This window comes from Vanessa atalanta, chromosome 17 (genome assembly GCF_905147765.1).
Source record: "Vanessa atalanta chromosome 17, ilVanAtal1.2, whole genome shotgun sequence".
In the NCBI taxonomy this organism is placed as follows: domain Eukaryota; kingdom Metazoa; phylum Arthropoda; class Insecta; order Lepidoptera; family Nymphalidae; genus Vanessa; species Vanessa atalanta.
In genome coordinates, this window is record NC_061887.1 from 1128980 (window position 1) to 1417337 (window position 288358).

Below are 288358 nucleotides of genomic sequence, written 5' to 3' on the forward strand. Positions count from 1 at the left end.
CTCTCCCTTTGAGGTTAGTGGCAGAATTTCGTATAAATTAGACACATGCAGGTTTCTTCACGATGTTTCCCTCACCGCCGAGCACGAGATGAATAATAAGCACAAATTAAGCACATGAAAATCTAGTGGTACTTGCCTGTGTTTTAACTAGCAATCATCGGTTAAGATGTACGCGTTCTAACCACTCGGCCATCTCGGCTCAAATGATTCATCTTAATTTGAATTAGTTTTAGACGTAAACAATACCAAAACCATTTTAAAGGGTAAAAGTAAGTTCAGAAATTCATAAATGCATATTAAATAGTCTCTGATAGTATTTCTAGATGTCTCTATTCTGTTTTACTAGCAATTTTAAGACACAATAATAGCGTCAGGTAGTGGAATATACACTTAGAAGGCAGTTTAACCGACAATAATCGTCAAGTTAACATACTAGTTTGTTTCCCTTATACGAACTTTAATGAGTAAGAAACTGTTATGTAGAGCAACCAGGCTTAGCACCCAGTTCATTTTATTCATTACTCAACTACGGCGCAGAAAGTGAGGGTAATGGGTTTCCATTGTTATATTTGCTAACAATAATTCGAATATGTTGTTTTTGAACTTTAAAGGAAGAAAGAATATTCATTTTCTTTACCCTATCATCTATCTTAAATTCTCAGTAGTCTGCTGTGAAGATAGTAGCGTTACACTTTTGTTTCTCGGAAGGCTTTTGTTCCTGATCTGTCAAATTGCCTTACTAGGTACAATTTTAGAGTATCAGGATGAGTAAGTAAGCTCTTGTTTTAGAGCAATGTAGTAAATCTCTTTCGAATAGTGGACTAAAAATCCGGTCGAGAGGACCAATAAATATTATTGTTCGAGTATAGATAGTATAGATACAAGATGATAAAAAAACGTTGAGCTAATACTTGTTGACTTTCAGACAGGATATACTATGTAAGTTTTTAACGGACATAACTTTAAATCTCAAATGTTAGAAAAGAATAACTACATAGTTTCTTGTCGATTTTTCTCTGTAGAATCTACATTCCGAATCGGTGATAGCTGTGTTTAATGCCATTCTGTAAAATTTACGATTCAAAAGCGCTTATAATAAAGTTTATTTTGAATTTGATTTTCATTTTTGAGCACCAATGTGATATAATACAAATATGCGTCATTACTGAAAACTAGCATGAAAATGCCATAAAGAAAAAATGTGGTTAAAGAACTTTATTTCTCATAAGAATTTACAATTCACTTAAATGAGATTACAGAATATTATACACTAGATTACAAAAAAAAAAATTAGAGTTTTAAATATATAATAAATACTCAGAGTTAACCATTAACTACAAGAGTATACTATAATTAAGGTGGCACAATGTATATTGGTTTAGTATTTTATAATATATATATTAAAATAAAAAAATATATATATTAATACTTATTAAATTAAATTATTTTTAAAAGAAAATTTTATATAGGTAAATCGCTTTACGTCTTTTTTATAAGTATTTAATTCTGCGTCGTTAAGAGAACTAACTATAAGTAAACCGTGGTCAAAGTTTATGAAAACTTCAACGATTTCCGTGAGAAAACTCTATGCAAATCTTTGAAACTTTAAAACTAATTATAGCTAAATAAGTTTGATAATCTTCTAATCACATATTTTAATAAAAAAATAATCATATTAGTAAAATTGATTGATATTACGACCGTGGTCGAGTAGTGTGTACACCGGTTTTCATGGGTACGCCACTCCGAGGTCCCGGGTTCGATTCCCGGCCGAGTCTATGTTGAAAAAGTTAATTAGTTTTCTATGTTGTCTTGGGTCTGGGTGTCTGTGGTACCGTCGTTACTTCTGATTTTCCATAACACAAGTGCTTTAGCTACTTACATTGGGATCAGAGTAATGTATGTGATGTTGTCCAATATTTATTTATTTATTAAAATTAAAACAAATATTAACTTCCGTGGTTTTAATTAACAATGAAAAAGGAAAATTAAAAGGAAATTCCAATACACAACATTGTTGGGTAAGTACAACAATTTTGCATGTAAATAGGATTAAATCAAGTTGGTTACGGATTTAAAGGGTACTTTACTAACTGGCATAAATTAGCATCATATTTTAAACCACAGAAACTTAAATAATAGAATAGGTACTTGTCATGTTCAAGACTTAATATATATTATTGTATTGTATAAGATGAGTTCAAAGAAAACTCGATGCATATAAAATTAACAGCTCTTTATTGGACGTGCGTAGGTTGGGAATTTAAAAGCGTCTGTACAATAACATGGCAAAAACAATGACCTTTATGCAGCAGTTGTTTTTCTTACACAGAAATTGATAATCATACGGATGAGCTTGGGTTTTATTAGGAGATCGGTCATACTAGATACATAGACACGAGGCTTCGCCTACCATGCTACTGCCACTGATAAGGCCAATCAGGACGCTTGCAGCGCTGAATTATCGTATAGACCTATCCCTTCCCTGTTTCGATGAACAAAAAAAACTTGTCAGCTTGATCATATCAGAAACTGTTTCTTTTTTTTTAATTATGGTTTTTTAATTTTATATACATATATGTATATATCATATGGTAGTTTTATTGACCTAGATTCAGTGTCATGGGCTCTTAGACTAGAAGCGTAACACTTACTTATTGACTGTCAAAAAATCTAACACCGGTTTGTAAAGAAAACTACCCAGAAACTATCCAGATGATCTTGCTCAAAGCCCTACCACCATGACGATAAATGGAAGCGTTTGCCATAATTAAATTATAATATTTAATCTAATTTTGATACCACATCTAGAATAATTTAAATTCTGAACTTTACTCTATTTAAATCGTGACATTTTCCACATCACTTGGAATAATTGCAAAATTATACATGGCTTACAAAAATATAATACGTCGCAACTGTAATAAAGGTTAGTGACACACGTCATAGGGTTTCGATGAAACCACTGAATTTCAATGTGCTTAATTTGTGTTTGTAATTCATCTCGTGCTCGACGGTGGAGGAAAACATTGAGAAGAAACCTGCATGTTCTGCAAATTTAAAAAAAAAAACGTAATTCTGCCACATGTGTATCAACCGACCCGCATTGGAGCAGCGTGGTGGAATATACAAAATCTTCTCCTTAAAGGGAGAGGAGGTCTTAGCCCAGCAGTCGAAAATTTACAGGACGTTACTGTTTTAATGTTAAATAATAAATAACCTGATCGATTTTGACAACAACGGCCACAAATGAGGTAAAGTCAGGGGCAAGACTAACGGCTTTACATGTTTTTTGAGTGTTAAAGCAAACAACTTCAATACTCCAAGCTGCTTATGATTAAAAATACTCTCTTGAATGAAATCAAATACTGAATCACTATAAAAATTATATAAAAATTGCAGTCGTATAATATTATTAATAATTTCTACTTATATATTACATTAAATAAAATTTTCCCAAATCAAATCTAATTTTATTAACCTTTATTTAATATTACACATTGTTATTATAATCTGGGAATATTTTGATTGACTTCTACACCGAACATTAATCAGTTAACTTAATTTATATTTTTGGTAGCTTTATGTTGGTTTGTATATTTTGTGAAATAAGGGCTTTTATTGAAATTTCGAAAACGGTCACATAAATCGTTTAAGGCATTCCATTCAAAACAAGAACTTCCGCACAACCATTCTGTAGGATCAGCTTTCGCCGGCGGTTTATCCGAACCGATACGACTTGGGAACCTTCAAGAAAAGAGCGTACTCCTTCCTGAAAGGCCGGCAACGCACCTGCAGCAAGGTGTTGCAGATGTCCATGGGCGGTGGTAGTCACTTTCCATCAGGTGAGCCTTCTGTTCGTTTGCCACCTCTAACATAAAAAAAAACTTTATATTTTGTGAAGCCAAAGTTTGATCTATATTACTCGTACGGCTAGTGTTAATACCAAAATGTGTAGATTGACCATTGTTTAATAATCATATATCACTATTCTCGTTAAGTCATTCAGCAATCATTCTACCTCTAGTGTCACATTTATCAGACCCCAGTAAAAGTGATGGCTGTTGATTTCACCCAAAACTATAAACGGCGTTGGAAGTTTATCTATTAGTGAATTTAAATCGTTTATGTTAAGGGGATGACTATTAGGAAGATAAACATTGCAAATGGTTATAGTGTAAAGGAATCTAATTTTTATGGTTACTGATTCTAAGGGAGTAATAATTTGTATTTCATCTGGTAATGTATGTGTTTTTATAAATGTCACTACTCCACCACTAGCCCCATTACTTTCAGATCTATTCTTATAAAAATGTTCATATCCTTTTAAAGACGCACAATAAACAGAAGTAAGGTTATTTTCTAGTAAACAAATGCAACTTAGACATGTCTGGACATATGTCTGGAGGCATTACAAAATAAAAATAATAATAATCCACTTTTTACGGATATATAGCAAAAAATTATTGATCTTCTGAATGATAATTACATATTCGAAATTATATGGATTCAAGTCATCAAGGAATAATTGGTAATGAAAAAGCTTAAAAAATGAAAAATGAATAGGTACCTAAAACTTTGAAAGAATGTTTAAATTAAGTAGGATATTCTGAAACCTTAACATTTTTGAAAATAATTAATGTTTATAATTTAATATAAGAATTGTTTTATAACTGTGGTCCCAAATGACCTAAAATAAATAAATAAATAAAAAAAAGAATGGTTAATTACTACATACATTAAAGTATATAACGAGGAAAATACCAATGAAATAAAAAGAAGCATATTTTGTTTTTCACATTTGTTTATTAAATATATTTTTGCAACAAATTAAAAAAAAAAATTAAATCAAACAACAATTGTTATATACTTATGTATACTACTCGGTGGCAGGCCTTTGTGAGGGTGAGTGAGCCAGTGTAGCTACACTGGCTCACTGGTACACATAGCACAAGCGACATTATAGCGCCATGACTATTCGCGGTGGTGACCATTTACCACCATATAAAAAAAATCCCTAACTGCCAATTATATAAAAAAAAATTATGTAATTTTCCAAAATAGGACTTAATTGGTCACAAGCCAACGGCTTTAATATACCTTTGAGGCTGTAAGCCTTTTAAGCTATTTCATTCGTAACAAAACTTTAATCTAAGTCATAATAACTAAAATTTGACTGTTGTTTCATCATTAGGGTCAAGTGACATTTTGTCGCGTGCCGAAAAATGTCTGAACATTCTTATTACCTTTATTTGGCATATAAACTATTAACTAAACCTGTGGCTTTACCAGCACACAATCTATGAAACTTTATTTATAGCAGATAAACTATTACCCCCATCATAACCCGTCTAAGGGTAATTTATAAAAAGTAGCATTTATTTCCGGGACTTAAACTATCACCATACCAAATTTCATCTGAATCGGTTGAGCGGTTGAAGTGTGAAGAGGTAACAGAGTTATTTTCGCATTTGTAATATTAAATTACAAAAGTAAATACGTCCTGACAGATTTTGCTGCCGCCGTCATTTCCAATACAAATCAGTCCAGTCTAGTGCACAAGTGAGTTAGCAAAGACATGTGCTATACTTGGTGGACGTATTGGAAGCTGTCATATAGTCCAACGCCAAATAGCAATACTTGGTATTATTGTGTTACAGTTTGCAGGACGAGTGTGATGGTTGTAGGATGAGTCAGTTTATGGGCGGGGGTGACCTTTTACCATTTGGTGGCCCATTTGTCGAACCGCCTACCAATGTTAAAAAAGTCTTATTAAAAGTGAGTAAGCGATAAAAAAAAGAAATATTAACATGAAAAGTTAACATAGTGTAGCATATTTAGGTTTATGCATACATTGAAACGTCAATAATTTTATTAATGGTATGATTTTGACGTATGACGTACTTTGCTTCTCGTGTGGGCGCGGTAACGTGTGCATTGTGAGTGCGCCGCGCTTCAAAATTAGCTAATTTAACGGACTATTATCCTATCCTGTAATATCCTGTAACTTCACCCATCCCTTGGCTGTGTTCTTCGAGTGTGTAAAGACCATGGGAGCGCTCCCAAGAAGAACGTGTCGTCAAAAGTAAGAGCCCAGATTTTGAGGTAACAATTCCCCTTTTTTACTCAACTACAGTCCACTTATCTCTCGCGCGTACACATAGTCAAAATAGCATATATAAACTTAATATAGTCATAGATAACAAGTCATAGATAAAAGCGATTAAACAAAAGTTTGACGCCGTAAGAAGTTTTCACCATTCCTTAAATTAATGGAGAAATGCACTTATAGTTAACATGAGAACCAAAATGCTATATACCTTGTACCTATAGCGATACTAAGTATTGCTGCTTGGCGGTAGAATATATGATGCGTGGATGGTACCTAAAGTAAATAAATGTGCAGATATAATCTTGAATTTCATTCGCACATTTTGTATATATTTTCAATTTTATTTCATTTGAATGAAAGATAAATTAGAGTCTGTTTATAGTAGGTATTAATTTATGCAACGGATATATACTAATTATCCCAAGCTTGGAACAGATAACTGCGTATAAAATCCTTCATTTAAACGTGGTACCTCTTTCATATTATCTAAATTTTATTTAAATTTATTTTGAGTTTGTCTTATTTCAAGGAAAACCTCATTAAAACTTATACTAACATTTTCTTTAAAAGAAAACGTATTTCGTTTAGGATTTTCATTAATGTTTCATTCATGAATACTGTTGAACCAATGCGCCGTGTAGTTTGGAAGCCATTGCCAACAGTTTCTACAGTCCCGTGTCTTAGCACTTGCAGCCTTTGGTCTTGTAACCGAACGTTATCAGTTCGTGACTGACTCCTATTCAATCACCTTATGAGAGTAAAGGAGTAGTTAGAGCACCTTTGTTTGCAAGCCATTGAATTACACCGTCGTGAATGAAATCCGTCAGGGATCACTTCCACTTCATATATATAACACATAATACATATATATATATATATACAATACAATTGTATCAACTTTTGTTGATCACTTATGTAATAGAATCTTTTAATATTAAAATTCACTAAAAATATAAATTTACCCTGGAATCCGATTTCAAGTAACTTAAATTCGTATTCCATTTAATACAATTGACAGACTATAACTTTGGACTCCTGCCATACTATTGCATGGAAATAATTGAATAGGCTTCACCAATGCCAGAAGAATGTCACGCAAGGTCATTTGACTTGGGCTTATCATTATATCGACCCATTGATTATTGCGTTTTATTTATTAGCATTTCAATCATTTATTTTTGTTCAAAGAGCAATTGATATACAAATTAAATTAATCTATTAATGTATATATATTTTTTATTGATTACAAAACAAAATACAATTCCTTATCGCGAATATATAGACAACCAATCTTAGGAACTAAGATGCGATGTCCCTTGTGCCTATAACAGTTCTGGTTCAAATAACCTTTAAACCCGAACACATTGATACTAAGTATTGCTTTTTTACATTTGAATATATAACGAAAGCCCTGGCATTAATTAAATTATTGCAACTGGAATATTCATAATCATTTTTTTCATACGAATAATTCAATTTTTACTAAGATATAATTTTAGCTAAAAAGTCAAAGCACTTTATTGGAATAATCAACCAAAAGCTTTCCCCTTCAGTCGGTTTACTACGTATGTTAAAGGAAAAATCACATAGGACTATTACTTAAAAAATACGTAAAGTCGAGATGCTCATACATCATGTAACTCCTGTTACCTTAAAATCTCGTAGAACCGCTGCTTATGGAGCACGTAGAACCCGTTTGCGTCGTTGCTGCGTGAAAGATACCTTTATTACTATACTTTTCTTAGGTAGGCAGACTTGCAAATGGTACCTGATGGTAAGTAGACATTCATAAACATTGGCACTGTATGAAATATTAACCATTCCTTACATCGCCAATGCGTCAACCTTAAGAGCTATGATGTAATGTCCTTTATGCCTAAAGTCTGCCTGTTTGGGTGTAGAATATCTGCTAAGTGGGTGATACCTACCCGACATGTTTGCACAAAGCCCTACCGCCAAGTGTTTTTTGCTCACTTTGAGTGCATCAAGCAATTTATACCTAATTGGTTCATTCTATGCTAATGTTATTATTATTAACGAATAATTTCGAAACTAAATCACAACACCTAAGTTCAAAAAAGATCAGTGCGCTTTAATGTTAATATTTAAAATTATTCTTTTTAATATTCTTGCGAATTGAAGTAATTGAAATTTATTTAGAGGAGCAACGTGTTATTTATGTTTTTGAAAATAAGAGACAGAATTTATTAGTTGTGAACAAAGGAAAGTCCTTTGTCAACAACTAGAAGAATGTTTCTTTCACACTTTACGACGAAACATTTAATTTTTATGTCTATTTTTTATGATAATTTTCTGTTCATTCTAATTGAAATATTTGAAGGTTCTGTAAGCTTTTCAAATAATACTATTTTATGAAACCGTTTTGTTATTGGCGTCTTTCTTTGATATTTTATCAAATTATACAGTTGTTTTTTTTATTTGATATAAGATAAACTCACAAAGGGATTGTACGCGCGAGAGAAAAGTGGACTGTATTTTTGGTATAAAAGGGTGTTACCTCAAAACTCTGGGCTCGGTGAAGACACGTTCTTCTTGGGAGCGCTCCCTTGGTCTTCATACACTCGAAGAACACAGCCAAAGGGATGGGTGATATTATAGGAGAAGGATAAGTCCGTTACACAAGCCAATTTCAAAAGCGCGGCGCACTCACATAACACACGTTACCGCGGCTCACACCAGAAGGGAAGAGAGAAAGGAAGTACGTCATACGTCAAATCATTCCATAAACAAAACATAGACGTTTCAACGTACGCATACACCTAAATACGCTACATACCGCCCGCCTTAGAGTCACTCACTCTAATATAAACACTCGGACGGCTTCTACACTACACTATAACTAAACTATACTATTATTGATGAAATACAAAAATATATTATTCACTGTCCGGGAGCGGACACACTTTAACAACTGCACGCTTGCTAACACCTTGTGCAGTGCGCACAGAAACCACTCGAATCACACCATCCTTGCCGGGATGCGTATTCTCAATAACACCGAGACACCATTGCAAGGGTGGTAAATTGTCCTCTTTGAGGACCACTAATGAGCCTATCTTAACATTGTTCAGTGACTCTGTCCACTTGGACCTTTGTTGTAACGTATGGAGATACTCTTGACTCCATCGTTGCCAATAACGCTGCACGATATTACAAAAAATATGCAAGACACAAAATTCACATACCATTTTACTCGCTTTCACAAAGTTTTGACCACAATCACAATACACATCCGTACACACACCTCTACGGTTACAAAATCTTTTTAAAAACAGCAATAAAGGCTTCAGCTGTTAATTCTGACACTAACTCTAAGTGGATTGCACGAGTCACCATACACACAAACAAACACACATAGGCCTTATAAAGTTTGGCATTTCTATGAGTTCCTAGTTTTATCATAAACGGCCCACAATAATCAATACCAACACGTAAAAAAGCACGACACCTATCCACTCGAAAAGAAGGCAAATCGCCCATAAGCGGTTGCACAGCTTTCGGCTTATTCCTAAAACAAGTAATACACTGAAATACTCTTTGTCGAACAATACTACGAGCTGACAGTATCCAATACTTCTGTTGCAATAAATATTGTAATGTTTGTACACCAACATGTAAATAGATTTTATGGTAATAATCAATAATTAATTTTGTAAGATGATTTCTTTTAGGTAAGATAATTTGATTTTTTATATCATTATTCAACGAAGAATTAGACAACCGCCCGCCAACACGCAGTATGCCAGACCTATCTATAAAGGGTTTTAGCCTTTGTGTACCAGTTGCACACGGTCTATTTTTTGATAAACAATTAAACATGTCGCTAAACTCATTTCTTTGAACTAACTTAATCAAATTCAATAACGCTAAATTGTACTCCGACCCAGTAATATAATTACACTTAGTTTTTTCAACATTTAAACAATTAACTTTAAACCGATAACACCACGCCGTAACACACACTAGCTTAGAAAGATCTGAGTACTTATGTAGCAAATCAAAATCAATGTCATTCACACAAACAAAAGCTTTAATAACACGCCTTTCACTATTTATAATATTAACTTCACTATCCCCTATGTCATTAGTCATAGACACAGGCCACTGATCCCGTGACAAACGTAACCAAGGAGGCCCCTGCCACCAAAGGTTGTATGAAAGTAACTCTGAGGGTAACATTCCTCGCGAAGCACCGTCCGCGGGGTTATGAACCGAAGCAATATGAAACCAATTTTCAGGACTAACATTACACTGACACTCACTGGCTCGATTAGCCACAAAAGTTTTATAATGATGAGATGAACTCTTTATCCAGGACAAAGCGATAGTAGAATCAGTCCACGCAAAAACTCTATCGATCTTTATTCTATCTTCGAACACGTTCATAACATATTTAATCAAACGAGATAGAATTACTGCAGCACACAACTCCAACCGTGGTATACTAATCCTTTTAAGAGGTGCAACACGAGATTTCGACATAAGTAAATACGTCTCACTGCGCCCATTAGCAGCAGTAACCCGAAAGTAGACAACAGCAGCGTAACCACGCTCAGAACTATCTGAAAACCCATGAAGCTCAATCGAAGCTGCATTCGTCGATACAAATCGATTTATTCTCACACTCGAACAGACTGAAAACTTATTAGTATATTGTAACCACACTTTTTTAAGATCAACTGGTAAAGATTCATCCCACGATAAACCACGCACCCACAATTGTTGCATCACACAATTAGCAAACAATGTGACTGGGCTTAACCACCCTAAGGGATCGTAACACTTAGCAATTTGAGATAACACTGCTCGCTTGGTACACTCACACGAATCGAGTCTAACATTAAAGTGGAACACATCACTTTGTGGATTCCATTGCACACCCAACACCTTGATGACACTTTCATCTTCTGCTGCAATAAAATTCACACTAAGTTCCTTATCACATTCAGGAATATTAATCAACACAGAAGGAATGAATGAATGTGGAATGTAGTTAGGCCTAAAACGAACACTCAAATTAATTTTAACCAATTCCATGTGACCCGAATCCAAATAATCCTTCATAAAATCACTATATGCCTTTTTCAATAATTCATTTTTGTTTAACCTTCCTTCCAAAGCTAATAAACGCCGCAAAGCGATATCCCGCGAATTACCTAAGTCCGGTCGATCAGTTTTAAAAGGCAGTCTAATTCTATATCTCCCATTCTTTTCACGAGTATGAGTTGAAACAAAATGATCTTCACAGCGCCTCTCCTCCAGGCTTAAAAAAGAATCAACGACTGGTTCGGATTCAATCTCCCAGAACCTTTTCAAAATTGAATCGAGGTTTTCATCAGATATAAAATTAGACATAGATACCTTCTGCAGGTTGTTTAGATTTTTATTTCTCACCTCTCCCATAACCAACCAACCAAACACACTGTTGATAGCATAGGGACCTCCACACGCACCTACGACACGACCGTCTCTTATGATAGAGGGAAACACCTCAGCGCCCAACAAAATATCAACCTTAGATGGAATATTAAATTTTGAATCGGCAAGCTTTAATGGTTTTAAATGATCCCACTGTTCAATAGGAACATAAACATTAGGTATAAAGTTCGTAATTTTATTTAACACTAAACATGACACAATCTGAGAATTATCATCACTATTCTCAGGTAGTATCTCACACGACACGACACCATTCGCCTTACACACATTAGACATACTGAGACCACACACTGGCACACACACCTGCCGAATCGGTAAGCCTAATCGACGAATGAAACTAGAGGTTACAAACGACGACTGTGAACCGGGATCCAACAACACGCGAGCCATCTCGCAGGAGCCGTCACGTCGCCTCACTCGAACCACGGCAGTGGACAACAAAACTGTTCCCGAGCTCGCACACACAGAGCCTTTAAGGGACACCACAGCCTGTTCTCCGCTGGCATTCACACACTCGCCAGACACTCGCCGTACACCACTTTCGTTTTCACGAACACGAGAACACTCTTTCTCATTCACACTATCTTGCTTAAAGTGCAAGAGTTTATTATGTGACATTACACACTTGTCACATTTAAAGTTTGATTTACACTCAGAGGCAACATGATTACCTGATAAACACAAAAAACACAATTTATTTCGCTTTACCACTTTCGATCTATTATACGGAGACAGATGTAAAAACTTAGGACATTTATCCAACTCATGATTAGAATAACACATTACACACTCATTATTATTTTTAAATCCGGTTGTAAAAGAAGAAACATACTTATTCCCGCAGCACCTTAGCACTCTTAACACTCAACACCCTACGCATCGATCCTTGACTCGACGCTTCACAAGCACGTATTTGCTTATCTAAAAAATCTAGAAGTTGAACATATGTCGGATATTCGCGATCATTTTCTAAGGACAATTCAAAGCGACGTCTCGACTCACTATCTAATTTTTTTAACACTAAGTGAAGCAACAAAAAACTCCATTCACCGGTAGGAAAACCTAAAGCCTTCAATGCACTTAAATTTTCTACCAAATTATTTCTTAAACGTTTCATACCTTCGACGTCTATGTCACTACGCAACGAAGTTAAATTCAACAATTCATCCATATATTTATTTGCGATACGACGTTTATCGGAGTATCTTTCTACAAGGGAATTCCAGGCTACAGAAAAATTATCGGATGTTAATGATAAACATTTAATTAAATTATATGCTTCACCTTTTAAACTTCCACGTAAATATTGAAACTTTTGTATTTCCGATAAACTATTATTACCGATTATGGTTGAATTAAAGAAATCAAAATAACTACACCACTCTGAATACTCACCGGAAAACGTTAACAACGGCAGCTTAGGTAACCTAACACTTGTATTCGGAGCACTACACTTTCCACAATCAGATTTACGCTCAGAATTATTATCACTATCACTACGCTCAATAATTGACTTACGCTTTAAGAATTTATTATATTTCGCACGAATATCGATCACTTTGTCCATGAAATTATCACGGATTTCCTCCTGTTCGGATTCTACAAATAATTTTTGAGATATTAAAGTTGATTCGATTTTAGTCTGTGTTTCTTCAAACTGAGAACGAAGTAAGTCTAAATCACCATAACTCGCGTCGAACTCATCAACTAAATCCGAACTTTCGTAATGCAACATACGGTCTAATTGCTTAACGAGAAATTTTCTATGAAATAATAATTGATTTAAATCCATATTTAACACAATACAATTATTATTTTACAAAACACGAGACTAGCTAAGGAATAAGATTTATATTCAATTCAAACTAAAAAACAAGTTGTCCTAAGTAAAGAAACACAATTATTATGACACTAAATAATATAATACTAAACTTTTTAACTCGACTGCGTTATAACACGACGCGTCCGGTCTATATTGTGCGGTTGCGCATCGACCGACAATATCACAAAATATGAAGGTACTTCGAAAAATAATCGACTAAATTATTTTTATGTAAAATTACACTTTTCTACAATGCAAATAATACGCAATTAATATAAATTACGTAATGTTGTAAAGCGAAATAAAAATTAACACTATTTTAAATTACACATTAGCTCCTAACGAAAATATTATCCGTTTCTCCATGGAATGATTTTGAAGTATTAACACGCGATTTAAAACACACAAAATCGCCGATTTACACTAAATTTTAAATCTCAAATTTGGCTACGAAGGACCAAAATGTACGCGCGAGAGAAAAGTGGACTGTATTTTTGGTATAAAAGGGTGTTACCTCAAAACTCTGGGCTCGGTGAAGACACGTTCTTCTTGGGAGCGCTCCCTTGGTCTTCATACACTCGAAGAACACAGCCAAAGGGATGGGTGATATTATAGGAGAAGGATAAGTCCGTTACACAAGCTAATTTCAAAAGCGCGGCGCACTCACATAACACACGTTACCGCGGCTCACACCAGAAGGGAAGAGAGAAAGGAAGTACGTCATACGTCAAATCATTCCATAAACAAAACATAGACGTTTCAACGTACGCATACACCTAAATACGCTACAGGGATTAAATGATAAATATTATTTATCATGATCACGTGGGTTTTGGATACGTTAAAGGTTATTTTCTGTACGAAATTTTCATAATACATATATAACTATATAGTTATATGTAAATAAATACATATAACTTAAGAACTTTGACAATATTAAATACTTTTACTGGAAATGATTTTTTATGGTCTAGCTAGGAAAGAGCTCATGACCCATCTATTAGTAAGTGATCCCAATGATCATAAACATTGGCGCTGTTAGTAATAATACCTATCATTTCACAAATGATAATACCTATCACATTTTGGAACTAAGACGTTATATTGATAATTGTTGTAAAGTGGAAGGAAATGTCTCACTGCTAGGCTAAGACTCTTTGCTTTAGAAGAAGGTGTGGAGCTAATTTCAACGCAGCTCCAATGCGGGCTATACAGGTGTGGCGGAATTTCATTGAAATCAGACACACGCAAGTTTCCCTACGATGTTATCCTTCACCACCGAGCAAAAGAGTAATTATAAATACTTGAATATTGATGAGTGACTGGTAGCCCACCACCCAGAGGGGAATGCAAAAAGCACAGTTATCGAGACGTAGTCCTAATCTATTTTATCATTACAGAAATCCTCTCTATCGGCTGATTTAAAAATAGCAAACGTTAAGATAGTTCGGATCTCGTAAGGTAAATTATTCTTAAGTCTCGAAGAGTCTGTAGGAACTAAAAGATTAGAATAAAAAGGGAAGTAGCACGATAGAGTGGAGTTTTAACTTTGACTCAGTTGTTTATAATGGATATCACCTTAAAAGCAATAACGTTATTTGGAATAAGAATTTTATAAGAATAAAAATAATATAATAAAGAAGAAACTTTTGGAACGAAGTTCTTTTTGCGGCTTGCAGTATAGTGACCTGGCCGAAACCGTCACATAATAAGAAAGTGTTATGCCTCGAGGAAAGCGTGGACCTAATGCTTGTTAATGCTTGTTGATTTCCAGGCAGGAGACATAACATACATATATAATTGTATTTAACTAACATGACTGTATTCTTAGATGTTGAAAAAGAGTAACTACTGAGTTTCTTGCCAGTTCTTCTGGATAGAATCTACATTCCGAACCGGTGGTAGTTTACTTTAAATGGTTTGTCAAATGACCATTCAAAAGTGCTTGTAAAAGCCAACTTGAATAAAGTATATCTTGATTTGATTTGATTCCTTTCTCTTTCTATCTTGTATTTCGGTCTCTTTTTCTCTCTCTATTCCAATCGGTTTAAAACAAATTTTTTCAAATTTGTTTTATTTATATTTTTCTCGCTCGAAAAACGCTTTTTACCGCGTTTCCCCTACATGAAATGGGGCGTATGTGGGATTCGCTGGTATACCCGCTATAAAAATAGCAGTACTACCTCCTGCACATGCTACGGGATCGCGCACATGCTACCGTGTATAATAAGATAGATATATAGAAGATAGAGATAGAGTATGTTAACTTTAACTTTTTACAAAATTAAGAAGCTTACCTAACCCTAAATATACCTAACATATTTTAGCTCACTTTACTTAGCTTCCTACCTAACTTTTAATTAGTCTAAGAACATCTAAGTACTATGTATACAAATAAAACTTCTCTTCACACAGATCTTATTTGTGTATTTTTAGTCTTAACGTTAAATAATCCATTGCATTCACGGAATATTCCAGATTCTTCTTTGCAAAATTTCGATCTTGATGTTTTACCTTTAAAATGCAATCCCTTAAAGCAAAGCTGAGGATACTCAGCGTCGGTTCATTGCGGTTTAGTCTCTTTCAGAATAAGCTGATTACCTCGAGCTCTTGAGAGGATAAAAATAAGCTAACCCAAGAGTGACTCTAATCTTAATAACACTAAATAATACGAGACTTACATTCAAATGAACATTATAATATGTCTGGTTAATTATAAAGACTAATTTTAACATTAATGATATTAAGAAAATATTAGATAATGTACCCGAAGAAAATATTACATTAGCAGCCTGTAAATTTCCCACTGCTGGGCTAAAGGCCTCCACGCTGCTCCTATGCGGGTTGGGGAATACACATGTGGCAGAATTTCGTTGAAATTAGATACATGCAGGTTTCCTCACGATGTTTTCCTTCGCCGCTGAGCACGAGATGAATTATAAACACAAATCAAACACATGAAAATTCAGTGGTGCCTGCCTGAGTTTGAACCCGAAATCATCGGTTAAGATGCACGCGTTCTAACCACTAGGCCATCTCGGCTCATTCATGATTTAATTATCTCAAAAAATTATTGGAGATAATTAAATCACAATATAGGTACGTATATATGTCTTTCATAAGATAATTTAGATTAAGATTATTAAATAATATTGAGTGAATTGTGTGTATAACTACGAATCAATGATTGACGCTAAATACTTATAACCTATTGACAGATATTTCTGTCTTTTTTTTTTCGATAATTGTGTAGTTTGTATTTATTTTCTTAGTATAATAATTCAAATGGATGAATGTATTGTTACTAGTTTAATAGTTTAAATATTCAATGATATTAATTTATAATTATAATAATTTAAGTGATAATTGATAAAATTTAAGTATTAATATCACATGATTTCAATTTATATATTTACTGTAATTTATTAATTTTTTATTATTTTATAAAAAATCTCCTGAGTGTATTCAAATAATTGTTATGAGCAATACATTTACAAAAGTCCTTAATTTTAATGTATGTCCTGATTGTATTCTGTTTGTGTAACCATGAATAAATAAATAAATACGGTCCTTCTATTTGGTAAGACTATTGTTTAAATTGACTACCATGTTGATCTTTTAGCTAGTTGTAAGGACACAGATTCCGAGATTCGGAGCCCAAACCCCAAGTCGGGCCAAATGGGAGTTGTGGGGTTGTGCGGTTTTCCGCCGGATATTTCTCAGTAACAGTCCGGAGTGTGGAAGTTGGAAATGTGTACACTCTCGTCTCTCGGAAAGCATTTAAAGCCGTTGGTCCTGCAAGTGAACTGATCCAGTCGTGACGGGATTGCCGTCCCATTGGATGATGAAAGTTAGGGAAGAGAGTGTGCTACTGTATTTGCGTATACACTTGTACACTGCAATATGTCCTGCGTAGTTGAGTGGTCTCCCTTAGAATAGCTGACGTGACCAAAATCGGTTTAGACGACATCAATATTATCATCTTTATTTATATTTAGATTAAATTAGCAGCCTGTAAATTTCCCACAGCTGGGCTAAGGCCTTTGAGGAGAAGGATTGGAACATATTCCACCACGCTGCTCCTATGCGGGTTGGTTGATATATATCTGGCAGAATTTCGTTGAAATTAGGCACATGCAAGTTTCCTCACGATGTTTTTCTTCACCGCCGAGTCCGAGATGAATAATTAACACAAATTAAGCACATGAAAATTCAGTGGTGCCTGCTGTTGAACTCGAAATCATCGGTTAAGATGCACGCGTTCTAACCACTGGGCCATCTCGGCTCTCTCTATTTATATATTTAATTTGTAATTTTGTTTGTTATTTGAATAAATAACATTATGAATATTGTATAAAAACTTTAGTACTTATTAGTATTTCTTGTATGTAAAAACTATTCATATTCATAGTATTAAATACAACAGCGCTATGGATGCATTTACTTCCAATATCTGAACCCTGATCAAAGTTAAATGAACTAATTTAGCTCTAATTTGAATGACCATTGGTCGTGGCAGCCGATGACGCAATAGATAGCCAATGAACGCTTAGATTAAAGCCGAATTTGTTAATCTCATAATGTCTAACGTTGTTAGGTACGCAAGTGTTTATGATATTGTTTAAAAAGAGAAAATTCTGGTAGGTAATATTTTTGTAGATGTTGTTTAAATATCATTTTTTTATAAAATATATAAAGAACTATTTTTGCTCTGTTATAGAGTTTCACAGTTGTAGAGCCTCTATAACTGTGAAACAAATATAATTTATATTCTGAGAACCTTTTAAAATTGCCTTTTGCCCAACTCCTAACACAAACTAAGCTTAAATAGAGGGGTAAATAGGGCTATAAATAATTCTTTCTAAAGGGCTAATGCTAAAATTCTCCTTTTAAAAAAAAATAAAACCTTTCCCGTTCTCAATTACAATGTTAAAAATATATTGCATAATTATTTACACATAAAAAACAAAAGACCAAAATAGTTTTTTTTAAATAATTTTGAAACTAAACATTAGGATTAATCATACAACGTCATTACCCAAGACAATTTTTTTACCCCCAATTGCTTGAGACCAAGTTAGCCTTAAAATATTTAGCCGTTAGTTGGTGGTTGGTGGTGAGCTTCGTGCAAGCCCGTCCGGGTCGGTAACATTCACATTAGTTATTTTTGTGTTTGAAGGGTGAGTGACCCAGTGTAACTACAGGCACAAGGGACATAACACCTTAGTTTCCAAGGTTGGTGGCATATTGGCGATGCAAGGAATAGACAACATTTCTCGCAGCGCCAATGACTACAACCAACTTATCAAAACAATGACGTAGTTTTGAATATATCTGTCTTTTCCCTATGTTTGCTAATAATTATAGTACTATAATATTTAAGTATGTATATACATATAATAACTATACTATTGAGGTTTAAAAACCCAAGGTTGACATATATTTGTAAGAACTTTAACATTTGTTCGTTGAGTTCACCAGTAACTTAAGCATCTGTTTTAAAATACTATAAACCACGTGATAATGACAATTATATTTATGAATACGTAAAGACTATAGAAAATTGCGTAATAATACAAATAAATAGATACATGTATAAGCCTGGCCAATGCGAATGATTGGTATGGATTGTTATTGCAACGATTTATAAATGAAGGAAAACAAATGTAAAAACAAATCTGTTAATAAAACCGATACATTAATATTGTTGCAATAATAGCAACAACAATAATAATAATAAAACATAAGACGGTATAAAAGAGCGTCATTTTATTTACCGAAACAGCACATGAGTCGGTCTTAACTCCGCACCAATAGCCATTCCAAATCAAAACAAATGAATGAAGTATTCATTTGTTTTTAATGTATAACCACTATGTAATTATAGTTTTATTTATACATATATTTATTTTTGCTATAGGTGGCAAACGGGCAGAAGACTCGCCTGAAGGAAAGTGACTACCACCGCCTTTGCAACACCGGGGGCTAGCAGGCTACGCTCTTTTCTCAAAAGTTCCCAAGTCGTATCAGTTCGGAAAAACCGCCAGCGAAAGCTAGTTCCACAAAATGGTTGTGCGAGAGAGAAAATGCATTAGAAATCGCGCTGTTGTGGATTTATTATTAACATTAAGAACTTAACTGAATACAAATAAGAATTGCTATATAAATCATGACCGCCAGGAGTGGTGGCAAGAATTATAGCAGCATTTTCACTTTTGGCAAAAAATGAACCAAACTTGATACCAGTGAAGGCAGTAAGGCGAGGTGTTATACTTTTAATAAAGGTATTACTACTGCAAGGTTCAAGTTTATAAGCTGCAAATCGATGAAAAACATATTTTGGAATAAGAAGTGAATATTTTCATTGCTTATTCGCTTCAGCCATCACGATGCTAATACTACTAAATAGATTCGAATACGTAACTCTCCCGAAATATTCAAGGAATAAATATTATGCTATTAAACATATTTTCCATTCAGAACGCTAAAACCTCGAAGTTGATCTGACCTGATTTATGTTGGGAAAAATATAGGCCTATGTTGCATTAGGAGCGGTTACTAAAGAGATTTGAAACTCATAAAAGGTTTTGGTAGGGTGACCACGGTTGTGACATTCCATTAGCGTTTTATTTATAAATTTACAACGAAATAAACTTAAGCAAAATAAATATAATGTTTTATAAATTAATTAAACTAAATCTGTTGTTTTAGTTCTTTAAATGTAATCTAGTAACTCTTTTTCTCTCGACTGTTCCTAATACAGTTGTATAGAGGGCTAGAAGTTGTAAAGAAAGCGTATTATTCAATACAAGATTATATAGGTGATAATAAAGCTAAGACTTTTTAACTTGAAGGCAGGATGTATACATGGATAGTTGTATTTAACTAAGATAATTTTGTATTTTTAAATGTTGAAAAAGAGTAGCTACTGAGTTTCTTGCCGATTCTTCTAGGTAGAATCTGCATTCCGAATCGGTGGTTCACTTAATGTATTTTGTTAACTGACGATTTCAAAGTTCTTGTAAAAGCCTACTTCAATAAAGTATATTTTGATTTTGTTGAAGAATTATACGTTTGTAAACATCTTGGTTTACGGTTGGGGTTAACTAAGACTTTGAGCGTCAGACAATTAAGCTTAAAACTTCGTCAGAAGACAACATAAGACTCGTTTATACATCAATTCTCGTGAGTAACTTAACACTCAAGCCTTTTTTCATATAGTCTAAGTTAAAATTTCAATTAAGTAATCGTTGTTAGTTACATATATATATTTACAAGATAATATTACATTCCAATAAAAACACATCCAATTGAATAAAAAAAAAAATACTGTCTGTAAATGTTCCACTAAAGGCATTCTTATTATATAGAATGTATAGAATTATTCCGTATCGCTGTCCTAAGGCCGATGGTCAGCCTTCAGGCATAGTCTTTTAAATTTTAAGATATATTATAGTATTATTATACTTATACAGATCTTAAAATGTAATTTAAAAAAAATGTACACTCGATCGTACTGTTGAAGGTGAAAAATGCTTGAAAATTTTCAAAATTCAATAAAGAACCATTACAATTAATTATTGTTATAAAAACCCAATAGAGACGACCGACGATATATGGAAGGTGGCCGGTAGAACATGGATGAGAAAGGCCGAAGATCGGACTCAGTGGCGCGCCTTGGGGGAGGCCTACGTCCAGCAGTGGAATGACACAGGCTGATCATGTTTATTGGGACTTATCAGCAGACTTAGGAGGCCTGCTATTTTTTAATTGTTTTTTTTTTTCTGTTAAATTGTTGAGTTTTTTTTAATTCTTTCTTAAACGTTTTCATAAGCTTAAATACACACGTACTTTTGGAAGAACCTATAATAAATTTAACTAACACCAAAAATTTAAAGATCGTAGTGATTTGTCAAAATTCATTATTGTTATCTGTCAGATGGAAATATATAGTTATATATCTTATTATATATATGACGGTGTGGCTTGTTTTTAAAAAACATGACGTCAACGTTGCTGACGTCACGAATGTCAGGTTTTGGTTCCTAATTTCTATCCATCCTCGTAGGTTTGAAATTAAACTCAGGAAGTATTCTTCTCTGATTTATTCCAAACTGAGGAGGTCCGATCGCTCCGACGGCTCAAACAAGCCTGCCGATACCGTTTTTGTATCATGGTTGAGTATTGCTGTTGGCCCTACTGGACTTTACAGCGTCACCGAACGTTGGGGCGAGTGTTACGACTCTACCTTAGAGTGAACCCTTTTGGGCTCGAGAGTGACGTTCGTCCTGAGGGTGTCTCCTATGAGATCGCACCTCGGCTCAGAACGTAGCCGATACCGGCGGGCGTTCGGCCTTTTATAACAAAAATGGGTGGGGGCACTATTCACTCAAAAATAACAATTATTTATGGATGCTGAAATACTTCAAACTAATTTAACATCTCAAAAATCACTAAATATTATTAATTTAATAATCAAACAGTTTTCAATTATTAAAAATAAGTAAAACAATAAATTCCGGCCACGTGTTTTTCTTAAATACATGATTTTCTGCCGACATATATATATCTTAGTGTCTATAATTCTAAAAATTTCTAGAAATAGTCAACTTAAGATATGATTTTGGTTACCCTACTAACGGATGGAATCAATAGCCTACAAGGGTGAAGGGCTCAAATCAGAATGATACGCTTCAACATTCAGCCATTTAAGAGTTTCCTTTGGCTGAGTAAGGTTAAATAATGCTTTTTGATTTTCGACGTTTAACGTCAAAATGATTTTATTATTCACGTAAATCGCGTAATATTCTATGTATATAGTCTATACATATATACATTGAAAAATCGAAAGACGTAGATATCATTAACTGAATTTAGCCTTTCGTCTAATGTGCTAGATGCTAGTTGAGGGGATGAAATTTTATGTTTATTATATTATTATTAACTGAACTTAACTTAAATTTGCTTATTAGAGTAGTGGCGACCTTGAGCGATAGATTTTGATGTTTTGAATTCGAATATCAGGTTTGGGTTATTAAGTATCTATGATGATATATACGAGTACAAGCCTGAATAAAAATTCTTGTTCCACTCTCGTGCTTCGGAACCATATGAAGCTATTGGTCAAAACATACTCCAATGGGATGGTAAATCAACAGAAAGAAGAAGTTCAGGCGCAGAACCCAATAAAATACCATATAATACCAAGGATCTGCGAATCAGCGGATTTATATCTAGTTTTATATTCGACAAACGACGGATTCGAAAAAATATAATAAAAAAAAAAAAAACCAGAGAAAACTGTAAGAACAAGACTATCTAATTTAACCTTTTACCGCCTGGGTTGTTACCATCCATTCATAGTGTATTCTACCACCAGACAAGAAAGGTGATCCAGTGTATATGGCACGAAGGACATAACATCTTAGTTTTCAATGTAGGTTTGTAAGAAGGATTAAAAATTCTTACAACGCCCATGTTTAGAGGCTCAGCCAGGTGGTGCTCACGCAACATGAGGTTGCCAATTTGCCCGTCCGCTAAATCGTAATATAAATATTGTTCGATGATTACTTTGACTAGTACATAAAACAGATTAAAAGTTACAAATACATCATTTGATTGCTGACCAAATATCTGGAATCTAGGGAATATTGTACAAAGTCAGAATAGGTTAATAGGCTGTTAGACTACATTTTACATGAATTTGTAACCAAATTCGCCACCAGAGACATTTATTCCAGCCACGACGCCATTCCTAAAGGTATTAGCTCTTTAATGCGAACGATTAGTGGTTTTTGACCCTACCCTTGTCACCTTGGTTACGAAATCTTCTAAATTATAACAATATAATTGTTTTGTATTTTCTGGTAACCAAAAGCTCTTACGGTGCAATTTTATGTTAAATATAGCCATAAATTAATAAATTCGCTTATTCGTCAAGCATTAAAACATTATACCATGTACATATGACAAAAAAATAACAGAAAACCAGCGTAGTACACGAGAAAAAAAAGCCTCATAAATTCTGGTAAAAAGGTCGTGGACGCACGCCTGTAGCTGATTTCAGTCGCACCCACACATGCTGCCAACACTCCGTATAATTTGCATAATTAAAACTGAAAATAGGTATTGTAATTATTGCTTCAAATATTATATGCACCGATGATAGTTATTTTTTATATATATAAAATCATCAGGTGGCAAATGGGGCACCTATTGCGAAGTAGTCACCACTGCCCTAGAATTACACTGGCTCACTCACCCTTCGAACTGGAAGGCAGTAATAGTATTGCTTCTTGGCGGTAAAATATATGCTGAGTGGGTGGCACCTACTCAGACGGGCTGGCAAAAGAGTCCTACCACAAAGTAAAATTAGACTGTAATATTTTTACAGTTTTCATTAGAGCACACATGGTAGCTGCGTGGTGGAGTAAACTCCAAGTTTTCTTTTCAAGAAGATATAAAGCTTATATCTTATATTCATAGTAGAATTGATAATTAGTTAAATAAACAATAGTAATCATGAAAAAGGTATTTTTTAGATAAATTTGGTAAGGCGATAGTTTGGGTCCCATCTAAGGAAATAGACTACTATTTTTTTAATTCACCCTTTCAGGGGGTAAAATGGGGTGACGGTGTCTATGGTATAGGCAATGTTGTATTAATTTCACGTGGGTAAGGTTCAACTAGTAAATGATAATCGAAGTTGCAGTATCATCGTGCTGATAATAGCATATTTGGAAAGCTTTGTAATATCTGATGATTTGGACATGACTGTTTTATATAGCGATCGTGTATTAATATCAGTAATAGTATTCTGTTAAAGCAATCAGTATTTATCGCGTAAAGCCAAATTTCTGCAAATCATTCATCGCCTTAGGTGAGTGGCAAAGCGTGTACCTACAATATCATTACGTGACTTGAAAAAAATCTCGGAAACATGGATACGTTTTCACTAATACGATATCATGCAAAATATTTTTTTTTATGAAAATAATATTTCTTTCCATTATTAATAGTAACGATATTTTAATGAATACAGAAGCACCTGGAGCTGTATGATGACAACTACTTGCAAATTTGTCTATAGAAGGTCGAGAATTGATCGATTGTCAAGCAATTGACTATAGAATTTGCCACGTCTTACAGTGTTAAAGATATTGTAAATCCAGATTAAAGAAGAAAAAGCTACAAGAACGTTGGCAGATATAAGGAACTATTGTATTATCATTGGTCTATTAATTTAAAAAGATATGGCATAAATAATTTGCTAAATGTTATCTGACAATATTAGATGGTGAGCTGAGATGGTCCAGTGGTTAGAACGCATGCATCTTAACCCATGATTGTGGGATCAAACTCAGGCAAGCACCACTGAATTTTCATGTGCTTAATTTGTGTTTATAGCTCATCTCGTGCTCGACGGTGAAGGAAAACATCGTGAGGAAACCTGCATGTGTCTAATTTCAACGAAATTCTGCCACATGTGTATCCACCAATACGCATTGGAGCAACGTTGTGGAATATGCTCCAAACCTTCTCCTCAAAGGTAGAGGAGGCTTTAGCCCAGCAGTGGAAAATTTACAGTTAATGTTAATGTTATATTAATCTTAGATGGTATAAGTAGGTCTGCAAATTAAGTGAAATTTCACATGAATTTTGATAATCCATTTTTTTGTTAACTATTACATTTACTTGATTCAAAAACTGTTAATCAAATTTTGTTTTAATTATCGACTTACTCGTAAAATGATTCATTCCTGTGAAATGAATTTGTAGACTATAAAGATCATTGAATACAAATCAACAATATTGCGTCCATTTAATTTGACCAAGTAATAGAAAAATCTGCAAATTGTAAAATGGCCACAACTAACAGCATCATACTTTCAGTTGTATCCAAGCAACGATGCATACAACTATTTATGTAATATATACATTTATACAAGTCCACTGGAAATTACTGAATCCCAAAATTAAAATCAGCATTTTTCAAGGTATTATATTTAAATTTCATGAATTCCGAATTTAGAAGGAATATGCTATTTTTTAGACATATGCTATTTCATTAGCATATATATTTATAAAGTTTACATTACCCGTTGGATTTTCTTTTATATATGATTATAAGTTAAATCCAAGTTCGGACTCAGGGTTATGAATATTTGGAGCTGAAATATTAAAAAGAAGCGAGAGACGAAATTGAAGATAAACTCGTAATAGAATGGTCATAACCGACTTTCTTCCTTTAAGTTTAAAAGTGTTACTTAATAGGTTAAGGCTAAAATTTACAAGGTATAAAATGAAGTAAAAGGTAAAATTTTGAAAAGTAAGGCATTTGGTAGTCAGTTTTTTTACAAGGCCGTTTGGATTACTTATTTTACTGTATTCTTACCTTTGTTTAGTATTTTTTTATGTTGGGTTTGAAGGATAAGTGAGCCAGTGTCATTTAAAGCACGAGGAACGTAACATAATTGCCAATGGTTATGGGTGTTTGTAAACATTTATCATCAGATGGCACAAATTACCGTACTGCGTACCTATTACTGTAGTAATTAGGACCTGAAGTATAATTGAGGTATAAATTTAAAGAAATCATAATATTGACTGTTGCTTTGTTATGTATGATTTTATTAGAAAATGTGATACTCATAGCATTGGACAAGGAACAAACACAAACATGTTACTCCTTCTAGCCACGTGTTGGCCCAATAAAGTCATTGACGATCGTTAACTCTGTCTGGAATTTCTGTATTGTCCCATCGGATTTAATTTGGTGGTAGATGGTGGAAGTCCATCTGTTTAGGTTCCAACCACCCGTGACATATTTTAACGTCAAACAACAATACTTAGTATGTTTGACGAGCGAGTGTGCTAACCTTGTAAGCACAGATACAAGGTTTATAAGAAATCAGTTACCAAGGCTGATATCATATTGTAAGGAATGGTCAATATTTCTAACAGCACCAATATCTATCAGCTTTGATGACCAATTACCAGTAGGTAGCCAATTTCTCTACCTACCTATTGCATATATTATATTAAAAACTGATAATCACTTGTTACTGTAATACTCACTTCAAGCTTATTTAATATAAATAAATACCTTCATGATAGATAAGATAAGATAATAATAATAAAGATAAGATAAGATAAGAGTCGAGATGTTCCAGTAGTTAGAACGCGTGCATCTTAACCGATGATTTCGGGTTCAAACCCAGGCAGGCACCACTGAAATTTCATGTGCTTAATTTGTGTATATAATTCATCTCGTGCTCGGCGGTGAAGGAAAACATCGTGAGGAAACCTGCATGTGTCTAATTTCAACGAAATTCTACCACATGTGTATTCCGCCAACCCGCATTAGAGCAGCGTGGTGGAATATGCTCCAAACCTTCTCCTCAAAGGAGAAGAGGCCTTTATCTTAGCAGTGGGACATTTACGGGCTGCTAATTCTAAAACCTTCATGATGTAAAAATAAATAGTGAACTGTTACTTAAATTACACACATAATAATTTACTCTCATAATATGTTAAAACTTCTGCTATACGCTTACTGAATCACGTCATTAAAGCAAGCTAACTGGCCCCGAGAGCTGAACTAATACAGCTTAGTTTGAATAATAAAGTATGAGATTACACGAACTATGTAACTTTTCGTCCGCAAAACTTCATATTCGGGTTTAGTGATATCTTGACAATTTATAAGATTACATGCAGCATTTTATGTCACAAAAATAATGGCCATTGATTCATATATAATATTATTAGCAATCAATATCCAACCTGGACTCTTCGTCAATCGTACTTTGTTAAAATTTATCATGAAAATTGCTTGAGAGATTTGTTCCAATTTTATTAGATTTGGTGTCTTTGAAGATTTCCATTAAACGAGGTTCGAGTAGTTTTCCTCCTGACCGATTTCGGCCACGGTGGGAATTCTCCAAGGAGATTAGCCAATTGGCTAGGAGATATTATACTGCACAAGTGCGTCCGAGTCAATACATATACACTAGCTTTTCCTATATCCGTATAATCCGATGCGAGAACAATTTGACTGATCGAAGAGTACTTAGATGCAGGTCCACTAGTACAGGTACTTCCAAACTCAGAACTGCTAGCTGAGTAAACCTGAAGGCAAACCCAATAACTATTTATTATACGATTTCCAATATCAATGTGATAATAAAATATATTATGAATACATTTCAATAATTAAAGAATTATTGCAAATAATGCCAATCCCGAAACAAGATAAGTTCCATAAAACTACGCATTTAAAATAAAACAAGGAATAATCACGATCAATAAGTTTATTTTCTTAAATAACATCTTAAACATTAAATATTTACACAACCACGTCGTTTCATCGGAATTTAATTAAAAACAAATTGTCCACATAATTACAATCTTAGCATTATTAATTTAATTACAAATTACATCTATTGATTTATAGCATAGGAAATAATTATTACTTTTACGTATTCTAGACTCTAACGGTTACTTTTTTATAAATGCCTTTAATGATATTTTGAATCGACAAACTGATTTCAGATTAAATCTTATTTCATAAGACCATGTACATTAATAATCTCGAAGCAATCATGTTTTTTTTTTTACAAATGGCTTTGCTTGGCAAAGACCACAAAGTCAGAGAATAGATCAACACACAAGTATAGCTTTTAAGCTTATTTATTGATCTGATGATTGCTTCATTCAATAATTCCAAATTAAGTTAAAGACTTAGTCTCACTATAATATATTTCTGTTAAAGAAACATGGCCTTCTCTCAATTCGACTCAAGATCCACCAAAACATATCTTTACAAAGAACCTTTAAGGAAAATAGGTGGTGACTTAGCCCGAGTTCGCCATTTACTAAAACCCTTACAATTTGCCTAAAAGGACGTGTCAATTTTCGTGATTCCACCAAATATCTTAATCCCAAATGGACGCAGACCAAATAATCCGCAAAGCTTTACAAAAAAAGATATGAAAATGTATCTCGATAAATCGAATAATTTATTTCTCGTCAAATTTACTCTCAATCTTAAATTCGAATTTAGAACTCAATTTAACAATTCACATTAAAATAATAAATATTTTTTGTCGAGTTCTGAGGATTCAATCTGTCGATTCAATTTTTAAAGTAACAGTAATGTTCTATTACAAGATTAATATTTACAATATTATGTAGATTCTAATATTTCTCTAGTTATTAAAATTAAAACAGAAACTAGCGAATATGACTGTATCATTTAAGCCATTAATATTGAACGTAAATCTTGGAATAAGAAAGGCTTATATATCAGTTATCTTCGATTCGTTTAATGAAATGATGTCGAAGATTTCAAAATGCGTAACACTAAAGTTTCTAGCATTGCCATTAAACTTATCTTTACATAATATCATAATAAATTTGTAAGTTTTGTGTGTTTGTACTTTCACTATTTTAATACCATCTGTTTTAGTAACGTGTGACGTAACCGTTCGGTGATTTAAAAAAAAAAACCTCTAAATAAAATTAAAAACGATTAAGTTCGAAGAATTTGATTATTACTGAATTCAAAGATTTTAAGCAATTGCATTATAGAATAAAAAAGTTCTAGCCAAAACTCCGACCGCTGAAATTCTACACAAAAGGTTTGTATAAAGATGGACACTCTGTGTATGTAGTGGATAAAATAGGTATCTCATTGTCATTGCATATTGTTATAACAATTTTGTTTCGAAAGAAATTGAAAGTACATTATTAGAGTTATTTTTGAATGTCAAATATGGGAATTACCTGCTTCAATGCAGGCTTAATATGTCAACGAATAAGTCTTCAAGGCACAGTATCCAATAGCATTGCTTCGAGTTGCAGACATTTCCTGAAACATGTTTCTTACTGCACTGGTTTCAGAATTAATATTGAACTTTAATACCTTGATGTAACGTTCAATTTTCTATGTTCGAGGACGTTTCATATAATTTCAAATAGACTATGGCTATCCTATTATGTACTTTGAAGGATGAAGTTGCTAATACAGAAGCTTTGGGATCTTGTCACTGTACCTGATAAATTAGTACGCTTGTTATTTATTTCATGCAAGCTTTAACGACTGAGGAAATGGAAATTGGTATAACTGAAGTCTGCCTTTCTTCTAATAATGAAAAAGTATTAAGTCTCAACATTAACAATAACGTAATCAACTTTTCTCTGTTTGAAAAAAATATGCCAATACGATGAAATAATCTTCTGCAAACAACCATACGTATATCAGAAAATAAATTAAAAATTCCAAATTTGGATATTTATCTCTTAATATATTTTGTGTTTTTCAATAATAGTCGTTGCTACCAATTCTTTCTACCATTCTATTCCGTCCGTTATTTTTCCACGGTCTGGTCTATTGCTTTTATCAAGATTTGGCAGGTGTTCAATTTTTATTTTAAGATTGCCTTCCGACCCTTTATTGGATACCCAATACAAAATTACATTAGAATAAATTTAATCAGATATTTAAGACTGTCTTCATCACGGATCCGTTTTTATGGGACCCAGATCAACACCTATGAGTTTGTAACAAAATAACTAATTGAAGTATATTTTATTCTAGAACCGAACCGAAATCTTTATCGTGAAGAGTATTATTGATATTCAGATTGTTAATAATATAACTTAATCATGGCTCCATTAGATTAATATATAATTGTCATAATGAAATCTGTTAATCTAAGGATTTACTGATGTGCATACTAAAACTCCTCCATTAGTTTAATTACGCCGGGGTTTCGCCTGAGTCGTTACTTTTATTTTTAATTCTCGGTCTAACTTCACAACGTGGAAACGCGAACATCAAAACGAATAAATAACATCAATTCAAAACGAATAATTGCAAAAGAGAACAACGTAACAGAACTTACGTTGTTTAATGATATAATAATTACTACTCATGATAATAAATTTGAAATAAGCTATGTTCTCGAACAATCAAGTGGGGAGCTATGCGGAGCAGGATTGCAAATGACAATCGAGAAGCCCTCGTTAAAAAGACGGCCGAGATACCCTCTTTTTTTCATGTCAAGGCCCTGAGGCCAGATTTCCAAGTATTCAAGAGTCGATGTTTTATGTATTCCCATTTCTTGGAAAGGTCAAATGTTAGTCGCTGTCAGAGCGTTATCGACTTTAATGTCTTGAAATAACAAGACATTTCGTTTCGATTTTTATTACCGCTTGTGTTATTATTTATAGTTTGCGAATCGGTATTTGTTATTCAAAGTTTTTCGTTTGATGTATTTTGATAGTACATCAGTGATGATTTCGTCGAAAACAACAATTTAAGCTTATGGAGAGATTTGTTACATTTCAATCGATCAGTTCGAATTTTAAAATTGAATTCCGAACGTGTTTAATATATAAATAATGCAAACGTTGAAAAACAAATCATTCATACGTTATTTAAATTCTGTTGTTTTTGAATTTAAACATTTATTTTTTGTTGAATTTCAAAGTGTACTCTGAAAATTGAGGTCAATTCAACATTTCTTTGTGCAAATCACATTGAAACGTACTGTATCAAGAGATTTACATTTATTCTGTTTACAGATTTTATTCTCCATTCATTTTACATAAATATTCATGATTTTGTCTCGAATGAAATTCGAAAACCGATGGATCAATTTGCGTACCCTTACTTTGTAGCCATATTCGATTAATTATAAATTGTCAATTAAAAGATGAAAATGACTATACATTCTATAGTTTTATTTTAGTTTGGTTTTAACATGCTGAACGAAGAAAATTATCATTTTCTAATCTTTAAACCAAATCTTCGTTCATAAAAATCACACGGATCCGTTGCTTTTTTGCGTGAAACGAGTACAAATCAAGTAACAAGCCGAAGCGTTATTTCTATTAATAAATAACAAACATAAAATTAACATCTCGAGAGTCACATTACATCATCATTATCATTAATATTGCCTTACTTTCGTATTGGTTGAGTTTTTACCAGTAAGAGTTTAAAACTATACGGATACATCTTTGCTTTTGTAAGCAGAATATTATCATATATAATTTGTTTTTATTCAGTTAAATGTACCGTTAGGCTGTTTTACATAATATCTTTAATTGTATTTGGAAGTTGAACAATGCAAACAATGTTAATATACCCCATTAACATATTAAAAGAAAACTTTACAATAACTATGAAAAATATTGTAAGAGATGACTATTTAAATGCACGAGTGTAATAAAACTTATTATACAATCAGTTATAATTACAAATTTTTCCAATGAAATAATTATTAAAGAAAATACACTTATACTCCAAATTGGTTCACAAAGTATACTATCGTATATAAAAAACAAAGAGATTCGTGTTATGCAATAATGTGACAATAAATGCATTATTATATACATTTTTTATATAATTTTCAACTGTATACATTTGAACCATTTTATATATTTTATTTATTTATTTAACACTATAAAATAACACGTTCTATATGTTCAAATTTGTTTCTTGGCATATTATTGCATAAAACCATTTCTCAAATTATACTAGCAGCCCATAAGGGTGACGATGACGCTGAGCAGTGCGGCTGACAAGGGGTACTGAAGGCGCAGTTGACCTCCGTGCTGCATGGCTGCTGGATGCTCTCCTGTTTGGGTCGAGAGATCAGAATAATCTGGTTAAAATGATCACAGAAATAATATAAAGGATGTATTAGTTAGTTATCAAACGAATAGTTGTTAGACTAGTAATCATAATTTCTTTGAAATGGGACTCAAGATAATTTATTTTATTCAATATGTAATTTGTAGCCTTTTGATCTCTAAATACGTAAGCTTTTGTATATCGACTCGCGGACAAAATACTATCTATTAATAAATACTAAAATTATTAATACTAAGCAAAAATAATCATTTTTATAGTGTCATTCCGCCTGACACCAAAGTAATTAATTTTCTGCTAAAGCTACATATATTTTATCCGAGTGATTATTTTATTTCACATCGGTACTACGATAAAATATATATACACATATAATATATGATTCTTTTGTGTAATAATACAATCGTAAATGATCTTTATGAGTACGCTGTAATTCAAGAAAATTTGGCAACATTTTTGGATATCTCTCTGCAATTTTTGGACATGATCCAGTGATAAGAATTTTGCCCGCGAATCGTAAAAGAAGGTTATGGCAATCGTATGTTTTCAATTATATTCCTTTGTTATCTTGTCATTTATAACATGTTCTCTTTCAAAAGGAATTTGGCAATGTATTTATTTGGATAACGAGAATCTTGTCAAATTAAAATCAAGGATAATATTTGTTGGAAATTCTTTATACGAATTTTGTATTCTCACTGAATTATAATATCCTAGTAGTGGATGTACTTCAAAGCCCATTGTGATTGCCTTAAGCACTTATCATTCACTTTAAGTGCTACTAAGGTCAGATCAGATTTCTTAAATAATAGATCATTTTATTTTATTTTTATTTTTAATCGTATTTTACGCTTACCACTTAAAACATGAACGAGAACGGATCTCGGGTTAGCATTAGCCGGTGCGCAGGTATAACGACCGGAGTCAGGTGTCCGCGCCTTCTGCACGAGAAGATGGGATGTTGTCATTTCCCCCTTCTCGGTGATTACTGATACGCCACCGCGCGGAGAATCATAGTTGATTTCCTGTAAATATCTTAAAATTAAGTATCGTCATAGCCATTATAGTAGAAAAAAATTTATATAAACGAACCAAAAGAAATATCCATCGGGAAAATACTTTAAAACAGAATAAACATAATTATTTTCCGTCATTACGATCTGAAATGTTCTTATTTTTCTTCTAAATGTAAAAATAGAAACGCTTTCGTTGTTAACGCTTTTAACTCGACCTTGATATAAAAACACGTTCTATTAAAATATTTAAATACTCGTGCGAACAATACAATTAATTTGTAATTAATAAAATAATTATAATATTTTTTATTTATTTTATTTGAATGCATTTGGTAGACTTCTAAAATGGAATATTTAAACATTGAAGGTAGCTCAAATAACTTTTGCTGACATCAATTATTATTAGGTTATGAATTTATATTTTTCAACTACTAACATATAAACAGTGTAAGTAAAGGCATAAAGAACATCATCTTAGTTCCTCAGGTTAGTGGTGTATTGTTAACAACTATTAGGAACGATAAATATAAATAATCTAGATATTTTTATCGTAAAATAAAGAGTTGTAGCCTCTTCTTTTCTTGAGAAGACAGTTCAAAGCTTATTCTGACGAGCTTACTCCAATGCGGGTTGGTGGATACACATGTGGCAAATTTTTCAACACATGTGAATTTCCTCCCAATGTCTTTCACCACAGATAATAAAACTACAGAAAATAAATTATGCCACAAACTAACAATCTTGTAATAAGAGCCACATATATCGGCTTTATTAATTGAAGCTTGACCACTACTATTTGGTAGTCAGAATAGAACTGATACTGGTTAGGATGGAACGTGCAAATCTAGAATAGCCCATGCATTCTTGATATTCAAGATATCTAGATTGTAATGCTTAGGACACATACGTTATGAAAATAAATTGTGTGCTGTAAATGCGCGCATAAGACCTTTATTATGGAACAAAACGAGGCCGTTTTTGAAAAATTTTAACGTTGAAAATTCCAACGGCAGAAAGATTATTGACGAATTTAATAGCACGCGAGTATATTTACAGGAAGTATTTTGTTTTACAGAATATTGCAGAACACACACAAAGTCTGTTGAGTATTTTTTGATATCAGAATCTCGAGAAAAGATGCAAATGACGCTTTCATTTTCTCATCAATTTTCATTCAAAATGCGCTTTGCCGAGATGAATAATGTTTTTCATAATCTATTTACCTGCAAGGAAAACTTTAACGATGTCAAACGTAAAATAAAAACACTCAAAATAAAACATAAACAGCCCTTAAAAATATTTGCGCTAAATTGTTACCAATCTATATTAATATTACAAATGTGAAAGTAACTCTGTCTGTTATGCTTTACACAGTCAAACTGAACCGAATTTTATGAAATTTGGTATGATGCAAACTTGAACCCCAAGAACGAACCTAGAACCTCAAGATTTGAAAATTTCATATATTATCAGAACAACAATATGCTATTATAAAACATATGTTATATAGTCTAAAACAATTCAAATAATTTGGTAACTTTAATTGATATATCGTCAAGTTTGTATTATGGAACGTAATGTATAATGTGTGAAACATTACCATGCAGAAACTAATAAACGTAGCTCAAAAAAAAAAAAAAGGATATACCCTAAATTTACTCAAAATTTTATAATATCTTATCTAGAGGAACATATTTGATCCATGACAGTTTTACTATTTCTATAATTTGCTTTGGTGTATAAACTTTTTGAAAGAGTAATCTAATCTGCAAGTAATAAAAATAACCATGTTAATTTAAAATCTTATAATCCAGTCTGGATTTTCAAATAAAAGGAATTCACACAGTGAGCAAACTTTTCACATCTCAAAAGATAATATATTAAAAATAATAAAACTCTTCGTTTAATTTTACCGTAAAACTAAATATCATACATAAAATTTGTACCTGAATTTAACGCATAAATTGGTTTTTCACGATAAACTAAAGTGGAAATTGGTATTTAGCAGTGGTCTCATAAATCAATGACTTCTGAAATATTTGACAATCTACAAAGTCAATGTGCTGTAAACTAAATATTTTATGACTAAATATTGTAATTACCAAACCAAACCTTGCCCAATCAATTGACTCTTTAAATCTGTTACAAGTAATTTCTCGTCAACTTTGTAATTGGCTTAGAAATAGTTTCAATACTTCAAAGCAATATCGGCAGATGTCACAAACAGTTTCCTTGAATGAGATCTCTAGAAGAAAGGCATGCCCGAGAGACATGTCAATATACGTCAGAGCAAGCTTGAGCTGGATTCGATCTAACAATGGATTCGGGCTTTATTTTATTTTCTGGCAGCGCAATTGCGAGGTTGCTTGCAACTCATTTTGGCATGGATTCAAATAAGCCGTGAGTTTCTTGTGAATAAATCCAGAGGAACTTTCCTGGAGGGTGTTCGCCAAATGTTCTGCATCTCTGATTGCGTAATTCGATGCAAACAGATGTATGTGTGGTGGCTTATATGTGATGTAAGCGGATTTACGAGAACGCGAGCCATTTGATAAATCTCATACTGTTAAAGTTGCGAAGTTGGAAGATTTTTCGAGAATATTACAAATCAGTTGAGACGATATATGCGTATATTGTTTGACAACATTTTGTGTTATGCACTTAGTAGAACGAGTTTTGTTAAATGTCTTGAATTTAAAATTCAAGTACAACGATCTTCTAACATTAACATTTTGATATTATATTCTAGCGTGACTTGAAATGAACTTGTAGCTAATGTACTAGAGTATTATTATCTTAATAGACAGAAGAAAGTCAGGCATTTGGGTCATATTATTCTCAATATTCACAATTCTTTGAGTGTCAAGTGAGCCGAGATGGCCCAGTGGTTAGAACGCGTGCATCTTAACCGATGATTTTGGGTTCAAACCCTGCCTTAGTTGAATTCAGTACCACTGAATTTCATGTGCTTAATTTGTGTTTATAATTCATCTCGTGCTCGGCGGTGAAGGAAAACATCGTGAGTAAACCGGCATGTGTCTAATTTCAACAAAATTCTACCACATGTTTATTCCACCAACCCGCATTGGAGCATATTTCACCACAGCGTGGTCAATGCTCTTCCAAATGTAATTACATCGGCATATACCCGGAATACAAAAAAACAAAATGTTGCAACGCTTATTTGGGAATAAAATTACTGATGGACGGATAGTATTGACCCATACTTGCATTAAATCTTGCTATGAATCATAAAGGCGTATATCCAACACAAAGTGTTAAATACTTAATTTTGTTCGTGCTGTGTTGAAAGGCAGACCGCCTTTGTTAACGGACAGCGTCTTTTTATAATACATATTTTTTGCATATTACGTCGATACCTGAACGACGTGAATGTAGGATTAAACAGACCCTCTCCTTAGCAACAGCCTTTATTGTGGAACATTTAAACTATTAGTTATAATTCTATATAAAATAGTATATCTATATTAATTTGGGCTTTAAACATAAATTCCATGATTTCGAAGATAGTTCCGCAGGTTTTCCTTATTATGACCTCAATCGTATATTAATTGGGAAACACATCAGATAAGGAAAGGTCAAATAAATTTGTTATCATATAATATCCTCCTGACTGATTACGGTCACAGCTGCCATTATTAGGACTAACCATCCGCGGGGGACACATTATATACAAACATAGGCGCACTCCCTATTTAAATAATATCATTCTCCGGAATATATAAATATATGTTATTATCGACACAACCGAAAAGGCATCAGGCAAAGACTATGCAAGGCACATGCATATAACAAGTACTGCAATTGATCAGACTAAGCTATTCCTGATAATTTCTTAACAAGAAACTTAATAACTAACTAGCTTGTCTAATGAGGCTGAGGTATATGTTTTTTATGTAACAAGTGGGCCACTTTATGGTAACCACCGCCCACAGACATTGACGCTGTAAGAAATAATAACCATTCCTTACATCACACTAATGCGTGGGGCATTAGTGTGATGTAAGGAATGGTTACTATTTAATGGTTAAACTTTTGGAACTAAGATGTACCTTGTGCCTGTATTTACACTGGCTCACTCACCCTTCAAATCGGAACACAACAATATTAATTATTGCTGCTTGGCGATGGAATATATGATGAGGGAGTGGCACCTACTCAGACGGGCTTGCACAAAGCCCTACATCCAATTAAAGTAACGACAATTAACTGATAATGTATAATACTGTCCCATTATTGGAAATAATTATTGGAATCATATGAACTTAAACACGAAAATGAACATTGTATGAATTTGAATCCGCAATTTTTTCTAATCGATATTTTTCATAGAATATTACCAATTTCTGAAGAACTGCCAAACGAATACAATTTTTTTTTCCCCACGTATAATTTACTCGCGATGTTTATTATATAAAACTCATCAAGAGATTCATTTAAACACTGAAATATATGACAAAATGAGCATCGCATGAATTTGAATACGCAAATATATCTAATCAATATGTTCTATAGAACAACCCGACCAGCTTTTGTTCCATTTGGCAATCTCTTATATCATCCATCCTCGAATATAATCTGCTCCAATTTATGAACGAAGTTTGTCAGGATGTTGACTTTTCCGTTTATCTGTGTTATTAGAAGTGAAAGTTAGTCTGTTTTCGTAACTCTCAAAGGTTATTTCTGATGTGATTGTATATAATGTAGTCATGATAAATATTATTTAATGAAGTTGTTATTCTTAAGGTTTTGTGTTGTTAGCTATCAGGGATAGTGTTTATGTAAATATCACATTACGAAATAAGGTGAATATTAAGGTAAGACATAACCAACATCCTAATAAGACTAATGGTGCATTGGTCTTATTAGGATGTTGGTTATGTCTTACAGTATCAATGTCTATACGCAGTGGTGGCTTAACATCAGATAACTCATTTATCAGTCCGGCTATATATACGATATAAAACAAAACTTATTTACTTTGATAAATTACACTAATATTGCTATAATGATTTTTTTTTATATTACAAAAGCGATGACCGCTTTAAGTATTTTGCTACCGATTTAAATTAACAAGTAAAGCAAGACGTTATGATTTTAAGGTTTTTAATAACTGTTCATTACCTCATCATTGTGGGTCCAGCGTATCGCGGGTGGTGGTTCCGGCGAGTGTTGGACGACACACGTTAGGTTGATAGTGCTGCCCATGTTTATGAACAACTCTGGACCTCCCAAAATTGTTGTCAGCGGTTCTGTATATAAAAGCAAATTATTTAATTTTAGCGTTCTGCTTAAAGGCGTTAAGCAAAATTTATCAGACAGGTCACTGTTTAAAATATCTGGTTTAATATACATAACAGTTAAAGAATTATCATGAATTACAAATCAAGGAACAAAAGAAAAAGAAACTGCTATTGTAAGATATAAGGTTTAAAAGCAATTAAGTCGATTTGTTCCAAGGTTTTATGTAACGATTATCGCAAAACAAGTAATAAATAGTATTAACCAAGTTAAGCTCAGATTAGTAGTTACTGAGATTAAAATTATTATATGTATATTATGGAAAATAAATGTACCCATAACAGAATGTTAGATTGAAATCAAATAAAAAAAATGTATTAAGACTCATATTGAAATCTTAATTAATCATGAAAGACAACCATTTTTTTTATTCTTTTGATTCGTTGCAAATAGAAAAATATGTAATTATATTTCTCCCAAATATTTATCTGCAAACCTTATTTATTATCTGCATTAAAAAAAATCCCAAAAATAAGTTAATTAATATTCTAAAACGAAAACACGTCGATTTAATTTTAATTGAATACGCAAAGAAAATTTATGATAATACAAAATTACTAAAAGCGATAAATCTTAATCTAGTTTAAATAAAATTAATGGATTTACCGACAACAGAGAGGTACATTCTGTGACCGATTGGGGGAGTGGTGCCGACTTGGCACTCGTAGATACCGGAGTCACGCCGTTGTGGAAACCTTATCTGTAGATATTATCAAATTTACAATCTGTTCAAGTGAAACTTCAATATAAAACAAACAACAATATTCTTAAATACAAAAAATGATTAAAAAAAAGACAACTTTAAACAAACAAAAAGAAAAAAGTATTGGAACGAAAATTGTTGGAACATTTTACCAAGATTCGCTTGAAATGGTTTAAATTTGAGACGCATAACATGACCTATACACAATTTATCAGGTAAAGTTAATAAAAAAAGTTGCAAACTGTGTGTAATTATGTGTTCTATACTTGTCCAATACCAATAGCATCAAAGTTGCTCTGAATCAAATGGAGTATCGAGAGATTCGACCCAGCATTCACACACATATATTTCGCTTAATTAGTACATACCCTTGGGTGTTTTATTCGACGACTTTAAGTACCGCTGTGTCGCAACTTTGATAAGATTTTCAAATTAACATATTATCTTTAGATGTTCCGTTTATTAATGGTCAGCTAGAAATTGGCTTGGAATTTGGTTAGTGAATTATTTAGCTTGCATGCGATGTGTAAAATACTGAAGCTGGGTCAAAGCCAAAAGACTCCACCTGCTGGTGAAGCAATGAAATTTGTGACCAGCCATTAACATCTATGAGACAGGGGCTAGTATGATTTTATAGACACATAACAAAATAAAAGGAATCATAGCAGTAATTGACAAGAGTATAAAATTAGAAATGAAAACGAATTACATATCTAAACATATTCCAAAATTAAAATAGAAGATACTTTTATTAAATATTTTGTGAAAAATATACACCATTCAAATTATTCAGACTTAATTTAAATTTCAGAAATTGAAAATCGACAGGAGTAATAAATTCATCGTTTATTTTATAATTTTGCAAAAGCAAAGCGTCTAACGTTCTCATTACGAATTATTCGAATGGAAGCGTATCGTTCAGAAAAACCGAAGCGTAATAATTATTAGTAATAATTTTATTAAATTAATTTAATTCACTGATGAAATATATTTTAAGAAGATTATGACTCCTTCGAAACCCTTGGAACAAGAATGTGAACTTGTTTTTAATTAAATGGAACAAAACGCATACAAATTATTACATTTCTGTGGTTTTGGAATGGAAACATTAAATTAAACAGTCGTTTATCAAAATCTCCAAAAACCTATATAGTTATGTCATAATATATGTAGCGGAAAATTTATTACCTGGATGCAATTATCAAACAAAATGAAGGATGTCAAAGTTTCACCGAAGCATCAAACGAGTAATAATATTAGTCGTGAACAAACGGAAAATGAAATTCAACTGAGGAAGACGCCATTTTGAACGGTCCGTTGTAAAGTTGGAGATAGTTTGGCATACTTGTAAAGGTTCGTGGCGTTAGTTTCAAGTTCTATTATACAATCTTTAACCTAATGTTGGCAAACGACTGAACCACGATATTCGCCTAAGTTGGACACCACGTATTAGCTTATTTGAGGAGTTGGCGTGACTTTATACAATGTATCTGATGTTACCTCATAGCGCAGTGCAGTTCTTATATAACTTAGTATAGTAATTGGTTAAAGATCGTGAAAAAAAATAATATAGTATACTTTTATTTATTTGTTTAATACCTATTTCACTTTTTTTAAGCTGTAAGTAATACTAGGGACGATTTTTGAGCAACTTTTTTTATCTCACCTTTAGTATCCAGTCTTCAGTGTGAGGATTGTGGACGCTGATGAACCTCTGATCTGAAGTGTAGGTCATCCTTCCAGAAGTCAAGAGATGTATGTCTCTATGCCTGATCCATGACACCTTGAAAAAAATTGGAAATTAAAATGCATGTTTTTTTTTTTTTAATTTTATATAAAATATTTTAGATTTCATATTTGCGTATGATAAATAAAATAGTATTATACAAAATTATATTTAAAAAAAAGGCCTAGATCCAGTATTCATAAAATTTCATACATGCTATATAGATTTAATTGTACTACTATTGAGAAGTTCAGAAGTAACATCATGGCAAAGCTCTCATATTTACAATTAAATGATAATTCTAATGAGCTTTATAACAATTTTTTTAAATTAATTAAAACAGAATTTAATGCCATATTTACTTCCAAGACAGTCTATTCTAGGAATTTTCTTAAATTTAATGATTGGGCGACTGTCGGAATTCACAAGAGTAGGCAGAGGTTGTATGAACTTTATAGTGAAAGATCATACAGCCGGTCTTTTTCATTTATCAGTTATGTTAGTGCCTACTCTAAACTATTCAAACGTGTATGTCATACAGCTAAATCATTGCATATAAAAAAAAAAATTATTGAGGCACCTGATAAAATTAAAATGACATGGAAAATTATTAATTGTGAAACTGGAAGAGTCAAAAATAACATCTCCGACTTTAGCTTATCTATTGACAACAATTTATTTTCCTCAGATCGGGATGTTGCAACTGTTTTTGAAAATTTTTTTGCTGACATTCCATTTTCGACAACTAACTCATTAAATTCCTCTCCTACCGTTGCTGAATCATTATTAAAAAACCATGTGGAAGAATGTAATATTAGCTTTAAATTTAATACAGTAAGTGTAAGTGATGTAATAAGTTCCTTCAGATCACTAGATATTAAGAAAACGGCCGATCTGTGGGGGATCTCTGTCAAGGTAGTCAATTCAATAATTGATGTAATCGCACCCTACCTTGTCACTATATTTAATAAATGTGTCCTTAGTGGCGTGTTTCCTGACCTCATGAAACATAGTAGAGTATTACCAATATTTAAATCAGGTAGTACATCAGACCCCAACAACTATAGGCCCATCTCTGTACTACCAACTCTTAGCAAGATCTTTGAAAAGTTGTTACTAAATCAAATGCTAGTACATTTTAACAATAACAAGTTGCTACACAAGAAACAATTTGGATTTACAAGGGGTCGCTCGACAACTGACGCTGGTGTTGAGCTCGTTAAAAATATTTACAGGGCCTGGGAGGAGTCACAGGATGCCTTAGGGATATTTTGTGATTTATCTAAGGCCTTTGATTGTGTGCAACACGAAACTTTGGTCAGGAAGCTACGTCATTATGGAATTAGGGACACTGCACTCAGTCTTCTGATTTCGTATCTGAGCAATCGCATTCAGAGGGTTGATGTAAATGGAAAGAGATCTCCCGGGTCTCCAGTTACTGTGGGGGTCCCTCAAGGATCAATTCTTGGACCATTTCTCTTCCTTGTTTATATAAATGACCTGCCACATCTCCTAGGTGATAAACTCGAGATAGTATTGTTTGCTGATGATACTTCTTTAATTTTTAAAATAAAAAGACGTCTTTCAATATATGACGATGTGAACAATACTCTCTCTGAAATAGTAAATTGGTTTAGTGTTAATAATTTAATGTTAAATAGTAAAAAGACTAAATGTATTAAATTCACTACTCCCAATGTAAGATGTGTCAAAACGAGTGTACGTTTAAACGGGGAAGCATTAGATGTTTTAGAATCAACAGAGTTCCTTGGTATGACAATAGACTCTAAGCTCCAATGGGGCCCCCATATAAATAAATTGGCGAATAGACTTAGCTCTGCAGCCTATGCGGTAAAAAAAATTAGACTTTTGACTGATGTGGATACGGCACGCCTTGTGTACTTCAGTTATTTCCATAGTATAATGTCGTATGGCATCCTACTCTGGGGTAATGCAGCTGACATTAATACTATTTTTGTACTGCAGAAGAGGGCTATTCGTGCAATTTATAACCTGGTCCCAAAAGATTCGTTAAGAGGTAAATTTAAAGAAATTAAAATAATGACTGTCGCTTCTCAATTTGTTTTTGATAATGTTATGTATGTACGCAAAAACATAAATGATTTTCCCAGAAATTGTGACGTACATTCTATTAACACTAGGAACAAGAATAAACTTGTTACTCCAAGTACCCGATTACACAGGGTTAGTAACTCTTTTTTGGGGCAATGTATACGTTTTTACAACAGGATCCCAGAAAACGTTCAAAATTATTCAATTATAAAATTCAAAAGAGTCGTTAAAGAGCGTTTGTGTGCTAAAGGATATTACAACACTAATGACTTTTTAGTTGACTGCACACCTTGGGAATGAAATGATCGCCTCCAGGCTGTTTCAAACAACTAATATATACTTATCATTGTACCTACATGGAAAATGGTTAAAAAAAATGAAAAAAAATATATCCCGCTGAGTTTCTTTCGCCGGTTCTTCTCAGGTCCGAGGTGCTAAATTCCGAACCGGTGGTAGATTTTTGACAATCAATAAGCAAGTGCAAACACTTCTATAATGAATAAAGATTTTTGACTTTGACTTGACTTTGACTACTGATTTTCTTAATCAGTAATCATTATAGAATTATTATTCATTCATTCATTCATTATCGAATCGCATCGCATCTTTAAAGGAATGAAGAACGATTCGACGTGATAAAAATGTAAATAATTTTATAAAGAGGTAAAATTTATTTGTCTGTATATCGGAAATAATGATAAAATTTTAAATATTTTTTTACTTGTAGTAAGTTAAATTGTTCCCTGCTGCTATAGTTGCTTTCCCTAAATGCTATAGGGTAGGTAGGATCCGGGGTGGTTTGTTACAAAACTGCACATAATCTAGATGAATATTGTTTCCATATAAACTAGATGGATATTATTTGATTCTTAGAGTGTCAAATAATAAGATAACTAAAAGTACGATAAATAATAAGAATCATCTGAACAGAGATAATTGCATCTACCGCACTATTTACTGTTCTCGATTTAAAAAAATCTTCCAATTCTATCCCACATCAACGGCGAGCCAAGAAACTTATTCTATTTAAGTTTTCAATTTAAGATAAAAAAAATAAACAAATGTTGAGAACATTATCCTAAGTAACCGATAAAACAACATTGAATAATAAATTTTGCTAGGAAATTTGGGTCACGAATCCGGAATAAGGATTATTCTTTCAGCTTAAATTGTTTGATTGTATCCGTTTAGTGGACTCAAGAGTATATCTTACTAAATATTAGTTGTGAATATTTTATACAAAAATAAAAAATGTCTCATATTATTCGTTAAACGAAGCGCTCGTTATTTCATTTATCATTTTATTTTATTGTAATATTTCATCTTGTGTTTTGCGGTGAAAAACAGCACAAGGGAACCTACATTTGTTGGATTAAAATCTATCACGTATCTTCCAATTCGCATTGGAGAAACTAGGTGAAATAAGCCTATAGCTTAACATACTTAACATATAAACCAGACCGCCACTTTAATGAAGAGTATTCTTCAAAATGACTAGGAGTTATGAGTAATTGTGTAATGTTAAAAAATACTAATAAGGGCAACGAGAAACGCGCTTCATAATATCCCGATTTAATAGATATCATAAACTTAACGTCTTCTTAATGGACTGATGCCTCTCAGGAAATATGGACTATAAAATTGGAAAATGCTCCTTTAAAATGAATCTGTGCTAAAACTTTTTGCTCAGGCCCCATTTAAGAATATTTTCAATGAGATTGCGACAAAAATTGCCGACCCAAAATAATTTAGCACGTGTGATGACTCGTTAAGTTGTTATGTGTTCAATTCAACCGTGGAGAAAATCGCGAGGAAACCTGCCTCTGTCATGATATTCCGTCATATGCATGACAAGTTCGGGAGCGTAATTGATTCTGAAATAATCTTTCAGTAGCCTTTTCTTAAGATGAGATTATTTTGCCCAAAAACATTTTGGTATATTATGGACTGTTAATTAAAAAACTTAACTATATTGCTATTTTTTTTTCATTATCTAACTCATTGACACTCTTCGGTGTTGAAGAACGAAATATTGACATTAAAAAAAAATACAACTTCAATATAAAAGAAGATGCACTAAACAAAGAAAAATAACTCAAATGTAATTTATTGAAAGGTTTTATATGTACAACAAAACTGTCTAAAGACGGTGCCAAGATATTTTTCCATTTTGAGTTTAGGCATAGTATAGAAGCGAGGAGTGGTGAGGGCAACGGTAGCTGTTTATTTCGTAATATTTACATTACATTAACAGCCTGTAAATATCCCACTGCTGAGAGGAGGCCTTAGCCTCCTCTCCCTTTGAGGAGAAGGTTTGGAGCATATTCCACCACGCTGCATGGTGGGTGGGTGGATACACATGTGGCAGAATTTCGCTGAAATTAGACACATGCACGATGTTTTCGTTCACCGCCGAGCAAGAGATGAATTATAAACACAAATTAAGCACATGAAAATTCAGTGGTGCTTGCCTAGGTTGAACCCGAAATCATCGGTTAAGATGTACACGTTCTAACCACTGGGCCATTCACCTCTGTAATATAATCAAGTATAAAATTGTAACAGGAATTTCAGTTCGCTTAGTAAAGTTTCTTTTTTGAACTGTGTAATGCTCTTAGAATAAATAATGGCGTTGCAATTTGTAAATTATAATCAGGTAGTTTAATTATCAAACAAACATAGTTATCTATTAAGCCAGTATCTTCCTGTCTTTCTTATTATACACATATTACTCCTCTGTACTCGGCTGAACCAATTTTGACGTTTTTTTTGTGTATTTGAGTGGGTCTTTGGGCTTTGTTTTTTATAAATATAAATCTTATAACGTTTGTGCGAAGTGAGGACGGGTAGCTAGTTTAATAGATCTGTAAATATCAACATATACTTATAAAGGTAATTATTTTAAAACGATCAGCGTCACCAAGCAATTGACTCATTTTTAACGTCTTTTTTAATTATACTCGTATATTATAACCTAAACTTCAAAGTATCGGTTCACTTCAAGGTTTTAGTGGATACGTTTATCAAGAATCTTAATCAAAATCTTAATAAATGTTGTCTGAAAGAGATTAGCCAACGCAGGAAACATTAATTATAGTGCGCAAATTTGAGCGCAACCACAGGTGAATAATAATCTACTGGGAATCAGGCAGGTCAAAAACTTTTTATCGTCCCGACGTGGAGGTTGACCCTTAGATCTCAGCATCTGAGGCCTTATAATTATCCAGCCACTAGATCAATGAGGTACTCAAGTCAATTATTCAAATAAATAAAATAATAATACTTAATGTCTTGACTGGTTTGATTAAAATTTTAATCAAGGGGTATTCCAACCACTTACAATGATTTAAGTTATATGATGCGCGTGCACAGGGTAACTTCACAAACTACATACATTTTGCTCGCTAAATGGCTCGGCTGAACGGGGCGTTCGAAATAGATAATTTCACACGACTACAAATTTAAATTTACCAGTAAAGGTTATGCAAGGGCAAGGGTAAAAAATATAAATACATTTATCATTGCAATAATAATTATTCTATCATTAATAAATATATAATATTTATTTTATTGTAATAATTTTTAAATGATCTAATAATCTTTTTAAGTTATTTATTTCGAAATTAAAAAGGATGGGATTTCATAGACGATGAATGTAATATTATAAAAAACCAACAAAGACCATTGTAACATCAACGGAACGACAAAAGAACTGCTATATTTTGAAGGTTTTTGCTTGTTAAAACATTCTGAAAGGATATTTATTCGTAATTCAACTGTTTACAAAGACCATCTCCGGAATGTATAAGAGCTCTTTAATTGAAACAGAAATGTTTTATTCAAAGGTCGAAATGAATTCAATAGGTTTCTGAAGGATGTCAATTACTAAGTATTTGGGTGTGTAGCTATATATTTGTATTTTATATTCACGACGTCTTTGTAATTTGGTTATTTTACGGTGAGAATAGATTTAACAGAAAACAATTACTAGTCCTTATTTAATTTAACCTTAAAGCTTTTATCAATAATAGCGAGTTCGAACTTCTTAGAAATTATTATAAACGTAATAGTTATCATTTTGTAAATTCTCAATATAATGGTTTTTGGTATTTAATATACATAAATATAAAAAGTGAAGTGTCGGCGAACGTGTACACCCGGTTGAAACGAAATTGCTTTCTTTATATACTTATTGCGTATTAAATCAGCTTACTCAGATTACATCAGCAGCCTGTAAATTTCCCACTGCTGGGCTTAGGCCCTTTGTGGAGAAGGTATGGAGAATATCCCACCACACTGCTCCAATCGGTGGATACACATGTGGCAGAATTTCCTTGAAATTAAACAAATGCAGGTTTCCTCACGATGTTTCCCTTCACCGACGAGCACGAGAAACGTTATAAGCACAAACTAAGCAAATGAAAATTCAGTGGTGCTTGCCTGGGTTTGAATCCGCAATCGGCGCATCTCGGCTCAATAATTATAATAACAAAATAACATAAATTAACAACGTTTGAACCTAATTAAATGACAATAACATTATTAATAACGTTATTTGAAATCCCATGTGAATATATTGTTTATAGCAAAAAATAAGTTTAAGTAATATTGAATAATATAGAAAGAGAAGAAAAGGTCACCTGGAGGACATAGCGAGGATGAAGGGACATAGCGGTTTGTATTGTCTAATAAGCTGTGAACGTTGTATATTACATAACAGTACTCTGTATTAAGAGTGAGCCAGTGTAATCACCGGCACAAGGGACATAACATCTTAGTTCCCAAGGTTGGTGGCGCATAGGTGATGTAAGAAATGGTTAATACAGCGCCTTTGTCTATAGGCGGTGGTGACCATCAGGTGGCCTATATGCTCGTCCGCCAACCAATGCCATAAAAAATATAGTACATTCTGTAATATGTTTAGTATCAGCATTGTATAGTGCGAAGCTGGGGCGTGTCGCTAGTAATTCATAATTATAGTTATTACTAAAATTATGATATACTAGTCGCTATTGCGACTTTGACGCATTAATAAACAAAAACGTAGTTTTGCGCTACCGGGAAGTTTTATTAATTTTAAATTCATTTTCGTTGCTTTAATGTACCGCGAGCATTTGGTTTTATAACTAAACTAATTAAGCTTTATTGTAATGGTAATGAGCGGGATTTATCGTTTGGGAGAATGTCCGACATGAAAAAAATCTTCGAATTCAGATAATGAACTTGGAATAAAGCACGCACACAGACTTTAACATCGAGAAGCTTCTGGATTCAGAGACAATATTTCGTTCAGAGTTGTGACTAAATATTACAGTGGTACCTAATTTGATTTGTGTAGATAAATTATGAAAATAAATTACCGATTAAATAAACTGTTAAGTTGTTAATAATTCTGGCAGATATTAATATAATTATTATCAAACTAGCTGTGCCCGCGACTTCGTACGCGTTTAAATTTAACATAAAAGTTGTTGTTGGAGCCTATATTACTCCTTATTACATCAGCTATCTGCCAGTGAAAGTCCCAACAAAATCGGCCCAGCCTTTCCAGAGATTAGCAGGAACAAATAGCCAGGCAGACAAAAATGTAAAAATATGTTATTTTGGTATATGTACCATGTATGCATGAAGTAAAAAGTGATTATTTTAATATTACAAACAGACACTCAAATTTTATTTTATGTATGGATAAATTCAATGTCATTATAATCCATGACATCTCGTGAGTACTTGTGATTGAATTAAAACAAACTGTATTATAAGCTCTTTATAAAACTTTTGAATTGTCAAATAACACGATTAACGTACCGAACCATTCATTGAAAAATTAGATTTTATTTAAAAGAAACGGCAAGAAATTCGATCGTTACTATTTTTCTCAAATGAAATTTGAGCTGTGCTAATAAATGTCTATTTGTTGTATGGGAATCAAAGATATAGGGATTCCACGTATTTTATAATTTACATGATCTGTGTTGTGTAATTGTAAGCCTTATGTAATATATATGTATGTTTTAAAATGTAATTTAATTCATTCATAGCAATACCTTGCCCATTAATTGATTACCAGAGTCTGAAACTTGGTGTTATATCCTATTTACGCTTTCCTCAAATTCGCTTCCCACTATCTGTATACTCGGATCTTTGAAACTACGCAACGGATTTTAATACAGTTTTCATCCAAAATGATTCAAAAGAAAAGTTTACTTGCGTATTAGAGTAGAGAGAAGCAAATCAGAAAAGAAAAGATATTTCCTTTTATATTGTACCCAAGTGAAGCCGGGACAGGTAGTTTAAGTATAAAAATATTATGACAAAACTGTACACATTATTATTTCATAATATAACTTTTGTACCGTTAGATATAGCTGAATATCATCATTATATAGATATAGTAGAAAAGTTCGTATATGTTAGAAAAATGCTCTTACCGTTCTGTTACCAAGATCATGGACTCTGCAGTTCAACTGTGCTGTCTTTCCGACGAGAGCTGTGACATTCCTTGAATACGCTACATCGAAGTGTGGTCCTCTTTGCGTAAGTCCAAGGTCCACGTCCGTGTACTCCAACTCTTGGACACCATCTGAGTTAAGTCCATTTGTATTGTCTGTGCAACCTAGTAAAGAGAATAGAAGATTACTACCACGAATAAATTTAAATTAAATATCTTTTTTAGGATTTGAATTTATATACATATTTCCTAAAATATGACTCTGAAATTTCAAACTATATTCATATTAAAATGAGTGTCTAACTGGACAGTAATATTTCTTTCGCGGAAAAGATCGGACGCCTATTCCACCCTTCTCCTCCATTGCGAGTTCCTGGATGCACGTATGAAAGAATTTCATCTGATCACATGATTCCAGGATGATCACAAGATGATCACAGGTTTCCTATTGAAAATTTCCTTCAATGCCGAGAAGCAAGCAAAAACTCAGAAGCTTGTCCTGGAAACCCCTTTAAGTATCATTAAGATTCATTTGTTGTAGTCCCAAGTATGTTAAATTAAATTGAACCTTGCTTATAATGAATAGCAAATAATATGTTGACTATTAAGCTCTACACAGAGACATAAGCCCTGCCCACCTATGACCACGTATAGTGTAACGCTAAAAAACATTCAGGAGTTAAATAAGAATCTTGGTAGTTTTTGTTTGTGCGATAATAAAATTATTTTAATTTTTATTTACCATTCAACCAAATTTCCAATATGAAGCCTACAGATATAAAATTTTAAATTAGAGATGAACTACGTTAAGATAAAAAATGCCTTAGCAAGAAGAACTTCTGCGACACATCCAATCCGTTGTAGAAACTTCAATCTCCTTTTCACAGATAAAGTTTTTCCAGCTCGCGAGATTAATGGGCTATTACAATTTATATCAGATAGTGAACTTGTACAAAAATCTAATTCATTCGAGAGTTTCTTGAAGCTGTATAAAATCCTTACTTACATACTGAACTTAAATCTTGTGTTTCTTTCGCCATTTTTACGGGATAATACAGCAATCCTAATAACTACTAACCTAACCTAATCATGATAAATGATGACTTTACCACATTGGATTTTATGTTTTATGAACACATTATGAACACATTTACATTTACATTCATAATAGTTTGAATTACTTCCTAAGATTTTTAATATTTGTTTTCGATAAATTTACAGACATAAAAAACTTCGAAAAAAGTGCGTGGACCATTCTTCAAAACAACACACTTAATAAAATTGTTTGAATTAAGAACCTGGAGTATTTCATGAAACGTCAACGATTTTGTTTGTAGAATTTGCTAACGGGTCTTCAGTTTTTTGCCTTTTAGTTGTGCCAACAGGACATAGATTATTTCGCCAATGTCATTTGTGATAGAGCAGACACGCAGGAGATTGATCGGTACCGGGTCTTAAGTCGAGCAACGATCCTTTTTTTATAATCATTGATTCGACACTCGAAAGACGACACAACATTGTTTAACTAATAACAAGATATTTCGTTAAAAACATACGATTGTTTGTAATTAGATAATTCTCTCAGGAAGTTATAAATGTTGAACGTTTTCCGTAACTCTGAGAATTTTTTCCGTAATCACAATTTCTTTCGACTAAATGTAGTGAACCGCTTTAATATCAGCATTCCGTACATTGTTACTTAAACGACATCGTCTAATATAGAAGAAAGAATCTCACTTATTTGTGGTAAGTTTTATAAATGGTAAAACTCAGAATAAACAATTGTTAGAAGGATTTTAATAATATTATGTGCCCATTGTTCGAAATTTACCATATACATAACAAATTACTTTTACTCCTTATTACAGATTATTTTATAACGTAGCGAGGAGTACAGTACTACACCCAATTGATTTAAATAAGATTAATTTGTACAAACCAATTATAAAACTAAACTGCTCTGTTCAACCTTTTTTTTTAATGAATAATGATTTATTATTATTATAAATTAAGGGAAATATTTGTTTTTTTTTTTGTGATATTAGTAGGCCCATCTACCAGGGGCAAATGAGCCATGCGATCGTATGTGGTGACCAATACCTATAGACATTGCCGCTGTGAGAAATATTAATATACTGTTTGGCGGTAGAATTTGAATATTTTATAAAACATTAAAAAATATATTCTAGTATTATTTTCGTTTTTTTAATTTGATATTACCAAAGATTCAAATACCTAAAAGGTTTTGTTTTATATCGGTCTTATGATTGATGATTTATAAACACAATAATCATTATGTAATAGACGATGTTATAGTTTCTAAAACCAGGCTAAGGCTAGTAAGTACAATAATCCTTCTCTCTTCTGGTTCTCCGAAGAAACCCGTAGTGATGTTGGCTATTAGAATCCAGTGACTAAGAAAACATCTAATACCATTGATTGGTTTCTCCTCAGTCATTTCCAATTGCCTTCCAATTACTCAATGAAATCGTAGAAATAAACAGCGCTTATAAATAAATAAAATAAATATTGGACAACATCACTTACATTACTCTGATCTCGATGTAAGTAGCTAAAGCACTTATGTTATGGAAAATCAAAGTAACGACGGCACCACAAACACCCAGACCCAAGACAAGATAGAAAACTAATGAAATTTTCCTACATCGACTCGGCCGGGAATCGAACCCGGGACCTCGGAGTGGCGTACCCAGGAAAGCTCTTGTACACACTACTCGACCACGGAGGTCGTCATATGTATATAATATGGATCCATTCATGCACATTTTCTAGAAACTATTCGACAATTATACGATTTGTGGGTTTTCCAAGATTTCAAAGTGTTCTAAATGCCAACAGTATTTAACATTTATTACAGAAACAGTATGAGTTTCATATTCTATGCATAATTAACACTAGTTGCTCAGCGCGTTTTCATCCGCTTTAAACGGCACTGCTCCGACCCGTCGTTAGCGTGTTAAAAAGTCTATAACCTTCCTCAAAATGTAAAACGGATTTTTCAAATCCGATTAACAGTTTCCGAGATTAACGCGTATAGTCATAAAACAAAATACTCTGCTTCATTGTACGTACATACAATTTTTAGTTTTTTAACTTGGTGGTAGAGCTTATCAGAAATTCTACCACCAAAACAGCAATACTTAGTATTTTTGTGTGTTCGGTTTGAAGGATGAGTCAACTAGGATAACTACATAACTACAGGCACAAGAGACATAATATCGTAGTTCCGAAGGTTGGTGTCGTATTAGTGTTATGAGGAATGGTTAATGTTCCTTATTCTAATACCAATGGGCAGTCTATTTACCATTGGCTGGCATATTTGTCGCGTGCACTTGTCTACTTCATAAAAAAATTATGTTATCGCTGACGATATTTTCAATTTAAAATAATAATTATATTTAATTTCAAACGATTTCAAAGTAGAAAATAATTTATATTCTATTCCGTACATCTGGTTGTGACGTTGATTTCATCCTTTATAGCTTTAGAATTTAACCGCTTATAGGTTGATTGATTGATGAACATTGTTGATCGTCACTTACTGATACTTTGTGTTACTTTGTGGGATGTTCATTGACGTCTGTGTTAATGAGAGAAGCTGTACGCTTAACATGGATAAGCTCCAGCCCCAATAGGTTCTCAGATTCATTCGATGATAATCCAGTATAATCGATCATATGTCATCGAATATTTTCATTAATGAGAAATTATTTATCCAATACAACTTATAAATATATTTTAATATTATGATTAGGCTTTGTCATTTCAATATTTAATGATTCCGATTGTATCTGATTATTATTATTAATGACATTAATTTCATCTTATTACGAGTTAATCGAATGTTCTGTTTCAAGATTTTGTATTTATTTATAATCAACTTTTTGTAATCTCGACCGTACTGTTCAATCTCAATGTGTCATCTCCATCGCACGTGCCTTTTAATCTTTGCCCTCTTGGCACAAAAAAAAAACAAACCATACTTATTTGTTTTTTCTATACAAAATTGTTCTTCGCGATATATCGTTTCATATTGCCGGAATTGTAGCTACCTTTCTACGTAGTCATGATTAGTGTCTTAAAATCTTCATAAACTTAACAATGTAAACTATTTTCATGTATTTCTTAATACATTACCAACAACATAATAAGCTAAGTAATCATTGCTATAATATTGAACATGATGAAAACACTATTTTAGTAAGTGACTTTGGTCCAGGCACAACATTACGGGACCATTCAGTGCAAGGACAGCTATTGTGCCAGCTGATTCATGGGGCAATAGATCTTAAAATATAGCTACGAATGTAGATATTAAGGGCGTGAGTCCTTTGAATACTGCAGGAGATATCGCAAGATGAGATACTTAGACATCCTTTCTTTTGGTTTAAGTAAAGTATCAGTCTGTGAATGCCCTATTGCTGGGCTTCCTATTAAGGAGAATGTTTGGAGCGAATTCGGAGAAGATTCTCCAATTCGGGTTTGTTTACAAATTTGAGAATTTCATCGAAAAACGACACATGAAGGCTTCGTCAGGAGCGTCATGGTAGCATGCGGAAGCGATCCCATGACGCCCGCCGAAGAGGGGGAGGAGGGAATTGCTGACTTTTTGGTAGGTACATATACCGATGTACTGTGTCGTGCTAGGCGTTCTGGGCTTCGATAAGTCCCATATAAATGTTCATGTTGCGGAAATGCGCAACGTTTCCCATCGAGATAAAAAAAGGTTTACACAAGATGGTCTCCGTCACCGCCGAGCACGAAATGAAAAATAAACCTAATTTTGGTTTACTTCTATTGTAAAATATAGAAATAGTAATAATTGTAAATTATATTTCAATTATAACGAACAATGAAAAAATATTATCGTATATTTCTACTTCATTTCTATTTCAAAATTTATCTTCCGCTTCTTGGGTGTGGTAGACGCTGTTATCCATAACATCAATTTTTTTATGACATTCTTAAGTGGACGGGATTGTCTGAATGGAGCACCTGATGGTAAGTGGTCAGTAAAAGCTATAGACACTGGAACCGTAAGAAATTTTAATCATTTCTTAAACTGACGATTCGCCACCTGCCCTATTGCCTGTAGTTACACTGGCTAACTCAACCTTCAAACCAGAACACAACAACACTGAATACTGCTGTTTGGAATAGTAGTATAGTAGAATATCTGATGAGTGGATGATACCTACCCAGATAAGATTACGCAAAATTTTACCGCCATTGTAATGACAAAGAAAACATACACGCTTAGAATGTACATTTAAATTAGAATGAAACTCAATCGTTCTCATTTTCTCGGATGAAATTCAAAGTGCACAATTAAATTTATATTTTTCTATGTATTGAATAGTTAAGGCCGGCTCAAGTGCAATTGGTTCTCAAATTACTTTTGATAATAATTGATTGGGTATAACCGATCGTTTATTACCGAATATATTTATTATTAAAAAGATCCTTGTCCTAAACAACTTTACGCCATATTAAACAATTACCACGACGAGTCCAGTAGTGTGTACACCGGTTTTCATGGGTACGCCACTCCGAGGTGCCGGGTTCGATTTCCGATGTAATAAAGGATGTAGTTTTCTATATTGTCTTGGGTGTTTGTGGTGCCGTCTTTACTTCTGATTTTCCATTACACAAGTGCTTTAGCTACTTACAATGGGATCGGAGTAATGTATGTGATGTTGTCCAATATTTATTATATTTTTTTTATATTAATAAGGCTTAGCCATTTTAATATTTAATAGGTCTGAATTTATACAATTACAATTATTAATGAGGTTCATTTAATATTATTACGAGAAAATCAAATATTTGCTGTCTAATGTCATGCGTAATAGCGTTGTGGAATATGCTTCAACCTTTTCAAGTCAAACGCTGCAGTGGATATCTACAAGCTATTAATAAACGCCTGTACAGATTATATAGCTGCATATCGCGCGATGTACTACTATATCGCATGGAGGTTTACTTTAACAGTTGTAATAGATCCTAGCTTAGTCGGACTTAAGTTGTAATCGCGCCAGACTCGTAGTTGTATAATGGAGAATTTGTTTCGAAGTACATCTGGACCGGAATATTTGCTTGCGATACGCTTAAGAATATAAATAGAAACTGAACAAAGAAAACGTATTGTTATAATTTTGAAACGGTGCTTGGCCAGAATACTCACACCGAGCTTTTTATATGTAATCTTGTAAAGAATATAATTTTTACATTATATTACATTAGCAGCCTGTAAATTTTCCACTGCTCGCCTAAGGCTTCCTCTCCCTTTGAGGAAAAGGTTTGGAGCATATTCCACCACGCTGCTCCAATGCGGGTTGGTGGAATACACATATGGCAGAATTTCGTTGAAATTAGACACATGCAGGTTTCCTCACGATGTTTTCCTTCACAGCCGAGGACGAGATGAATTATAAACACAAATTAAGCACATGAAAATACAGTGGTGCCTGCCTGGCTTTGGACCTGAAATCATCGCTTAAGATGTACGCGTTCTAACCACTAGGTCATCTCGGCTCTCAAGAATATAATAATAATTACTAATTAACATACAAACTGTTCCTCAATTAACATAATATGTCATATCAATATATGTTTAAAAAAGGAATTCAAAGAGTCTTGTAAGAATTCCGAGTTAGTGTAATTAAATCCAACAACATTTTACCCATGTTACACAAACAGCACACTAAATTTCCGTACACTTTGATTATATTAAAATTCACGAGTGAACTGCGACAATATCAATTAGTACAACCTCGTATAAATACAACTCTAAAAATATTGTTTTAAATGATTTTTTTCGTTTCCAACATTTTTATTCGATAGAATATTTTCATTTATGTCGAATCTTAATTATATTGGATGAACTGATATTTGAATATCGAAGCATGAACTGGTATATATATATTTTTTTATAGCAAGAAGTCAAATGTGTTACCTATGGCATTGAATTTTTTATTTTTTATTTCGTAGATACTTTAAGAAATATTGTCCCACCGACCTTAATATTTTTTTACCGTCAACATGTCTAACACTACACGTATTTAATACGGGATATTTACCATGTTTTCTATTTTTATTTGGTTGAGCTCGATATTTCGACATTATCTACGAATGTCTTGTTCACGAGACTGACGTTTGCGGGTAGATGTTGACGGTATTAGAAATGTCCATATCGGACTACCTCATTTCTCGTACGTTTGCTGCGTAAACGCTGGTCACCACTACCATTGCTACTTTTACCTCTACTAATGTCACTTGTTTTATTTGTTTTACGTGCACTTGACACCAAATAAGAATAAAAAAACATAGTAAATATCCCGTATTAAATACTTGTAGTAATAAAATAACCATGTTAATTTAAAATCTAATATGTGAGGCAAGATCATTGGCCCATTTACCTAACCTACCAATATTATTAAAAAAAAAGTATGTCTATGTGTTTCCTCTCTATACATTCCTAAGCTATTAATAACATTGTAGCGATTGGTAGGCGGTTCTGCGAACACACGCGATCGTTCCTGACTTAAAAAAATACATTTTTTTTGTATGCTTGTCCCTTAATATAAACTTTTATGCAGTTACAATTGTTAGGGCGTGGTAATAAAATGCCATCTACCTTTACGTTTAACAAACTACAGTGATAGTAATGATTTGCAAACAACGCCATCTATTATTATGGCTACACAACTACATTAGTTAATATTTTAAGCATTATGAATCACGTTTACAGATATTGACATAATTATAATAAGATACAATATTTTATAATACATAATTGTAGACAATAACTAGTGCAATACGATAGGCGTAATATGAACAGTTAACACAATATATAAAGCGAGCCGAGATGATCCAGTGGTTAACCGATGATTGCGGGTTCTAACCCAGGCAAGTACCATTGAATTTTTACGTGCTTAATTTGTGTTTATAATTCATCTCGTTCTCGGCGTTGAAGGAAAACATCGCGAGGAAACCTGTGTCTAATTTCAACGAAATTCTGCCACATGTGAATTCACCAACCCGCCTTGGAGCAGCGTGGTGGAATATACTAATTTTCTAGTCAAATGTATATATTTTAACTTTACGCGATATATCTCATACTGTTTGATTAAATGTTTAATTGTCAGTGGTTTTAGTTCTACAAATATATGAGTTCATTAAGTTTTAAATAATAATTTTAATTGCTATGTTTTGGAAATATCAGGCACATGGGAGATACAATCTTTTTCCAAACTTGGTTATGGATAGCTTATGTAACAAGGGTCCTTAACACGCCTGAGTGTAATATAAAAAAAACTAACATTTCGGAAATATCACTGTAACCTTGTGAAAAATAATAATATTAAAGAACATATTATATTTGGCTATTAATTGTGATTTTGTTTTTTTTTTTTGAGTTACTTCGTGACAAGGACGTATACAACTCAGTCGTATTCAGCAAAATAAAAAGGTTATATATAAAATGTATTCAAAAATCTAAGCCACGTACCAAGTTATCCTAATCCTGAAATCCACAAAACCCCTACTATTCGAATATTCACTTCAGATGGAAAGACATTCTAATTTGTATTTTACAAAGGCCAGTAGTCCAATTTCGCTCTCAGCCTTCATTGTTATTTCTTTAAATTTTCAAAATCCTTATCCTGCCTCGTAATTTCCGCTTGAAATACAATTTCCTTTTAGTCTTGTATCTTAGTATATTTTTTTAATAAATACATATTACACTGATATTAGTTAATGGTATCTCGACTTGATTAAAGTGGTCGCATTTGTAATCCAGCAGCTTTAAAGCCGCTTTAGAGTTTTAAAGCTATCATTTTAGGCGAAGATTCGTTTCATTAAGTCGCTTTAAAACTCGGTTATATTTCGTCTCGTTTACTTAAATAAAATCCTTTGTAGATTCAGATTAGTTCATCAACATTTTCGCTGTTTTTATTCGCAGTACTTGTTTAATGTAATTGTCTTTATTTTTATTGTAAATCAATGATTTTCTAATGGAAACAAAGACTTAATTCAAACTTAAAAACTAATTATACATAAAACATAAACGATAAATAGTCCAATAGTTCGTTAATCAAATTTATTAAAATAATTTAAGCACCAAAAATTATTAAAGACTAAAATCACCCGAAATAAAAAGATATTTACTAAATATATTATCGAACTAAAAAATAAATTTAAAATGAAACACATTTGGCTGAAATCATTTATCTAAATTTGAATAGATTAAGGTTTAACAGATCTATGTCGATGAATTTACTATGTTATAAAAACGTTAACGAACATTTCTGTATAAGGTTATGGAATAAGGAGGGTCAAGGAGTGACATCTATACTAATATTATAAACGTGAAAGTAACTCTGACTGTCTGTCTTTATGGCCGAACTTAACAGAATTTAATAACATTTAGAGCTCTAAGGACCACCACCTGAGGACCAAACCTTAAATGCGAACGAAAGCGATGGCGACAAATAGTTTCAGATAAATTTTACTAAAAATCTATTTCATTATGCAAAATTTCGTAAAGGAAGATTTGATCTCCAGCGTTGCGACGATATTCTAACAACGGTGCCGTGTTTATGGCACTAAATGGATGTCGTACTTTAACATGTTTTATGAATTAATTCAGCTGTCTCTCAGTTACGTTCAACTTTGTATTGGGGATTTCCAACTGTTCAGGAGTATTCTAATAAAAGTCGATAATCGAGTTAAACTCTAAAAACGTGTGGACACTTTCGTAAAATTTTTATCGATACGCAATAGAAACTAAAATAGTTGCTAGTATTATTTTACCGTTTGTGAATTGTTTTATTCTCGTGCAAAAGCTTCACCATAAAGGCAAGGAGCATTTAAATTTGAAAAATTTACTTCTTAAATAACAGAAAATAATGAATGGTGTAGTTTATAAAACTATTTTGTTTTATATTTCATTTGATAATTTTAGACTGATTTCTATAATTAATAATTGAATGGACAATACTTTAATTTACTTAACGAATAAAGCAATTTCTACAGAGTTAAATGTAATTTCTAAAGTGTTAAAAATGAAGAACAGAGAAGGTTAGCCCGTATCTAATATATATGTATATACATTATCACTATTTTTTTTATCACAATGATTTACGGACAGAAATGAGAGATGTACAAGTGCTTCGAACGCGTACATCTTAACCGATGATATTTATGATATGATGAACTTTATAAAGTTTTTTTATATTAATATAGTGATAGATCACTTCGTTTTATTTCACGCTCTTATACAGGGGGCTCTATAAAAGGTAGAAAAATGTGGAAGCGTTAATACGTACTCTGTAAAGGGTTTGTTTACTCACCCGTACGGCTGACAAGGGCTAGCACACCCAGCGCGCCGAACAGAAAAACCATCGTCATAGCTAGATCACGTGTCCGTTCATAATCCCACTTTAACGCTTCGCTACACACTTATAAACCTCCGGCATATCTGTGGACAAAAATGAACTCTGTTATTAAGACGTTAAAGTTAAATTTTCAATGATAATATCTATGTTACGGTAATTCTAGCAGCTTTGTGTTATGTAGGCGGTTCCTGTTTTAGATTAGTTTAAAATGAGACTGAGCTTATGAAAGCCTCTTTTATTTTGTTCATAATATAAATTTATTACATTTGTATACATTTTTTATTTTAATTTGTGACTAACTTATAAACTCAATTATAATATAATCTAACTGGAAGTATATATTTTATGAAGGTAAAGTATACGATTAATTTAACACTCATTTTTTTTTTTTCAAACTCAAATTCTTTTATTCAATATAGAAGCATTACACTTTCTTATTGATGGTCAAATTAAACACTACCACCGGTTCGGAAAAAGAAAACACCCTGACCTGAGAAGAACCGGCGAAAGAAACTCAGCGGGACTTTTTTTTTACGTCAAATTAATTATATACATAATTGTATATGAGTAGAAACAGCCAGGAGGCGATCGTTTCATTCCCAAGGTGTGCTATCAAACATAAACTCACTAATTGTATAGTAACCTTTCGCACACAAGCGTTCCTTAACAATTTTTTTAAATTTCGCAACAGAAGCATTTTGAACGCTTTCTGGGATCCTGGTGTAGAAGCGTATACATTGCCCCACAAAAGAGTTACTGACTCTATGCAGTCGAGTAACAGGAGTAACAAGATTGTGTTTGTTCCTTGTACCAACGTTATGAGAAGCACATTTTCTCATTCAACATGGTAATCATCCTATCGCGATATATCTTTAGTTCATTATAATTATTTTATGATACAGGAAGTTGTACCGCCAAATCGGCCGTACATATTGGCGCCGTAAGAAAATTTAACCATTCCTTACATCGCCAATGTGTCTTAATTTCAATTTATAACACTTTGGAAATTTCATTTATTCCCGTTGGGTTAGATACACAACCACTCTACGGTTACTGGGAAAAATATCTTTTGTAAGGTTTTAATAGATATACTTGACCCGAGATGGCCCAGTGGTTAGAACGCGTGCATCTTAACTGATGTGTTTATAATTTATCTCGTGCTCGGCGGTGAAGGAAAACATCGTGAGGAAACCTGCATATGTCTAATTTCAGTAGCCCAGCAGTGGGAAAATTTACAGGCTGCTAATGCTAAATGCTAAGATATACCTGTTAAAATTGTTATATATTTTGTTAGTATAAACATTGTGTTTTATACGGTCAATTAATATTTCGATTATTGGATGTTAATTTGACTAAATTTGAGATAGCCAATCAGAAGCGTTCGCCAATCACAGCGAGAACTTGATCATAGTTGAGAACGGCTGGATAACGGGCGGCATTCTGGTCTGAGCGCTCAACGAGGACACAACCATAAATTGTTATAATATATAATTGTTAGAGAAAGTAATTACTTTGTTTAAATTGACCGACCTAAGAATACCGTTACTTATAAGAAAACTTGTTAAATAAATTTATTCTGTATACACCAAAATATAAAGCAAAAAGTATTAATTTCACCTACGCAACCTTTATTACAACGCAAAACATCAATTGATAAAAAGCGTGTTTGCTCACTAAAAATTTTAACCACAGAAAAAAAATACAAACAAAATAATAACCCTTTTGAATTTCTCTGCCGGTTTTTATCGGGTTTGAGGGAAACCCTCTTTTATGTCTTGGATTTGCGGACGAGCAAATGGGACGCCTGATTGTAATCATCACTGTCCATAGACATTGGCGCCGTAAGATATTTTAACCATTCCATCGCCAATATCAACCTTGGGAACTAAGATGTTATGTTTTATTATAAGTATCGTATACTAAGTATTGCTGCTTGGCGGTAGATTATATGACTAAGTAGGATCTATCATATATAATGGGCAATTTGGACAATGATAGATTTACTGACGGTCCATAATATTTTATTGATCTCTGTAAGTAAGTCCTAGCTCATTAGCAGCCCGAAAATATCCCACTGCTGGGATAAAGGCCTCCTCTACCTTTGAGGAGAAGGTTTGGAGCATATTCCACCACGCTGCTCCAATGCGGGTTGGCGGAATACGGATGTGGCAGAATTTCGTTGAAATTAGACACATGCAGGTTTCCTCACGATGTTTTCCTTCACCGCCGAGCACGAGATGAATTATAAACACAAATTAAGCACATGAAAATTCAGTGGTGCCTGCCTGGGCTTGAACCCGAAATCATCGGTTAAGATGCACGCGTTCTAACCACTGGGGCATCTCGGCTCTGTCCTAGCTCATCACTTCAAATGCTATAAACTACAAAACCAAAATCGAAATAAACATTCAAGTAAGTCATTAACAAGCATTTTGGAATCGTCATACAGAACTATATAGCATAGTTATCACCGGTTCGCAATGCAGATTCTACCGAGAAGAACTAGCAAGTAACTTAGTAGTTGTTCTTTTCCAAAATTTGAAATACAAATTTATGTTGACGACCTCCGTGGTCGAGTAGTGTGTACACCGGTTTTCATGGATACGCTACTCCGAGGTTCCGGGTTCGATTCCCGGCCGAGTCGACGTAGAAAAAGTTCATTAGTTTTCTATGTTGTCTTGGGTCTGGATGTTTGTGGTACCGTCGTTACTTCTGATTTTCCATAACACAAGTGCTTTAGCTACTTACATTGGGATCAGAGTAATGTATGTGATGTTGTCCAATATTTATAAAAAAAATAAAGGTTAGTTAAATACAATTTATCCTGCCTAAAAGTCAACATTACCTCCGTGATTTTTCATCCCTACACTCATATAATCTATTATTAAATAATAAACCATTTTAATTATGTTTGTTATCTATTCATAAATTATATTCGGGTCTTATTAATTCAACATCGTTTCAATATTATAATATTAAATATTGTAGTTTTTCAACAATAAATCCAAATAAAGGCTTACGCAATTTTGTTTGAGTTTAAAAATTTACAAAGAACAAGTATAACAAAAGATAATTAAATTGATATTGACAGCGTACATATGAGTGTGTGCTTGGAGAAATTCGTGAGCGTGTGTGCGTTTAATGTAGAGTATGTATGTGTCCACGAACGCCCGGAACCGCAATTATAAGCGTGAAATTTGGGAACAAACCACCGGATCGAGCTTCATGACCCAATCGTTTTCAAAACTACAACTGACAATTAGAAATTAAGAAACTTCAACTAACGAAAGCGATTATGGATTAATTTTGTTCACAATGTGGAACTCTGTACTGAATTAATTTCATAAATTTTAAATGCCTCGAAAAATGTTCGCGCGCTTCCTTTGTGTCGTACCGCAGCTTCATAATAGAAATAAAGACGGTAAAAGTGTAATTCAGGTAGACAAAAATAAATCGTACAGGCGAAAACGTCGGAAGGCGCCCCGATCTCCCGGACATCTCGTGAATATAACTATACTAGCCATTACAAAAATGTTACTATTATTATCTAACCGTCTAACTTGTTAAGCAGAGAAAAGGATAAAACTTAAACTTTTTAAAAGCTTTTATTTAACTTGCGATGTTTGTTTGTTTGTTTAGGTCAAATTTTGAGAAACGAATCAGAACCATTTTGTTTTTAAGGAGAAAAAATTTGTCATGCAATTTTTTTTTTAAAAAGTTTAAGCTTAACTTTTGCTATAATTTGGGAACGATAATAGCGCAAGGGGTCAATATCGAACCTAAGACTTTTTATATCGCTAGGCGACCCTTAAACCATTGCACTATTAACGCTTGTTTAGTTCCAATGAACGATTTTTACGATAAGCACGACCAGATACTACAGGATTGGTTTTTCATATGAAGGAAATCCTTCAGTATAAATACCTTAATTTTTTTGTATATAAACGGTTGTTTTTTAAATTTTATGCACTATTAAGCATGTTCACCTCAAAAGTATAAATAATATTAAAAATATTTAATTTATAAAAAAAAATTATATAAATTATACATTACATTAATAGCGAGTACCAAATCAAACGTCTAAACAATAAAAATTGTAATTCCGGTGTATAAAAGTGGTACAATAGATGATTTTTTTATAAACCAACAATGGCTTCGCTGTTTCATAAACAACAGAACTTCGAATCGTCTTTCTAGTGCAAAATCCCAGCTATAAAACGCGTGAACCTTTTTACGATGTGTTTCGTTTTTCGTTCAGAAATAATAGATATTGTTAACGCGTCATGTAATAAAACTTATAGATATAACTTTACACATAGACAGAATAGTCTCTTTAGTTTGGTCTGTTTGGTATTATATGAAGTCCTGAGTTTGAATCCCAGGTCGGGTCAATGCAGTTATGGAGGTTATAAGATTCTCCAAACATTCGCCCTTCAGCTTTTGCCCAACACTGGGACATTTATACCCTATAACATTACTTTAAATTCCATATTACATTAGTTACATACATAACAGCCTGTAAATTTCCCACTGCTGGGCTAAGGCCTCCTCTTCCTTTGAGGAGAAGGTTTGGAGCATATTCCACCACGCTGCTCCAATGCGAGTTGGTGGAATACACATTTGGCAGAATTCCGTTGAAATTAGCCACATGCAGGTTTCCTCACGATGTTTTCCTTCACCGCCGAGCACGAGATGAATTATAAACACAAATCAAGCACATGAAAATTCAGTGGTGCCTGCCTGCCATCTCGGCTCTTACATTAATTATACTTCTTTAAAATGTAGCCAGATTTACTATTATTTATTTGTAAGAAATTCAACCAAATCATTTAACATTACAGTTTGCAATATAAAATAAATTATGCACGTAATTTTTGAGCAAACGAATGCACGCAAACTTTTGAATTTCACTCTACACCTTAATTGCTGTAATTATTTAAATATAACAAAATATAATACGCGTGCTTCCCTTCTAAATTTGCAAACGCAAAGATCCTCCAAAGGTTTATATTATCCTAAATAAATATCATATTATATTCAGCGTTTAAACAACCTTTTGTACGATAAAGGAATTTATACACACAAAATACAATAGTAACAATGGTTGTTTGAAATATTTTCAGTAAAGATAAATCTCCGTTATAATAAACAATATTCGCTGTGAATGTTTGCTTGACGCGAGTAATAAATTTATTTATAAAACTGTGAACATTGTAAAATAAACTACTAGAATTAATGATACTTAAAGTGTTCGAACGAGATCTTTTCTTTGTTTGGTTTACATATTATTACCATTCTTGCTTCATTAATTATAATTGCAACCGCAAGTGTCGCAGTTTGTCGAATTGAATTCGTATTTCAAAGTACTCCAAGAAAAAGAAGTCGACTTTATACGGCCTAGCACTTGGCTCCAAATAATCTAGGGAACTCTATTAATTGTTGGGTGTTAAATCAATCAAAATCAAGTGATTTTTGGGGCAAGGATTTTGGCAGAACTTTTTTCAAATGTTTTTTTTTTATGTCATATATATATATTGTTTTTAGAGAGACTATATCGTCCATCTGAGTAAGCTATTATTGCCCATAGAAATTGATACTGAAACAAAAATCTTTTTAATAAATAAGCAGTATTTTTAGCATTAGCAGTCTGTAAATTTCCCACTGCTGGGCTAAAGGCCTCCTCTCACTTTGAGGAGAAGGTTTGGAGCATATTCCACCACGCTGCTCCAATGCGAGTTGGTGGAATACACATGTGGCAGAATTTCGTTGAAATTAGACACAGGCAGGTTTCCTCACGATGTTTTTATTCACCGCCGAACACGAGATGAATTATAAACACAAATTAAGCACATGAAAATTCAGTGGTGCCTGCCTGGGTTTGAACCCGAAATCATTGGTTAAGATGCACGCGTTCTAACCACTGGGCCATCTCGGCTACTCTAAGCAGTATTCAAATTGTTTCATTTGGATAAGCTAGCAGACAGTTATTCCAGAGGGTCTTAGTTTTCTGTTGAACATACGTAATGTTTTGATTTTAAACTAAATTGGCGAATTACGTCCGGCGTCGTGAATATAAATCTACGATCTGTGTGTTCCATTTAAAATCACAATAAAGCGAATCTATTTGCTGTTCGCATTCAAACCTACAATGGACCCGGGATTGCAGCGGAATTAAATTCTTAACGCAATAAACAGGATTTCCCTTTTATATATTTTTTTCCCTTTGCTCTTAGGATTGTATATCAGCTCAATCGAGGTCGAGTGCACTGGACAACTCAATTTCCTTTACCATAATGAGCTGAGATGGTCCCGTGGTTAGGACATGAGAATCTAACCGAATATTGCGAGTTCAAACCCTAACATATTAATTGCAAGCATGATCTTTCCGTCGAATTCATTAATTTTTCCGAAAAATTCTCCTCATGCTCGATGGTGAGGGCAAACATTATTAGCGTAAATAACCAACAAACCCATTTTTAGTTCTTTTTAGAACTTCGATCGTTCTCTATTTAATTATATTATATTAACTACTGGAAGAGCCGCTGAGCACTGGAACTAATCATTAAATTAACAAAGGAATTACAATATATTACATGTCACAATCCTTAATTGTAGTGATCTATGTTATGTGGACGTTGCAACGGTTGATCGGTTAGCGGTATATTCTCAAATGCAAAATTCAGAATATATCTGGAAATATTCAAATATTCTCACGAGGTTTAGCCTTTACTGCAAAACAGAATAGTTTTGAATTGCAAAACAAAAATTAAAAAGAAAAAATACATGTCGTCTGAATAAGCCTGCAACCTCTGCTTTTGTTGAAACAACAAGGTATATATAATGACGATACAAAAATATTTTGGAAGATAATTTTAAATAATGTATCACTAAAGTTAGAATTTACTAGAATTTCCATATCTATACTATATATGACGACACGTCTTTTTTGTGATACCTTAGAAATTAAAAGATGAAACGCGTAACGCCGAATGCTTTGAATTTCAAAATAAAATACTTGTTGACTTTCAGGCATCACATATCAAATTAAAACAAAATATACTTTATTCAAGTAGGCTTGTACAAGGACTTTTGAATCGTCAATTAACAAACTATTTAAAGCAAAGCTACCACCGGTTCGGAATGTAGATTCCACCGAGAAGAACCGGCCAGAAGCTCAGTAGTTACTCTTTATAAAATAATATGTAATATTATTGTATTTAACAAACTTAATGGATTTATGAATAGAAGGAAATAGTTTTTTTCCCGTAGAATCTTAATTCCAATCTGGTAATTGCTTTACTTTTAATATAGTTCTGTAAAATGATTCAAACCGGTTGTAAAAGCCTACTTGAATAAAGTATTTTCGATTTGATTGCAAGGTATTACTATTATTATACAAAACGCTGCGCTCTGCCGGTTCATCCGATATAAAATTAGATGTTTGACAAGAGTTCTTGCAAGTTCATATTAAAAGAAATGGTTCCAAACCAAGCTGACAATGGCACTGTAAGAAATATTAACTATTTCTTACATCAATAATGTGCCAATATGTTATGTCCCTTGTGCCTGTAGTTACATTGGCTCACTCACCCTTCAAACCGGAATACAACAATACTGAGTACTGCTATTTGGCGGTAGAATATCTGATGAGTGAGTGGTACCTACCCAGAAGGGCTTACACAAAGCTCTACCACCAAGTAATAGAACCATAACCAGAATACCACCAATAGATTTCATAATCACAAAAAAACTGAAACGTTTTCTAAATTTCAACACAAATAGTTATTTAGAACCACGATAAAATTTCGACCATTAAAGCTAACAATTCGAGTTACATAAAAAAAAAAAGATCATATCGAATAATTAGTTTTGGTTTTATTTTATTTTAAAATGAAATCGTAAAAGTTTCACTCAGACGAATTAAAATTTTTATCGCTTCGTATATCTTACCAAAAGCGTTCAGACATTAAGCAACGTTTTCGCTTACCTGCAGCGGTGAAATTCAAGATAAGATCATTCTAAACGGTCTACAAATACCGGCTCGATCGTTTAGGTTCTTCGTGTAAGAAACGTTTTATTTAAATGAAAAAAAAGTGGGCAAACATTCACAAGCAATTACGCGAGTATTTGTAACACGAGGAGTTCCTTTATAAAGTTTTACTTAGCTAGTAGTTTTTAAGCTTAAGTCTGATGGTGATGAATATTTGTTTTACACAATCAATTGCTATATTATAAATACTTGTGTTCCTTTATTATATTTGAGACGTGTATGTACTGTACAATAAAATGTATATAGCATTGAATCCATAGTTCGTTTATTAAAAAAAAAGGAGAAAGGTTAAATGGCTCCATTTCTTTTAAATATAAAAGGTAAGTGGATGGACAAATCGAAGTTGGCTCCTTGTGTAAAATGAATCGTACTTAACTAAATCGCATATGACATTCCTAGCAAATAGGTACCCCTTCTAATGTACATATTTTGCAAGATTTAAAATTCATTTCAGCGATTTTCGTAACATTGTAAGACGTTCTGCGTGATTTATTGAATTGGTTTTTCTCATAATTATTTAATTGGAATTTAATTTATAATTGTTCGAGATGGATTCCTCGAACATTTATTTTCCGAATCAACATCTACTTACTTAGATTTTTTACTGGTACGTACAGAACGCATGAAGTATGTATATTTGCATTAAATATTTGTGTTTATATCCTTTGTGATACGGTTCGAAGTAAAATCCTTCGACATATTTAATACAATAGTCACAACTAATACCATTGCGAACGAATTTCCTGAATTTGGAAATGTTACTCAAATAAACTGTAACTGTAAGAGCAATTTTATGGAGATATCCAAGATTTTTCTTTATTAAACTAAACTATTTAGTAGAACCAAATCGAAATAAGTCCAAAAGAAATTTATGTCTATATTGAAAGACTGTTTTAACATAATTTGTGTAGAAGCTGACTTATCATTTGATTTTCTTATGTTTTTTATGGTAATAATCATCGAACTACCATCATCGTGCCACAGGGCCTTCTACACTACCCTTGCCCATTTGCGTATGATTTTTAATTCGAGGTGATCTGAAATAGAACGACGGTGGTCGATATAGTTCAGAGGATAGGGCAGCTAAAGTGGCAATAGGCCGGTCGCGCCTGTCGAGGAACTGATAGCCGTTGAGGCAAGAAGGTTCTAGAGTGGAGATCGCGAATCGGCAAGCGTAGTGTATTTTTACGCTTACGTCATACTTTGAGAGATAAAGATTAATGTATCAGCCTATTAATGTCCCCTTTCTGCCTTCTACGCTTCTCGAATGCGGGTCGGTGGATACTCGTGGCAAATTCTTATCCGCAACGTGCAGGTCTCTTCACAATGTTTCCTTTACCGATGAGCATGAATTATAAGTACAAATTAAGCACATTAATTCACGGTTCCCAGCGCCAGCCTTAAGCTCAGAATCATTGATTAAGATTCAATATCAAATAAAATATAAAATTGTTGTTCCAAATCAACATTACTTACATTTTAAATGATGGAAATATTCATGTCTTATGGCAAATTACTTTTTATCACATTTCCTGCCGAAACACTTGGCCCTTAGAGTAGAAGTGCGAAAAGCTTCATTAATAGTATAACACCTCGCCTTACAGCCTCCACTGATGACAGGAGGGAAGGTTCGTTTTTTGCCCAGAGGATCGCAATTGCTATTCAACGGGGAAATGCTGCTAGAATTCTTGCCAACATTCCACGCGGTCAAGATTTATACAGTAACTATTTTTAATTCGTATTTGTATTTTAAATATGAATTTAAATTTGTATATTAAGGACTTAATGTTAATAATTCTTATGTAAATAAATAAATTGTAACTTAAAAAGACAATATGAACATTGCAATGAATATACTAACCCAATGCTGTGTTATCGTATTTCAATTGTCATTCAGAAAAAAGAGAAAAACAGTGTTTCATTACATATCCACTGACATATATATATATATATATATATATATATATATATATGTCAGTGGATATGTATATATATATTTAAATAAAATCGTAAGTAGTTACGTTTCTTGTGGATCTTTTTAATAACAAGCAGATACAATATAACAAATAAACTTTATTTAATTTAAATTTGGGTCGATGCCAACAACATTCGAACTAATCTCGGACCAGACCCAACTCAAATCAAACATTAAGTATAAAAATTCTTTATTCGGTATCCCCACTTAACTACTCTTACGATTCAAATTTATAATCAAATAAGAATAAAGTATATATTTTACAAATTTTGTGAGCAATACTAGGTGTAATGTTTATTTGAAAAACGAACAACAAACATGTTATTAGCAGCCTGTAAATTTCCCACTGCTGGGCTAAGGCCTCCTCTCCCTTTGAGGAGAAGGTTGGGAGCATATTCCAACACGCTCCTTCAATGCGGTTTGGTGGAATACACATGTAGCAGAATTTCGTTGAAATTAGACACATGCAGGTTTCCTCACGATGTTTTCCTTTAGTACGAGATGAATTATTATAAACACAAATTAAGCACATGAAAATTCAGTAGTGTCTGCTTGGGTTTCAACACGAACTCATTTTAAAATCTTAGGTTAAGATGCACGCGTTCTAACCACTGGGCCATCTCGGCTCACTCAAATTAAATAGTTTAATAAACGCAATAGCTTTCCTATTCCTTTAGTAACTACTTGATGATAGGCCTTTGTTCAAGCCCATCTAAGTAGATACCACCCACTCAACATATCTACTGACAACCACGAAACGATAGCATAAAAAAGAAAAGTATTTATTTTTATTTCTGTGTATTGCTGTTGGCCCTAATATCCTCATCAGGATCTCCGACGTAAATTACTGAAACTGGAATATGTTTGGAGCCCGATTAAGAACTCAGAATAACCGTATCTAAGGATGTCTTCTGTGATTTTGTGACTTTTTAAATTGATGTATATATGAGGTCCGGCCACCTCATGTATATGTCGGAGAAGCAGGATGCCGAATAGTTGGGTTCGGGGATTGATCCGACATTTGTAAGACTATATGGGCGTGCAATGGAGATATTCATAGAATAAAAGGTATTTAATATCGTCTAATCACTGTATTCATTGATTCAATAATCATACACCACAATAATATCAAAGGATTACAATAATTCATCTCGATTAAGAGCAAAATGGGTTTGCAAGCAACCATCGCATTCGAGAAGCTTGTCAAAACATAACGACTCGCGTTGCCATGACACTTACAACTCCATTCGGGGTGACCCGCTCTTATAAGTAAATCAGCCATCAAACATTATTGCCAACTATTCGATTCATTAATTATCCAAATCAACAACTAAAGTAACCACGCTCCGATACGGCCATCCTGCACTATCACACGTCCTCGTGTGTCTCGTTGCTGTAAACCTCCTCGTCTGTAAACAATGAAACAACAAATGTACACATCATAACCCGCTTGGCCATTCTGACCACCACACGATGAATATTATAACCGTCCATGCTATCTCAATAGCATAATATTCTCTAGCAGCATAACTTTACAAGGTAAGCGACCAGCAAGACCACCAAGGTCTATTTACGCCACTAAGTCAATCTCTTGCCACCAAGGCTGTCATTTGCCACCAAGGCTGTCATTTGCCACCAAGGCTGTCATTTGCCACCAAGGCCAATTTTGTCACCAAGTTAATCACTTGCCACCAAGGCCATCATTTGCCACCAAGGCCAACTTTGTCACCAAGTCAATCTCTAGTAGGGTCACTATGCTACGCTTTCTCTTACCAAGTAATTTGTTAACACCGAAATCAAAACAAAATGAAAACTGCCCACCGTTTTTAATAGAAAATAGACCTAGAGCTGGCTTCATGGTGCAGATATCCACTCGACATTTCATAACCGGCTCGCTTGTTTTGTTTTCCCTTCTTCGCACAACGCGTCGATATGTGGCTTCGCTCGCCGCAGGAAAAACACGTCAGCGGGGATGTTTTCTTCGAGACGTCCATTGTATTTCTTGCTTGCTTGAGCTTTGGCGTTGTTAACTTGCTGAGTGAGCCTGCGTGGTCTGATATGTGTTCTGATCCCACTTCTGATGTCGGAGAAGCAGGATGCCGAATAGTTGGGTTCGGGGATTGATCCGACATTTGTAAGACTATATGGGCGTGCAATGGAGATATTCATAGAATAAAAGGTATTTAATATCGTCTAATCACTGTATTCATTGATTCAATAATCATACACCACAATAATATCAAAGGATTACAATAATTCATCTCGATTAAGAGCAAAATGGGTTTGCAAGCAACCATCGCATTCGAGAAGCTTGTCAAAACATAACGACTCGCGTTGCCATGACACTTACAACTCCATTCGGGGTGACCCGCTCTTATAAGTAAATCAGCCATCAAACATTATTGCCAACTATTCGATTCATTAATTATCCAAATCAACAACTAAAGTAACCACGCTCCGATATATACATCAATTTAAAAAGTTAATCAAGTTAAGGAAACAGTTCATCCGCAAACTAGCCTTAATGAAAAATATTGCAAAACGATCATTATGAAGTGAATTCTTTCCTCGTAAAGTTTATTTCAACTACTTATTTAATTACGCTAATATTCAATATAAAAAAAAAAAAACAATGATGGAAATTAAATACCTGTAAAACTTCCTCCATTAAACTTTAACCTCAAGAATTTTTCCGATATCATAAAGCAGTTGATGAAAATTTCATAGCTTAAAACTTTGAAAAAATCTAATAAGAGCAATACGATACGAGGGGGGTGAGAGAATTCCGAACATATTTTTATTGAATTTACCGTCCGTATAAAGGTCAGTTCACACGATGTTCCGGCCATTATCAACTGTTAACGGTATAGAATGTCCTAGTAATACTGGGAAAGTTCTTAACAGCGTCTATTGAAAGACGCTGAAAGCTAAACTAGTTCAGAACTCCATCTGTGCTCGCTATTGGAGTGTGAATAATCCTTTGCAATGCAACGAAGTAGGTATTTGATCTAGAATGTGGTGCGGTCTTAGTTAGTATAACTGCGTTCACATTAAATATTAATTTTTAATTAGTAAAGATTTTATAAACGATATTAAAACATAAATCAACAGTCATAAAATTAGCTGTAAGTAAAAGATTGATTTAATAACTCTTTTTTTTTTGTGGAGGAGGAGTTTTTTCTGGAGATAATTTTATTGTACCTTAAACACAGAAATTAGTGATTTTAGCTAACCAAATAAAGGATTCGTAACTGCAAAGACCTTGTTAACTTAAATTTATATCTATTCAGAGTGAATATATAAGAAAGAGAGAGAGAGAGAGAGAAAGAATACAACAGACAGGGATGGCAGACAATTTAAAATCAGGTTAAGTACCACTGAGTGCTAATGTACTTGAAGGCGTGGGATGAAATTGTGTCATATAGTCTGGTTTATGACTCCGTATTGAAGCAGAGCATTTTTTTAATTTATATGAGTAGGTAGATCAGCAAATAGCCTGATGCTAAGTGGAAACCACCGCCTAGATATTGGTACCCTAAGATATATTAACCATCCCTTACATCGCCAATCCACCATCAAATCTCTGGAAACTAAGACGTTATATCCCTCGTGCCTGTAAAGCCTATTCCAATCGAATTAGGAATAAAGACAAACAATCCTTAGGTTTGCGTATTTTATGTGTTTTGCTAATAACGCCGCTATATGTATTGTGCACTTCTAAGAGTTTATGATTAAAATATAGATTATAAGAAAATCATATAATTTATTAATAAAAAAACAATATTACACTTAACTACTTATAACCATTTTAACTTAACTTCCAAAATTCCGATAATAGTATCGTTGACGTTCAAAACGCCATTTTTTCGCAAATCCATATTTAATATAATAGATTAATCAAGCTCTCGACCAATGATATTGTTGTCATATATTGTTTATTTGGCATTTCTTCTATATATATGACTGGAATAGGGTACATTGGCTCACCCTCCAAATCGGAACACAGGTACCAATTATTGATACTAAGATAATGGCACCCCCTGAGAATAAAACGATCGCCACATATTGAAAAAAAAATGTAATGAAATCCTTACTTGTTTTGAAATAAAGAAAACACTGAGTTTCTGAAACAGATTCTTCTCAGATACAAGATGCTTATTTCGGAACAGGTGGTAGATTATTGACACTCAATAAGTAAGTTTAACGCCATCTATCTATAACTGCGAAAGTTTGGATGGATAGATGTTTGTTACTCAATCAGTCCCGAACAGCTGAATGGACCAGAACGAAATTAGGTAAAGAGAGAGAGAGAGTCTGGAATTGCATACTTATTACTTTTACTACTTTTCATCTCGGAAATATATACCGAACTCATATAGATCAACTCCAAATCGCGGGCGAAAACTAATGTTCAATACAGAATTTCACTTTGACTATACATACATAAATAAAATCCGTCAACGTTGGTCGAACTATTTTCACTCTTCTTGGAATAGTCGTCTCTAAATACAACCAGTATCTTGAAATAGGTAGTTGTATCAACAAACAATACTGTTTTCCTTTGTCTGTCATATAGGTATGTTGTTGTATTGGACATAATGGAAAATGTTTGATTGGTGTATTGGTTTCCTTTGTGTACGATTTCGAGCAAACATTGGTTGACCGTGTTTATGTATTACTTAATATCAGATTACATTCGTTATAATTTGTTCTCTGTCTCTGTGATAGATAACCGAGAGTTATTGCTTTTTTATTTCAACGGATCCAAATTTTTCGTCAAAATAGTTTTATAATGAAAAGTCAAAAATGTCGTGATAAATTTTGTGTTTCAAAGTTTTTATGTTTCAAATATGGAAGAAAAATGACGTAAAATAAATGAATTAAAAAAATACAAGTTACTAGTCTATCGACAAATAATAATAATAGCTTCTGATAAATGTGATGTTCAGAATATAATTTATGAAAATAAAATTGGAGCAAAAATAGAATAGACTAGATTTGTCTAGAATCTATTAACACGGCAATCAATAAATACTGGTAAATTTGGCGTCTTAAAAAATAGAATGTTCGTATTCCTAATGGTGCATTACAGAGAAAGCTAACGATGAACATTTTGGTGCAACTAGTTACAATTTCAACATAAACTTGTTACTCCTATGACCCGACAAGTCAGGGTTAGTAATTATTTTGTTCAATGTATACGCTTTTACAATAGGATCCCAGAAAACGTTCAAAATTTTTCTATTGTAAGGTTAATAAAACCGTTAAAGAAGTTTCTGTGCTAAGGTTATTAACATAAAAATCTTTATAGATGATAGCATACATACAATTAAATGATCGCCTCCAGGCCGTTTCAAAATTAAATAATTTATCAATGTTAACACAAAGTAAACCCGATGAGTTTCTTTCGACAATTCTTCTCAGATCTGAGGTGTTTCTATCCAAAGTGGTATAATTTTGGCAATCAATAAGAAAGTGTAATACTTATATATTGACAAAAGATCAATGAACCCTAAAAATCCTTCAAATGTGTGCTCGTTAAATTCAACTTTGTGTAATTAACGCTGTGAAATTAGACACATAGAAGGAAATTCATTTAATCCAGCTATAAGCGATTCAATTGAACCCTGAAACAATTATCTTTTCAACATTCCAATTATCGAGCTAATCTAGTTGCTTACGAAACTATATAATCAATACGAACATTAATGTTTTCATCGATCTAGGTTATCCGATTCAATTATAAGAATGTAGTTATTCAGATACGAGAGACGTTAAGCTTTATTAAGATATAATGCTAGCAAAAAAGGAAAATTTCGATAGAATTTCTCCATTAATTTAACTTATATTTTAGTTTTTTTCTAATTAAATTTTTTAGGTAGGTATACTGGCAGATAAGCCGAGGTACTTAGTGTGAAGACATTAGCACAGTATGTAAGTGCGATGAGTAAGTATTCGTGGCTGTAGAATATGTAATGTTTAATGTCTTTGAATCTACCTAAACAAGCTCGCACACAGCCCTATTATCAACTAAAATTATTATCTACGCTAATGTTTTAAATGCAAGAGTCTGTCTTCCCATCTGTTACAGCTTGACGGCCAAACCACCGGATTGAATTTGATGAAATTTGTTATTAGGCGAGCTTGAACCGCAAAGAAGTACATAGACTTTTTTATAGCTGAGAACCAAGGTCATAAACGCGAGTTAAGCCGCGAGCAACCTAGTTGTTGCTGTTATTTAATGAATAAATCTTAACAATTATATCACATAAGCAGATACTCACCGCTTATATAACTCAGAATGCTAAATACGACATTAATCAAGCAAATATCCAGTGGAAGACAAAGCGATGCCGTCTATATATACATTATAAATCATTCAGAAATATGACATGTCGTTCGAGCAAAGCATTTATATGTATCTACAGTAAAGGCAGAATATATATAAAGCGGAGAATTCAGTTTTCAACTGATATATTTGTCTTCATAGACAAATAAACTAAGAAATGTTTATTCGAAACAGAAAACACTGCAAACAAAGATAAACTTTTAAAAAAATGTCACGCGAGACACCCGACCGAGGTGAAAAATCAAGATTGATGGTTATTGAAACAAGTAATAGACGAAGAAAAGCTATAAATAAATATGGAGTGAAATAGCAAAACGTTGGCGGAGGGGGTGCAAAAGTCAATTTTTTATTTAATATAGAAGCATGACACTTCCGTATTGATTGTCAAAAATCCACCATCGGTTGAGAAGCAAACATCTCAGACCTAAGAAGAACCGACCGACGAATATAATGACGGTGTAGGAGAATGCCTTGCCATCATGACATCCTTCAAGGCAATCCCATAGATATTTCAATTAAAATACAAAATTAAATATTTACTTACACTCGTCAAATATACCTTACCTTAACTCAACATTACACATACGACATAAATAGGCCATTACTCTTAACTTGAGACAAATGGATTCCCTTGCTTCGCTTCGAGAAACCTCCTACTTCAATTTTTTTATGTATCTTTTATAAATAAATGCAGTTAAAAACTTAATATTATCAGTGTAATATCGAGAGGGGTATAAACAAGACAATTGTGTACAACTGTATCTGATATAGCTCTACTGGTTAAAATTTTCACCCGTAACTTGTATCATCCGTGCCAAAACCCGCATGATGACGGACCTCATTTATGTCTGAATCTAACGAAGATTTATTTATACAAAGTAAATTGACCCTTATTTTTAATGTGTGTATAGTTCAAAATGTAACGGGAAAGCTAAAAATATTTCATTCATGGAAAAGAAACAATATAACAAAATGTGTACAATTTAGTTATAAATTTCTGTGTTGTCAGTGTTTGTATCTTTATTAGTGAAAGCGAATATTTGCAAGTTTCTTAATAATTTTTTTTATCAGATCTTCTTTGTATAATCTACATTCCGTTGGTAAATTTCCATTTAATTTATCTTTTTAAATGGATATTTAAAAGTCCTTGCAAGGGTGTATTTGTATAAAGTACTTGTAAGGGCTTTGTGCAGGTAGATACCATCCCATACTGAATATTGTGTGTGTGTGCCAGTATAACAAGCGTAAGAGACATAACAAATAGATCCCATGGTTAATAGTGGATAGGTAATTTGAGAAATGTCGTATATTACTGGTCTTTGCCGTGACCACTAGTTATCAGATGGCTCACTTGATATATGATATAATTTATTTTGTTTTATTAATATTTTAATAAATCAAACTCTACCTAGCTTATTTGCTCTCATTTTGTTCACCAAGAAAGTGAATAACGATTCTCCTGACTAACTAAATATTGCAGTTGAGATGCAAGGATGTCTATTCAGAATCTGTAGTTTCCCAGATCCAATTAGAGACGGATAGCTTTCGAACAAGTTGCTACAAGTTGTACCATACGGTGAAATAGGTATTAGATTTTGATAGTTAAAATGATTCCAATTAAAACGATATATATTCAAAGTTATTTCTATTATCTAATTTGAACAAAGCTGGCACAGGAAATCAAAAGTGCCTAAATTATATTTATATAAAACTTATCATCAGGCAACGCTTGGAGAGGCGGTCTTAGGTTTTAGGTATAAAAAGTAACTTATGTCTTTCCTTGGGGTTCAAGTTATTCTTTATATCAAGTTTCATAAAATTGGGTCCAGTTCTTGGATGCTCCAAATCTTCTCCTTCAAGGGAGAAGAAGGGGAGGCCTTAGCCCAGCAGTGGGAAAATTACAGACTGTTAATGTTAACAGACAGATTGACAGAGTTACTTTAGCATTAAGATTTTTGTCAAGACATTTAAGACACTCAACCGATGTTCCTTTAAGATAATAAAAAACTGTAGCTATTAAAGCTTAAGTAGCTTTAATAGCAGTTGGTTTTTATTTAACGTATCAGATTGGATATCCGACCAGAGCACGGTATGTTGATAAATAAATATACTAAAACTATACGCTCATAAGATTAATTCTATCATGAATATACTTTAAAGACATATATTAAAGCTATTATACTGATTTTAATCAAGAATTATTGGCCACATATTTCTGAATACTCCATAATTTGATTGAACATCAGAAATTATCAATAACATTCATTTCGGTTGGTAACGGCAATAAACTTTCATAACATCCCCAGTACATAATAAAATATGTAAGTATACATGCTAGTGTGCGTTAATATATTACACGTGTGTGATGATATTTGTTTTTATTCCTATATGTTATATCTTTACAAATAAAGGGTTAATCTGTGTGTGTGTGTTTTCGACGGAGTGTTTTTTGTTTGTGTGCTGTAATAGCGCATTATTGTTGTCAAGGAATTTATACAATTCTGTCGAACATTTCTCTTTTTAAACGATTATATTTAAGCTTCTGTTCGTAATATTTTATCATTCATTTACACTAGTGGTCGCCCGTGAACTTCACTGTGGATCGCAGAATGTTTTCCTTATCCACCGAGTACGAGATGAATTATTATTTGTATGAAGTTCAACGACGAATGCCCATATTTGAACCCGCAATCCACCACCCAACAACAAGTGGACCTTCTTAACTCTTTACAAGATTACATCAAATATAAAGCTACTGGTTCGGAATAAACGTTCTATTGAGAAGTTCCACCAAGAAATTAACCAAATACTTTGTTCCTGTATTTCTTGGACATGTTATATACAAGATTATATAACTTAATGCTACGAAACCTAGAACTAAATAATATGGTCAATTGTTTAAATCAGGTATGTAATTCATGTTTCATGTCCTTTCCAAAGGAGCCGTACAGATACCTCTACATCTTTTAAATTTCGTCCAAACACAATGACGACATCTCGACAAAAGTTGTTTCGGAAACTTCAGCAGGATGAGGATCAAACGAAATTTTCCCGAACATATGTAACTTTATATCTTGTTTCAAACGAAAACTCTGTTTTTAATGAGACTAATAAGATTGTTTGATAAGTTGTAAGGTTATTGAAATACTTTATTATTATTTGGCTTTGTATACTTATCTTAAGAGCCGAGATGGCCCATTGGTTAGAACGTCTGCATCTTAACCGATGGGTTCGTACCCAGGCAAGTGCCACTGAATTTTCATGTGCTTAATTAGTGTTTATAATTCACCTCGTGCCTAGCGGTGAAGGAAAACGTCGTGAGAAAATCTGCGTGTGTCTAATTTCAATGAAATTCAGCCAAACGTGTATCCACCAACCCGCATTGGAGCAGCGTGGTGGAATGCTCTAAAACCTTCTCCTCAAAGGGAGAGGAGGCCTTAGCCTAGAAGTGTGAAATTTACAGGCTGTTAATGTGTATATTTATCTTATTTTAATTTAATTTGTAACAGGAAATGTGTCGTGTATTGGCTTCGTGATAAGCATTATGCCTTATAATGTTTTTATTGCTGTAAATAAGTTTATCGTTATTGTGATGGTTTAGTGGTAGGAACACGTGAAACTTAATTGAAAGTAGGTTCAAAATCAGGCAATCTATTGAATTTTGATGTTCTTATTTTATTTTAAAATTTAATCTCGTGCTAGACACTGAAAGAAGACATCGTTAGAAATAACTGACAATCACATGTGAATCCGTCTACCTACTCAAAAAGCAGCAGCGTAATGGATTAAGAGCCAAGATGTGTCCTTTAAAAAGATAAGAGATTTTAGTACAGCAGTATACTGTTACTTTTATTGGCAGAAAATTCCATAATATTTTTATAAGGCCAAAGAACTAGTTTTAATTAGCTTCCGTTTTAATCTATAGTCAACCACAATTCCTAATTCCTCAAAAAAAAACTCCTATTTGTCAACACTCGTTCACCAAAAATAAGTAGCGTCACGATGGATTCGTTAATTTACCTGAACACGGCCATCACTTCAAACGTTGATATTATCTTAACCATTTACTTCGTGACGCGAGGACGCATCCTCGTAAAATGTGGAGGAATTATGACAATCTATACCGCCAGAGGTAAATCTTGGGAATATTACACAAGACATTCAACAATTTATTTATTTAAGCGATGTTTACTTTAACATTTTCATTCATTTATGTATAGTATATTTATCATGGTTGTAGGCGGACTTGCAAATGGGACGCCTAATGTTTAACGATAGAATATAAATGATGAGTGGGTGGTACCTAGAAAGACTTGCACAAGTCCTGCCACATCGCATTCGAACTATATTTAGGCTACCATACATTATTCGCAGCTTTCTGAAAGTAAGTATGCCAATGGTAACTTTTTAGCCTTGATTACGCCTAGTAGGCCTAGAGGTACCGAGTATAAGCAAAACGTAAATTTAACTGTTTATTTTAATTATTCTAACTCAAATTTTAGTCGGTCGGTCTTGAAGTCGGTTAAAAACTGTGAATCGATTATACGATTATTTTATACGACAAAACATTGGACCGTTTCCAGCACTCTTTCACCGGACGATGTCTGATAATATCTGGTAGCATAATCTTGAAGTAAATCCTTCTTTATAAACTCAATACATCCTTCCTCGCGATATTCGATATCATAATAAGATTTGACAGTAAACTTTGCCTGTTGATAAATTTAAATCTCATGTCAAAAAGTATTATTAGGGCATATTACTCAATACTAGATTATTTTAACGATAAGAAAGCGGTGACTTTTGTCGATTTCCAGGCAAGGTAATTGTACTTTTTTTTTACATTAACAGCCAGTAAATTTCCCGCTACTGGGCTAAGGCCTCATCTCCTTTTGAGGAGAAGGTTTGCATATTTCACCACGCTGCTCCAATGGTGGATATACATGTAGAAGAATTTCATTGAAATTAGACACATGCAAGTTTTCTCACGATGTTTTCTTTCACCGCCGAGCACGAGATGAATTATAAACAACAACAACAAATTAAGCAATTGAAAATTCAGTGGTGCCTGCCTGGGTTTGAACCCGCAATCGTCGGTTAAGATCCACGCGTTCTAACCACTTTCGTTGTACTTGATTGTACTTGATTGACGTAAACTCTGTAATGTAATTAAAATTGTGGAAAAGAGTATCTATCGAGTTTTTTTGCGAGTTACTCTCGGTTGAATCTCCTTTCCGAACCGTAGCTTAACATTTAATTCAATGCAGAACACGACGATTCAAAAGTACTTTCATTCTACAAAATTGAACTATTCTTAATTCAATTCGATCGAGTCTAATTATCTTGCACGAATATCTGGTTAGACTTTTTCAAAGCGCATCTTGCGTCGCGCTAATTTAGCAAAGGTACCATACGATGTTAGTTTGTTTTTTTACTTTTTATTTTCACTGTCATTACAAATATCTACTGTTACACTGCCGATGAAGAGAACCGATGGAGATTTAACGATAGATATCACATTAACAATAGTGATGTGAAATTTCTGAATAGCAAATGTCAAAGTGGCAGGTGTCAAACAATGAAATGTCGACTAAGAGTGTCACGTGGGTGAAAATGACGGTCAATGTCAATGACGCGGGTCATTTGGTAGTTCTGCTGATTTTTTGTACCCTTGGTACTGACTGTAATATCACGGGCAACATACGGAACGTTCCGAAATCGTATATATATATGAATAACGTGATACGTGGAATATGATTTAAATTTCGAATGCAATTTCTCTTCACACACCCCCTTAGTCCGTGTAAAAGTTATGTAGCTATAAAATATTATTAGCTACGCCTACAGTCATCAAAATCATGAAAACGGCTATTATTTATTTATTACAGTACATGAAATGTGGACGAAATTCCTCTGCAAATTGTTTCAACGCACGAACACAATTTGCTTCGGTAACAGTCCGTGCGTGTTGTATTTAAGGCCATATATACACAAAAGCTTATTTGCACTGATCATAAAATCAATTTTTTCTATATTTAGTAAGCCGTCACAATTAACTTTATCGTCTATTTGGATTGCAAATTATTTCGAGACGAATCAGAATTATTTACATACATTTTTATCTTTCAATTAAATTGTTATTACGTGCGAGATTTTCATATGAAATAAAACGGGAATCAAAGCAAACACGTGTGAGAAATACATTCGTCACGGCATCAGGGAAATCGGAATTATTAAAATAACAGACCGTGGCGTTGCAGCACGTTTGCGGCGACGTCGGTTACGTCAGTGTTTCATTTCACACACGTGATCGGCACATGAATTTGTCATCTTGTATATATCTATAAAGCCATTTTATTAACAGCTTTGTGATTTTACGAAACGTCGCCGTTCAACCAGCGAACTGTAGAGATGTTATGTATGAAGGTACTTACAACTCACCGCAGACCACGATGGTGAAATGTCATAATGTGATATTACATATTATAAACATTGACTAAAATAAATATAAAATTTCTAGGATAAACTCCACCTTCGGACAATATCCGGAAATCCACAAAAACCAGATAAGGCATTTTTTGTTTCTCACGACCAGTCTGTTTAAACAACTGTCGCCAGCGGTTTTTCCGAACCAATACGAATTAGGAACCTTCAAGAGAAGAGCCTACTTATTTTTAAAGGACGGCAACGCTCCTGCTAGCAAATATCCATGGGCGGTGGTACTCACTTTCCATTAAGTGAGGCTCCTGCTCGTTTACACCATATGCCATAAAAAGTAACGTAAGTCGTTTCAGATTTCACGAGTGAGATACGAAGTGAATTCAGAACCGCACCGCTGAATAATATCAGCTTACACAATTTCCGTTTATAGAATAGAATAATTTGCTTAAGATTTTTTTTTATTAGGGTTCCATAGTGAAATGTGAACCATTGTATTTTATTTTTATAAGACAATTAAAGTTCTTTAGGTTGATTAATTTAAATGGTCGTCATGTTCATATGGTCGTCACGGGATACTCGGCTTATGTGGAACATCGAGATATTTAAATAATTTATCATTAAAGAAAGCCAATAATTAAATATATTATAGTTAAATATATTTATTATTGTTATGATAATATATAGTAGCGATGTAAACATATAGTATATTACTATAGCGAGGGAGCGAGCTGGTTGAGAGAGTGGAGCGTGGTATGAGTGGATAAGATACAAAGTTATCTTTTTTTATTTAATTAAATTTATAAGTTATCATTAAAGTGCTTATATGATGTTTAAGAGTATATTCATTTTGTATTTATTCTTGTATCGAGATGGCCTTACAAATAAAAGATTATTCTATTCGCTTTGAGTGAATATTGCACATCGAATTATTAATCAAGATTTTTTTTTATTGTACTAACAATTTAATCATTGGAACGTCGATTACTTTATAGTATAATAAATAAAACTGATGTGTGTGTGTGTGTGTGTGTGTGTGTGTGTGTAATTTCAAACTAATACGGCTGGACAAACAGCCCATCTGATGGTAAATTGGTCACAGTCATCCATACACAGCAATGGGCCTCCTACCTTATGTAACATTCCTTGTCGCCTGTAGCTACACTGACTGAATCATCGGTGAGCCAGCATGCCTACAGGCACAAGGAACATAAAATCTTAGTTCCCAAGGTTGGTGGCGCATAGGTAATGTGAGGAACGGTTAATATTTCTTACAGCGCCTTTGTCTATGGGCGGTGGTGACCACTTACCATCAGATGGCCCATATGCTCGTCCACCAACCAAAGCCATAAAAAAGGGAGCATAACGTATGTTTCAAAATTCAAAATCAAAATATTCTTTAATCAAGTAGGCTCATAAAACACTTTCGAATCGTCATGATAAGCTGTTAAATTAAATTGAAAGCGACCACTGGTTCATAAGAAGAGAGAGCGAGAAGAACCGGCAAAAAACTCAGTAGCTACTATTTTCCACCATTTTAATTACAGAGTCCGTCAGTAAACAACTATTATTTTTTTATATATCCTACCTATAAGTCCACGCTATTTTATCTTTAGTATCATCTTGTATTGAGTAATATGCCTTATTTATTAATAGTTTTTTTTTAGTATGAGCTTTAAATTTTTAATAGTCCAAGTTAACAATAGCTGTGAAATCTACTGTAATAAACTTCGTTCCAAAAAAAAAACCAAATTAATTTGTATTTTTTGTTAATAAACGCCGATAGTTTAGCGTGGAGTTGCGCCTTTGTGATTGAATATACTCGTATACCCGTCGGTATATACGGTGGCAATTTTTAACGATACAGTCGCGACGTACGAACGAACTATACCGTGAATACCTATGCTATCGTCTCAATCATGTTGCCAGGTCGATTTAGAAGATTGTAGTGCAAAAGTAAATTGCATCGCGCTACCGACCATTCCACTATTGAATTGTGACTTTGTTGTTGCGATTTTCGTCTGTGTATAGAAATCTGGATTTATATAATCTTTTAAATGTGTACAATGAAAATATACAGAACATTACAAACAACGCTTGTGAGTTTGGTAACTTTTAAAAGATTAAACGGACAAAACATTGGACGAACATTGGTCGCGAAGATTTTCGAATTTGATAATGTACTAAATATTGTTAAAATCCAAACAGTTATAGTTGTATTGTTGTGTTTCTATTGATTGCGCATTGGTGTGATGTATGGAATGGTTTATTTCTTACAGCGACAGTGTCTATAAGCAGTGGTGACACTGTCTTACCATCATTTCCCAAGGCTCATTTCCTCATCTGCCCACTTGTATATCACATAAAAGCTTACTTACTTACTGATTGTCAAGAAAAAATAAGAAAAGAAACTCAGAAGGACTTTTTTTATTGGCAATCTTATAACACTACACTCAAATCTGATTTTGGTTTTCCGCACATTAAAGGTTATGTTATCGTAAGTTACAGTTTTTCTGACGAGGAATCCTCAGACTCGAAGTCATGAAGTTGGTAGTGTTTACACTTCCGTGCATAAAACGTTTAGTCCTAATTATACTGTTTCCGGTCTTGTTTAATGTGACATCCCATTGGATTATAAGAGTGTGTGCCCTTCATATCTCCCCAGGGGCTGAATTTGTAAGAATAACATCACACGTATTTTAACTATTCTAATTGTATAAATATCTAGTAAATATTTTACCGCTATTCAATGCTCTGGAATGGTAATATTTCTTAATAGATTTGAACCTTTCCTACAGCGGACTAGTGGAAGTTTTAAAATAATATTCGACGCAGGATTTCTCAAGATGATTTTCTTCACCGCTGAGCACGAAATTCGTCTGACATGAAAAGTCAGTTTGCCCGGATTTCAAGTGAAAATCACCTTCATGTATATCAAGATTATATTTCTTTCGATATTTTGTGAATGTATAGGTATGTGGACAGCGGATGTAATTGTTAAAACTAAGTGATCACCATCGTCCATCAACATTGGTGCTATAAGAAATGTATCACTCATGCACTACTAATCTCTATTTTTTTTCTTATTTAATTTTGGGACTTTTGTCCTACACAGGTACGTCAGTCCCATAAACACTACTAATCTTGAGGACTAAAATTTTACTTCTCCTGTGTGCCTATAGTTATACTGGCTCACTCATCCTTCATAGTTTCTATATAAATTACTTTTCTCGAATACTATTAATTTTGATTGTAAGTGAACCTGTATTTCGTCATGATATTTGGCATAAGTATACCACTGGAACATTTTGAAATGCCCTTTTAAGGATTATTGGCGACTCGCAATATTTTACGACAAATATAATTTTGAAAGTCATTTCCTTGCAAGGTAAAATAAATTGTATACTTCTTATACTTAGATTGCCAATAATTTATCATGGCTAATGTCAGTCAGCCAATCAATTCACAATAATATTGATGTATATGGCAGCCATGACCAAAGCATGTGCAAGGATCTTTTAATTAGAAAAAGTCGTTAATAAACAATTGTTGCATTTTTAAATCGTAGCAATTGCAGAGAGAATTTAAGTTCGAATCGGAAGACGCTGGTTGAATTTAGAAAAACGCTCACGTAAAAATGCACAAAGCGCTTCCAGCGGCTTTATTTGTTCTCACACTTCCTTCTACGTCTAGAATGTTAAACATTGTATGGATTGTTTTTTTTATGTATAGAAATGATAGAGGTTCAAAATAGTCTAATAGAATTTTAGATCTTATTGTGTTTTTTTATTTTATTTATTTGTATATAAGGGGAAATATTCAGAAAAAAAAACAATTCTACTTAAAAACAATGGTAGAAGGTTACATTATTTCTGAGTGCGATGTGGTTTACCCGTACCGTAAAAATTAAATCCGTACGAAATCAGGAAGGTTCGCTAGTCTTGTATAAATGTTTTATTTTAATTATTTATTTATATTTTAACAATAAAGCTGTACTTCTCGAAAATCTTGAGTAAGAATTATTACGTATAATATAAGGATCTTACAATAAGAAGGATCTAGTGTTTTAGGTTCACAGCGTGATTATACCTTTTTCGAAGATTGGCTATATGCTTTTGTCTTTGGTGTCTCCGTAACGATTTATAAATAAAATAAATATTCTATAAGTTTATGAAGTGAGAACTAAGTACCGTTCGCAAAACAAAACGTTCTTAGGTAAATTGTATTTAACTAAAATTGAATTCAAAGCAAAACATAAACGTAGAACATAAGATTAATAATAACGTGTTATCATACAGTGCTCCGTGATTTTAAACATAAACATTTTGATAACTGTTTACGTTTAAAATCACACTGATTGATTACTTGGTGGTAGGGCTTTGTGCAAGCCCGTCTGGGTAGGTATCATCCACTCATCAGATATTCTACCGCCAAATAACAGTACACTGTATTGTTGTGTTCCGGTTAGAAGGGTGAGTGAGGCAGTGTAATCACAGGCACAAGGGACATAACATCTTAGTTCCCAAGGTTGGTGACGTATAGGTGATATAAGGAATGGTTAATATTTCTTACAGCGCCTTTGTCTGTGGGCGGTGGTGACCACTTACCATCAGGTGGTCCATATGCTCGTCCGAAAACCAAAGCTACAAAAAAAAAAATACATAAATATAGTTCATTTCTTGTTGGGTTCATTTTATTGCTCTTATATGTTGTTTTATCGTAAGCGTATGGACTTTTGTTTACATATGTACATGTTCATATAATTAAATATATATATATATTGTGTTAAGTATATCATCTGAAATAATACTGCAATGCGGTCTATTTCGATGCCCTCGATTTCGTCGGCGAGTAATGAAGACATTCTTTGTTTTCCTTCTTACACAATTGAAGAACGTTTCACTTTATTTATGGAGTTTGTTTTTAATTGACTTGATTTAATGATACATTTATTTACTTAAATATACATGATCTTTATGATAAATATAGTATTTTTATTAAAATTTAAAAAATGACCACAACTAATCTTCCTAGAATTAAATTCGACTGCGATGATATTATTTGAGTTAACAAAACGAATATATGGGACAGATTTTCTATGCCCGTGACAAATGCCGTAGAAGATACAGAGGAATCCAACATCTCCATGTGGTAAAGGTTACCCTTAAAGGAAAACATTCAGAAAATATCTGTCTATATGACCAACAACAACGACACTGGAGTAGAATGATAAAATAAATTCTTAAACTGTTCCTAAGAGGGCAGATTTTTGCCCAACATAATTTGTATAAACAAATCAAATCAAGACATTTTGTGGATAATAAATTATAAATAAAGAATAAATCAAGACACTTCCGTGATACGGAATCATATCAGGATAAAGCGTATCTATACAGAAGCATAAGTGCTCGTCTGCTTAATACTAATCTCGGGCAATTCATTAATCATTAATATCCCGTACCTTTGAGTATTAAGTAATTAAATTAATTGACTGTACTACATGCTACAATTAATTATTGCGGGACACCATCTTGTTCTATCGACTTGATTGATAACATTAATATAAATACAGTAGGTAACAAACAGCATCCCACTACTGGGCAAATATTTTGCTTACAAAATAAATAGTTAATAATGAAAAGAAAAATAAATAATGAAACTGTGGCCCATTCCACATATTCTCCCTTACAGAAGTGGACGCCTTAGTCACGCAGTCGGGTTTTTCGTTAGGTGCTGTCCATCTAATGTGCAAATGGATCACCTGATGGTAAGTGGTCACTATCAGCCAAGTAGGTAGGTATTGGCACCATCGTCCATGTAACAACAACCTTTGGGAGCTAAAATGTTATGTCTCTTGTGCTTGTTACACTGGCTTACTAAGCCTTTAAACATGAACATTACACAAAATTTAGTTTTGTTGTTCGGCGGTAAGATATCTGATGTTTGGGTGGTACCTACCAAGATAGTCTTGTACAAAGCCCTACCCGCAAATAAACATAATTACAAGGTGATACTATTTGTTACAAAAACATATAACTAAACCAAAATAATCTCAAAACATAGAAATATAATCAAACAATAATAAGAGATGAATTAATGTCACTTTCAATAATTTCCTTTTAATAAAAGTATCATGTATTCACAAATTTAAACTTTGTTATAACGTAAATATTCTATTCATTTATCTCGAAGAAAATGTAGAAAAATGCTAACCAAAATTCTCTCAAACATTAAACGTAAATTATACCGAGCTCGGAGTATACCGAAATTGGCTCTACCAGTCTTTTAAAAATATTTATTGTCTCTGAACTTCGCTGAATTACGCTTTGGAGATGTGTAAAGGAGATTCAAATGACAATAAAATATAGTTCTTAAAACTTTTTTATTTTGATAGCAAATTGTTTTCACTATTAAACAGAATTGTAATAAAAAATATTCGGTCTATTTGATCGCATTCCATTGTAAAGCAGTTGGATGAATTCAGAGATCGATCGACTGATATTTCAACGCTGGTAAATTGCTGTATCGCTTAATATTCAAGAAACAATTCGTTTTGCTTACGGATGGTAGAATTGTCTTTACTTTATTTTTATGGCAAGAGGAGCAAAGTAAAACAAACCTTAGATTTATATAGTCGACGTGATTTGCTAAAAGCTCCGCTTAATATTATGCACTTAAAACTATTCCTGATTAGTATATTTTTATTTGCATAGCAACACTTTTATAGTTTATTACTTACGAGTGACGTGCCGCGGCTTTGCCCGTTTGCGATCTATATATAAAAACGAAATACCACTCAATGATTAATCACGAAATCTCAGTAACTATAACTCCTATAAGCTTGAAATTTGGCAGGTAGGTTCCTTATATAGTTTAGACATCTGCCAACAATGCGGATTTTACGAAATTTTCCCCCTAAGGGGGTAAAACGGATGTTGGAAATTTGTGTTTTATAAATTGCAGCAGTGTGCGGGTTAAGCCGCAGGTACATATATTAATAAAGTAAATGATATAATTTATAGCACATAGTAATTAGAAATAATGTAGCCTACTGTTAGTCAAAAAATTGGATCATTCTTTCCAAAGATTACCTCTACATATAAACAAATTAATTTCACCTCTTTATAATATTAGTACAGGTAACCAATATATTTTTTCCAAATTTTAAGATTTTCACGAATCATTTTGACACAGATCACTTAAATTTAGACCAATCATGTCATGTCAATTCAAGGTCAAAGTCGTTTTTATTTTTACTTCTACTGCCGTTGGAATCGACTTTTCAACTTCCAAAGTCGCATGTCTGTGACGTAAATACTGATAGAAACTCTGAACTCAAACACAATCGCTTATCGGTGCACAATAATGTTTTTTTTAGACAATGTCGTTGTAAAAAATATTAACTATTCCATACATCCCCAATACGCCACCAACCTTGGGAACTCAGATGTTATATCCCTTGTGCCTATAGTTACACTGGCTCACTCACCCTTCAAACCAGAACACAACAATAATGGGTACTGCTGTTTGGCGGTAGAATATCTGATGAGTGGGTCGTATCTACCCAGACGGGCTAGCACAGAGCCCCACCACCAAGAAATTGATTCGTTAAATATAATCTAGCGCGAATTTCTATTATCAATGATGAACGTTTTAAAATAATATTGATATATTTAAAATGTGTGCCTTACAGCCTTTATTGATGACATTGGATGGTTAATATTTCGCTCAAGGCGCCGGAATTGCTATTCAGTGCGAAAATTCTGCTGGCCTTGCAACTATTATGTACGACCATTATTTTTAGACTAATGGATTTTGTTGTCGATATTTTTTATATAATGTTTTACTAGATCTTATCAACCGAGTTGACCGAGTATTTAAAACACGAACGTAGACTGCGGGATCGAACTCAGGCAAGCACCATAGTGTTTTCACGTGCTTAATTTGTGTTTATAATTCATCTCGTGCTGGGTGATGAAATAAAATATGAGCATGTAAGCATACCTATATATGTATGTCTTATTGCATTGCAATTGCATACACCAAGTCGCATTGGAAAAATGTGGTAACAACAATGGAATTGGAACCACGGCTCCAGTCCCATGGCTGAGCAAAAGTTTCTACTCCCTTCGAGGAATTTCATTAGAATAAAGCCAAAATATTCTTACAGGAAGAGGAGGTTTTAGACCTGTCAAGGAATTTTTACAAGCTAATTTACAGGATCTATTAATATATCAAATATATGTCTCCCGCGAAACTAAACTTAATCAAAAGATTTTTTATCAATTCCGAAACTGAAATGATTTAATTTCATTGTAAACTGCAAGTCACTCATTTACATATTGCGCCAAAATGATGAAAACTCTTTTATATATTTTTTTAAATATCAAATACTTAGTATACATTAGTTCAGTTAGATTTAGATTTTGACGAAAAATTTACGATAATTTTATTTACATTTATAAGGCAGCTCTATAACCGGCCAGTACCTTTTTTCAAAGAAATTTTTTTTTTTTAATTCGCAACAATTTATTAAAATGTCATCAAGAATCTTCTTTGATTTTCTGCACATCTATAGCTGGAGCTCTTGAAAATGAGACCATGACCGATTTTTTATATGCAGCTATTACCCCACAATCACTGAGACAAAAATCGGCTTGCGCTATTAATAAATATGATTTGAATTACACGATTAACTTTACACAACGCATATGTCACCTCAACATTATAAATACCATTAATACTTAATATATATCTTGCGAAATTGTAAACTGTCGAAGGATTATGGACCGTAATATATTGCTTTCTGAGTTCTTTCTTCTTCTTCATCTTTCGAAGTTTTGATACTAAGTATCGTCATTTTATCCTTTTTATTATGAGTTAAATTACCGTTCATAATATTCCATAGTCTACTAACTCCCGAAATAGCTTATAATATATCAGTATTTACAATATTACCGTAATAATAGACTTGAGCACGCTTATTCTTTCTTTTCAATATTCTATAGACAACTTTGGGTCTATGGTTATTGTAGAAGATCGAGCTTTAAATCCAGAAATTGAATTTACTTAGTGGTATGGCTTTGAATGAACTCATCTCGGTAAAAAGTATCTACTGATCACATATTCAAACGACACACAACAATACTTAGTACATCTCGGTTTGAAGGATGAATGAATCAGTACTATAGATTCAAGTGACATAACACTTAGTTCTCTAGATTAGTAGTATTTTGTTCGGTGACTAATACGGTACTTTAGATTAAAAGAAAATAATAATCTATTAGACCACAACAATCATTTCTACATACTTTCCATGACAATGGTACCATTAAAAATTGCCATTTGATATTAAAATGACGAATAGCATCGAAGGCACAATCTCGGAAAAAAAGGCTTCGCTAATGGAAAATCGATACACTGAGAAGCGACATAACTTACACGATCAAAGCAAATAATATTTTGAGGCAAATTTTCGACACACTTCATGTATATAATACATATATATCAGGGGACCAAGGACGGCTCCTTGCCAGACCCTTTTAGTTGAGTGTAATAAATCAGCTTATAATGGAGTGTGGCCTTTGGTGAGGTCTGTACGCATATTTCTGAATTTGAGCTTGACTGTTGAACGTATCTTGTACTAAATGACCGGAATATTAAGTAGTATGGCCATTAATAAACTCGGAAATGAGATTAGAGATCTCGGCCTCAGTGGTTAGACGTGAATCTTTACAGAATATTGCGTATTCAAGCCCGTGGAAGTCCAGCTAAGATCAAGTGTTTAATAAAAAAAATATATCACTGGTAGACGGACGTGCAAATGGTTTACCTGGTGATAAGTGGGAATCACTACCGTTAGGCTTCGTAAGCAATTTCCATCATTCCTTACTTCACTATTGACCGTCTAACTTGTCCTGTCGTCATTAGTCATGTTGTGCTTACGAATGAAAACATTGTTAGGAAAACTGCATAATTATATGGAATGAAATTCATAATTGTATAGTAGTATTTACTAACCAGAAGAAGAGCAGCGTAGTGGATTAGGTTAATATTATACAATGATATAAATTATAATATTCTTTTTTTTTTTTAGCATTAGCAGCCTGTAAATTTTCCCACTGCTGGGCTAAAGGCCTCCTCTCCCTTTGAGGAGAAGGTTTGGAGCATATTCCACCACGCTGCTCCAATGCGGGTTGGCGGAATACACATGTGGCAGAATTTCGTTGAAATTAGACACATGCAGGTTTCCTCACGATGTTTTCCTTCACCGCCGAGCACGAGATGAATTATAAACACAAATTAAGCACATGAAAATTCAGTGGTGCCTGCCTGGGTTTGAACCCGAAATCATCGGTTAAGATGCACGCGTTCTAATCACTGGGCCATCTCGGCTAATATTCTTAATATATACTAATATTATAAATGCGAAAGTAACTCTGTCTGTCTATCTGTCCGTCTATAAAGTTTTTACAGCTAAACCATGGATACGAATTCGATATAATTTGCTATGAATAATGCTTGAAACTAAAATAAGTAAATATACATCTTTATGCCTAAAACCTACGACTATCCATGTGAAGCTACTGACCAAAACTAGTTTAAAATATAGTTAAAGAATTTCCAGATTATTTTCATCTTATCCTATTCCATATCGCATCTTTTGCCATGTGCATATTCTTGTAGAATCTTAAATACGTCATAATGTACAATAAATTATTATATACCTATAATAAAATTTATTATACTTAATATATATTATATTATATTATATATAACTCTTCTAGAGAGTTTTAATTGAGTTTATAAAATACGTAAAAATGACGCTGTTATTAAAATTAATTTCAATTAAAACTTTATAAAACAACGTAGATTATCTTTGATAAATATCTCGCATACATTATTTTCGTATAATAATAATAAAAAACTTTAAAGAGCCTTAAACCACTAGAATGGAGGCTGTTCAAATAAAGTGAATGTTCTTTCATAAAACGAAAAGTTCGACGCTTAAGTGCGAAAGAAGCTCAAAACTGTCTTTACAAAAGTAAGTAATGAACGTGATTATATAAAAAAATACCGCGTTATAAACGGTTTAAAATGCTTAAGAACCAGTAAACATTTTAATTTGTTATAAATTATACTTTAGATGTACGGTACACCGACTGACCAGTCGATAGATCACGTGATTCAAATCCGAATTAGCACAACTGAGTTCATATAGTCATAAAAAATCATAGATAGGCAGGCTAAGTAGGCCACTTCAAGGTAAGTAGTAATTATCTAATAGACATTGGACCTGTAAGAAATATTACATCTTCAATACTCCATCAATCCTGGGAATGCCTACGTCCTATAAAGATGTTGGGGGATGCCTACGTCCAGCATTGGAATATATATTTTTTTAAATACTAGTAATACCCCAAATTAAATAAGGAATCACTAATATTATTTACCCCTCCTTTTAAGTTTATTACATGTGCTAGGAGTGGGGACGACAATATCCCGAGGGGTCAGGATCGGTCCTGCGACTTTTTACATCGCCAGGCGGCCCGTAAACCTTTGCGCTATCGACGCTTCTAAATACATTCACAATACAGACTGATTATAAAAATAATATACAACATCCACGGGCTCACAGTTGCCCGCGCCTTTTTTACATTTTATTTTTATAAATTGTGGCGTTATTTTATATTTTTATTAAACATCAGCAGATCTTCGCTGGACTTTGAGCTTGTCGTCGTCTTGAAGACGTGGCCCACACTGACATTTTTTTTTCAATAATATATAAAAATACTGTATATAGTAGTTTTTTTTTTTTTAATCCTAATTACTGCAATCCAGCGGGCCCTGCTCCGTGCTCGATCAAAGAGAGTACAGCCTCGGCGACTCTGATGTCGCGTTTATGTATAGATGTCTTAAGGTTGTGTTCTAGGATGGTCTTTTCTGAAACACCCGCGGCTCGACCGATGAATCTGCCGATAGCGTCGCTACCATCGTCCGTGTAATAGACACAGGTGTTAGTGTGTCTTGTGATTGCCACAACATTGGGTGTCCAGCTCTCCTCGGTAAGACGTAAATGCGTCTTGAGATGAAATTGTTAATGACTTTAAACCAAAACCATGTTATTGATTTATATCGTGCTTGATGTATCAGATGAAATTCTGACAGTTTTTAAATTGTGAAAAAATGCGCTTACAGTAAAGAAGCTTGGAGGATTGAAACTCCAAGCCCTCTTTTTAAGAGAGTTTACCTTGAAGGGCAATATTTATGGGCTTTTATTTTACATTAGTAAAAAAACGAGGTCACGTTCCTGTTAAAATTTTAAATGTTATTTTCAACGGAAATCATTAACGAAAACTGAATAATTTTTAAAATAATCCTCATTCAAAATTTCATATTAACAAAATATTAAATTAAATATTATACAAATCAAAATCTGTACACAATGTTAAAACATCATTAACATTGGCAGAAATACCGGCGTTATTAAAGCTTTGGGCGAAACATGGACAGCTAATTCATTACATCAGTGCCCTTGTATTAATGGATTAATTTAAAAATGATATCATATTATTGCAGCATATCAGCGCGAATGTAATACTTGAAACAAATACGAATAACTGCGCCGTTTCGTGCGTTGAATGATTACGTAACATGTCTTGCCCAAAAGGTACTTGCAATTTTCATACATTTTGGAAATATCCCAAAAAAATCATCGGTAAATTTATGTCATCGGTGACTTTATAATACGGCACAAGTATGATGACTCGAAGTCGAAAATAATTAATACCTAAATATATTGTAAAACATTTTTATATATTATGTATATATATTATATATTCGCAATTAGGTATTGTTGAACCCCTTCTCATGTATATTATACCACCAGTCCTCTACCCAAAGGTTGCCTAGAAGAGAGGAGACTATCTATTGCTCCTGAGGCTTTGTTAATATATTTAACTATTAAAAGTTTAACTAATAAAGAGGATATAAATAAATAAATAAATAAAATAAAAGTCTCAAAACGTCCCACTTCTGGGCTATTTGTGGACATTTTTAAGAAGAGGAGAGAACGTGAAATCTTAACCGATGAGTGCTGGTTAAACCCATGATGACATAATTAAATTGTCATGTGCGTAAGTTGTGTTAAGCCACGTCTACATTCGCTGTGGAATAAGCAATAAGGTAGAGTAGGCCCTAGCCCGGGCATGGGACATTCGCTTTGGGTTACTTTGTAATACGTTATGATAAACATGTTTATCTTTAATCTGAACAACAGTTTTGATAAAGCAAGGGTATGTTTGAGTTGGTATACAAACGATGTAGTCTGAGCTAATTTATTCAAATCTAACTTAAACTACACATAGTTTCATATTTCGTAAATCGTAGCACAGTTATTCGTTATTTAGACCGCACCGTCACAAAACAGAATAGACTTTATCTCGACTACATAGATTTTAAAATACATTGAAGTCGACAAATTATAGAATGTCGCACATCACAAATTTCACAAAGTTTAAATCCTGCATGAGGAAGTCTTTATAGGAGACGAGAACACGTTTTGTAATGTTTTGTAATAATATATTAAAGATGTTGATTGCGTAATGATTCCAAGAGAAATTGTCTCATTCCTCTGTGTTTAGGAAACGGGTTTTTCCTTTGTTTGTGGTGTTTATTGTGTGAAAGGTAAATTCAAACTTCACTTGGAAATTCTGTTATAGTAATAAATAATGTGTTTTCTGCTGCAACAAAATCCTTTTCTATTTCATTAACAACAATTTTAATTGAGTGAAGACTTAGACTATATTGTTCTAATTTTATATAATATTTGATAATTATAGTAATATTTACCATATTATAACTTGGTGGTATGGCTTTGTGATGGTACCACCCACTTATCATTTATTCTACCGCCAAAAAGCAATACTTTGTATTGCTGTGCTCCGTTTTGAAGGGCGAGTAAGTGAGTGTGGGGTCAAGAGACGTTACAAATTAGGCGGTGCTGTTGCGGTGACCACTTATAATTAGGTAACTCGTATGAGTTACCTAATTATATATGTGGGCGTATGCCCACCCTACCTATTTCATGAAAAAAAGATATAAATCTTTCTCTTAATTTCCATAAATATTGAATTGTATTGAATGAGTGAGAATTGCCGTTTTCATTAAAGAAATAAAATTTAACATAGAACACTAAATAGGTTTTGAAAGCAGTCAAAGAAAATGATTTAGCTTCAAAACCTGGGCCTGTCTGTACAACCTGTACTTTGCATAGAGAAGAGAAATACCACTAGAAGCCGAACCTATTACATTGATTACACCTATCAAAATCGAGAAGCACACAGAGGGGCAATTATTTGCCTGAAACGATCGCCTTAAACATCATCAGTTAAGATATTTGATTAATTGGTTTATTCAGTAGGCCTTTAGGTTTGATGACTTAAGCTCAGCTCCGTTCTATTTTCAGATTTAACCTAGTGTAGTTAAACCCCAAAATAATAAGTAGTAAAATAATATATACATATAAAAAGTAACCTTTGTCCTACTATGGGGTTCAAGCATACTTCGTACCGAATTTCATCAACATCGGTTCAGTGGTTAAACCGTGAAAGTTTAACAGACTGACAGAGTTACTTTGGCATTTTTAATATAAGGAAAGATGTTTATACCCTTCTAATTATTTGTGCACTAAAATCTTAAGTACCAATATAACGATGATGATATTTTTATGCTACATATATGCTCTTTATCCAAATTAGAATATTTAATTTGAATTTATATAAACTTATTATAATGTACGTTACATGCGGTATATCTAAATTGAAAGATATATTTTTTTAATAATAAAAACTTTAAGAAAAATCTTTCAAGTCAGAAAATATACCGTACGAGCTAAACTAACCTAACCATACTAATTGATAAATGATCTTTCAAACCCAAGAAAAACTTTTGAAATTATCTCGTCCCTCAAATCTTTCTTCTTTCTCAGAATATTGCAAGCACATTTTTCTCGGGTCTGTGTATTTCCGACCGTCCGCACGAGCAACGTGTTGCAGATTACAATTCTACGATATATTTTAACAAAATATGAGAATTTTATTTAGAAATGGGACATTTATGAGCTGATAACGTAGTATTTTAAAATATGTTTATTTAAGTTGTACACAGTTATGCAAACAACGCAGTTTCATTCGATATGAACTAAGCGTTAGTTAGTAATATTTTAACCAAAAATCACGCACAGTGTCTATACTGTACATCAATAACAAAATGGTTTACGGGCCGCCTAGCGATGAAAAAGTCGCTGGATGGATTTTGACCCCTTGGGCTAGTGTCGTCCCCACTACTAACACAAGTGATAAGCATAAAAGGAGGGGTAAATAGGAGTATTAGGTATTCCTTAATTAATTCGGGGCATTGTTAGTATTCTATATATATATATAACTGCTGTAAGAAATATTAACCATTCCTTACAGCACCAATGCGCCACCAACCTCGGGAACTAAGATGTTATGTCCCTTGTGCCTGTAGTTACACTGGCTCAATCACCCTTCAAACCGGAACACAACAATACTGAGTACTGCTGTTTGGCGGTAGAATATCCCAGGTAATATATATATATTGATACTGAGAGACATGGCTGGGGAAGTGACGTCACCGGACAGACGACGTGGCATAAGAAAACAGGCGGCCATCTTCAGTTGACGTAAGATATAAAATTGAGTAGTCGGTAGCATGTTACATGAGTTCTTTAAGGTTTTTTTAATTTTCTTGAATAAAATTATAACTAATCAGTACTTGTGCATATTTTTTCAATATTTTGGTGAATAAATAAATTATAATATATATACATAAATATACAATTAGTAATCAGTGCAACGATATAAAACAAACATTAATATTTATTTAACCGGTACCGATTAAATTAAACCACATTTTAAAACACTTCAAACTTGTGAATCATATTTGAATCGGTCCGAAAATTTTAGCGAATAGCTTAGGAAACCGTAACTGATTGTTCGAAATGCAACTTTAGTAGGAGAGAATGTTCAAATAAATTTTCAATTCACCTTTAGCAAATAGGTTTCACATTTAGCCTTGCATATTGATGGAAGCAATTTTAATATTATAATATATTGATATTATATGATAGCAATTTATTATAATTAGATTTTTAGAAGGTATGTTATAAGTGCCTCTTTGTTTAAATGATGAAATTATAGGCTACGGATTTCAAAGTACTGGATATAACTTTTCCTAATCCAAAAGTCGGGCCAAAGGAAATTCGCAGTAGCATCGCGGATATTGGAAGAGCAGTTTGTGTACTGCGGTTGGAAAGTTTAAGTTTAGGAAAAGGTGTTCTCTGTGTCTAAATGATTTCCGATCGGGATTCTCCCCCTCTGACCGCAGAGAGTGCATTCGTGCGCTATAAAAGATCCTGCGCGGTCGGCAAACATTCTCCGAGAATGTTCTCCTTGGCTGAAATAGATCAGAATAATAAAACAATTTTAATGTAAGATACAACAACATATGTCTCAGCAATGATAATACCTAAACTAGACGGACAACTCTTTCATGCAATATAAAAAAAATATGCTTCTATCCTTTGATAGTATAAGATTTGTCCTAGTTGGTTGTTGCTAAATTTTTCAACATACCATTTGTGTATTATTATAAAAGGTTAAATTTTCAGACGTTAAAGTTGTGTCTACAGTTTTCGGTCCCAAGAATTTGATTCATTTATTCCGTGTACTGTTCTATACGAGTTTATACGACGATGAATGGTTCTATTGTCTCGTGGGTGTTTTTGAGGTTATAATAAAATATATGTTTATCTTTTTAATAATACTGAAAGAGATTTGAAATGTGGTTGAGTATTCTAAAGCCGAGCCGAGATGGCCCAGTGGTTAGAACGCGTGCATCTTAACCGATGATTTCGGGTTCAAACCCAGGCAGGCACCACTGAATTTTCATGTGCTTAATTTGTGTTTATAATTCATCTCGTGCTCGGCGGTGAAGGAAAACATCGTGAGGAAACCTGCATGTGTCTAATTTCAACGAAATTCTGCCACATGTGTATTCCGCCAACCCGCATTGGAGCAGCGTGGTGGAATATGCTCCAAACCTTCTCCTCAAAGGGAGAGGAGGCCTTTAGCCCAGCAGTGGGAAAATTTACAGGCTGCTAATGCTAAAAAAAAAAATCTAAAATAATATTTATACAAAATACACACGAAATAAATTATCGCGATATTAACTAATTAATGAAAATCTTTTAACGTTCATAAGTAATAAATTTTCCGAATTTCAAACGAAACGTATTCGTGACGGACGTACAAACAAATGAAACGAATACTTTGATGTTTGACGAGAGGCTGATGTAAATGCGATCGTTGAAGCCATTGAAAATCCTTTAATATTATTCATCCCGGTGACGCTTTGTGAATATAGATGTGGAGATGTTTAAAGATAAATATTTCATTTTTATTTTAGATGTAATATTCTTTGTCAAAATAGATAATATGAGATTATTATTTATAATAAACATAAAACAGACAAATGTTAGGAAACGTAGAGACATATGTGCATAACGAGTTATCATTATACTTTTAGTTTACTCGGTGGTAGGGCTTTGTGCAAGCTCGTCCGTGTAGGTACCAGTCCCTCTTCAGATATTCTATCGCCAAACAGAAATATCGAATATTGTTGTGTTCCGTTTTGAAGAGTGAGTGAGTCCATGTAAATACAGGAACAAGAAACGTAGTATATCAACTCCCAAGGTTGGTGGCGCTGGCTATGTAAGGAATGGTTAATATTTCTTACAGTGCCAGTGTCTACGGGCGGTGGTGAGCACTTAGAGTCACGTGGCACTGAAAATAGTGCAACTCTCATATATTTTTAATTCAGTGTGGAAGATTTCTACTTATATTGATTTAAATTTGCTCTTCTGCTATTTATAAATATTTTCACATTTTAACAATAACCCTCCGTTTGTTTTTAATTTGCAAAAAAACAAAATCACACAATTTCTTGAACTGATTATTTTTTAAGTCTTATTATGATTTCTTTTCGAAGCCGAATGTAGCTTGAACTTTAACAATCAATCATATAATATTCTGTATAACATTCTATGGGATATTTACTCATATATTTCGTGTTCTAAATATTCGTAGTTGTTGTTTGGAAACCAAAACAGGATACTATATTTATATAGTATATTTGGAGTATATTTGGCTTATTTTTACTGTCAACATCTAATAGACATGTTGACATAAGTTTCCATAACTAGGATAGACAGATAAATTAAAACTAGTTCATTCAGGCCATCGTAAGATTAAAACTATTATAGTCGATATAAGCCGTAAAAGTAGTTATGGCTGAAAGACGTCGTATTGGAAGGAGGACTCGGATGATAGAACGTCTTCAATAAAATTGAATTATAGTCGTTTGAGCTAAGGGGCTTTCTTGGTTTATTTTATACTCGTGATACATCTGATTTTACTCGAATATTACCCTTAATACTCGGCTATCATATTTGAGTTTAATAGCAGTTCTTAATTATTTAATTGATTTAGAGATGTCCAAGCAAACCTTGTTCCATTGTCACATTCACTCATATGAGGGTCTGGCGCTACAAAATATATAAATTACATCTTAAACCGCTCAACATGGATGTTAGGTAATCTGTAAATATATGTAAAGACATATATGTTTATGAGACACCACAAGCAGAACAAACGGCTTCACGTGCTTCTAGAAAACCGAAAGTCGAGCAATACCTCTATACTGATATTCTATATTATGGGCTACGGAAAAAAAGCTTACTAGGATTCAAATTCCAGATTGATCCAGTATAAAGTTCTGGGACTATTCTGTCAAAAACATTTCATTACCAGCCTGTAGTTAAGTTAGCAGTCACGCTTCAGGTACTTTGCCATGCCTCGTAAAATATGTGAAGCTACCGTCTCTGCTTGTGAATTATCTCTGGTATCGAAATACTGTTGTATCGTATTAAGGGTCCACTGTGACCAAAATTGGTTAGAAATCGGTCAACACACAAGAATGTTCTTTAAAATGTGTACAGTGAAACGTAATAAGGATATAAATTTACGCCGAGGATATCCTCTGCTTTTTTGAATATATATTCAGAACCCCGAAAGAAAAATTTAAAAGTTTTTTCAATAACATAATATTTATAGACTTGATAAAAGTTTAGAATGATTACAATTGCTTGTTATCTGATAAAATTTATTCAAGAAATTTTACTCTGTGACAGCATAGGGCTATGATTACACCTCACGTTCACAATATATGGTAATCAGGACCTCTCTTGTCCTCTAGGGATTTGTGAAGCCCACGAATTTGTCCGAGATTCATACTTAGAAAATCATATATTTTTTTATTTTGTCTATGATTTGTAAATAGGATTTCAATATAGTTGATGATTAATTTTGTATGATTTTGCTTTTTGTGAGATAGTACGAGTAACCGCTTCCATTTTTTTAATAATAATATTAGCCGTAAGCAACTTTTAGTGTAAGAATCTATTAGTAATCATCACACATTTTTCTGCCAAAGGCAATACGTAGCATTATTGTGTACCGGTTCGTAGGTTAAATGAGCCAGTGTAACTTCAGCAATATCAGTTCCTTAAATGAAAATAAAAAAAAAATCGGGAAAATTACATTTACTTTCGATCTATTTCCCCAAGTACGGTCACGCGTTTTGTTTAGTTATGATTTAATTTAAATGAGTTCGTATGAGAAAATATGGAGTTAAATTACATGTATAACATCACGTACTGACCATAATTGTAATAAGATACTGTGGTTATAAATGTATATGAATAAAATTAGTAAATATTCTACATTTAAAACTCAAATTTAATGTTGCTAAAATTTAAATTTATATATTATTTTGGTTTTTCATGCTCACGTGGACATGTTCTACCACAGATTCTACCACTGAAACCAAATTTGTATATAAGCTATATGTATTGCTCACTGTAAAAGTGAACCGTAAGGTTCTTTATGAATAATAAAATGTATTTAAATCGATAAAGTAATTTATGTTTAGTTTACGTCTATTCATAATGTCCTATCAGCGACGCAAGACGCATGTGAACTAAAATCGGTACATGACCTTTATCATGCTTGTCTTTAAAGTCGAAAGAACACGCAGTTTTCTCTAATTTAAATCTAGTTTTAATTGTGATTTGTCTATATGAGAGCTTCCTCAAAATTAGTAGAGTGGCTTGACAGTTGATACGTGTCGTGGTGAGAACGAAAACATAAAACGTTGAACACATACTACCTGCGAAATGCAAATACTTCAAAAACATTTGCGAGCACTTGTTACCTTATTAAATCAAGAAGTATTAGTAAACGTACTAGGGGTACAACTACAGAACAGAATCCTTAAAGTCGTTGAATTCATGAAACGTTACGTAAGCATTAACTCACTTTTCACTCCGAGTTATCAAGTTATCAAACGGAGGGCGCTCCGACGGTGATTAATTGAAATTCTGAAAACAGCACGATTCGAAAGTTCTGAATGTGATTTGAGTTTAAAAACTTTCTTTATTCGAGTTCAATAACTGTTCGCGTTATGTTCAACGAGAATAAATAGTCGCATTTTGTTTTTTTTTTTTTTTCATTCAATTTTATAACGTCTATATTATGTTCTTATTTAATGTAACAATATTAACTTAGCACATAAAATATACAAGAAAACTATATTATACAGGGTAAACAACGTAATTATATTTCAAATAGTATTTTTCTATTTACTCGTCCCGCAGAAAACGCCAGTGGATTTTTAATAAAACTTGGTAATATTGTTATAGTCACACAGTATAGTTTTAAGTCCGTCCCTAGAGTAAGTTTACCGTGTCTGGCTGCATGATTCCAGCATTCGAGATTTAAATCCAGAGTTGTAACTCTTTTTTTTTTGGTGTACCAAAAAAAAATTACAATTTTTTTTAAGTTTGGAAGGTGTCAGTGTGAAAACTGTTCTGTCTTGTAAAGCACGTGAATACATTAGTGCTGCGGACGGTAGAGAGTGGCGGGTTCCAGTAGATTTTGTAAATAAAGAAAAAGCTAACCTACCACCTAACTTTTCACACATATCGTAGAATATGCCCCCTAAATTCCACTCAAAGAGGAGACAATAGCTAAGCAGTAGGACATACACCGCTAGATATAAGATATATACAAGTAAATAGAAAGATAAATAAATGACTAATGATGCACTGACTGACGTAGCTCAAGTTGAGTCTTGGACCGATGTCTTATTGTGTTTTCTGTAAGTTCCTAATTCTTGGAGTTAGAAATATCAAAATTAGTGTTTCTGGTTTTGTTTATGAAACAAAGTCGCTGTAACACAGGTTTTTAAATCATTCAGGGATAGATAGGCAAAAGATGTGGAAAATGCCTAATTATTAAAAAAATGGTTCCGTGGCTTGCAAGTCTTTATTTTGTGATATTGAATACATGACGTAACCAAAACCTCTTAAATTTAAAACACGTCGTGGAGTTCCTGATAAGTCGCCAATGGGAAATTCCATCTGGAACACGGTAAAAATCGTATAAAATATTTGAAAAATATTCATTTTACAATTATTTTTTATTGCAATTTAATACTTCATGTCAATGAAGAACCAATGAAGATGACGTCACCAGTAAAACACCCTACAACATATTTACCTAATCTTAAAGATACTTCAATAATGCGAATAATTTAAAAGTTAAACCCTATTTAATAAACTATTACCTTTAAAATTAACTTTTAAAGGTATAGTTTTGAGTATTGAGCTACTGGGGTTATTTGTACCCAACAGTGGAACAATTGCGGATTTCTCTAGTATTACCCACAACACAGAAACCGTAATGTTTATTTTATACACGAATTTATGCTGCATTTTGACGTAACAATAATGTTATCAGTTACAACTTTTAATTAGGCTTACGTCCAAATAAATGTTATGTCATTATATATATTTTATTAAGCATACTAATTGGATAGAACATTTGCTTTGTTACCGCTTTTGATCGACATCAGAGCTAAGTTTATTTTTATAACATGTTTATAAACATATTTTTTGTTGTTAATACAATTAAAATAAAGACAATATATTTTTTTAAATGTCACACGATTGAATCGATGCTCAATTCACGAAGCTTGTTTCACGAAGTCAACAAAATATTTATTAAATATTGTCGTATAAATTATTAAAAATCCTAACTCAATTGATTTTATCCTGAGTTGCAACTCAGCATTATCAAGTTAAGTTGTTTCGGAAAAAATACATTCTTATTAATATTATTAATAGTTCGGGATTGGTTTTAATTTATTGAAAAAAAAAACTAGTGATAAAAAATAATGAATTCATTCGATTTCCGTTATATTCAAAATACATTACTGAGAAAAGATCTGGTGCGCTAACAAATTCGTGACTCGCCATTTTGTTGTACGCTTTCCGAACTTGCACGTCCTTTTCCCCGAGGAATCAACTTCAGCGTTGTGAAAGGTTCCCTTGGTTGCTTCTATGATAAATATATATGTTATTTTTTATATTTCAAAAGTTAAAATATATTTTATATACAAAATGGAAACGTTGACGTAAATATAAATATGCCAAAATCTGTATATGTAATGTTTATATTATGCAAAATTTACGTGGGAGTCTCAAATTATTGTTGACGATCTCCGTGGTCGAGTAGTGTGTACACCGGTTTTAGGGTACGCCACTCCGAGGTCCCGAGTTCGATTCCTGGCCGAGTCGATGAAGAAAAAGTTCATTAGTTTTATATGTTGTCTCGGGTCTGGGTGCCTGTGGTACCGTCGTTACTTCTGCATTTCCATAACACAAGTGCTTTAGCTACTTACATTGGGATCAGAGTAATGTGTGTGATGTTGTCCAATATTTAACATCACATTGTTATCAGTTTTATTTAATTCTAACATAACTTTGTATTTGATGTTGTCCAATATTAAAAAAAAAAATACGTCATAGTTATATAAACAGATTATTAAAAATCTCGACCAATCAAATCATGTCATTTCAATGTCAAAGTTGTTTATGTGCCTTTACTGCTATCGGAATAGACTAATGCGTTATAATTTACAAATGACCTGACATAGATCTATGATATATCCGGGGAAAGAAAATGTACTATATATACATTATGAGTTATTTAAAAATAGAAACAAGGGCATGCCAAACCATGAAGGCGGTCTCTTCTGCTTAGGATAACAACAATTTGTACCATCCATATGATTTACAATAATAATATTTTGATTGGTTTACAGTATGTTACAAATATCAAAGACTCCTCAGCTAGTAAAACTCCGAAAATCTTAGGGGCCAGTGAATTTCAGGGGCCCAACCAATTCATACCTTTATTAGAGTTAAAATCGATGGATGATGGACTTATTAGATTTTGTTTTGGATGGTGTATGCTGTTTGCCCTAATGACCTCTACAGCTTCACCGAGCGGGTGAATTAAAATACTCAAGCGAAGTTTTTGGAGTCCACTTAAAGGCTCAGAATACATACGACCTAGGGGCTCCTGTGAGGCAGACTTAGATTTTGGACTTGATTTCGATGTTGGGGGAAACTTATTAGAAGAAAAATGAGAAAAAAATTTATAGTAACCAATAATAATTCCTAGTTCATATTCATACTGATTATTATAGAATATGCAATCTGAACTTCCGGCTTAATGTGCTTAAAAATACACTACACGTGTAGCCTTAAAATCTGAATAAATATAGCAGTGTCATTGCTTAGTCAGACAGCGTTATGACAAATCGTGCCTGTAATTACGAAACATGAAGATCTTAAATTTTGTTAAAACAACCCATAAAACTATGAAACCAACAACAATGACTTGGACGATCATGTACAATGGAGCCTTTTGAAGGACGATAAAGTGGCAGCGCGTCTAAAATATGTTTCAAAAATTCAAATAAATGGAACGGAAAAAATGCTGGGTCATCTCATCCGCAGATTTAGTATCTAAACGGTCGTTGGATTCCGTAAAACGTGACTATCATTATGAGTTGATTTATAGTCAAAATTGAGTTCCGTCCCTTGTCTACTCGTCTACTGTAGCTAGCTTTTGCTCGACGTGAATTAATGTTTGCGTCAGTTATACCTTTTCAATATCATATCAATTTAATAACGTTACTCTCGTATTAGATTAGCAAACCCATATTCTTAGCAGGATATTTTGATTTATAAATAATAAGGTTTCCCTGGTGATAAATACGAAGCAATTACTTCGTTGGTTTAGTTAGCTTTGAAGGTTGCCATTCCCAAGGTTTGGGATCAAATCGCACGCTGTAGACATTTGCTTAAAGTTTGTTTATTCGAGTAATTGTCAGTAGCAACCCAAGGTTTATTTGGTAGTGTTTCTAATATTCTCGTGCCTCGGAATTTTGTAAATTGAACCTAATTAATTGGTTTAGGAGATCATCAAACACATTTCTAAATTAGTAGGAATATTTGAAGAGTGAAATCTGAGGGATCCATGATTAAATTAAAAATTAGAGTAACAGTTTGTAAATGTCCCGCAGTTGGGCGAAGGCGTCCTCTCCCTTTTGAAGAGGCTTGGACTTGCTCCAACTGCTCCAATATATGGCGGAATCTAATCTGCCACATCCTCACGATCTTATCCTTCACCGCTGAGCACGAGATGAATTTCAACCTGCCCTGAACTCAAAATCACCGGTTACGATTCACGTCTTCTTACGCCTGGGCTATCACGGGTCTCGTGAAATTACATTATTATTTATCGTACACCACAAACAGACAGATTCTACTGTTATATAGTAATGAATATGAATATTACGTCTTCTTTAAAAAAAAATCATGTATAGTAACGATGAAGATAAACTATTGCTATAGTCAAAATGTTTGCCAACGTTAGCTCGAAAGTGTGGTACCTGTCTTACACTTAATAGCCAACATTAGTAATGTCCGCCTCGAAATTAGTTTCGGAGTATGTAGTTGAAATTAATTCATATAATCTTCGTTATAAAGGTTATTTTTCACTGACTCTATCATGAAAAAAGCTTGTGGGTTGCAGGTCTTGACATGGTGTACATGCGTTTTAAATAACCCTCTGTCACTCTTACACGAGTGCGCTTGACTTTAAATAAATAAGGCAGTTTCTAGTTTTCGTCACACTTTTTTCGAGCGGAATGAACGAATAAATTCAAAATTCATAAAAATCAACATTGATAAGTTCTAAAAGATAATTTATGATAGATTCATTCACCTTTTAGTGTACGAACGTACAAAGAACAGAGGAAAATTACAGTCTGTAAATATCATGGGCTATGTTGTAAAGCCTCGTCTTCCTTCGAGAGAAAGATTATGGATATCCAAGTTTATTCCATCACGCTGCTCCAATGCAGGTTGATGGATACACATGAGGCAGTATTTCATTAATGAAGTTAGACATGATATTTTCTTTCCGCTTCGAACGCGAGATGAATTATAAACAAATAATATGCACATGGAAATTCAGTAGCGTTCAGGCTTGAACGTGCAATCATGGGTTAAACTAAAAGCGTTCTAATTACCAAATTGCCTTTTGGATAACATATCTTTGTTTTGTGATATCTGGACCTCGATAGTATTTTCAAGGAGATCAACTATTTTTTAGAATCTTATATACATAGCATCTTAGATCATATTATCTTAGATACATAGCATCTTAGATCATATTATCTTAGATACATAGCATCTTAGATCAGTAATTTGAACCTATGCAATAGTATAATACTGATTTAACGACTGCGACATTTATTTGATAGCAACAGTTGCCATGCTATAACCGTAATAGCACCACAGGTGACCAATTTGCTCATACGTCTTTCTAAATGAAGAGTTCTTGTAAAGGTCAGTATTTTGGAAAACCTAAGAAGTGAACACAGTGTGATAAAATATAATTATATCAGCTTCTTGATCCCAATATGGAAAACTTACAGTATATGTGTTTCAGATAGCCATTAAAATAAAATAAATCCTTAGTCGTATTTGTATTAAAATGGCTTGCAGTAAGATCACAATCACATCATTTAAAAATATTCTTTAATATTTCTAAAGAAACAGCTGCTGGGTTACAGCCTCCTCTCCTGACAAGAAAAATTACGGCTGATTCCACCACGCTGCTTCAGAATTTCATTCGACCCATGACGGTTACATGGGTACATGGATTTCATATTTGAACCTGTAGTCGACTTTTCAATTTCACGTGTTCCATTTCGCCATCTCGGGTATGAGATAAAATTTCTCCAAAACCACAGCGACCTGCGTTCTATCCAATCTATCATTAACCGAGTAGGTTTTCGAATGTTAAACTCGTGTTACGTAATACTTAAGTATGTAATTAAACTGTTTGTTTAAATGCGTATAAAATTTTTATTACATTTTACTTTTATGGATATCTTATACGGCGTAATAAAGATTACTCAATTGCAGGTATTAAAGATTTAATCGTGTATTTTACTATGACCAATATTTTCAGTTACGAATTTTTTTTTTACCTGATATTTATGTTGGTTTTATTCGGCATCTTGAGTGGTTGCGGAAAGTGGATTAGAACCTTTTGCACAACATTGAAGACTCTATGCCCAACATTGGGTTTCTTCGTTTGCTACGTATGCTGTCCCATATTGTTCCTTGAGTTGGATGTACTTTGAACAGTTGATAATTGCGTTTAAGTTTTGGGGGATAGTAATAGGTGACACGTGTTAAACATTCCAAAACATGCTGGGCATGTTCTAGTGATAAATTATTCTGACAACGTTGATTTTAACATACATTTCAATTGTACCCAGACAGCATATTTAAATAGATATTCTGATAAAGTCAGGATATATTCTAGAAATCAATCACGACTATATCATACTTTACTAACATTGGAAAAATTCCGACGAAATGTTTTTAAAAAATTTCATTGGATTATTAAAATAAGCTATTTAAGGAATTTTAAATGTAATTTTACAAAAATAATACTACAATTGAGTTCAAATATATAAATTAATTTAGACTATTCTATTCCATAATGTTTAGTAATTTACAATTAAATTATCAATATCCAACATAAACATTTAACCAATATAAGACTCTGCCGAGTCTTATATTGGTTAAATGTTTATGTATTATTAGTATGTGGTCACAAATTATCTACATATTATATTAGCAATTTTAGAGAAACAAAGGCAATTTCTACTATTAGAATTTGGAACACAACTCATCAGAAAAGTAAATTTGTTATTATTTTTTTTAATTGGATAGTACTAAGTCCTTCTTTTGCTCTATCAAATAATAATTTAGTAATGTATGTGATGTTCTCCAATATTTGTATTTATTTACAGATCATAATCAATGAAATTTCAAACCTTCATTAAAAACGTGATATCGAACATACTAATAAATAATTAGGTTGAGGCTGTTGTCTGTCTGACTTCTTGATACTGAAGTTCGTCGTGGAAGTTGCAGCCTCAGAATATTTATTGCATAAAATCAACTATTTACTGTGTAACGTTTAACAAACAAATGCATCCATTAAATTATGTATGAACCAAACGCCCTTAAAATTAACCACTTCAAAATCACATTAAATTTGATTTTCCACTAAAATTGAGTTAGATATGACCAGGAACGATCAAGCGTATTCATGAAGCGCTACAGTAATTGTTTCAATGGCCTCAAAATTACCTCAATCAGGTGAAAGCATTCGCCAGGGTAATAAATATTCAATTTAATATTTTGGCTCGATACTAAGAATATGCAAGCAAAATTTATAATCCTCCTTTTATCATTGGTCGTGTATATATAGCTAGTAAAATCTATCGGTATCCTGTCTGTGTGTTTATCGCAGGATGCCGATAGCTTAATTAACTACTCGATAAACAGTTTAGCATTTTTAATAACCGGCGCCGTTGACCTGCAGCTTGAATGACATTAAGCCAATACCTTTTTTTTTTATAGATAGGTACTTCGCCTTTGAATCGCCTGAAAATAGATATCTAGACGTACCAAAAATATCTTCTAACGTAACCAATATAAATATTTCTATTTTCAGAGCTACATTACCTAAACAAAATATCATGGCGATCGATAGAACAATTTAGAATATATACACTGACAGCGATTTTTATAAGATTCCAAAAATGACACATTTGTTCATATTATTTGGATAATTTGGAACTTTCTTGAAGGGTTTATATGATTGCATCTTCACATACCCTAATGTTACTAAAGACATATCCGTTTTCGGCAATTTGTCCTTTATTTAACTCAGCCTTTTGTGTCAGAAGTACAAAATCGCTTGTCTTAGAATAGTATATTAGCGTTTAAAACTAATTTGAAACATTGCTGCTAGGTTTCAGAATTGTAATCGCTTTCATTTCCAGATTAGTTGGTTGAATAAAACAGGTTCAGTACTTCGGTTAATAAAAATTCAACTTTGAATTATTTATATTCATTAATATTTTTGCTCTCTGCGATTGGAAAATACGTTTTGTTTTTGGAAATTACGAAATATAATTGTCTTCATATTGCATGACTGTAAACAAGTACGGGTAGCGTTTTCAAAATGAAAATATGAATTAACTTGAAAATAAACCAACACATGTATCACATGTAGTGACAAAACTTGTATGAATATTGTTCAAAGTCAGTAGACCCGAGCGTAATTTAATCATAGGGTAACGCTGTTCCTACCCTTATTCAATTGTCCCGTCATCCTCCATTCCTCAGATACCTACATGGAAATATATTATCTAGGCTTTTGTAGTACAGACTGTTGTCTCCGCGGCTCCTTACATAGACTTTGTATATAAGTGTAGTTTTCTATATTTATCATTATCTCCAATTCCATTAGAATCTATATATTGTTTTCTAGAAAGACACTTTTGACGACAGTGCACAACAGCTGTCAACTAAACGAAAAAAATGTTGTTAAAAGTGTATTAATAAATAAAGTTACCAAAAATTCTTAAACTTTTATATTCAAATAATAAAAAAAACGCGAGAATATAATGAGAATGACAGGATTTGTTTTGATTTAATTTCATTGTAAGCTGAAAGTCATCCCCATTTGGCGCTAAAATTATGAAACCTTATTTAAATTAAATTTATAATGTCAAATAGTATACATTATAGTTCAGTTAGAATTGGAAGTTATCGATAACAATTTACTTAAATTTTGTTTACGTTTTTCTTTTTTTTTTCTTATACAGCCGAGGCACCACCCTCTAACCAGCTAGTAACGTTTTCCGCTCTATAAAATTAATTATTTTGTTAAATTGTAACAATTTAGTGCAAACAAATTGCAATCGAGAATCTTTAATTCTCTGCTCATCTACGGCTAGAGCTCTTCAAAATGAGACCATAATCGACTTTTTATGGGCAGCTATCGTCCTATAATCACTGGGGAAAAAAGCGGCTTACGCTACAAATATATAAAAATTTTAAATCACTAGAACATCGTAGGGAAAATGCTTCGAATAAATTAATAAGTAGTACGAGCCTTAACTAATCCGAGCTTACGGCTAATTAGCCATTTCTTCCAGATAATAATCTATACTTCTAAGCTAATGTTATAAGCACTGTCTTTTTATATGTTTGTCTTTCTGTATGTCTGTCTGTCTATCAAACAACTGAATCGAATTTGATGCTTGAATACTCATGCACATAGGCTCTTTTATAAATAACACTAGACCAACTAGAAATAGACAGTAGTCTTCCCATTACCAATGACTTGGTATTCTATTTGTTTGTTGTAAAATATTCCATAGGCAATATACAAACCGATTTCCCGATAAAAAGTAATGGATGCCAAATTGTGACGTAATACGTGTGAACGGAGTTTTCGTCCTCATTTTATTGTACGATCAATTTGATTTAGATAAATGATTTGGTACTAACAAAACATTTTTCTATCTCAGTCGTATTTTTTCGTCCGAAATGTTGATTTATATTCCGTATTATAATATTAGTTATCGTCTTTAAATAAATTCATCTTTTGTACTTAAAGAGATTTAGAAAGGAAGATATTAAGGAATTGAAGTATCTTTATGCTGAATTAACTAATTACTTTACTTGGTAGTGGATATCACCAAGTCATCACATATTCTATCGATAAATAGCAATTTTTTTGTTTTACAGTTTAAAGAGTGAGCCAGTGTATTGGCTCCCTCTTTAAACACATGGGGTATAATATTTTAGTTACCACTATTCGAGATACATTGGCAAAGTAAGAAATGATTAATAGTTCCAACATTTCCAATGGTTTATGTGCAGTGATGACCACCATCACGTGGTTCTTTTACTACATAATTTTATTAAGTTAGTTAATACCATATCATAAGAGTAAATCCACGTGACGTGATCTGCAAAACTGTCGTTAGCTCACGAGAAACCTATAACATAAATTTACTCTCCAGTTTCTCTACCAAAAATATTTCACTTGTGATTCTGTAAGCGACATTAATGTACCTTACATTTATAATACAAAACATAAAAACAAGTAACACCATTTGGGGGAGCCACAATTGCCTCCTTTACGACCACTAAATAAAATAAGACTTTGATTTTACACAGAATACTAAACAGGAATAGAACAGTTATGATAATTTGATCGACTTAAGAGCGTTTTCACATTATCCGATCCGATGTCGGTGACGGATTTTTCTAAACTAACCTAACCCTTTATTAATGAATATTGTTTGATTACACAATTCTTTCTCTTCTTCTATCGAATACAAAATTACTAATGACAAAAAGAGAAAAATTGTGGTGTTAATTTCGCTATTAAAAGTTTGTCAAAGGTCGTTATCTACTTAATGAAAATGAAATTTTAAAATGACTGACGGATATAGACAGGGGGTCAAATAAAATGAAATTTGCACAGGAATTCCTTATGAAATTCAGGCGAGCAATAAGTACTTTACACAATTAATGTGCTAAGTTTTGTATGAAAATTCCTCATTTCTGGTGTTTGAAATATGGAAATTAGTAGGTATTTATTATGCTTCTATTTATGAGATTAAGTATTTATTATACTTTTATTTGATTACCTAAGGGTAATTTTCATCATCATTATCATGGTCTGTCTGTATTAGTCCACTGCTGGACATAGGCCTCCCCAAGGCCACTGAGCCCGATCTTCGGCCCTTCCAATCCACGTTCTACCAGCCACCTTTCATACATCATCACTCAACCGTGCCACGGGGTATCCTACAGCTACTACCCTTGCCGATTCGCCGTCTCCACTCTAGAACCTTCTTGCCCCGAAGAGTAAAATCTAGAATGAAATTAGAGATATTATTTAGGATCTAAGTTCGCCTATTTTTTATCTTATATTCTCTCTCTCTCCTATAGGACGATAAAGACACGATTGGAGAGACTCCAGGTGCAGGAACAACGACTTTTCCAGGCACTGGAGTCACAGTGTCAATTTCCAGAGTAAGGTCTGCTAATCAGAACTTCTTGACTGAAAAATCCAATAACTTTTCAATGCAACAAATCCCAGGTTTCAATCAAAAACTTCTGGATCGATAGCTTTAAAACTAGTGACTGGACCAACGAGACATTAAACTTTATTTATATAGAGATAAGCAAACTGTACGTAGCAGCGACTTAGATGAGTAACTTTTGTAAATTGCAATTCGTTGTTTGAGTTGAATGGAATGAATTTATAATTTTATGTAAATATTAATTTTATTCGCTTTCTATAATACCCTTGACTGTTTCATATTTAAACTCCAAGTAATAATAAAGTAGTTTCAAATTCGTACGACTCGCATTTATTATTTCCTTTTGATGAGTATAGCTTTAAAAACTAATTTATAACTACTATTTGGTGGCCTTCTGCGAGCTCGCATGAATAGGTATCATTCATTTATCAGATATTCTACTGGTAAACTGTAACACTTAGTAAAGTTGTGTTTCAGTTTGAAGGATGAGTACACCAGTGTATATGTAAAACGGACGTAACATCTTAGCTTCATTCAGTAGCGCATTTTTGATATAAGGAATCAATAATTGTTTCAGACAATCTACGGGCAGTGGTACTTACCATCAGGTGGCCCGTCTACTCGTACTATTTATTATCTAAAAAATAATCACGATACATATTACAGACCTCTGAATTATTAAGTGTAGATTGTTGTATTATTAAATAGTATAGAAGTATATAAATGGGAAATAATAATCATCAATCAATGCTAATTCATCCCATTGTAATCTACATCTTCATCCAACTCAAAGTTGGTCTGAAGTTCACCGTGATAATCGTACATTTGAAACCTTTAATAATAACAATAATAGACTATTTTGCAAACAAAACGTCGTGCTAAATAATCGACGACGCTGATAATTTTATTTCTAAATCTTCGAACTGTTTTGACACACGACTTGACACCAAAGAGCGCTTATATTTTAACGAGAATAATTACAAACATGATAATTTCTAGCTTACCAGTATTATCGAGAAATAAACAAAATACTTTTAAATCTAAAACGTAATGGACAAAACATAGCCAAAGTATTTAATTATTCGTCGAACTACGACATATATTAGAAACTTCAAAATATTTCTATCAATTTGAAATGTAATACTAGGTTACCTTTAAGCATTATTCCACCTCCTTTTGTTACTAGCGTTATATACTAAATACCTATAATATTTCCAGTAATTGCTCTATTTAATGCAAAATTATTTTTCACACTGACTGTGTCAAACAGTTACACGCTTCGGTCATTACTGATATTGTAAACGAGATTGGGAGTTTATTTATTGTTTTATAAACGACTTTAAAAAACGAACAGGTTTTAAATTTGCATGTTTATATAATATGATTTATACCTTCGGTAATAAACTCCGATATAATTACAATGATTTACAATGTTTTTTTTTTTTTTATTTAAAATCTGATGGTGAGTTTCCGAAATAGATGAGAATGCATCAATATACCAGGACATCAAACGCAATGCTATTTAATTCCAAACAATAAGTTTTTTTTTCGAAACGACGTTCTTTTACGTGGCCTGTTATAAGAGTAGTGGAAGTGATCTGGCAGAAATCGTCACATAAGGAAACCGTTAGGCCCCCCACAGAAGACTTTTCCCTCTCTTTCGCTCTGTCTCTTTCTGTTGTATATGGTTTTAAATAATATTTTTTAAACTTTTTTTTTTTTGCTCTCATTTTTAATCACAATTTCGTCATTTTCATTTAATTATTATCAAAAGCAATTTCGTTCCCAAAACGCTTCTCGTTTCTTGTCATAAAACTTTTATCTTGTATCCTGTTAAGAAAAAATGTACTTTATCGTATATACGTTGTCATGGATATAGTAAAGGACATAAGGTTAGCACCTGATACCTCCCTCCACGCGGGTTAAGCCGTCGGGGGGTAACTAGCCAATAAAGTTACTTCTATTATACTTATTGAGAACAACCTTTTTTATTTATACTTGGCTATACTAATATTATAAATACGAAAGTAGGTCTGTCTGTCTGTTGCACTATTACGGCAAGACCACTGAACCGAATTTGATGAAATTTGGTATGAAGCAAACGAACCCCAAGGAAGGGTTACTTTTTAATCTCTAAGACCAGACGACAAGACCGCATTTTATATGAAATGAAGGCGCCGATAGCAATCAGTGACACACGTGTCTTAAACAAACCTAATGAACATAACATCTTAGAGCATTTTCATTTTTAGCATTAGCAGCCTGTAAATTTCCCACTTCTGGGCTAAAGGCCTCCTCTACCTTTGACGGGAAGGTTTGGAGCATATTCCACCACGCTGCTCCAATGTGGGTTGGCGGAATACACATGTGGCAGAATTTCGTTGATATTAGACACATGCAGGTTTCCTCACGATGTTTTCCTTCACCGCCGAGCACGAGATAAATTATAAACACAAATTAAGCGCATGAAAATTCAGGGGTTCCTGCCTGGGTTTGAACCCAAAATCATCGTTGAAGATGCACGCGTTGTAGCCACTGGGCCATCTCGGCTCTTTACATATAATGCACAAAAATTTTCAACGATAATTTCATTGTAGTTTTCAATTATAATATCATATACAATATACTATAATACATAAAATAGAATACATTAATGAATTTAAAAATTAGGACAATTACTACCAAATTGTTAATTAACACAAACATAGCATTTTGTGTGAATGATAAATAAATTGAAATGAGCAAATTTAACTATGTTTAGATATTAAAAAAAGTCGAATATATATTTTTGAAATATTTGAATAAGAGTTGAAATTATATTCATTAATATTTAAAACTAAAAATTTCATAATACAGCATGCGAATACATTTACAAATATTATAGAATGTTTCTTAGTATTGACTCTCGATCTGTGAAACTTGTTGAAACTTTATTACTATTTGTGAAAATTGTTCGATATCGAAAAACTACGTATTGTATTAAAATTGAATTTTTAGAGAAATTTGTTATGGAAACAACACGCGGAATACATTGGTAGTTTATAGATATCGTATTCCATATTCAAATAAATAACTGACTAACATTTTAGTAGATTTAAATCTATTAATATTCTCTCTCAACTGTGCATTTTTTTATGGCAATGGTTGGCGTACGATCATATGGGCCACCTGATGGTTAGTGGTCACCACCGCCCATAGACAAAGGCGCTGTAAGAAATATTAAGCATTCCTAACATCACCTATGCGCCACCAACCTCGGAAACTAAGATGTTATGTCCCTTGTGCCTGTGATATACTGGCTCACTCACCCTTCTAACCGGAACACAACAATACAGAGTACTGTTCTTTGGGGGTAGAATATCTGATGAGTGGGTGGTACCTACCCAGACGGGCTTGCACAAAGCCCTACCACCATTTATTATTTCCATCTGATGGTGGGGTCTGTTTCTAATATTTTGCTTCCACTTTACTCTTTTTTATGTTATAGGTGGCAACATCTGACCATATCTGTCCATTTAGTTTTAGGTCAACTTCTTGACATAAAACTTAATGGAACTAAATGAACTCTAATGATATTAATATATGTAGGTAGCATATATCAATGTGTTCCTAACTGAAAAAGCTGTGAACGTTGTATATAAAGACATTCTGTAGTATATAGTAGGTGGGTAGCTAGTTACAAATGGAATAACAAGTGGCATAAGCTCTAAACCTCCTTAAAAACGAGACATACTTAATGGAACATTGACTGACTAATACATAAAAAAATAATTTAAATATAAAATTATTAACCCGATCAGCCTATAATTTTGATACATCCATTAAGCGTATTTAAATTAAATTTTCGAGATAATGAAATCTCACATACGTACGTAGTTTTATATCGGTAGTATAGCTATTATGGCCGGCGTTTTAATTTCTACAAACGTGTTTGAATACCGTATTAATATAATTTATAGCCCATATCTCTCCTGATAATACAATCGAACTTAAATATCAAGATACTTAATAGTATTTAACATAAGTATATTATGTAATGCCTAACTGATAAAATCACTAATCCAATATTATATAAAACTATATAAACAATATAAAAAAAAACAATAACAAAATAAAACCGCATACGCGAACTTATTTTGACCAATAATAAAAACACATACGCTTACGCAATAAAAACGCAATTGTTAGAATCGTTATGGTTCACGTTAATGGCGAACCTTGTGCCCAAAAAACCATCCAACGAAAAAACAAAACTTACACGCAGTTACACGTAAAATTAAGCGTTATCCTCAGAACAGAAGCTTAGTGGAAATGCCAAATACTTTGAAACGCGAGGTTTGAGAGCAGACTGAATCTAGAATTGCGATTATAATTCATCTGCTTACATAATTATGTTACGTAGTTAATAATAACATTACTTGTCTCTACGTTTTTTATATGATTTTGTAGACTGTCTTACAAATGCATTAGCATTATTAGCGTTAGCAGCCTGTAAATTTTCCCACTGCTGGGCTAAAGGCCTCCTCTCCCTTTGAGGAGAAGGCTTGGAGCATATTCCACCACGCTGCTCCAATGCGAGTTGGCGGAATACACATGTGGCAGAATTTCGTTGAAATTAGACACATGCAGGTTTCCTCACGATGTTTTCCTTCACCGCCGAGCACGAGATGAATTATAAACACAAATTAAGCACATGAAATTTCAGTGGTGCCTGCCTGCTTTTGAACCCGAAATCATCGGTTAAGATGCACGCGTTCTAACCACTGGGCCATCTCGGCTCTATCTAACTAGTCGTGACATGATATTCTTAGCTTTCTAAAGTGCCAGTAATTGTGGTCAAATGCCATCAAGTTTCCCATTTATTCTTCCTATCACTAACACTCAAATAGTAAGAGAAATTCTTCATAATTTGAGATAAATTTCCTGAAACTGCACTCAGATCAGATGCGGCATCGTTTTCAAGCAAATATATCTGCAATTATATAAATCAATACACCCAATAACAAGCGGCAAGATACCATTCAATATTCTGTGAAATTCACTCACCATGCATTCCCGTTTCGAGCAATTAGGCTTTGTATTCATGTGCTCGAATCTCAAGGCAACGCAATTAAAGGCAACGTCACATCTTCGACACGTATCAACGTCGTTAGTACAATTTTTTAAGTTCTCTAGTGGAATTTCTAGGCTTAAGAATTATCTTTTCAATCTGTATTTATTTTTGTTATTAATTTACTATTTTTAATTTAATTGGTTATTTTTTTTTTTGCTAATCCATTTTCGACCAATTTCAGTTAACCAAAATTTTAAGGTTTTATGTTTTGTTACGTGTGTTTGTATTTTTATTTGTTATGATTGCTCGTGTATTTAAAGTACAAAATTCAGTTTGAAGGGTCCTCTGCAAGTCCGATTGGATAGGTACCTCCCACTGATTACTTCTTCAACCTTATCAATATTTTACATTGCTGTGTTCTGTTTTGAAAAGAACGGTATTTACAAGACATGATAGACAAAAGCCAAATTTAATTTTTATATATTAATAATGCTTAATACTGTCGTCATTTCCAAAATTCTCAATTCAATGGTTAACTTCGCCGCACATTTCGGTACATAAAAGATTATGTACAATATGTCATAACGTTTAATGGCTCGTGGTTATAACTTTAATCACGGTAGACAGCATGGAACAGAATGAAAGACCGGAGTCTTGCTTTATTTTATTTACTGGGAAACTGAAAATGCTTCTAAATTCGTAAATCCAGTATGTTTGCTGGGGAAATTGAATTTTGCCAACACGAACTTTATATTTATTCAGCACTTAGCGGTCAAACTTAGTTTAGGTTGAATGTTTTATGATTTACTCCGATGATATTCAATTTCATTATGTTAAATTGGTTTCATGGAGGATTTTATTTCGGTTCAGAGATTTATTTTTTTGAGTGTAATTTATGACGAATTTTGTAAACAATAATGTTATCTTGATATTTTAATTTACCCAGACAAAAACTGACTATTGTAAAGTAGCAAGCTGATCTGTATCGTGCCCTAGTCTGAGGGCAGCCATTGTAAGTGTTTTGGGGGGTAAAAATCCCTGAAGGTCTATAAAAAAGAACAGAAAAAAAAACCAAAGTGAAGTAAAGTGAATCCAATTAAAGCCTGCAAAATGACTATAAAAATACTTATATGAGCTGCTCGAATTAATATTATTTGGATTGATTTTTGAATAAAAAGCAGAAATACGCCATTTTTCTTTATATCAATAATTTATTCCATAAAATGTCCGAAATGCCCTCCACATTAATGATTCCATGCTTCATATCAATGAAGATATATGTTTGTTGTGTGATTACACTGCCCATTCCGATATCATATACTAATTGGAACATTACTATTGTTAATTAAAGTATGATTCAGACAATCTGATAAGCAATTAAACATCAATATCTCAGGTTAATTTAAAATTACTTTTTTTTTTAATATGGCTTAGCGGACTTCAAAAGGCCATCTGGCGGTGAGTAGTCACCATCGTCCATCGACGTTGACGCTATAAGAACATCACTTAGGAATTAAAACGCCCTGGAACTACAGGCATAAGGGAACGAATGTCCTTTATACCTGTAGTAAAGCTCATCTTTCAAATTAGAAAACAATAATACAAGTACTCCTGTTTAATGGTAAAATCAGTGATGAGTCGGTGGCACCAAAACGGGCTTGTACAAAGTCCTACAACTAAGAATGGGACATTTTTGAAGTTGTCAGTCATCTTGGCAACTGTCTTGGCAGTAGATGCCACCAGAGACATTGGTAGTATAAATTAATAATAGCCTTCCGTCAAATCAGCAATGCACCACTAACCTAAGGAACTAAGAATTAAATCCCTTATGCTTGTAGTTGCACTGGTTGACTTACCCTTCCAAAGGGAACTTAACAATAGATCTCTCTGTTTAGCGATAGAGTACATTGTGATAAGTGGGTCGTTCCCACCCCAACAGGCTTACACATTTACCAAGTAAAACCTAAGTGAATGGTGCAATTAGTGACAATCTTCGGATAGTATTAAAGTTGATAGATTAAAGGTTAACTACACTTAATTACAAACATGGAACATTTTACGGAAAATAGGAAATAAATTTGATGCAAACTCGGCATTATCACGAATAGCAATCTCTTACAGGTAACCGAGGGCTTAGTGAGGTCAGGCTTACAAGAAATTTTTAAACTATACTAATATTATAAATACTAAAGTAACTGAACTGAATTTGATGAGATATAGAACGAAGAAAGCTTGAATTTATAGGTTTTAACTACAAGGAAGGTAATTAGGCTAATAATTGTACTCAACTTCTTAAACGCGAGCAAAACTGCGGGCGACTACCAGTTATATTTTAAATTAACATTAATGATTTAAACTTATGATAATGATGATGAAGTCTGTTATAATAATAAAAAAATTAGTGTGTATATATTAAATGTTGATATATTTTTTTTATTTGAACCGAATTTTCTTTGCTCTAAAAGATCAAAGTTAAACAAAAAAGTTTACACTCTTGTAAATAATGTTTAGTCTAGTGTAAGACGCAACTCAAAAACAAATATTTAGTACAAAGTTTATCTTGTTAAAACTGTTCTAAGATCACTTGACGATTATCATCTAACCGTGTTTAAACTAACAAAAGATTCGGGGTACAAGGTCTGTATTCCACCTCAACCTACGTAATACATCTTTGTATTTCGCAAATAAAAATACTTTGTGACAAGATAATGGATTTATTCCAGGAGATAAAAAATGGAAGGTTTCAATTCATCAATTTAACATTTTTATTTATGAAAATTGTCATAAGAGCTAACCTTAGTGATTAATCAACGCCACAGGAGCTACTGAAGTGGTCAAATGGGCCCTTATTTTGGGGCATTATCAAATTCACTTCTATTTCTTCGCTCTGATGGGACAAGAATTCGTCACGATAGTCGGTATTAAGAGCAGACCCATCGGCTTTACATACTCTAAGTTACTCTACGTTCGAAAATTAATTGGCTATTTGTTCCCGCAATATCTTGATTTGAAAGGACATCAATCTGATAAGAAGTGAGATCGGATTCGAGAGCAACGGCTTTATGAGGTTACTAAGTAACATTATCACTTCCACACCGGTTGCTAGTGAGAATTTCTGGATAAAAACCGATAGTAACTTTTACCTTAAGACTTATCGTATCAGCAACATTGTGAACGCCTTAAGCAAACTTTATATTAAAATATTAAAATTAATCTTCTGAAAACAATTCTATGCCAAGAATGAAGTATATTTAATAAATATTAGCGATTTTAAACAATTGTGTCTATAATATCAAAAACGTTAAAATATTTTATTTCAAAACAAAATTTATAAAATGCTTTAAGTATTAATTAGAATGATGTAAAAAGAAAAGCAAATAATGAAGGCTTGGAGCTTATCTGACCACGCTGCTCCACTGTGGGATTACCTCTTGCGACTATTTAACATAAACATGCGAGTATCCATATGATCACCGTTGAGCACGTGATTTTTTTTAAGGCATTGGTTGGCGGACTAGCGTATGGGCCACTTGATGGTAAGTGGCCACCACCGCCCATAGACAAAGGCGCTGTAAGAAGTATTAACCATTCCTTACATCACCTATGCGCCACCAACCTTGGGAACTAAGATATGTCCTTGGTGCCTGTGATTACACTAGCTCACTCACCCTTCTAACCGGAACACAATAATACAGTGTACTGTTATTTGGCGTAGAATATCTGATGAGTGGGTGGTACCTACCCAGACGGGCTTGCACAAAGCCCTACCACCAAGTAAGATAGATTAAAAACAAAAACCAAAGTAGGTACATTTAAAGGTGTTTTCCCGTATTTCGACCCGTAACATTTGGTTCATATTTGTTTTTTCTAACTAGACTATGTCAGTTCTAGAAAGAATAATATCAAATTTACCCAAATCTCATATACTAAGCCGCCAATTATTCATGCTCACTTATTTTTCTTTTTTATTTTTTATTATAAACGACCTTGTTTTGTTCGTATCTTTTCGACTTACGCAGGAAATTCTCGTTCGATTACAATGTAATCATTTCTTTACGAAGTAGACGTTGTTTGTTTTCTCCCCACCTCGAACAAAATGTTTATTCGATTATATTGAAACTTTAACGTAAAGATAATTTATAGTATCGAAATGGAAATGTTTTTAGTTAGTTCTTAATTTAGACAGGATGTATAAATAAAATTGTATTTCATTAAAATAGTTTGCAAAGTTTTTGAAAGTGCACAGAAATTTTTATTTTTCATATAATTGACAAGATAGGTGTAAAAAGAAAAACTACTAAACGGATTTCTATTTGTGTTCGAATATTTTTTTAAATTTTACTATCTATAAAAGACCAACAAAAGATAATAAATATTAAGTATGAATTTAAGTAGATTGAATATCCATTTAAAAAGTTACAATCCCTTAACGCTGTGTTAAGACTTCTTCTTTTTAAGGAAAAGGCTTGGAGCTTACGTCACCACGCTTCAATATGACAAGTAAATACAGTTAACACTATCGATCAAAAATAAGAATCAGAAACAGTCAAATAAAAACAAAAACTCATCGGTTTTACAAATACAATTTCACATAAACCCAATCGTAAACATAATACGTAAATACAATTAAAAGACGCACAGCTTTCAGCTGAGAATCGATTCCGCCAAAGTACACAACGATAGCAGATAAACCTACGAATTTATCACAAGCGTACCAGTATTTGCGTCCCATACAGGGATCCTTTCATTCGTTATCGGATCGAAGAACAAACACCGATATGTTTCGGAAATTATGACTTTAGGGCAATATTTTTACAGAATTCGATCGATACGTCTCATGTTACCAGCCGACAAAATTATAAGCGTTTGACATTTCCTTTGTTGTATATATTTGTAGCTCGACGACTTTGTTGTCCATGTTTTTGGTGTATTTTGTTTTATTTTTAAATCGATTTGATTTTTTTTATTTGGATCGTTTTTTATATTATATACCAAACGGAAATGATCTCATTTAAAACACGTTGATATTTTTGTTTACATTTTATATTATATTGTGCGTGCATGTTTTTATAAACTTTTGAGATTTTCTGATTTAAACTAAAACTTCGACCCATAATTTTCATCTTGGATTAATGATAGTTTATCTTGAAAATATTCTTATTTTCTTTGCAACATTTGCTACTATTTTTAAGAATCCAATTTTCATGATTATCTTTAAAATTAAATTAATTATTGAACAATTAAACATTACATTTACTTATCGATAATCAATAAGAACTACCAGTTTGTTCGGAAAAGAAAATGTCCAGTCAAAATGAGAAAAACCGTTGAAAGAAAATTAGTGTTTCTAAGTCAGATAATCGTTTAGAATTTTCAATATAAAGACTACTTGGAGGCGATCGTTTTATTCTCATCTCAAAGTGTGCTATCATAAGCCCACTAATCGTATTATAATAGATAATCTTTTACAGGGCTGGAATTATTTTGAAAAATAATACGCATTATTTAAGACAGTTACTCATTAATTTTATACTTGGTGGTAAGGATTTGACCAAGTCTATGTCTAATACCACCCACTCATTATATACTCCAGAACCAAACAGCAATAATTACTAGTGTGTTCCGATTTTAAGGTCGAGTGAGCCAGTGTAACTATAAGCACAAGTGACGTTACATCTTAATTTCCAAGGTTTGTGGCGCGTTGGTTATGAAAATTGGTGATCGCTTACCAACAAGCGGCCAAGTTAGCAGTCTTTCTGTAAAAATAAATAAGTTGTCGGATAAGATATAACACACGCGTTGAAGTATTACAACATTTGACATCATCATTGTGTTACAGGTCTAGTAGACGTCATCGGGATTACAAGCAAAGTAATAATTTCTTTACCTATACAATTTAATTAAAGTTTTACATTATTCAATCATTACACAAATATTACTTTAGAGTTACTAATATGGAACATCCATCAATTTCGTTCTTTCGTTTCGGTTCGCGACACCGAACTACCCACTCAACATTTTTATCTATTATAACTGTCCCAATGACCTCGATCCAGAATTCCGCCATTTGCATTCCTAAAATCCCGTCAAAGAGTACTACATAACCCCTGCGTCATTCCCGTCAAAAACGTTAAAATGCTACCTCGACCCCGCTCCAGTCCTAATCTCAACTCTGATTGGTCGTGACGTATGATGCAATATTATAATAGTAACTTAAAATAACATTACATACATACATACATTAACAGCCTGTAAATTTTCCTCTGCTGGGCTAAGGCCTCCTCTCCTTTTGAGGAGAAGGTTTGGAGCATATTCCACCACGCTGCTCCAATGCGGATTGGTGGAATACACATGTGGCAGAATTTCGTTGAAATTATACACATGCAGGTTTCCTCACGATGTTTTCCTTCACCGCCGAGCACGAGATAAATTATAAAAACAAATTAAGCACATGAAAATTCAGTGGTGCTTGCCTGGGTTTGAACGCGCAATCATCGGTTAAGATGCACGCGTTCTAACCACTGGCCCACCTCGGCTCTACTGGCCCATCTCGGCTCACTTAAAATAAATTAGTTAGATATTACGCGAGTAAAAGTAGAAGTAAATTAACAGCCTGTACATTTCCTAAGGCTGGCCTATTCTCCCATTCGAGGGAAAGGTTTGGAACTTATTTCACCACGCTGCTCTAATGCGGATTGGTGGATAGATTAAAAAAAATACTATTTAATTGTATATATATTATTTACAAAATCGATTCTAGCATATAAGTGACACAATAATTTTATTCCAGCAAAACTCGGAGATAGTTTATATGTGTTTATACATCAACCCTGATATATCACTATTATATTGCTTATATAGTTAAGTTATGGTTTTTTATTTTATTACTTGGATTATTCACGTTAGAAATTTACAAATAATATAATAACATTTTTTATTACTTTCAATTAATAAAATCGAGAGAAATATCTCAAAATACTTAAATCATTTTCATATAATTTAGAAGGAATATTTACTAAATCTAAACTATACCAACATTCGTTCACCATAGATAAAATCCGCTATCTAGGAAACACTAGTAAAACGTGGGAAGCTAGAATTTATGACCATGAATAATGCAAAAAAACTTCCTACCGCCACGAAATAAGGGTTGTTATTTTTGGTTGCATTTATATTTGCTGATGTTTTAAAAAGGCCGACGTGTTAAAAAAATAAGGACGTCATAAAATACTGAACGATCATTTTAATTTTAACGATATGTAAATGCAAAAAAATATGTTTAGATTTTTGCTTTATAATTCTGAATGCGTTAGTGAATAAATAAAGCTATACATTTGACGTCATTGCTCTAAAGCCAATAAAACCGCATATCCTGAGAACCTGGGTTGGACCCAGGCCGAGTTATTAAAAAGTTGTTGGGTTTTCAAGACAAGAAATTCTAACTAACAGTCCAGAGGCTGGAAATTTAGTTAATTATCCCGTTCCTCGGAAATCACGTTAAGCCATTAGTCCTGTGCCTGAACTCTTTCTGTGTAGTTAGATTAGCCTTCCCATCGCTGTATGAGGTTGTGGGATTAGAGAAAGCGCCTAAGTTTGCATATACCCGTGCACTGTAATGTCCTGTATAGTTTCTTAGTCTATCTTGAGAATGGCCGAACTCTATCAGAAGCACAGGAGAGCTAATCTTAGTTAAGCTGATTGACATTAAATGGGTTATAACGTCGACGTGCTCCTAAGTCTGATCTCTGGAACTCTATTTTTATCAACTGTATTAAATTAAAGAGGTATATATACTCTTCCTGTGAACGCAACGTTAGCGTGATTCAGAAAATATGTGTAATGTATCAAATTAAAGTACAACAATAGTCGTCACGAATAAATATTGTAAGAATTAAAATTATGTATTCTCGTAACTCCTCAAAACTCGTGTTGTAAGGATTTACTTACCAAAAATTCTAAAGTTGCTTTCCAGAAACGAATATGAATAATGACATCATTAGAAAACGAAAAATTAAGGACGCTTGGGAGTTTAGTTACAAGTTAAAGAGGAAAACATTTTTTTTTCGTAATTCTAGATAGTCGGTGTCCCGTCACAGCCTTCGCTTCCATGGCGAGTTGTAATATTTGAAATATTAGGTTTATCAGTGGTATTTTTTAAGAATTTACTCGTGAAATGTTAACAAACGACTTTCGAATTTATGTACACTATAAATTTCATAATTATTATAAATAATATCGAATATCAAATTCTGCAAATTCACTCTAGTGTTCTGAGATCAGTTTCGAAGATTTTTATTACAGAATACCTCTATACTCACCACAACACATAACTGATATAAAATTAGCTTATCATCGTAAATTGTTTTTCGAAGTTTCACAAATGAGATACGCAATGCTATCTTAAAGAATACAAACCTGATAATAAACGGTTAAAACGTTTGCGTTAAAGTGTCGAGAAATTGTTTGAATACTACCTATACTTCGCATCATCAAGCAAGCAACTATGAGATTTAATTGTTTTTATTTTTAATGCTATATGTGGCATTGAGCAGGAGGCTCATCTGATGGAAAGCGACTAACCCCGGTCATAGACATCTGCAACACTGGGGAGCTTGCAGGTGCGTTGCCAGCCTTTGAGAAATTTTCTTGAAAGTTCCCAAGTCCAAGGGAAAACCGCCGGTGAAATTTAAATAATATGTTCCATGTGACCGAGAACCGAGATGGCCCAGTGGTTAGAACGTGTGCATCTTTACCGATGATTTTAGGTTCAAACCCAGGCAAGCACCACTGAATTTTCATGTGTTTAATTTGTGTTTATAATACATCTCGTGCTCGGCGGTGAAGGAAATCGTGAGGAAACGAAATATTTTCTATTCCACCAACCCGCATTGGAGCAGCGTGGTGGAATATGCTCCAAAAGCTTCACCTCAAAGGGAGAGGAGGCCTTAGTCCAGCAGTGGGAAATTTACAGGCTGTTAATGTAATGTCTCACGTGATGCTCAATTTTAAATACGTAATCTTATTTTTTAACGATACAACAAAATTGACATCACAGATAATAATTTATAGTTATAATATATACTTATTTAATATATGAGTTTACAAATATTCATCTCAGTAATTAACTTGGTTAATATAATATATATAACCAAAGATTACCAGATATATTGAATAGGTTCACAAATCGGATTCCGTATTACTTTATCGTAGTTGATATCGTCATCTCATGCGGCTCAATGTGTTAATGTAATCAAGTCAAACCCTTGGTTCATTACCCTATCTGAGTTATCAAGCTGAGGCTGTAAAGGAAATGGAGCGTATAAGGTCGCTTGCACAGTAAAATATTATACCCGAATATTCAATGAAGCAAGGGTTAAGTTTGATGATATTGCGTTTCGGGTATTTTTTACTAAAAATAAAACAATCAATATTAAATAAACTTCAATAAATTGTGCTCGCTGTGTCATCCATGTAATAAAACGTTTATATATATATATATATATATATATATATATTGAGTTTTGTAGGCACAGTGGCGGTTACTTCCCAAAATTAGCGTGTAGGTTATATGAGGAATGTTTTTTACAGTATCAATATACCACCTGTTGGTCCATTTGCCAGTCCGACTATTTACATGACATTAAAAAAAATCATCAATGTGTGTGTGTGTATGTATGTCTGTATGTCTGTATGTATGTATGTATGTGTGTAACGTACATGCGTTTAAAACAAGTTGTTAATTAATTAATTTAAATTTATGATGAAATATATATATTGTATCTGATTACTACGCGTATACAATTGTTAAAAAGTATAAAGTTAGCATTAAATTTATATTGTTTGTACAAATGGTGGTCACCACTTACCAGCTGGCCGCTCGATCTCCGAATCGATGTTTAGATTTTTCAGGCTTTCAAATAAATCCAGCGTTAATTTTTATATAACTAATGATACAAGCGTATATCATATCGAATACACTAACTGCCGCTATAATTGACTTTGTATATTGTAACAGTTAATAGCGATATGTCTCTTTCTGACATTAGCGATTTCGTATTCGAAAGAAGAGTAAAGCATTATGTTACCATACAATCAGTAAACAACATTATCTTGTAATGGAGTTAATAGAAATAAGCTTAGTAGAAAATATCTGTTCTGAATAATAGAAAATTGACAAAGAGATAGGGAGCACCAAAGGCAGTATACTATTCAAGATATATAGTATATTCTGAACTGGACTGCACTAATAACGAGATCAACATATTATATCTGATATATCTATGTTAAGTCACTTCTGTGGTCAAACTGACCTCGAAACTATTGTGATAGAAAAGTATTCTTAGGAATATTATTGGATATCAACCTTTTACGTATAATCTTTTATAACAAACAATATTGATATTAACATTTTTTTTTGTTTTTAATAAATTTCTGAAAATACGTATTGATTTTTTTTTTTTTTTATAATAAAACAAATGTCCTAAAATTGTACAAGGTTTTTAGGCCGCTTCCATTTATTTCACCGACTCATTCAGATTGAGATTAATTTCCGAAATATATAAATATATCAATAAGAAAGCGCAATTTTATATTTAAATAGCTGTACCGGATGTGATATCTCATTGGGTACACAGTATTTGGAAACCTACCGATTTTTTTTTAATATTAGTTTTTTGTTAACCCGTATTGCACTTACCCTTATTTTACCGTGGTCGCACACTACTTGTGTGGTTGCTAACATATTTTTTAGATAGAATTATCTACAACGAATGGTCTATACGATAACACGAAATAATTCATTTTGAGTCGAGATCTGGGAGTGAACTTATTATTGAATCAGGGAAACTGCCACAAAAAATATTTTAATGGCTAAACAAAACCGACACAAAATGACGAACTTCCATACAAACTTTCATTCCCCCTTTTAATTCATTTAACCCTTTGGAGATGAATTATGAAAATTCGATTTTTTTTGTGCTTACTCACGTTCCATACGGAATTACTGTGCAAAATTTCTTTCCGATGGAACCCGTAAAGTTGAGCGTTGAATATTAGTCTGTAATTTTAAAAATTTAATAAGTCATTATTGACAATTACTTGTACATAATTTATGAAAAAAAAAAATCTAGTTACTTTTTTTGTTGAATTATCCTGGTACAAATCTACCGACATTACAGACCGGTAGCTATTGATTTCATTTATCTTCATTAAAATGATTATTGATGAGTATTATATTGATCGGGCTCATTGGTGCGCCTTAGAGGAGGCCTACGTCCAGCAGTGGGATAATGTATTATCTGTGTAGGCTGATCATGATGATGACATAAATTAAATAAAGTATAATTTCGACATAGTCCCAAAAATAAATTCTTTATTTAATTCTAATATAAGAATTATTAGTTACTTTAGAAACATAATAAGTTTAGTAGTTTAGTTATACTGTAATAAAAACGGATACCAAAGGCTAACGGAGCGTTCCACAATTTCCCGAAATCCCAATCGTCCATGTGGCAATCATTACCATTCCTTACATCCGCACATAACGATATAATTTCGCCAGCTTTGATATTCAAACAGAATTAAAATAACGTTTTCTCGAAACGTGCCGAATTATCCCTTAAAGCTGATAGCGTAGTGGCGGCGAAACTAAACACGGTAATGATGATTTGATTTTACGTAAAACAAGCACGAGATCTTGTGTAAATTTTAATTTATCTTAATTAACTCATAATCGTAATATGACTGGGGAGTCGACCGATCTTCGTCGGGGTAAGGTCTTAATTATAAATACTTAAATAAGGTTTTGCTTTAAGATGTAATGATACTTAGAACTCATTATCCATTATTAATTAAATTAGGTTATATTATTTTATAAGTATTTATTTCTATTTGAGCGCGTATTTCTGGGTGAGTAAGACTAGTTACTCTAACTTCAAATACTACTGTTTCGTATGTTCTAGATTGAACGGTAAGTTAGTCACAGAAATATGATTCGTGGATTCAAAGCCAATGTTTATGGGCGATGCAAAAATAATAATTTAAAAGGAGGAATTCGCACAGACCGTTGGTACTGTTAGAAGCGAAGCAAAATTTGTTATTTCAAAAAAAGTCCGACCTTACAAGAATCTGAATTACAAGAATATTTTAAATTAAAATCTACCGCTGGATTTACATTTCGTATAATCTTATAAAATTACTGAATGATTCAAATGGTGGAACCATTAGGTATAATTCCATAAAATTCGGAAGCTCTTTTGCTTCACTAAAATAAATTGACAAAACACTGAAAAAAGAGGAAACAGTATAAAATGAACAGATTTAAAATACATAACAAAGAAAAAACAACCATAAAAATAGTTGCGAAAACGAAGCGAAAAGAAGTTATCGATCATAAGGCACTCCCTGACACTTCGTATAATGAGTCGTGCAGAAGTAAATTATTTATGTTCGATTTGTACTTGCAAATTATTGTTTCAAATATCTAACGTTCGTGAGGACTCATCTTAAACGATATTCTGTTAATTTATTTATTTATTTATTTATATTTTGAAAACAAACAGTGCTATTAATAATTATAAATGTTGTACATAATTAATCCTTAAACCAAAACAGTTTCCTATGACAATTAATACATAAAAAACTTTCAGAGTGTAGAAAGCATATTAATAATTACTATTATAAATTATAAATTATCATTATAAATATTAAAATTAAAACTTTAAATTAAAAATTATTGCAATATATAGTTAGGTAGGGTTAGGTAAGATGGCGGGTTTCGATGTTACCACTTAAACGCCGAGGTCAGACGCTAAATATATAGATTTCCATATTCTTAGAAATTGCACACGTTGAAGAGTTCGTAAAATTCGTAAATTATCTTTGATTCATAAATGTTTCTGTGAGATAATCATTTCTATAAAGATAAATATAAAATTAAATGGAACATACTAGAACTGGTTATTGTAATTATGACATTAGCAGCCTGTAAATTTCCAACTGCTGGGCTAAGGCCTCCTCTCCCTTTGAAAAGAATGTTTGGAGCATATTCCACAACGCTGCTCCAATGCGGTGGAGTACACATGTGGTAGAGTTTCGTTGAAATTAGACACATCGTGGTTTCCTCACGATGTTTTCACGATGAATTTTAAACACACAATTAAGCACATGAAAATTCAGAGGTGCTTGCCTGGACTTGAACCCGCAATCATTAGTTAAGATGCACGCGTTCTAACCACTGGGCCATCTCAGCTCTCGGCTCATAAAGCTTGCTGTTAATATTTTTTGTTACAAATGTATATCTCGAATTAGTTATTTATCAGACAAAATTATAGTTAGCTGCTTAGCATAGTAATAGAGATATATCGTCTTGTTTACTCATTCGTAACTCGTAAATGGATTTCCTTAGAAATTCCTCGAGCCATTGATATGTAGGGCATCCGGCACATTGTCCAGCTGAGGCAAGAGCATATTTGCCTCCAAATATACGAATAAACAGATAAATTATATACTTTCTCGCAAGAATACAAATTTTCTAGGTTATATAGACTTAATGGAAATTATTTGTATAGGTTTATGTTAGCCTAACGAGTAACAATCATGAGATATTTCGATTTTACTCTATATCTATACATATAATAAAATTGGAGTGTCTGTTTGTAATATTAAAATAACCGCTTTTTTCTAAATGCATATGTGTGTAGTGTACACGGTACATATACCAGAATATATATATTTTTTAATTTTTGTCTTTCTGTCTGTTTGTTCCGGCTAATCTCTGGAATGACTGGACCGATTTTGACGGTACTTTCACTGGCAGATTAATAAGGTGTAACTTAGGCTACGACAATATCTTATTTGTTAAATTCAAACGCGCAAGAAGTCGCGGGCAAAGCTAGTATATTATATATTTAGTATATGATTTAAATAAACATAAATTAAGGATATCAAAATTGCGCGATGCTTTTAAAATTTAAGCCGATTGTCTTCATATAAGATGTACGATAAGTTCCTCTCAGTAAACCTAGTTTCGTTTTGCGGGCAAAAATTATTCTGAGATAATTTACTGCAGTTGCCATTGCATTTTAATTATAAGAAATATTAATTAATTCATATAACACACTTGCATATAGATGAACACTTAATCAGTCCATTATAAATGTAAAATTCTCATTAATGGCGAAGCAATATAAAATATTATTGGTTATCAGCACAGGAGCCGCTTAATGAGAAATATTCCAAATGGAAAAGTTTTAATAAGTTTGAAAATAAATATTGAAATTAAGAAAAAAATATATTTACAGAATACGAGAACAAGTTTAGTTTTAAATGCAATGAAATGAAATTAAATAATATTCCTTTATAGTTCGTATTCTGTACTAAAACTTTGTGTAGTAGTTAGTACTGCGTTAAGATATCAGATTATTTTCAAAATATATATATAAAGGAGCATTGGAATAAAGACCAAGCATTAGTTGGTAAAGCAGTACGTTTAGGTTTAGAAAAGTACGTGTCCGTCGTTGTCGGGACGGATGTAAAACATCGAAATTTATTTTTTAAGGATAAATAGATATTTAGCAACAAAATATATAATACTAAACGTTCTCCGCTCTCCGACTTTTATATCAAAAGAATTTAATTTTCTCTTTCTTTTGTCAAGTTTGATGAAGTGATCTTACGTTTTATTAGCCAAGATGACCCAGAGCCATGAATTTTTAACAAAGGTCATGAGTTGTAAACGGCACAAGCATTTCATTCAAGAGCCAAATTAAATTCAATTTAGTGATCAGTGATAAAGCTTTTGTTTCCTTCGTATCCCCATTATTCGAGTTTTGAGACTGATTCGTTGATCTAGTGCATAGAAATAAGGCCATAGATCTGAAGGTTCTGGGTTTAAGTCACAAGTCGGGCCGATAGAAAGTAATATTATAATATTGGGTTTTGCTGTAGAAAAATTATCAGCAATCTTTCGGAGAGCACGTAAAGGCCTGAACTCTTTCTGGTCGTTTCGGTCCCATCAAATTTAGAGAATAAATCTCTGACCGCGCAGATACCTGTGCATAAGTCCTGCATAGTTGGCTGGTCTTTTTTTATTGTGGGTGGACGAGCAAATGGGCCACCTGGTGGTAAGTGGTCATAACCGCCCATAGACAAAGGCGCTGTAAGAAATATTAACCATTTCTTACATCGTCAATGCGCCAACATCCTTAGGAACTCAGATGTTATGTCGCTTGTGGACTGGCTCACTCACTCTAAACCGGAACACAACAATTCTGGGTACTGCTGTTTGGCGGTAGAATATCTGATGAGTGGGTGGTACCTACCTGGTTAGCACAAAGACCTACCAACAAGTAAACCCCTTCCTTCACCCTTGAGATTGGTAGATGTTACCGAAATCGATCAGAACTACATCAATCATCAAATCGAGTTTTGGGTTTGTAATCTAATTTTAATTCGTTACTTTAAAACTACTTCAAAATTAACTTATTCCCATTCTATTTCTTCACTCTCATTATCTGCATCTTCATAACTCTAGACTCCTTAATAAATCCATCAAGGAGGTGGTGGGTAAATGTCTTTACAGTCACATTGGATCTTATTACATCACGCTACTCTAATGTACTAATGCAATTCGTATTGAACACATATGTGACATGTCATTTCATGAATTACAAACACAGTAAGCACATGAAAACTATGTGGTATATGCCCGGTTTCCAGCCTGTAATAGTAGGTAAAATTTCACATATCCAGAATTACGCCATGCCGACTCTACGAATTCTTATTTTGGCATAATTCTCATGAATAGCTTTATTTCTGTAACATTATTCAAATTTGCACTAATCGCAGCACCGGAGAGACTTCTGTCCGTGACTGCACATTTCAATTCACAATTTGCAGTATTTTAACAAGTTTTCTGAATAAATTAATAATTTTCCTGCACCAAGTTAAATTATATTTTTTGCTAACGTTTTACATTTTTTAAATAAGCGTGGTTGCAGTTTTAATTCAGATCGATTAATGGTTTAATTACGTATATTGTTTAAATGTATACAATCTTAATCATGATTATTAAAATGAAAATCTAAATGAGTTGGTAAATTTCGCTTGGCAGCACTCTAGGTAGCACACCCTTGTCACATATTTTTATCACGTTTAAGAGACTCAGCAACTTCGTTGACAAGTTGGTGGTTTGTTGACGTTAATAATAATGATTGGGTTGTTGGGGGTGAAGATTTACCATCCATTGGCAGTCTAGCCTAGCTTTGCCTATATAGCTAAGAATATGTCTGTCTATCTGCTATGCTTTCATGGCCAAAACATTGAACCGAATTTGACGAAATTGCAATGAAGTTAGCTTACACCCCAAAAAGGACATAGGCTGTTTTATACACAACACCAGACAACTAACCCTTAAAACACGAACCGTGATCTCCAACTATCATTTTATATTCTAAGTCCTCAAATTTATAAGTAGCTATTAGATCAATAGGAGGATAACTTAATATGGTCAAACTCCTTTAAACATTACTACATTAGACAACCTCCGTGGTCGAGTAGTGTGTACACCGGTTTTCATGGGTACGCCACTCCGAGGTCCCGGGTTCGATTCCCGGCCGAGTCGATGTAGAAAAGGTTCATTAGTTTTCTATGTTGTCTTGGGTCTGGGTGTTTGTGGTACCGTCGTTACTTCTGATTTTCCATAACACAAGTACTTTAGCTACTTACAGTAGGATCAGAGTAATGTGTGTGATGTTGTCCAATATTTAACATCACATTGTTATCAGTTTTATTTAATTCTAACATAACTTTGTATTTGAAATGTTGGAAAAGAGTAACTAGTAAGTTTCATGCCGGTTCTTCTGTAGTAGTTCTGTAAAATGACGATTCGTAAGTGCTTTTAAAAGCGTCCTTAAATAAAATATATGTTGATTCAAATAATATAGAAATACATACACTGATATATATCTAATCAAAAGATAGGATCTCATGCCATTTTTATATATAAAAGTCTATTTTAAATAAATATTCAATACTAAAAAATAATTAGTATTAATAAAATGTGAAAACGAAGATTCTACAACATTGCAAAGTAATGTTTCATGTATAGGGTCTTCGTCATTTTCTTCGTGAATTCTATCAATGTACATAGATCTGCGGAATAACCAATGTACGTGACGTTTGGGCAAATGCTTGGTTAATTAAGTTAGACCCGTGTATTTTGCAGCCATCATCGGCTAAACGTGACGACGAGGAAGCGAAATGGTCGTTCAGCGTTACTAGTAATCTCTGCATAATTAGTTCAATTTAACGTTGGTTAAATATGTTCGTGTTATGAATGTCTTTCGATTCGAAGCGAATGGGTTTCTTTGAGAAGGTATTATATTTAGTTATTTTCCATCTTCAAGTCAGAGGATATTTTTATTTATAACAATAAATCAATCTTTTTTTGCATCTATGTTATAGAAATTACATAAGTGTGTAACACGAATACAAATTAAAAACAGTTACAATTATAGAATCAAAAACGCTATGCTGGTAGTATCACCCCGTTGGATCGCAATTTTCATTGTTTAGGAGCAAAAAGAAACAGCCCTCCTGTCACTAGTGAAGGCAAAGAGTAGATGCAATAGACTGCTATATGTTTTAGAAAAGGGTTTTCAATGTAAATAATTCCAAGGAAAAAGTGTCTCCACAATAAATACCACAAATATATATTTTCAACTCTGAGACTAATATTTGCGTAGTTTGTTCTCTTATTTGTTTTCTGCGGCTTCTCCTGCTTTTAACTCTGTTTCCCATTAATTGAGACAGGGCGTTGTATCAACGTATATACGTCCCACAATGGAACCCATCACCGTTCCCAAGGAACCAGCGTCAGTCCATCTAGTCTTTTCATCATCACAGGAATGTCAATGATGGACGAGCCTTTCTTTATTATAACAACATAATTCAAATCTGTAGGGCTTATTCTGTTAAAACAAACTCGAAACTCATTATAGAACATGATTGTGAAATGTCATAAAGTTATATTACACAAGAATGACTAAAACAGTTTTAACATTTATAGGATATTAGTTGTCGCCCGCATTTAAGTATGAAAACTATTAGTCCCCCGCGCTTAGAGATTGGTTGTCGGGTGTTAGACAGAAAAAAAATAGTACCCTATAACCTTCCTTGGAGTGCATGGTTGCTTCTGAAGATTTGGTCGTCAAAGAGTAACAAACAGACATACAAAGAGAGTTACTTTCCTTTATAATATTCTTACAGAATAACACTGCTGCAACATTGCCACCATGTATTTTATTATCACCATAAATCAAGCAATAATCACGCAATATATTCACATTAGATTGTTGATTACCATAACTATCAAATCATTGTACTACTAATGTAATAGATCACATTGCTCCCATAAGTCACTGGGGATTGATAGCGTATATGAAATGAGTTATGATAGCAATAAATACACACTTGTGCAAATGTATTGGAATTTGGTCACTTCTAAGTATATTGCGTACATTCAGTAAATACTTCACTTTCATTAATATATTTGTTTTAAAAATAAATGTGAAAACTCAACTCGCTTTCAATTCAATGCAAGGAAAATTAATTACTGGTTCTTGCTAATCATTATCTGACTGATGGCTACTAATCAAATGTTTATGCATACATTTATTTAAATTAACATCTTAAAAAGACTTTTAAGCTTAAATATTTTTTTTATTGTATAAATAGGCAGACAGTGGTCACTCCCGGCCATAGACAATGGCGCTGTGAGAAATATTTACCATTCCTTACGTCGCCAATGCACCGCCAACCTTGAGGATGTTATGTCCCTTGTGCCTGTAGTTACACCGGTTCACTAATCCTTCGAACCGGAACTCAACAACACCAGTACTACTATTTGGCGGTAGAATGTCTTATGATTGGGTGGTATCTACCCAGACGGGCTTGCACATAGCCCTTCCACCAAGTGTATAAAACCAATTAATCTTTTCGTAAATATACTAAACTATAATCTATCTCTGTACCAAATTTTTTTCAGATCAATTCAGCCATTCTGGCCTGATTGAGTCATGTATCAATTCGAATTTTGATTTTTATTATATCAGTTAACTCAACAAAACCAGTACTTCTATTTGGCGATAGAATGATGTTGTAGAAAAAAAAGAACACCAAATTCTGGTAAATTCAAACTGTGTGTCGTATAAACGATTCTACGCAAACAACCATGCGTATCAATAAACCGCCTACAATAAAGGCTTCGTCGTTAATCCTTATCATAGGAGCGAGTTTATTATTAAGAGTTTTCTATTCCAGGCACGTTCCACGCAGTTATTGAAGGGAAGTATTGTGTCCTGACAGTTTTTCTAGTCATGACTGTGAACGATGCTGTATTCGTGAGCTTCTGACAGAAAAAAATGCTTACAACGAACTTAATTATAAAATTATAGTTTTTATATTATTATAATACTTTATAATAAAATTATAGTATATTAAAGTATTATAATAATAATTGGGATATTTGTATTAAGGACAAAAATGTTTTGTCCATTTAAAAGTAATAATAACAAAGTTACTGGAAAAATACTACTGTCTACTATGCTTCCTACCAACCAACCTTTGTACGAGTATTTCTATTTTAAAAATTAACCCGAAACATTTAGAATATTATCTAAAATAATAAATGAACTTTATAGCAACTAGGATGTTTCTCCGAATCTTAAACTCTAAATATTTTTTATAGAATATAATAAAGCATTCGATAGTGTTGATACTAAAATTAAAATGGAAACCAAATAATATTAATTTACATACAACCCAAGCTACCCAACTTATACAAGTACATTTGTGGAACAGATTCTACATATATAATGAAATTGTATTGGCATTTCTCATGGGCTTGTTAGCTTTGGGGTCCACCAAGGATCAGTTGTAGGTACAATTGAATATATTACATTTGACAACGATACCAAAACATAATGAACAAGTTTATTTTGTGTGCCCATCGTGTAACTATTCAAATTGATCCCAAGGGCTCTGAATAAGAAAATAATTATAAATAGAAGAAAGTAAATTTCCTTCCAATAAAAATGTCAATATGGGCAAAGTGCAAGGAATAAATTAATTGTTATTGGCAACCAGTAGTCACTATTTTATCGCCGAGAAAACTGTTTACAATAAATTAATTATCGCTGGCTACCCAATAATACTAAATTAAACACATTTTACTCGGTAGTAGGGTTCACACAAGTAAGCCCATCTGGGTAGGTACAACCAAACAACAACAACAGACACAAGTGACATAACATCTCAATTCCTAAGGATGCATTTTTTTATGTCATTTGTTGGTGAACGAGCATGGCGGGCCACCTGGTGGTAAGTGGTCTCCACCGCCCATAGACAAAGGCGCTGTAAGAAGTATTAACCATTCCTTACACCACCTATGCGCCACCAACCTTGGGAACTAAGATGTTATGTACCTTGTGCCTGTGATTACACTGGCTTACTCACCCCTCTAACCGGAATACAACAATACAGGGTACTGTTATTTGGTTTAAGGTATGTACAAATATATTTAAAAAAAAAAAAACTTTTTAATATATGAATAGGATACGAGATAAAAATATCCTAATTCACTTAATAACATAATAAGTATCATCGGTCGATTATAGAGTTACAACCTCCAACACTGAACCACAATACGTGATTGTACTTGTACTGTGTAGCAGTTCTCTTATTTTTCAAATAATTAACTACAAACGAGGCTGGACTTTTTACAAAGAGGTCTCCGTTAAAAATCATACGTTGTTACCTTGAGCAATTTTCTTTAAACCTAACATAGAGCTTTGAGCCTAAGAAAGTCTTGTTCCACATTACAAGGCACAATTAACAAAGCGGTTTGTAATTACGTTGTATGTGAAAAAAGGTACAAAGGAAACGTATAGACGTATGTTATTACACCTACGTTCTTATTCTTATTGGAATTAAGTCTTTATTTGAATAACCGTGTAACACGAGGATCATCGCACAAAGGCCTCGATGTCGGTCTAATTTGAACATCAAATTATAAAGCGAATATGCTTCAGTCTGCTAATAGAACTTGAACCGTATTATTCGTTGAAAATACTAAGCTTGTCTATATTTTTTTATGTTAAATCAGTAAATTACGGCGATATAACTTAGTTATTAAGCTATTGGTAAGGGAAGATTTTTATCGTATTGTACAAATGCCACATTAAAAGCGTGTTTCCGTTAACTTTGTTACAATCAAAGAATTTGTACCAAAAACCTAGTAAAGTAACAGTATAAAGAGAATATCTTATGTGTCTTCTTTTAAATTAATTATGTAATATAATTTCCCCACAGACGTTGCTATCCATGCCGTTGTTATATCATACTATATCAGAGTATTTTATTTTAATTTGCCTGCATTTTATTGTCAGAAAGCATCACGATCTAAATTTTTGGGTCGGAAATTTATGTCGAAAAGTTTGCATTGAACTCTACAACGACGACTTATTCATTGACTCGGAGTTTGTCTTTTATGAGTAGTGTGTCTATCGTGTGTTTTTGATTGTTGTTTTCGTGAGGTTTTTGATGCAATAACTGTTTTGTATAATCAGTTTGTCCACAATTATTTCTATGGATCGCTATATTGAGATTGTAATCCAGAATTTCCTTATAGCTTTCGACTTGCAAGATTTAAATTCATTTTATTACTTGAATCTTCATAAGGAGCCCAAAGAAAGGCTATTTTAATAACATTATTATTACAATCGTTAAATGGTACATGAAATACAAATCGTAACATTAAAAAGCACGATAATATTTTGATAAAAGAACTAGCTTAACTAATCCGTCACAAGTTATAGTTAATAAGTAACAATGGTTGTGATTAAATCATTAATTTCTTTAACTGATATTTCAACATCACATACAATTTGTAAGAGCCGAGATAGCCCAGTGGTTAGAACTCGTGCATCTCAACCGATGATTTCGGGTTCAAAACCAGGCAGTCACTGCTGAATTTTCATGTGCTTTTTTTGTGTTTATAATTCATCTCGTGCTCATTGTTAAGGAAAACATCGTGAGGAAACATGTGTATAATTTCAACGAAATTCTGCCACTTGTGTATTCCAGCAACAAAGGGAGAGGAGGCCTTAGCCCTGCAGTGGGAAATTTACAGGCTGCTAATGTAAATAATTTGTAAGCCTAATTAAGTAATCCTAAAATACAGTAATTTCAAATAATTAACAATAAAACATATATTGTACTAAGGTACAAGATAAGGCTTTTTATGTCCTCAAAAACAATATTGTGAATTTGTAAACGAAAATACATTCGCCTCGAATGTTTGCAAGGCCCAAAAATCTACATAATATCCTAAAGGATTACTTGGTGATCACGAATGTATTAGGAAAATTCGACTTTAAGCGTTGGGAATATAGTTTAAATCTGTTTAAACTCAAATGTAATGTATAGTGCTTTTAACGTATTTTATGGTGGCTTTTAAAACTAAACGTCTTGGGTAAGTGGTTACGTGGAACATTACGTGGTTTTAAGACGGATAAATTAAATAAACTCATGTTAAATAATAAAGATAAAATCTCTTATTCGTACATTGTAATTGTAAAATTTAAAATATTAAATATTGATAATGTCTTTATTTTGTATATAACCACTTTTCATCCCTGGTTTTACTCACATGACTCTGTGTGTTCATTTCTTGTGCAAAATTAAAATATACTTTATTCAAATAGGTTTTTACAAGCACCTTTGAATCGTCACTTAACAAACTATATGAAGTGAAGCTACCACCGGTTCGGAATGTAGATTCTACCGAGAAGAACCGGCAAGAAACTCAGTAGTTACTCTTTTTCAACATTTAAAAATACAATCATTTTAGTTAAATACAATTAGATATGCTTGTAATATTTGTGCCAAATTTTATTTAGATGCTTTCAGCCGTTTTCGCGTGATTGAGCAACAAGCATCCATCCTTAAACCATCGCATTTATAATATTAATGAGAAGTAAGATAAAAGAGTGGTAGAATTGGCCGTTTAAAAATAACATATAAGATGATATATATAAACCAAGAACGTGAGTCTTATTGGCTAGTTCCATCAAACTTAAAATCCACTTCACTTATTAAATCATTACTTCGAGAATTTAGCGATATCGTAGATCTTGCTGCTAAGCGATTCGGGTTTTGGTTAGCTGTTCTATAACCATTATTTTATTAGGATCCTAATATTTTTTTTTAAATAGGCTAACGGACATATGAGCCATCTGATAGTAAGTGATAGTGAGTGGTCACCACCCTTAGACATTGGTGTCGTAAGAGATTTTCAATCATTGCTAACATCTCCAATGCGGCACCAACCATGGGAACTAAGTTATTATGTGTCTGGAGTTGCACTGGATTGTGGCTGTCACTTTGCCTTAGAATATATGGTGAGTGGGTGGTATCTACCCAGACGCGCTTGCACTTAGCCCTACCACCATGTGACGAAGCCCTATCACCAAGTATTTACCGAGTAATATTTTAAATATATATTTTTTTAATTAATTATATTTCAGACATACTCATGATACAATTATTTTCTTTAGTACAGCAAAGCCGGTTCAGTTTAATGGTTCATTATTATTTCGTTTAGAGAATCGGAATTGCAATTCATCAGGGAAATGCTGCTCGCAACTATTTCCCGCCAAATTGTGCAGTAATTATCTTTAAATTTCGAACTTTTTTATTTTAATTTTTTTTCCAAAATTTTCATCGAATTGATCTTGATCGAATATTGTATGACCAATTGCCTCTGTGCAAATTCATGTGCAAGCTGTTAAATTTTCTTAAACTATTAATTATATAATTTACTATTTCACAAGTATTACGTACTTAAGGAATCTCAGTTTGACTTAACTTATAATGATGTCACTATTACGATATACATCGTAGCAATAAAAAAAATTATCACATAACACGTTCATTTTTAAAAGTGTTTACCTCACATACTTTAATTATTATTCAAATTAATATCTAGGTGAAAGAAAAGAACGCGAAGAAGTTTACATGTGTATAATTTCAATGAAATTCTGCCAATGTGTATCCACCAAGTTGTATTGCGATTGAGCGGTGTGAAATGCTCCAAATCTTCTCCTCAAAGGGAGAGAAAGTGGAATATTTAGAGGCTGTTACTTTACTATCTTCAATGCGACATTAAGCTCGAGATTCTGGTAAGATATGTAAAATCCAATAAATAAATAAAATAAATAAATATTGGACAACATCACATACATTACTCAGATCCCAATGTGAGTAGTTAAAGCACTTGTGTTATGGAAATCAGAAGTAACGACGGTACCACAGACACCCAGACCCCAAGACAACGTAGAAAACTAATGAACTTTCATCGAATCGGCCGGGATGGATTCCCGATGACCCGGGACCTCAGAGTGGCGTACCACGGAGGCCGTCAAAATAAATATTAGTTCAATCAGATTAAAATTCTCTACAAAACATCTTCTTGCAGATTCATTTTTAGAACTAGATAATTTTGGGTCATATTGATTTGAATTTCGAACACGTTATTAGAGTTCCTAAAATAGAGATGGTTCTCCGAAACTTACCATTACCAAATTATATGAAACCATCAACAGGGCAAGCGTAACAGATGTTTTAAAATATCGCATTTAATTAAGGCTCTCTGAATAAGACATTTAGCTTCCAAGTTGTTACGGATCTTGGAGCCAGCGCTCACATAAATCAAGATGTCTTAATACAAACCTTAGAACTTACAAACAGCTTAAACGTATTATAAGCTAAAATTATTTACGACTTATCTTTTAAACTATCCGTTTTCTGATTGTATTCGTCATCAAAATTTATGGACGTAAATTATAATTATATTTTTTATGGTGTAGGTAGGTGAACGAGCAAAAGGCCCACCTGATCGTAAATGGTCATTACTGCCCATACAAAATTGTCACAAGTCCTTATAATTTTTTCGATCACAGGTCCATTTATGATAATTTTATCTGACAATTCTAATGGCTATTTAAAAGAATATTTTGAAATTAAACAACACAATACATTATTTTAAAAATATATCTGTTATTTTGGGTGCGTAATTTCTTGTCCTGATCGAGCAAAAAGAAATCTCGATTGGCAAAGCAATTTGCGCCTTGATTAAAATTTATTGTTTTGCCCCTGTCTATTTTAGTCGCTTGATGAGTTTTTTCGGTAAAGTATAAATTAGGGATAAGCTATTCCTGTTTTACTCGAGATGGCTCAGTGGTTAGATCGCGTACATCTTAAACGGTGAATGCGGGTTCAAATAGACAAGCACTTTTCATGTGTTAATATTTCATCTTGTGCTCGGCGGTGAAGGAAAACATGCAAGCTTCCAATTTGTATTCACTAACAAGCATTGAAGCATATTGGTGGAATTACCTCCAAGCCTTCTCCTCAAAGGAGACTTTAGACCAGAAGAATTTATTTAGTTTTTAGAGTACAGACAATCATAAATTATCTTCTAAGCTTTTAGTACATTTCCTCCATCCCTCCTCTGCAAATGATTTTACTTGTTCCCATAGCCGTGTCATCAGCGACCGATGATATATGCCCATTCTGTGATTCCAAGTTACATATCACACGTGACATACTTGAAATTAGACTATTTTGACCTAATATTCATACTTTAGGTGGTATTGTAATAGTAAGATGTAATTTTTATAAAATAATATATATATGTTTATTGATATAATATATGAATATGCCGAAATTGATTAGTAGATAGAATATATGTTATCCGAACATTAAGTTTCATGTCCTTAATTTGAGTTAATAAATTAAATCTACTAATGATCTTCCTTCTTAATTTATTAATACATTAAAAGATAAAATATAAATATAAGGAATACTCTACATTACTCTGGAATAATATAGATTTGAATAAATGAAAAAAAAAATGATTTTAATTTTGGATTATTAATTCCGGGGATTTCTACATAAAAACAAACATCAGTACAGATGAAGAAGCCGTCAACCCGCATCGGTGCAGCGAGGTTGAATAACCTCAATAGGAAAGGACATGTGCCCATCAATGGCGAAAACACTGGCTTTTAGTTAAATCAAGCTTTAATATTAATATTGTAAAAAAGTGTATATCCCATTTTAAATATAATATCCTCAGTGCGTGTTTTAAATAAATGACTGAATATAATTTGAATGATAAAGGAAGCACCTTGTCTTGGAACGATTAATTAATGGCGGTCCCTCAAAATTTGTATTAGATGTTGCTATTACTAAACATATAGATTACTATAAACATATAGATTGCTATTAAGCAATTATATCTAACTTTAATTAAATACTTTTACTACTGATTTGTAGTTAAAAATTTAATTTAGTTGATAAACTTATTTCAGTTTTAAGTATAAAGACGTTTTAAGAATAATTTAATATTGTAAAGAATAAGAAAAAAAAAAACAATCAACTAATTTCTTAAGAACATTTCAGTATCTTCAAATATAAAATGAATTTCGATTTATTGAATAAATCTATTTAGATTTTGCCAGGTATCCTAAAGAAATGTAAATTTCGTGCTAATAGCCGTTTATCCGATATCCCATTATTTGAAATAGGTCGTTCGTGTGATTATATCGCTTTTATAGCTCTATCGCCTATAAACATTGTTCCATTTTTTTCAAATTATTTTTCCTTTTCTGGATAAAACTGTTCTTTAATCAAAGTTCTGATTTATTTGCTAGAATATTCTTTATTTAAAAACGTATTAATCGTTATATTAACATTCCTTGTATTTAATATAATAGGTTCAAACCGAGCAATTATTAGTAACATCCAGGAGTATGACAGTAGCCAGTGTTTACACCCTTGTGCCTCGGAAAGGACTTAAAGTCGGTAGAATTATGTTATATATTGATTTTATTATAACATTTTATAAATAAACATAAACGCACAAAAATAAACTATTAATTAATTTTAATGGATAGAATTGATTTGGACAGAATTCCTTATGGAACTCAGGTTAGCACTAAGAAAGGATTACTCAAACTTATCCCCTAAGGGGTTATATCGTATATATTAAAATGAAAGGCAAAATTATAAATTTATTTTGAAAATACATCACCTAACCTTTGGAAAGTTAGTAATATGAAAATCGGTTTTTGAGTCTCTATTTAAGAGGTAAAGACAATCATTTTAGCAGTTTTAAATAATAATCATAAGATTTAGATAGAGGACGAAGTATAGAACTGGAGATAAAAAGGAGGTTATAGGTAATGCAGGTTACAAAAAAATGTAATGCTTAAGAAAATTCGATAAGTTTTTAAACAAAGTTTCCGATTGTCGACCACAGTTTGAGATAAGAAAATATATCATGCTGACTAAAATCAAGATTTTAAAAGAGTCGTTGTAATGAACAATTTTACATAGACAGTACTAATTTTTTTTTAAACTTATTTTATTTAAGCTTTTTAATACGCTGATTTATTATTATTACACGTGGGCGTTAAGTCTATCTCCAGAGAGCCATTTCTCTGCTTTGTTTTTAATATCCACAACAGATACCGACTTAATCCACTTAGCTTGAAAACATTGAAAAAAATATTCAGAAATCTAGAAAAATATTCGCAAACTTCCCAAACGCTGCTTTTATTCAACAACCCATAAAAACACTTTAGATTATAATATTTCGTGCGATCCAGACGATAAAAGTTCTTTTATGAAACAAAATAAAGTATACATTTCTGTGACAATATTTTTTACTGCTTATCATTATTTTCGACAAAGACAATTCTTCTAAGTTTTCCGACGTCTTGAAGGTTGATCGTTCCTTTTCTATCTTTTCTGGGAAACAGGGCTGTTAATAAGTCTTGCAGAAGTGAAGGGTCGTTGACTTGAAACTTTAATTTATAAATGTGAGATGCGTATATTCGATAAAATCTTTAGTTGTCCATTACCAAAACTCATGAAACGTATAACTTGTACAATTTCAAGCAAATTAAACGTTGTTCTAGTTTTAGTCGTTAATACATTTAAAAATTTGAGACGAGATGAGATTTGAGATTTAAAAATGAAATAGTTTTACATTACGATACTATCACGTTAGAATAATTTATAAAATACATAATGACATTCAATCTTTACAAAATAAAATGTCCAGTGGGCAAACTGTTATCATCCAAAAACAATTGGGAGGATTCAGTATAATCCTTAGTTTTATGGTTTGATACGGTCGACATATGTGATGTAAATCAAAAGGCACATATCCCATGAAATTCTATAGCTCGCACAATGAACATTTTATATAAATTTTAAATATCGTAATATCATAATATTTTATATGAACATAAAATATGTCTTTAATTTTGAATTCGTCGTTGTATTGTTTAATTAATATCATTGTAAGCTACAATAGCTGACTGACTTTCCATATAAAATTGGTGTACCAAAATGAGGTCAATTACAGTCTTGAACATAGTTTAGAGGAGGATGTTTAGTTAAACTCCGATTTATCTCTTTCTATCCACACTGATTTGACATTTGAAAGAAGAAGGCACTAAAGACACATTGACAGACATTGCTTAACTAAATAACCAAAAAAATCAAAGCGTTTCATGTGATGTTCTTTTACCTTCTTTCTAATGTTTAAATAAAAGTTATCTTTTCTAAGTCTTCTGTAAAAGTTACGTAGTGATTTACCGAGTATCCAAAAAAACCGAAATACTTTTACATAAAGCTTTAATGTTGTAAATAATTATCAAACGTATATGTGTCTGTGTATACAGTTGTGGAAACGTTCTAGGAACACATAGCAGGATCTTCATAAATAGGTTGAAAGAGTATTGATTTAAGAATTGAGGAGGCTGTTATAGTAACTTCCGTATCTATCAATCGCTTGATGATGCCAGTCGATTTTCTATCATCTTAATAGAGTTAGATTATTGTTTGATTGATTGAGTATTAATAGTATTAATTTAGTTTATTATTCTTTGTTATATTAAAGTTAACACTAATAAAACCATATATGTTACAATTCTGTGTCTAATTTAAACTTATTGCATTCGTTATATTTCCAAGTGTCTTTTTCCAAATTATTAAAGATGGAAATATTATGCTTTTCAAAATGCACTTTGAGTACTGCTTCGGTTTTTATTTCAATTTAAACAATGATATCAGCAGCACCAGAAACGGTATGAATATCGTGTGTATCAATAACAATACTACCTAGCTTATCTATATCGACTGAACCAGTGACCTTATTGTTGCGTTAACTATCGTTACATCTGATCAGACTTGACACGAAATTGGTAATTGTTCAAGTAATACTCTCGATTTGATGTGACGTCAGAATACCAAATTCTAATAGAGTTAATTATAAATGTGTATTATTTTAATTACTATTTACTTTTTCACAAAAGGAGCATACATTATCCTAAGTATTTTGGGTCGCTTTTAAAAATATTTCTTGTAATTGAAATAAATCAGTTATAGCAAATCCAGTTTAATTTATCTAAGTAGGTCTTTATAAACATTTTCGATTTAATTAACCGTATACGAGCCTCAAATTAGGGATTCTTCTAATAACCGGCAAGGCTTGAAACCGTTAAATGTTATTTTTACGGTAATTTTAGCCAACTTAAAAGGAGGAAATTTTATATTCGTAGATGTTTGTTTTCATTTTCATTTTGATGAGTGTTTTTGTTTTTAGTTCTGCGTGTTACTTTTTATTGTATCAATATTTATTATATATTATTTGAATCAAGCTTACCGCTGTATTTCTCTGTGTATGCATAGATCTTTAAAATTACACGACGGCTTTGATGCGGTTTTTTTAGTAGATAGACTGATTCAAGAGGAAGGTTTTTATGTATAATACATGCACAATATAGTAGAGAAACACTGATAATTTTTGAGGTTTCTAAAGTGATACCGTTAATAAACACTTTTTTTTGCGCTTATATTGCAAACGCTGGCTGAACCCTACGAGATAGATAAAAATAATGGACTCCAGTATTATACCATAAAAAGGTTTTTAAAAAAGTTTGCGATAGTATATGTCTATCTCTTAGTTATAACCCACAATAACCGTTTTTTAGCCTTTACTTTTTACGAGAAATAATGGCTTATTTTCGAAGCGATTTTATATAATACAGCATTAATCCTTATCTAATTAAGTACCTAAAATACACATGCATTTACAGCATGTAATTTAAATGAATATTTTCGAAGATATTACAGATTGAAAATGCAGGAACGTAGCGGTTTGTATTGTCTAATGACAAAAAGGCTGTGAACGTTGTCAGACATTCTGTAGTATATTTTACATTGCACCCGTGCGAAGCCGGGGCGGGTCGTATATAAATCAAAATTAATGCCTGTTTATGCGCTTTAATATATTTATGAAATTAGAATTATTAATTCTACTCAGTATTACTTAGGTCAAGATTAATAATTCTAGCGATCACGGCACCATGACAGCGGCGTGATCCAGTTTAGCTTTGAATTTATAAAGTACTAAGAGCTTACAATTCATTTCAGGTCAAGCGTTGAAAGCAAATACAATTTAAGCCCTAACCCTAGAAGTTTTTAACATTAACCTAACCGCAGCGATTCAAGAACCCGGTGTTAGAACTGCGTGGAGGCCAGTGTGGGTGAGTACTGCCCACACATAAAATGTACTACCAAGCTGTAATATGTTGATAAATTTGGTATATATAATCTTGAGTGAGCCAGCGTAACTACAGGCACAAGGGACATAACATCTCAGTTCGTAAGGTTCGTTGAGCAATGATGTAAGAAATGTCAAACTTTCCCATGGCGCCAATTACTATGGTATCAAATCAGTAAGGTTTTATAGGACAAATCGGTGGATGGGCAAGTGAGCCATAATTTTTCGAAAATGCTTCATACTTTTCGTCGCTTATCTTATTCCTAGTAATTTCACTTAATTTTCAATACAGTATAAATGACTTACCATATTCATAATGACGACTGGATGTTCAAAGATCTGTGTAAAAAGAGAAAAACTATATTATTTTTTCAAAGTCAAAGTCAAAATATAATTCATTCAAGTAGGCTTTTACAAGCACTTTTGAATCGTCATTTAACAAACTATTTAAATTAAAGCTACCACCGGTTCGGAATGTAGATTCTACCGAGAAGAACCGGCCAGAAACTCAGTAGTTACTTCTTTTCAACATCTAAAAATACAGTCATGTTAGTTAGTTTGTTGCACAAGTCCGTTTGGGTAGGTACTCCTCATCATATATTCTACTGACAAGCAGCATTACAAAAGGTAAGATATAAATCTTTCCTTTTTAATAATTGTGTTCAGTTTGAAGGTTGAGTGAGCCAGTGAAAGTAGAGTCAGTTTCTAAGCGCGAGAGCGCAATGAAGATACGAGGGATCTCTATGCGCGAATACCCACTTACAAAAACGTATGATCAATTATAATACGCTCAAAAAACGATCCCATAAACAAATATTTTAAGCTGTGAATATATTCTTGTACAAAAGTTAGCATATTTATTTTATTGTTTTTATGTATTATACTTATACTTGATAGTAGGGCTGTGTGCAAGCCCGTCTGGGTAGGTACCACTCACTCATCAGATATTCTACCACCAAATAACAGTACTCTGTATTGTTGTGTTCCGGTTAGAAGGGTGAGTGAGCCAGTGTAATCACAGGCACAAGGGACATAACATCTTAGTTCCCAAGGTTGGTGGCGCATAGGTGATGTAAGGCATGGTTAATATCTCTTACAGCGCCCTTGTCTATGGGCGGTGGTGACTTACCATCAGGTGGCCCATATGCTCGTCCGCGAACCAAGGCTATAAAAAAAAAGGTATTAAAAATATTATCAGTAGAAATAATTCGATTTAAATAGTTGTTACATCTTACGTCGATTATCAACATCCGGTTTTGACTAACCTAATTTGTATTTTAAAATAGATCAAAACCGGATGTTGCTGCAGTGGGAGGAGGGGTGTGTAAACGGTAAATATGCCTATAAATTGGCATTCTTACTTTAATTGTCAGAATGGAAGGAATCGAGCTAAAAATTAATTTCGTATCAGTTTTGATTGTGAAACACTTCAGGATAGATATTGATTATGAGGAAAGTTTTTGTTTTATTCCAACACAAAGATTCTTTGATAAATAAAAGCTATAAATAAATGCTTGTTGCTATAATATCAAAGTTGTATTCGTAAAATGTGTATGTATCAAGAGCAATATACTTATTAAATCGATTGTTTGTAAAATCATATGAAGTGAAAATGAAAACGATTCAAATGAAAATTTATAATATTTCAATAACATATCCACAATATCCCAACGACATGAGAAGCGAAGTAAAAGGCGTAGGTGCAATCCTGATTTCTGGTAATGTCCTCCATTCCAGGAGAGCTATTCTGTACGAAGTTACTCGACACTCATCGCAGAACAAGAGCGTCAGAAATTTCAGAATGTGATACGCGACATTAACCACAATAAATAGAAAAATTATAGAATACACGAATCAAAATGGCGTATCACCATAAGTCGATTGTCACGATTTCACGAAAAGCATAGATCGTTCATTTCCTTGCTATACTAAGGTTACAAAAAAAAGGATATATGCATTTGATAATGACCTTGGTCTTATGACCTTTTTTATTTATTATTGAGTATATCGCCTTGATAAACAAAACATAAAAAAAAAATACTAGTAAAACTCAACGAGTTAACACATTCGAAACATAAAAACAAATCACAACAGCGTATCTTTTAAAAAAAAAATACAAGCGGAAAATACAACTTCAAAATAAATATATATTTTTAATTTATTGTTTTATTACTTAATGTAAAGTTCTATGTTTGTATTAAAAACAGCTTAACTACAATTGTCACTCATTTTGATTGGAATTCGTTTTGTCATACTAACGAATTGAATGGAGACAAAAAATAATTATGAACAAAACGCGTAAAGTATTTGTTCTTCTTGTAATTATTTATTTTAAATTAAGAACCTAGACAATTACGAAATACGCTTTTTGGCGTATAATAAATCGATAAGTCTAGCTCTCTTAGAAATCGTTACGTTATTTATATTATATGTAGAACCTTATCGACCAATAAATATATACTGAAATATAGACCAATAAAAATTGGTTTCGATCAAGAACTGTAAATGCACGATCTCTGACACAGTTAAAGAGAATACGAAATAGCAACATCAAAGTTACTGTCCTCGTGTATTATATAAGCCGTCACGAGTTCTCGCAATGTTGGTACCATTGATATCATGCTATCACGCATTCCGTTTAAGACTTTTCATGGCGTAATATTGGTTTTTCCGTAAAAAATTAAAAACAGTATGTAAATGTTCAGCTACTGTGATAAGACTTTGTCTCCTTTCGAGTAGAGAAGGAGTTTTGATGCTTATTCTTTCTCGCCGTTCCAATGCACATTGCTAAATGAGGCGGCATATTATCCGAAAAGGGCAGGTTTCATCACGATGTATATTCTAATCGCCGAGTACAATATAGTTTTTCTAAGCATAAATTAAGTACATGAAAATTCAATGGTATTTGCCAGGATTTAAAACGCAAGGTTGAATTTATGTAGTATAGGTACCTATATATGATTCATATAAAAGAAAATAATGTATTAAAACCACTGAGTAAAATCAGCTCTTATTTCTATATGTTAAAAACGTAAAACAAGCGAAAAATAATCGTAACATAAAACTTATGAGAATAAAAGTACAACACTTAATAACACTGACGTTTAGGAAAAATACGAGCGTAGGCTACACCTCGTTGGATGAATTTTAGTATATTTTTAGAACTGTTTTTATTGTTTAATAAATTGATATTCTTTGAAGTGAAGTCTAAGTGATTAAGTTAGATGAAACAAATGTCCAATCACTCTTGGAAGATGCTTAATATAGAAATCGTTGGTCGTTGGAAATGAGAACAAAATAATAAAATGATTTATATAAAAAATATTTTTTTAAATAAATATATTCTTATGGTTGTAATGAAATAACAACGGAGTATTTAGTACACGTATCAAGCATACATAAGGTAGTAGAGACTAGCGAACATATGACGGCTTAGAGCGTCGTGAAGATTGTTGTTAGGGCATAGGTACCCTTACCCCTAAGGCGCACCACTAAATACGTAGCAATATTAGAAAAATATTGAGATCAAAATTATCAAAGTTGTAATTTTCGATTTCCATATGGAAAACTATATATCATGAATGATCATGATATCGTCCAATCCGATTTTTGCCAGAGTTGGCAATTTTAAGGGAAGTCAACAAAGTCAAGAAACCAGGTAGGACATATTATACTGGCCAAATCTGTGTGCACACACAGTGTGCTCTCTCTATTGATATGCATATCCAATACGACCGAAAAGTTTTCAGGCGCGGAATTTACGGTTTCACGTGATTTCCAAGGCACACTTCCCATTTCCAGGTTCCCGATCGCTACTGAGAATTTTTCGACAGAAAAACATAACAATTTTTTAACCTTGATTTTCAACGCAGAACTTAGAACCAGACCGACTAAACCAATGAGGCATCGAAAAGGCGGTTCTCTTAAACATTTAAAATCTGAAAATTTATCAATTTAAATTCGTTTGTATTATTAAAATAACCGCGTTTTACTAAATGCATATTATGTAAGTATACACAGTACATATACCTAAATATATTTTTTTACAATTTTTGTCTATCTGGCATTCTGTCTGTTTGTTCCGGCTAATCTCTGGAACGGCTGGACCGATTTTGACGGGACTTTCACTTGCAGATAGCTGATGTAATAAGGAGTAACTTAGGCTTCTTTTATTTTAGAATGTAAAATAATAATAAAGTCAAGCTTTTTTATTAAATTCAATCGCGCACGTAGTCGCGGGAACAGCTAGTGGTTAATAAAAATACTATTATATGTCGTTAGTATCTGTAGCTATAAACGAGAAGAAGATTTTTTTTTAAATATTTAACTAAAATAATTTTTAATATTTAACTTAAAAGCCAATATAAAAAAAAATATACCAGATAATGCAGCGGTTTTTGGAGAAGGATTAAGTATATAATAACATTATATAGCACTTGTGCTCTTTTTAGTTTCAAATGCTTTCAATTTAATCTATTGAAGTAACAAGAGTGAATATTATATATTCCTACATGAATTACGTAATTAAAAACAACATACTTAAAACAATTGTTCATGGCTTAACATTTAAAAAAATACGCTCTCATGAAAATATACCTCGTAAATTTAGAAATGAGTATATGTTTACATTACAAAAATTCAAAGTTGTAAATGTCAAAATGTACTACCGGCGTAAACACTTAAGGGTCCTTTTGCATTTCGCAAACCTTTTGTATTTAAATTATATTTACTTATGCGACGATACAAAGCAGGTGCTGTGCGAGAGTCAGGCCGTTACAGAATTTGCATATGACAGTTCATACGTGCATTTGTTAAAAGTACAAAGAATTACAGAAATGCTGGAAGCGTTTTTTGAAATGATAATAGCTTGTTCGTGATTTTTTTTTATGTTTTAATATAGTTTTTCGTTGTATTTACTAGAGTATAATAAACTGTTAAAAATAATCGTAAATTAGTTTATTTTTCATTAAATTATTTTTTATCAGAGGAAATAATTAAAACATTAAATTATAATAAGCTAGTTGCTACCTACGCAAAAGGACTAATCCTTATTCTAGGATTTTTCAAATATTTTCATAAGCCGTTTTAAATTAGTATGTTATAGCATATAAGCATTTTTACAAATATCATTATAATTGAAATTTAAGACAGGTGGTATTAAGAAGATCTTACAAAAGAACAGTCATTAAAAATTACATGAAAACGTAAGATAAAGTTAATGGTATTGGAGATAGGTTATTTATATAATATAATTGTGATATTTATATAGAAACTTGTTTCTTAGGCTATTTGAAAAAAAAATTATATGTAGTCGTGATACAGAAATCATTTAGCATCTAGGAAAGATTGTGTTTAATACACATTTTGTTCTATGCTACAACCGGTACAATTTTATTGGTCAAATAAGTTAAAATAAATAAATTAAGTTACGTGTAATCATTATCTTTTTCGTTTATGTAACATAATACTTTACTCTCTAATCCGCGATAGTATTGCTCGTATCGTATTTATATTTATCAATAGAATTCCCATTGACAGGGTAAGTGGATTTACCCACGCAAAGCAAGCGCATACACAAAGCCCTGCCACCATTGAACGAAGCTCTACCATTAGTTGTTTTGATTTAGCTAATAATTTTATCTAAATAGTTCCGACATTTTGATGGCACCGATCATTTTGTGTTACTAAATCTTATCTAATAGTGACGTAATAATCTATACACTTTTGTCGGAATTAAAATAATTAAAATTGAGTTAAATCCCATGTATGGGATACAAGTGAATCTGTTTCGCCACTGCGTTTCAGCCAATCGTTGAGTTTGAATTTGATCTTGTAAAATTAACCTCGCAGCGTCCGAAACTGTTTTCACTACTACACTTCTTTCGTTGTTAAAGAAAAATATAACATTAAAAAAAAAAAAAAACTAAGTCACTTCCAAAACTTTATATCTATGTGGTTTCATGAACATAAAGAATGTATGGGATTATTATTTTCCTGTTCCACGTAATATACGGTAATATGTGTGAATTACGTTCAAGGTATATTTTACATATGTTTTTAACTGCAAATTGTACTTTTACTGATCACCTTAATTATATTTCACTATAGAAACTTGACCAAGCCGAGAGAGTCCAGGCAAATGCCATAAATGGTATAGCTGAGGGTCGGGAAGTCGAGACAGTATTAAAGTGATGGCTAGATGGCATGGAAAAATATATCCAGGCAACCGAGAAAGCAACCCCAACCAAATAATAATCAGCTGGAGAAATCGACTTAATCAGGCTTAGGGTCCAACCACACCTGGAACGCCTTATATCATGATGATAAGAATTAATACGTAAATACTTGTAATAGTTTACTTGAAAAAAGTATCTTTCATTTGATTGATTTAATAGATAGGCATAACTTTATTACAAACAACACAGTGATTGAAGATGCGGATATCAATTATATCCCTTCAATTGAGACACTTGTTTAAGATGATAAATTTGAAGTTCATCCAGCTATTTACGACTATGGAGTATTGCTTGCTGGAGCTTGTGTTGGAATAAATCTGACCAACGACACCAACTCTGAGGAGACCATTAAGGTGAGTGAGCTCCAAACTTTTTAAATATCAGCTATCCATCACTTAAAGACTCGATAAATCATTTCAACAGTTTCGATCATTACCCGGAGCAAAAAGACATACAAAACAAAGCCTATTTTGATATCCCCACAGACATTATTCAAATTCAATAATACATTTAATATTATAGTTGCAGAATATGAATTACCACAATAAAATATTCGATTAATATGAGAATTAGACTTAAATCGAATCGAATACATTATATTTAAATTTTTATTCGAAAACAATTCATATTTAATAAGTATCTACTTAAATTATTTAGGAACATTATTTAAATGAAAATATTTTTTCTTTCAAGCGGCTTCGGCGTTTATATTGACGATAATATCCTCTAATTCTTTTTAACTTTTTACTTAAATCTAAAACGAAATTATAGCTTAAAAATATATCAAAATATACTTTAAGTAGGCTCTTGCGAGCACTTTTCTACTCGCTTTGAATCGTCGTCGCTATCGCCGGTTCAGAAAAACTGGCTAAAAACTAGATACTCATTCCAACAATAAGTCATAGGTTATTAAATTACTGATACCGCATGGAAATAATACTCCACCACTACTAACTACTCCACATTTTTTTACTTAATATTAATTACCCTACTTTTTTTTATTCTGGCAATATAATCTTGCAATAAGAAATAAGGAACTGTCAGCTAAAATAGTTTTCGGCATCATTTTCTCATTAACAATACGTAGAATTCGTGACTATCATAGGTAGAGGAAATTGAGGAAAATATTACCTTACAACTGAACTATAATTATGACAGACATTCAAGATACGAAACTGAGGAAACAAAGAGGGAAAAAAACGCTCACAAAGTAGTAGAAACGGTAATGGATTAGTTAAATTAAATATTATACTGTTTTAATAAACTAAGCGTTTATAAGTAAAGTATGTTTGACCTAGTACGGGGCTATATACAAGCCAGTCGGGGTAGGTGTCATTCACTTATCATGTACTTTACCGCCGAGCAGCAATACTTAGTATGTTTGACATTTGAGCCAGTGTATATACAGGCATAAGACATAATATCTTGGCGGACGAGCACATGGGCCACCTGATGGTAAGTGGTCACCACCGCCCATAGACAAAAGCGCTGTAAGAAATATTAACCATTCCTTACATCACCTATGCGCCACCAACCTTGGGAACTAAGATGTTATGTCCCTTGTGCCTGTGATTACACTGGCTCACTCACCCTTCTAACCAGAACACAACAATACACTGTACTGTTATTTGGCGGTAGAATATCTGATGAGTGGGTGGTACCTACCCAGACGGGCTTGCACAAAGCCCTACCACCAAGTTTGCAAGGTTAGTGGTGTATTGGTGATAAGAGGAATGATTCCTATTTCTTACATTAATAATGTATATACGTAGCGTTTACTTGGAATTGCTTACGATTCTTTTGAAGAAAAAGCTGGACATATTATTGGCAATTGTCACTAACTAATAAATAAAACTATTTGAAGTTATTTAAATGCACACAAACCTCAAATATTTGGCTTAATATCGATTAACACAAATATAAATTAATTAATTTAGACCACGAGGTGTACCAATGGATGTTTCATATGAAGTGATTTAAATATTGATAAATTCATGATAGATTTCAGAGATAAACTTGAATCAAAGCTGTGGATGTATTAAGCTATATTATATGTATATACAATACGAAAACACATAATGTTATCGGTCAATGAAACACGTGTTCGATTAACGCTTAGATTAAGGAAATCACGATGACGTCAGAATTGATCGCGGTCGTGGTACAAATGTGATTCAGATTGTTTCATTCTGACGAAAATTGGATGGTTGATCATAAATGACGCTGACCTATGCAAAGACGTACATATTGCGAGATTTATTACGTACAATTATTATTCTACAAGTAAACATCCCCTAATAGGTAATATATTTACCAGTAATTACCGGAAAAGCGGAATGATCCAATTATAGGCAATTACGCTGTGCCTACTCGGCTCAGTCACCTTTTCCCCTGAAGAGAACTCCACTGATTCACGAGTAGAACAAAGCACGGTTAACTAGGCAACTAGCTATCTGTCCTGGCTTCGCAAGTGTTTTCATTAACCTTCATATCCATCTTCATGTCCATAAAACTTTATGTCATCCATGCCATCGTTATATTTCTGCCAATCTTCAGAACATTTTCATGAATACGTCCATTTGTAGAACTCGAATGGAAATTCATTCGGTAGTTTTTGATTTTATCGCGCTCAGACGGACAGACACACAAACAGACTCGGTAAGGTGAGATTAAAAATTCCATGTCTGAATAGGACTTGAGATAAATTGGTCCAATTATTATTATTATTTTTTTAATAAGCTCGTTCGTTTGCCTTTATAACCGAATAAAAGTAATTATGAAACTATCGATCAGTCGAGTCTAAAATTCGAGTCAGCTGAAACGTTTTAACAACTCAGCTTACGAAAGTTTCGAAATGAAATACTCCCCTCTTTTAGTGAATGGGAGTAAAACATCGTGAAAATGGTAACGGTTTCTGACACGTGATGCTAAAAGCATTTTTTTATGCTTTTGTTTTAGATATAAAAGGAGCGCAGGAATACACTTTGGATCCGATTTTTTGGTGAGTTTTGATGGTATAAAGTTATAATAAATCTTTTATATAAAAATGAATTTTAGTATATCGTTTGCGAATACAGGTCAGCTAATAAACATAAAATTTCACACGTATACGTAATTTTTAATAAAAAAAATTATGCTTCTTACGTTATTGTTACTCGGTGTATTATTCGATGACAATTGGTTTAATTAAATTCTCAGATATGTCAGCGTCTGTGTTATTATCTTAGTATTTTTTAAAGTCCGGTAATGCATTTGCAAACCCCCGGTGTTGCAGATGTTTATGGGCAGTGGTAGTCACTTTCCAACATGTGAAACACATGCTTTACCACTTATCGCATAAAAAAATTTTGGCAAGCCGGCCATCTGTCTCACGGTATGTGGTCACTGACCATCATCGTTAGCGCCGCAAGAAATTTTAACAATTCCTTACTTCAACAATGCGCCAACTACGCGAACTAAAATATGTCCCTTGTGCCTGAAGTTAGCCCTTGTCCTTACTCACCTTTCAAGCCGGAACACAACAGTACTAAGTTTCGCTGTTTGGCAGTAGAATATGCGATGATTGGGTGGTACCTACCCAGACAGGTTAAAACATGATAAAATACATAATATATTTATATAATAAGTAGATGTCTATATATAAATTGCAACAAGCTGACTTGATGTATCGGAAAAATCTGTCCCTTGTCATTTGCTGATAAATAGTTGTGAAAACTACGGATGGGTAGAGTTTAAAATAGATCGATTTGTGAAAAAACTGCTGCATACCATTTAATACAAATACATTGAGTATGTAATAGAATTGTATTGATAAATTTTCGTATAAAACTAGTTATCACTCGCGTGTTTCTTGGTCGGTAGCAGGTTTTAGGTGTAAAAAACCTTCCTCGAGGTTCAAGATTGCTTCATACGAAATTTCATCAACGCAGGTTCGGTGGTTTAGTTGTGAAAGCGTAACAAACAGACTGTTAGTTAAGTTCTGAAGGTCTTTGTTTATTGGGTTCAAACCAAAGTAAAAAGTCGTTTGGTTATCCTGTAACAACTCAGAGTCTGGAATTTCCCAGTGTTTACATTCTCATGCCTCAAAAATCACGCCAAGCCGTTGATTTGATTTATTTTCGATCGTGTCTGAATGCCGCCGTTTCGAATTATGAAAGAGAAGGAATGAAAATTGCCCTTGTTTGCTCATATACTTGAGCACTATAATATCAATCGGGTCTCTCTAGAGAATTCCCATCGTGTCAGGAGGATATCATCACCATCAAGGTAGCTAACTTTACCGTTGAATTCATTAATAAAATAGTCAATAACGTTTAACATTTTGCAATTTAAAATTGGAACGTATTTTTCTGTACTACTAAATTAATTTAATTTATTAAATTTTATTTTCATTCAATCGTATTCTATAATTAAAATCATTCTTTTTTTAAACTTATTTTTTTATCAAACAACAATGCAATCATGATTTTGTCGCGGCCCGCGTCTTATTGTATTGCGGTAAGTCACAGTGACGGTCGTGGACCTGCGTAAAAAGTGGCACCAATAAAGGGATAGAATTGGGTATAGTAACAATGTCCTCAATTCGTACAAAGTTTACGCCATGGAGTTGAAATTTCCGAAAATACTTTCTCAGTGAGCCGTAATGTTTCGGAAAGAGTAACTATGCTTAATTTCAAGCCAATCGGACCTATAGTTTCGGAGTTCTCGTGGTCTGTGGTATTTCGCTTATATATCCATAGCTACAATACATCAGACCCATATATAGATAAAATTTGTTTCTAAATATCACATACACACGACTATGAAACTTACGAATCCTTTTTTATACATACGCTTTTGACTAAGGCCACGTAGACAAGTGACCATAAGCAACTTCAATATAAACTCGTCATGACCTCTGTTTGTTTGATAATTTCATTTAAAAACAACTTTAAATGTTTGAAGATTTTTTGCGATATTCGTGGCAAATATCCTACACAGACTCATTCTAGCTTGTTTTATTTTGTGACAAAGAACCAGTAATTGGTCAAATGACATACAATGTCAAAAAGTTAAAATCAACAGCGCCGCTGCAAAAAATCACTAAGTTTTTCACGAGAATTATACGGTGTGCATATTATAGCATACTCAAAGAAATTCTCTCCGTCATACTGTTTTCGTCTCTAAAGGCAATATTTCCATTTCGGAATATAGAAAATACGACAATTTTTCTGTGCTCGTCTTTGAAACGGACGCGATTAAAACATTTCAGAGTTCTTTGACGTCATGAAAGCTAGTTAAAGTTATTTTTTATTAATTATATCGTATTATTTTTAAATTTTAATTTTTAATAGAAATGAATAAATTATTATGATAGTAATTAGTTAAAAAACCGTCCAAGTGCGGACTCGCGCACGAAGGGCTTCCGTACCATTGACAAGGTAAACAACAGTAGGTAAACAAATTTTATATTGGGTACGGAACCCTAAAATAGTGCATTACGCGACACACTAAATATAAATAAATTTTCATAATAATAAATATTATTAGCGACAAGTCACATTGTATTATCCAGTTAATTCGTTAACTAAAGCCTCTACTTGAGATTTGCAATTTTAATCACTACGCTACACCAAATAGGGTTGGGTATGTGTCGAAGTTACATCCTATTTTTACATGTTTCCTTTTTTTTTATTAATATTAACAAGGATATGAAAACTCAATCGTACTGGCGGAATTTGAACCAACAACCTTTAGTTTAATTTCACCTCTACAACTCAACCTCTCGGCTCTACTACCTACTTGAGTAACGTATTTTAATTACATTTTCAGTGTTTCAGTATTATGAGCCACTAACAGTGTAATTACGACCTCAAGGGCGTGTCATTTGAGTTAATTTAGATGTCATGTCATGTATGTATTGTTAGAGTAAGGGATGATATAATATACACTTGACATTGTCATACAATATTGTAGTAGTACTATAAAGAAATGCATAGTATTTAATTCCAAACTAGCTGTGCCCGCAACTTCGTGCGCATTAGAATTTAGGAAAAAAGTTATTGTTGTAGCCTATGCTACTCCTTATTTCATCAGCTTTCTGCCAGCGAAAGTCCCGTCAAAATCAATTCAGCCGTTCTAGAGATGAGCCGAAACAAACAGACATCCAAAACATTTTTAAACAAAGTTAGTTTGATATATGTACCGTATATACATATGCATTTAGTAAAAAGCGGTTATTTTTATATTACAAACAGACGCACCGATATTATTATATGTATCGTAATTAATTGTTATTTATCGTAACTAATGACAACTGTGTTGGTTTACATATCGCCAAGAAACCATATTTTTATAAGAAACTTTAACTAACACACCATTGAAGCGCCACGATATCGATGCGCCTTAGGGGTACCGACTCGTATGCCGCTCTGTTATGCCATCGTATCCTTCCACATATGTACATATGTATAATACGTATGTACATATGTGTAATACATAATTGCTTGCTACATATTATTATAGCAGGATAAATACATTTATTTTACTAACTCTATATTTTTACTCTACTCGGTGCTTTCCCGGACTTGTCGACGATTATGATTGAAGTATTCTGTCCACTGGCTATTTTAGTTTCCCTAAATAGTACATTACATATTACATTAGCAGCCTGTCTATTTCCCACTGCTGGGCTAAAGGCCTCCTCTCCCTTTGAGGAGAAGGTTTGGAGCATATTCCACTGCGGATTGGTGGAATACACGTGGCAGAATTTCGTTGAAATTAGACATACGCAGGTTTCCTCACGATGTTTTCCTTCACCGCCGAGCACGAGATGAATTATAAACATAGATTAAGCACATGAAAATTCAGTGGTGCTTGCCTGGGTTTGAACCCGAAATCATCGGTTAAGATGCACGCGTTCTAACCACTGGGCCATCTTGGCTCTATGTCCCATAAATAGTGTGAAAATAAAATTTATATGTTGAGTTATTTATGCATAGACTTATATTTTCAAACAAAACCTAAGCGTCGAATACTACGTCTATGGTATCATGAATCTATTCTCCTCTTACAAATGTAATATGAAAAAACAAGAGGTATCACATTTGAGACATTGAAACGATATCTATCCTAACCGCCTTGAATTCGTCGGGTCCTTTTCTGGAAAGATCATTGCCAGACAGACTATTGATAGGCGAATCGAAATCAACTAAAGTAGCCAGAAATAAAATATTTAGTATAGGAAATTTTATATTTGAAACACTTGCATAATATAATTTTTTTATTATGATATAAATACTAAATATTTATTCGGCGGTATAATATGTAATGGTACTTACCCAGACGGGCTTGCATAAAGCATCTACAAATACTAACCTATTTTACCCAAAGCAACATTTAATGTTAAACATCTGTATAACATCCCTCCTATTGATAAACGTTGGTTGATTGTTTATAAAACAATGATGTGTCCCCTTCTCGCCAATGTAAAATTACTGATGGCAGAAAGAGAGATACTTGTGAAACTGTTCCCGCTATAGCCCGGCCTAGGAAGGCCATTTATATATACGAGTTTCAATTAAATATTCATTAGCCTCTAATGGTGAGAAATTGGAAGAACTTGAGTGTCGACAGATCAAAGAGAGCAGATTAAGAGACTTTATTTTTGGTCTGATAAGTTTTGTTCATTCGTTTTGTTGGCTTTATTTGTTTTATAACATTCGTAAATTATTGTACTCCATGTAGCTTTTCTCTGAAAACGTTAAAAGATAAAAAGTCAATTCAGAGAGAAGTACCAATATTTGTTTGATAGTTAAAAATATTGACCTAAAAAATTCATCTAAGCTTGATAGTTTATATGTATAAACGTATATATTTATATATTATAACGCTTGTTAGAGGTATTTAATCCGTACGTTTTGTTATCTAAATCATATCATGAAAAATAACCAAAAAAACATAGTCTTCAGCAGTAAAAGATTGCTCTTTTTAGGATTGTCCCATCAAATTGCGAATCGTGGTTCCTCTACCGGATAAAAACGCTGGCATTTTTTTTCCTTAAATGACAAATGATGGAGATCACTCCGCTATTTGTCCCGTGTCCACACACAGACCGCGTACCTCAATTTTTTATATTTTTTTATAGAACAAAATATATTAGGACACTTATTTCTCCTTATAACTGATTTATGGGTTATTCTTAAGAGCTTTACAAATTAGGAAGGGCTAGAGATATCATATAATGTTTATTCTATTAGAATTGTCTTTTTTTACCCTTACGAGGCTAGCGTTTGACCTTTGTCTTGCCTGATGTTAAGTATCAACTCTGTCAACGATGTGGCACGTTTGTCTAGAAGATTCCTTTTAACTCTAGATTTGAAAACACCAAGGTTTCCAGACTCAGGCAAAGTATTCTACAGTTTGGCAGTTCGAATTGAAAAAAAAAGAAAAAATATATATAATTGAACAAGCTAATTTAATTTTTAATCAATCTAAGCAATTTAAAATTGGTTTTTCCGTTAACTTTTATGTACGTATATTAAATACATGCAAAAATTTTCCATGATAGGAGATCACTCCTTTTAATTTAACAATAAATACATTTTATTTCAGACAATACTGCCCTGGAGTGAATTTATGTTTCCGTTTAACAATGTACTCCGAGTATATTAGTCTACTCTCGTGTTATTACGCATGTAATCAAGTATGTAATCTATTTATATTAAGCTTACATATTTAGAATGGTCGGTTTAAAAATTATCATTTACATGTACAATAAATAGTCATGTTTGTTATTTATATTACACTAGATGTGCCCGCGATTTCGTGCGCGTTTGAATTTAACAAAAAAGCTATTGTACAGGACGCAGTTTTTACAATAACTTATTAATTATATATTAGGCAGCTTTTGTGGTATTAAGTCGTTGGGAGACACCGTACGTGATGGCGGAGTGGTGGCACGCGCGAGGGCTGCGCTACTACTGGACCCTATTTGGATATTGCAGCGTGATTTTATTATTATTCTATATATAATTCTAAAAAAACAGTAGCCTAAGTTACTCTTTATTACATCATCCCGTAAAATCGGGACAAACAGACAGACAGCCAAAAGTTGTAAAAAATATTATTTCGGTATATGTACCGTGTATACATACATACATATGGATTTAGTAATAAGCGTTTATTTCAAAATTACAAACAGACACTCCAATTTTATTATATGTAATAGATTTCAATAAACATATCTCGATACAATTATTTATATAACAATGTTATATAGCGCCATTGATGATGACACTATTGTATTTGTTTATGATTTTGTTTAATCTTTGTATGTATATGATGTAGATTTGTAATAATGTTTGTCAGTTGGTAATTAATTAGAGCGTACAATTCCAAATATTGATGTGAGGTGAGTGAATGTGAATTTATATATGTTATCTTAAAATTTATTTTGAGCAATATGTTGAAAATGTTAAATATGTCTTCTCCGTAGAATCTACTTTCCGAAACGATAGTATCTTTACTTTTGATTCAATATTGTAACAATACGATTCAAAAGAGCTTTTATGAGCACACTTGAATACAGAGTGTTTTGATATAATATATAAGAGATTCACTTGAAAGTCACCTACACGTACATGCCCAAATGACCAAAAATGTCCAAAGATAAACAACGAAAACGCAGACGCTCGATAATCTAAAATGTCGTAACTTGAACATCTATTAGATAAAATATGATGACGTAAACCAAAGATTTTCAATAAAGTGTAAAAATATTATATAAATACAAATATGCTTAATAAATAAAAACGGGATTGGCGCCCAACATGGGACTTTATTTTTTCCAATATGTTTTTAACGAAAATCTATCAATTTCAGCTTAAAATATATATCAACGGTACAGAATTTAGTTGAAATTGATGAGTTTTCTATTCGTGCGCCACCTGTACTTGATTGACAGTTATCATTATAAAGCACGTAGACAAAGTATGGATGTTTCCATACTAGCATGAAGACATCAATTTACCTTTCTGACATGTTAAATTACTGTTGAGTATTGCCATTATTGAGCCGACATTTATTTTACTGAACGAGTCAGTTAAGAAAAAAATCTCCTTGATATTCAGTTTTCTCAATATTATTTACCTTGATGTTGAATGCGGAACGAAATAAAAGTCTTGTTAGTATTATTTTATTTAATAAATAATTAAATTTTATATTATTACAAAAATATACTTCACAAGCAATGTTTACATAAATTAGTTAATAATCTTCAAAAAACAAAAAACAAACCCAGAAGAAACTAACAATAACATTTGAATGTCTTTCTACTGTTAAGAAATAAAAATGCTTCAGACCCTTCACTACAGTATAAACTGAAGTTTTTTTTTAATGAAGAGTTAAATCTAAAATTATAATTACATACATGATCGCGTGCTCGTATGAACGTTCAAAGTTTAAACGACCGCTGTTAAAACATGCAAACCGGTTTAATCTCAGGCATAGCCTCGGCTGCCAAGTAGTAGCTCAAATGTATACCGGTGAAATATTTGCAGTTATTTAAATTTTAAATTATATCAAACTCGGCATATGTTACATTTATTCAGCAGTTTTACAACCGCAGCAGGCTCTCGTCCTATTTTTTACAAGTAATGTTTTAAATAAAATTTATGAAACAGCGTTCTTGAAGTGACATTAAGAATTTAATAAAGGCTAAAAGGCTCTATTTCCATTGCGATGAAAGTTTTAATAATCACCGTCACGGTACTGTAAATTTATTAAACTAAATAAATGCGTCAAAACAATGTAAGGTGTCACTTCGGTTAACAAATAAATTTCAATGTTGTTTAATCAGAAATGGAATGCATGTGACATAAACTAACTAAACCACGCCCATCTTAAACCACATTTACGACATCTCAGACTATTACCATATACATAAACCCCAGTGAAATAGACAAAGGTCTGGCGCCATTATTTGTTTCCGTACGACAAAATGGCCGCTCCACCGAAATGGCGGACTCATCAGCGGCCCTCGTTTCCGAAGCTAGACAAGATTACAGCTAGGAACAATGTGTGTGGTATTATAAATGAACTCACTTTCGTTCATTTTACTTTATTGTAATGTATGAATTAAAGACATTACAATTTTGCTAACATTTTGTACATTTAAATTCGTCAACAAAGGCATTATTTAGGCTGATATTTAATTAGTAACAATACAAAAACCTTCAAATTGCTAACATTACTATCGAGGATCGTATAATTATGTGCCAGATTTTCGAATAAAATTCTGAAACTCTTACGAAAATAAATACATTTAAATTAAACAGATAAAAATTCAGTAGTCCAAGCTGAAATCGAACCCGCGATCTTCATTTACAATCAACGAGCCCTACTCACTAAGCCAACTCCAATGTAATCAATATTACCAGTTAACCAACGAAGACGTTAAACTATTCATATTTTTACAAAACCTATTAAAAAATATTGTCCATTTGATTTTTGAAGCAATCTTGTATAACTAATATTTTTTTCATTTCACTGTAAACGTACTGTTCAATTTACTTACTTCAAAATAAAAGCCTTTATTAAGTTTCTAGAACAAGAACTTACTATTTTTAATAAAGTTTTGCAACCTTCGAACTAGTGAAACCATTGAGGCGTGAAACTTTTATTGAAATAAGAAACAGTACCACAGCTTTGATGGCTCGAATTTCTTGTAATATTCAAAGAAATAAACTAAGCGGCCAAGATATAAAATTTAAATATATTTTTTTTTGTAGATTTCCAGATCAAAGTCTTACTTATAAATTCCTTTGTTCAGACTTACTATCATTGTTCAGTCAGTCCGAGGCCAGAAAGGTGAAATTTGGAACATAGGTATTTCACAATGTCGCTAGTAATCTTTTTTTTATTTAAGCTGGAGTTTGTACGTTTGCTCGTAATTTTAAGGACTATTAGACCAATGAAGAGGCATTTAGCCCACTTGTTAAAATATGAAAGGTTACATTACTGTCAAAATTAAAATAAACGATTTATAAGTATATTTAGAAATGCTAACAGCTAACTGAAGACAGTAGGAATCTAGATCCCTTCACAACCCGAGACCAAAGCTAAGAAGAAAAACAATAGGCTTTAATATAAACTAAAGATACGACCCCAAGGAACAAAGCGGTTACCATGAATGTCAATCAATCTAGCAAATTGTACCGGTATATAATTAATGAAATGCACTTAGGTAATGTCCTATAGCGTATTATGCATGTAATATAAAGCAGCGGTCGGTAAATGTCTCGTTGATGTGCCATGAACCCTTTTGAGACGATAGGGCGTATTTCACCATCTCTAGTGTTGTGGATAAACTTTGTTACTTTCAAGCAGCCCTTTTGTACGGCCAATAATTTTATAAAAAATCAACCGACCTATGCTGGAAGAGTCTGGGATACGCTAAAAACTTTCTTCGTAATAACATAAATATTTACGCAGGGGATTCTAGTTACTCTAATGAGTAGTTCTGTCGTATTAGCTTTGTCATTGAATATTGTATGTAAAAGTTATACTCAAGATATTGAAAATTGGCGTATAGTTGAAGTTGACGTTTAGAATCTTTATTTCAGATAGTTTCACGTTACTCTTAGAAACATGTTAGAGCCATCTGTGGTTAGCGACAGCAACTGAGAGCCGTGTGCTGTTGGATTCATCAAAAAACAATCTTGGAATCTTATTGCTTAGAAAATTCAAACTAACATTTTCATTCATTTATTTAACATTTCTATATATGCCAGAAAATAATTTGTTACCAAACAATGCACAAAAAAGAAAAAGACAGATTGTCCCTTCTATAAAAAATCTTTATTAAAAATTTACTTATATTCAATTTTATAATCCATATTTCACTGTTATCATCCAGATTCATACTTCCGCTACGTTATCAAGGCTGCAAATTAAAAAGAGGCCGCATAAAAGGAGTTTATTATTCCGACAAAACAGAAAAATTAATACTGTAAAAATATAACAGCAAAGCATAAAGCTAAGTGACAATATGTTGGTGTGGAGTTACGTTGTAAAAAAAAATATATGCAAATTCTCATCTTTAATAAATTCAAAATAGAAAGTTTCACGCCTCGACGCTGAGATGACGAGGAATTCTCTTTACAACCGTTGACGGGTTTTTTTCTTTACCTGAATAATTTTCTCGTATGGGTAATATATTTTTGCCATAAACGGAATGTGAATTTTACTCTGCAGGCCCGGATTAAGCTATATAGAGGCCTCGGTAAAATACGCCTTAGTGGCCTTCTTCTAATCAGCCTGTATACACTTACTAGAGGAAGAGGCCTTATTTTACACTGGCCAGAATTCATCATCGCATGCGGTTCTCACAACTGCTATAAACTCTACTATTCCGTCTACATACTAGCTATTTTCCCGTTCTTCTTTTCATCCATACCCAATCTTTACCTCCTCCTTACTTGTATTTGAGCTAAGATTTCTGTCTGGTCTATTTATTTTGAAGTTTATCCATTAAAAGTTTGCTAAAGAATATCTAATTTTAACTCAAAAGTGACTTATAAAATCTTTTTTAATTTGGTATATATAGCTCAACATTAAAATTTATTAAAAAATATATTGAAAGGTTCCTGCTTACACACGCAAAGAAATGTAATCAATACACTTCCTTCTTTCCTTCTCCTCATCTTACCATACCTCAATCACTTCCTGAGCCGTATCCATCTGACTCTACGGAACATAATTATCTATGTCCTGCATAGTTTATAAAATTGGAGGTCATTAAAGCCTTGCAGTCATCAGCTTGAGCCGAGATTTCCCAGTGGTTGGAACGCGTGCAGCTTAACTAATGATTGCGGGTACAAATCCAAGAAAGTAAAATTGCATTTCCGTATGCTTTTTAAGCAAGAAAAGCTTTAAACCAGCAGTGGCACATTTACGGACTTTTTTTTACAAATTAATTTTTTACTTTAGTTATTAGACCGCCTTTTACATGTTTTTTCCTTTCTGTGTGTGCAATAAAGTTTTTTTTTAAAGATTATCCTTTGTATGGTATTCATTTGATCTTTAAAGGAAAAATATTGTGCTATAACGATTTTTCTTGACTATCAACATCGACCCGAGAAAAATAATTACTAGGTTCACTAATTCCGTACATGTGGCAGAATGTGTCACACGTTTACTAACAGTGTAATTATAAATGGACGACTTTTTCGGACTTTACCATTCCAACCTAACCTAACCTAACATGAAAATCCTAAGATTTACCAAGTGAATGATGGTTAAATTTCGAATCCCAAAGTTTTATGGACCTTTACCATTCATAATCGGTAAATCTTAGGTTTTACTGGAAAATCTTTAGATTTACCGTAGTTCGAGCTTTTACAGTAACATCGACACATAAACAAAATTTATTACATGAAAACTTGGTATTGTATGAAACCTTGTTTGATTTTTTTGGTTGATAGTTTGTACTTGAGTATGCGTATATTAGCACACACATAATTAATTTAGTACAAATACGATCTTGAAAAAGTAAAAAAAAGTAGCAAACAGTACCAGTAAACTTAAACTAATTTCTTTTCCTTTTTTCAGCACAGGGGTCTTTAAACGACGCGCAGCTAATAAGCAGTTAGCTAATTTACCCTTAGGTTAATCCGACCCTGGCAAAACGACAGAGTCGAGTCAAGCAATTATTACACACAGTAGAAACACAAATGGATATCAAATACCAAATGTGATCTTTAAGCTTAGTAAACGACGAAGACAGATGTGTAGAGACGGAATTAACGAAATGTTTTCAAAGTAAATTTGTAATATTATAATTAAAAAATAATCAGCATAATTATTTGGTTAAATAAAAATTTATAAATTAAACTTTAAGCACATGTTTTTCTGTCTATATCTAAAAGAATTTTAATTAATTTATTATTCAATCTAAATTATTATTAAGTTTTTTAATTGATTATTATTTACTGTTTTTTTTTTTAATTAAATTATTTTGTTATATTTAAATTATATTAGTACACTCGTTAATAATCAGTTTTTTTTTTTACGAAACAAAATGTCGTTAGTCTTTTAGTAATGCATATATATAAATAAAACGAATGTTGGAGCCGTCTTAAAGGATCGCACATTTTGTATTAACTTTATGTATTAAGTAAATTAAAAAAAAAACATATTTGGAACCTTTTATGTGAAATGTCTGTTTATTGAATGAAAAATTAGGCTTATTGCAAGTGACATAAAAACCCAAAGAAGAAAATATTTTTGAAAGATGAAATAAAAACAATATAGAAGAAAACATCTCGGAGATCTGTCAGAATCTATAACATTCTTAAGTAACAAAAGGAAAAACTGAGAAATATTTATTTGGGAATGTATTTATTTTATATCATATTAACTGGAATCAAAATATATTTTTTAGATACATTTTCTGTTAAAACCTTTATCTAGTAATATAGGTTCAACAATTATGTTTAAACAAACGTTTCACGTTTGTTTAAACATAATATATAATCAGTTTAACAATATTCCTTATTCTTTGTATAGAGTTCGTTGACCTTTAATTTAATTTTATTTTCAAGGCAGATTTAATATATTTTTCCTTCCTTCTTTTCATTGGTTTTTTTTTTATGTTAGAGGTGGCAAACGAGCAGGAGGCTCACCTGATGGAAAGTGACTACCACCGCCCATGGACATCTGCAACACCGGGGGGCTTGCAGGTGCGTTGCCGGCCTTTCAGGAAGGAGTTCGCTCTTTTCTTGAAGGTTCCCAAGTCGTATCGGTTCGGAAAATTAACCGACGAAAGCTGGTTCCACAGAGTGGTTGTGCGAGGCAGAAAATGTCTTAGAAATCGCGCTGTTGTAAATTTTCAGACATCTTGGTGGTGCGGGTGATATTTGGAATTTTGACGAGATCTCCGAACGTAAAATTCAGCAGCCGGGATTATTCCGAACAATTCCGACGACCGACGTGTGGTGGATTTTAGTTTTAAGTGTCAGTGAGCCAGTTTAATTACAGACAAACTGGACATAGCATAGCACTTTGTGTGAGCCCGTCTATGTAGGTACCACTGAGATGAGCGCATCATATATTCTAACGCCAAAAGTGAATCAGTGTTACTACAGTAAAAAGGGACATAAAATCTCACCCTCCAAAGGTGCGTTGGCGATGTAAAGAATGTATAGTGGCTAATTTACCCGACCTAAGTTTTTAAAAAAAAAAAACAAAGTACCTCTGATACTTATCAATCTTTATAAGCGAAAAAACTACCATGTACCTCAATTACTTGTCTATATATAAAAGTATTACTAATTAAATATTAAGTAATCTACCCAGCATTCCTTACCTCAGAAAACTCTGTGTGTACCCGAGCAATTATTCAAATACCTTCGCTAGAAGCAAATCACAACCGATTTGAAGCGGGCTAAGTCACATAAAACAGTCACTCCATATTTTATAGCGACAGGAATAAAAAAAAATCACAAAGTATTCTACAGATATCTCCCCAGGCACTTTTGCGATGTCATGTCGCGCATTTATCACTAAACCGTTAGTCGCGCTACCGATTCGTACGTACATTTACGGTGGCATCGCTTTGTCGCGCTGGCGTTGCTTCAATTTATGTGTCGCAGCCTGGACCGGGAGAACGAATGAGACTATTTTAATGTCTATGATTTTCATAATTACCTTACAAGATTCTAAATTTGAACTTTCATTCCTTTGTATTCGAGATTCGTTTTGGTTAACCAGACGGTAGGACTTGAGTGTGAGTCCATCTGGGTTACCAAAAAGAAATAACTGGTACTATTGTTATGTTCCGGTTTGAAAGGAGCGTTCCGGTTTGAAAGGAGATTCGGTAGTGTGACTACAGGCTCAAGGGATGTATTAACATCTTAGTTCACAAGAGTTGTGGCTCATTGACGATGTTAGTAAGAGTTTATATTTCTTAAAGGGATCGTAGCCCATTTTCCAATTGGTTCTTTAATTTAAAATAAATTTCCAAATTCCAAATCTATCGCAGACACGAGCCCATGAATTTATATCAGCATGTGTAGATGTTAATATGTCTTTAATTTGTCTTTGAGATAAATTTTAAATTAAAGTTGAATAATTCAAGACGTCATTGACGTTTGCCCTTATTTGAACTTTCTCCGTTAGAATACATAGTAGTATACATTATACTTCAAATTAGGAATAATATAGATAAACGTAAGCCCATTTTCATTTTTTTTTTAATATGTGATATTTCTTAAAAAGTACGGGACTCGACCAAATGACATTAGTTTATCTGTTGGAAAATATGACACTCATGATTAAACATCAAAGCAGACATTCAGTTGAAAATAATAGCAATAAAAAGAGGCTATATTTTGTAACGGATATCATATAACGGTATTAAAAATGAGGTAATTAATGCAAAAGTTTGAAGATGCAGAAATAAATTAAATTTCTACACAAATATATTATTACAGGAACTGAACGGATACTATTGTCAAATTTTGTGGATTCATGTTACCAATGCACGTCTTGAATGACAAAGACGATAGGATTATTTAGCCAATATTGTCTTAGAAGGACACGATTGACAGACATCACACTTGCACCGTCTTAGCCTGCAGGAACAAGGTCATCGACTTGCGACGTCGAAGGGCATAACGAGCGCGCTCCGAATAGCGTCACTTCCATTCCGACAACATCCTAAGCCGATGTATGTTCTCGCACGAGACATCTTTAGGGCGTTCGTCTGTCTGAGACAATGTTCTCGGTTGAATTACTTAACTCCTCAAACGATGATGCTGTTACTTCCAGTAGGTTCAACAAGCATATATTATCCATTTTCAATATAGAAACGTTACATGAACCTACGTAGATACGTTTTACAACTTTATGAGGTTGGAGGTGGTGAAGTTCAAAATTTCAAATTATTCCTGACATATTTAAAAGTATCACTCGTTTATAAATTATATATGTGCCTTCTGAATATATTCTATCTGTCAATAACATAGATAATTTAGAAGGCTCAAAACATTCTTTAAGATACGGTAGCCTTATTATTAACCAAGAAATTCTTTTCTTTCAACGTTTCATAATTTTGTCACGCGAATTTATTTTTACTAAGCTCGGAGCGTTGAGAAGAATTACTTTAATGAATCCTCGTTAGTCAAGAACTTTCTTACGAGTTCTCATAAATTATACGAGCACAGAACACGTATAATGTTATATTAAAAGGATTTTTGAACTCGGGGAGAAAATTTTAGTTTGCATAAATTTTAAGCGAATCTTATTTCCCTTCAAACCAAATTTTGGTTCCAAAAATTATTTTGGTAGAGATGATAAAGAAAAGGAATATTTCAATGTAAATAAGGAATTTTATGATGGTATACTTAGCAGCTCCTATTTTTGGTTCTATCCTCATGTGGAAGCATTGAACTTATTCCAACAACAGTTTGCAACCTCATTAGTCCTCAATACTCATTCCAAACTATATATATAGTATATACTCGCAAGTTTTTTACTTACTGAACCATCTCGACTTAAATTATTGGTAAAAGGGTTTTGTGCAAGTCCGTCTGAGTAGGTACCACCCACACATCAAGTATTCTAATACTTGATATCGTTGGGTTCCAGTTTGAAGGGTGAGTGAGCTAGTATAACTACAGGCACAAGGAACATCTTAGTTCTCAAAGTTAATGGTACCCTGGCGACGTAAAGAACGGTAAATATTTCTAACAGCGCCAATTTCTATGGATGGTGGTGACCACTCAATATCAGGTGGCACATTTTCCGGTCCACGTACCTATTACAAAAAAAAAAAATATACCATATAATTTCGTTTCAAGCATTATTATGTTCAAAGCATAGCATGCTTAATTAAACCTTGTAAGGCATAAAATAAATCAAGTTAACCATCTTACGTTCTTACAAGCTTATATTTAAACTTTGTAATTTGGACTAATCTAACTTTGTTCTTTGGAGATCTCAATAGGTATTTCAAAGGCAACGAACCAAAAAAAACTGCAAGGCGAGAGACAAGATGTAAATTTTATTAGCACTAAGTAAATTAGCAATAGCCTTAATAGTAGTCGACTTAAATCTTGAATCACGTACATACAATTTTATTTGAAGAAACAGTTGACAAACTCAGCATTGATCCCAAAAGTAACTTTTCAAGTGAGAATCCTTACACATTGGATTACAACTTTGTAATGACGTTTGAAAAACTTCTAAGTAATTCCGTAAACTTTGATTAGATAGCCGACGCAAACAAAATATTATGTAAGAACATATTATATTATTGGCGTTCACTTGTGACGTCGTTGTGTAGAAATCGTTATTGGAAAGCTTTTCATTTGTGTGTTCATTTTCCAATAATACAGAAACATCTCAACTATGCGTGCAAAGTTTATATTTTACTAAGGCGAATTGAATAGAACAATTTTGTTAATATTCGATTATAATCTGTCTCTAATCAATTTTGATTCAAATAAATTATTTTATTGGTAAAACTATATCGTACAATTATTTTGTTACTATTTACAAAAAACACTTACAATAAGTTCCAACTACTACTTTGACGACCGATAATATTTGTACGTAGTTAAAATAAACAACTAATTCAACTAAAATTTCCGGATAAAATCATCCACAAAACCAACGAGATGAAAGGGGATTTAAAAAGAAAATAAAACTTTTCAATAGAACAAACTTCCACAATATCTAAGAAGACTTAGATGATGTAAGGTGTTTCAATTGTTTTTAACAATTACCAGAGTTTGGAAGAGCTATTGTTAAAGTTTTCAATGATATCTATAACAAAAGAGGCGATGCGATAATCACAATTAATGGCTTTGACACTTAAAACGATCCTGATCCTGAAAGATTTACTTTAGCGAGCGTGCCAAATAATTGTTAAGACGTTTAAGATTATCGTGATTATAACGCTTAATATTTGATCTAAACAAAATCTTACATAACAGTTAAACTTCAAATGGAAGATTCGTTAGATGGCTTGGAAAGATTTTCAGATATAAGATATATTTATCTCAGCACGTGTTGAGTTATTCAAGAGCCTTTGAATCGTCAAGCGCTACCATAAATTCAGAATGTTGAATCTATCGGAAAGTACACCGGTTCTTACTGCGGAAGAATCGTTAGTTATTCTTTTGAAGATAGAGGAGAAGGGTACAAATTTGTACGAACTACTTAACTCATAGATCACTTCAGTATCGTCTATTTCAGTTTGAGAGATCTAATACGTTTTGGATTTAATTATAAATACACCTATAATCTAAACGATGACATTAATTTAGTTATAAATATAATATTACTTTCAAGTGTTTTTATATACCATTATTTATATTTAAAGTCTAACTAAGTGCACTGATTAAACGAAAACGTGTACTATTTATAAATCCATTTAACTATATTCTATTAGAAAATCAACGATTTCACTTGGTGATAGGGTTTAGAACAAAGTCATCAAATACTTTACCGCCAAACAAAAATACTTGCCGCTATTGTATTCTGGTTTGAATGCCGAGAAAGCCAGTGTAACTATATGTCTAAGTAATATAACATCTTAGTTCCCAAGGTTGGTGATGGACGGAATTGTTAATATGTTATACGCCACCAATTTCTATGGACGGCGGTGAACACTTATCATCAGTTAGTCCATTTGGCAAAAAATGTCGTAAGGGATAATACCACCTGTAGTTTAATAGTAAAATAATGATCCGCAAATGTCCTACTGCTGAGATAAGTGTCTTCTTCTCTAGACAAAAATGTTTAGAGCACATACACATTTAAAGCAAAATGTCAAAATGGCCCAGTAACTGCAATACGTGAATCAGAAGTAAAAACTACGTGTGTTTATAATCATCACGTGCTCAGAGATAATGAAAATTTTTTGTAATTAAAATAAATTCTGCCATATACATATATATCCATACAACTCAAGCGCGTGAAGCAAAATAACCTCCAACACTTCTCAACAGGAGAGCCTTTGTCAACTAGTGAATAAACTTGATACATTTATTATACACAAATATAAAATATCTAATATAATAAATGTTGAATAAGTATCAGCCATATTGAACAACTTTTCGATAGTTTACATATTTCAGCCAAGGAATCGTCGATTCGGTTATCTTAGTAAGTATGAGTACGTTTGACGTGGATCAATACTATTATCTTGTAGAATATAAGTAATAATTTTAATTTTAGTAATAAATAGGTATTTCCAAATCGCATTCATTACATTTTAATTGTCAGAAAAGAGTATGTAACTGGCGTTTGTTCGATTATTTTAGAAAATAAATTCTTCTAACGAGTGTATAGTACACGTATAGCGTTGTAAAGCAAGCTCTGATGAGAAGAACACTTATATCCAACCGTTTCAAAACCTTTTTAATGAGCTCAGATCGATGACCAAATAACCCAAGACAGACCGTCAGGATAAGACACAGCAGAAAAAATATATATTTTGTTTGATTGATTTTTTCATGTGCAATCAAAAATAATTTGAACCATAAAATGATCGTGTAATAAAATTCTTAGATCAAATAATTCCTATAAAATTGATGGCGTATTCGGGAATAGTCGAAAAACTAAGTTTTCGTTTCTACCAAATTGGACCGACGCACAGAAGCTATTCCGGTTTTATGGCATTACAATGAACGGGGTCTGTCGAAGACGAAATAATGAAGGTACTCTTGTTTTTGTTGAAGGAATATAACTAGGTCTTGCTTTTCAAAGACGAGAAACGAAGGCATCTAATAAAATGTTAATAAGCTCTGACGTCAAAGTTGTATTATATGAAATGTTTAACGTAAAGCTTTCACGTGAACCTGATATAAAATATGGAATAATTTTCAAGAAAAGGTTACATCATTTGTATAGCAATTTTTAGAACAATCATCTTAACATAGCACAGTGGTTAGAAATTTTAGACCTTAAATAAAGATTGTGGGTTCAAACACAGGCAACCATTTAATATTCTAGTGCTGATTGCACTGTGAGGATGTGAATCTTCATACTAATAGTTACCAATTGCATCATTTAAAAAAAAAAAATCATTGTTATATGTCATTATTAAATAAGGCATTTTACTCAACATGAGAATATTTTGGTCACTGCATCGAAACCGCAACTAATATCATAACGGAATCTTGATACTGAGAAACTAGAAGAACGTATACATCACAGTTACTGTAATTATAAATCATATGATACAATTATATGAGGCGTATTATAAATCTTTATTTATTTATAGATCTTCAGTGCGTTTGTAGGTAACTGAACTGTTATCAAGCTGTTGGCCGATTCCGATATTTTTATTTTTGATTGAACCCGATAGGTTAGGCGCTACGATTGCATAAATAATAATCGGATTTCATTCGGATGAAGTCTGGACGTGCACCTTTTTACACATAATAATATAGTAAAATCTAGTAGAAGATGTCTGGCCTGCAATGAGAAATACATATATATTTCTATTTATTTATTTGGGAAGCCAAGATGATATACGAAGTATCTAATTCTATAAATACATCAAGTCTTTAAAAATATTACCATGTACATCACTCTTACAGGCTAGCTCATCATGTAAGACAAAAACCAAAAGGAAAAGAAACAGACAAAAAGTACTACTGTGCTTAATAAATAAATTAAATTAGAAAAACAAATATTAAAAAAAACTAAAAAAAATAAAGTTTTTTTTTTTTACAAAAAACAAAAAAATCTACCTCTTATAGCAAATATAAAAGTGAAACTAAATCAGTATATATACAGCATCAATTACACTCAAAGTAACGATTTAGATAGAAAAAAATTAACCTTAGGACTACAAAGACGTAAGTGATAATATAATAGTAAGGTAGTGCTACTTTTTCATTATATTTAAAAAATAATAAAAGTCACTGCAAAAGGTAAATAAAACTAGTAATTCTATAAGCAATAACAATTCCATAAAAGTTATTACAGCTAGTGATCACATCTAATATCACGCTATCAATCCTAACTATCGTGACAAAAAAGGTTTAATAAATAAAAAGTCCTATCATATAAACCGCGCAAACGCAAAAAAAGCCTTACAGATAAAATAGTGTTGATCGAGAACAAAAAAAAAATTAAAGAGAAAGTTTCTTCCAATTCGGTGTTAAAAGGGTACCAATAAATCTCTCAACGAGTTGTCCTGCAATGACATTATTCTGTTACTTCGATATTTTTTATCTGTAGATTTTTTTATCTGTGTTAAAATACCGGTCGGAGGCGGTTACCGCCGCCATGTTGCGTGAAAAAGGCGCCATGGAACTTGATGTACTTTTTATGCCACGTTTTATATCGTTTGTCTCCATTTCATTGTTTTGCGAATAATATAGAATTTTATGTTAAGTTTGATGGAAAGGGTTTTTGTGTATGAATAAAAATGAAGTAGTATACTTGAATCAAAAACAAATCACAGTTCCGATTTTTCGAAAGGTGTAAAATACTATTATTAACGACCAGCTGGACCTGCGGCTTTACCCGGTCAAAATGATAAAACTTTGCCTACAGCACATCAGCAGCCCTTATCATCATAACTCCCTCAAGGGTTGAATATAAAAAAGTAGCCTATCTCTTTTCCCAAAATTCAATTATCTCCATACTTAAATAAATCTAAATCATTTCAGCGATTAAGTGTGAAGAGGTTACAGAGATACTGTACCTAGTAGTTACTATTTATAAATAAAACTACCTAAATTAAGTATAACTATACTAAATTTGGTCAGGATAATTCTTAAAAGGAAGTTTTACCTTGAAGGATGAACCCTTAACACAAACACTTGATAATAAACGTTAAAATAAAACTGCAATGTAAACCAATGTGTAGTTCCAATTTATCTTGTCAACGCGACCCAAAAGTTGCTTAGCGTTAAATTGAAAAACAATCCACCCCATTTCATGGAACGTTGGACTACGCTTAATCGGCGACTCGTTATACCTACGTCAAATGAAAACTCCGTAATACGTCAACTAAACACGGCTTTCATCGAGTTATCTCCCCATTTAGCCCTAGGAACTTTTGGACACCCGATTTCAACTCAATTTTCTGAACTAATAGAGGAAAATGACCGCGTTAATGCTCTAATTAGAATTATATGGCTCACTGAAATTGTATGACTTATTTGAGCGGCGTATTCATTGACGTTCATTTCATTAAATACGACTAAAAAACGAAGGGATTTTGATAAAAAAAGGTACAAATATATTATTAGCGATAAATACATTTTAAAAACAAGCTTTCATTTGGCAGCTCTGAAAAGAGAAACAAAACTTTGAAGTAAATCAAACGCTTGAATTAATAATAACAATACTAACTTTTTAAGTGGACCTTATTTTACAAATCTGAAGCTCTCACTTCCAAACTAGTATGAACCGTGCGTCACAAGTCATTTCCTCCCCTATTTTATTATAAATAAAACAAAAAAGGTAAATACATAAAAAAAGTATTATTACAAAAAGATCTTAAGCCGTATCATCATAATCTTACATTACATTTTTTTTTTACATTAATAGCCCGTAAATGTCCCACTGCTGGGCTAAAGGCCTCCTCTCCCTTTGAGGAGAAGGTTTGGAGCATATTCCACCACGCTGCTCCAATGCGGGTTGGCGGAATACACATGTGGCAGAATTTCGTTGAAATTAGACACATGCAGGTTTCCTCACGATGTTTTCCGTCACAGCCGAGCACGAGATGAATTATAAACACAAATTAAGCACATGAAATTTCAGTGGTTCCTGCCTGGGTTTGAACCCGAATCATCGGGTAAGATGCACGCGTTCTAACCACTGGGCCATCTCGGCTCTACTAAGATTATGATGGCATAGACTATGCCATCATAATCTTAGTAGATCAAAATGAAGCAAAGCAAGGGAATTTTCCTGCAACAATTTCACAACATAATATATTATAACAAAACCAACTTCGTTCTAAATGGGTATCCCACGTGACATCTCTTTTTTTCTAGTAGGTATAATACTTCGTTAAGCAAATAAATAAACATTGCATAATTTTACAATAACGTTTAAAGTCAATATTTAATTTTCGTACCTCTAAGCTTTGTATAAAATAATGTCAATATAGATTTTAATTAATACGCATGCAAATGAAATTGATGTATCTGAAAAGGTAGACAACGTTTCATACCACGAGCGCCACATGACATTTTTCTAATGAATATTATATTATTACTTTCCACAGGCACTTACGACTTTTTTATTTCGTCTCAATAGCTACGTAACATTCTGAATTGTGATGATATGTTATGAAAATAAAAATAAGAAATTATTAAATTATGCATATCGTTTCATTCAAGTTACCGAAGCTTCGATATAAATTTATTGTATCAAATATTTATACTGTCTACAAAAAGTATAAATAGGTTGTTTATTATATATCTAGTTTATTTATTTGTCTATACTTATATTCTGTTATTGTCATTATACTGTATATAAGTATTCATTATTCCTGAGTGCTATTTAATAGAGTATAAATTATCATAACATTTTCTATATTAATAAACTGCAACCGTGCGTTACTGAGGTGGAACGTTAGGTACATTCTAATAAGAGCAAAGATAGCCTAGTGGTTAGAAAATATAAACAAGAGATACTATAATTGCTACTAATATATACATATGTATTGATTGCTTATTTTAGAATCTATTTCGTGCTCAGTAACGAAAATAACAATGTGAATCTATTGCATATGTCAATTGAAAATTAGTCCATAAGTGGAGCCCCCAACCCACATTGGAGCAGCTTTGTGAAATAAAATCCAAGACCCCTTCTCAAAAACAACAAACAACTTAGCTTAAACAGAAATACATTCAGAGGCAATGTATATTCTAAACAATTTTGTTTTATAATATCGATTGACGGACGAGCAAATGGTCCACCTGATGGTAAGTGGTCACCATCGCCCACCGGAAATGACGCTGTAAGAAATATTAACCATTCCCAACATCGCCAATGCGCCACCAACGTGGGAACTAAGATTTTATGTCCCTTGTGAAACACAACAATACTGAGTGATACTGTTTGGCGGTAGAATATCTGATGAGAGGGTGAGCCCTACCACCAAGTAAAACAAATTATAAGAATCGTTAAATGTATCGTAGATAAGCTGAAAATTAAAAAGACACTGAAATAATAAAGTAAACTGAGACTGAAACCATACGAGATCTCTAGAAAATGTTGAAAAAACACCACATATACGTCACCATTGAAAGCTAGAAAACTGGAGCAAATGAAACTTTCAGCTACGGACTTTGACCTCGATACGTTTTCAAAGCCTAGCATTTTTCAATGTTAGCACATCATCTGCGAGCATAACTCATTCAATTTTTACGTCTTGTTTCATCGGATTAAAGTGGCTGGGTGTGAAATTTGATAAGGCTCTATACAAACATTTTACTCATTAATCGTGTCTGCCTGGAGTTTGAATAATCAACAGTCGCTGCAGTTTTTATTATTTAATAAAGCAACAGATTTTGTAAAGGTGTCTGATAAATTTTACACGATCTAAATGTTCATGAAAGTTTGAAATTGAAAATAGAATTGAATGAACCTATATCTTATTTTGAAGGCAGTACGTGCTATTATGTTATATTTGTTTCAGTGTATATTTGTCAAATTTCTTGGAAGTAAATTACTCAAATAGCATATATGTCATGATCAGACACACGTGTCATGACAGAATTATTATTTGTTTCAACTCTTCGCTTATCTGATGTTATTTGGACCGTCAATAGTGCTAGTGGAGTAATAGGTATTTTTAAATGGTTACTATCACTACATATAATAAAACAAAGTCAACCCGCCACGTTTGTGTGTCTGAAGGTGATATACTCAAAAAGTACTGAGCTGATTTTCAGACAGTTCTAACGAAAAAACGGAGTGATTTGAATAGGTTACATTTATATTTATTAAGGTATTATTTCAATTACGACGCATAAGGAAAATTGTTGAAGATCATATCGGCTGCACCTGTCTTGTGTACCAACACATTTAGAACCGTTTGTACCTCAAAACGGTGAGAGACATGAGGTGCAAAAATATGGTCACCAAGAGGTAAATAATAATTGGAATATAGAACGTTGGAATGAATGGAACCTAAAAAATAGAATTATTGTATAACCAGTTTTCAACTTCTCACAGTAAACCAGTAACCAGCTTCACTATAGAGTACGCCGTGTAGTAGTATTTGTAGACCCTTTTTATGCCCGCGCGAAGCCGGAATGGGTAGCTAGTCAGACATATTACTGTATGAAATTCTATTTATGGCGTGACTATCCTTATTCGCCTCCTTGTTGAACATAAAACAGGTTCACGTAAATATATTTTCTTAACATAAATGTGAAGAATTCCGTAATCCTACTCGGTAAAACCAACCTTTTATGATTTATCCCGTTTAGTTTTAAAGCTTATAAGCTATTTGTTCGAAGAAAGCGACCTGAAAATAAACAAAATCAAGGATATTATAGATAAAGCCGGTGATTTGGTTTATTTTTATATTTGAAGTATATTTTTAATGAAGGTTTTTTCAACAATGACTAGAAGACTTAGAAATGAGTTTTTATGAACGACTATAATGGCATAGACATACATTGGAGATTAGTGAGATTGAAAGCCCAGACGGCCCATTGGTTAGAACGCGTGCAACTTAGTAATAATAGTGAGTTCAAATCTAAGCAACCACTGAATTTTCATGTGCTTAATTTGTGTTTATAATTCATATCATGCTCAGCATTAAAGGAAAATATCGTGAGAAAAACTGATTCTAATTTTAATGAAATTCGACCACGTGGTGTAAAAAGTTCCAAATCTATTTCTCAAATGTAGAGGAAGCCTTAGTCCAGCAGTAGGCTTTTACTTATTTTTTTTTTACCTTGTTTAAAATTATGTCTTAATCTCAATAATATTATTATGCTCATAACACCATTTCAAAAGTTTGTGCATTTAAAAATTGCGCCAACATGTTTGCAGTGTCTTTGGACAGTATGAGAAACAGAAAAATTTAGGGCTGCTGATAAAAATATTAGTATTCCTTTAAACACGATACACGTGGAGACAAAAATGTATTAAGGTATTCATTGGTTAATAATATCAAAAAGAAATAATTCTGAAAACAGATGTGACGTACTGTCGTCGCTCCCGTGACAGTTTCGATACTTTAGAAATTGTCGAATCCTGAAACGAAACCGAAGAAGAAGAGACGAGACCAGGTGAAACGAAATGAATATTCGATAAATTTATAAAAGCCTATATGAAAGTTCAAGCGTGTACGTAAATCAAGGGTTACCAAAGCAATGTGTCAAAGGACAATTTATGCTCTCCAAATTTATTCAAATTGACGGCACGGAAAAAGGAATTCGTCAGTTATTATTTAATATTTCGCCGGCGAATGTTTGTGGGGTATCTTGTTTTCCCAATGAATAATCACGTAAGAAAACATTTATGTGTTAAATTGATTTTTTGTTATAAGTAAAATAAAATTACGCATGAATACAGTTTGTGTATAATAAATAAATATAAATAAATATTGGACAACATCACATACATTACTCTGATCCCAATGTAAGTAGCTAAAGCACTTGTGTTATGGAAATCAGAAGTAACGACGGTACCACAAACACCCAGACCCAAGACAACATAGAAAACTAATGAACTTTTTCTACATCGACTCGGCCGGGAATCGAACCCGGGACCTCGGAGTGGCGTACCCATGAAAACCGGTGTACACACTACTCGACCACGGAGGTCGTCAGGTGTATGGATTTTATATTTACAGGATTTTTGCAACAGGCTTGTCCGAATAACTAGCATTCTATTCATTTACTATCGAACACAATTCTATAAATATTTTTGGTACTGTCTAGCTCGAAACTTAGTTGAAACCTGCTCGTCTAGAGAAGTTTTCCGAGTTTGACAAAGTTATAGTTTACAATCGAGCACAAAATAACGTATACTCACTAATTAAGCAAGTAATAGTAGTTGAACGTACCTAGTTTTGAACTACTAGGTGGTAAATCTAAACCATAATTATAAGGTCATATTATGATAAACTTATTGGTAAGGATTTGTGCCCGCCCGTCTAGGTAGATACCACCCACTCATCATATATTCTACCACCGAGTACTAATACGTTGTATTTATGTGTTTTGGTTTTGAGTAAGTGAGCCAGTTTAACTACATACATAAGGGACATTTCATCTTAGTTCTCAATTATTTTTCAGCACCAATGTTTATGGGCATGTGGCAGGTGACTTACCACTAGAAGGCCAATGTTCTCACTCGCCTATGCCATAACAAACAGCATATTTGTTACGACACCACGGCCCAAACTATCAGCTAAACCTATGAGAAGGGGTGACCACTTATGCTTTTCTATTAGACACGAATAAATAAGAGTAGAATCAGAAATCGAACACCAAGAGCAGTTCTTTGACATTTCTCAACGTGTCGTGCAAAACGAAATTTACAGCTAACGGCAATGTCTCACCGAATAGTGGTTAAACAATAATGGAAATTTCTCATTCTAATAAAATGAACTTCACCACAGAGTTATATATTCAAACCATTTATATACTACATTAAATAATTTACTCTCAGTATATCAAAGTCTACATAGCTTTTAATAGAACATTAAGAAAACGAGAAACAAATGAAATTTTAAACAATATCGCTGCATTCTCTAATATAATAATATTTTCTACGCGACACCCACAACCGGAAACTTTGTTTTTGATGACAACGTGCAACGAATCTTATTATTTCTCGGCAAGGCCTGTTTAATTCTGGAACATGTCATCATTTATTTGAGAAAATAATTAAAATGGCATTCTAACATGGGCAATGTAACTTTTTTTAAAGATGATATATATAATAGATATTGAAACGAAACACATATATATCATTACCTTTTTGTTAGCTCTATCTAATTCAAGGCCGACGAAGTAATATAAAAAAAATGAGAAAGTTTATAAAGAAATCCTACACTAAATATAAAAATAAATGAATGCTTATTGAAGTAGGCTTTTACACGCATTTTTGAAATATCATATGATAAGATTAAATGTAATCTTAAGCTATCAGTAAGAAACTCAGTAAATTCCTTGAATTTATATGTCATATATGGAAATCAAAGAATTTCGTATTCTCTCGAGACTTTTTTGTCATCTATATTAAATTCTTATGTTTTGGAACAATAAGCGTCTATATACAGCTTTAACATTGAAGAACAAACATAAAAGTGAAATATTAGTATTTTTTCTGGATAGGAAAGTTAAAATTGACATTATCCCTCAGGTATAATACGCATATAAACTTTTGCCTAGAATCATTCTGCTTATTGAAACATTAAAAACCATTGCGTAGCTTAAAAGGTCTAAGCGTGCAGAAACTACTATCAACGACAGCGATTTTGTTTTCACTGTGTAGAGATAACTTACTATTGTCTTCATAAATTAATCGTATAACATTTCAGAGATTTCAACTTTTATAAAATGGATATCCGGATAATTTTATTTTATCGAAGAGCGTAAATTTGTCAGTAAGTTAAGCAAGGAGTAACGGAATTGTGAAATGTCATTCCGGAAATGGTGGAGACATTGCTGTCTTTTGTTATTTTTGGCATTCTTTGTCAACGCTTTCAGTATCCGATGGTTCGGTAATGGCTGTCTGTGTGTTATTTCCGGTATTCCGTTTTGCTATGAGAAGAGATTTATCATTATAAACGAGGGAAGTATTATATAAAGTGTTTTTGGGATATTTATCTTATCAAAATAATATAATATATTGTGAGGAATGGTATTTTTTCTGAATAAATAAATATGAGTGGAGAGGGTTTTATTTGATACCAATATTAAATAAATTGGAATAATTAATTGCTTAAGACCGAAAATGACTTATTTCGTGACTAAAATTTGCAGATTCGATTGAATTAGGTGCTTTCGAATTTGTGACATCTATCTCAAAATTTATTCGTTTTAGCTTTCCTTTATAAATACATTTTGTAGAAATGTCTTAAAAAAAACTCACTGATAGATCTTTTGCTCTTTCAAAGGAGTCTCAAAGTTTTAATTACAAAACTTAATTGGTTACGTTGGTTTGGCGAACCGACAAACTTTGAGCCAATTGACAAATAGTGTAAAATATCTTTTAGTTATTTCTCAAGATGAAATATCTATTTCAATACGTATGAATCTACATATGTTTATCTTAGAACAAAAAACGAGTTATATGTATTAAAAAATCCTGTATCATAAAAAAAAACGAAGTCTTCCTTTCAAAAATTGGCCTTCTTAGTAATTGACAATATTAGTTATCAATAAGGATCACATCAATCATACATTTGATATCTGATTCATTGTTGCACTGCACATGTGACATAGGTGCACAATCAATCATAAGAATACACGAAAGTTCGGTTTTTCTCTTCACTAAAGCAGCGATCATTACCTACATACCTCTGAAGATCAATTATAAAACTATGTGTGAAGAAACACAATGAATTGTTAAATTAAGAATTAATAACTATAGACTTTATTATATCACATAGTTAAGACGTGGAGGATTTGGACCAACAAATAGGCCACTGCTGATATTGACATTTGCTCTGTAAAAATATAAACAAATACTTTGTCAATCATCAATGCGTCACCAACTTTGGGAGCTAAGATGTTATGTGCCTGAAACTGGCTCACTCACTATTCAAACCGAAACACAACAACACTAAGGATTGCTGTTTTGCGGTAGAATATCAGAGGAATGGGTACCCCATTACTAAGTAATGAGATTATAAGTTTGGGTCCAGTCTTTTCATGAATTATTTTAGCCAGTATCTCGTTTGACTGGATAGTTATTACGACCTCAATAAATTCCGTGTGTTTTTATGTTTCCTTATGAAGGGTTGTCAGCTAGTTTAATTACACAGGGGACATACAACTCAGCAAAGGTCCTAGTGCCTTGAAATAATGAATCCTTTGACATTGCTAATGCGAAGACGCGTCCAATTAACACCACAGCGCCTCTCGTCTTATCCATCGTTAAAAAATCGTATCGTTTGATAGTGGTACTATTTTTTTCACATTATATTTATTTAATTAAAAATTCTGGTCATTATTTTCAGTATCATCTTTATATTTATTATATACAGGATAATAATTATAAAGATAAGACATAATGACACATCTATTATTTACTTACATAAGAATTATATTTTGCTGTTGAAACACTTGGTCCTTAGAGTAGTAGAGCAAAAAGCTTACAAGTGTAACACCTCGCCACCAGTTGGTCTGGTTCGTTTTTTAACCAAAGGATCGGAATTACGATTCAAGAGGGAAATGCTGCTAGCATTCTTGCCACCATTCCACATAGCCATTATAGTTCTGAAATAATAGGTTTTTAGCGTTTTGATGTATACCGAAGTTTTAATGTACAGACAGCATCCCTAGTAAATTTTACGATCATTAATGACAATGGAATAAAGAGTTCTATTAAAAATTTAACTCTAATATTTAAATGTTCCGTTGTCTAAAGTCCTTTGTCTACAGAATATATTTTTTCTTTGTTGGATAATTTATGAGGTATTGCTTGTTAATCAAGAGCTTTATTTAAAAAATTAGTCTTTGAACGTTTCGAGGAAATAAATACGGTGAATATAAATTGCAAATGGTGTTTACAAATAGTATATTTTTATGAATATTATTATATTTTTTTGGAATCCTATATGATTAATCAGTGTTAGCGTATTTGAAATCATATATATGTTAGCTGATTTCAAATTAATAGAATATTCGATATAAAAATGATATTGAATTTAAAAACAAAAAGTTTGATGAAATTCTAAGATTTCTCTTTGTGGGATTATTCTCCAAAGAGCTTTAATGTAAATGGCATTTTTTACCTTTGGAAGGAACTGTTTTTGTTTTTCTACGGACTTACTGTTGTGTATGCAATCAAAGCTTAAAGCGTGGACGTCTGCAGTACTCGCTTCGAGTGTAAGTATTCGAGTATTTTTCTAGTAAAGCTTTTTATATATTTTTATATGTTATAGGTAGCCGAACGGATATATGGGCCACCTGATGGTAAGTAGTCATAACAATGGCGTTTTAAGATTTTATTTTTTGTCGCTGGAAAAACGCTCTTACGCTTTTCCCCCAAGTAAAATGTCTGGAACTCACCGGTGCCGAGAAAGCCTGGTGCACCCCAGCTTACCGGAATACCCACTAAAAAACCATTCCGTCTCTTGAGGTGGGCATCACGGGATCGCTTGCGCATGCTACCGTGACGTCCTGACGGTTGGCCCACCTTTGGGGGCCTCCAAATTAGAACCAATGCGCCAGCAACCTTAAGAACTAAGTAAAATAATGGGAGTGGGTACTGCGGGTTTTATACAGTGGGCATTACGTTACCCTTGGCGCCGTTGAGTTGAACCCTACCAGCAAGTAAGGCTGTAGCAGCGCTGACTTTTTCTTTTATCATCCAATTAATTCACAAGGCTCAAGTCTCTATAATAGGGAATGTGTTGACGAACACACAATTGGTTAGAACGCGTGCATCTTAACCGATGATTGCGGGTTCAAACCCACGCAAGCACTACTGAATTTTCAAGTGCTTAATTTGTGATTATAATTCATCTCGTGCTCAGCGATGAAAGAAAACATCGTGAGGAAACCTACATGCGTCTAATTTCAACGAACACATGTGTATTCCATCAACCAGCATTGGAGCAGCGTGGTGGAATATGCGTCAAATATTCTCCTCAAAGAGAGAGGAGGCCTTAGCCCCTGAAGTGGAAAATTTACAGGCTGTTAATGTAATGTAAAATGTAAAGTACAAATTGTAATACGAGTACTTCACTTTTGAAATTTCAAAAATCAATTAGCTCGATACGTTATTTCGATAGGTATCCTTCAATATTATTGAGAAGTAACCAAATAGCTGTATCTCAATTCAAAAAAAGGGTGTCTATGAAACTAAATAATATATCAAACCGAAATACTATGTCAAAGATGGTAATTTAAAAGATATACAACATTGTGTTACTAGTTATGCAAACGACCAAATTTTGGTAATTTGGTCGTTGTCTTTAGCGAACAGTTACGTTCTAACCTAATCTAACCATAAAATCGCTCATTTCGTAATAAATTCGCCCACTCGCCCTATCCGCCCACTCTTTCAGCGATGACACTTTAGTCTTAAGTCTTAGTGATTAACATTATTTGATTAATATAGTTTATTATTATGACGACCTCCGTAGTCGAGTAGTGTTTACATCGGTTTTTTATGGGTACGCCACTCCGAGTTTCGATTACCAGCCGAGTCGATGTAGAGTTCATAAGGTTTCTATGTTGTCTGTTGTTCTATGAGTTTGGGTGTATATGGTACCGTCGTTACTTCTGATTTTCCATAACACAAGTGCTTTTACTTACATTGAGATCAGAGTAATGTATGTGATGTTGTCCAATATTTATTATTATTATAATTATCGCCAGTTAAATATATATCGGAGCGTGGTTACTTTAGTTGTTGCTTTGGATAATTAATGAATCGAGTAGTTGGCAATAATGTTTGATGGCTGATTTACTTATAAGAGCGGGTCATGTCGTTATGTTTTGACAGGTGATTCGAATGCGATGGTTGCTTGCAAACCCATTTGCTCTTAATCGAGATGAATTATTGTAATCTTTTGATATTATTGTGGTGTACGATTATTGAATCAAGTAATACAGTGATTAGACGATATTAAATACGTTTTATTTTGTGAATATCTCCATTGCACGCCCACATAGTCTTCCAAATGTCGGATCTATCCACGAACCCAACTGTTCGACATCCTCTCTCCTCCTCCTCCGACATATAAATAAATGTTATATTACATAACAAAATCATCGCATAAAAACATTTCGTGTTTTACTTCAAAATTAACAGATAAATTTAATACAATTTAATATATATGAAGAAGTTGGATTGATTTATGAAAAATGTTCCAAAAAAGAAAAACATCCCTAAATGCAAAATAGTTAATAAATAAACGATTAAATTTCACCGGTTTTATCATTGCTACGTATACCGTTATCACGGCTCCAATAGAGGCATGCATTGGACATTTATTCATGAAATTGTGTTTTATGATTTAGATCGTTAACTGTAAAATATTGCAATGTGAACTAGGCACTTCGAAAATGGCGAGCGCAGGCCAGTTTGAACCTTAAAAGTTGAGCGTTAAGAGTGAATTTTCTTCTACATATATATGAAATAAATTACAATAAACATATTTGGCATCAAAATAGAATAGAGTATTGAGACACACTGTCACTTTTATAACAATTCCCAAAATATCATTTCAATATTTATATGAGATTTTGATGTGGATTATTTATAACGTTCAGTATATGAAAAATTCTTGAAATTCGATTTGAACCTCATTTTCGTAATTATAATTATAGCGATTCGAAAAATAATTTCACCTTTTATCAAGCATACTCCCATCTTATTTCGTTCACCACTCGTAAAATGACTGAATTACGGGTTCATTATTGACCCAGGACATTCGGAACGTTTTTTTTGCATTCTTACAATCCACGCAGAGCTCCTTTGCATGGTAGCAGGGCTTTGTACAAGCCCGTCTGGGAAGGTACCACCCACTCATCAGATATTCTACCACCAAACAGCAATACTTAGCTGGTAGCGTACCGGTTTGAAGGGTGAGTGAGCCAGTGTAACTACAGGCACAAGGGACATAACATCTTAGCTCCCAAGGTTGGTCACGCATTGGTGTAATGTAAGGAATGCTAAATATTTCTCACGGCGTCAATGTCTATGAGCGGTGGTGACTACTTACCGTCAGGTAGCCCATTTGCTCATTCGCCTACCTCATACATAAAATGCTAAATGCAATAAATGTTAATGCGACAAGGTACAAAGATTGAAGGTAAATGGTTTATAGTATAACAACTGTAACAAAGATTGTTGCAAGCAATTTCGCACCCTTAGTCTCTAGCATACATAATACTATTATCATTCTATTTTCAAATTCGAGTTATAATAGAATAAAAATTATGAAACAATTATGTTAATTACCCTTACCTTCGCAAGACGCTTGAAAAGGCTCTAACTTACACGCGTTGTCGAAAATTACCTTTAAGAAGTAATGTCAGAAAAGTTATATGCGGAATTTAACATATAATTTACATATACGTGTCGTATTAATTGTCGTTAATAGGGGTATTGTAAGGTGGCGAGTGGTAGGCCTGCTTACAGTTGCTTCAAAATCAAAATCAAAATTAAAATATACTTTATTTAAAATTACTTTTACAAGAACTTTTGAATCGTCATTTAACAAACTAAATTAAGTGAAACTACCACCGGTTCGGAATGCAGACTCTACCGAGAAGAACCGGCAAGAAACTCAATAGTTAGTCTTTTTCAACATTATATAAAAATACAAAGTCATGTTAAATACAATTATATATGTGTGCAATATATCCTGCCAATTATATATGTGTGTTTTGTCAATACAGTTTTTTTTCTATTTGTACTATATATGTATGCAAATACAATTACATCAAACGATGAAAACTCTAATTAATTTCTTAAACAATAATTTCCTACATATATGATAAGTAATTATTATCACAAGATAATGAAGACCAATGTTGTCTATAAATATAAATAAATAAATATTGGACAACATCACATACATTACTCTGATCCCAATGTAAGTAGCTAAAGCACTTGTGTTATGGAAATCAGAAGTAACGACGGTACCACAAACACCCAGACCCAAGACAACATAGAAAACTAATGAACTTTTTCTACATCGACTCGGCCGGGAATCGAACCCGGGACCTCGGAGTGGCGTAGCCATGAAAACCGGTGTACACACTACTCGACCACGGAGGTCGTCTATGGTCGTCATTCCCGGAGGATCGATATGTCTATAATTGGTACGTGAAAAACACAGACAGGACGTCAGGACACAGACGTCGTCTGGCGAGTTCAATAATAATCTATATCAATAAATATGATATAAGTATGGAAAACTAGATCATTACTAATGATGCTTGCACAGTTCAATAATGCTTACAAATAAAATAAAAGGAGCCAATTGAAACAAATATGCTATGTGTTTTCTCAATGCACGATATGAAACAAATAGAAAATCTTACCATCGCGATGTAGGAATATCATAGATTGGACATAGCGGCTCTAGGAGCGATCTAGGATTTTTTTTATAATATCAGGGGTAGGCATATGACTCCACTTCACCTAATGTTAAGTGGAAATGGAGTCCGAACGCAAAGACGGCCAGTATAGTCAGCGAAAATGAGCTGCACTAGTCGCCTTCACTATGCCGGCCCGCAAGATGCCTCTTCACGCCTTGTTAGAGGTGCAGGTGCTGGTAGAGAGTTCCTGTTTTTGGCGGTGCGATGAATATAAGAGTTGTCAAATTTCTTCGTGCATGATGGGATCGATGTCACAGTTAGGCGGTGACATTGCGAGTTAGCGCGCGTAGATTTTTGAAGGGAAGGAAAAGCAGGAAATTGAGAGAATAATTCCTCAGAGCACATTATTCAGACATAACCGTAGACATTAGACACGTTAGAAACATGTACAAATTGATAAATACTATTTTCGGATTTACTATACAGAATCAAATATGTATCGTCAATAGGATCTGTGTTATTGAATTGAAAAAAATATTTGATCAAGTTTCTTGAAAAAAATACGATAGGTGTCCCGGGACATACGATTGAAATGAAGTCGCTTTCGCTATATAATGTATTAAAAGAAAGATGCCACAAAACAAACTAACAACGTTTGAAAATAATAATGACATAATTGTTAATAAATATTATCATTATTATCATCATCATGATCAGCCTGTGATATTCCACTGCTGGACGTAGGCCTCCCCAAGGCGCGCCACTGAGCAAGATCTTCGGCCCTTCTCATTCATGTTCTACCGGCCACCTCCCGTAGATCGTCGCTCCACCGTGCCACAGGACGATAAATATTATGTGTAATTTAAAATAGGAACACAAATGAAGTTCAAATAATTTGATATAAAAATGAAAACAATAGAGAGAGAGAGAGAGAAGGCAAGATGGCTTTTTCCTTACGTGACGATTTCTACCAGTTCACTCTACTGAAAGCCGTAGAACCACTCGTAGAGCCACTCTACGTAAAGCGTAAAAGAACTTCGTTCCAATAAAATGAGCTAATTTCAATCATTAATACAAACAAACATTCTGCAACCATTAGTCCGGGATAGTGTATACGCTTCAACGACTTCTGTTGGATATTATACTCCAGAGAAAACCGTGTACAGCGTAACGTTAATTGATTTCCCAATACCTGAAGCAACAATTGCTTTCAATAATGCGGTATAATTCATTTTACAGTACATATCTGTTGTATGAATATACGGGTGTAACGATTATACGAACCACCAAGTTCTAGCCACGGTTCATTATCGTTTTCATTTAACTTCAAACATCGAATTAGTAATGGCTCGTAAATATTCCGCTGTTGAATAAAGGTCTCCTGTTGAGATGGTTTGGATCTAATTGAGAGAGTGCAGTGGACTCTAGTCAGATTAATTATATCTAGGCTACTAGACAATATCCTTTTGGATGCCCATTTTTTAAATTCTTCAATTCTTCGACCACAACCCCACTATATTCATAGTTTAGATTTTCTTTTTAATTCATAACGAAGGTATGCCCATAATGAAAACAAAATTGGACTTCAACATGATTTTTGATTAATAACTGATTTAAAAACCTGATTACCCATTTCATGCCTCCTATCCGAAGCGGATCCCCTAGTTGCACTACCTAATGGACGACCTCAGACTGCAATTCATAGTTGGTGGATGTTTTGTTTACTCTATGTCGAAATTGCAGAATGATTTTAAATTGTAAACAAAAATGTAATTACGACAGCTACCTCGCTTAGTCGTCCACTCTTAAACGTTTTCGTATTAATTCCTTTACGACATCTTAACACATTTAGCATTAGCATTAGCAGCCTGTAAATTTTCCCACTGCTGGGCTAAGGGCCTCCTCTCCCTTTGAGGAGAAGGTTTGGAGCATATTCTACCACGCTGCTCCAATGCGGGTTGGCGGAATACACATGTGGCAGAATTTCGTTGAAATTAGACACATGCAGGTTTCCTCACGATGTTTTCCTTCACCACCGAGCACGAGATGAATTATAAACACAAATTAAGCACATGAAAATTCAGTGGTGCCTGCCTGGGTTTGAACCCGAAATCATCGGTTAAGATGCACGCGTTCTAACCACTGGGCCATCTCGGCTATCTTAACTCATACACAAAGATAAAAACTTATTGGATATAACCTATTGTATGAAATATGCTTTAAACGTGATGAAAACTCATAAACTTATATATAAATAAAGATTGTAAATGAGTATCATTTATGTAGAATATATTTTTAAGTCTTCATAATATACACTTTTAAAAACCTATTACTCACTTCATTAATTTCACTTACAATTTTTTTATTTCAAAGTCGAATCCCGTTTATTAGCGGAAAGTGTAATGAAAAGTCGGGAAAATGTTGATAAAGTTTTCACTTAGATAGATTAATTTTGGGCTAATGCCGAGGTTTGGAGGTTAATTCACCACGCTGATACCAACGTGAGATGGTGGATACGTAACAGTCTCCTCACTTGTTTTCCACCATCGAACACGAGATCAATTTTAAACGCATATTAAGTACATGAAAATTCAACAGTGGTTGCCCGGATTAGAACTCGGAAAACGCACGTTTTCCAGCCACAGGACAATCACAGCTCAGTTGAATATATATTAGGTCCTTACATATGAAATTAGCGTTTTGTCGTACTGACCACTTTGATCTGAAATATCGCATCTCTATATTAAATTTTTATTCTTTAAACCGACGCTGTCTTTTAAAATACCACACTGTTCCATAATCGAAAATATGATCAATACATAAATAAGTTCTACCTCTTGGGTGTAATTGAAAATAGTTTAATAATAATTATTATTATGATAAATGTACGTTTAATTTTACACTACTACTTTAACACTCACTCATACATTTAAATGATATTCATAATTGAATACAATCAAATATGTGTTCTAACAATAACACGTTAAAATGTGAAATCACTTAAACTTAATTATTTAATTTACTTGGTAGTAGGGCTTTGTAAAAGCTCGTCTGGGTAAGCAGACAGCAGTACACAGAATTGTTGTGTTCCGGTTTGAAGGGTAAGTGAGCCAGTGTAACTACAGGCACAAGGGACGTAACATCTTAGTTCCCAAGGTTGGTTGCGCATTGGTGACATTTAATTTGCGGCTTAGCATGCAACTTCATGATTGCATGCCCCGTGCGCGCGCATCATAAAAATTCACTCTCATCATTTTTTCATACCGTAAAGGAAGTGTAACTTCGAAAAGTTTTCAACACAATTTTATTTTAAATTTAACTCATCGTATTTAAACCACGCCGTGTTCACCTCTAATTGGTAGAACCTATAGTGTAAATTTAAATCACGTATTTTTTAATGGAAGTTGTATGGATTGTACCGTTAAAGATATTTAAAAATAAAGAGATATTTTTATAGAGAATTGTATTAAACGAAAGCATTTTATATCTTTAACGTATTTTTTTAATTGAACAGATACTATATAGGTATATGTTTGTATTTAATTTTAGCACAACCGTAAAATCGTCCGGTTGTCCTCGATGCAATAAAATCTCTGCAATATTCAATTGTTCATGTTATTAGTAGTGAGACATAAATACGATAAGACTATTATGGATGACATATATATAATCTCGCTTATAATACTACATTACATTACATTAACAGCCTGTAAATTTCCCACTGCTAAGCTAAGGCCTCCTCTCCCTTTGAGGAGAAGGTTTGCAGCATATTCCACCACGTTGCTCCAATGCGGGTTGGTGGAATACACATGTGGCAGAATTTCGTTGAAATTAGGCACATGCCGGTTCCCTAACGATGTTTTCTTTCACCACCGAGCACGAGATGAATTATAAACACAAATTAAGCACATGAAAATTCAGTGGTGCCTGCCTGGGTTTGAACCTGAAATCCTTTTTCGCAAAGGGAGAAGAGGCCTTAGCCTAGCAGTTGGAAATTTACAGGATGCTAATGTATATATCATATCCTTCCTGTAGATCTTCACAATTTTAATAACCAGAGAACAACTCAAAGAAATTCCTATCTCACCTACTTATAAGTAAATTATTCTCATAAATATATTCCTTGGTATATTATACCTACTAAGAATCTACGTGGTAAATTCCAAGTTTGTAATTGTATAGTATTAGTGGTAATGTAATCCACAACTCCCGAAAGCGCAACCGTTCCACTGAGAAGATTACAAAATATACTCTTAGTTTATACTTAGAAAGTATCTTAATTAATTTCTTAATTCTACATCCGAGCAGCAAAACTTAGTATATCCAAACACAAGAGGACAACAGCATATAACATCGATACGATATCAAAGCTTGAATAATCTATGATATTGATTTTATGGATTTGTGAAAAAATGGCGTATTGAAACTTTTATCAAAATTTCAGAAGTAAATTCAAAGTTAAATACGTAGATAAATGGAAGTATTTGTATTGTAAATTAAGATATATTAATCAAGAACGTTTAGTAGTGCACAATCTAGCTCTTCCATTAGCAATTGCATGCGTAAATCTAAGGTTTGTTTATCTTTTCTTTTTTTTTTATGTTATAGGGGGCAAACGAGCAGGAGGCTCACCTGATGGAAAGTGATTACCACCGCCCATGGACATCTGCAACACCAGGGGGGTTACAGGTGCGTTGCCGGCCTTTATCTTCATATCTATAATCTTCATTCCTTGATTGGAATGGACCAGTATTAGAAGAAAATTCAAATCAAAAGTAGCAACACTGCGACCGGTTATATAAGGATCAAGTTGGCGGCACTCGATCTTCCGCTTAGCGATCGCCAAGTATTGCGGAAGCTCTTTCCGAATATCTAGCGATTGTTCATTTTATTTGCCTACCTTGTCATAGATTGTCAATGTCTCTTGGCCACCATTAAAATCTTTTTAAAAAATCATTTCGTGTTTCTATTTGTAATACTAGATTATTGTTATCTCAGTTCCCAAAGTTGACGCATTGGTTATGTAAGAAATGATTAAAATTTCATATGGTACCAATATCTATTGGCAGTGTTGACCACTTACCATCAGTGGACTCGTTAGCCCGTCTATCTATAACACAAGAAAATGTTTGATATGCTCATATCATACCATATTTTCAAGAAAGGTAAGATTTTGTCCATAATCGTTTGAGTCAATAATCTCCATACAACAAATCAAATCAAAATATACTTTATTCAAGTAGGCACTTTAGAATCGTCATTTAACAAACTATTTAAAGTAAAGCTACCACCGTTTCAGAATGTAGATTCTACCAAGAAGAACCGGCAAGAAACTCAGTAGTTACTCTTTTTCAATATATAAAAATACAGTCATATTAAATACAATGCTCCAAACCTTCTCCTCAAAGGGAGAGGAGGCCTTTATCCCAGCAGTGGGACATTTACGGGCTGCTAAAAAAAAAAAAATTAAATACAATTATAATATAGGTATGTTATGTCATGTTATGATAATAAAATCGAACCACCAAATAGAGTACTTCAAACTGATTTAAATGGTGATCGAGACAGATTAAAGTAATAAAGGATAATATTTTAGATCTAAAGTTAACAACTCATTAAGTTTATAAAGTAATATTTATACGTGAAGATAACCAAAAACTACTTGTAGATTAAAAACAACATCAAAAGAAAAATACTCCCTAACATAACAACGCTTTCAGAGAACTGATGTGTTAGCAACTGGTATCCCGTGGTTCCTACTACTAAAAGCACCTACAATTTTCACCTTCGAAGAAGAATAACGATTTGTATTTAAAGAAATTGACCATCGATAAAAATAATGTTGTATCAAATTGACCGATAGAGATAGCTTTGACTTGCTCTTTTTCTCAATGAGACTCACGAGGCTTCGAAGGAAATGACGCTTCAAATCGCTTCCCATATTTCTCAAAACCTTCATAAGCATTGCGTCGTATATTCTGGTTATTTATTTTCACAGACCAGTTGTAACTGGTTTTGACCGTTTAATTTGATATATATTTTAAAATTTTGGCTCGTATTTATTGTATACATGTTGTCGATCGCAGCTTCACTCAATTTTTGGTGTGGGTCGTTTGGTGTTAGGTATAAAAAAGCCTGTCCTTTTTTGGAGTTCAAGCTTTCTTCATAGCAAATTTAATCAAATTCGGTTCAGTATTTTGGCCATTAAAGCATAATAGATAGACCGACAAAATTACTTTTGCATTTATAATTAGCTTAGAAGATATACTCGTACCTCCGTGATTAGGTTTATGTGTTAAAGTATTAACGCTTTTAATGTAATTAGTCACTCGCTATAACTGCTTATAACCGGTTTAATTAAATATCTCTTTTAACATAAAACGTTTAGTTTTAACTCGTATATCACATTCAAATTTAGATACGTTTTTTACAAATGCTAAAAATGTAGTCGTCATTCAGGTGTAACTGGTTATTTACGTGACGGAACACTACCTGTGGGTATTTTAACAATTATTATTAGTGGAATTTGTGATTCGATATGGCCTTCGTAGGTTCTTGGTTATTGTGGGCACCATAGTTGTAATTGCAGATACCTATGACATCATTATATACATTCCATATGTCTAAACATACTGCAGAAATTTAATTAAAATTGTTCTTCAATGTTAAGATATTTAGTAAGCAATATACTGAACTCGCCCATAGTTAAAATAGTGTACTGGGATCAAGAATTTGAATGAGAATTTTGCTTGTAATTACACTGGCTCACTTACCCTTCAAACAGGATCACAACAATACTAAATGTTGCCGTTTGGTGGTACAATATGATCCCACGAAAAACATTTTCATGTAAAATGTTGCCAAAAGGAGACCATATGACTCGCACTCAAACTCAAACTCAAATTCCTTTATTCAATATAGAAATATTACACTTTCTTATTGATTGTCAAGTTAAACACTACCACCGGTTCGGAAAAAGAAAACACCCTGACCTGAGAAGAACCGGCGAAAGAAACTCAGCGGGACTTTTCTTGTTACGTCAAATTAATTATATACTTAATTGTATATGAGTAGAAACAGCCCTGTCAAAATGTTATCAGATCTCACGTAGTTATGTAGTATTTAGCCAGACTGGGGTTTTCACGAAGAAACTACCAAGTAAACTCGCATATATGTATAACCCGCGGGGGAATTGGTTAATGGAAAAAAATCCAAGCCTAATCATTAAGAGTTTTGGAGTTATGTAATGCCAGTAATGTAACTAGAAGTAGGTCCTATTGATTTGAAATTTATTATTATTACTCTTTTGATAGCATAGATGAAATATAGCATTTTTGGCAATTTTCAACTTCAATTGAGAGAAATGGGATGGACAACATAGTGTCAATTTTACCCGAACAAAGTCAGGGCGGACAGCCAGGTTTATTTATAAACTGAAAATGTTTTATTATTATGTTATATAATTGAAAAAATCTATTCCTATTATATGCATAAGCTTAATATATCTAGTTTCAATGTAGAAAATATGTCTATAACTAAATGTTATTTACGTTGAAAATATGCAAAAGCGTCCAATTTAGCACGGAACGAAAAAAAAACTCATTTGCATTACCAACCCTGGAAGAAATATTAGTTCAATTTGGAACGGACATTATTAGAAAACTTTATCGTGAATATGGCTCGCTAGGGTTCGCACTTTGTATAAATTAGGTATATTTATTTAAAAAAGAAAATTATATTTTTTAAGGGTATCCGTTTTAATTTACATTATTTCTTAGTTAGTATTTAAATATAAGCAATATGTAATGCATAATCCTCGTTTGATACCACACGACTGAAATTCGACTGGAATGGTTTTCTGTGGACCACAAGGGTTCAAGTTAATAATAATGAATTGGGATTTAGGAATTTCACAAAAATCCCATTCAATATTAATTCAATCTCACTCATGAACATAATCGGTTAGGGGACAGACCAGGGTAGATAAATTTCAGGTTTGAGGTTCTACTATGACTTAATTAAGTGACATGGTGAGTTTTAAAAGATAATAAAGACATTTCGAAACAGTTTTCGAAAAAAAAAATTGCCATTATAAATTTTTGGACATCATCAAGTCCAATTATAGGAGTTTAGAATGAGAGACTTGCAATTATGATCAAACAGGCAATTGTGTGCTACACAAATATATTATAAGCTATGGAAAACGCTGCCAATTTCGGTCATTAGGACATCAAATATGGCTGTACACTTATATAATGTATATCTAAGTACCGTTACTTATTATTATTAGTTAGCTTTGCATAGTAAATACAAAAAAAGCGAGAGCTGTCGACGAACACTTCAGTCATGTTTTTATCTATAAAGTATCTAATTATACTGATATGCGCGTTACAAATACAAGAGAACTTCGCTTTTCCAAGCTAGTGAAACTTAGTTTAAATCAAGTTAACAAAAGTACAAAAGATTTAAGACTTTGTATGTTCAAGTTAAAAGGATTACTAGAAGCGCTTGTGTGGCATTCACATGACTATTTCGATTGAGGAAAATCTACTAAAATACATGTGTATTTTTAGGTTAATTTATAGTTCTAGTCCAGCTGTAGTCTTTGATGTTTTTGTTTTATAAGTAGCCTTAGGCCATAAGCTATCTGATGCTTCGTTGCTGCATGACTGAGGGACAGACCTAGAAATACTTGCGTATTTTTATTCAGTCTCAAACTTAAATTCCTTTATTCAACATAGAAGCATTACACTCACTTATTGATAGTCAAATTAAACACTACCACCGATTCGGAAAAGGAAACACCCTAAACTGAGAAGAAACGGCGAAAGAAACTGAGCGGGTCTTTTTTTTTTGTCAATCAGTTCGAGTACCTATATTGAATATGATTAGAAATAGCCAGGAGGCGTTCGTTTCATTTCCAAGGTGTGCTATCAATCATAAACTCACTAATTGTATTGTATCCTTTTGCACACAAGCGTTCTTTAACATTTTTTTTTTAATTTCGCAACAGAAGCATTTTCAACGCTTTCTGGGATCCTGTTGTAACGGGTATTAGTTATGCTTGGATTATTAACCAATCTTCGTATACCTATACTCAGTTCTCTCATTCTCATTATCAAATGGGACGGCGAGTTTAGGCGAATAACCAATGGCTTTACGTACTTTCCGAGTCATTGGAGTGTGCAACGTCCAACTTCCAGAAACCGGGCTGTTTCTGAGAACTTTTCGATACAAAAACCTAACAATTTTATGGACTCGACCTGAACTTTTAAGCCAAGCCTTAGGGATATGCAGTCGTATACAGCCTCGCGACCAACAACGGAATTAATATAATAACCTATAGCCAGTGTATAAATGGGTAAACAACAACATACAACATTAACAGCCTGTGAACTTTCCACTGCTGGGCTAAGGCCTCCTCTCCCTTTGAGGAGAAGGTTTGGAGCAAATTTCACTACGCTGCTCCAATGCGGTTTGTGTATGCAATACAAGTGACAGAATTTCGTTTAAATTAGACACATACAGGTTTCCTCACGAAGTTTTCCTTCACCGCGGAGCACGAGATGAATTTTAAACACAAACAATGATGAAAATGAAATGAAATGAAAATTCAGGGATGCTTGCATGGGTTTGAACTCGCAATTATCGGTTAAGATACACGCATTCTAACCACTGGGCCATCTCGGCGCTCGGGCACAAGTGACTTTAAATATTAAATGAAGTGGATTTTAACATAATGCCAGTCGGGAGGATGGTTTATCATCGGTACATTTTCCTGTTTTGCCTTCCTAAAGATAAATAAAAGAAATAGGAGGGATAACAATTACGAACATAACGGATCCTGTTCAACGACGTAAAAGCTAAAGTTCCCGAAAGGGTAACGATAGTAAGTCCGTAAAACTTGTGAGGATTCGATATCATTAGTACACAAATAAAGCCGCTTAAATGAAAGTTTAAAGCGCTTGTATTTTGAATAGACGAAGATCTAATTTCAGAGTTGTTGTTATTCAAAGGTGACAATCCCTTTAAAATGCCGAATGGTAAATTTAACGGTTTACCTTTCGGTATCATTCACCGGAATAAAAATAGACAAAAGAATTGAAATTAAACTTAGACACGATGAAAGTAAAATTTTAATTCAACGTTTGCGTGAATCCTCACTGACTTACGATTTATCGTTTTACTTCTGTTACGTATAATAAATAATTAAATAAATATTGGACGACATCACATACATTACTCTGATCCCAATGTAAGTAGCTAAAGCACTTGTGTTGTGGAAAATCAGAAGTAACGACGGTACCACATACACCCAGACCAAAGACAACATAGAAAACTAATGAACTCTACATCAACTTGGGAATCGAACACGGGACTTCGGAGCGGCGTACCCATGAAAACCGGTGTTCACACTACTCGATCACGGAGGTCGTCATAATATAACATACATTACATAATAGTTGCATTTTCTCATTTTATATAGGTTGTGTGTTAAAATAGACGTGTTTTTTTATATTATTGTGTCGGATTAATTTTACAGCTGTAATCTCGAAAAGGACATCCCTCTGAAATTATACATTAAGATAAACTTGTGTTGTGTATTCTTGCCTGTTATTAAGCATTTCGAGCTAACGAAACGCGTTCTCGCATTTAGGATACAAGTTGGGACATCCATCGTATTCTAGGGCTGTCACTTATTAGTTATTTAATTGAATTTGTTATCAACAGCGTTGTATATTGGTTGTAGAGTATTAACTTCAAACTACTATAATGTCACACATAATTACAGTCCATAAAAAAATAACTTTATAAGAGTATGAGGAAAAATAATCAACAATTTTCATAAAATAGAGTTTAACACATTCATAAAATTGCATATGTGTCCACTGTATTTGTGTGCGCGTGTGATGCTACGAGAAAAAAATCAAGAGTTCTATCATTCAAAATATCTCGTTAAAAACCTGTGAGTAAGTTCACTCAATACGTAGGTAATAATAAATTATGAGAATTTTCCCAAGAATTGACTGTAAATAAGGAAATTGTATCGCTTCTAACGAAATATGCTACAAATTGCTTCCTTAAATACAATTACAGAATTTTTTGTGACGTATAAGGCATTTCCCTCTCAAATGTAATAACTTCAAAAGATTAATAAATGTTTAAGCACCTGTGTATACCGTTAAACCCTTCCTATTTACTCGAAACTGAAATTAAACTCACCCAAAAAGAGCTCGATTTAAACAAATAAGTCGAATGAATTATATTTGCTCAAACACAAAGTTACTTTTGCTCATAACTGGCCATTATTTGACTTTATGAACAAATAAAATTCTATATAACGTATTTAGTAACAATGAGAATACAATACAATTTATATAAAATTACGGCGCAGTGTGCAATAGAGGCTTGTTAATTATTTATCGAAATGTTCTTTTATCGATAACGGTAGAGCTGCCGTATAGAAACACGTCGTAACGTCTTGTGTAAATGAACATTGCACGTCATGATACAAAATCTAAGGATGCAATTCTGGGGTCATTATTTATCACACAGAATAAACGATGTCGATGATGATGAACGTAACCTGCATTTTTACAATTCACAAATCGCTGAGTTGGTACAAAATCGACGACATCCATTGTCGAGTAGTGTGTACACCGGTTTTCATGGGTACGCCACTCCGAGGTCCCGGGTTCGATTCCCGGCTGAGTCGATGTAGAAAAGGTTCATTAGTTTACTATGTTGTCTTGGGTCTGGATGTATGTGGTACCGTCGTTACTTCTGATTTTCCATAACACAAGTGCTTTAGCTACTAACGAGATCAGAGTAAGATATATGATGTTGTCCAATATTAAAAAAAAAAAAGAAAAAAAAAATTTTGATCTCTTGGACTTATTTCGTACCCACTCATGACAAACAAACTTCGAGGAGTCTACCACAGTTTCTTATCTTGACCGTACTAAGACGTATCAGGTACGGAAATAAGCATGACACAGTCTACTATGACTACTAAAACGTATTAGTATTAGTTTACGTTCTCTCAATTCAGTCCTAGGCATCATTTCATGCTTCTTAATACACAGAATGTTTTTTGTCTCACCTAGCACGGTCGTATTAGGAGACGGTGTATTGGTCAGTCTTCTTTACGCTTAATTAAAGGGGGAATTTAAGTTATTCTTATTTCTTTGCATGTTATTATTTTTATTATTTTCTTACGAGTTTCTTGCATGTTATTTTCAGTAGAATTTATATTTCGAAATGATATTGGTTTTATATTTAATTAAATCCTGTAAAATGAAGATTTTGATTTTGGAATACAAATTATTTAAGCCATTTTATAAATCAAAGCATGTTAACGATTTTTGAACTTCTGATACAATACACACACAATCGCGTACAATTTCTTAAATTCTTAACAAAGACACTTAGAGAGATTAATATTTTTTAAGCGATAATATTCTCCGTATAAAATCAAGATTTGAAATTTTTTATTTCACTCGATATTTCCTATCGGGATTGCGTTTCTGTTACAATAGAAATTGTGTTTGTTCTCCGATCACAATCTGTAGAGGATGTTTGTATACCAGCTTTGTAGAACAGAACAGTTTGCTGCAAGGAATTTTCATTGAAAAAATAATATTAAAAAAAAATCTTCTTATACATCCGATATGAACTTTTCAGAAAATTTTTACAGAGTATTGAAATAAAACATGTATGGTACACATAGTCCAGTCTGTATATATATTTGGAAATCCAAATGAATCGAGAAGTGTGATTTTTGGATATATTGTAAATAGGTGCTGAGAAAAGCTTAACTTGAAATTGTTGACCTCAATTTCCTATGTGCGTCCGCCGCCATCTTGAAAAAGAGAGTTGAATTTTTTTGTGATAACTCGACTGTGTGTTGTGATACGACAATTATTATAAGATATTTTTTGTTTCTTCATCTACGCAATACAATTTAGATCCTATATACGTTGCTGCACGATTGTCAGCTTTCCTTCACCCACAGGCAGGCTGTGCACGGCCGAATACGGCGATTGGATGAATTATATTATAATAGATCCCAAGTGCTTGAAATTACACTGTTCAGTTTTACAAAGTAATAATAATTATTATTAATATATTAGCTGGTATGTGGATGATACTCAATAAGGCAGCCTACTTAAAGCCTTACGTGATAACCACAAATGAAAATGAAAGGCTGCAAATATCCGACTGGTCTAAACATCCTCCTCAAAAGGTCAAAGACTTCACTTTAATCCTTCACGCTACTCCAATGCTGGTTGATACCCATGTGGTAGATACCTATCCGATATAGGTTTCCTCACGATATTTGCCTGTAGCAAACAAGAGATAAATTATAAAATCAAATTGAGATAATTAATTTTTTTTGGTGTTAGTCCAATACTCAATGTATTGGTATAGGATTGAATAATCATATCCATTGGACCATAGGCTTTTAAAATAATGATCACAGCGTGACATCCAAAAAAAAAAAAAACATTTCCGAATAAGGAATTAGTAATGAGCGTAAAATTAGATAACTGTTTTGTCCCATCAAATAAAATGTACCCAAGCTCGGTTGGCAACGGAATAAATTCAATTTGAAATAGTATGTATTCCACGAAATTGCCTAAATCTAATATTTTAACGTTCTCCGGCTTAGGTCATAATTTACGTCCCTATTTTATTATGTACGTACATATATCTGCATTTATCTTGGTCATGAGTATGTGATGTATTATACAAAAGTTACTCTACTGTATGTTTGTATTCTATCACTGAAATAAATGGACCGAATCTTAATGAATTATATTCTGTTTGTCAATCCAGGACTGCTGTTTCTGGCATAAGTAGATGTAGGTTAGAGACATAATCTTTTAATACTAATTTATAAAGACAAATATATAATAATGTGACTGCTGTTATGTCCCATATGCCTGTACACTGGCTCACTCACCCTTTAAAATAGAACATAACAATATTAAGTGTTGCTGTATGGCGGTAGAATACATGATGAGTGGCAGGTATCTACCCAAATTAACTTACAAAAAGTACTTTACAACACCATATTCATTGAACAATGATTTTTAATCTTTTTTATGATATCGATAGGCGGACGAGCAAATGGGCCACCTGATGGTGAGTGGTCACCACCGCCCAAAGACAATGGCGTTGTAAGAAATATGAACCATTTCTTACATCACCAATGCGCCACCAACCTTGGGAAATAAGATGTTACGTCCCTTGTGCCTGTTGTTACACTGGCTCGCTCACACTTCAAGCCGGAACACAACAATACTGAGTACTGCTGTTTGGCGGTAGTAATATCTGATAAGTGGCTGGTACCTACCCAGACGGGCGTGCACAAAGCTCTACAAAGTAATACTATGTAATAAAACCTTTATAACAATTAAAAACATTGTCTCAAATTACAAATCTGTAATTTTTTGGTATTTATTAATCATATTCATATTTTATTGAATTTTCATTACATAATACATTACATAATAAACAAAAAAATTTAAGACTATTTGTCGAATAAAATCAGAATCGCGTCGTCTATTTGACAGTTTTATCCGGCTGATTAGTTTGATGTTCGTCATGAAATTGGAATACGATTCCGGTTTTCTTATACGCTTTCGATTCGAAGTTACTTTAGTTAATTATTTTTCTATTTTTGTTGTTAAATGATATATTATTTGAATGATATAATAGTATATCCACTATCTTGATATTTATTTATATTGTCGACCACTTAAATGAAATGAAAATACGTAAAAAAAAAACGTAAAATACATAATATTATTTGGAATTAGGTACAGTATTTGAAATAAAATAGCGCTAAATTTTTGAAAATTTTTTGGCGATTTTGTACGAGAAACTAAGAATTCCAGAAATTCAAAGAAAAATCAGGACCATGTATCGACGATTAAGTACCAAGTCGTATAAAATCGTAACATATTCGATAGTTATTAACCAAAACCATATGTATGTGAATAAGCTAAATTGAACAATACAAAATGAATGCCAAACTACGAGAGGGTTCGGAGCATATTAAGGCAAAAAGGGGGAAAATGGAGCCGAGATGTCTGTTAGATGAAATTTGCTTTCTTGACGGCACGCGTAAGCATCGCGGCTCAGTGTGATAGATGTTTTGCATGTTCGTTTGAATACACATCGTCAAATTATAAAAAATATTCCATATGTTTGTACAATGGACTTGCGTTTTCCGTGACTCGAAAAACATGTAAAAAAAATTCTTTGTCTTACGTATTAAGATAGCACAGGATCCTTTCTGATATTGGATTACCTTGATTATTGTAATTGTGAGATAATAAAGAGTAATTGCGTACAATCTTGTAAATTGTAACGTCTCATATTCAGGTTGGCTAATTTCTATTAAGAATGTTTTTTTTTATGGTACAGTGGGCAAAGGGTATCCAGGTTGTCTAATATCTACTAAGATTTTTTTTTTATATGGTATAGCGGGCAATGACACAGGTGACTAATTTGATGAAAAATTGACAACCACCACCCATGGGTATCTTCAATACCTTTCGGTATTGCGTTGCTGAACTTTAAAATGCTCTGAGAAGTCTATTCTGTTGAAGGTTTCCAATTTTATTTCGGTTCGGAAAAACCGCCGACGAAAGCTGGTTCTGATTGTGCGACTCAGATAATGCCTTAAACATGTCACTGTTTTAGATTTCCAAATATCGAAGTGGTGTCGATGAAATTGTTATGTCTCCCTAAGCCGAAATTATTCAGGATCATCAGCATCCTGACTGAATTCTTATTGTCAATTCGAAACATACGTTGTCAAATTTGGATAAAACATTCGCTTCTTAATGCAGAGAAAGAATTTAACGACATTAAATCATTATCATCTATTTTCAATCTTCAATGTCATAAAATAAATCACTCGTACATCATCCTCATATACTTTAGAATGATTACAGCAGAATACTTAGTTCATGTTACAGACGCAATATTTTTCTGTCATTAAAATTGTATTCTGAAACATTTTATATTTAAAACAAAATGAAGTTTAAGGTTAAATTTGAAGATTATCCTAACATGTTATTCCGCTGCGGTTTTTCATACGTCGGCATACATTTATCACCGCCCACAACAAGTTTTTTGTTTCTGTTGAGTAGGATATAATTTATAAACACAATTTTTGGAATTTATATATTATTCATTTAAATAGGCTTTTTATTTGATGACATCTAAACCTTCATGTAAGTTCTCAAGTTGGTCATACAATGGATTTTTTTAAAGTTTCATAAATGAAACAGACGAGATATTCAGAAACTTTTAAGAACTCCGAATATGAGTATCTACTTAGATTATATAAATATTTTTTTTGTAACTTTAATTATTACATTTCATAGTTTAAATGTTTTTGGTAAATAAGATTTATATTTTGTATATTAATATCGGTATACCTTATAAAAGTACTGCTCCAATGAAACAGCATCGATTAAAGGAAATAAGTATCCATATTCTACTCATATGGATAAAATTATTTTATCTAATTTAAATACGACTACAGAGTCGTGTTTAAACTAAAGGTCCGCTCTATTTAATAAATAAATATGAAAATCAGTTTTATATCGGCTAATACAAATAAAAAAAATAGCCTAATGGGTAACCATTTCATGAAGTCGACTAAAAATTAACGCAGGTACATCAAAACTACTCTTATCAAAATACGAACATTTTTATGTCAGAAATGATTCACTTAAATGTTGCGACGTTACGACGTACCACTAAACTGTGACCTTGAAATCTGACGCTCATCTCGCTCGGTTTGTTTCTATACGCTCGAAGTAATCAAGGGACCTTAATATTAAGAATGAGACGAGTATTATATTCCACATAATAATGAAACAATATATAACGTAACCGCTTGTAAATAACCCATTTCTGTACTTAGGCCTCTCCCTTTTTAAGGATGTTTGGAGCTTAAATCAGAGCGTATCTTCAATTCTGGTGGGTGCATACATATGTGAGTGATTTTAATCCAAAATATGCAAGTTTTCTCAGGATGTTTTTCTTCAACGCCACACACGAGATGAATCATCAGTACATCAAAATTCAACGGTGCTTCATTCATCGAACTTGAACTAACCATAGCAAGCATAACAGTAGTAAACGTAAGCACAGTATTCTATATTAATTATAAAAATTCTATCCAGTGTGATTCAGAAACAGCAATAAATGAATTAACGCCATCTATTGACATTTATTTGAAACATATAAGTTTGAATTTAATAATAGTCTCGTTATAGTTGTATTACATGTTCTGTTGAATATTAATTGAAAGACAAGTTAACTATTCTATAACTAGATGCGGCATGTCGAGCTTAGTAAATCAAATGGTGAGTTTAATGTTAACTCAACTGTTTGCGTTGATTGCTAACTTGATGTGTCGCCTTTGAGCATACGTACAAGTTCTAACACTATTTTATACTTGAAATATTTGGAAACAGTGTAATTTTTTTAAGAAAATTGAAAACCATTTTTAATATGATGTTTTTATTTATGTTTATATATAAAGAAGTATTTTAGCACTTATTAAGAATTTTATTTTTTACACGTTCATAATCTTAATTAATTTTTAAAAAAATGAGCTTGCAAGTAGCGCTGAATATCAAGGTACTTACTTGAAACAACTTGTTTAAATATTCTTATAAGAAGAAGCCATATCACCAGTGAGACATATACAGGCTGTTTCTTTAATAATACTTTTATCAAAATAACACAAAAACAAAAAACAAATAGCTGAGCCCATAAATTTTCATTAAGAATAAAGCTAGATAGTGAAGTCGTTTTAACTGATTCGTCGGCAAACGACTACTAATGGCGAAAGTTTACCATGAGATGAATCATTTTTATGGACACTGGAAAACGTGTCAGTATATTAACTCCTCAAATTCCTTGAAACTCCTTAATAGAGTGGGGGACTATTTAATGGCAATGAATTTCTTAACACCAACTTTGCCTATCACAACTTCATCTTAAGTGATCGCTTAATGAATTGCTTACTTGTAACATTTTCTAGTTGCTTTAATGTTCGTTAATGATTACTAGATTGGATGATAAGTAGAATATGTAATTTTCTGTTCATTGAGTTCATTGCTAGAAGGTAAAAACTCGTTTCAACAATGAATTTATCTTATTATAAAAAACAGACACAGATGTGATTTCAAATAAGATTGAGATTCTGATTATTTATGTTTAACTGAAATAGACAAGAGTCTTCTTAACGGTTGAGTTTGATTGATTTCGATGAAATTTTTAGTATATATTTGAGTCTCTGGATTTAATCTAAGCCAGATTGGTCGCGGCGTAAGTGACGCTACGATCGGGAAGTAAATGAAATTATTTTTTCAGTGGACGAAGTCGTCACGGGCGTCGGGTAACCTATAATAAAATTGGACCGTGTTCTGCAAAAATATTCCAAACCATAAAAAAACAAATACAACCAATAATAAAATTGAGTGACAGGATGACTGTAAAAATCACGATACGAATAATGCCACTATTGTATAAAAATTATGATATTAGACTCAGATATCAATGGCTCATTATTTTGCCGAAACCTTTGAATCAATTTCGATGATACCCTTTTCAAATTTGAAATTGATATAATTATTTCGTAATTCTCATTCAATCCTACAATTTGGGGTTTATAATGATTTAGGGAACATTTACATATATATATATTTATATAATACCTGGCGGTATTCTTATTATTTAATTTTATTATTATTATTAATTTATTGTTAAGTGAAGATAAAAAATATAACACACACAATCTCCATGCAAAAGGATGGACTCATCGTGTATTGTGGTAGCTTATCACTGAAGGAAGGCAATTTTATCGGACCACAGGTAATACGGCTTGATGGATAAAATGATGGAATAAATTCCGAAAAATTTATCTTGCCTCGGAATTTTTCACTGATTACACACGCAAAGCATATAATCTAAGTTCATAGTTGCACTCACCTTACTCACCCTTCAAACCGGAACACAACAACAATAACAAATAATTACTCCGTTAGGCTGGTTTTTCTCAGTAATTATCCAATCCTCTCTATCGCCCTTTTGTTGGAATCCGAAAATCCACAATACAAACAAACTTTTAAACGACGATAAACACCCGCATGATCAGTGCAGCGTACAGTTGACCAATCATTAAATAGGCTCATTTAAACTGCTTGAAATTTAATGTCGGTTCATTGAAACTCCGAGTAAAATTATGCTTAAAAAATTTAAGGAAACTAACCGATAATTCGTGATATCTTTATCCGGAATTTATATATGGTATAACGTATCACTTTCCTGCAGTTTATGGAAGCGATTTGTTGAAAAGAGACGTAAATATGTGTGACAGGAAGTCGGAAAAGTGCGCGCTATTTGATTTGACCAATGAGGGCACACGTTGCTATCTTTGGCCTTTGGACGGCAATGACGTATTTTCCGACAGGATATAATGTTGACGTTGCTTGTTCTAGTCAGATGTTAAATGTCGAGCGAGGCTTCTGTGAGGTTCATTTTTTTTTAAATTTAGATATTACATATTGTATATGTATGGTCGTATTATTTAATGACGACCAAAGAAAAGATAGATGGATTGTGTTAAAGACGAGATAGCTAGAAAGAATGTTGCTTGTAAGATGACGTCAGACAGAGAAGTTTGGAAGAAGATGACATGCTGTGCCGACCCCAAATAAAATTGGGCTAAGAGTAGGAGGATGATGATGATGGTCATGTTACTTAATAATATATGTTTGACGTCTTTTTTAAGTGTTTTATCTATTTATAAAATAAATCGTTTGATTCCGTCCTTGTGGTCAAATAGATAGAAAAAATATTATTTTATCCGTCATGTAAAACGAATGAGATAGCTGTTTGGCTCCAAAGTCACTAGGTTATTGGTCTCAATTTTGTGTATGGAGTGTGTAATACATTGTACGACCTTTGTAATACATGTTGTACCGGAGAGGCTTGAAGATACATTGCACTTATCAATTAAATATTGATATAATTTATCAATTAATTTTAATGAAAATCAAAATAAAATATTAAGAAAAATCAGGCTAAAATTTCAAACGTTAAATTTAAGTGTAATGTTTGTGTGAAACTTATTTGACGCAAAAAGGATTGAATATTTTTAAAAGTCAAATAAATTTAGGCATTATATAAAATTCCTTTGCCTACATTTTTAGAACCCTCATTTACAAAGGTGAATTCAGTGCCGTGTTCCCCATAACATGGCCATTCGCTTGTTTTACGAGATACGAGTGTATTACTCATGTGCCATTTTACATCCCTGTCACATTGTCTATGGAATTTCTGTTGGAAGTAAAATATCACAATTCTTTATATGAGAATTGACGTCATGGGTATATTAAAGTAGAAGTAGCTCAAATATTAGCTCATCATTTGTGATTCACTTCGAGTTTTATCATCTGAATATGATATAAATTAATGTTTATACGTTTTCCCTTCAATATAAACATTCTATGAAGATAATTAATCTAATCTTGCAAAGAATCGACGGTTAAAGTGATACCCTGTTAATATTCCAATGCTGGGCAAAAACCTCTTCTCCCATTTGTGGAGACTATTAGAAATTACTCCACCACAGGTTGGATACACGTGGCTGATCTAACACGTGCAAGATTTCCTTCGCTACCTAACGATGAATTATAAATACAGATTAAGCACACTAATTTAGTGATGCTTGGTTTGAGATTAAACTCACTTGTAACCTCACGGCCATCAAGACTAGTTTTAGTTATTTTTAGCACAATTCTTGATCACAATTGCTTTCCCAATACAACGTACACAATTTAAGTAATGTGTTTACAACGTTCGTATATATATTTTAATTGATCGGCCTCACTGGTTCCCCAGCGATCCCCAGATCACAAAAAAATATCCCAGTAGAAGACATAGACTTAAATAGAAAATAAAATTAATCAAGATGATTTATTACAATTGTAATGTTATTTAGAACTTATTGAATTTATATCAGCAGTCATCCAAAACATTATAGTAGAAAACTTTATCATGTTAATATATAATTAAACAATATAGCCACTAAAATAAAATATCACATCAAATTAAATATAACGGAAGGTATTGTTGGAAAAACAGTGTCATCTAGTTTTAGACATTCTCGGTGATATTGAAAACAGATAGCGCGTGTCATTGGGCATGCGTCCAAAAATTTCTCACGTTTATCTAGAGTGAAGATTTAACGTAATAAAATTTCGCGTAGACATTTTTTTAGCCAGACAATTCATTTCACTAACACTTTATACTATTGTTAGCTATGTAATATTAAAATTATGGAGCTGTGACGTTGCCCGCATGCAATTTGGAAGTGGTTGAACTGAAAAACATAACGTCTTAATTAGAGTCAAATTATCTCCATAGCAAATTTAATCTAAATCGGTTCTGCGGTTTCAGAGGAATGAGGTGACAGATAGATTTACTTTCACATTTACAATATTAGTATAAATATTGTAATAGTGCTGAGTTCTATCAATCGTCTCAATTTCAGTTAGCTTGTAGTACCACTGAACAAATTTATTGACTTTATAAATAACCCTGATAGTCAGAGAACTGTATCTGGAGCCAAATAACGTACCCAGGTTTGTGTAATAGAGTAGTAAATGCTCGTAATATTTATATTACTGTGTTAACTAGTGGTAGGGCTTTTTTCAAGCTCGACCACCACCACTACCGTTACCACCAACCACTCATCACCTCTTCTTCTCTAAGCATCTACTTAACATCGTTGTGTTTCAGCTCAAAATTTTATTCAGCTTATTGACAAACATAAGAAGCATAAATTCTTAGTTATCAAGGTTTGTGGCACATTGGTAAATATTTCTTATAACGCCAATTTTAACAGACGATAGTGACCACGTCGTATCATGAAATGGCCCATTTGTAAGTTCTTTCATATAAAAATATAGTCCTAACAGATTTCGGCATTGGCTGTCAATCGTAAGGGAGACTGGACAATTACGCAGGACATTATAGTGCAAGTGTGCCAAAGCACGGATGCACTTTCTATTTCTTCACTCATAATCCGATGTGATGGCAAATCCGACACGAAGGAGCAGGATGGCAGAAGAGCGGCTTTAAGTCGTTTCCGAGGCACGCGAGTGAAAATACTTCCAACTTTCAGACTTCAAGTTTTAGAAAAACCCAAGAATTTTTGTGTCAGCCTAGGTTTTGAACCCAGGATTTTAGGATATTTAGCCTTATTAAGAGCCGAGATGGCCCAGTGGTTAGAACGCGTGCATCTTAACCGATGATTTCGGGTTCAAACCCAGGCAGGCACCACTGAAATTTCATGTGCTTAATTTGTGTTTATAATTCATCTCGTGCTCGGCGGTGAAGGAAAACATCGTGAGGAAACATGTGTCTAATTTCAACGAAATTCAGCCACATGTGTATTCCGCCAACCCGCATTGGAGCAGCGTGGTGGAATATGCTCCAAACCTTCTCCTCAAAGGGAGAGGAGGCCTTTATCCCAGCAGTGGGACATTTACGGGCTGCTTATTATGTTATTATGTAGCCTTATTTATAGCTACACCAATGAGGTAGTCTAACCTTTTTTCATATATTATAGGTATTTTATATAAAGGTGATATAAAAGAAATCAAATTATAATCCAGTAATATCTTCAATATTAGAAAGGTTATTGTTCTACCCTCGAAAAGTAATTACAGAAACCAATATAGTATGAGATTAATTTATTGTTTTATCACTAGTAATATGGGCAAACTGATAAGAAACTTGTTGGCGTACTAAATGAGACTACGGATCGATACGTCCTGGTTCAAATTTTGAGCTAAGTAGCCCAATAATTTGGATCGAAAGTCTGCATCGAATCTTGTATGGTCGTGAGATGGTCTGAAGATATTATTCCCGATTTTGGGGTGACTGTTTGAAATAAAACGAAGGTTCATCTATGTCAGAAGTTAGTTGTACATCTATACTACACACACACACACACACACACTTGTATATGTTGACGTTGGCATCCATGCCCTTGGCCGTGGAAATCGGTCAAGTGGATATCGTCGTCATTTTTCTTTTAAAATATTAATAAAAGTGTTACATTCTGTGTTTTTACTTTCACGTATACACTAAATATAATTTAGCAGTATAGTAAACAAACGTTATTAAAGTTTCTCATTTACTTAGTAGTAATGTATATTATTAAACAAACAAACACTTTATATACAATCCACCACCACACTTTAATAACAAAGATAATGATCCCGTACGGACCGTTGATTATATTAAAATTCTATTGGGAGATTACTTTTTATGTCTTTATTATGGACGTTTTAGGAATAACTACTGAGTTTCTAATAGTATCAGCATTCCAAGTTGATGGTTGCTTTACATTAAATATATTCCTGTAATGTTTCTGACGATTAAAATTAGGACTTGACAGAATTCGGTCATTTTTTTGAACAAGTATACTTAATTCATTACTTGCTCTTATATTTACAAAAAAAGCCTACGACTTTGTTGTATGGTCCAGTTTCCAATTAGTTGAGATTGATCTATAAACCAGTTAATCCGCTGTCAACCCTGACATCTACGACGTAATGTCCCTTGTGCCTGTAATTAAACTGGCTGACTAACAGTAATTTTTCAGCAATCAGTAATCTTTATTTATTAGATTGTGATGCTGATTTTAAATACGAGTATCACTATTGTCATAATTAATAATTTTACTTGTTGATAGGGCATTGTTCAAGCTCTTCTGTGTAGGTAACAACCATTCCCTTGTGAAGAAACAGCTAAAGATACTCAATTTTATTTATCCCATATTTAATCATTGTAATTTTCATTTCAATAATATTGTTTTAAATTTGATATAACTTGGAGGCTATCGTTTCATTCCCAAGGTGTGCAATCAACTAAAAAGTTATTAGTTTTGTAATATCCTTTAACACGCAAATGTTCCTCGAAAATTATTTCATATTTTACAACTGATTATTTTTGAACATTTTCTGAGATCCTGTTGTATAAATGTAAAGAGTTATTAACCTCGGGTTATCAGGTAATAGTAGTTACAAGACTTACTTTTGTTAACCATATTACATTACATTAGCAGCCTGTAAATTTCCCACTGCTGGGCTAAGGCCTCCTATCCCTTTGAGGAGAAGGTTTGGAGCATATTCCACCACGCTGCTCCAATGCGGGTTGGTGGAATACACATGTGGCAGAATTTCGTTGAAATTAGACACATGCAGGTTTCCTCACGATGTTTTTCCTTCACCGCCGAGCACGAGATGAATTATATACATAAATTAAGCACGTGAAAATTCAGAGGTGCCTGTCTGGGTTTGAGCCCGAAATCATCGGTTAAGATGCACGTGTTCTAACCACTGGGCCATCTCGGCTCTCACGACCATACGAAAGCCACAATTTCTAGAAGACAGATATTTTAATATCACTATTTATAAGTGCCTACTTGTTAGAGCTTACTTGAATAAAATACATTTCGTTTATGATTCTTGATATATTGCGATTCAAATGAAAATACGTGACGTATTTGTTACATATGTCTTGATATATTGATAGATTTTATTGCTAAAGATACGAAAATCAACGTACCGAAACAATTCATTCAAATCTGGGCAACGACTTGTGCTTGCGACTTAAGCTACTTTCAAAATGGAGATAGATCGACTATCGCGAGGAATCCTTTCATTTCCTGGGATGAAAGTATCAAATGTGTTGAGCTCGGATATAAATTGTCATTGTGCCGAGTTTTGGTAAAATTTATATTTCGATAAAATAAAAAAAAAAGACTATTTTCTAGTTGATCGATCGAAATAAATTCGTTATATGTATGTGGGGTAACGTGTAATTGTTATAGTTTTGTTTGATATGTGTATTAAGCTATATAATAAACATAATATGTATTCAAAGACGACTCATCAGGCTTGTAATCAACGTAGACAGTTGAGTTAAATTTAACATTTGATTTACTACGCTCGACTTGCCGCATGTAGTTACAGAATAGTTTACTAGAGTTACAATTAATATTCATTTGAACGTATAATTTAACTGTTATAAGATTTAATTTATTCACAACCAGTTATCTATCCGTATCATTATCATCATCGGTATCATATTTTTTAATCTATTTTTTATTCAACCTACGATACATCTAACAAAACACTTTCATTAATTATTTTTCGAAATTAATTCATTCAAAATTTATGTCGATTAAGATTGGGATATTTCGTCAAAATGAATCTAAAGTTGTTGTCATTTCTTTCTGCTTTCATTTTCTTACTAATTGTCGCCTGCGTCTTCACTCGAGTTAGGCTCGTAGGGTTTAATACCAAAGACTTATGACCTACCTTGAGGTTCAAGCTTACTTCATCACAAATCTCATTGACAACTAGTATTACATACATATATTATAGGTGTATATTTGAGTTCGAGTTCAACAGACGTCCAAAATAATTGTTCCTAAAATGAAAGTTATTTTAAATTCTATCCTTTTACACTTTGACCAGTAGATGAATATCTACCAGAAAATATACGAAACATAAATCCACTTCGAAATAACCAATTTCTCATTCAAAGCTCGTGTCAGACCACCGACTAAATTAACTTACACGCACGTTAGGACTGTAACCAGATTCTCGTATCGACGTCAACACTACCGAAAATTAAAAAAAAATTCAACCTCCCGCAACGTTTCTGTCAGGCACTGGACCTGCCAGAATTTAAACCTATAAGTATTCAGTAGGGTTTCATTAGAATTTTACCTTTGTAATGTTGCACTTACGTATTTTATACCGACGACAGCAAAGCGGAGTTGCGAACAATGGTGAAAAAGATACAAATAACGACTACCAAAGGGATTATCTGTTACAAACTGAAAACAGCGAATAATAGAGGAAATCCGGTTAAAAGGACTGGCCGAATACCATCTAGACCAGCCAAGGCATCCAGAATCCCAAGAAGACAGAATCAAATCATGTCTGGAATCCGTGACTACTTTGCAGACAGACATTAATTGTGAATACCATATATGTACTGTAAAACTAATCCTCAAACTTAAATTGTGATGCTGCCTAGTAACGAAAATATGCAGTCACATTAAAATAAAAGAACAACACGTCAAAATACAAACTAAAGCTGATACACCAAAGGCAAGAACGATAATATGTCTGTGGAGATACAAATTTAACAATAGAAAAAACTCTTATGTAAATAAAGTTTTAAATAAGGAAAACAACATCTTACTTGCAAATATTGGTGGCGTATTGACGATGACATACAACGCCAACATATATGGAAAGCGGTGTCCACCTATCCATGTGGTAATCCAGTTACGAGTTAGTAATTACGATAAATTCATAATTATCATTCAGTACCAACGATTGTTAAGTACAGATTCTCATTGTTCCTAAAGTTAAGCTTCGATAAGATCAATACCTACATTAGACAGCACGTCGCCTAAACGTTCATATAAAATGTCATGCTCAAATTCGACCATAATATTTTACTTAATCTTACTTTTGATAAATTCAATTACGAGAAACTCAGTACACATGACAGAAGTGACACTTTTTGCGACAGACGAGCTTCACTCAAACGAAGATGTCGTAGTGTGCGTGAGATGGCTAATGTACAAATAAAGACAGCTATATGTTTCTATGTGTGAGTGGGCGCGCTGTTGTGAGTGAACAGATCTTTGGTAAATGGTTCACAATCAAGAAGTGTAATAACTCTTTATTATATAAAGATTTCGACTTGACGTGTTACATCCATTTGACCTTGGAATTTTCCTCTCATCACTCTTGAAAAACTCCCTCCAAATGAAAACCGATGATTGTAATTTCAGTGAAACGCTAAAGCAATTAATCTAGGGCAACTTTCAACAGCATCACGCAATCAAAAACGCTGAACGATCATTAATAAGACTTCCACTTGATAGTTTGATAAACGAAACGGCTCAATCAGTTCGTAATGGAGTTTTAACAAGTAATTACAATGGATGAACTTAGACCATTTAAAAATCAGGAAACTTTTGTAACGAATTTCATTTTGTCTATACACGATTTATGTATGTGTATTCGTTTATTTTTATTTATTTTTTTATATAGGTAGGCGGACGAGCACATGGACCATGATGGTAAGTGGTCACCACCGCCCGTAGACAATAGCGCTGTAAGAAATATTAGGCATTCCTTACATTGCTAATACACCGCCAACCTTGGGAAATAAGATGTACCTGTACCTTAAGCTTGTTACATTGGCTGACGCATCCTTCAAACCGGAACACAACAATACTCAGAACTGCTGTTTGGCGGTGGAATATATGATGAGGCGATGGTACCTACCCAGACAGGCTTGCACAAAACCCTACCACCAAGCAAGTATTATGTATGTATTTGTGAGTTTAAAAAAATACATCAACGTTTCATTTAAAACTGCCTCATTGGTTTTGTTGGGTCATTCAAAGTTTATTGGGTTGTCTTAGTAGCTACCCGATATTATTGAATGGACAGTGATAGAAGCTCGTTTCTAGGGAACTGGTCTCTCTCTAATCGTGGCGGATTGCCGTCGCAAAGGATTTTAAAAGAGAGGTTTAAAAAATATACCTGTGCTGCTCAATAAACCGTATAATATTCCACGCGAAGAAGTCTTTGAGATTAGACAACTTGGAAAAGGAGAAATGCGAAATTTGGAAAAGGAAACATTAATATTATAATTGTGTTTGTGTGTCTGATGATTTGTTCCTATAATACGTAGAAACAAAAAATATGGATCGATGATCCTTTGCATAAATATAATGAATAGTCCGATGAGCGACAAGAACATACTTTTAGGCGTCGAGAATTCGAAGTCATAAAACATAAGAAATGAGGTAGCATTTTTTTTTTAATTTTGTTGAAATATTAAGAACTCTTCAGACGAGTATGTATATTAAAAAGTGTTCAGATAAACTACGTAAATAAACTTTCATTTTAATTTTTGCTTAGTTTTATTTATATACTCTAACTTTTTTTTTAAAGTGGGTTTAGAATTTTTCCTGGTTAAATAAATGTATAGTAAACTTTAACCGTAATAATGAACACTGTGTTAGTATAGAAATAAAGTTACTCAATTAACGAGTTAGTTCAGAACTCGCCGCGGCTTAAAATTAACTGTAGTTTAAAGTAGGAATAAGTGAACTCTTAGATTTCTTGGTTAATATTTAAGCTCTCAACACAACCGAGTTGGTTATAAGAATGGAATGTTCTAGTTTATATGGACTACCTCCAGATTAAACTCGATGAAAATCGGATAAGCGTTGCATTCTCGATTTACTAGCGTAGTAATTGTTTCAGATATAAAACTGTAACCTTGACTTATGTAATGGAGTATACGTATAATGCAACTATTTTGATGTATAATTTTATCTTTGTCGGACGATAAAGATTTATTAAACTTTTGTATAATTAGTACTTTAAATAAAATGCGACATTCGAAATATAATCGGTTGAATTAAAAAAATAACGCGACACTATAGAAAATTAACTAAATATTCCTCAAGAAATTATAACCATCGCTTTTGAAAGTCGGATAATAACAAAAATAATAACAAAATGGCGGCTTAAAAACTGATATTTTTGCACGAACCAAATTCAACCACTACGCCTGATGGTTTGGAAAACGATGATCGCATTCCAACATTTTTTTTATTTCATTTCGAATTCAGCGAGTAATCTTTTTTGATTATTAAATTGTTTTGTTTTATAATATTTTATTTAAATTAAACATTTACTCGTAGCACAAATATGCAGAAAATTTCGAGTGCCATCGCACCCAAGAGCAATTCACATTTTAAATACGTCTACAATTTAACGAAGCGAAAAATGGTTTGATGTAAATTAAAAAAAGAAAAATTAAGTTCCAAATGTCATGTAATACAATCCAGCATGACGCATGAGGTCGTTGCTTTAAGTCCTTGACGAAACAAAAGAAGGAGACAAACATTTTTCTTGTAAAGTTAAATTACACTTCGTCGTTGACTTTTTCGCATTTTATACCGGCGATATATCAGTTAATCTAGTGAAGACCACTACAATCGTTCCACTAAATTAGGGTTGCAAACAGAAGGAGTTTATTGATCAACGATAATTATCTGGTTGTGTTTTTTTTAATTACTTTTGTTTAAGTCTTTTATACATTCGTAAGCATGTGTGTACTTTTAATATAAAAATAAACTCGTAAAACTATGTGAATTTATCAATACTGCGCTCTTTCTAGGTAACGCACGCATAAAGATACTTGAGAACCAAAATATGTCACTTAAATAGCATATATATATATATATATATATATATATTATATTCTTTTGAAAGATATTTCTTTTTAAAGTGTTTTTGGAGGAAGAGCGATAGATAAAATATCGGACACCGGTGTAATAAGTTTCCCTCTGCCTATAAAGTGTGAAACATCCCTTATGTCATATGTCTAAAGTACTATCTCACTAATCTATGATCTTGTACATATTATTACTCTGGATGACTCGCGGTTCAAGTTGAGACATAGCAATACAAAGACGACAAGATATCTTAGTCAATCACTGTAATTGGTGATCTTGATTAAAGCCACGAACAAAATTGATGGGTTTTCTTTCCGAAGATTGCGAGTGCAAATCTGGACAAACATCTGAGTTCCTATTTTATATTTAACTGTGGTAACAATTCATCTCACACTCAACGTCAAAGGGAATCATCAGTACACTTGCAGAAATTGGATACAATTTCGTTACCGTTGCTCTGGAGCAGGGTGGAAATAAACTCCGTCACGGTAACATGCGAAAGCGATCCTGTTACGACCGCCGAAGAGACGGAATATAACGCTGGTTTTAGTGAGTGAGTGAGTATTCCGGCGACAAGGTGGTCCTGGACATCGCAGGGAGGGGCGGAGTCCTACATATCTCCTCCCCGTCCCAAATTCATGTAACACTAACTTATTTTGCCAGCGACAAAAAAAGTCCCAGATATTCTGCTCAAGATGAGCAGACTTTTATTGTATGATGGTAATAATATATAATATTACAGGTAGTGAAACAAACAATTTACTTGGCGTCGTGAACTTGGCTTTGTAATCTGGATAGGTACCACCCATTCATCAGAAATTCAACTACCATTTAGCAATACTTAGTATTTTGCGTTCCGGTATGAGGAGTGAGTGAGTTACTGTAACTGCAAGCACATGGGATATATATTTTTTTTAATTTAATTAAGCAACGTCCACGGGCTCACAGTTGCTTGTGCCTTTTTTTACATTCTACTTTAAAATATTTGGCGTCTTCGCTGTACTTCAAGCTAGTCGTCTTCTTGGAAGACGAGGGCCACATTATTTTTTTTTTTTAACACACACACAAACTAAATACATAATATTTTAACGGTTACATAAAATAAAACGAAAAATAGTGTTAAGCACATCAGTAACTAATAAATAAAGAGTATTTTAGCTGGAAATGTTTAATCTCATAATGTCCCTAATTAGCTAAATGCGAAAATTCTTCGGTCTCCAAAGTAATTATTTTCCGACGTCATTACGCAAAGATATTTTTTTTACGTCACACGCGAGGTTTTCCGTCAAAATTTCGGAATGGCACGAATATCATGTTAATTAACTTACTGATAAAAAAAACGCTTTTTATCTCTGTATGTTTTTATGACATTGCAAAAAAGCTGTACCGTATAAGCCTTTCATTATGTACATATGTTAACACGGAAGCTTTACATTAATGATGAATAAATATAATATATGATGCAAAAGTGTTTGTAATAAGCCCATTTGAATCCTACCTAATATTATAAATTGAAAAGTGGGTTTGTTAATTTGTTTGCTGTTGTTACGCTGATATCGTGAAATTTTGCATTCATGGTCTCAGGGGCACAAAAAAGGACACGCTGAGAAGCCGTGAATGGAAACTTGTTAAGTATATTTTAAAGATTAAATACGTATCTCAATTTTTTAAATCGGTCAAGTAAACCCCAGAGAAGAAATATATATATATATATATATATATATATATATATATATATATATATATATATATATATATTTAATTCGAAACTTAATTAAAGAACTTTAGTGCTAATTCCTAGAACATTGTTGAATTATATAAATACTCATTGATGTAACATTTTCCTTAATTAAATACTCCTTTGAAATCGAATTAAGATAACAAAAAATATTCCAAAAGAAACGAAATGAACGAGCCTCAGTAAAAATACAAGTGAGCCTTTTAGGAAAATTTAGCGTATAGATAACTGAGGTCACGAGCTGATATGAGTTATAAAGCCTCTCAGAATATAACGCCTCGTTCACATCGATGAGCGTAAGCGGTGGCGGGAGCGGTTTAGTAATATTATATAAATAGTTTAGCAGATTTATATAGAATGGGACCGTTTATTTTATAGAAAAACTTTCAGAACGTTAACGTTAACTTCAGACGTTTAACTTTTTTTCAAACACAGTACAGTAGAATAGTGGTAAGAAACGACAGAGTACATCAAATGTATATGTACACAATCCCACCGTTGCACAGTGGTCTCAGAATATATAATATATTTAAAAGATTTGAATACACGTAATTTTAATAAAACAGTATATATTTTAATACTTATTACTTTCCGTGACAGTTGGATACAACTTTTTGTTTTTTCTTTATATAATCCGCTAAGGATGGTATATGACGTCATCAAAAATTTTAGCATGGGCTAGTATCATTCGTCGTCTTGGGAAATGTCATAGGTATAGAGTTATTCTAATTAACCTTTTAATTGAAACATATATGCATTTTGGCTATATATATTATATTGAGTTTTATGTGTTTTAATTAAACAATACGGAAAATACTGCTACCAATACTACAAAATGTTCTGACAAACTCTACGTGATGCAAAAGTTGATATAATCGTTTGTCCCGACTGACTCAATGCACACACAAAACTACTAAGTCAAAAGGATTATTGATTTTTGTTTTTACCTTAATTTGAATTTTATCCGGAGGAAGTTAGGAAGACCAGCAAGTATTTACATAATTCAGAACAATATCTAAGACATCATGCTCTCTTATCAAAGTTTAAAGTTCCAGCACAAACATTAAAATACTTATTTTTCATACATATATGTATACAGTTAGACAAAAAATAAAATACGTACAAATTATTAGCATTCAAGTTCAACAGAATTCAATATATTCAATTAAATATTCAATACGATCCATCATTCCGCTTACGCCTCTCATAAATGTACTTGACCTAAAAGTCCCTTGAGAGAGATTAGACGAAATACGGGCGCATATCAGCTAGCTCATAAAGATGTTTAATTTATAGCGTAAGTATAAGATAAGTACAGAGTAACTGTGTAGAGATTTGAGTAAGATCATTATTATGTATTCGTTATTTTGTCACTTGTAAGTATTTATTACAGCAATATAACATTTCGTTTATCGATTTTTTTAAACCGATTACAATATTGAATATCGATTTTTTTGTTATCGAATTATGATGATCCATTTCGTAGGATCGTCATTGTTGTGATAAAAAACTTAACTATAAAATGAAGAAAATAATGTTTCTTATCGAAACACGATAAATAAATATGTTTTTACATTAAAATATATTACTGATATATATGGCTGTTTAATTTTCTCAGTATTAGGCAGATTGGCTTACTATATTCACAGAATGTATTCATACGTCTATATGTAGGCTTGGGCTATAACCGTAGGCTGTAAACTGTTTATAATACTAATAGGTAATTATTATACAAATACGAGCTCATAAACGATGGATATACCACATCACTAAAACTGCTTTCGATTCGACGTAACCTTGTTAAGTGGTAATGCACGATGTATGTCTTTGTATGAACAAAGTCATGTCAACTTTGTCTGATGCGAGCAAAGCGAATAGTATGAATATAAATAAAAAAAAAATTCAATTCGAAATTGGAATCGAACATATAATTTTTTTAAATTGTCTGATAATATACTGAAGACTTATGACGATGAAAACGATTTTAAATTTTTGTATTCGATTAAATTATAATAACAATCTAAGTAAGGGATTGGATTCAAAATATTGTTTTTTTTTTGTTGTGTAAAGTTGGATGATAGCAAGAAGGTTTTTATCTAAAGTCTATATTGTGACTATTGATTTGAGGTGACGTATTTTTTCACTTGCACACCTTATAATGTTATACATATATATTAAGATTATACATACTATGTATAATCCTAATGCTATATGTATCTAGATTTTGGGAAGAAAAGCGTCGATTGTAAAATGATAACTAAAACTACCAGCTTCAGACTTTACATGAGATAATGTCTTTGAGAGCATAATTTCAGACCAGCCAAGTTTCTACCCAAGAAATTTTTTAAACTTTAAACATAAGAAAGTTCTTTGTCCCTCTGTATATTACTTAATTGACATAATTTAGTACAAATAGAAAGGCTTCAGCATATGACATAATATCATTTAAACTGACGTCCATTATATTAAAATACATTTCGAATATTTATTTCTGGCCATGTTTACTATTTAAAAAGGTAAAAAAAAAAAAAACATTTCACGCCTTGTTACAACACAATAAAATAAATTTCATATAAAATATACAAATTGTATTTGAGAACAACGACATTGTATTTTCAACATATTGTTCAACATTGCAACAGTGTAAACAAAAACAATTTTATACCAATCGGTGTGGCGATCCGTTCAATGGTATAGAAGCTATTGTGCTACAGCGCTCTACACTAGTTACATAAAGTGAATAGGATTTATACCTTTCTCATTATTAAATGTTATACCTACTTGGTGGTGGGGCTCTGTGCAAGCTCGTCTAGATACCACCCACTCATTAGATATATTAACGCCTAAACAGAAATACTTAGTACTGTAAGGATTAAAATGAAAAAAAAAAAGAAATGTTAGTGTGGGCCTCGTCTTCCAAGAAGACGACAAGCTTGGAGTCCAGCGAAGATCTGCTGATGTTCAGTAAAAATATAAAATAACGTAAATAAAAGTAAAATGTAAAAAAGGCACGGGCAACTGTGAGCCCGTGGATGTTGTAAATTAAATTTAAAAAAAAATACAAAGTATTGTCAGGAATGGTTATTCTTTCTTATGGTCAATGACCAGGGGCTGTGGTGACCATTTACTATCAGGCGACCCATTTGTCTGTCCACAAACACATGACATAATATACATAATAAAATGTTATTGAAATCCCATAATCTCAATACCGACAATAATTTATAAATGGCACAAGCAAATTCATGAATGAATTTATTATATTATTTCTCGATCGAGTACAAAAGTAAGTCGTATCAGGGAGGTTATCATATCATATATTTACGGAGACTGGTGTCTAAAAAAGAAAATCCTTTACCTCAGGTCACCAGGTACTCACCATTCAATTGTTATAATATTATTTATACGATTATATAAATGTTTGGGTATTTAATGAATCTAGCCTAATTAGCCATTCAATTAATAGCCTAGCCATAGATAACGGTACTTAAACAGTGCCAGTAAGCTATTTAATACAATTTTATTTAAACAAATAATTATGCTGTAACCTAACCAATATAATATTATATTAATTAACATTCTCTTTAAATACAACAGTGAAGAGTAACTACTGAGTTCCTTGCAATTTCTTCTCGGTATATTGGTAGGTCTACATTTAATTCAAAACTGTAACAAAACGATTTAAAAGTGATTTTATGAGCTTACTTGAATAAAGAATATCTTGATTTTGATTTTTGACACTGCAAATATTTTTATTTTTTAGGGTAGTCCGAAGTAAATTACCGTATTCTAAGAAGAGAAGATGTAATACCGAATGACATTCAAGCAGCTTTTTGAACGGCGTTTAATAAATTGGCTAAGCTGTTAATCAAAAGGCTATTTGAAGTATTTCGCTAACATATAAATAAGAAAAATCTCATTATATTCGAATAAACAAATTCATGGAAAAATTCACAAATATCGCCAGCTTATGAAGTTTTTTCTCAGAATCTGTTCCTCTGTAATTTTAACATTAGAATGAAATATTATAATTTAATATAAACATTATACATATTATAATTGCTTTCCAGATTATTATTTTTTCCCGCTTTTAAAAACACTCACACACACACAGACTAACATATAATGAACATTTTTCAAACATATATCGCCCCGTCATATTGCCAACGGTGAGCAGTGACTGGAACGACATTTATCGTCCAGATAATCGGAACAGCAAAACAACGAGAAAAGGCTACTTTTCATACTAACATTTAACTGCATTATTCGTACGCAACCTTTTTAAATTTTGATTCGTATATTATTATCTAAACCCTGACTATAAATATCACTGAGAAGTGTTTTTTAATAGTCAATTATGAATAAGAATAAATTTATTTAAGTTAAATTTTACAATAGAAAACAAAATGAATACATACGGAACAAAAAATAGGCACATACAATTATAATTTAATCAAAAGCAATACATAATTGAACAAATTCTAAGCCCGTATGTTTTCTTTACTTAATTACAAAGGAAACCTAAACAAAAACCATTTCTTAGAATATTGAACCTAAACATAAAATTGCTTCTTTGTCTTAATCGAAACCAACCTAAAACCAACCTTGTACTAAGTTCTGATCTCCTAAATCCGATAATTAAAAAAACTTCGCAACCACCTACCATATTAAAAAAGTTTCTTCAACGTATTCACGATATTTTATATTCAACTGAATTTGATTATCATGCTTCGACCACTAATGCTTTACCACCAAACATAAATGATGGTGAGAGAGTCAGTGTACAAACCACGAGAGATATGAGATGAGTACGTGTGCAAATTAATTAGCAATATTATGAGCATTTGGATCTATACAGAATATATACAGATCGTTCTATTGTATAGATCAATTCACTCACGAAGGCGCGCCCCTCCATTCTTAATAACATGCGTACATTAGTATGAGTGACAATCGCAATTACAAGATGTCCTAGTGTGTGTGAAATGACCAATGGAATAAATAAATAAATAAATAAATAAATATTGGACATTACTCTGATCCCAATGTAAGTAGCTAAAGCACTTGTGTTATGGAAAATCAGAAGTAACGACGGTACCACAAACACCCAGACCCAAGACAACATAGAAAATTAATGAACTTTTTCTACATCGACTCGGCCGGGTATCGAGCCCGGGACCTCAAAGTAGCGTACCCATGAAAACCGGTGTACACTCTACTCAACCACGGATGTCGTCAATGGAAGATTAAAGACTATTAATGCGGATAATTTAACAGTGGGGCGCCTTCGTGGATTAACAGATTCATATTGTATGTGTTTGTTTAACGTGAGGCTATTAGCCTTTATTCGATTTTTGAATTTCAATTATTATCTTTTATTAATGTTATATGTATATTCATTTTACAATTGTAATGTTGTTTGTATTACTTCGTTTTAATAAGAGCAGGCAAAGATAAGCTACCACAAAGACACACACATATATCTATAATATATTTATGTATCTTCTTAATTTAAATATTAAATAAATGTACGTAATCGATATAAATAAAAATGAATGGTATGTCGGTCCGTTTCCGTTCCTTAAGCATTCTTTTCGCCAAGAAGATCCATAGCCCAAAGCACATTTTACTTAGTATAACAATATTAAATTGTTATACTAAGTAAAATAATAATAATAATAATAATTTAATTTAATTTTAATCTTAATAATACGGACCTGATTTACAAACTTTTTTAATTTATGTTGACAAGAAAAAGGAAGACAAAGGACTAATTACAAAAAAGATCCTAATTGTAAATAATCCAGATTAATCCAAACCTTGAGTATGATTATATGTGTGTGTGTGAGTGTGACATTTTGTGTATGTGTGTGTTGTCTTTAGACGAACGTGTTATGAGTGTATTCATTTACATTATTTATCAACAGTTTCTCAACTTTTTCATAATTAAACCGTTAAGAGATCAACTGGGAGTATGTAATATTATATATATCTTGCAAATCCTAATCCAGACCTAGCCTGAATTATGTATAATATAGGTAAACATAATATCAATAAACGAAACTAAACCATATATTATAATTATATTTTTGTAAACTACCAGAGCATCATAGTCACCCAAGAGAACCAGTTTAAAAAAAAGAAAAAACTTTTAAGGTACGTTTGTCATTAAACATAATCATTCCATAATTCAACCCGTGCAAAGTCGGGGTGAAGAAGATGAAGAAAACGAATTCAGAATTTACCAAAATATATCGAATATTTATTTATTTAAATAAAAACGTAATAAGATTATTATATCAGGTATTTAATAAAAGTTAATATTGACACACATCGTTCCGAATTAATAAAAACATGGCGTTAAAATTAAACCATTACAAATTGAACGGTATAATATGTATTTACATAATGTATAATAATTCTTTATGAATATATTTTAATATAAAAGCTAAAAGGTGCTGTTAGTTTTAATCGTCACTTGTAATGAACGTTTAAAACCATAAAATAAATAATTCATTAATATTTATGATAAATATTTATTTTAATAGTAACACTGAATTTTATACGAAAAGTTATTATATAATTAATTCTAGTATAATATTTATTCTCATTAATTATTACTAGTTAAAAGTTTTTCATTCATTAATTTTATGCTAATTTTATATCGAAACAGCGTAGGTGTTAAAACTGAACAATCGTGTAATATTAAATTCTATCGATTGCCATTTGTTACGAGCGCTGAAATACAAAAATGCAAAATAATTCCTACATTTCGTATAAGACCTAACAGTTTTTATAAAAAAAAAAAAATAGACCGATAAAAAGAAACGATCTTCTGATAGAATTACATCTAGTAAAATATGTAGTGTGCTGTTCCAATTTCAAATAAATTTATATTTTAAACGATTCCGATTCAATTATTTTTTAAAACAATATACACGTAAAATATTTAAATAATTAAATAAAGAACATTATAAAAACACAATAAAAAACTTACATCATGGTATTCCAAATTCAAAAAACACAACACAAGCACACACACAAGTCACACTTTCACATTTGCGCGTGAAAATCAATGTATAACGCTCACTGTACGGGCGAGCCGGGTTAGGGCAAGCGCGAGACTGCGGGAGAAAACGCCGGCGGCGCCACCTTCGTACTCAAGCGATATTCCATTTTCAAACGATCAAAACTTCTTTGATGCTTTTTTAATACCAATTATTTATATCTATGAAGGTACAGGTTCTATATATATTTGTCGTGTCCATAATAAAAAAATTACGTATATTCTTTCTATATTCAAACATAGAAAATACCAATTTTAATACATAGTTTAGACATTTGTTATTTTTATTGAATGTATTTCTACGCTATAGTTACGCTAGGTATTTGAAACGAATATCATGATTTGTTTTTGAAATAGCTAAATTTATTCAATAAAATATAGGCAGAGGGATGTTGTATATACGATGATTTTGTTTTGAATAGCTACTATTTTGGACGGTCTTCTTTAAACTCTAAATCCCATCAAAAACATAAATGTAAAAATGAGAGCCAAGTTAAATATTATGATATATACCTTGGTTGTTGTCTTCAACTACAAAAGAAGTGAGATCTAAATTTGTGCCAAGTTAAACAGTCCTTCCTGAAATTTATTTATAACTACATAAAATATCATTTCTTCTTATAACTTGGGGTAATATATTGTTGCCTAAGGTCTGACTTGGCTAGTTCTTATATGTTTATAAACACAAATTGTAGTTTGTGTTTAGAATAACAAATTATAACTCAGAACATCTAAGAAGAATGGAGGACAGCTCAGTATTGCTTAGTTAGTATTAACGTACATTAAGAGCTGCGATGGTCCAGTCACTAGAAAACTTGAATCTTAACCAGATATTGCGAGTTCATATCCAGACAAGTACCAATGAATATTTGCGTGCTTAATTTGTGTTTATAATTCATTTGTAACAGGCTTTGAACTTACGAACTTACTACATGTGTTCAAATCCGTGGAATCAATACTGAATTTTACATCGTAAGGAAACCAACCTGTGTTGAAACAAATCTGAGATCATATTTAGCAACGAGCGATGGAGCAGCGCAGGTGAATACTCCAAACTTCCTTACGAGTGAAACTTGCAGGAGTTTTTAAATGTTCATGGGCAGTTTTTAATCTTTGAAGGGAGATTTTAAATAATGATGTAACGGCATCTTACAGTACGACGACTGCAAGAAATAAATGTTTGTAAAGCTGAAAATGTCTCACTGCTGAGCTAAGGCCTCTTCATCTTTTGAAGAGAAGGCTTAAATCTGACTCCACCACTTATTCCTCTAATACCATTTAATCTAATATCAATCTTTTTCTAGATTTGACCTTGAAAATGAAATATGCGAGCATCTGATTTCCATATTCGTTATCATCGCGATAAAATAGATTTGCACCCAAAATTCAGATCGATCGGTGTTATAGGCTTTTCGGGAGAACATCCCAATCTGTCGCGCATTCAATAGAAATAGTTGGCTATTTATGATAACGATTGTTTTGAAAGTCACCAAGAATTAAGTGGTTATACGAAACTTTTACCTCGAACATCTGTTGATAGCACAAAGGCAGCCATTCTTTTGTGGAAAATATATTAATTCTATAGCAATATTATAATTAGAGTGAAAAGTTATATTTGAAAGATTCTCACGTTTGATAGTCCATTCATTGAGAAAGGTTACAGAGTATAAAATTACGATATAGACCACAGAGGCATTAGCATCTAAAGCTGGTAAAATATAGATTACATAAAAAAAACATTTAACGTTTCAATTTCACATAATCAAAGAAAATATCCTCAAAAAAGGACCCAGCTAAGAGCAACGTGTTTACATAATCATAGTTAGGCCAGTAATATCAACCTTAGTAAAGGAAAATCTTATATATTAATAGCGTATTTTGTCCCAGTGAGTTTGGGAGGATGGCTGCATAAAAAAATTGGTTACAGTCTCATTTTGAAAAGCCCCAGTCGTAGATGTGCATAAAATTATAGAGGATTCTTGATTGCAATTTACTAAATTGTTACGATTTAACAAAGAATTAATTTAAGAGAGCGGAAAAAAGTCACTGGCCGGTAAAAGAGCGGTACTACGGCTGTATAAGAAAAAATATGAAAACGTAAACATTCTAACTGAACTTATGCATACAATTTGATATGAAAAAAAAAACATTTAAAAGAGGTTTCATCATTTTGTCGCCAAATGAAGATGAGTGACTTGCAGTTACAATGAAATGAAATAAAACAAAACCTATAGTAGGTTTCGAAAATATCTTCTGAATAAACGAAGATAGTTTCGCGGGTGATTCACTAGTATTGTATTATTATCTCTAAGAAAAATCATGTGGCCACCAGACAGAACATATTATAAAATATCGAAATTAATGGTTATTGATAGTATCTATAATGTCATCCTGAACTCTCATGGCTCACGGCGGCCAATCTCAAGAGAGACTAGCCAACTACACAGGACATATTATAGTGCACAGATGTGTGCACAAACACAGGTGCACGCTCTATTCAATCTTATAATCCGATGGGACGGTAAGTCGGATACGACTGAAAAGAGTTCAGGTTCAAGATCAAAAGATTGACGTGCTTTCCGAGGCAAGGGACTGTACGCACATCCAAGTTCCAGACCCCGGAATACTTAGAATTTTTCCGTAGAAAAACCCCAAAACAGTTTGAACCTAGGAACTCTAGATCTGCAGCCTTATATCAAGCCACTGGACCAAAGAGGTAATCATATGGCTAAGAGAAATCAACATTGCCAAAATTTGTCAGATAAACATCATCAGAGACACACTCATCATACAAGTACTACAAGTATGGTTATAGAAGCATCTAGGTCAGGACTCTCCTGTGAAGTCGGGTCGGTTGACCAGTTATCTGTGTAAATGTTTGTCAACTTGATTATTGGCGCAAATAAAGTGAAAACAAATGCAGCCGTTATGGCACAACCGATTAATTGACGGAAACTTTAATATCGTTTGCATTTGTCATTGAATAAAATAGGTAATTCAAGCCCGAATCCTGACCGATCGCGTTTCAACAGAGCTCGATACTGTTTTAAGGCGTAATGAAAATAAAATGTCTTTTAAGATAAGATAAGCTTAAAAGCGGAAGTTTCGGACTTTAAATCCCAACAAACATCGCTGAGTTTTTATTTGGTCAACATACTTTTATGATTCATTTCTTGACGATAGCAACATGAATAGTTATAAAATAATATTACACTGACTGTTTGGATTGGTGATAAAAATATCGTCTCCCCGTTGAAACACAATTAGTCTCTAAGCGAAAAATTAGCCAGTCCTCTGATCTCTACTGGAGGAAATAAAAAGGGCCTTAAAAAATTTCGTGGTATTAAAATAATAATTGCTTTTTTCAATATATGACGATTATTAGCGTTTTATTAAACGTCTCGTATTCTTATCACAGTGATTATAATATGCTCTATTAGGTAAAGACTATATTTTATTCTAATTAATAACTGTTATAATTAAAATTATCAACTTCTACTTCTACTACTAATTTCTAACTTCTTTAATGGTATTAGCTTAAGAAATTGTTGCGTTTCACAATATTTTGTTTATCAAATAATTAGTTATTATTATTAGGTATTTATAAATTATTTTATTAATAATCAGGAATCATTGGTGTGACTGTGTAACGGCTTGAAGAGTGAGCGAGACAGAACGATTGCAAGCACACAAATTCTTTCACTATTCTCACAGCGCTAATTCTTATGGCCGTTGATGAGTAGCCAATGAGAGATCCGTTTGACAGTCCATCTAGCTATTATAAATATATAAAGGCCATTTTTTTATGAATTACGTTCTTTAATTCAACTATTGTATACTTATAGTAAATTATTTGTGCAAATTCGCTTGGATAGGTGCCGCCTACTCATCATATAATCATCATCGCCAAGCAACAATACTGAGTGAGTCTATGTAACTACAGTCATAAGGGATATAATATCTCAGTTTCCAAGGTTAGGCGGATTGGTGTTAATGTTTATGGGCAATTGCATTTTACTATCAGGTGGTTCATTGACCTGTACAAGTACTAACCCATATATTAAATAAAAAAATAAACATACATTATGCTTATTAACTATAATAATAATAATATATATAAATAAGTCATGACCTTGGATCTTATACCCAATCCTTTGTCCAATTCTAAAGCGTAAACAAAAGAAAATACGCGGAAAGATTGAAATCCTTCACTAATTCCTAAATTAAGGGTGACATTTATCCTTCCTTTATCAGAATCTCAGCATCCTTCAACTTTTACGAGGAAATAAAGACTCTTATCATGTCTCTAATGAGTTCGTATCAAAGTGTCAAAGTAATATCCGTGAAAGTTTTCAAGCTCGGAAAACATAATAGATTATTAAAGTAAATTTTGATTTATCAACTCTGATAAAGCTGTTTAATGTTAAATTTCATTGAATACAAGAAAATTAAACTTGTCACGTCAATAGTTTAAGAGTTTAAAGAATTTATTTGGTTAAAATTTTAAGAAAAAACCTTCTTCGTAACGCTTTGGTATAGCTATTGAAACTGTACCAATATATGTATATATGGATGTATACATTTATCCTCCAGTTGCACTGAAACAACATCGCAGGAGAACAGGCTTTTGTCCAGCATTGATTTAGTAACGATTAATTTTATTACCGTTTTAAGATATATTTTTAATTCATATATATTTAAATTGATGAATTTATTCAATTATTTCAGTACATTTACTTTTATTTCAAAGTTGTTATAACTTTTGCTGTTATGATAACAAATAAAACTTTCTTAATTACTACTTCTTTATATAAATATTTTAATATGTACTTACTATGTATGTCTATATTTTGGGGTAAGGCTGGCATAATATATGTAATGAATATACGAATCTGTTTCTATTTTACAAAGCGGTCTATTTATAAACTCCAAGCTTGACACTCCCTTCGGCAAGGTACGAATACTTTTCTATAATAAAATTCCCTAGACATTTTTAACTTTGACAATTCATAGATTTAAATCGTTTGTTAAAAATAAAAAACATCAATAAAAAAGACTCAACACAAAATTACATAGATTATAAAAAAATCTGTATCGAATACATTTTGACTTACAGATAGGATATATTATATAATTAACTAACATAATGTATTTCAAAATTTCGAAAAGAGTAACTAGTGAATTGCCGGTTCTTCTAGGTAGAATCTACATTCTAAACAGGTGGTAGCTTTACTTTTAATATACTTATGTAAAATGTAGAATCAAATCTTTTGTGCAAGCCCGTCTGGGTAGGTACCACCCACTAATCAGATATTCTACCGCCAAATAACAGTACTCTGTATTGTTGTGTTCCGGCTAGAAGGGTGAGTGAGCCAGTGTAATCACAGGCACAAGGGACATAACATCTTAGTTCCCGAGGTTGGTGGCGCATAGGTGATGTAAGGAATGGTTAATATTTCTTACAGCGCCTTTGTCTATGGGCGGTGGTGACCACTTACCATCAGGTGGCCCATATGCTCGTCGGCCAACCAATGCCATAAAAAAAAAAAAGTGTTTGTAAAAACCTACTTGAAAAAAGTATATTTTATTACTCTAAATTAAGGTAATCACGTAAACAAATACTTTTCCAATACGATAAAAAATGTTTAAATTTCCTTTTGCAGTTCATTGCAAAGTATTTCACTTTGAAAGTCACGGATTGACGTGAAATAACGACAGTTTGTAACAATTCACTCAACACAATTCATTAAATGAAAATCTTAATAAAAAACTGGCTCATTTTAAATATTATACCAAAAATGTAAACATCTGTTTTTGTGGAGTCTAAAGGAGAGGTAGATTTCCCAAGAGATAAGAGATTGGGAAATCTTTAAAATATTAAATGACGCCGTTTTGAAGACTCCTGTTTTTTATAATTTATACACAAAAATATTTTTCATTGGTCTTGTTGGTAGGCTGTTTGGATGTGGATCAGGGTCCTGGGTTGGCGTTAGGTCCGTAAAATGAAGGATTTTTTTTGACAAAAACAAACTTGGTATCAGCTCATAAATAGAACGTGTAAGTTAATCTGTTGTTGATCTCTTTCCAGTATGAGTACTTGTGCACTATAATACGGGAGTCATAAAGTAATTCGCTGAGATTAAGCCTGAGGCTGAAATCAGACGAGAAGTTGCATGTCCGCATGGACAAGTTCCAATCCTAACAGGCGGAATCACACTATACGTGATTAGCGTTTCATTGCGATTAGCTTTAAATCGTTCGATTATTTTTTTCCAAATACATTCAAAGGTGAAACAAAAAATATCGCAACACTGCTCACTCAATGCGCAATGATTATTTGAATTTCTACAGTCCTCTTATTTATCTCTGATGTATTTTTGTCTAAAAAAAACGAAATTGGTGGCGTTATATATACAGAGATACACTTTCCATATTTAATTTTGATTTTTTTTTTAGAATGATATTCTTTTCTTGGCTTACAGCAGAGTGATGTGGTAATATCGACACCAATGGTAAAAGCATTAACTCCCTTCAGATGACTTTTCCATCTCTTTGTCTCTTTTTATTGTTTTGTATAGAACAAATTAAACCTATTTTTTGTTAATAGCAATTTTTTCCTTGTTATTTAACTTTTTGACGTTACCTTTCATTTTTTAACTTTACTTGCTAAAACTGCACTGTGTCAATCAAAGAAGACCCTTAGACTTGCACTAGATTACTCTTAACGTACATCATTTTTTTACAAATGAATTGTTTACATACCCTCACACCATACCATCAGCTAGCCAACTAGCTAGTCTGGCCTCCTAAGCTTAAATAGAAAAGTAATTCGATTTTACCTACTTTAACTCCAGTAGCCAATCACTGGCAACTAATGTATGCTAAGTACGTTAAAACGATTGAGCGTGTTCTAAATGAATGTTAAACAGATAGCTCTAAATTTTAGGTCGTTAATCTATGTACTGATAATCGAGATACATATTATGAAATTATATTAGTGAAATATCACAAACCCAACAGTGATTTAATATTCGTATATATATTTTTAATACATGGATTAAACTTAGAGATTATTATCACAATAATTAATGTTTCCAGAGCCCAGATGGCCCAGTGGTTAGAACGCGTGTATTTTAACCGATGATTTCGGGTTCAAGCTCAGGCAAGCACTGAATTTTAATTTGCTAAATTTGTGTTTATAATTGTTTATAATGGAAAACATCGTGAGGAAATCTGCATGTGTCTAATTTCAACGAAATTCTGCCACATGTGTATTCCACCAACCCGCATTGGAGCAGCGTGGTGGAATTTGCTCCAAACCTTCTCCTCAGAGGGAGAATAGGCCTTAGCCCAGCAGTGGGAAATTTACAGGCCGCTTATGTATGTTTACGTTATGTAATTAATGTTTCAATGATGTGAGCATTTTTAAACATGTTGCATACGAGATTTTTAATTTTAATGTAATTAATATTGTCTTTATCCATAATAATATTATAAAAACATTTATTTTTTTAATCACAAAAACTACGACGAAAAAAATAGGAATGATACCCTACGAACATTTTATTCTCGCTGAAAAAAAAGAGTTTAAGAGTATCCTCCACGTAAAGTATGGGGTATGTGGGACTCATCAACGCCGAGTACATCGGCAAACCCATTAAAAAACAAGCGTCACATCCGTCTCTTTCGGAAATATCAGGGTATCGCTTCTGCATATATTCATGACGCCCCATTTCTAGGGTGTTTCTCGAGGTAAATAAAACCCCTAGCCTCATCAATGCTTATTGCGAAGAAGGCTCGCGATCTTCGGCCCCGATTTCTTTTGGAAAAACGGAATAGAGGAGACACGCTCCTGCTCCGCGGCTCCCTTCTGCCAACGACGACCTACAAGGGCTCAGCGGTAAAATTTATCATGTATGAAATCACGCTGGCAATAAATGAATAGTTGACAAACATGACACTATAAAACATACAATGTATATTGTATGTTTCAAAATGAATTTGAATAAAAATCTAAATCATCATTTTAAAACATTAATATTTCAAGCTTAAATGTAAAACAATATAAAACACCCAATTCCATTTATAGGATGTTCAATTAATGCTACAATCCTTTGCGAGATAAACAAAGGGGTTGTTTTAGCCCGGCGCACTTGTATGAGACTGGATGACCCTCAAACGTATACGTAAGGGATGTTTCGAAACTCATATTACCGATTCTATTGTTGTCTACTTGGGATATTAAAAATACATGTTCAATTATAAACGAACACATTTATTAATATATAAAGGTTTTTATTATTATCTGTGCATAATGTAAATATATATAACAAAAACGTTTGTATAGATTACATTTTATTATATAACCGGCATGTTGAAGTTTTCCTTTGTTTTATGAATTGTCCGCCATTTTTGGCACGTTGATCATATTATAACAAAAACTTTTAGTGCCTCATGTTATATTTTAATTTGATAAAATTAAGCACCTTTATATATAGAATGTTCGAGAAAGGTCTATAAAAACTAGAATCATGCACCTGAATTCTGAGCTTAGAACACAATTGTTAATATTTTATCAAATCCAGCTGTATCCAACGCTGATTCAGCTTTGGTCAGCGTATCAGAAAGCAGCAAGATGTAAATGTCGTAATATTTTCGCCAAAATTTTCATATAAAAAAGTATCGACTTGTTAACCTCCCAACTGGGCAAAGGTATCCTCTTTATTTTGAAAGCGAAGGTTTTGGAGTTCACTTTACCAGATTCAGCATATTCTCATCAACCACGTGCAGGTTTCCTCACATTGTTTTTCTTTACCGCCTAGCACGATGAATTATAAATATACCTACTTGCTCTGGAATTATCGGTTAAGATTCACTTTTTATAAAAATTACGGCTCTCATCTTTGAATTGACTTCATTATTTTTTGGACATGTTCCATCGGCTCAGTCTATCACATATTCAGAAACGTACTATTTAAAATGGGCAATGGACTTTATGAAATTTTAATTGTATCAGTAGACAATAATGTAAATCAGATGAGCTATAGTTTTGGGATTAATCAATACTAATATTATCAATTTGAAAGTAACTCTGTCCGTCTGTTACGCTTCACGAACAAAACAACGGAACCAAATTTAATAAACATTTGTACGAAGCATTCTTGAACAAACAGGAAGGACATCGATTATTTTTTTATGCTTAACACCTGGGCACAACTAGGAATAAATACGCTTCGGTAGTACATGGTACTTGATATTTGTAACATAACGGTGAAAGGCGCTCGTCGTTGTTATTCGTTCCGTTTTATAATAATATCACTCCTGCGACAAAGAAAGCACTCTTAGTCGTCGCTTCTTGGCCTGATGTATCTCTGGATGTGTTGTATTTCTGTCCCATGGGAAAGTACGAATGAGGAAAATTAAACTACACCTCTGTTAACACCCATACTAAACATGGACACCATACTTCTTACACAGATCTAGGTACATTATAATTATTATACTAATGTACGTAAATATGAAAATGGAGATTAATAAAAAAAAACAATATTAAGCAACTTAAAACCTATCAGAAAACGCGCTGTAAATCAAAAACTCTTTTATTAAAGGGTTCTCTTTTTGAATTTCCTAACTTGTTGAATTCGGTGACAGTTACAAAATTTGCAAAATGATTGCAAACTAGACTAGAAATAAACACAAGGCTTGTGCCAATCAAAATTGAGTCCGCATATGTTGTGGGAAAATTACCGCAACACCAGTAACTCTATCAGAGTCTTAGTTAACTTAACTAAGATTCCGACAGAGTTACTGGCGCGTCATTAAGCATTAAAATAAACAAAGTAATCATATAAAATATTTATAAAATAATATAAGTATTTATATCCGAATCATTCCGCTCAGACGTAACAGTAAAAATATTTCATAAGTTCGAAGTCGGAGTGACATAAAAATATATAGGGACGTATTTAACATCTCACTGCACACAACTCAAAAGCGATTACTTATCAAACCGATCGTCCGATAAATGTCTTAGTTCTTAAATTTAAATGTTTAATTTAATACCAAAATTCGTCATATCCAAACAGATTTAAGATAAGAGAATAAAATAATATTTTAAATAAAGTGACCGTTCAAGGCACGTCTGTTCGTAAAACGGAAAATATTCCAATACCATATTTTTTTGTTTCCTTTGAATATATCGGCAGTACTATAAAAACTTTATGGTCTAACAGCTGTGAGTTTATTATGTGCAGGGAGATAAAGGGAAACGTCAAACAGAGCCATCCCTACGTGTTAGTCAGTACCGTCAGCAAATATGTCACGGTACAGTGCGCAGAATAATTTATTTTCTAATTTCATGTAATAAAATGTTATGAACTAAGAATTTATTTAAACAAAACACAGGTATCGTGAAATTACAGACAGAAATAATTAAATAACAATAAATAAAATAATAGTTCTTAGAATATAAAATAAATATTAAAAATAACGTTCTATACAACTGTATATGTTAGAAAGAGATAGAGAGAGAAATAGAGGGATAGATAACCTGGAGCGCGCTTTCTCCTTACGTGAAGATTTGTGCCAGTTCAATTTCCTGTAAAAAAAATCATTACCAAAACACTTCGAAATCTTATTTTACTAAAACTATAAATAATAATACAAAAGCCGTTGATTTTGTATTCGTTGCTTTTTGTGTTGGCTAAATAATAATTTAACTAACATTTAAGAGCCTACTTGTATGGAGGTTGATTTGATCTTTAAGCAAGGTATTTAATTACAGCGGAAGGCCCATATTAAACAAGAGCGCGAAACATAACAGCGACGGAACAAAAGCGAATACGAATTCCCGGTAGTGCGAAATTATACGTATCTTTGTTAATGTGTCGAAAGTGCATCATTTTAATAATTATTAATTAATTATGGACGTATTAACAAATTGCTAATTACTACAAATGCTACCGGGATTTGTATTCCTTTTTATGTTATACGTAGGCTGACCGACAAATGGTCCACCTCCGCCCGTAGACATTGGCGCTGTTAGAAATATTAACCATTCCTTACTTCGGCAATGCGCCACCAACCTTGGGAATAAGATGTTATGATGTCTTGAGCCTGTAGTTACACTGACTCAATCACCCCTCAAACCGGACCAAGACAAAGTATTGCTGCTTGGCTTGTGGCTACCAGATGGGCTTGCACAAAGCCCTACCACCGAGTTACGTATACGGTTTTGAGTTGTAAGGAATATCAATTACAAATAGTTTATATGCATATGTCATATAAATACATCAAGTTGAGGCTAAAATTATTAACCATGCGTTCACCATGGTTTCGCTGGAACCTGTAACCTTTTTTCTTTTTTGATGGTAAGTGGTCACTGCCCATAGACATCGGTGCAGTAAGAAATATTTACATCTCGGTTGTGCCAACAACCTTTATAACCAAGATTTTACTTCTCGTGTTCCTGGAGCTACACAGGCTCACTCACCCTCTAAGCCGGAACGCAACAATACTAAGCATTTTTATATGATGAGTACGTAGTATTTTCTTACACAAAGCCTTACCACCAAGTATCATTGAGGATCTCTTGTGGCTGTAAGGATTTGCAATTAAAAGTGTTGCTATTTTGCAATAAGTGGGTATGTCATTGGTGTTTGAGGTAGGGTCGAATTTCGATGTATAAGCTATTTTTTTTTATGGCATTGTTTGGCGGACGAGCATATGGGCCACCTGATGGTAAGTGGTCACCACCGCCCATAGACAAAGGCGCTGTAAGAAATATTAACCATTCCTTACATCACCTATGCGCCACCAACCTTGGGAACTAAGATATAAATATTGATAGATTCATGTGAAATTCACAAGATTTATTAATACAATTAACATTCGATAGGATTTTAATGGAAGGTATAAATATTTTTTATTGTTAGTTAAGTTCAAAAGTCTTCAATTGATATCTAAAAAAAATATTGTTCATTTTCCGAAACTTTAATATTTGTCTTGAATTGACTTTTTCTTGGAATAATCTGTAAACACCGAAGAGGTGACAGACAAAAAGGTTCTTCTATTTATCATTTCCGTAACGACTGACAAAAATAGTGACGTAAAAGGAGCTAATTTATTTTGACTTGTGTTAAATATTGTGACATAGTATTTAATTTTTGATGTTGGAAATTTAATTAAATAAATGACTCCGATGCTTATCGGATCGGAACGTTCATTTGACAAAAACTCGTTACACTTGATATATTGAAATCTTTTTCTGGGAAAAGAAATATAACAACAAGTGTGAATCGGACTCCCGCACGAAGGGTTCCGTACCATTGACTAGGTTAGGCTATTGATATCGAGCAAAAATAGGCAAAAATTGCGTTCTCTGTATGAGAGCCCCTCTTAAATGTATATTTTAATTTTAATCAAGTAAAAATACAACTGAGTATTTTTTTAATATTTCAAGTGCCTACCTGTTGCAATTATTGATATCGAACAAAAAAGGACAAAAACATCGCGTTTGTTGTATGGGAGCCTCCCTTAAATATTTTGTTTTAAGCGTTTGCTGTTATAGCGGTAACAGAAATACATAATTTGTTAAAATTTCAACTGTCTACCTATCGCGGTTCTTGAGATACAGACGGACGGCACGGACATGCAACGGAAACCTTTATAAAGGTTCCTGTGGCCCTCTAACTAGGTTATGTGGAATTCTACCACACAAAGAACACTAGGATGGTTTTTGGCACGGATCGGAAAGGCGGTGGAATCGGGTCGACAAAACGCATCCGTGTGCTGTGCTTCGTGCTGCGCTGAGCTCTCGTCAGGGGGCGAAGATCTTGTCCTGCATTCCTGGCTAATACTTACACCTTCCCACTCCACCACCCATCTCCAGACGGCTTACATCTCATACCCTTGACACATCATCATCATCGTTTTGATTTTGATGGCTTAAATATTTTTATTTGATAAAAACTTATGTCTAAGTATTTTTTATAAGTATTATCACCCCTTTCCACTGTACTTTGAAGGAGTACTTTATTAATAAAATATATAATAAGATAATCGTTGCGAAATTGCACCTCAGAGTTCAAAAAAACATACCATCTACGGGGAACGATTCGAGAGAAAAATATTATAGTCTGATTTTGATTTGAAAAAGAGAGGTCAATGCCCTGATAAATGCGTTTATAAGCTACTTGATGTAGCCCGTAGCTTCGCGCGTATTTAAGGGATTTTTCGTCATATATTAAACAAAAAAAGTAACCTATGTCCTTATTGGATTTCAAGCTTGCTTTTGATTCGGATTCGGTTCAGTGGTATGATGTGAAACAGCAACAGACAAAAAGAGTTACTCTCGCAGTTGTATTAGTATATATGTTGTAAATATATTCGTAATTGCTAAACGCTTGTCTGTTTATAAAAAAAGTGTTATTATTCGCACTGAGTCATTCTACTTTCTGCGGATGCTGCGTATGAAAAACACGCTCAACGTCGAGTTCGAGCTCGAGTCGAGTTGTACGAAATAAAATGCAGGAAGATTAAAGCTTTATATTTTGTTATATTACAATGTAAGTTTTTTTATAATTTTACATAATATAATTATAATAACACAGCTGACCCTCATGGGTTCGCAAGGTTTGTTTCTACATGATACATTAATCTTAGTTCCCAAGGTTGGTGGCGCATAGGTGATGTAAGGAATGGTTAATATTTCTTACAGTGCCATTGTCTATGGGCGGTACTCGGTATTCTACCATCAGGTGGCCCATTTGCTCGTCCACCTACTGATAACATAAAAAAAATACTTTATTAATCTAACGATTCGTCAATTATCTTATTGATCAGGTTCAAATTGTAAGGATTCGCCGTTCGGACGTCTTCGACTGAGGTTGTGTTGAATATTGCGATAAGATTTTACGATTTGATGAATTAAAACGACACCTGGCTTGTAAACTGGTTTTCGTTATCTCTGACGCGTAACATCTGGACTTTTTGCTTTGTATATGGACACTTGTTTTGTTTAAGGATTGGTTTTTGTTGTCGTGGAATAGATCTTTTTAGATCTTGTTTTTGTTTCAGTTTTTATAAATTAATATATATATATATATATATATTTTTTTTTTTTCTTTCTTTCTTTTTGTTTGATGTTTTTATTTTTCGGCGATGGACGTCGACACTGAGTTGTCGTCCGACGCCTTGGTTGGCAGAAAACGCCCTCATGGGGGCCTTGCTATTTTTAACTCTGACTCTGACACGGAGACGGAGACGAGGTTAGCTGCGAAGAACAAGCCTGCCATTCGCGGCAAAACCGCGAAAGGACGTGGTAGTGGTCTTGCTCGGGCTAAGGCTGAGCTGAAAGCCAAGGCCAACGAAGCCAGAGAGGAAGCCTTCGAGCGATCGCTGCGTAGTCGAGCGTTTCGAAAGGACGCTCCTCAGGTTGTTTTGGACTCCGAGGAATCCTCTTCCTCAGATGTACACACCGAGGATCCCACGAAGTTGGGTGCGGAGGAACTTCGAGCACAAGCTGGCCGAAGCGCAGCTCTCATTGTGGAGGTGGCCCAAAAATCCTCTAACTTAAAAGGAGGCTTTGCAAAGAGGCTGAGGGAGTCGGCGGCTGCACTGCAGGGCATTGTAGACGCCTTAGTATCTCGGACAGAAGCCGAGGAGACGCGAAAGCTCCGCGTTGATAATGGCCGCCTGCGCAAAGAGGTGGACAGCCTCAAGGCCGAGGTGAAAGCTCACCGCCGCGAGTTCGCGGAGATGCGGACCAAGGTGGCAGGGGCAAATGAGGCATCCGGCTCTGCACAGGATGCTCAGATGGAGAAATTTAAGGCCTCCATAATTTCTTCGCTCGGCGTTATGTTTAACGCCCGATTTGCAGTACTAGAGGAACGCTTGCCACCCGCAAAGATACAACGCCCTCCGTTAGCTGCGGATAAGAGGCGGGAGTCGGCGCAGCAAATTGCTGCGCCCTACGCGCAGGCAGTCCACCCGGCTCCACTGCCGAAAGTTACACCCGTGCCAAAGCGGGCGCCACGTGCTGCTCCGACAGCACCTATCGCTGGTCCTTCAAGCGACCAGACTACGTCGGAGACGATTCCACCACAGGTAGTCCAGGAGATTTCCTGGTCTACTGTGGTTAAAAAGGGAAAGAAGGGAAAGCAGGTTTCCCCCCCGGCTGTTACAACCGCCACGGTTGCGCCTACGATGCCTAAGGCACGTCATGCGGCCAAGTCCAAGCTGGCCGCTCCTCGTACAGCTGCAGTGGTTTTAACGCTGCAGCCGGAAGCGGAGCAGAAAGGCATCACGTATGCCCAGGTCTTGGAGCGCGCTGAGCAGAACGTGAAACTCGAAGACCTTGGGATCAATGGCGGGCTCAAAGTTCGACGCGCAGCGACGGGGGCTAGAGTGCTGGAGCTGCCGAGAGCACAGACAGAACAGGCGGAGAAATTAGCCGACAAGCTCCGCACTTTGTTGGATGGGGTGGCCAACGTTGTTCGCCCCATAAGAAAGGTGGACATTAAGGTGACGGGGTTAGACGACTCCGTCACTAAAGAAAAAATTATTGCCGCAGTCGCTCGCGAGGGGAGTTGCCCCGCTGAAATGTTAAGGTGTGGAGATATTTCACGCGGGCCCGGTTATATGGGTATGGTCTTTGTGTCCTGTCCGATAGCTGTGGCGAAGAAGCTGTCTGATGCCGGTCGTCTCTTGGTTGGGTGGAGCTCGGCCAGGGTGTACGTGCTGGAACAGCGCCCTCTGCGCTGCTATAAGTGCATGGGCCTTGGTCATACAAAGGCGCTCTGCCCATTCAGTGCGGAACGAGGAGGCCTTTGCTACCGGTGCGGCGTTGATGGCCACAAATCGGCTGCATGTACCGGGAAGCTGCGGTGCGCAGTGTGCTCAGACGCCGGCAAGCTCTCCGGGCACGTGATGGGGTCGAGGGAGTGTAACCCCCCCATCACGAAAGGTAAGGTGGTCCGAGATAACCAGACCACCGCCAACTTGGGACGGCGCCAGGCCGAGGAGGAAGCTGCAATGTCAGTATGAGCGTAGACTTCAGCTTCCTTCAGACGAATCTCAACCACTGCGCCGGGGCTCAGGACCTACTGCTGCAGTCCATGGTGGAGTGGGGGATCAACCTGGCTGTGGCCTGCGAGCCCTATTACATTCCGCCCTTAACTCATTGGTTAGGGGACGTGGACGGCACCGTGGCGGTCCTCACGAGAAGCGGAATAGGTCCACCCCTTTCACTCATTGAGAGGGGCTCAGGCTACGTAGTGGTGGGGTGGGGGGAGTACGTGGTAATCGGAACATACTTCTCCCCGAACCGAAGTTTGGCTGAGTTCGAGATCTATCTCGGTTCGGTCAGAGCTGCGGTGGCCAGGCAGTCGTCGAAACAGACAATACTTCTCGGCGACCTAAACGCAAAATCGCGTGCCTGGGGCAACCCTGCCACGAATCCGCGAGGGAGGGCCGTACAAGTGTGGGCCCTACTCTCCAATCTGTCCCTCCTCAACAAGGGGCAGGTTCACACCTGCGTGCGCCAACAGGGGGGTTCTGTGGTGGACGTATCGTTCGCTACCCCTGTAGTGGCTCGCAGAGTGCAGAACTGGAGAGTAGAGGAGGAGGTGGAGACTCTATCGGATCACCGCTACATCCGATTTGAGATCTCCACCTCTCGCAGGCCGGCGGAACCCCAGAGGGTGCCGACCACGCTGCCGAGGTGGTCTCTCGGCCAGGTCGATCGAGAGCTGGTCAAGGAGGCTGCCATCGTGCAGCGGTGGGTTTCCGCAGGGAGAAGGGAGGGCGCCAACGCGGAGGAGCTGGCGGGTCGCATGAGCAGTTCCCTCAAGGAGGTCTGCGATGCGGCCATGCCTCGGACCCGGCGCAAGGTTCCGCGCCGGCATGTCTACTGGTGGTCGCTCGAAATCGCTAACCTTCGGGCGACGTGTTGCCGGGCGCGGAGGGCCTACGTCCGCTGTCGAAGACACAACGGCCTCGACGCGGAACTGGAGGGACAGTTGCTGGCCGCTTATCGTCAACTGAAAAAAGATCTGCAGTTGGCAATAAGTAAGGCCAAGGAGAGGGCCAGGGAGGAGCTTCTGGCGGGCCTCAACCGAGACCCGTGGGGGCGCCCGTACCGTGGTGTGCGTGGAAAGTTCCGCAACCAAAGCGCCCCCGTCACGGAGACGCTGCCGCCGGATCTTCTTCTGCGCCTAGTTGGGGAACTCTTCCCCCATCCAGGCGAGCACGTCCCTCCGCAGATGGCCCCTCGCTCCGTGATAGAAGACGCAGTGGCTCCACCACTGATCACGGAGCGGGAGATGGAGATGGCCCTCGGCCGCTTGAAAACCAAGAACACGGCGCCGGGTCCAGATGGGGTTCCAGGGCGTATTTTGTGCGACGCTCTGGAATACCTAGGTGCAAGGCTTCGGGAGTTGTTCGACGAATGTCTTTGCAGCGGGCAGTTTCCGAAGCCTTGGAAGGAGGGGAAGTTGGTGCTATTGCCAAAGGAAGGTCGGCCGATGAATTCCCCTTCGGCGTACAGGCCAATAGTGCTGCTGAACGAGACGGCCAAACTTTTCGAAAAGGTCCTCGCAGCCCGTCTTGTTCAGCACCTTGAGGAGGTCGGTCCGGGTCTTTCAGAGGCCCAGTATGGGTTCAGGGCAGGCCGATCAACAGTCGACGCCCTGGACGCCCTGAAGACTCGGACGACAGAAGCGGTGGCCCGGGGGCAAGTCGTCCTGGCGGTGTCACTCGATGTGACGAACGCCTTTAACAGTCTTCCATTCGAGACGATCAGGGAGGCACTTCAATACCACGGGGTGCCGACCTATCTGAGGAGACTGTTGGAAGCGTACCTCCAGGACCGGGAGGTCCTCTGGGTGGGGGTCAATGGGGAGCTAGTCCGGCATCGGGTAGGCTGCGGCGTTCCACAGGGGTCGGTTCTCGGCCCAATCCTGTGGAACGTTAGTTTCGATTGGCTCTTGAGAGCTCCCGTCCTTCCCGGGATGGGGGTGCTCTGTTACGCGGACGACACCCTCATCACGGCGACAGGGCGAGATTTTGGGGACGCAGCCCGCTTGGCTGAAGTCGGAACTGCTCTCACCGTGGACCGGATGGAAGCGCTGGGCCTGAGGGTCTCCATTTCGAAAACGGAGGCTCTCCTTTTCCACGGTCCACGAAGGGGACCCCCTCGAGGGGCAAGTATCACCGTCCAGGGGACGGTGATCAAGGTGCAGGCCCAGATGAAGTACCTGGGCCTGATCCTGGACGGACGATGGAGCTTCAGGCAGCATTTCGCTCAACTCGGGCCGAAGCTCATCAACGCCGCTGCCGCCCTGGGACGCCTCCTACCAAATGTGGGAGGGCCGGGATCGCTATGTCGGCGACTATATGCCGGTGTAGTGAGGTCAATGGCGCTGTACGGTGCCCCGATTTGGATAGACGCCCTCACCGCTGGCAATCGGGCCCTCTTGCGGAAACCGCAGAGGGTCATAGCAGTGAGAGGTATAAGAGGGTACCGTACGGTGTCATGGACTGCGGCGACACTTCTCGCGGGTGATCCACCTTGGGAACTCCAAGCAGAGGTGCTCGCAGAGGTGTACCGGTTCCGGGCGGAGGCGAGGAACGGCGGCGACCGTCCAGGGTTGGCGGAGGTCGGGCGGATCAGGGCCATAGCCCAGCAAGCCCTGATCGCCCGATGGGAGGAGGATCTGGGGTCACCCACGGCAGGCCTGGCGACAGTGGAGGCGGTTCGTCCCCACTTGAGTCGCTGGGTCAAGAGAAAGCGTGGCACGCTCACGTTCAGGATGACGCAGGTACTTTCCGGGCACGGATGCTTCGGTAAGTACCTGCACGGGATAGCGCGGCGGGAGGTGTCACCCTCCTGCCATCAGTGTGGCGCGTCAGTGGACACGGCGTACCACACCCTGACTGAGTGTGCTGCGTGGGGGCCCCAGAGGCATTCCCTGGTGGCGTCTTTGGGCGGAGACCTCTCGCTGCCGAGCGTCATCAACGCAATGCTCGGTAGCGAGGCGTGCTGGTCAGAAATGCGCTCCTTCTGCGAAATTGTTATGTCGCAGAAGGAGGCAGCGGAACGGGAGCGGGAGGTGGACGCTGCTGCAGACCCGATCCGCCGAAGAAGACCGGGGAGGAGGAAACAACGCTACGCGCACCTTCTCCCCCCGCCTCAATAGGCGCCACAGGAGCTAGGAGGGTTCTCAGTACCCCGGGAATCCCCCCTAGGAATTGGAGGCCCGCATAGGTGGGCCGACCGTCAGGGCGTCACGGTAGTATGCGAAAGCGATCCCGTGGCGCCTACCGATGAGACGGAGAGGGTACCGCTGGTTTTTTAGTGGGTATTCCGGTGTGCCGCTAACATCTTGGGCACCGGCGAGTCCCACATACCCCCCCACTTCCACGTGGGGGAAACGCGTAACGCGTTTTTCCAGCGAAAAAAAAAAAAAAAAAAAAAAAGGTTCAAATTGTAAATTGGCCAATCAGCCAAAAGTATTTCAAAAATATGATTTTTACTGTAGCAATAAAAAATACGAAATTTTAAGCCTACTTCTCTTATTACAGACGTAAATAGAGACAGAGTAATTGAGTATCCAAAAAATGTAAACTAAATTATAGTATACTTTTTGTACACGCAAATATTTTGTTTTATTATTCACTTATAAAAACAAATAAAATTATTTTCTATTTTACCATTGCCATTCCTTATCCTTGCCATTTTTACATTACATTAGTAGCCTGTAAATTTCCCAATTCTGGGCTAAGGACTTCCCTTTTGTGGAGAAGGTTTGGAGCATATTCCACCACGCTGCTCCAATGCTCAATGCGGGTTGGCGGAATACACATGTGGCAGAATTTCGTTGAAATTAGACACATGCAGGTTTGCTCACGATCTTTTCCTTCACCGTCCAGCACGAGATGAATTATAAACACAAATTAAGCACATGCAAATTCAGTGGTGTTTGCCTGGGTTTGAATCCGAAATCATCGGTTAAGATACACGCGTTCTAACCACTGGGCCATCTCGGCTCTCATTTTCCTCCATTAGAGTCGTATTCAGTGTCTGTTATTTTACTTCTTTGATCATTGCCAAAGTCATAGCTGTATGGCTTATCAGGTTGGTATTGTTATTTTCTTTAGAATTTGTGTTTATAATGAAATCCATGCTCAAAGGTTAGATTTTTCCTGTGGAAACCTACACCTTGTCTTACCGTGTGTATCCCCCAATCGAAACAGCGTGTTGGTTAAGATCAAAGGCCCAGCAGTGCGATTCACTTTTACTAAGTACAAATATTAATATTATAAAAATATGTTACCAAAACATAAAACGTCTGATAATTTTATTCTCTTGGTGTCTTTAAAGACATTTTGCTATGATAAAAAGCTATGAAGTGTATGACTATATGACATATTTAATACTTACTTTACATACTTTACTGGTCCAGTTATGTATTCTGTGGAAATGAGAACATTTACTTACTTTCATCGTGTTGCTTGAGTGTCCTAAATAAGTTTTGACTCGAATTTGACACGAAATTCACTCGAAAGTATTCCATAGAGATGTTCTACACGACGATATAAGTCAGCGCCGCTTTTCTCCTGGAAAATAACATTATATTAGGGCTTTTTTAAGGCGCCACGTCTAACCTCCTAACCCACAAATGTATACAACTACATTAATTTTACAAGCGTTTTGCTTTACTTAACTTGATCGAACGTTCTTTAAAGTATTTCATCAAAAGCATTGCAAATTCAAGCATTGACGACCTCCGTACACTACTCGCCCATCATGGTTTTCATGGGTACGCCACTCCGAGGTCCCGGGTTCGATTCCCGACCGAGTCGATGTAGAAAAAGTTCATTAATTTTCTATGTTGTCTTGGGTATGGGTGTTTGTGGTGCCGTCGTTACTTCTGATTTTCCATAAAACAAGTGCTTGAGCTACTGAAATTGGGATCAGAGTACGGTATGTGATGTTGTCCAATATTTATTTATTATTTAGAAACTGCGCCATATGTTTGCATAAAGAATATTCCAAAACGAATTATGCACTGCTGATTTCATTTTTAGCTAATTTCAGACTGGCAAACTTATATCGTGCGCTGTTCATATCAAACACAGTCACAAAATAACGAAAACTGGATAAACAATATATCCAGCAATTCTGATTAAAACAAGTTCCTTCAATATTTACAACAGAACCATCGATTGGAATTAACAGTCAAGCATTGAGGTTTGTCCCATTTCATTGTTAAAAGCGAACTGCCCGTATTCAGATTGGTTCTCTAGAAGTGGCACCGAGAGATATATTTATTTTCTAAAAAAATAAATATATTGGTATAATGTCTCCGCACTGAAGTTATATCAATACGTGTGATAATTAAATAAAAAAAAAAAGTTTATATGAATATATTTATGGAAACAATTTCGGTCATAGTCATCACATTTGATTTACACTTGGATTCGTTAACATTGATTACCAAGAAATTATTTATTAACATAAAACTAACATTATTATGTAGATTCTGTAATTTATTTCAAAAACCATCACAGAGGATAATTTAATTAAAAGGAATCATTGAAACTCGTGAAAATAAAATTGCACTTGCGCTGCCTAAACTGACTTTAAGCCGATTACATTTACACAAAGCTATCACCATTATCATATCACTAGTCAAAGTTACACCCACTCATAATATATTCGATCACCAAACGGCAACATTTAGTATTGTAGTAAAATAGTGGTGGTAGGGCTCTGTGCTAGCCCGGGTAATAGTAGTCTGGGTAGTAACCACTCACTTATCAGATATACCGCCAAACAGCAGTACCCAGTGTTGTTGTGTTCTCGTTTGAAGGGTGAGTGAGCCTGTGTAACTACAGGCACAAGGGATGTAACATCTTAGTTCCCAAGGATGGTGGCAGATTGGCGATGTAAAGATTTGTTAATATTTCTAACAGGGTCATTGTCTATGGGTGGTGGTGACCACTTACCATCAGGTTTCCTATTTGCTCGTCCGCCTATCGATATCATAAAAAACGTGTTCTAAGTTTAAAGCTAATTGAGCCAGTGTAGCTAAAGGCACAATGGACATATCATCTTAGTTCCCAAGGTTGGTGGCGCATAGGTGATGTAAAAAATGGTTAATATTTCTAACAGGGCCATTGTCATGGGCGGTGGTGGTGGCGATCATATACCCATGATATGTTATAAAAATAAATAATACAAGTTATTAATGACTGCTGAAATAATGGATTCAATTCTACGACAAGTTTCAGCATATTTCAAACACCTGTAATTGTCATAGTTTATCTGACAGGTAATCACTTTCGCTAGAGGAACTACGAGTATGTTCTCAGCTATAATTTCGTCGATGCAGTTATATTGTCAGTATGGCATAATAATTCGTGTGAAAACTGAATTTATTACGAGCACATTCGTTGGATGTCGCGACACGTGATCTCTTGATACTTGTCTATTGATATATGTATATCGCATTAATTTTTTCTTCTGTCATTTATTTGTTTGGTGAAAATAATTATTAAAATAACTAGAGTAATTGGTTTATACTGCATATTATCAGATGTATTTTCATTGCATGAAATATTCTGTCCAATACAGTTTGAAATAGAGAGACTTGTATTCAATTTAATATTTATATTAACATCGAAATCAATTGAGAAACCAACATAATATTAAATTTAAAAAGGTTTAAGGGCCTAGCGATGTTAAACGTCGCAAAATCTAACCTGACCCTTGGGTTATTCTGGTCCCCGGTTCCGACACAAGTTTTAAGCCATAATGGAATGGTAAATGTAATTCCTTATAAAGAGGCATCGATACAATTCCTTTTTTTTTTTTGAAAAAGTAACGAATGAGCAAATACAGTAATCATATTCGGATAATAATATATTAACAGTAATATTATATTAACTGGAATCGGTAATACAACAAGCTACAAGCTTTATTATATGTTTATTTAATCTTGATACTTAAGCCGTTTTCTGAATAATTTTTTTTTTACCCTTTTTTAACCATAAAATAAATAAATAAATAAATATAAATAAATATTGGACAACATCACATACATTACTCTGATCCCAATGTAAGTAGCTAAAGCACTTGTGTTATGGAAATCAGAAGTAACGACGGTACCACAAAAACCCAGACCCAAGACAACATAGAAAACTAATGAACTTTTTCTACATCGACTCGGCCGGGAATCGAACTCGGGACCTCGGAGTGGCGCACCCATGAAAACCGGTGTACACACTACTCGACCACGGAGGTCGTCATATAACCATAACATATTTGTACGGCTCTACTTAAAAAGATAGAAAAAAAAGGTTGTCTTTTATACATGTTTGAGATACTTGTTGGTAGGTTGACGAACCCCCTTGGTATTTACCACATTTATCACATATATTAGCACAAAGCAGTACATAAAAAAAAAACATAACATAAGCAGCCCGTAAATGTCCCACTGCTGGGATAAAGGCCTCCTCTCCCTTTGAGGAGAAGGTTTGGAGCATATTCCACCACGCTGCTCCAATGCGGGTTGGCGGAATACACATGTGGCTGAATTTCGTTGAAATTAGACACATGCAGGTTTCCTCACGATGTTTTCCTTCACCGCCGAGCACGAGATGAATTATAAACACAAATTAAGCACATGAAATTTCAGTGGTGCCTGCCTGGGTTTGAACCCGAAATCATCGGTTAAGATGCACGCGTTCTAACCACTGGGCCATCTCGGCTCTGCACAAAGCAGTAATACTTAGTATTGTTGTCTGTCGGTTGGGAATTATAGGCACAAGGGACATAACATTTAAGTTTCCATGATTGGTGGGGCATTGGTGTTGTATGGATTGGTAAACTTTATTCCTCTTACAATATAATCTATATATACAAATATGATAAAATTGGAGGTATGCTTAAAGGCCGTCAACGCTCCTGCAAGCACCCCGGTATTGCAGACGTCCATGGGCGGTGGACTTCATCAGGTGAGACTTCTGTTCGTTTGCACCCTATAACATAAAAAAATATACCATATTTTTATTTTTTAGTTTTGTTTGCCAGTTAATACCGGCTAATTTCTGGAACAGCTGGACCGATTTTGACGGGACTTTCACTGGCAGATAGCTGTGTAATAAGTAGTAACTTAGGCTTTTTTTATGGCATTAATTGGCGGACGCGCATATGGGCCACCTGATGGTAAGTGGTCACCACCGCCCATAGACAAAGGCGCTGAAAGAAATATTAACCATTCCTTACATCACCTATGCGCCACCAACCTCGGGAACTAAGATGTTATGTCCCTTGTGCCTGTGATTACACTGGCTCACTCACCCTTCTAGCCGGAACACAACAATACAGAGTACTGTTATTTGGCGGTAGAATATTTGATGAGTGGGTGGTATCTACCCAGACGGGCTTGCACAAAGCCCTACCACCAAGTAATGCAACAATAACTTATTTGTGAAATTTAAACGCGCACGAAGTCGCGGGCACAGCTAGTAGTATTAATAATATATTCAGATTGCATTTTTTTCATTTAGATCAAGAGGTATTTGTTAGATGAATGAAATATAATATAATTTTAATTTTTTTATTATTGTAACTATTTGACAATAAATATGAAAATGTTATGGGTTTCTTATTAATAAACATATACTTCGAAGCTATGAGATAATTTATGATTCAAGAATAAAAAAAAAATCCTTGTCAAAATACCAAATCAAGTTTTTCTAGTTCCATGTAGTTACAAGACCGTTGGCAGCGTACATTATATAAAATAAATTACCAGCCCAAGACGATCCTTATTACAACCGTTAAAAGACTATTTTCGATCAGCCACGACTGAAACCGCTTTATCTTAAGACAAATTCCTGTTCTTCATCGGATGGATCTTTTGAATAAGGAATAAGGACTATTTTGGTTCCTCTGCAATTCTTGTAAACTAGTATAACTAGGAACCTGCTTCAACTTTAGACAATCTTTCGGCTTGCGGTAATGTAAGACTTTATTACAATGACATAAGATTGATAATGTTTTGAATATTTTTAATTAAACATTGTTTTTACTTCGATAAGTTTCGCAATGAAGAATCAAAGTTGCATCGCGAGCAAACGCAAGCACAATACAATTTCTTAAATCATTGCAAGACTAATTGTTATACATTAAACTTTTCTACTAAACTGTATGCTCAAATGTTTACCGGAAGAATGGACGACTGACTGAATGATAAATGGGAAATGAAATGCTGCTAATCCATCATTCCTTTTGTGCAAGTACAGATAGCACAACAAATAATATGTACGTAAGTTTATATGTTGTTTGAAGTAATGTTATGTAAATCTCTGTTTTCATTGATCGGGAAATAAAAGTACCGAATTTTCTTATTAGGTCATGTAAACATTGTTCCAAATTATTTTTTTCTACGAACTCTTCTGTTAAGTTTATTTATACATTGTACTAGCTACTCGTCTTACGGTTTCACACGGTTACAATAAGGATCTACAACTTATACATATATATATACATACAAACACATAGAGTCTGTTAAAAAAATTCTCACCTTTTCTCTACTATTATAAACATATGTATAAACATTCCTTTTGAATCACTCTGTTTATTTTTATTTCTTTTTATTGTCAACATCACATGCATTACTCTGATCTCAATGTAAGTAGCTAGAGCATTTTTGTTATGAAAAATCCGAAGTAACGACGGTAGAACTATCACCCAGACCCAAGACAACATAGAAAACTAATGAACTTTTTCTACATCGACTCGGCCGGGAATCGAACCCGGGACCGCGGAGTGGCGTACCAATGAAAACCGGTTTACACACTACTCGACCACGGAGGTCATCAATTTTAAATATGTTGCGTAGTTTAAAAATCTAAGTGTACAGAGCGGGACGTGACTCTGTTATATACTATGTGGATACATATGTGACAGTCAAGAATTCAATCTGAGTAGGAGATAAATAATGAGATATCCCAAATATTCACCACTACTGTCTAAAGATACTCCCTTATATGATACTAGTTTCCGCATGCCGATTCGCTCGCTTTTCACGGGGGTTTGTATTGCACGTGCTAGGGATAAAAACCGATGTGCTATTTCAGACAGTAATCTATCTCTGTGCCAAATTTTATTCAGGTCATCCAAGCATCCAAATATTCACATAATATTTGTAAGATTAATAAGTATGTACCATTTCGTTCACCGTCAACGAATCACTTCCCTCGGGCTACATTATAAATAGCTCTTCTGACTAATAATATTTAGAAAAATATTTTTCCTAATAAGTACTCGCAGGTCATTCAACCAGTAAAATTGTATACTATTTATTCGATAAATACGTTCTAGTTATAACTCCCTAGTTGTCACCTATGGCTTCGCTCGCGTTTTAGGGATAGGTTGTCAGTTATTATTCACTCAATATCTTCACAAATTATAGCTATTTTTTTTGTAAAGTTTCATTATAATCCTTTCAGTAGTTTTTGCGTGACAGAGTAACAAACATATATGCATGTTTGTGTAATGTTTGATCAAAGTATGTATGTATGCATACAAACTTTCACCTTAATAATATTAGTAAGGTAAAATTTTTTGTTGCTCTTTCTTCAATCATTCGTAATATTATGTTTTTCATCACGTTACGGGTTGCGTACACGTGTAAAACTTACCAAAGCTTACCCATTCAAACAATTTTGGGTGAAATGATCAATTATAGAGTAAAATGGTACACCCATAGAAATCTGTAGAAAAATAACACATTCTACAAATATTAAAGTAAGTTACATTACATTACGTTAGCAGCCTGTAAATTTCCCACTGCTGGGCTAAAGCCTCCTCTCTCTTTGAGGAGAAGGTTTAAAGTATATTCCACCACGCTGCTCCAATGCGGGTTGGTGGAATACACATGTGGCAGAATATCTTTGAAATTAAACACATTCACCACCGAGCACGAGATGAATTATAAACACAAATTAAGCACATGAATATTCAGTGGTGCCTGCATGGGTTTGAACCCGAAATCATCGGTTAAGATGCACGCGTTCTAACCACTGTGCCATCTCGGCTCGAATCTCGGATCAAAGTAAGTTACGAATACTAGAAACGAACCTAAGTATTTATACAATTATTGGTAATTATAGTAGCTCAACTTTAATTGCAATACACTTAGTTACAAACAACTGCTTGAAAGCGGTTATTCAAACTGGTTTTTACCAGTTATAACTGGTTACTCCAATAAATGGTTAAAAGTTTGATTCATTTTTACTAATAACTATTGAGAACAGTATAAATTATTTAGTAAACTCTCCTGCATTTCAACTAGCGATCTGGTGAGTGTTAATCTTTACAAACGCTCCACTTAAACACACACACACAATAAAATCACAAAAAACTTTCCAACTAATAAGGGCAAAATTCAATGGCATACACACGAACAAAATAATACATTATATACTATTCTAGCTGCACGCCCTGAATTCATTCGAATGAAACAAATTTATTTACTTCCCGCAGCGCCATCTACTGGATCTTATATAAACCATATCAAGTACACACGGATAGTCGTCGAAATCGTTAAAGTTGAATTCAATAAAATACACGCGTACAGGCTATCTATATATAATCAAAATAAAAATATTATTTCTTCTTAAATCTTAATTGTGTTGAATTAAATTTAAAGCTACCACCGGTTCAGAGAGTCTACGACTCTACGGAGAAGAATGCAGTAGTCGCTTTTTTTCACCATTATAAATACAAAGTATACCAATAAAATAGAATATATCCTGCCTAGAAATCGAGCTTTTCTACCATTAATATAGTCTTGTATTGAGTAGTTAAGTAGTAGTCTTGTTTGACAACAGTAAAACTACAATGCTTAAACATAACGGTGTAACCCTTTTATAGAAATGAATACCATGCCAAAGGAAGGATTTGTTAGCTTTGCTAATTGAAAGTTAGGTGTTATTGGTTTACCTTTCCTCCTCGTGTCTATACAACGAATGTACCGTTGCTTTTAAAAATATCTATATTGTGAATATACGTGATATTATTGTTAACATAGTGAAGCAACTGTGAATACGAGTTTACCCCTTTAAAAACATCCCGAAGGGAGTATCATTTATTAAGATAAGGGACCACGACGTAATTTTTGTAGAAATCACAATCTCACAATGGTTTCTGAGATAAGTACGAACATACATACAGATATGTTGGCGGGAAATTTTAAATTGTAATTGTAACGAAAATTATCAGTTCTCGTTCTCTAAGCATCCGTAATTGACTCATTTCGCGGAAATTTCGAATCCAATTTATTTTCCTTTTAGCTAGGCCGAGTCGAACTCGACCGAACTCAAAGAACCGATTTGAGTTATTTAACACAGAACTCTTAATACGAATTTAAGGTCGAATTCCTTTCGAATTTAGTATCAACAACTCTACTTTGTAGAGATTAATATTTCGAGCTTGTTATTTGAATTTGATTACAAATAAAAAAAAAAAAGATTTTTTCTAATTTCTTCCAAATGTAATTTTAATTGCTTTTTCTACTTTGAAACTTGTTATTAATGAAACATCTATTGGCACGCCATGAGAGTGACTCCTATACTGTGACGTATTATAGTATAACGTTACTTTAACGTCATCCCTAAAAAACAGCCCCCCCCCCCTTCCATCATCGCTCTCTACTCCCTGACGTGTCCTTAGCACGTATCACTACATATTATAGAGCAAAGACCTGCTTCGTTTTTCTATCTAAAATACGATAAACTCAAAACTACCGAACGGGTGATATTTTCATACGGTTTTTATCAATTGAACGAAGTGTTAACGAGGGAAGTTTAATAAGATTTTGCGTAAACAAGGTGTAACGTGAAAATTATTATTCAAGATGTCAGAAAACATAATGCACGTATTTATTACGATATAAACGTGTTATGTAGGCTTATATACTATCCGTGTTAATCCGGGACGTGTACTTATATAATTGCTAGATGGTTGGGCAAATCAAATGTGCCATCTTATGCTAAGTAACCACTACCCTTAGAAATAGGTACCGTAAGAAATTTTAACCTTTCCTTAATTTTGTTTATGATATGGTACGAGCAAATATGTCACCTGATGGTAAGTGGTCACTACCGCCCATAGAGAATGGCGCTGTAAGAAATATTAACCATTCCTTAACACTGGCTCACTCGACCTCCAAGCCGGAACACAACAATACTGAGTATTCTTGCTTGACGGTAGAACAGCTGATGAGTGAATCGTACCTAAAGCCTCAAAACCAAGTATAGTAAGCACTTTTAAATTCATCGCTTTTCCGTAAACATTATTTCAATTACCAAAATCAATTTTTAAATTGGATTCCCGTGACCAACACATATACACGATAATAAAACAGCTTGTATTACTAAAGAATTGTTTTAAGTAACCTAATATATGATATGCCTTTGTTCTTTAATATAGTGTTTTAGAGGGTAAAATTCTCAAAGCGCTTTAATCACTAACGTCCATTGGGACGACCACAGACTCTACGAGGTATTAAACGACCCTGGCTTTAGTGAAAAAAAAACTACAATTAAAATACGTTGGAAAAAATTTATTATCTTTGAGATATTTTTGTTTAATGAGTTTCGGTTGGAACGACAAAGTTGCAATTAAAGTCTTACTAACTTAAAGATTTATAATTCTTTTTTTGTATAATTCGATTGTATTCAATAATTTATGTACAATAATATTCTTGTAAAATATCATAGAATATCTTGTAATACTAATGAAAACTCAGTCGTGCTTGTCTGGATTTGACCCCGCAATCTTCATTAATAAGGGACGTGTTCCAGTCACTGGGCCATTAGGTCCAGACGAGATTTTCTTGACAATTCTGTCAATAAAATAATGTATTTTATTTACTTCGAAGTTTATTGAAATATATTCATGCTTTTTAAATCAACTTAATATAAATATAAGATTAATTAAGATTGATATGCCAAACAAATGTCTTATTACAGGACTAGGATACAGATAGGCTTAGAATTTGTTTATTTATTTTACTATTAATAAATACATAAGTATTCGCGTAATAATAATATGTGTGACTATTATTATATTTATGGTGCAAATGTAGTTTATCTCATATGTGTGATAAATGTGAAAGGGCGTTATGTCGCTTTAGTCCTTCATTTTAATTAACTTTAGAAATGCAGATGAATAAGCTATATCATAATTGAATCGTTCTACCTGATTATACACAAATTATCTTGACAATCGATTAAATAGAAAATCAATCACGGGCTATTTCCCACACGTGCGTGTACAAACCCAGGTGCAAGGGAGAGCTAGAGCTCGCTCTAGCTCTCCCTCCGGGCTGAGAATTTATCAGCAGAAAAACGCAATAACCTAAACCCAGAACCACGGAAGAGCAGCCTTATAGCTTCACTAGGCGACGCAGTCAATATTAGAGCTAATACTACAAGCTGGAACACATCTCGTTATAAAATAACGACACGGTATCATGCGTTATGACAATTCATAAAATTTGCGGATTAAATTTTTGATGTTCGCATAATATAATTTTATTATATTCCTGTTTAAGACCGGAGCTCAAAATGGTAAAGCTCTCGGGAGATGCAATCGTCGTAAAGCTGATCTTTACTTAGGATAGTTGGAAGCGTTACCGAATCGTAATAACTTGTGTATTTTTTTTTTTAATGGAACTTTTGCTTTTAAATGTCTTAGGTTTTTAAAGCCACGTGTGTTGATACTTGCAGATCAATTACTTTAATTGTTGTCTTCTGGTTAAATGGGCGAAGGGCGCTTGAGTTATTACAGGTACTAGGTAAAATTCTTATAGCATGTTTACATACATTACATGTTACATAAACAATCTGCAAATTTCCCACAGTTGGGCTAAGGCCTCCTCTCCCTTTGAGAAGAAGGCTTGGAGCATATTCCACCACTCTGCTCCAATGCTGATTAGTGGAATACATTTGTGACAGAATTTCGTTGAAATTAGACACACGCAAGTTTCCTAACGATGTTTTCCTTCACCGCCGAGCACGATATGAATTACAAGCCCAAACTAAGCACATAAAAATTCAGTGGTGCTTGCCTGGGTTTGAACCCGCAATCATCGGTTAAGATGCACGCGTTCTAACCACTGGGCCAGCTCGCCTCGCCATAGCATGTTTAGCGACATATAATAGGCGATTACTTTTTTATAACAAGTGAATATCAACCAAAGATAGCGGAAACACGGGCGATGGGAAAAAGGAATTCGTATTTATTGATTTCCGTACAAGACATACAGACTGAATTGTTCTCAATTGAAATAGGATTTAATTTCAGAAAAAAAGAATCCCCTGGTTTGCTGGACGGTTCTTAACTTTCTTCTAAGCAACTGGTTTTATATTAAAATCTATCGAAATGTCTAAGAAACAATTACAAAGTGCTTATAAGAGCCTATTAATTTAATATTTTATTATTTCGAGTACACTTAAGGAATATGATTACAAGTGACACTTTATCTGACAATGGATTAAGTTTTAGTCTTTTTTTTAATAATATAATCTTATATTTTTATAAATTATTATTTAAGCGTCAATAGCGCAATGGTATGGGCATGTTATGCGGAGGAATGAGGACCATGTTGTGAGAAAGGTTTTGATAATGGATATGGAAATAGAAGTAGGGGACGACCCAAGAAACGATGGATGGATTGTGTGAAAGACGATATGGTTAGAAAGAATGTTACTTGTGAGATGACGTCCGACAAAGAGGTATGGAAGAAGTCATGCTGCGCCAAGCCCAAGTAAAATTAGGATAAGGGCAGGACGATGATAAATAGCGCAATGGTGAGCGGGCCGCCTAGTGATGTAAAAAGTCGCATGTTCGATCCTGACCTCTTGGGCTATTCTCGTGTAAAATGGGGACATTACGCAAGCTTAAAGATTAATTAAAGGAATAAATAGAAATATTATTAAATCCTTATAATGGAGCATCATTCGTCTTTAAAATATATATATATACATTTTATATTTAAGAGGTACGTTTCAATAATGATATTTGAACTGTAACGATGACCTCGTTAATGTTAAGTTTTTTTTTTCTTTATTTATTAATCAAAGGCGAATATTTTTCGGTTAATATCAAGTTAAATCTACTGTGTAATTTATTATTTTCCACGAACTGTTTTTCTTTTTCAAGCTGATATGTTCCTGTTGCACATTCACAATGGCTTACTAATCTTAAACTTATATTCTACAAATACTTTAATATTCTTTATCCCAAATTAAATTACAAATGGAATGAAATGAAATGGAAACAAAATAGTGCCACTTGTCTTTTCTCCTTGAAGAAATGCTCTGGCGAGTTGGATTTTAATTTGATTATACAATTTATAAGTCCTTACTACTTACAATAACTTGACTTGACAAAAATACTTGTTTGATTCAGCGTATTCTATTTAGAGTCTACTACGGATTTTTTGTTTAAGTTGGCAGACGAGTATATGTTCCACATGATGGTAAGTGGTTATCCATTATCGCTGTAAGAAATATTTACCATTCCTTAAATCGCCAATGCGCTACCAACCTTGGGAACTAAGATGTTATGAACCTTGTGCCTGTAGTTACACTGGCTCACTAACCCTTTAAACCGGAACACCACAGATAAACCTTTATATAATTTATTTAAATTTGTAATAAATTTCTTAGATCTTGTTGACATATATAAGACTTTATATGTCGAATTAATTTATTTGTCTGTTAACACATTTCGCAAACAAAGTGTATCCCCTACGGAGCATACTCGAAGAAAGACAAACGACAAGTTCAGTGAGGGACCACCTGTCTCGTGTTTACCTTTCGACTTACGCCTTACCGTGCCACCCTTTAAAGGTAAGTTTTCGAAAACAAACAGCATTTATAGACGAGGCCTCGTCTTGTTCTAAATTTAAATATTTACGATGGTGAAAATTTTGACATTCGTTTTCAATTGTTTGTAAAATACTTTTAATTTATTGAAGTAAGTTAAAATCAAAACCAGCCAGTGTTAGATAAAAAGTTGCGTAACTCCTTATGAAAGAATAAATAAATATAAATATAAGGTCATGGGTTTTTCAAAGCATTATACAATTTGCTTGATCTAAAACAGAGTTTAATTTTGTTAATAACAAATAAGTTTTACAATACTAATACTAATGGCTGACTAATACAAACCTAGAACAGAGAATCGACAATTGCAATGTTCATGCTTTATTTCCTTATTTAAAGAGAACTGGTATTGTCCTTTCCACTCTAAATGAACACTAATAAATTAAAAAATACATTTATAACTAAGTCTTAAATAAATATTTAAATTAACTGACACTTCTTATGTCATTAAAAAAATTTGATATGGTTTTTTACTGAGACGGCCTCCTTCGACTCAACTGCCAACACTCGAATGTCAACACAAAGCTTACATAAATAATAGAATTAGATTCCCTATGTAAGGTTTTAGTTAAAACAATTTCGCATCTATCTGTTTACGTCACGCGGTAACATTTTATCTACCGTTTGAGGTACCGTTTGAGGTACGTTAAAGCAATAAAGACTGATCAGAAGGCTTTACTAAGAAACAAAAGCTTATAGTAATAATATTTATGAACAAATAATTCACAGAGATGATTGTTCGTGACTTTAATTAAATGCGAATGGTAAAGCCCACACGGGCGCCATCTTGATTTATGGTGCAATCTCGCTGTTATGGAAATAAAACGTGCACTTGGCGCTTAATTACATAAGCAGCGTCAGGTTACAAATATATATAAATACCGTGAACAGTTCGTGAAAAAATTCACAGTAATCATTTCATATTTAATTTACTATGGTGATAATCTAAAGCTTGTCGCTTATCGATTTATGGATATTTTGTGACTTGCAGAAATAAGATCATTCGAATTAATAGACATTTGTGAAATTTCCATTGGATGTGTCTGATTTTTTTAAATAAATAAATATATTAATATTTTTAGTCTCAAAGAGAGTTATTGAGTTCTTCAATCTACAAATATAAACAAAAATTGCACTCGAAAAGGTATATAGTCTTTGCGGATTTAAACCCTTAGTAATCCGTAGTTAATATTCACGTGTCTTGGACCACATATTCATAGGCTCTTGAAATAAAAATTGGTATATGTATTTTTTAATAATAAAATAAGGTAAACGCTATTTATTTATAGCAAAGAGAACACCTGAGAAGTCATGTTCTGAGAAGAACTGCCAAAAGAACTCTGCTGCTCAGTACTTTTGTTTTATTTGTTAGTCAGATCATATCTTTTTCATCAGCAACATTGCTCTCTCGTCCTACAGACTTCTGACTGTCCTCGACACGGAAGGCTGCTGGATCGTTATATCACACATCCGCTGCTCTCTCGGGGATAGCTCTTCTTGAGTTCTCCACGAGCGATCATTAAGTGATATTGCCCCCCCCCCATTCCCCCATGCTTTGATATAAATACAAAACAAATCCAACGATTTTTTCCATTATCAAGAATATTCTATAGAAACGTATTTCATAAAGCGCTCGCTAATGAAAACATTTTCGACAAGCTAGAGATATAAGCATAGATTGTGTCTGGTTGAACAGTTTACGTTTGTACCAAGGAACAGGTTAAAAACTTGGACTCATTTATTCATAGAGACTTGAATACCATGTCATGGGACGCCATATTGGATGGTGTATTCAGTCGGTGAGATTGGCGCTGTGAATAGTGCAGACTAGTGCACGGGTACGAAAAACGCGATTTAATTTTTTAAGATATGTTAATAAGGATACGCGCGTAAGATTCATATAAATATTTTCTAGCTCGACTTTGGACGCAGCGTTTTATTTGAATTAATTATGACATTTTACCTTTGAATAGTAAAAGATATGACTTTATGGTTGATAAGATTTTTCTTCCAAACAATATACTATTTAAATCGAGGTCGAGATTAAATATTGTAAAAGTATACTATAGGATATATTTGCTAGAATAAAATATTTGAAAACATCAAAAATTTTAATACAAACAGCTCTAGTTAGTTCAATCCTCCAAGATGTACCCCACTATTTTACGCGAGGAGGAAGGCACAGAGGGTGGGAAACTCGAGACAAGCTTTAGTTTCGAGTCAATCAGTTTAATTCACTTTACCTTTGATGTTCAGTCATCGGGAAGAAGAAGTTGCTCTAAATTTTTTTTTAATAATAAACGTATACATTATCTTCCAAGAGACAGTAGTACTCATACATAATGCAGTGTACCATAACTCTAGTTCGAAAAATATACCGACTTGAAAGTACGACGACGGTTTATTTAATGTCGAAATCTTAGTTTCACTATAATTTATTTGGTCTCTGTAACATCCGGTTAAATCGATCGATAATTTATCGGCATAGATGGACTCCAGAATAGTGAATGTATATTTGGTATGATGTAAACATAAATCTGATTTAAAATGTATATATAATATATTTAATTTATCGTTATTTGAAATCGGGGATATATTAGAGCCTATTACTCTACCAGCTCACATTGCTCGCTTTCACCGTTACGGGGAGAAATTGTGGGGCGGGTCATAGTTTATTAAACTATGTATAGTGAGTTTTTATTTAGTTAGCTTGTATATAATGTATATAATGTGCCAATATCTATAGATATATATCTGCTTATACAGTTTCTAGAAAATTAAGAAAGACAATATTGACAATTATATTTGTTATAAATACATAAAACTGTCATATGAATTTGTTATTACTTGCAATCATAGACGGATAGAAAGAAGACGATATGAAACGCTTCGTAACGAATCGAACGCGAAAGTCTCAGTCCGCAAGTGGCTCATTAGTTATGTCGTGACATTTACAATACAAATCTCGCTCTTAGTGGCCCCAAAATAAGTCTCCGTTCATAGTATCGCTTGATTTTATACTCCAGTATTTGTATTGTTAGCACTCTAGCTACAAGCTATTGTTGCATTGGTACTCTAAATAAGGTGAACGTTTTATGAATATTCCAGTATTTAAATTTATCTATTTATTTATTTTTTAATTTCAAATATATATTTTTGCCATGTGTGACAACCCGTTTTGGTAACACTAACTCACAGCACATGATATATTGTCGCCAAGAATTAATACTCCAGTACGTTGTGTTCTGGTTTGAAGGGTGAGTGAGCCAGTGTAACTATATAGTATACCGAGGCACAAATGACGTAACATCTTAGTTTCAAAGTTTGGTGACGCATTGAGGATTTAATGGGTAATGTACTCGTACTCAAAATGCCCATATTTATTGATACATGGCCCATTTGTCGGTCTGTCTATATACATAACATAAAGAAAGAGAGTTATTTCGATGCGATGAGAACTTCAAGGTCAAACATCAGTGCAACGCAAAACGGTTCTTAACGTATTCGTAACAGAAACGTTTTTGACGTAAAATTGATTCTATTTGATATTATTCATATACCTTATTATGTATATTGTATTAAATTTGTCATTGTTATTTTATAGAATATATTTATAAGTTTTGTTATGTATATATTTTTTTTTTGGTTTAGCTTCCACAAAATAACTGTTTTCTTAAACAAAATATAAGGTTTTTTTTTTTGTGTCTATTACAAAATATTTTTGTTAATCAGTTACGTTAAAGATATTGTGCGTATCTATAATTGGTATATGTATCAAATCAATTTATTCAAAAAATAAGCATTAAACTTGCTTATTAATTTCTAAATGAAACTCTATCGCCGGTCCGAAAAAGAAAATACTCTGACCTGAGAAGAATCAGTGAAAGAAACTCACCTATTTTGGCAATTTGAGATTGTTTACATATTTTCAATAACGCAAATAAATAACCAGGAGGCAATCTTTTCATTCCTTTCAGAACTAATTGTATTCGTAAAACAACCTTTTACACGGAAGAATTACTTTACAATGTTTTTAAATTTGACAATAGAGGCATTTTGAATGCTTTCTGAGATACTCTTTTAAAATTGTATACATGGGAAATGTATACGGTTTTAAAATAGGGTGCTATTTCTTTGTGGTGGGGTAGCTGTAAACTTACATACAAATACTACTTAATTCGTATTTGCTATATTTAAGGACTTAATGTTAATAATTCCTATGATATGCGGAAGTATTTTTTTTTTCTTTATGTTGTAGGTAGCAACGAGCAGGAGGCTCACCTGATGGAAAGTGATTACCACCGCCCATGGACATCTGCAACACCAGGAGGGTTACAGGTGCGTTGCCGGACTTTATGAAATATGTACGCTCTTTTCTTGAAGGTTCCCAAGTCGTATCGGTTCGGAAAAACCGCTGGCGAAAGCTGGTTCCACAGAGTGGTTGTGCGAGGCAGAAAGTAACTCAGTCAGTCTGTGTATCCGCTTTCATAGCAAGCCAATGAACCGAATTTGGTAAGTAAGCTTAGCCATCAAAGAACCCCGTAGGCTACTTTTTACATAACACCTGACCAACCCAAAAATGCAAGCGACACGGCTACAACTAGAACTAACTACTAATACATAATATAAAATAAAAATATACTAAGCATGGTATCTCATGGTCATTACGTCCTTTGTGCCTGTTATACTGACTCACTCACCCTTGAAACCGCAACACAAAACAATACACAATATTACTATATAGCTGCCGACTACTATAAAGAGCCGAGATGGCTCAGTGGTAAGAACGCGTGCATCTTAACCGACGATTTCGGGTTCAAACCCAGGCAAGTATCACTTAATTCCGTATATATTTAATCACTTAATTTGAGTTTATAATTCATCTCATGCTCGGCGGTGAAGGAAAACATCCTGAGGATACCTGCATGTGCCTAATTTCAACGAAATTCGGCCACATGTATATTCCACCAGCGTGGTGGAATTTGCTCCAAACCTTCTCCTCAAAGGGAGAAGAGGCCTTAGCCCAGCAGTGGGAAATTTACAGGCTGCTAATGCGAATGTAACCATATAGCTGAAAATTTGTTGCGGTACTGCATAAAACCACCACTGGAATTATGATAATAATTATGAGATTCATGAAACGCATATAAACTATACCTCTAACGTTCATCTGATAAAACGTACTGAAATTAATGTTAATAAATATTCACTCAGGCTTTAAGCGTTTTCCATGGAAATATTTAACATAATCAATTCAATACCAACAGATAGAGCCGAGATGGCCCAGTGGTTAGAACGCGTGCATCTTAACCGATGATTTCGGGTTCAAACCCAGGCAGGCACCACTGAATTTTCGTGTTCTTAATTAGTGTTTATAATTCATCTCGTGCTCGGCGGTGAAGGAAAACATCGTGAGGAAACCTGCATGTGTCTAATTTCAACGAAATTCTGCCACATGTGTATTCCGCCAACCCGCATTGGAGCAGCGTGGTGGAATATGCTCCAAACCTTCTCCTCAAAGGGAGTGGGAAAATTTACAGGCTGCTAATGCTAAAAAAATAATAAAAAAAAGATAGAATAACACGTCACTCTACAGACACTGTTATTTAGAACCGAAAAGAAAAAGCATATTATTAAAATTTAAACGAAACTCGTTATTATTCGAAGAAAATTAGATTTTTATAAGTACGTTTCTTTGTTACATTATAGAATATATTTAACAATGGAAACTATTGTTACAATTGAAATTGAGGTGTATTATATTTCAGACACTTGTGTGTGCAATCCAGTCTTCTAAGAATAGAAAATATATTGAGAAAAATAATTAACTCAATATAATTTATTGTTATTTAACTTGAATTTATAGATTTTATTTTTTCTTATTTATTATAGGTAGGCAGACAAATGGTAGCTGATAGTTTATAATCCCCTATATTAATCAATGCGTCACTAACCTTGATAACTAAGATGTTACGTCTCTTATGCCTGTAAATACACTAGTTAACTCACAAAAACCGTAACAGAACAATACTGTTTGATAGACAAATAGTGGCGGTACCTACCCCTACCACGAATTTTATAATAACTTTAAAAAAATTTGAACTCTTAATTGAAAAATACATAGGTAACCGTAGGTAAGTTACCTTCTAAATAGCTGAATATTTATAAGAATTATATGTTACAATATTTGTTAATTTTATGCAGTATTTGACTTGGTATAGCATCAAATGGACAACCCAGTTCGTGTATTTGGTTTCGTTTTACACAGCTATTTGTATGTGAATTTGTATTTGATATGTTATAATCAAAGAATTTAAACATTCAAATAAAAAAAATTAAAAGCTTAATAAAAAAAATAATCGAATTTGAAAATATATTATATATTTAAAAGGCCAAGATATATATATATTTGTTATATTTATTTGATTCGCAATCTTCATTTAAAATTAATACTATCGTGTCTAAAATCACTGCAATAAATATAGATATTAATTATTTTTTTGTACCATTGTAGTCAAGCCTTTAGTTTTAGTCAATGGTCTTTTCACGGAACCCGGGTGTCAAGTGTGTGTCGGAGGCACTTACATTTTGAATATGAATTTAATTCGTTAGTTTTCCTCCTGTATTTCAATGGCACTATGATTTTAGACATTTTTTAAATTATTCTATAACAATTATCTGAAAAAATATATACATAAAAGTATCAATTTTTTTTTTAAATTTTCACATAAATCTAAAAAGTGAACCTTAGAAACAAAATGTTATTTAGAAAACTCCAAGAATATGGCCTGATCTTTCCTGGGCTGGCAATGCCTCTGCAAACCGCCCGTGCCACCGGGTTGTCCAAAAATAAGGTGATAATATATGAATTTAAGCTGCGCGCGTCGAAGGATTTGGAGATTTCTTTTTTTTTTTATTTTGTAGTACTGTCAGTGACATCTATGTCAAATTTACATGTCAAAATATTCATTAGTGTTTGAGACACACGTAGTTTTGTGAGCTGCTAAAAGTAAATTTTTCGTTTTTTGCGATGTCAAAATTTGTTCAGCTAAGAATTTGCATTACATTTTGTTTGCGGAATCAATTTTCTGCTGCGGATACGTTGAGGATGGTGCAGAAAGCCTTTGGTGATGATGCTATGTCTAAAAAAAATTTTTACAAGTGGTATAGTAAGTTCTAAGCCAGCCGTGAACGTGTCGAAGACCACGAGCGTCCTGGACGACCATCAACCTCAACCGATGAAGCTCACGTCCACAACAAATCAAAGATTTGGTATGGATTTTTTTGGAAAAAAGGCGTCGCGTTGAAGTGTGTGAAACGATGCTTTCTGACTATCAGGACATGATGGAACGCATGATCACTGGAGACGAGACTTGGATCTATGCTTACGACCCCGAAACATCCGATCAATCGAGCGAATATGGAGAGCCTAGCCTTCGATTATCGTGGTGTTGTGCATTATGAAATCCTTCCGGCGTTTGCGTAACGCTATCCGTCTAAAAAGGCCGAAATTGTGGAAAGACAATTCTTGGTTTTTACATCACGATAATGCACTATCCCATACTGCACTTATAATTCGTGATAATTTCGCCAAAAACTCAACTTACATCGTTCCGCAGCCACCGTATTCACCTGATCTGGCGCCTTCTATGCGACTTCTGACTGTTCAGTAAGCTCAAAAGACCGCTCTTAGATACGATACGATAGAGGAGATTCAAGCCGCAGCGAAGACGGAACTGAAGGCCATCCCGGAAAGTGACTACCATTAGTGTTTCGAAGATTGGAAAATCCGTTGACATAAGTGCATTGCATCGGGAGGGGATTACTTTGAAGGGGGTTAAATTGATTTGGAGATTAAAAAAAAAACCAAATAAATACAATGTCACCTTATTTTTTGGACACAGTAGTATATATAAATAACAGATAATGAAAGAAATAAACAAAATTTTAAAGCAATTTATTAGATGTGATATAAAATTTTTGTAAAAAAAATCGTGTGATTTAATTTTATGCAGAAAAAAACATGAAATATACATACCTTCATATTTTTGTATATATGAGATGCAATGGGTGAATACGAACAAACAAATTCCCAATAGCAGTAAATTTATTAGACGATTGACACTGGATTGAGCGTCATCGCTTAAACATCACTATTCCCTAAAGTACACAAAAATGAATTTACAAGCGATGATGGATTATACGCATGAATAGATGTTGACAACATGCTGGTAACATAATAAATTGAATAATAATAATTTCGTGGAACGTTCACTCGGCTCGTTCATTTATGTGTGTGCGTGTGTGCAGCGTTATGTCAAATGTCAGTATGGGTGTGTTATGTAAAAAGGCACTATATATAAATTTTGGATGGTACTTTCATTTCCAAGAGCCAATTATTAAACAAAATGATCAATGAGTCATGAATGAATGAATCACCGTCAGTGTCACTGGTATGGCTGGTGGCGATCACTTACCATCAGGTGGCTTGATAGTTGGCCTGTTAAAAATAAAATATAAACTCTCACTCAATTCTTAAGCTCAGGTTTTACCATCAAGTTTAATAATATTTTTTTATTTAAATATTCAGAGGAATTCAATTACAAAATTACAATACTTAATACAAGGCTTATGAGAGTAATAATAAACAGATAAATTAACATAACCTACTACCACCTCTACAGCATACTTCTCCAGCTCAAACTACGACAGCGACTTATATCTTTATAATTTAGTCTTTAGCGATTATGTTACTAAAACCGCACAGAACCGCTTATCACCGCTTTTTACCGCAATAATAATAAAAATAAATAATTGGTTCACAATCTTAAACATATCCCGTTCCGAATAGCTTCAATTTTATTTGAAGCATTTGTATTGTATCGTTTGCTTTTAGTAGCCAAAGATATAAATATTAGATTATAACGTCACGTCACGGAGATGTCCCACGTCGACCTAAGGACTATGTCGGAAGAAACTGCCTTGATATGTTTATACCTGGAACTAACGGGCGGTCAAGGAAGTGATGGCTGGATGTCGTGTCGCAGGACATGAGAGCCAATGGATTTATACAGGATGATATGACTTGCAGATTACGTATAGGGGTTGCTTAGTCATAGAACAGACCCTGGCAATATCCAGGATTAATAAATGCAAGGCAGAAGAAGAATATAAATATTAGATGAAATATTGAAAGTAAACTTTAAATGAAACGTGATAGTAAATTGAAACAAAATAAAGCCAGAAATCATAAAATATAAGAAATAAGATAGGTAAAGTTTTTTTTAGATAAACTTCAATTGACCTTTACCTTCGACTGATCTGAGTTTTGAAATACTTTTGGATTCCGACGCGCTGTTAACAAATATGACATTCGAAATACTCGTAAATTTTATTTTCAAGATCAATTATTTATTTGTCTTTTAGATAATTCCAACAACATTATTATTATCTTGCGTTCCAATAACGACGTTTAACTTTAAAAAAAAAATACCTTTTTGTTTTCAAGATTTTATTTTGATTTCTCATTCTATTTAATTTATTTAGTGCCTCATTATTTCAAGGTTTCTTTCCTGTCAATTTGTTGCAGTCTAACTCCTCTATACGTTATCCTTCTAAAGAGTATTTGACTCAGTGCCACGTAAGCGTATTCTTCTTCAAACAATTTCGAGCCTAAATACACAAATCTGCAGTATGCTGCCTTGCATTTTGTGGACAGCTGAAGCCCATGACAAAATTAAGGGCAACATCCTACTTTCAGCCGTCCTAAAATTGCAATTTCCTGGAAAAAGTTTTCTCCATACTTTTATTTCGTTCTTTCAAGACTCCTTTTTCATTGTGTTGCAGTTTTTTTTTTGTTTTTGTTACCATTTTGTTCCCACGACTAATAACGGTCGATACCTCCCCCTCCCCAAATACAGTATACGGCACACTTTAATACAAACTTTAATACACTTTAATACAATTTACCTTAATTTGGGTGGTGTACCGTAACAGAGGTATAGCAACCTAACACCACAAAGTCCTCGACATATAAAATCTCGATTTTGGTGGATGCTTGCTTGAATCCCGATTCTAAATTAAAGTTCTTTATTTTAATAAAATCGCCAGATTTTAATTTTAAAATAAAGATTATATAAACTTTATAATCCGTCATGGACTATGCTCTATTTGTAAAGCCCTTTCATTTATACCCATTAGTCAAAATGTAATTGAAATTCCGCCATTTTTTATTTTATGATGTACCATACCAGTCAAGTCCTTTCATTTGATACCCATATTGAAGAGGCTTCAAATCTGCCATTTTGTGGCGAAGTTCATATTGGATTTACAATGATACTGAATGTATTATGCAACTGTATTGTCACGAATCGGTCATCGAGAAGGGGTTTCAATTACTAAATTTGACGTAAACAACTAAAACAAATACATTTAAAAAAAACACGTGAAATAAACTTATTCGTTTCAACTTATTCAGATAAAAACAAAAAAACTTTAAAGAATAACGCCTTCAAACAACATTGAGACAAATTTTAAATTTAATATTACTTATATTAATTTAATTTTAGAGAATGTCTTAATTTTGAAACAATTATTTAAAATCCAATTATAAAACTCAAATAATACCTATTGTAAGATATCAAAGGAGGCCATCCAACGACCACGGACCTCTTTTGTTTTTCCTACTCTTACCGTTACTATGGTTACTGTGGCAGTTGTTATCTGACAGTGTGCCATATCGATGAGATCTGTGAATGATTTTGTTGTTACCTAATTTAAATTGATCTTTTCATGTTTATAGAATGCCTTTAAGTTTTTAATATTGTGATTAAGTATTCTTTCTAATTGATATTTGACTTTTGCCCTGATAACATTTTTTTTTGTCATGACTGGTAATATTGTATATTTTATAATAAAGTAAAAACACACACACAGTTACCTGGCCCAATAAAAACATTTAAGCTTTATGTAAAAAAAAACATTCTTAAACAACGCATTTTACTGAAAACAAGTTTATATTAATGACCAAAATAATTGTTGATTTCTAGTCAGGATATAAATAAATTTAAATAATATAATAAAAATAAATATATGAATAAATAAATAAAATAAAATTGTTTTTTTTTTGACATACTCTATAATTAAAATGGTGTAAAAGAGTAACTACTGCGTTTCTTGTCGATTCTTCTCAGTAGAATCAACTTTGCGAACCGGTGGTATCGGTACATTTAATTGAACACTGTAATTTGTCGATTCGAAAGATGTTATGAGCCTACTTGAATAAAGGATACATGGATCTATAATAAATGCCAATAAAATAAAATAAAACTACAATATACACGAAGTATATTCTATACAGGTGTAAGATTTTTACAGAGACTATACTGTCAGGATATTTTAAGAATAATTTCCATTTCTTCCATATAAAATAATATTAACTAAAGTTGTACAAATTATTGATCAATTAATTACAATAATAATTGTATATATTCATAATATGTAATAATAATAATTTAGTATCAATTATTATCGATACAATTCAAAAATAATTGAAATCTAATTATTATTATTACAGAATTCATTGAAACATTCAATAAATAATGTAAGCGTTTTTGTAATCATCCAATTATTTAATAATTTCTCACTTAATCTGTCACAGGCATATATTATACTCGTCACGGTAGCATGCGTAAGCGATCCCGTGGCGCCCGCCGAAAGACGGAGAGGGTACCGCTGGTTTTTTAGTGGGTAAACCCGGCGTACCTGGGCGCACTCCGCGTCTAGGGCTCCGGGGAGTCCCACACACCCCCCACTTACCATCACGTGGGGGAAGCGCGTAAAGCGTTTTTCCAGCGAGAAAAAAAAAGGCATATATTATACTATGTTACAAATAAACAGCCTGCAATTTAATGTTCAACCGATCACGAATTCTTTCCTAACAATATACAAATGAAACCGCATGACATGTCCACTGAAACGTGTTATACTCACTCCTTTTGTGCGAACTTGTATTGATCGTTCGTTTAATTCGCTGAGTAATTTGGAACTGGTCGATGCGTTTGCGAAATTTTGTGGGAATTTACACTAAATAGCATATTACGCTAAGCCGACCATGATATAGGAGGATTAGGTCAATTTCACACTGTAATGCTGGCATCTCCGCCGCATAGTTACAAATGCAATGAGCTCGGCCTACGGATCTGTTTCACTATATGGAATAGGGCAATATGTTCAACGTGTTCTGTGATATATTTAATGTGTAATATCGACGTTTAAATATTAGTAATTTTTATATGCCAATAATTTATGATACTACTAGCGATCCGCCCCGGCTTCGCACGGATGCAATGCTGATACTAAATATACTACATTATGTCTTTATATACTACGTTCACAGTTTTTCGCTCATTACACAATACTTGGTGGTAGGGCTTTGTGCAAGCCCGTCTGGGTAGGTACCACCCACTCATCAGATATTCTACCGCCAAATAACAGTAAACTGTATTGTTGTGTTCCGGTTAGAAGGGTGAGTGAGCCAGTGTAATCACAGGCACAAGGGACATAACATCTTAGTTCCCAAGGTTGGTGGCGCATAGGTGATGTAAGGAATGGTTAATATTTCTTACAGCGCACTTTGTCTATGGGCGGTGGTGACCACTTACCATCAGGTGGCCCATATGCTCGTCCGCCAGCCAATGCCATGAAAAAAACAAAAAAAAATACAAACCGCTATATCCCTGCATTTTAAATCTGTAATATCTTCGAAAATATTCATTTAAATTACATGCTGTAGAGGACCATATCGATCTATATTAAATGCAAAATTTATTTAATGTACTCAATTGGATAAGGATTAATGCTATATTGCTTAAAATCGCTTTGAAAATAAGCCATTATTTCTCGTCAAAGTAAAGAATAGATGGGTTATATTCATATACCATCGCTGACTTTTTTGAAGACCTTTTAAAAGTGTACAATAATGTATTACATTATTTAGATCTACCTCTTAGGGTTCAGCCAGCGTTTGCAATATAAGCGCAAAAAATGTGTTTATTTACGACATCTCTTTAGAAACCTCTAAAATAACCAGTGTTTCTCTGCTATATTGTTCATATATTATACATATAAATCAATACCTTCCTCTTAAATCAATCTATCTATTAAAAAATATCGCATCAAAATCCGTTGTGTAATTTCAAAGATCTAAGCATACACAGGGACAGACAGCGGTAAGCGACTTTGTCTATACTATGTAATGATACTATACTGCATCCATAAGGAAAAAGGATGTTAGATGTATACGATTAATTAATTACTGTTCACCAAAATCACTATAAACGGTGTAGCATTCGTTTCTACGTTAAATTCTTGTTGATAGATTTTCATTTGTCAATTCTAAGTTTATAAATAAGTTGGTAGAAGTATATCATAATTTGTAAGATGTAATATTATTTATGAAAGATTAGACCATAAAAGCGGGGCATAATATATATATATATATGGCATTGGTTGGCGGACGAGCATATGGGCCACCTGATGGTAAGTGGTCACCACCGCCCATAGACAAAGGCGCCGTAAGAAATATTAACCATTTCTTACATCACCTACGCGCCACCAACCTTGGGACCTAAGATGTACATTACATCCTTTACCCTTGTGCCTGTGATTACACTGGCTCACTCACCCTTCCAACCGGAACATAACAATACAGAGTACTGTTATGTGGCGGTAGAATATCTAATGAGTGGGTGGTACCTACCCAGACGGGCTTGCACAAAGCCCTACCACCAAGTAATAATAGTAAATGGAACACCAGTTGGTAAGTAATTACAACTGCTCTTAGACATTGGTGCTGTAATAAATATTAACGTCAACCAACCAACTTTGGACACTAAGATGTATGTTGTTGCCTGTAGTTTCAATGAATTTAAACCAAAACGCAATCATACTAAGTATTCCTGCTTGACGGTGGAATATGTGATAAGTAGGTGGTCACTAGACGAACTTGCACAGAGCACTGCCACTAATTTTTTTCTTTAAAACTTGTTTAATATTTCTGAAATCCTATAGCTATAGTTTCAATATATCTTAAGCACAAACTAACAGTGTCACAAGTGTTAGGTCAAGTGCTGTACCGTTAATGTAGTTTTATTTTCAATATTTTTAATAACCGGCTCGGTACAGACCAAGATGTCAAGAGATATTGACACAGATTTCGAAAATGTAACGAATGTCAACACTATTTAGATATTTGTAAGAGAAATTGTAACAATTTTTTTTTATAGAAAATAGTCGAAGTTATAATCATAAATTCACATGAAATATTTTTTAAAAGAATTAATTGGTTGTAGAGATTTCATTGATTTATAATACGAATATTATGTTCACATTATTATCTAGCTCAGAACTTCGCGATGAGTAATATTAAAAACTAGACAATAGGTCAGGTTAGGTCGTCAATTATAATTGAAAACAAACAGTACATGACATGACATGACACAAAAATGAAGCTCCATAGACACAAACTCTTAGACATATGGAAAGCCTAAATTGATCAAAGTTTCAATTTTCTAAAATTCCAATTAAAAGCCAAATATTTCACAATATTTTACTCAACGCTGTAATTAACTTTCACGTAGAAAGTTAATTATACCTTAAAGCCAATGTTGTTGTTGTTGTTTTCGTTTGAACATGTGCCACAATTCCAGGCAAACAGCCCTAAGATTCCCAAGTTCTAGTGTTTACAATTCATCTCGAGCTTGGGGTGAAGCAAAACACGGTGAGCGAACCTGCATTAGTTGGATATACCTAGGCGCGCCAAACCTGCAGTCAAAGTTAAAATCCTCCTTGAATACAGGCTCATATTTTGGAACAAGATGTCCTAAATACACACAAAGTGGTGGAACCGGTAAGACGTTTCTTTTTATGTTATCATCACGATTTAAAGATATGTGATCGCCTTTTTCTCTAGAATTATACATTAAAATAACCAAAGATATCGGTGCAGTTTCGCAAATCTTACTTACATTCTCTGTAATATTCTTTGCTATGAAAAAAGCCTTTGAGCTTCAGTTGCAAAAAAAAAATACAAATAAAATTTCTCTTCCGGGACATCCAAATCAACTTAAGTTGGATGTTAATGAAGTTCCATTCACTACAAAAGAAAATTAAACCTTCAAGTGTCCTACTTAAGGCTTATTTTGTTTTAACAAGCCAGGACACTCGTGTCGCGAGTATCAATTTAGTTGACAACTTTCAAACTCCCTTATTATCTTCTTTCTCTTATAATTTTATAGATATTTTGCTGAACATCGTTTAACATTATTACCAAGGCTTGAAAGGGTAGTATGAACACAGAATACTTTTCGATCTTTCTAGACCATTTCAAATCAGGTCATAAAAAATCATTATTGTTTTAACCATGCAGTTCCACGATAATATTAATATCTAAAGTTACTTTGTATTTCTATATTTCTTCTTAAAAAGTAGAAACAATCAAACGCACAAATCATAACCAAGTCTAAGCGCATCATAGAAGTTAATTAATACAATTTAAAAAAAAATCGGACGTTCCCTACAAAGAGTGCATTTGATATAACGAGACAGAGGACCCGTGTCGCAAAATTCATTTTACTTGACAAATTGCAGACTTCCGTATCTGAACAGTTTGAAAATTGAATTCTCAATTTCTATGCGACAATATGCTACAATATATATAATTTCAACGGAAATATCATTATATATAAAGTACAATGGCTGCGTGGCAATGTACTCAATTCCAATATGATACTTCTGTTAAATGTATAGTTGTTTAACGTCATATAAAGCTGGGAAATACTTTGATATAATAAATATTTGCAGCGTTAAATTTCTGTACAGATATTATAACTATTTTTTAAAGTAAATAGGCCGATTTTTAATAAGTTTGAAATTATACCCTAACAATTCGGAGGGTTTTTTTTTTTGGTGGTACGAATTTTCTCATTTTCGCCCACATGAAGTGGACGGTACGCGGGGCGTCGTCGGTGCTGACTGTACCGAAATATCCACGAAGATACAGAAGTACCCACTCCGTGTCTTCCGAGGACGTCAAAGGATTGCTCTTCGAGACATTAAAATTTTATTTTCACTTTTAATGACTTCAATATAGTCACCTGAAGTTGAATTGACATTATGAAATTCACTTCATTATTTTAAACGTGACGTTAATTTCGATAGTCGAACATAATATTCTAATAAAATTCACATTAAACGAATGGACATACAAAATACAAATAAAAATATAGATTATTCAAGTAAACTTACCACAAGCACATTCAAATCTAAGTCTACCACCAAATCTAATTGTTGATTGTATCAAGAAGAACCAAAAAGAAAATGATTAATTAAATTATATTAATTGCATATCTTTTATAATATATATTATTTTTTGTCTTTGTTGATTTTTTCTCTTCCAAAAATGGTTGTCTAAAATAGACAAAAATTTAACCTTACAAAGAAAAAATATACCTTCTCCTCAGAGGGAGAGGAGGACTTAGCCCAGCAGTGGGAAATTTACAGGCTGTTAATGTAATGTAATGTAATTGTATATCTATGTGTGAAAATCAGCGAATACTAATGCCAATCTTTCTATTCCATACATCGTTTTTTTTATGCAATGGGTGGCAAAGGAGGAAGGCGAGTTACTAGATGGAGTGTGATTTCCTCCGGCCATGGACATGGTAAAAACGTTGCCAGGCTTTCAGGAATGAGTAGGCTCTTTTCTTGAAAGTTTCCAAGTTGTATCGAATATGCTAATATATGTTATGATTCAAGATATTATAACTAATTAATAAACACACTGCATTTTTCTTTCATACAATTAAATTAGAAGGCGTTTTCTCGGTTGATAACGTGCTTCTGTTAATATCATACTGCACCGACAGCATAAAAAAATATTTTTTGTTAGAATATCCAAATTGCATTTGACTTCAGGAGTCATCGTAATGTTTTCATCTATTTTAGACAACCATTTTTTGAAGAGAAAAAATCAAACTCTATAATTTAATCGCATAATTCTTACTCTTGCAAAAAAAACATATGTTTATTTCTTTTTTATTCGTAGTATTTTAAGTTATTCATATTTGTTTTCATTTTAAAAATATATTAAAATGAGCTTAGTGTTTATTTATTTTTTTGTTATAAATGTATAATGCCTGTTGGCGTATCACACTGTGCCAGAAATTGTTTACTATTTTTACTGAAAAAATTGTGAATATGATGGTGTTTTGAAAATCTATAAATAAATACCGGAACACAGTAATAATATAAATAACTAAGTATTGCTGTTTGGCGGTAGAATATCTGATGAGTGGGTGATACCCACCCAGATGTAGGTATATTCGGTTAAGATTGACGTTAAGTCTATGTCCCAATAGTCAGAACATGCGGAAAATCGGGAAAATCTTAAAATGTGTCATAAGTGCGCCAACCTACCATCGGAGCAGCAATTTTAATTAAACTCCAAAACTTTTCCGCAAAAGATCACTAAGCAATGAACCATTCACAGTTATCTTAATTTACATATATACGAGTACATATGTGAATATTTTTCTAAGCTACTTGTTTCATACAAAGTTCTTATTTTTTCTAAAAAAACCTCTTTTGCTGTCTCGTGTTCCTTGTTTTACAATTTCTAATAACTCACATAAAGCAGCGTACGATCAAAGTTCTATCGAGAATTTTCAAACAACTTCCGACTTACAGCATCAGCATTTAATACATCCTTATAATTAAGAGAATGAAGCCTTTCATAATTTGACATTGTTAAAGATCAAAAGGGTTCCAGGAATATTACAAATGCAATCGACGATAAATTACGTAGTAAGAACTCACGACGATAATGTCTTTGAACATATTACTGAGAATTCCAGAATTGAATTAGGAATAATACTCCTTTTTCTCAAACTGCCTAGTGCCTGGTCTGGTAGTAATAAGGCTGCAGATGCTGAAGTCGTGAAGTCTACCACGAGGTCAGAAGATCAATGCTTACACTCCCAACACTCCTGTGCCTAAATTCTTCCGCCACCTTTAGCCAAGTAAATGAATTAGTTTTATATATGGAAACCACTCAAAAGGGGAGCAAAGACCACTATCGAAAAATAATGAAAACCAAATTATGTGATGCCCTATAGGAGTGCTCCACCTTTATCGTTTGTAATATCAAATATCAATTTCGAACGATCGAGTATTACTTCGCATTTTGAATACAGAATAGCTGTAAGAAATAATATTAAAATTAAAAATTGCAGTCAGATTTTATTATGGAATTGATGAAATGATAAATGACCTATCTACGGTATGATATTAAAGTTACAGATAAAAGGAAGTCTACTATAAACAGCTGTTCTGTCCATTGAGCGATTTCCTGAAACACTTAAGATATAAATTATTAAAAATAGAATCAAGTCCTCTATCCATTAACAAGACAGTTTAAGCTTCATCAACTAGACGAGAGAGTCTAATGCATTCAATTAATCTTAATTCAAATTTGCATAGTAAAATAATACTAAAGGAAAATCTTGTTAAAATTTACAAATAGTATTTTTTTAGATATAGTTACTAGTACTTGATGGCAACCTTTTGTGGTCGATGGCAGGGCCTCCTGCTATTGTCACTACCACTACCGCCACTCGTGTTTTTAATTCATCTCGTGCTCGGCGGTGAAGGAAAACATCGTGAGGAAACCTGCATGTGTCTAATTTTAACGATATTCTGCCACATGTGTATTCCACCAACCTGCATTGGAGGTCCTGGAGAGGCTTTTCTTAGCCCAGCAATGGGAAATTCACAGGCTGTTAAAGTAATGTTACTAGTCTTACACAAAACCCTACCTCCAATTAAGACAGTTCCTTCAATAGTTCAAATGTGTCAGTGGTCTTATGAAATATCCTTACTTATTATTGACATATTATACTCTCCTTTATATTGTTAAAGATGAACTTGTAACACAAAATTTTCGAATTCGCAAAGTCGGTACATTCCTGAGAAAGGATATTAGATGCTTAACTAAAATCTAATAGTCACTTAAAATTTATACAAACGAATAGTTTGTTAACTCGTGTTACCTTAGTCGCAAGTTATGAATAACATCACACATCTCACGTTGGTAATAAGTAAAAATTACATCTCGAAAAATGGGTTCGTATCATCTGACAGCCACCTCTAGAATGTCAAGTGTTCATTGGTCAAATCTAACGCGCACTTTTCCGACTTCCTCTTACACACCTTTGTCTCTCTTCGCGTCCTTTTATATTGAGAGAACTCATAAATAAGGTATACTGTTTCATACAAGGTTATCTAGAAGGTATACTAAGCTTGTATCTAGTATTCATTGGCTTGATGAAGTTTCCCTACTGGCCGATTTCGGTCACTGTGACCTTGATTTTGTCTATTTACATAAGACAATTTTTTACTAACTGTACATATAAATGTCATTATATGTGATTGATGAGAAAAGAACAACTAATTATGGAATTTCTTGTCGGTTCTTCTTCGTAGAATCTCGATTCTGATTCGAGTTTTCATTTATTATTAAACGGCGTAAGTAACTTATGACACAGAATGAAAATGGATCTGAAAGATCATCTGCCAAATAACAATCCTTTTCGGAAATGTAGTAGTGGATTGGATTTTCACACAGGTGATTGGGACGATAAGATCGATAGATCAACTAAAATTCAGTTAGCCGGCTTTTAAGCTCTGGCAAAACTACACTGTTAAATCATTTCATCTATTGAATTAAATCGTAAGATTCCGCGAAAAATGGCTGACTCACACTTGATATAGTGTTTGTTAGAATATTGTAAATCATTACTTTTATTTGTTAATAGAATAACAAGTACCTTTACAGAAATTAGTTTCTCAAATCCTATGGTTTATTATGAAACTGTTAATTCTCATTATACAAAGGATTTGGGTACTAGTTTCTTGAGTTCTCAACAGATGTTCAAAGACTAGATAGAAACGATAATAGTTTAGTTTACTAATCGGATACTTACGGAAGATTAACCGATCTAAAACAAAGATTAGCCTGCGCAAATTATCAAGTGCACAAATCTGTGCACAAACTGGTCTATTTTAGTAATATACTGCAGTCCGATGGGACAACAACCAATTACAAATCAGGTACAGGATCAACTGTTTTACTGAAGTGATTTCCGTTACACGGAAGTGTCACAATACCAATCCTCTGTATCCGAGCTGTTGCTAAGCATTCTTTAACAGAAAAACTCATTATTCTCACCGCCCCGATCACAGATTTGAAAAATGATGGTATATATATAAGGTCGTGGGTTTTTCAAGCATTAAACAATTTGATTCATCTAAAAAATAGAGAATCGACAATTGCAATGTTCATGCTTTATTTATTTCCTTAAAGAGAACTGGAATTGTCTTTTCCACTCTTAACTGAACTAAAATACTAATTAATAAAAAAAAACGTTTATCACTACGTTTTAAATAAATATTTAAATTAATTGACACTTCTTATGTCATTAAAAAAATATTATATAGTTTTTTACTGAGACGGCCTCCTTCGACTCAACTGCCAACACTCAAATGTAATCACAAAGCTTACATATATATTTTTAGTTATTATATAAGACTCTTTTTACTCCTTTAACGCTAACTAAAATACTATAGCCTAAAGAGAAAATAGTTAATTGTCAGTGTCTGTGCTTTGAAGATCTCTTTATAACGTAAATATTCTTAAAGAAAAATCAGATATAGCACGATTACCTTCAAAGCGTGACTTCTATTTAGCTTCTAGCGTGAACTCTTGAAAACTATATATATATTTGTGATTTTCAATATTTTCCTGGCAAACGATACGACGCTCTCTTATTGCGTCCTGCTGCTTCCGGTTTCTAGTTATATTGAATGTGAATGGGCGTATTAAGAGGTGGATATATTACGTCGTTGACCTTGCTCGATTTGGCGTTACCGATATATATGCCGCGCGGATATCACACCCTGTGCTCTGTAATTTCAGTCCAACGTCTTGTCCCAAGTTCAATTTGTATTGTGTAATTTATTATATTGGAATGTAAATACAAATGACCTTGTAATACATAGAGAAGAGGAAATGCTTAATATTATGACGTAGGTTGACATTTTTTTCGGTTTTATTTCGATAAAATTGCCGTGAAAAATATAATCAATTTAACTCCAATGAAACAATTTGATAAATAATATCCACGTCTTGATATTACGTTTTTCGTTTATTTATTATTGAAATACAAAAAAGATATATTCATATCTTTTTCTTTAAGATTTTTTTATCATTCTATTCACTGGATATACTATTCAAAAACTACTGCGCCTAAAAGCTTAATACTCTAATATCCATTAAGTACAAGCACTACGTTAAGGTTTTTTTTTTGTTTCAGAAAACCTGAAAAAGGTATTGAATTTATGTATGAAAAAATATTTGAAAAGTCCAAAACTCTGCACCAGAATCTACACGCAGATTGGTCAATTAACCATCGTTGTATAGAAATTCAAATGTTAAAATTATTTTACCGTTAAATAATAATAATAACGTAAAATATCGGAAATGCTTAAGTTTATTTCATTCAAATACTCTTAATAACTTTTTTTAAATATAAAGTTTGATTCGTTTTCGTGTTTTACGCTTTACGCTTAACTGGAGAAAGATAAGAATTATCTTCTCTCTCGAAACTCCCTGAAAACAGACGTTATTAGTATTCTTATTAATAATATTATTGAATCATTTATGTGCCAACGACTGATTGATATTTTTAGACGGTGTAATTTGTTTTGTATAACTTATTGGAGCCGAGTTGGCCAAGATTATAGCTCGCGGATCTTCATACTAAGTATTGTGGGTTCAAACTCTGGCAAGCACGCATACATTTGTGTTTATAATCAATCTGACGCTCAGCATTGAAAGAATACATCTCAAGATAACCATCAATGTCGCATTTTTTCTGCATGAAGTATACCCACCAACCTTCATTCGAGCGTCGTGGTGGAATTAGTTTCAAAACATCTTCCCAAAACTTATTTAAGCATAGTGTTCTTATCTAATTAAAAAAAAACTTAACATAAAAACTACAATTTAAATCTCGAATGACAATGACATAAATATCATGCATAGAAGCCTAACTACAAACACTACGCGCGTCCCTTTTCAAGTAACAAATTACCTTGTTTAAAACCGCTGAAGCATAATTTCCCTTTGTTCGTAGTAAAGATTTTTTAATAAGTACATGATTATTCACATAGTACTCGTTGAAACGGCGTAGGCATAAAATACACTCAACTGAATCACATGGGACGTGACGTGTGTACATCTCTACATTATGATTCCTTGAACGCGATGATATTCATTGAACACTATACATCGCTTTTTTAGTACTTGGCACCTTAAGCCTTGTGCTATCAAAGTTAAATGTCTATTCAATACAGAGAGAGAAACACGCTGGTTTATTGTTTGATAGAAAACTATCAGAAAGAAAAAACCGAAAATAATGAAATAGCCTTAATTTAGTATATATTATGTTTTATTGTAACAATTCGATATTTAAAAATTCGAACAGAAATAGCAATGGACGTTAAACAACTCGTAACTATTTAGATCAAGTTACTGTTGTAAAAATAATAGTGTAGGCTTTGCTCCCACAAGCTAAGTGTCAAGTCTTAGTGACCGTGCCTAGAATAATAAACATCTTTGCAATTTCGTCCCTATGGCTTTGCCAAACAGTTGGAGACCACAATTTAAAAAAAAAAAACGTTGCATTTTAAACCTTATTTTTAAGACCATAAGGCAAAAAGATTTTGACTGTAGGAATTTATCTTAATTAGGTGTTCATTGAATGTTTAGCTTGGATCTCACAAGAATCCGTATTTTTATTTGCGTTACGTCTCGTTTGAAATAAAAAAACTATATTTATGCTGACAATTTAGAAAACTATTTCCTATTTAATTACAAATTACTAAACTGCCTGGAGGTTTATTTCAGGATAATTTATTTTAATTTATTATATAAATAAAATTAAGCTTATTTATTGGATTTAACAGTGGAACACACTGTAAAATTAATTATCAATACCAAATAACGATTTTAGTTATAATTACATAAACATAAATCTAAATTTATATGATCTATGATTTATTTTTGAGCCGAGATGGAAAAGCCCAGTCTTTAGAAAGCGTGCATCTTAACCAATGGTTGCGGGTTCAAGCCCAGGCAAGCACCACTGCATTTTCATGTGCTTAATTTGTGTTTATAATTCATCTCGTGCTCGTCGGTGAAGGAAAACATCGTGAGGAAACCTGCATGTGTCTAATTTCAACGAAATTCTGCCATATGTGTATTGCCCAGTGGTGGTGCCACATGTGTATTCCACCAACCCGCATTGGAGCAGCGTGGTGGAGTGTGCTACAAACCTTCTCCTCAAAAAAGGAGAGGAGGCCTTAGCCCAGCAGTGGGAAGTTTACAGGCTGTTAATGCAATAATTAATCCAATGATTTTTTTAATATTATCTATTTAAAAAGGCCCGGATGTGGGAAACTGAAGATCAATGCCCAATTATGTTCGTTTTGCTTTTAGTAGCACTTGTTTCTTGGGAACACATCGACAAATGGAATCAAATGAAACAAGTGTCTGAAACTGAGTCTTTGTTAAGCAAAGTCTCAGACTGAGGTTGGCTAAACCTAATCACGACGGCCTGACTAATTTTACCTTGGGATATCGTGTCAAAATTCGAAGTCCAACCGAATGACCTGGATGTCCGAAACTCCACAACAGCGCGATTTTTAAAGCATTTTCTGCCACAACACTCTATGGAATCAGTTTTCGCCGGTGGTTTTTTCAAGCTGATACGCCTTGAGAACCTTCAAGAAAAGAGCTTACGCATT

General features: G+C 33.6%; 3 protein-coding genes across 4 annotated transcripts; 2 read left to right on the forward strand and 1 right to left on the reverse strand.

The window, feature by feature from the left end:
- Positions 1-31716: 31716 nt before the first annotated feature.
- On the reverse strand, positions 31717-231508 carry LOC125070611 (zwei Ig domain protein zig-8-like). Of its 2 annotated transcripts, none has more exons than XM_047680556.1 (9): positions 231401-231508; positions 150127-150159; positions 59720-59847; positions 49327-49511; positions 40763-40879; positions 39000-39093; positions 38217-38344; positions 32912-33080; positions 31717-32041 (listed from the first exon to the last, which is right to left on the reverse strand). In XM_047680556.1, exons 3-9 carry the CDS (start codon positions 59775-59777, stop codon positions 31941-31943), a joined length of 852 nt encoding a protein of 283 aa, XP_047536512.1. In that variant the 5' UTR covers positions 59778-59847; positions 150127-150159; positions 231401-231508; the 3' UTR covers positions 31717-31940. The 2 variants fall into 2 exon arrangements, with proteins under 2 accessions (XP_047536512.1, XP_047536513.1); XM_047680557.1 differs by lacking the exon at positions 231401-231508 and adding an exon at positions 192189-192233.
- A 14121-nt stretch (positions 231509-245629) lies between these two features.
- On the forward strand, positions 245630-247513 carry LOC125070622. Its single transcript, XM_047680569.1, has one exon. The coding sequence runs from the start codon at positions 245630-245632 to the stop codon at positions 247511-247513; it is 1884 nt and encodes a 627-aa protein (XP_047536525.1).
- Positions 247514-249363: 1850 nt separating this feature from the next.
- Positions 249364-251056, forward strand: LOC125070623. Its single transcript, XM_047680571.1, has 2 exons — positions 249364-250068; positions 251051-251056. Exons 1-2 carry the CDS (start codon positions 249478-249480, stop codon positions 251054-251056), a joined length of 597 nt encoding a protein of 198 aa, XP_047536527.1. The 5' UTR covers positions 249364-249477.
- The last annotated feature ends 37302 nt before the right edge of the window (positions 251057-288358 follow it).

Excerpts from the sequence above, each read along its gene's own strand:
- LOC125070622 (XM_047680569.1), top strand. The coding sequence starts at position 245,630 with ATGGACGTCGACACTGAGTTGTCGTCCGACGCCTTGGTTGGCAGAAAA.
- LOC125070623 (XM_047680571.1), top strand. The coding sequence starts at position 249,478 with ATGGGGGTGCTCTGTTACGCGGACGACACCCTCATCACGGCGACAGGG.
- LOC125070611 (XM_047680556.1), bottom strand. The coding sequence starts at position 59,777 with ATGACGATGGTTTTTCTGTTCGGCGCGCTGGGTGTGCTAGCCCTTGTC. Across the intron at positions 40,880-49,326 it reads ATGATCTTGGTAACAGAACG|GTGTCATGGATCAGGCATAG; the intron begins GTAAGAGCATTT and ends ATTTTTTTCAAG. Across the intron at positions 38,345-38,999 it reads AATGTACCTCTCTGTTGTCG|AACCGCTGACAACAATTTTG; the intron begins GTAAATCCATTA and ends TTTTATATACAG.